General features: G+C 38.7%; 2 protein-coding genes across 20 annotated transcripts; one reads left to right on the top strand and one right to left on the bottom strand.

Annotated features, from left to right (window-relative positions):
* Positions 1 to 18,364: 18,364 nt before the first annotated feature.
* Positions 18,365 to 85,272, top strand: SACS (sacsin molecular chaperone). 4 transcript variants are annotated; one of them, XM_075083499.1, is made up of 11 exons: positions 18,365 to 18,584; positions 26,734 to 26,813; positions 37,372 to 37,918; positions 50,666 to 50,816; positions 53,689 to 53,776; positions 56,894 to 56,979; positions 59,179 to 59,290; positions 60,541 to 60,687; positions 64,403 to 65,885; positions 68,363 to 68,454; positions 72,499 to 85,272. In XM_075083499.1, exons 3-11 carry the CDS (start codon positions 37,896 to 37,898, stop codon positions 84,057 to 84,059), a joined length of 13,743 nt encoding a protein of 4,580 aa, XP_074939600.1. In that variant the 5' UTR covers positions 18,365 to 18,584; positions 26,734 to 26,813; positions 37,372 to 37,895; the 3' UTR covers positions 84,060 to 85,272. The 4 variants fall into 4 exon arrangements, with proteins under 4 accessions (XP_074939600.1, XP_074939616.1, XP_074939607.1 ...); XM_075083515.1 differs by lacking the exon at positions 64,403 to 65,885 and having other exon boundaries at positions 18,366 to 18,584; XM_075083506.1 differs by lacking the exons at positions 18,365 to 18,584; positions 26,734 to 26,813; positions 37,372 to 37,918 and adding an exon at positions 50,333 to 50,409.
* Positions 85,273 to 87,921: 2,649 nt separating this feature from the next.
* SGCG (sarcoglycan gamma) lies at positions 87,922 to 232,532 on the bottom strand. Of its 16 annotated transcripts, none has more exons than XM_075083604.1 (11): positions 232,226 to 232,532; positions 192,150 to 192,241; positions 189,484 to 189,612; positions 164,521 to 164,718; positions 149,956 to 150,042; positions 145,920 to 146,021; positions 141,396 to 141,483; positions 124,403 to 124,522; positions 112,986 to 113,058; positions 92,805 to 92,928; positions 87,922 to 91,632 (listed from the first exon to the last, which is right to left on the bottom strand). In XM_075083604.1, the coding sequence occupies exons 4-11, from the start codon at positions 164,713 to 164,715 to the stop codon at positions 91,459 to 91,461; spliced, it is 963 nt and encodes a 320-aa protein (XP_074939705.1). In that variant the 5' UTR covers positions 164,716 to 164,718; positions 189,484 to 189,612; positions 192,150 to 192,241; positions 232,226 to 232,532; the 3' UTR covers positions 87,922 to 91,458. The 16 variants fall into 16 exon arrangements, with proteins under 16 accessions (XP_074939705.1, XP_074939714.1, XP_074939695.1 ...); XM_075083613.1 differs by having other exon boundaries at positions 164,521 to 164,715; positions 232,226 to 232,531; XM_075083594.1 differs by lacking the exon at positions 189,484 to 189,612 and having other exon boundaries at positions 232,226 to 232,530.
* Positions 232,533 to 249,495: the final 16,963 nt, after the last annotated feature.

The raw sequence follows: 249,495 nt of genomic DNA, 5'->3' as shown, positions 1-249,495 counted from the left end.
GAATATTTAATGAAAAGTCTCATAAGCATTTGAAGCAAAAGCTTTACTGTTATTTGCACCTCAGACTTCAATATAGTAGTAGGATTTATGCCTACTCAACTAATCACGTCTTCAGAGAGCGTATTACTTTAATTTAAAAATGCACTTCGAAATGTGTAACTTCACAGATGTTAATGATTACACACGTGTTTTTCCTTATTGCCTCAAAGCCAGCAAAGGCCAAATTCTGCTGTAATTTGTTCTGCAGTGATGAGATTTGGATTAATATCAGTGAAATGAAAAACCATATTCAGGGACTTGTTGCTTTTTGCTTGATAATGGGGCATTTCTGGACACGTTTGTTTTGGAGAAGGAAGTCCTGCACTTTAGGTGATAAGGCAGCAGGAGGGTCACTCCTGAATGTAAAGTCAAAGGTGTACAGAAGGTGAGGAGAGAGGACAGGAGGCACTTTCTGTACCCCATGGCAGGATCTGGATGTCGGCACCACTGTCTGCATGTTATGGAAGAGAAGGGAAAAAGCAAAGTGGTGGGTGAAAAACACACTGATACCAAAACGCAACAGCAGTGATGTTTGTGTGCTACGCATATTCTGCTACCAAGATTCAGCTGTGCCCTCTGTATCTAGTTACATTGTTTCATGTGTTTCCATGCATTAATTTTTGCTGTTATATGCCCTCTAAACAATACAGTTTCCTCATTTCTATAGTAATTCTGGTACCGACCTTTGTAAGGTAAGACACTGAAATATGAAAAAAAATGAAAAAGCCCCTCTATACGAATATGTGTGACCATAAATGGCTTAATAACAAGTAGAAATGTTTGCCCTGTGAAGAAAGTTTTCATATGCTTTTCTTTCTTCAAAGTTGATGTAAACATACGGGTTTGTTCAAATTCTTTCTATGTGATTGTTAAGATTTTTAGAAAAGTCTAGGCGTCAAAATCCCAATTTGTGGTTGCATATAAGCCCTCTGTTGCACTTTGTATTCACATTAGAAAGACCCACTATACACTAACAATTTCAAAACTTCAAGTGGTTAATTACAAAGCAGCCAGACTCAAGGCATCTGCTTCTGAAATATTTTCTCTAATCTCTGCAATAGCCCTTTTTAAGGGTCAGTTTCTATTTTCTCTAAGTGGAATTTAATGTGTGTATGAATATGCATGCACACAAGTATTCTTCCTTTCTCTTTGATATCAAAATAAAAAGCTCGTGCCATGGTTAAAGGCACTGCTGTAAGGCATCAAGGTGGCACTTCATACAGCTTATAACTTACTGCATGACTGAGCTCCATACAAGTCCACGTGACAGGCATCCTAGTGCCTTTTGGGAAGGGCGCTCCTCACCCACTCCTCCGTGGTGACAGTTATGCGATGAACATGACTCCTGGATCACCGCACGGTAGTTTCGCAGTGATGGCTGCAGTCCAAATGCCTGATATTCTTAGCATCAGAAAGTAATTCAAATTCTTTTAGTTCATGTCTTTGGTCTGGAAATTTATTCCCCTCTTCAGTCACTCTTTAATGACAGGAAAACATTTTTCCCTTCTAATCAGCCACTTACAAGGTTACTTCATTTCCCCCCTAGGTCATCTAGTGCTAAAGCATAAGCGTTTATGACTAGCTGCATGCAAATACATGCACTCCGCTTTGTGTGTTGCAGTACATCGCTGAGGTACGTTGCTGAGGCATCGTACATTCATATTCAGCATAATTCAGCAGTTTTCACTTGGTAACAATGCTATATACTTACTGAACTTTTTCTATCTATGAGTTAAGCAAGGTTTTTAAGAAGCTTAGGAAAACACACATTTAAGTGTACTAACTATATTTCATACGCTGTCCTCCGAATCAGAAGTCACTTACAGAATTTAGGAGGCTGTAAGTAAACGTGCCATTTTGTCTCCCTCCACAAGGTACTACATAAGTTTTATGCAAGCTGAAGCTGTTCCCCTGATGTAGTGATGATCTTGCATTACCAGGCTGAAGTTGTTTTACCATAGTTTGAGACTCAGTTTGATGGGGGAAGAATACAACAGGAGCCCGGATTCATCACTGCAGCTGGTGCAAACAGGCTTTAAGAGGCTTGGGCTACGGGGACTGTCTATGGCTTTGACATCTGCCTAAGTGAAGCTCAGAGCAGAACTGGGCCCAAAATGACCTGCTTCTCGTATTATGCAGTATCACTGCAGGCAAAGGAAGCTGAGGAACCAGATTTTCAGACACTACAAAGGGCTCTATTGTGTGAACACTCTGAGGGTATTGAAGGGAGAGGTTCAGTCCTGTACAGCATTTTTACAGGTGCTTAATTTCAACCATGAGAATAACCGTACTGATGTCAATGAAGCGCTTATGAACTTAAAATTAAACACATGCTTTGTTGGATTAAGGCTAGGGCACAGTCTTGCCAAATTTAGCCCCTGGTTCTTTCTAACTGTACAACTAGGCCAACCTGTTCCTCACCGTTCCCTTCTGCAGTGGTGATTAATGTGCAATGAGTTGGTGTCTCACATGACTTTTAAAATTAAAAACAAAAAAAAAAAACTGTGACAACTGTTGAGACGCTGCATTGACCAGAACTAACAGAGAGGCGAATATGCTGCCACCTGCACCGTCCTTTCGTGTTGATGAATATTGCACAGATATGTGTCGCTTTCACTAGCGCGAATCATTATTCATATTAACAAGTTGGCTGGAGCACACCCATGCCTGGAGTCATCTGGATGCCTACCAAAATGCAGCTCAGAATATGCTTCAGTGAAAGCATATGGCAACCGCTGCGTGAAAAGAAAGTATAATGCATGTCCGTTTGCTCAGGGCTCCCAAAAATTGGCACTTCCATTATAATTTTAAAAATTACTTTGGAGGGGAATTTCAGTAATTGGGTTTATTTGAGGTCTCCTCGGAGACAGAATATTTTCCTGAATTATTCTGAGTATTTGGTCAATGCCGTTTTTTCTAGTTCTGGTTTTGCTTTATTTTTTTTTTTTAACTTAGTCTCTATTAAAAGAACAACATGTGTAACTTCAATCTTTGAAACATAGGGACATATAACGGCAAACAACAGACCACACGGCAGGAATTTGCAAATACCATTATTTTAAATACCATCTCATGTAAAGGACCTCCAAACGCAATTACACATTTTGGCAGGCAAGCTACGAGCACACTCTGCTCTCTGCTGGATGTTACCCTGCAGCCTGTTCTTGTTCCCAATGGCATTCGTTTGGGGGCGGGAAAAGAAATCAAGCCTCGTAGTTAGCTGCTTCATGTTAGGCACCCGGGTCTGGCTAGGTGGCTGGCCCAGGACCCGGCAGGCCGCCGCGAGCGATGCGCTGCCGCGCGGAAGGCGCAGCCCCGCCTCGCCCTGCGCGGCCGCGCAGCGGGGAGCCGCGCCCCGCGCAGCAAGTCCCGGCGCCGCCTGCGGGGCTGGGGGGACCCCTCGCGGTGGAAATCGAGGGAGCAGCCCTCGGTCCTGCTCTCCCCGACACGTACGGCAGAGCTCCGCCCACTGGTGAAGCCGAGAGGAAATGGCGAAGTGAGCGCAAGCGCGAATTAACAAGAAACTAGGCAATGCTGTGACTGTTACTTGATGTCAGTGCTGGTTTAAACTGGGGTACCTGGCTGTGTTTTAAAAACATGTTGCATAAAAATTCATACTTTTCTGAGTAATTGATGCCTATATTAATTGTGTGTATAGATATATATAAAGTTTTCAGTCCTTTTAGTGGCATAGAGTCCCAACAGAAGAGATTTTCCATCCCAATTTGATGGTCCTGCTCTTTCATCCTTCCTCAGGCAGTAGTGCTGCAATTCTTTATCTCTTCCTATAATACTAGTTTTGTGGAGTTAAAAAAAAATGTGGGTTTATGCTTATATAATAAATATATAAAAAGCTTCTATGCAGCTGTTGTGGTTTAACCCTGGCTGGCAACTAAGTACCACACAGTCAGTCACTCAATCCCCCCAGGTGGGATGGGGGGAAGAATCTGAAGGGTAAAAGTGAGAAACTCATGGCTTGAGATAAAACAGTTTAATAATTAAAAAGAAATTTAAAAAAAAAAAATTAAGAAAAAAACCCCTACCAAACCAACAAAGAGAGAGGAAAATAAAATCCAAGAAAAAAAAAAAAGTCATGCAAATGAAAACAATTGCTCACCACCAACCCACCGATGCCCAGCCAGTCCCTGAGCAGTGGCCCTCATCAACATCCACCCCCAGTTTCATTGCCGAGCTTGATGTCAAATTGTATGGAATGTCCCTTTGGTCAGTTGGGGTCAGCTGTCCCAGCTGTGTCCCCTCTCAACTCCTTGTGCACCCCCAGCCCACCTGCTGGTGGGGTGGGGTGAGAGGCAGAAAAGGCCTTGACTCTGTGTAAGTGCCACTCAGCAGTAACTAAAACACCCCTGAGTTATCAACACAGTTTCCAGCACAAATCCAAAACACAGCCCCATGCTAACTACTGTGAAGAAAATTAACTCTACCCCAGCCAAACCCAGTACAACAGTATTAGCCTCTTTTATGTCAACTTATACCTGCTGCCTCTCATCTTCCTTTCCTGCAGTGCTGTGAAGAACCTGGGTCCTGCTCCTCAGTGCCCTGTTGGACTGGGACCTGCTGTTAGGTCCCCCAAAGCTATCACTGCCCAGGCTGAACCACCCCACTCCTCCAGCCTCACCTCATAGGGCCAGTGCTCTAGCCCCAACCACCTTGGTGGCCTCTGCTGAACTCGACCCAGTTAGTCAGTGTTTCTCCTGTATTTGGAGCCCCAAATTTGGATGCAGTAATCTAGATGTGGTCTAATGAGTGCTGAGTAGAAGGGGATAACCACCTCCCTTGGTCTCTGGCTCTGTCCCTGTTCACACAGCCCAATATGCTGTTGGCCTTCGTTGCTGCCAGAGTCACTGATGGCTCATGCTCAACTTGCTGCCCACCAGCCCCCAGGGCCTTCTCTATAAAGCTGCCCCCAGACAGGGAGAATCAGCCTGTTCTGGTGCCAGAGGCTCTTCCACTCCAGGAGCAGGACTTTGCATTTTTCCTTGAATTTCATAAGGCCAAACCATTCTTCCAGCTTGTCTAAGTCCCTCTGAATGGCCTGCTCTCAAGTGTATCCACTAATCCCCCCAAACTGGTATCATCTGCAAAATTTAATTAGAAATAGATCCATGCATGTAGGCAATGGATATGGCTACATGATTTTTTGCAGACCAACATGAGATCACTCTTTCCCTGCTCCAAGTGTTTATGCGGCATCCTGCCTAAGCTAATATACTTTACCTCTCAGCAGAGCTTAATAGCTTGGGATCAGGATTGGGCTAATCACAGCTAAATAGCTTTTGCTTCCGAGCACAGGAAAACTGAGTTGTGTCTGCTCCAACATCCCGTGTGAGTGTAATACATAAGTCCACCAAAATGCATGTCCCATTAGCTCTGGTGGAGCTCCTGAATGAAGAACTGGCAAGCCTGAAGGATGCAGTGTCATGATAAAGTGGATCTGAACCCAGTGATGATGAGAAAACTGAAAGTGAATGTATTAATTAATCCGAAGTCACTTACAAGAATGCTGAAAAGAAATCATTATCTGTCACCAGAACTGAGGACATGTTATCCTAGTTGTCTGACAGAACAGCATTATTGTTTGTGATTTCCAGCATGATTTCTGGCATATTGAATAATACGCCTTGCAGCCAGCCAGCAACAACTCCCCTAGCTTTTGGCAGGCCTTGGTTTTTGTGAGTGCTTGTGGGCATTGACAGAGCTGTGCACGAGGTGCTTCCAAGTGTGCGGGTGTTGCAGCTGATGGCAGCCTTGCTTCAAGAAGGAATATGCCAAAGAAAGGCATATCAGGGTCCTGATACCAGCCTGCGATAACCTAAACAGATGTTGGAAGTGCAATGTTGGGAGTCAGATGTTACTCGGTGGAGAGAAGCTGAGGCTTCAGTGAATTGATACTTCCTGAAGAGATGCCTGTTGGCTTCCAAAGGACTCTGGTTAGACCCAGAAAAGCAGGGTAGCTGACAAAATACACAGACATGAAGGGAATTCATATATATATAGGGATGACCAGGGTTCATGTTCTAGGTGTACCTGCTCAAGCAAGGGGTTGGACAAGATGATCTCCAGAGGTCCCTTACAACCCCTATCATTCTGGGATTCTGTGATTCTGCTGTTAATAATATAACTTATGCTCACCCTTACCTTGCAACCACAGCCATTTATAATAAAGGGGGGGTATGATCAAAAAGTCAGTAGCTGATGTTGTAAACAGTCAAAAATCCAAAGAAATAAATAAAGCAAGCACCAGCCTTAAAGTTTCATATTCTTATGCAGTAGCTAGAACCACTCTGCAGTGCTGCTAGAGAAGACCTAGAAACACCTGATCCAAACCCATCAGGCAATGACTGCCTGGGAGACGCAGGAGTGAGAGCTACCTTTGAAGGAAAGAAATTATCAGAGCACCTATTAGAGATGGCACCCCATGAAATGAATTTCTTTTATACACGTGTCTTAGTAAACCAACAGAAATGAAGATTTTGGGTCTGGCATTTTTGATGGGAAGGGTCTGCTAGGCTCACTTTGGGTCAAATCATAGGCTGTTAGGAAACATCATGAAGCTGCTGTAGACTGCACCTGAATATAGTGCTATCATGGAGCCTGAGGGCTGTGACCACATCAGAGGTAGGGGTGACACTATGGTCATTATTTTATTTATTGTTTTATTTATTATTTTTTATTTATTATTGTATTATTTTTTAATTTTATTTGACAACATCTAACATCTAATTTCTTAAGACACTCTACACTTCCTGGTAAATAAAAATATTCCTTGTCAACGAAAAGGAGAGAGATAACATCACTATGAGATTATCATGGAAAATTGTTCACTAATCAGAATCCTCCCATTACATCTGTGCATGTTTTGACATGTGTTGCAGCCAGTTCCTGCCTGTTTGAGCAAAGACGCCTGGGTGGTAGAGCGAAGGCGGTGTGAATGCAGAGGGACCTGGGGCAGCTCCATTTTGGGAGCAGCAATACCATGGCCAGGCTGTGCTGGGCTCTGTGTACTCCTGGCAGAGGTCAGCATGACTTCAGGGCTCCCTGTGGCCCATGGCCATTGTAGCCATTGACCTTTCTTTTCTGTTTCGCCTCCTACGTGTTTGTGTAGCCAGATAATAGGTAGAAGATGAGAAAAAGCAAGGCCAGTTAGCAGCAAAATCCTAAGAGAAATCCTGCTTAGGGCTGAGACATTTCTGCAGATCATGGAGAAATATGGTCTTCACCCCCATGGGAACAAGCTCCTGAAATGATTGCTTTGGACCCTCTAACTGATTTTAGGGGAAGGGAGAAGGGAAGATGGAGGAGGAAAGGTGGGAGAAGAGCTCCATTTATATTTAACCAGTATGAAATATTAGCGGTCAGAAATAGAAGGCTACTGAGTTGTAAGTAGAGCCTAAACACAACAAAACTTCAGAGAAACTAAAAAGTGACAGGGAGTAGCTCTCGAGCCAGACAAAAATCAGATAAGGGGAGATGACAAGTGAGTTGTCTGATCGTGAGACCAATACGAAATGGGAGGTGAAAGACAAAGCTGGTTATCAAAAAGGTTGTCAAAACTGATTTAGGAAGGTTGTTTGAGAAGGAAATACTTTATGCTCAAGGATCAATTTCTGCTAAAAAATGTGCAAATAAAATGTGGAATAGCCACACAAAAAAGGAAAAAATGCATGAAAAAATTAATAGAGCATTTCTGAAGGAGAAATTAATACCGTCAAGTAGCTTAAAAATGTCTCCTGCTTTCTGGCTCTTCATGGGTATTGCTGACAATCAGTCATATTTTTTCTTCACCTTCCTTTGATAAACAAATGAAGCAAGTTTAATCTCTTCTTTCTAGGTGAATGTTGTTTTTCTAACTGTATTGCTTGGGCTTCTCTGAATCTGTTCTCTGCATCTTCTCAGCATCGTGCTTAACCAGGATTAAATCAGAATTGTGTAGAATCTTGCAAATAGCTCTCACTCACTAATAACTTCCCATTTTCTGTCTCCTGTAGATCACACTTTCCTTCTTCATGGCTGTACCACACTAGCAGATAATCACAGAATCACAGAATCACAGGTTGGAAGGGACCTCAGGGATCATCTAGTCCAACCTTTCTAGGAAGAGCAGAGTCTAAACAAGATGGCCCAGCACCCTGTCCAGACGACTCTTGAAGGTGTCCAACGTGGCCGAGTCAACCACTTCCCTGGGGAGATTATTCCAATGGTTGATTGTACTAAATGTGAAAAATTTCCCTCTGGTGTCCAATCGGAACCTCCCCAAGAGCAATTTGTGTCCATTCCCCCTTGTCCTCTCCATGTGACTCCATGTGAAAAGGGAGTTTCCATCTGCAGTTATGAGCAACCTTTATGGTAATGATTATGATAATAAAATTACTTTATAACTTTTTGAAACATATTTACAAATAAAATACATAAAATTACATTATATTTATTTATATAGGATATATACATAATATACAATATACGCATTATTTGTATATTATTTATTATAAAATTAATAATCTTTTCTCTGACTGCAGGATGAAGGCAGGGTGCAGGCTTGTTGACACTGCAGTCTGACTCATGCTACCAACCTGTCTTCAAAACCTAGTTTAACACCCCTCATTTCACACAGATGGCTCTTCTTTCTGTCATGATCCCTGGTGAGCAGGTACAAGCGAGAAAGATGAGAGAGATCCCTGAAATGTTTTTCATAGCCTTACTTATATCTGTTGAGGTGTCTGGAAATTGTTACATATGGGTCTTTTCATCTTTCTCTCCTGAGCATATTTGTTTGACATTTAAATCATGGCAAATAATGTGTTAAACATGACTCTGCCCTGACTGTTGAACATAATGATTAATGCTAGCTCATGCCTCTCTTACACTCTGTGTGGTATCATGTTTAAGAAGGTATTAGCCACTATTGCTTAGGTGAAACATCTTCTCATGTAGGATAATATCCTTTCATAAATAAACCAAGACTGGAAGCGACTCAGCTCTGAGCTGATTACTGAGAAACAACCTGCAAAAGCACAAAACTAATTCTACATAGTTTTTCAAACCCCTCCCATAAAGCTCTTCCATGGTAAACAAAGATAATAAGCCCATAGCAGGAAAAGCTGAACCAGTTACTTGCATCTATGATCACCATAACAGAGCGCAGGGAAATCTCCATGCCGGCATTCTTCCAGACAGGAGCTACATGAGTAGCTACCTTGAAGTGAAGTATGTGTAGAACAGTAGATAAAATGAAGAGTTACAAATTGCCAGGGCCAGATGTTTCACCTAGACATTTTAAAAAAGAAGTTCACTTAAGAACTTCGGAATTAAATACCTGAATGACTCTCCATGCTTGTAATTTTTGCTTCAAACCCATTTGGTTCCCAAAGTGCTGGAAAGCGACTGATGAGACCATCTTCAGAAAGGGCTCCAAGAGGGACCTGAGGAACTACAGACTGGTATGTTCAGGATCTGTACAGGACACTTTCACAAGATTTCTAATAAAGAATAAAATTAGAGGACACATGAATAACTATGACGCTGGGGGAAGTCAACATGAATTTTGTAAGCACAAATCATACCTTTCATACCTACTTGAATTGAGAGAATCAGCATATTGGAAATCCTGTCTCCCTAGATTTCAAAAAGCATTTAAGTTCACTGCCAAAGGTTTTTAGGAATTTTAAGTCATCACCGGATAAAACTGCATGGATGTCTGGATATTTGGTTAAAAGACAGGAAATGGTCAACATGCGTATATGAATATATATAGTACATAGTGTCTGTGAGTGTATACATATACGTGTATATATGAACCCTATACAGTTCCTAAGAAGCAGTGTAGATGCAGTTCTGAGTTTTACATCGATAGTCTGAGTACTACAGCCCAACTACCTGCTATGATATGGCTTCAGCCTCCTGTAAGTATCTGCTTCTACAAAGCTGGTTCTTCATGGTCCCACCTCACTGGGGAGCGTGAGCTGAGATCTCTGCCCATCCATCTTCCACGGCCTTTTTGCCCTTAATGTAGAGATTTACACCTCCATTGGTGTTGCCAGCATTAATCATAGAAAAAGCTTATCCCCTGAATTTGAATACTTGGTGTCAAAGCCAGCTCTTGTCATCAGCTGTTCTCCACCTGCCTCAAGGAAGCAGAGGGGGCTGTGGTGCACTGCAGTAGTTAATACATCTACTGCCCTGGGCAAATGGAGTCAGTCAGGCTGCACAGCTTTGGCTGGGCTGCATGCCATGGACTGACAGAGCTGGCATTTACATTTTAGTTAGAGGGTGAATACATCTCATAACTGTTTTAATTTCCCTGCTTGCAATTCTTACTCGATAATCCAGTCTTTTCATGACTCCTCCTACCCAGACGATGTTAGATTTTTCATTATCATGGTGGTACAAATGCACTAAAACATTTTTCGTATGATTCCATGAATATTTGAGATATACGTATATATATTTCAATGATGAAGATTATAGTTAAGGAAAAAGTAGTGTGTCAAGATAATCTGAGCCTAAACTAAATTCTCAAAGGACTATAAAATTCCACACCATTGGTGGTGTTAACACTAATAGCCTGGGCTGGCAACATACTAATCACTCTGGCTCTAGAAGACCAGGCTGGTATTTTAATCACCCAAACACTAATAGCCTGGCCTTGCTGGCATTATAATTGTTATGGCACTAATAGCCTGGGCAAGATGGTATTTTAATAATCCTGGATCACAGCCTAGAAATGTTCATTTTTAACATTTCTGTCTTTTTATCAAGGTTAACAAGAGGTCTACTACAGATATAATCAACTACAAAATGCAGAAATCACTATTTTAACTTAAAAAAGAATCAAACTTGGGAGTCTTGGCACTCATGGTACTGGACACTTTTCAGTTAGATGACCTCTTTCCAGTCTTTCTTCTTTTTTTTAAACATTTTTTCCCTGCAGAGTCTTTAAACCACATGTGAGTCACTTGGGACAGCTGGAGTGGGCTGTGCTGAAGTGTTTGCTGTTGTAAGATTTACAGTTAATTTAATGCAATATCCAACTAATGCAGTCCCAGATATTTAAGCTTATACGATAAAAACCCTCTCACTATTGTTGAAATTTTAAGAAAGTAATTCAGATTGTCAACAATTTGGCTTATGTTTAAATGTCAGTAATTAGTTATCTTTTGAACATTCACTGACTTCAAAAAGCCCACTTAATCATTGCTGTTACATAGTGAAGGTGACTAACAGATGGATTTTGCAGGAAGGTTTTATGGCCAAGCTTCATTTTTATCCCCTTTAATTTGAGGTTGGGAATGCTGGGGGCTGGGGAGACAGATTAAACAGGAAATTGCCAGTTTTCCTCCAACAGCTGAAGAGTGCTATCTTGCAATGTCTGGAAAAATTTAATCAGATTGGAATTAGAGCTCTCTCTATGAAAATGAACTGTGGTTAAGATTTTGAATTTTGTTTCATATTTCCCATAATGGCTGGGTCACCTCTCCTGAGATTTTCCAGAAGGTTAATGCAGTAAAGCTCCCTTTTAACTTCTGCACTGGGTCCATTACCTAAATGCAATATATTGCCATTTGAGGAAGATTTTACCTCCCTTCATCATGGTGACGGCTGTGGCTGCACATGGATGATGAAACCATTTGCTCTTCCTGGAGCACTGCAGTGGCACGGTGCGTTGCAGGGGTGAGTGATTGCACAGGCTTTTGGGTGCCCGAGCCAGTGCTGCCCAGAGGGAGCCCAGCTCTCCCCACCTGGCCACGGTCACTGCGTTGCATGGCAGCAAGCGCCCGAGGGGCAGCAGGGGATGGGGATGTGGTTTTGTGCCTCTCACTCCATGGACATCGTGCAGAGCCTGCTGACACCAGGACTATTGTGTGAGAGGAGGAGTCCCGTTTGGGGAGGGAAATAAAAGGGGCAGAGAAATAAGAAGAATGATTCTGGCTGAGGGAGGAGGTGGGTGAACTTTATAAGGCATCAGCCTCATGGGTGACCCATTTGAGTATCTGGCTGCACTTTACCTATATCAGTGCCAATAAAAGTCATACCAAACTCAGCAGCAGCAATGAGCCTTCTAATTTTACTTCATTTTCACAGCTGGGATGGTGAATTCAAATCAAATACTTATTTTTGCCTTTGTTTTAAAATGTCCCTGGAGGGGAAATTCGCCCTTCACCTGCTTCCCTTGCAGGAAGCCCAGCTGCTCTTTCAGGCTCAGTTTCCAGACACAGGGCTGCCCTCAGCTGACATTCTTCAGTAAGAAGATTGCTAATAACACTAACAGTTCCCAATCTATTTTTTCACTCTAGGAAGGGAATTTCAAAGGATGACTCTTCACACCTCTGCTTAAAAAGGATTTGAGCGCTTTGGAAAGAATACTTTTAAAGCATTCTCTTTTCAAAGTAAGTCCTGTTTCCCCATTGCCTTCTATCCTTGCGATGCTTCCTGTGTCATCTGTGGCTTCATTCCCAGCCCCCTATATGGATTTTTTTCCTGCTTTCAGGGTATGACATCGATAAGCAGGGCTGGTGCCACCCTACTGACCTATGTGGCCAGCACAGCCCCAGGCAGTTGCAGCTGACCTGATTGCCCTGCGAGGTGTCGTTCTCAGCATGCCACTGTGTTGGAACCAATGCTTTCAGCAGCTAAACTTAGGACCAATATGACAGCTGTGTGAGATCAGTGGGGCAATGTTTTGGAGACAGGCACTGCATGTTTTCCTGGCTAAACAGTCTGCTCTGCCTGGTTACAATGTCTTTTTGTTTACTTGAACTCCGAGAGGATTTCTTACTGTGACCATGGTGAACTTTGGTAGAGCTGAGATGTGATGACCAGAAAAATGTGTTTTCCCTGATCCCTGTGCTACAAAAAGCAATACGGTAGGGCCAGTTTCATTGCTTACTTATTCCCAGTACCTCTTGACCTTTCATGATCAGGACTCCTAATATAAGGGTGTTGGCCTCCTCTGGTAAATTGCTTGTGATAACACAAATAATTTCACTTACTGTCAGATGTACTTTAACATGAAATAGGCTTATTTTCCCTGGAAGATTAATATATCCTTTTATACAATGCTGCAGATGGCTCTTAGTGTTTGCAGTTGTTGTGGTTTAACCCCAGCTGGCAACTAAGCACCACACCGCACTTGCTCACTTCCACTGCAGTGGATGGGGGAGAGAATTGGAAGAGTAAAGTGAAAAAAACCCTCACGGTTGAGATAAGAACACTTTAATAATGGAAATAAAATAAAATAAAGTATTATTATTAATAATAAAAGACTATACAAAGCAAGTGAAGCACTATGCAGTTGCTCACCACCCGCCAAACAATGCCCAGCCAGTCCCCAAGCATCAGCCCCCAGCCAGCTTTCCCCTAGTTTATATACTGAGCATGATGTCGTATGGTATGGCCCCTTTGGCCAGTTTGGGTCAGCTGTCCCAGCTGTGCCCCCTCCCAGCTTCTTGTGCACCTGGCAGAGCACAGGAAGCTGAAAAGTCCTTGACTAGTACAAGCACTGTTCAGCAGTAACTAAAAGATCAGTGTGTTATCAACATTATTCTCATACTAAATCCAAAACACAGCACTGTACCAGCTACTAGGAAGAAAATCAACTCTATCCCAGCTGAAACCAGGAAAATTTCCATCCCTTATTCTATACCATCCATGTCACGCCCATTTTCTAATACACTCCAATTAATCACCACCACTTTTCCTGTCTTTTGATATATACACACAGATATCATTCCCTCAGTGTACAGGCCATCCCTGTAAAATGTTTGTTGTGTTCATCTAGAGTCCTTCAGGGCAGGAGAGGTGGTGTGTGGTGTTGGATTGTTGCATGCTGAAGCCAGTTCTGGTTCCATTACCACTGTGCTTTGCTCTCTTTTCATCAAAGTTCATTATTCATTAATCTGGGTGATTCTTACTGTAATACCATTGATATGGCATATAGCCACCATAGAAGTTATGACATGCAATGTTATATAGCAATTAACATCGTACAATTCAAATCATCGGCTATTTAAACCCCAAATCAAATCCCCTTGAGATACACATTGGAATTCCCCATCTTCCTGCATCACCCACCAAGTGCACCCAGGTCCTTGAGCAAAAGCAATCCCATGGATGGGTTTGCCTTTTCCCAAGACAGGAATAACCAAGTCTGTCTTGTCCAGCATATTTTTATGTGTACTACAGGGACTTTATCCCCTTCTACACTATGTAAAAGTTTTGATTGGGCAGGGCCAGCTCATCTGGAAGATCCCCTGGTGTTGACTAACCAGGTGGCCTTTGCTAAATGTGTATCCCAATGTTTGAATGTCCACCCCCCCCCATTGCCCTCAATGTAGTCTTTAACTGTCCATTGTATTGTTTGATTTTCCCAGAGGCTGATGCATGATAGGGGATGTGATACACCAACTCAGTGCCGGGCTCTCTGGTGCAGGTGTCTATGAGGTTGTTTCAGAAATGAGTCCTGTTTGGCTCAATTCTTTCTGGAGTGCCATGTTACCATAGGACTTGCTTTTCAAGGCCCAGGAGAGTGTTTTGGGCGGTGGCATGGGGCATGGCATATGTTTCCAGCCACCTGGTGGTTGCTTCCACCATGGTGAGCACATGGCGCTTGCCTTGATGGGTTTGTGAGAGTGTGATATAATCAGTCTGCCAGGACACCCCCTATTTATATTTCAGCCATTGTCCTCCATACCAGAGAGGGTTTACCTGCTTGACTTGCTTGATTGCAGTGCATGTTTCTCGTTCATGGATAACCTGTGCAATAGTGTTTGTGGTCAAGTCCACCCCTTAATCACAAGCCCATCTATATGTTGTGTCTCTTCCTTGATGGCCCGAGGTATCATGGGCCCACTGAGCTATAAATAGTTCACCCTAATGTTGCCAGTCCAGACCCCGCAGAACCACTTCAATCTCAGCAGCCTGATCTACCTGCTGGTTGTTTTGATGTTCTTCAGTGGCCTGAATCTTGGGTACATGAGTTACAAAGAATAACAAAAGGCTTTTTTTTCCAGGAAAACTGCTGCTCCAGTTTCCAGTGGGCATTTCCAGTGAGCTGTTCCCCAAACAGAGTAGAAGGGCTGATCTTACTCCTAATCTTAAGGAAGAGACTTCTGACTCGTATTTACAAGAAGTGAGCAACTAATACTGTGACTAGGAGTAGAGGGGCCCTGCCTCTAGCTAGGTGGAGGAAAGGGACAATTGGACTTGTGTGGATTTGAAGGCTGGCACATCAGATCCACAGGAGTATAAAGCTCTAGTGGACACAGGTGCACAGCACACCCTAATGCCATCACACTATAAAGGGGCAGAACCCATCTATATTTCTGGAGTGATGGGAGATCCCAACAAGTAACTGTATTGGAGGCCGAAGTGAGCCTAAGTGGGCATAAGTGGCAAAATCACCCAATTGTGACAGGCCCAGAGCCTCCGTGCATCCTTGATATAGGCTATCTCAGGAGAGAGTATTTCAAGGACACAAAAGGGTACCGTGTGTGCTTTTGGTACAGCTGCCTTGGAGACGGAGGAAATTAAACAGCTGTCTACCTTGCCCAGACTCTTGGAGGACCCCTTGTTTTGGGGTTTGTGACAGTTGAAGAACAATGGTGCTACCACACCGATTGCTGCCACAACAGTGCACTGGTGGCAATATCGCACCAGCCAAGACTCCCTGATTCCCATCTATAAGCTGATTCATCGAATGGAGTCAAGGAGTGATCAGCAAGATTCGCTCACCCTTTAACAGTCCCATATGGCCAGTGTGGAAGCCTAATGGAGAGTGGAGACTAACAGTAGACTATCGTGATCTGAACAAAGACCAGCTGCTGCTGAGTGCTGCCATGCCAGACATGCTAGAACTTCAATACATACTGGAGTCAAAGGCAGCCAAGTGGTATGCCACAACTGATATCACTAATGCATTTTTCTCAATCCCTCTGGCAGCAGAGTGCAGGCCAGTTTGCTTTCACTTGGAGGGGTGTCCGGTATACCTGGAACCGACTGCCCCAGGGGTGGAAACACAGTGTCACCATTTGCCATGGACTGATCCAGACTGCGCTGGAACAGGGTGGGGCTATGAACACCTGCAATACATTGATGACATCATCATGTGGGGCAACACAGCGGAAGAAGTCTTTGAGAAAGGGAAGAAAATAGTCCAAATCCTTCTGAAGGCTGGTTTTGCCTTCAGGTCAAGGGACCTTCCCAGGAAATCCAGTTTTTAGGAATAAAATGGCAAGATGGACATTTGTCAGATCCCAATGGGTGTGATGTAACAGCCATCTCTCCACCAACTAGCAAAAAGGAAACATAAGAATTCTTGGGTGTTGTGGGTTTTTGGAGAGTGCATATTCCAAATTACAGCCTGATCATAAGCCCTCTCTATGAAGTGATCAGGAAAAAGAATGATTTCAAATGGGGTCCTGAGCAATGACAAGCCTTTGAACAGATTAAATGGGAGAAAGTATGTGCACTTGGGCCAGTCTGGGCAGGACAAGATGTAAGAAATGTGCTCTATACCACAGCTGGGGAGAATGGCCCTACCTGGAGCCTCTGGCAGAAAGCACCAGGGGACACTTGAGGTTGACCCCTAGGGTTTTGGAATCGGGGATACAGAGGATCCAAGGCCTACTATACTCCAACTGAAAAAGAGATACTGGCAGCATATGAAGGGGTCCAAATTGCTTTGGAAGTGGTTGGTACTGAGGCACAGCTGCTCCTGGCACCCCGACTGCCAGTGCTGGGCTGGACGTTCAAAGGGAGGGGCCCTTCTATACATCATACAACTGACGCTACATGGAGTAAGTGGGTTGCACTGATCACCCAATGGACTCTAATAGGAAGCCCTACTCACGCAGGAATCTTGGAAGTGGTCATGGACTGGCCAGAAGGTAAAGATTTCAGAATATTGCCAGAGGAGGAGGTGACTCATGCTGAAGAGGCCCCACTGTATAATAAACTGCCAGAAAATTAGAGACGTCAGCCTCAGCTCCTTGGCAGGAAAATGGTTTTTTTTTTAATAAAAAGCAGCAGAGTCATAGTGAAGTCCAGGACTTCTCTAAGGAGGAGTCCTCTGTCTGTACTAAGCTGCAATACCATTGCGTTTTCTTCCTGTCAGTATTTGTTTTCTCTGCCTCTGCAGGCATTACTCTGTAGACAAGCTATTTCTAGTGCATCTTCTGTGCAGCCGTGCACTGCAGAGGGAAAAGAGACCTCCAGACTCCCTAGAAATCCCTAATCTCACACTTTTGGCCAGTCCTGAAGCTCTTGTAAAGTGCTATGTTTGTGTAGCATTTTAAATGAAGACTGGCAGGGGTTGGAATGATGTGTTTCTGGCTGTGGGTTGCTGGACCATGGGGAGGGACAGCACTCTGCACTGACACGTGGAATTCAAAGCAGCATGACTGGCAAGATTAGAAGAGCTCTCAAATGAAAGTTTTCTTGGTTTTCCTTGGAGGACAGCCTGACAGGTTAACATGGGTGACTAATGTGAGATGAATCATCTTAGAAATGCCTTAAATGGTCCAGTCTTTGTTTCTGTGAAAGGTTATATATGAGATCCCCGATTCTTCTGAGGTCTGCTTTATGCAGAGTTGATCACATGAACAGGAATATAAATGTGAAGTAGGGAGCTAAATTTTAAAATGTGTAAATGCTAACAGCTACCTTTGCCGACTCAAAAGAAAACCCAAACTCAGAATCCTACTGGTAGCACACTGACTTCTGAGTCTTGATGTAATCAGCACTGATGAAATTAATCTAAGGCAGTCCTAAAGAGCACGAGCATAGCATGCTGTTGGTAAAGGAGGGAAGCAGAAGCAGAACAGTAAGGATATTTACTAAAGCTGCTATACAGTCAGAAGTTTTCAGAGGGGCCTTCTTCAAATCATGAACATTTTAAATGTAAACATTCTCTGACACTCAACACACTCTGACAGGGTAGTTCAAGCATGACATAAATAGGTAGAAAATCTGTTATTTCTATTGTATGAGCTGAAAGAAATGCAAAAAGTGAATAAATAATGCAGCAAAATGTCACAAATTAAAATTGAACTAAACAGAACAAAGCACAAAAATTGGATCTGTTACAGGAAAAACTTACTTCAAATACATATTATGCCTTGAGGAACATCTCTTTGAAATGTGTTATTTTGGTCTTCTGTCTCGGTATCCTTCTCCATCTGATGACTACTCTGTGCCTGCAGTTTGTATTGTGCTCCTGAAACCTAAGGTTAGTCAGGACCATATCTCTTTAAAAAAAAAAACCACACACAAAGAAAGAAATAACCCACGCAGGGAAGGGGGAGCTAAAGCTTCTGCTGCATTGGGCCGTTTCGATACATCGGAGCTGCAGCAGTGGTCACGCATCCCTCTGCAGCCTGCTGATTTTGCAAAAGAGGGGGAAAAGGATCTTTTTGTGGTCCAGATGCTGTCAAATACAAGCAACCAATGGAAGAAATGGCATAATGAGCAGACAAGCATGTGGAAGCAGTTTATGAAGAAATAGTTAAATACCGAGCTTTGTCCTGGCCGATGCTGTAAGTACGAGCTCAGTAGCAGATCCCGTGGTCACTGCAGTTGTTTGTGGGAGATGTTTTATGGATATCCTGATGGTTTTAGCACTCACATGTGGAGAAAGCATCGACTGTGACATATTTAATAGTATATTTAGGCAAATAAGTGTATTGTCTGTGTCTCTACAGGATTTTTGGGTGACTCACGAGCTGCAGTGCATTGTCAGGGTGGGTGAAGCATAGGACTTTGCACATGAGCTTGTTCTCCTTTCCTGATGGGCTCCGCTCTATAGATGTGCTAGCAGATTGCTGCAGTACCGCCCTCCCTGTGCAAAGGCCTCTCTGAATTTCAGTGCTGCCTTCAAGCGCTGGGATACACAATACATTTTTTCACACTACAATGTGATTGGCTGACTTAATTTTTAAAAAATCCTAGAATTAGTTGTTACTTATGCTTACTACCTGCCAAGTGCTCTATTCTTAATTTTTCTTATGCAGTTGTAGAAAGCTTATGAAATTCCAACAGCTTTGTGTGTTACCAATGAGAGACTGGTTCTTAACAAAGCTTTCTCAAAGAGTGCCAAGTACGATTTATTACTCAAAAAAATGAACATTTTCTTATCTTTGGTCTGTTTCTAGCTGAATTGGATGTATATGCTTCTAAATGTAAACATTCGTTCCTATGGAAATCCAATGTCTTGTTCTTTGGCAAATGATTTGATTCTTTTTATTCTGCCTATGCCCTAATGATCTAGTGCAGCTTTAAAAACAAGTGAAAAAAGCAGAGCTAGAGCAAGTTTACTGCACTATGTTTCTCAGCAAATTTTTTTGGTAATCAGGCAAAATATTTTATTTTAGCTAAAATGATGCATGTCAGCAGAACAAAAAACTAAGTAATGAGTATTTTCCTTGTTATTTTATGAGAATATTAATTTTGCTATCATCTGAGTACCGCATAAGGCCATGGCGATTTGCTCTAAACCAAAGAATATAACCTATTTGATGGCCTCTGCAGTTGTACCTTGGTACTTACCCAGCTGCTGCAGAAACCACTGGGAGATCTCACTCCAGTAGCAGGGGAGGTAACAGCAGGATAGTTGTGATGAGCAGCCTAAGCTGGCGCCTTAATGAGGATGAGTAGTTGATGCAAGGAGGAGTCTTCTTTTGTGCATCTCTTTTGGAACCTGGCAGAACTGCAGCTCCTGATGCTGATGGCTGCAAGTAACTACGTGCTTCTGCCCCCATCACGCTGATCACCTCGGGGGGATGTAAGGTAGAGCCTCCCTTACACTGAGGAACACTCAGGGAAGTTTTTCCACCATTGCTGCTGGAGTTGCCCTTACCTCCTATTCTCAGAGGTATTACAGCTCTGTCAGCTGTTTATTTGCAAAATAACTTTTTATTGCTTGCTACCAGAAACTGAATTATAAGAGACCCAATTTAGCCCTTAATGAGCTTATCACAAAACAGTGCTCCCTAGGGAGTGCTCCAGCAGTGGATGTAAATGCTGAGGCTGTGGTATTGTCAGTGTTCATTCTTGTCCCTTCCTCTCCTGTGTCAGGATTGTCACCCTCCCAACACCAAGCAGCAGCTCTGTTTGGAGACAGGATTTCCAAAGCTTGAGAGACTAATCATTTGCATTGTCATGTGAGTGTTACAAGAATACAAAAAGAATACAAAAACTCAATCCCACATAGAGAATTTCTGTTCCCATGCTGAAAATGTGCAGGACCATCACATAATTTAATTAGATAAAATTGTTTTATAGGCTGCTTACTGTCGTGTGAAGACAGTGGGAAAAGTTCAGCTCCTGTGTACTTCCATTGTTTTCAGTAGAATTACACTGGGGTGAATTTGGCATTTCCAGGGCCAACTCGAAATCCTTTTCTTTCTTCGTCCCTCTTTCTTAATTGTTTTCCTATTTCTCAGACATGATTTTTATGGCCTCCAGGGCAACAGGCCCAGATTAATAAAATAATAATATGGAGGATCTAAGATGCCCAAGTTAGGACCATACTTGCCTGAGACTCCCTGTAAAGTCAGTGGAAACAGAGGCACTTCCAGGAAAACTGGTATACCACATCCCTGAAATTAGCCAGTGGTCGTTATGCTTCACAATGTTTGGGGCTGCTTGTACCCTACTTTCAAAAGCACATTTTCTAAAATACTGGATGAGGTTTATGTTAAAATGTACAAAAATGTAGGGTTTCATAATCCAAAAGGACATTTTCTTGAGGAGTTTAAATGGTGCCTAGTTGTCCAGTTTGTACGAACCCTTGGAATAACACATGGAACTGGAAAAAATGCATGTCAGATTTTTAACTATTTGATCTTTTGGAATATTTAATCTTTTTAGAAATAAGTGTTAATTTGTTCAACAATATTTTTTCTTATACACACAATTATTCAGCAATTATTTCTGCCTCAGCTAAGAAATATAACAAGTCACACATTAATTTGGTACAGTAGGTTTTCTTGGTAGATCATACTCAGACTTTTCTTATAAGTGTATATTTAATGTGTATATTTGCATTTTAGCAGTCTTGAACTAAATCTTTAAATGGGGTCATTTAATTTATTAGCATTTTTCATCACCTTTTTGACCAGCTCAATAGAAGGTGGTCATTGTTTGGAATTTTTAGCAAATATGTTGTTGGTTGTGAGGGAGGTACACCACAGCTGTGTGAGGAAGGAAGGTTTCACATTGCCTGTGAAGACCTACACATGTTTATGCACACAGAAATGTGCAGGCATGAAGGTCAAACTAGAAATAAATGAGGCTTAGTTGTCTTCCCTGAGCTTATCTGTACAAATTTTCTCCACCCAGGTGAAGCAAAAATAAGGCAGCATTTCTGACAGGCAATGATTACACTCACGACACATTGGGGCAGGTGTTTTGACCTCCTCTGGTGACCTCTCAGAGGAGCATGAACATGCCCCAGGCTCCTCTCAGTAGTAAGGTTGGGCTTCTTTTTTTTTCTCATTACAGGAGCATGATACAGCTGGTTGCTTATCCCAGTCACCACCTATTTGAGATAAGACAGCTGGTCAAAAATAGTAAGGGACAGAGCTTTAATGCTCTGGTCTCCCATGAAGAAGGAAATAACAATGTTAGTATTTACAATACCAAATATTGTTAAAGCTTCAGTGAAGCAGAAGGTACCTTGTTTTAGGACAGGCTAATTTACCTGGTTGTGTCTTTGTTAGTTTTATATGGTACACTGCATAGCTTTGCAGTATTAACAGCAAATTATTGTCAGGTTTTAACTAATGTAAGCTGAGATCCTGCAGAACATGATAGTAGCTTCAGAGTGATCTGATGTGCTTTACAAGCAGGCACCAGCTGTCGCTGAGTCCAGTCCCATAAAATCACTCGGACTATGAAAGAAATTGCTAATGTCATGAAATGTCTGGAGACCTATTGGGAGAGAAGGGGAACTGCAGTGCTGTGCTCTCAGTCCTAGCTTATGCTACCTTCACTATCTGCATAAACTGACCCCTGTAAACTTTCCCCTTCCTTCTCAAATGTATCCCTCCATATTGTTCTTTTTCTCCATCCCAGGCCAATTCCTACATGAATTATCAATTCTGATCAATTCTCATGAGGTTTCTTGTAGCAGATGAGTTTCCTTCTAACAGCAGTGTCCCTGGCTTGCCCCAGTCCTCCAGCAGCACCTCACATTTCTCCAACTCCTCAAGAGTCAGTCTGGAGGCCTTGGCTGTATCTGTGCTGCTATATAAGAGAGCTAGGAAAGAAAAATCTGCTCAGGTCCTTAGCTCTCTCCTTTGTGCTCAGAGGTGCAGCCAAGCTCATGCCTGCAAGGGACCAGCACAAGCATGTGCTGAGCCAGGCTCTCTGTCTAGAGCAGGGCATGGACAAGAGATGGTGCAAGCTGTGCACTGGAGGGTGATTTTTGCACTGTGCCATGCAATATCTCAGCCTAACAGTGTTGATCCACCACAGCAAATTAGATTTAAAAGTTTCAGGACTTAAAGTGCTTTCTGGATTGCTTTGGTATCTTCTGTCAATTCTAAACACATCTCTTTAAATCATATTGCTTGTTTGATGTTTATACACTATATGTGTACACAGGGACTTCCCACAAAAAGCAGTAGTGGTGTGGAAAGCTCATCATTTTGGGACATACACAATTATATAGAATAAATTATTTGGTTGCATATGTTAGAGAGCACTCCCTTACTGCAGCAAAATGGATCATTAGACCCGAGAGAGCTTTTTCATCTCTTCTGTGATGCCACAACAACTAATTTATTTCAGTTTCTCATTAGCTGTGACAAGGATGATGTCAGACAAGTTGTGCATGTCCTGTCTTATAAATAATAAATGAGAAGGGCCATGTCTCCTCTTTCTCTAATGGATCAACGTTATAGCTGGATGGAAAAGGCACCAGCTTGCTTTATGGAACATAATGGAATAACAAAATTGCTCAGAATCAGTTGAGTGTATTGATCCCAGGGGCTCCTGCTTGCCCCTTTATCTTGATCTCTGGCACCTCTCTCATCCTGTTGTAAAATATTACTTTGATTATGAGGAATAACAATAAGCTCTTGAAGTTTTATAAAAACCCATAAAAATAATAGAAAAAAATGCATATTTTTTGTCAACCTAAACTCTATAAAAATCTTCCAAATACCCTTTCAGTGGAGCTTCATTTTTTATTAATTTAGCAACTCCCATCTGAAATGTGCTTCTCCTTTCTTTCTATTGCAGTGCTTGCAGAGAGAGCTTTGTTGTTATAAGCTTCTCATTAATCATAATTTTCACTAATAAGGTGCTGTTTAATCAAGTAGTTCAAAACACTCTGCAAACACTCATGAACGTAGCTTTATGATACCCCTGTTGCTTAATATAGCTGTTTGTGAATAATGTTACTTCTGTTTCATATGCTGAAATGTCCATATTCAGTCCCTCGGTCATTTTCTTTCCATGTTAGGCCACCTTTTCAGCATTTTTAATTAGGAAAAAAAAGAGCATTGAAATACCTGTTGAGAAAGTAATACCTAGAATTGGGTATCTTGTGAAGCAGTAGAAGAAAAGGGAGCGATATCAAATCATGGGCACACCAAATCTTGGCAGATTTCTTCTAAGAATATTTTTCAACAACAGTTGCTGTCGTGAATGGCGCCTGCTAAATAAACAGGCTACATTTCAGTGCTTTCACGCCGGTTTGCAGCGTCAGCAAAGGAGTTAAGTATTCTCAGCTTTTAAAAGATTTTCTCCCCACTGTCTTGACATGCTGTATTGAGCCAAATCTCTGTGTTAATCTCCTTGCTTCTGCAACATTTGGCATTCCTAGATGAAAATTTTCAGCATAGTGTTTCCCAATTTAGAGACAAGCCCTCCTACTTATGAAGAAGAAATTCATGCAGACTAATTCCCTGCTTAAAAGCATACTAGTCATAGACAGAAAATGCCATACCATTTGTCATCATTTTCAGCTGACAAATGGCATAGACATGAAAATACTTCTGGACATGTCTGTCAAACTCTATCCATACTTGTGTAAGTATGTAGTGATCATAACCCCCTCTTTCTGCTGGTTTTATAAAAAACGAGGCTTGGAGAAACAGAAGAGAAAAAGTAATGTTTGGGTTTTTTTTTTTTAATATCAGTAACAGACAGTAAAATTTGGTCTTGCAATAAACACTTCAGAAGTATTTATCTGTTGGTCTGAACAACACCCTTTGCCAGGCAGACAAACAGCACTCATCAGAGCTCATCTCACATTTGAGTCTGTTTCTGAAACAGCTCCCTGCACTTTGCATGAAAATTTGACAGGATGCTATGTGGAATTATTCTGGAAAAGGAAGGTAGCCTGCATGATATTCCTCACTTCTTGGTTGTAGACCTGCCTCTCTCCTTGATCTAAGTTACGGCATGCAGGATTAAGCCTGTGATAGTGGCTTTATGCTATAGAAAGTACCATTTTTACACAACCTAACCATCATTATTCCAGGCCTTTTGACCTAAAACGAAGCCTACTGTTTCCTCAAAACTCCTGCAAATCTGACAAGACCACAGGGATGTCACATGGGGCACAGAGACCCGGGAGCAGGGGTACACCCAGACCTAGCCTGGTTCTGATCGTGAGCACATGCAAGACATTATGTATCTGAAATGCCAGATTTTGCACCTGGGATGGAGTAATGCCGGGCACAAGTATGAACTGGGAGAGGAGTGGCTGGAGAGCAGCCCTGCAGAAAGGGATCTTGGGGTGCTGGATGACAGCAGGCTCAGTATGAATCAGCAGTGTGTCCTGGCAGCCAAGAGGCCAAACCGCATCCTGGGGTGCATCAAACACAGCATAACTAGCCGGTCAAAAGAGGTGATTATCCTGCTGTATTCAGCGCTGGTGTGGCCTCACCTTGAGTACTGTGTGCAGTTCTGGGCCTCACAGATTAAGAAGGATGTGAAGGTCCTTGAATGCGTCCAGAGGAAAGCAACAAAGCTGGTGAAAGGGCTGGAAGGCATGGCCTGTGAGGAGTGGCTAAGGACTTTGGGCTTGTCTAGATTGGAGAAAAGGAGGCTGAGGAGTGACCTCATTGCCCTCTACAGCTTCCTGAGGAGGCAAAATGGGGAGGGAGGTGCTGATCTCTTGTCCCTGGTACCCAGTGATAGGAGGTGTGGGAATGCTTCAAAGCTGCTCCAGTTCGGTAGGTTCAGCTTGGACATTAAGAAGCATTTCTTTACAGAGAGGGTGGTCAAACACTGGAATAGGCTTCCTAGAGAGGTGGTTGATGCCCCAAGCCTGTCAGTGTTTAAGCAGCATTTGGAAAATAACATCCTTTAACTTTTGGTCAGCCCTGAATTGGTCAGGCAGTTGGACCAGATGGCCATTGTAGGTCCCTTCCAACTGAAATAGTCTATTCTATTTAGACTGGGGACCAAGTTCTGCTTTTGGGGCAGAAAGCTGTAGTAGTGTTGACACAGTCTAAGTGCTATGTATGTTTCCAAGATGGAAAGACAGTGCCCAGTTGGTCTAAAGGCTATATATATTTCTGTAAATGTAAATTGTCTGTTATGGGCAGGATGGGAACTCTTCTTAACCCTTCTGCTCTGCCATACGTCTGCCTCTGACTTCTTGCATAAAGTGAATTTTCAGTCTGTCCTGGATCTTAAATATTGCAGCCTCTTTTGTGCTTTTGTAGTTACAGTCTTGCCCTGCTGATACTGAACCAGATGCTGTTGCGCAAATGATTTTCCTGACTTGCCACTAGAGTAAGGGTGCACTGCTCTATGCTCTTCTTGATTCCTCTCTGTTCCTAAGCATCATGCATGAGTTGACTGTCCTTACTTTCAAAGCCTTTGCAGCCCTTATGCATGCTCTTCTCTGACACTGTGAAGCTGACCACCCATTTTTAGTTGGCTAATAATGACAGCTTCTAATGTTCCCATGTTATTTTTTCAGCTGAGCCTCTTAGTATTTTCTCCCACAAAAGTTCAGAGGTTGCTACATGCTGATCTGAATCAAGTGAGGATGATGAGGAGGCACTGTGCAGCTTGTGTCTGAAACCACATTGCATAATGTGGCCATATGTCCCTACAAGCTGGTGCTAATGGCAAGGAAGGAAATTGTAGTTGCTTTTACCTCCTCCCTGCCTTTCATTGCTGCCCTTTCCCAAAATTATCTTGAAGAACTCTAGTTTAGTAATGAAATATTAAAAATGGACAATCTTTCAGCTACTTCAGTGTTGAGACAACACCATGTCCTACTAACAGGTACTGCAGGCTCTGTTTCAAGGATCACAATTCTGGGGTTGGTACTGGGGTGTTGGGACTGTCATTATTACAGGATTGGGAACTGCTGTGAAGTGAGTTTTCTGAGACACCAGGCAAGTCTCCACACTTCAAGCAAGCCATTTTTTACTCAAGTACTGTAACAACTAAATATCAAGTATTAATCACACATGCCAGTCAAGCCCTAGGTATAAGATGCTGTAAATCTGATGCTGCGTGGTTGACCCTGATGGCCACAATCTTTGATGGTTTAGTCTCTGAGGCTGAGATGGCCGGACTCAAGAGCCGCAACTGAAGAGGGCTTCTTCTGACTTCCCCAAGTGCCACTGGGTATTGCTGGAATTTATATACACTCTTCCATAGGTCAGGAGCTGTCTGGTCCAAAGTCATGTTTCTTCTCTCCTCTCCTCACAGGTCTGGTCTCATTGTTCAGGTGGCTGTTCCATATCTGCAGGCTGGCTCCTGATTACGTGATTTCTTCTAATAGCTGCAGAGTGAGTACCTTTATTCTAGATTTGTTTCCATTATGCAACTATACCAAACAAACAGCTATTACAAGATATTTTGCTCCCTGACCTAAATCAGACAGTCCTGTGGTATGTCTGGGTACAAGGCAAAATGGATGTGTTTTCCATTCTACCTTAACTGGGCAGTCTTGTGGTACGCCCGAGTGCAAGCAAACAGAACAAAATCATCAACATCAACACTGAAATTCCCTGCAGGCTGACTGAACAAGAGAGTGAACTTCTGTTTTAGGGGACTATACTGAAACAATTTTTTACTTAATGTATCCATTCATTTTTGATTCAGACCCATACATGTAGCAAATCTCAGGTGCATGAGTGAGCTTTCTTTAAAATAAAGCTTTGCTGACATTATGTTGACAACACGAAAGTAATCCCAACCCATAAATACAACACCATTTCATTCTACCCAGTACTGTTAGGGAAATTAGGAGTGAATACAGTGACCTGGTAACATGCCCCACAGGCCAGTGAACTCAGTTGCTCTCAGGTAAGAGGGTAGATGTGACTTTCAGAGTTGAGAGCTGCTGCCCACCCCTCCCCAGCTGCCATTTTCCAGTTTCACAAATTTGGACACTGTCAGCTTAGATGTCCCAAGTGATTCCCAAGGCTCGGCTGTGCACAGAGGAGCTCTGTGGCATTGGAAGGGATCTCCTGGAAGAGAGCAGAGCTCTGATATGATAGGCTGTGAGAGCCTTTTTTTGGAAGAAATCTGATCAGTCTCCAAAGCTGACATTTTTCTCTACGTGCATCTCTTTTTGGAGGGCTGCCTGAGACCTCATTGCTTTTATGATTATTTTTTCCCCACTCTAGGTTCAATTTATTCTGGGATAATTTAAACCTTTACAGTTTTGTGCCCACAGAAGCTAATAGGTTAAATAGCACATCTTTTCCTGTGGTCTTTCATCTAATACATTTACAAAGAATAATCTCACCTTTTCTTTGCTATCTTTTCTTTCATTCTCCTTGGCTAAAGAGGCCAGTTTCTCTTAGTCTCTGACTAGAGGATAGGCTGCTGATTCCCTTGGTTGTCCCTGTGGTTTCAAGTCATGTTTTGGGGGAACACTCACCAGTTTCTTACTATCATCTGCCATAGGGCTGGTTCTGTATCTACCATTATTCTAATAATTTCCATCTTTTCCTGCTTAACTGATAGTTTGCAATGTGGTCAGTGTTTCTAACCTTCAGGAGACAAGATTTATGCCATTTACTTTCTCCAGAAGACAATTTTTCAACAAAAGATATTAGGTTGACTGCATATTTTGCTGTGTTTTAACTCATTTTGCATTTGCTTTCATGTCTTTTTAATTAGTCTTTCCTTTCTAAAGCCTTGCACATTATTGGTGTTGCACAAAGGATCTGTAGTTGCCCAGATCACTTCTTCCCAGTCTTATAGTACTAACTTCTGTTTGACTTATTAAAAATATTTCCTACTAAAACTCCAGTTTTGTGTTCCAGAGTTCCTGGACAGATATAATCTACTTTCTTCCAAGTAGAGTGAATTAACTTTAATTCCTATGTCAGTTATAGAATGTCAGTTTCTGGACTTTTTTTTTCTACTAGCTATGTCATCTTGGTCCCCATAGTGAATGGTAAAAATAAACGAAATGCTATCTGCTTCTGTTACAGGACCTTTTTTATAGGTTGTGCATGAAGCTTTCTAAGTAAAAAGGCCATATCTCAAATTGTGCCCAGAAATCATGTGGAAGCTGTTGCAGAGTAGGAGATGCATCATTTGGTGAAGTGGTACACTGCACACAGTCTGCAGTCCAAAACTGCTGTGAAGGTCCCTGACGTGATGAATCAGAGCGCAATTTTGTCAGATGCAGTTATGTCAGCAATACACACTTGTCTCACCTGAAGATCCCTCATACCAGGGCTGTCTGCATATCTCATACCTCCTGAAGGAGAGAATGACTTGGCAGGCTCATGATGGTGTCAAGATTATCTCATCACAAACTTTCCAGTAATTCGACATGAAAAAATATTCTTTGCAATAGTAATTGAGGACAAGATAAGTATGAGGAGAAGGCTTGGCTTTCTGAATGCTCCTTTGAGAGCTGTTAATATCTTCTCCTCTATGAAAGTAGTGAGAATATTCTGTAACTGTAGACTTGAAATTTCCTCATCAGGCTTTTGTCAGCCAACTGCAGATTTCTCAGTTCTAGGTCTGAGAATTTCAGTCTACTTCAAACTTTAAGAAGGAGATACTGCAAAACGTGTTCATAGAATAAATACAAATATCACATTTATTTATATCTGATACAGGTTAGTGTTTTGTAGCTATCAGTCTTGCCTGAATCCAAATATCTGTAAACAAAAGGGGACATCGCCACATAATAATTGATACTCATTTAATGAGAGAAAAAAATGAATTCAGCACTTGAAACAGCTTTGATTCTTGGGACTTTAATTACTGCGATAAGCAATTCTTTCCAGTCTTCATTGCAATCATAAAAATCACAGAATCACAGAATGGCAGGGGTTGGAAGGGACCTCTGGAGATCATCTTGTCCAACTCCCTGCTTGAGCAGGGACACCCAGAGCAGGGGGCACAGGAACACGTCCAGGTGGGTTTTGAATGTCTCCAGGGAAGGAGACTCCACAACCTCCCTGGGCAGCCTGTTCCACCGCTCTGGCACCCTCACAGGAAAGAAGTTGTTTCTCATGTTGAGGTGGAACTTCCTGTGTTCCAACTTGTGCCCATTGCCCCTTGTCCTGTCGCTGGGCACTATTGAAAAGAGCCTAATCACATCATCCTGACACCCTCCCTGTAGATATTTGTAGGTATTGATGAAATCCCTGGTCAGTCTTCTCTTCTCCAGGCTAAACAAACCCAAGTCTCTCAGCCTTTCCTCATAAGGGAGATGCTCCAGCGCCCTCATCATCTTGGTAGCTCTCTGCTGGACTTGCTCAAGCAGTTCCCTGTCCTTCTTAAACTGAGGAGCCCAAAACTGGACACAGTACTCCAAATGTGGTCTCACTAGGGCAGAGTAGAGGGGGAGGATAACCTCCCTCCACCTGCTGGCCACACTCCTTTTAATGCAGCCCAGGATACCGTTGGCCTTCTTGGCCACAAGGGCACAGTGCTGGCTCAGGGTCAGCCTGCTGTCCACCAGCACTCCCAGGTCCTTCTCAACAGAGCTGCGAAACCAAAATAATAAAGAAAAAGACCCTGAACTGTCCTTAGAAAAGAGAAAGTCCAACTAAGAACACAACTGCTCCTAACAGCAGGCTAACATCCTTCCTTCGTGGCCATCTGTGCTGCAAGGTGATCAGAGAGGAAGATGCTAGGCCAGAGAAGGTAGTGAGGCCAGTTATCCTATTGATAGCTGAGGTTACACAGTTTTCAGGGAACGGTAATGCCTCCAATCTTACTGATGGAAGACAATTTTTTTAAAGATCTGAAGCCATCTGCTCTTAATTTAAATGTTGAAGTAAAATCAGTAGGAAGATTTGAATAAATCTAAACCCTTCACTTGAAGGTAAAATAACAATCATTTTAAAAACATTGTGTGAAGGGATAACTTTCCATATATATCTATTACTTATGATAGTTATTTGGATTTTGATTTACTTAATAGGTAAGAAATTTTTCCTAAGTATATTTTTTTCTGCTTTAGACATTTGAACATAGACAAAGACTTAATTATTTGTGATCCTCTAAAACAAATAACATAAGTTACATTCTGATTCAGTATACTTAAGCCTGAACTGCCTGTTAGTAGTGTATAAAGTAAGAGACAAAACAGATAAAGGATTCTGATACCAAGATTAGATATTCAGAATTTAGGGCATAACTGACTTTATGGTAAATAAATCCTCTTCCTAAGTTCATCTTTAAAACAAGTTAATTTACTGTTTCATCTTAAGTGCATTTCTGCAAAGTGCACTTCAGAGGTACTCTTAGTCTTCATGTATCTGTTATAATAGTCTTCCGTGTACAGCACTGTAAGGTGCCTTTATGTAACCACGAAGGGTATTTGGTTTTCCTTGTATTTCAGCCACTAGAAGTGTTGCAAAACAATAATCAGCGTGTGAGTTTTCCAGGTTACTCTTGAAGAGAAGTGCTCAAGGGAGATACTTCTGTAGCTAAAAGCATCGTTTTAGCAATCCAAACAAAATCTAATTAAAACAAAAACAGAGAGAAAGAAATCTATAAAAGTACTCACTCCCCCCGGGGAATCATATTTTCAGAACACTTGACCAATTACTTTTCCACCCAGCCCTGTATCACTTACAGATACTGACTTCAACCAAAACTACTGCTGGCATTATTCTGAAATTTTAGTATTTTCTGTACATGGGCTCAGTTCCTATCCTGCCCTTCATCTGGTTTCTCATCAGGGACTTATGTGACTGACAATCCACTGTTAGATAATTCATAAACTCTTGTACTGACAAGTCTGCACAGAACAGTGTGTTGCTACAGTGGATGCTCCTGGCTAGCTCAGATATTAGAAATTAAATAGTTGCATTAGTGTTCAGCTTGGACTTAGTGTACCCTGCTTTATAGCAAGCACAGCTTATTAATTTTAAATGGCAGCATATTGTGCAGTCAAGTCATAACCCATATTCCTGCTATTTTTTTTCTCTGCTGAACAGCCCCATTGTTCATATGTTTGTGACAGCTCTTTAGGTTCCTGTATTATGTTTCATAGACAGCCTCAGTTTCCCGTTTGATTGGAAAACCCATTAAATGGTTCAGAACTAACTCTAAGCACAGAAGGTTCTCCTTCTGCTTGCCCTTTTGCATGGCATTCACTGCTTCCAGTTTCAGAGGAGAGATCTTAAAATCTCCTCATTTCTGGAGCACAGCAGTGAGGTTTTAACCACATGGCTCCTTCCCTCAGTTGTTTCTTTTTTTTTTTTTAAGTCTTTTTCTCCAGCTGCTATGTATTGTTGAGAAATCACTTTGAGACATTTTCATTGGATATCTAAGTTTACTTCATTTGATGAAAGGATTCTTTATACATAATTCAATGGTGCAGTGCCAGGTAAGTTACTGTATGATCGTTTGAATACCACACAATCAAACTGTTAATTAGTCATATTATTACAAATCATTTTTAGACCGTTCATATTGTTGCATGCAGTCATACGTCCTGAGTCACCTTTTCCTTAAGTGAAGTATTGCAATCTTGTGAGATCATCTTACTTGTTGAGAATTGCATTTCCTTTGCTGCTTTGAGAAAGAAACAGATGAATTTGGCACAGGACCTGTTTTTTTGTTTCAATAACTTAGTCTTATTATTGAGAATAAGTATTGTAATATTTTTTGGCCCCTGAGACAAATTTCCTCTACTCCATGGCTTAGAGTAGTGGTCATCTTAGCTGCTGTATCCATGCAGCATTGAGCTGCAAGGAGATAGTGGCTTCATCTTGAGAACCACAGGCTGTCAGCTCTGCTTCCTGCGGCACTGGATCATTACTGCTCCGCTCCTTCTGGTTTTGGAGCTAGCAGCTGCTCCATTTGCTCAGGTAACTGAACAATTTTCCAGTATGTGCTACAGATGTAGCCATACCGAATCTACTACTCACCGTTATGGCCTAACTTCTCTGTCTGCTGCTGGAGGCTGTCATCTCTGTTTTAATAATACAGAAGTTTTCACAATTAATGAATTTCAGTGACTGTCAAATGACTGCCACACTGTGAGGCAAAGAGCAGGAGAAGGGGCTCACTCAGTTTGAGGGAACTACTTAACCTTGCTGCAGATAAGAGACCTTAACATTGCTTTGAACTTGCCCTGGACTCTGGTGTGTGTTTTGATGAGCAATGTGTCTGTGCTCTCACCGACACTCTTGCTGGTGCAGCTTTTTTATCTTCTAGGTCTTGTGGTTTGAGTAGGTGCTAAAACTGCCTAAATGTAAACAAGTTGCAATTAATTTCTAGAAAACCTTCATAAACCAGACTTTTCTCAAATACCTGGTTGGGCACCTGGTTCATGCAATCAAGGTTAAATACATTCCCAGATCTGTGATTAGCTTGGCAGAGTCTCCTGTGGTTTTTGCCCGCCTCACTCCCCATGTGGCATATAGTCATCAACTCAGGTTTAGCTGGGAATTTTCTTTGTTTAACAAACTTCCTGCTGTTCTAGGAACCTATGGCAATTATGGAGCTGCTGGTCAGTGATTATACTGCTCTATGGGATCCAAGAGGGATAATTGCTGTTCTTTTTATTGCTGGTGGTGGCCTTGGAAGGGGTAGGCACAAATAATAATATTTGATCCAAAAAAACCAATGACTACAAAATTTTTCCCAATTTTCATCTGTTAAATTTTTATCCTAGTACATATATTTGTCATGTTTCATCAAGAAGGAATAATGCCTGCTGTGCCAAATGCATCAGTCATCACACTCTAGAAAAAGAATCACTTTTGTACAGCTACTGTAAGTCTGTCCTCTAAATAAAAATCAACAAAAGTGCAGCATTTTTATTAACGATAATATTGATAGCATTAATAATATAGTATTTATAGTATTAATACTATCAATAGTATAAATAGTATTAAAGTGTTGGCATTTTTGAAAGCTTTAGTTAACTTTTAATCTTAAAATTGTATGTGATAAAGCATGAAAGCTCATGTAGTGCATAACAGTGTAAATGGAGGGCCATATACTTTGCTGACGGCACTGATTTATATCTGCTGGTGGCCTGGACTACTCATTTCAGTTGAATTTGCTACATCAAAACTGTCTAGACAATAAACATATTAAGGACATATCTACTTCCAGCATTTCCAGCTTGCTGGCACATGGTTATATTACACTGTATCAGGCTCATCTCAAATTTCTGCAGAGCAGGAATCTCTGAGAAGCAACTACATTTGTGTGGTACCTGCAGCTGTGTGATAGCCTTGAATTTAATTTAACCTTTGATAGAAATGCATTTTGAACCTTGCTAGTGTATTTGTGCATTGACAGGAGCAATTTGTACTTAAGATGTGTCTGTCTTCTCAAAATTTTCATACCTGGATGGTCTTTTTTTCCAGGGTTAGCTGCTTCCTCTGGACCATGCACCAGTCCTTGTTATATTCATAGTGAGTGTGGCCTAGGCTCATGCAGACCTATTGCTGCTATTGCATAGAGTGGGATTTTAATTATGAGAATTAAACCTGTCATATGCTCCTGCCTAATAAATCCAAGAGAAAGCAGAATTTAGTGAAACAGTGGAGCCATTCTGTATTTATAATGGTATACAGGAGATTACAAGTTAGCCCTGAAATAATCTTAAGATCTACTACTTAAGATCAGAGATTAGACCTCAGGCATATTTGGTTTCCAGCTTGTTCTGCCTCTCTTGGCACTCATTTATCAGCCTTCAGTTTTGCCAGGTGTCCTTGCTTTTCCCCTTTTAAAGGGATGTTTCTCTCACAACGCAAGTTCTTAGTTTATGTCACAAGGCACACCTCTCTGTATTTGCTGGTAAAACCAGCCGTGCTGCAGCTCTGGTCAGCTCAGTTTGCTCTCGTGCTATGCTGCTCACAACTGCTCTCCTGCTTGTGGATCTATACCTCCTGTTGTTGTGGTCTTGTTTATTCCAACAGAAGTCAGCATAAACAATAATGGTTTTGTGATCAAATTGTGCTTTTAAACTGTATAAAACATAAATTGAGAATTAGCTACTGCCATGCTTTGTTCACAAATTTTCTCCTCTAAACTTTGGATTATGTTCAGTAATTCTGATGGTTCTTGCATGCTTCCCATGCTGCTGGATGAAGTATTAGCAGTTTTAATTTAGTTATTATTGCTGAGGACAAAACCTCAGTGTATGTGTAGTTTAGACTGTATGTAGTAGAATGAGAAGTTTACACTGACCCTAATATTAAAAGGATGGATGAGGAGTGAACAGATAGTCAGATAACCCCTAATGGTTTTCACACCAGAAATTTCTGGAACAGTATTAATATATATGTATCTACCTGATTTGCAGGCAAAATTAGGTATTTGCATAGTTATGTCTGTGGCTTCATACCTACAACTAATCACAGACATCTACAAAACTGAAGATGCTTTTTACAGATTGACTACTAAACCTCCTCCGCCAAAATGCAATTAAAGACAGACATAAAATTCTCCAGCAAATGTGTTTCCTTTTAAAAACTATAAATCCCACAATAGAAAATTGGCATAGGCAATGGTTGTAACCGGTTCCTTCCCAGGAGAGATTTATGGTTATATCTATACTAATAAAGTCAATGATAGAATTTTCTCAGATGCTGCAGCTCAATATCATATAAAGATATAAGGTAACCTGTATGACCACCTCAGGCACTGAAGAAGTGTAAGGTCAGGAAGCTAGTGTGCCAGGGCCAGTCTGTATCTGGTACCTGACAGCCAAGTTGGCTCTCCTTCTCACCATGGGAGACAACACAGAGGCAATCATGTCAAAATCTTTCTAGGATTGTAATGTGATCTGGTAGCAAACTGACAACTCCATTTGGTCACATCCATGCCAGCAAGACTAAGCTCTTTCGAGGACTATCAGAATGATTTGCCAGTGTAGAGATGTCACTTCATGGTGGGATATAACTTGTTCTTCTGCTAAGCAAACTATTTATTGAATTAAAATTTTTCAGGCTGCTTTTGGGTACTTTGGACCTATTTATTCTCTGGACAAGGTGTCATTGTCAACAATCCTAGAAGATATTTTTAATTTCCTTGGGTGTGTCAGTACCAAAAGCAAGTAACATATCAATTCTTTTGAAACAAGAGGGTTTTCAGTGTCCTGGGAGAAATACAGCAATTACTGACTTACTAAGATAATGGATTTAGCTAGAGTCTTGTCAGCATGCAAGTCATGCACAGTCCTATGTGTGAAATCATGCACAAAATTGCAATGAGTTAAAAAGCTTCCCCACAGCAACATAATAAAGGACAATCTTTGAAAGGCCAGACCTAGAAATAGAATGCAGTCTGAGAAAGTGTGTCACTCACTAATTATGGAAAGGCTGTCTCTTAAAGTCATAATTAACTTTCTATTATAAACCTGCTTTTTCTTTTTCCTTCCCCAAGACAATTGAAGCTGCTCAAAAAACTTTAAACATTTTTTTTTCATGTGTGATTTTACTAATGATGTTTTAGGGGAAACAGTATAAGCTGGCCTGGTCTTCCAACTGTAGCTGCACCACAGAATGCCAGGACACCCCTGAGCCTGGCTTTCCACTGCAGCCAAAATGCCTTTCCTTAGTCCTCCCCTCCCAACTGCAACCCATTACACAGCAGGGCTGCAACAGTTTTACTGTCTATGGAAGCATTCATATCTGGGCAAATGAGGCTGGATTTGCATGGCTGTTTGCCTGAGTCTGTTTTACTTACATATGACTTAAGTGTGGAACTTTTCTTTGGATTACATGTTAGATATACATCTCAGCATCTGTAGAAAGAAAAATTTATATTGAAGCCATTTAGCAATACATTATGCTAAGTTAAATTCTCCATTACACTTTTCATGGTAAACATGCATTCAGAATTCAGCTTCAGTCTATATACTTTGATATTTCATTTACTGAGTAAATCCCTAAGTATAAAAAAAAAATATTCAAGCCACATATTATACCCTCCTTTCTTTCATACCATTTGTATTTCAATACCATACTTACAGAGTAAACTAATTCACCTTTTGCAATTTAGCCACAGTTGTTTCCCTTTCTGGGTCAGGAAAGAATGTCTGTGCATCACTGTCTGAAGAGGGACATAGGCAACTGCACATTATGAAAAGACTTGCCAACCCTGACAGAGGCTCAGAGAAGGATTTACGTTTGCACAGGTGCAGAACAATAATGGAATACCACTGTCACCCTCCCATCTTTCTCAAACGTATCTTCCTTGGGTAATAACTTAACATGTATATTGAATGAAATATTTTCTGCTGCTTGACAGCACACGCCTTGCCTCACTTATACACTATTCTGTTGCCACAAAAATTCTGTGTCAGCTTGAAGTAAGTAATTCCCAAAGGTATGTGCAGCATAGGGTAGATGTTGACCTATATAGCTGGGAGTGGGGATTAGCTGGGAAGACTTTGAATTCTCCCTATGAAAAGTCATTGCAAGCTAGTCAATCTTTTCCCCTAGCTGCAAGCCATTTCAATAGAGGGGCAAAATCCTTCTCCATAAATGTTCTGCCCATGCTGTTATTTGCTTTAATGGCATAATTTTATGTCAAGACTGTAATATATATCCTAGAGCTCTTTTTTTTTTTTTTTTTAAGCAGACACTGATGCAAAGAAAGAAACTGAAAACTTGCCCTATTATTCAGCATACTTACAGCTACATGTGTTTGTTATTGTACTGATTGCATGATATTGTACTGGAGGATAAGCAGGAAACCTCACTGCTCTTTTTCAGTTCTCCATGTGCTTACAAGTACTGTAACGCACAAGGCAGTTTATAATTAGTATCATGACTCACTTAATACTAGTAACTGCAACTATGCCCTCAGAGGAAATTACTTTTCCATACCCTTCAGTTCAATTCTGTTTTGTATTAACAGCCCAGCCCTTTTCTCTTGTGTCTTTTCTTCCAGAACTCCTGAACTGATGTTAAGAAGTGTCTTATCGCAAGTGTGAGGGAGAAGACAAATCAGACTTTGGCCCTCACAAATACTCCCCCAGCTGTGCCTGCTTCCAGGAAAAAGGACAACAAAGCAGAAACAGCAGCTTCCAGAATTCCACTCCTTCTCCAGAAGATAAATAATTTGCACAAGAACGTGGCCTGAATTCAGTTAAAGAAAATAAACAAGACCTCCTTACTTCTGAGACCTGTCCCATTAAGTCTGTTCCTGATTATAAGAGAATGTACTTTTGTGAACAATTAAGCAAGCGCCTTTAAAAGAAAACTGGAGAAGTAGCATATGGTGAGGCATACAAACATCTTTCAGAGTTCAGGGTTGGAGTGAACACTGAGTTGTTTCACATGCATGGGCTTTCTCGTGTCCACTGAAGAGAAGATGAGCCTCCAAGCAAAGAAGATTTAAAAATAATTCACTAATTTATAAATCCAATATCTACTTCATGTTCCTATCAAGAAGATATCAAAGAAAAAGAGACAATGGAGATCGAGGATAAGCACAGGTAACAAAAACAACTCCTGAAAAAATTTTCTGTTAGGCTGACATGTTCTTGCTCAAAACCCCATGGTCAGTAAGTTAAAGATTGAGTCTGAAACTTGCCTAGTGTTTGTACAAAATAGCTACTTTTAAAGGTGAAATTATTTATTCAGTTACAAAATCATACGTAGGTGCCATTACTCCTGTGAGTAATGGATTCATAGTCTAACTTCCAATTTCCATGTACAGCCTACATTAACTACAGCATTTTCTGAGAACAAGTGAAAGTTTTCTTCCTGCACCTGCCTAACTTTGATTTTGACATATTTTTTTTACTGGAAAGAATGTATAATCTTGCTAACAGCTAAAAAGCAAAGCAAGTTCCTTGTGTGAACAGTGTCTAAACAAATCTTATGCGATAAATGCTTATTTGGGTGTTAAGTTGTAATTAGAAGTGTTCTTATTTGCTATCAGTGGGCCTGCAGGAAGATGACAGCCTCCACCCTCAACCGTGCAACCTGCAGAATCCCCAGTGACGTGCAGCTCTATAATGTAAAGCCTCTACTTTTTTTCCTGGGTTTTAAGAAGGTGGGCTTTGCACTCTGTTAGAAAGTTGCCATTAGCAACAGCTGACTATTGTTCCAGGGTATGTTCCACTGCCTTTCTGGGTAATTTGGTGAAAATTCATGAAAGTTATGTATTCCTATTGCAAGGTGACTGGGTTAGCAAATTTAGGGGTTTGAATCTCTGCCTTTTACCTCTAGATTAGTTAACTAGGCCCTTCTAAATCAACTTTTGTACATCTGGGAATCTCTCAGGTTTAGACAGACATTGCACAAATTATCCATGCAGCAAGCTATTCTATAATGCAGTAAGACATGAAGGTCTCTTGTAAAGACCTAGTCTGACGGTCAACTTGGTTGGCACCAAGGACTGAAACTCCTTGGTCTTGGGACCAGAGGTGAAACTACAGAACTGCTAGGGACAACAGCTGGAAAGTATGGATTGTCCTAGAGCGAGCTGCAGGGCCAATATTCAAGCTGGAGCCTGTGCATTAGACAGAGGCGGGTCTGAGTAAATCAGGCTTCAGACTTGTAGCCAGGGAGAGGCAAGCAGACTTGACTTGACACATACTTGACTTTTACATGTGAATGGCTCAATCTGTTCTGCTAAAAGTAGGTTTCTTGCAGTGAACATTATTCATGCTGCCAACAATTTGAAATTCTATATTTCAATATTGACATTCTTGGATACTATTAAATGATGGGCTTTGTTCCACCAAGATCACAAATGACAAATATCCTGTCATGTCAGTTATGTAGTAATTTTTGCTCATTTGGTTCCATGCAGTTTATGTTTTTTATGCAAGTCTCAGTTAAATTTAGTTTCCATCAGACTAGGTAGTGATATTTCAGAATCCCCACTGGATTTTTTTTATTTAAGTATCTGTCAATTATAAAAAATCACAGATCTCAAAGATTTTGGTACAGCATTTTACCTAAGCTTCAACTTTAATATTGATGTCGTACCTAGTTATTTTTAATGATAGTCAAGTGTCAATTTTCAGATCATTGTGCAAAATTATGGCTTTAGATGCCTAGCTTGAAGCTTAGCTTTAGCAGACCCTCGTGCCTTTGTGATGTCACACCAAATTAGCTTGCTTATAAAATTTTTGTGTATAGTTTTCCTCCAGCATGTTTTTAGTCCACTGCAAATAGATGCTTTTTGGTGCAGAGCCAAGCTTTTATGCTTTTTATTTTTTTGTACAGTGTCTATAATAACAAGATTGTGCTCCCAGTTGGAGCGTCATGGATTTTGTGCAATATATATAAAGATAGTAGCTAAAGTACAGACTTCCAGTCCAGGTTTTGACTTTGAAGTTTTAGAACTTTTCATTATATATATTTGGTACTATTATGTCAATTAATGGTAATAGGGGTGCAGTTCCCTTAACTTCCCATCCTCATTCCTCTTTCTATCAACACAGAGATGCAATACAAATATTTATTTTTTTAAAAAAAAGCTTTTCTAGCTAATTAAAAAGAACTCCTTTTCCAGAAAGGCTTCATTGATTACAGTGTAGATGGTGTTTACTGCAATGTTAGTTTGTGTTAAGCACCTTCCACCGTTAATCTGGTTACTGTGCATCCACAGAAATCTTTGGGTACTGAAGTGCTTTAAACTGGTCCATGACCAGAGGGAGGGAGTGAGTGCACTGCAGCTCTTGCAGTGCTGATGCTCAGGTGGGATACAGTCACACTCCAGCTTTTGTTACCGTCAGATGCTAATCCAGCCTTCACTGACTGTGAAACCCTTTACTGCTGCAAGTTTTGGGTTGGTTTTTTTTTTTTTTTGCAGTGTGGCTACTTCTGTTCAAGATAGGCATAAGCAGGCTAATCGAAGAGAAGTTAACACAGGCTTAGTTAACTTTGCACTTAAGTCATACCCATATTTCAGTAGAGATTTTACATAGATTATAATAGACTTATTGTATCTAATAAACTCTTTCCATAACAGTGTATGTGTAAATATTAATACATATGCATAATAAATAAGCGTACAGTCTGTTGTACATTTAAAAATCTGCTCTGTAGCTTCTATAGATGTCCCGTTCCCCACCTTACTTTCCTTAACCTTTGTAGAAAATGCCCTGGACTTCTACATTTCCTGCTTCTCTTGTGTCCAAATATACAGAGGTATGCCAAGAGGATACCGTACCTCTTCTGCCACACTGACAGACATGTAAACAACAGTGATGGCATTTTCAAAAGCACCCTGCCCCCAACTAGTGAAAGTTTTATCATCCACTTCAAAAGAAGTGGTTAGGATAACTTTATGTCTTATCCTTGCTGAAGCTACAGGGTAGCACACCCCTCCATGCTGAGGATGTCACAGCTGCCTTGTGCTTTGTCTCAGCTCTGCAAAATGAGCCACATTAGCTCAAACAATTCAAATAGTAAGAATTTGTTAAATTGGGTAGTACCATCTGAACCAGGGTAAGGGGCAATTATGTAAGAAGTTCCACTAGTAAACTGGAAAGAATAGAGAAATGCAGTGGGGGTGCAGGAGGCTGGAAGTACTTGATGTCTTACCCCATGCTACTTTATGTAGGACAGGATGTGGACACACAGCCTTTGATTCCCAATGAATGATTGTGCAACTCTTGTGTATGAGCTAGTGTTTGGAGCAGTATTTACTTGCAGCTATTACAGTTGTGTGACTGGACTTGTCATGTAACCCAGGAATCCCTTTTTCTCCTCTGTTTTCCCAGAAGAGGATGCCCTGTGCTGTTTCTTCCCCCTTTCCCCCTTTCCTCTCACTAAGCCTTACATATGGCTCATGTTTCTTCTTCTGTGCCACCCATCCTTCTGTTGTCTGAAGGATAAATTATTGCTTGTATTTCTGTATGAAATGCTGTTATGACAGAGACAGAACTGATACGGAGCTGGTAAAGAGCTAGCGTTATCTGGAAGGGTATTACTGGGTATCATCCACTATCTGATGTACAAACGCTTGCAGAGGTCCTTGAAGCTGTGGCTTTTCAGCGTTTAAGAAAATTACATGTCTTCTATTTCCTTCTGTTTGATATTCTAATTGTCTCCATATACATAGGGCTCTGTTCACTGATGCCTAGAAAATATTATGAAACTCTGGAGCATAATTAGATGCAGTATTCAGAAACAACAGGGATGGAGAAATACTTTTTAAAATGTTTAATGCATGTGTAATCAGGGGCCACTGATCCCATTTTAGTTATTAAGTGGATTTTCCTCACCTATGTAGAAAGATAATAGCTTCATTAAGTACTCCGGAATGAAAATAAGAAAAATGCCTTAAGGTAGCATGGAAAAAAATACCTTTCATAAGCTGATTACCATGTGTCCTAAAGGGAGGCAAAAAACCTAGGCCTGGATTCATTACAGTATTTAGGAACCTACATTAGGCACTGAAATAAATTTGCAAATTTAGGCTCTGCTTTTTTGATATTTCAAGGTTAAAGTGGGTGTTCTAAATCTGGTCCTTTTATTGACACCAAAGGCTGTAAGAAAACACCGCCATTAATTTAACATGTTGCTTATTAAAAAATGTATGCCAACAGCAGTTCCTGCAACACTGCAGTCCCTCCTAATGCACTTCTCTAACGAGCAAATGAAGTGTTTATTTTTATCACTATTTTGGTTTAATCTTTTGCATAATTTGAAATGCCAAACATTTTGTACTGGTATTTTGTTATTTGTACCATCTGGAATAGAAAACCCTGATTCTTCGCAATTCAAATTTGTGGATTAATGGTTACTGTACTATAGTTAAGAGGAAGGTTTTGTCCTCTCTTTGAGGACTTACTTTAAAGTAGTCTTTTCCTAGAGGTAGATCTAAGAGGAAATTTTACTTCGGCATTTGAGAAGATTTTGGAATTTTATTATTTATTTGTGCCTTCTTGCTCTGCTCTTGATTTGCAAAGAATAAACCGAAACAAGTTTTATAGGTCTTTTAAGTACTTTCCATTAGCATTTGCTTAGTGCCATCAAGGAACTGGCTTGAACATTAAAGCAAATAACTGAGAGATCAAAATTGTTAGGTGGAACCAAATGGCTGTTCCTGGCCTCTGTTCCCTTACATCTTTTGTTCGTTTTTAGTAGCTGTCCTGGTTTAACCCCAGCCACCAAATAAGCACCACACAGCCGCTTGCTTACTCTCCCCTGGTGGGATGGGGAAGGGAATCAGAAGAGTAAAAGTGAGAATACTCTTGGGTTGAGATAAAGACAGTTTAATAAGTAAAGCAAGAGCTGCGCACACAAGCAAAGCAAAACAAGGAATTCATTCACTACTTCCCATGGGCAGGCAGGTGTTCAGCCATCTCGAGGAAAGCAGGGCTTCATCACATGTAGTGGTTACTTGGGAAGACAAATGTCATCACTCTGAATGTCTCCCCTTCCTTCTTCCCCCAGCTTTATATGCTGAGCATGACGTCATATGGTGTGGAATATTCCTTTGGTCAGTTGGGGTCAGCTGTCCTGGCTGTGTCCCCTCCCAGCTTCTTGTGCACCCCCACAGGCAGGGTGGGGTGAGCAGCAGAAAAGGCCTTGACTGTGTGTAAGCCCTGCTCAGCAATACGGAAAACATCCCTCTGTTATCAACACAGTTTACAGTGCAAATCCAAAACACAGCTCCATACTAGCTACTGGGAAGAAAATTAACTCTACCCCAGCCAAAACCAGCACAGTAATATTTCAAAAGTATTTTGTTCTTTTGATATTTGGCATTCAGAAACACACCAACTTGCAAAAGGAATAAGACGATACTTTCTTCCAGTTCTTTAATATTGGAATAAGCCATGATCATACAGATATTTTGCTTACAAGCTGCCTATAATGGTTTTACATGAGGAATAAAGAATTGATTTAAACTCACTGCACCAATCTATAATAAAATAGTTTCAGCAGATTACTTAAATTGTGTAACAGATTTTAGGGCAAAACTAGATTTTTTGTTTGAATGAAATGCTTCACAGGCCAGAGGGTTTTTCTGGTCATTTGTACTAGACAGGACTATAGCCAGTTCAGTGATTTCTTTTAAGAAAAAACTTACTTGCTTTCTGTTAATGGAGTTTTTAAAATAAAATAGAAACTTTCCAGTAAGGGCTGGCTTTCCAATGAGTAGCATATGTGTCATCAGCAAATGGTAGGCTTATTCTCAAACTTCTTGAAAAGACATTAGTAAGCAAGAATAAAGCAAGCTCCTGGCAGTGACTACAGACCAATGCAATGTGTAATTTCCAGCTAATGTGAAATATATACAATGTAATGTTTAAATCATCATTTAGAAACATTTAAAACAACATTTAGAAACACTTAAGGCGTTGATTTAAGAATGAAGGTAAGTGCTTACTGTGTGATAGAAAGTTTTGATTTTATGTTTGGCGTGCACCGTCTCAAATCTAGATGTAGTTTTTGAGTCACTGCTACTTGCCTGCCAGCACTGCAGAACGTTATTTGCTGCACTGGAAGCTACTGTACTGCAGCGGGTTTCCCCTTGCATTAGTGACCGCATCAAGCTTGTTTCTTATGATACCACACACTCCTTTTGCAGACTCCATTCCATCTTTCTAAGCACAGTGATAAGGAAGGAAGGGGCTTGCATCGATCTCCTCCTGCTCCTGCACACTTATTTTAAATTATTGGAATTATGAGGGCATTCCACAACACAAAATTTTCTGTTTTCAAGGAAATGTCACTATGAAAATGGCTTTAATTTAATTTTATAAAAATACTTTAATGTTGCAGAGACTTTTTCAATTCTTTTTATTGCATGTCCTTTCTTGTAGAGGTTATATGACCTCATTCTGAACCGAACAGAACTCTTCTTTATAGCCACAGGAGAATTTTCCATATATATTTTTTAAATCTAAATGCTGTTCTGCTTGGAAAAGTGGTTATAAAAATGTTATCACAGGAATTTCTAGATGTAGTGTTTAAAAATTCTCAAATTGGTCCCAATAATTTCAGACTTAAAAGATATTTTTTTCTAACTGCCAAAATTCCCACCTGGTCAGGTCAAATGGATTTTCTTACATTGTCATGCTATGAATTAATTATTAATTAATAATTATACTATAATAATATAATTTAATTAATAGTAGTTCTGCATAACTTCACTAGGATTACATAGCTTCCTTAGTTCTGTTTTCCAAAGGGATAAGAAAGATTAAAAGTCAAAAAAGGTTGTTTTTCTTTTTTGTTATGAAAATCTGCAAACTGGAACACGTACTCCTTTTTGGTCAGACAGAATAATTTCTATATAGTCACTTTTCTAGATATGTATATTTAGATATCAGGAAAAAAAAGGTTTACAAAAATCGCTGTAAAAAAAGACAGGTTGATAATGGATAACAAGATATTTATAAATCACTTTTTAATAAATATGAGATTTATATTCTACATTCCTTGCCAGATGCATGGCCAGGATGTTGCTGATAGAAACCAGCATTATAATTAATGCTGTAGGAGTGGCTTTAAATTCCAATTAAGACTCTGCAAATAGCTTTCTACTGAAACTGTACTTGGAATACTTCTACTCTTTTCTTTTTTTCTTGAGTTTGAGGAGAGCTCATTTTTTCCTGTTCTTTGGATCTGGTGTCAGAATTAGTGTTCATTTTCCCTTGTCTTTGTTACTTAAACCACTGCCTTCTCTTGTGAGGACCCTATGCCATAAAATCAGTAATCTGAAATTTTGGCATCACTGAAACTGATGGGAGTCTTGCTTATTAACAACACTAGCAACATCTACCCAATAAACAAAAGGGATGGTGCCCTCAGGAAGGGGCCAGAACTTAAGGGTAAGTGTCATAGCACAGCTCATGTCTGAAAAAATCTCAACAGCCTTTGGCCCCAAAACTAAATGTCCTGGTCCATTCTGCGTGTGGGAAGTTGCCCTGGTTTATGAACCATGTCTGATCATTGTCCTGAAGACTGGTGATGGCTATGGATCAAAATGGTGCCAAAAAGCATGCCAAGAGTTAAACAGTGCAGATGATCAGAGGACTGCGCTGGAACAGATGCCCTATATCCATCAATACAGATGTACTAAGAGGATGAACATCATGTATCTGGATGGACAGAAAGAGGATTTCAAAGGCAGAAATCATGAAAAGAGAAAAACAGAGTAGAAAATAAATAATAAAGGAGAGGCAAATGAAAGGTGCTCATAAAATGCTAAATCACTCCTGTAATCCCAGGTAGACAAGAAGAATTAGATTCTGCCAGTGTGGCTTGGCGGTTCCACTGTCTGGAGACTGTTTAGTAGCTGATATGGATGGGACTGCATCAGGTTTCTTTCCTTCCATCTTGTCCAGTCGTCCATATTTGTGCCCCCTCATGCCATACCCTTCTGCAGGTAGTATATTCCTTTGGTATCAAGACATAAAAACTAAAACAGAAGAGATGAGAAGATGACCTTCTCATTCCTTTGGACATATTATGAAATATTCCATAATGACAGAGACTGTGAAGGGGCTGAAACAAAATGCAAAATTAAAAAGATGAAAGGATAGAAAAATGAACAAAGACCTGAACTAAAAGCAGAGTTAGATTAATTTTGTTGAAGTTGAAATAGGTTTTTTCTAAATATTTTTATAGTTATTTATAGTCTGAAATCAGGATCAGACCCACAAGGTTTTTAACATTTTTAAAATAATCCTGTAGTATTCAATAAAAAATACTGTTGATGAATGAAATAAGATGTTGCAGCACTGGCAAAGCTCTGTCTACAGAATCACAGTATTGGTAGGGGTTGGAAGGGACCTCTGGAGATCATCTTGTCCAACCCCACTGCTTGAGCAGGGACACCCAGAGCAGGGGGCACAGGAACACGTCCAGGTGGGTTTTGAATGTCTCCAGGGAAGGAGACTCCACAACCTCCCTGGGCAGCCTGTTCCACCGCTCTGGCACCCTCACAGGAAAGAAGTTTTTTCTCATATTGAGGTGGAACTTCTTGTGTTCCAACTTGTGCCCATTGCCCCTTGTCCTGTCGCTGGGCATTATTGAAAAGAGCCTAATCACATCATCCTGACACCCTCCCTTTAGATATTTGTAGGTATTGATGAAATCCCTGGTCAGTCTTCTCTTCTCCAGGCTAAACAAACCCAAGTCTCTCAGCCTTTCCTCATAAGGGAGATGCTCCAGCACCCTCATCATCTTGGTAGCTCTCTGCTGGACTTGCTCAAGCAGTTCCCTGTCCTTCTTAAACTGAGGAGCCCAAAACTGGACACAGTACTCCAAATGTGGTCTCACTAGGGCAGAGTAGAGGGGGAGGATAACCTCCCTCCACCTGCTGGCCACACTCCTTTTAATGCAGCCCAGGATACTCTTGGCCTTCTCGGCCACAAGGGCACAGTGCTGGCTCAGGGTCAGCCTGCTGTCCACCAGCACTCCCAGGTCCTTCTCAACAGAGCTGCTTTGCAGTAGTTCAGCCCCCAGCCTGTACTGGTGCCTGGGGTTGTTCCTCCCCAGGTGCAGGACCTTGCGCTTGCTCTTGTTGAATTTCATGAGGTTCCCCTCGGCCCAGCTCTCCAGCCTGTCCAGATCTCGTTGGATGGCAGCATAGCCTCCTGGTGTATCAGCCACTCCTCCCAGCTTGGTACTACCTAGATACTGTGTTGGATCCAGATCCACCTGACCTTTGCAGTTTTAAAGCTTTTTTCCATGATATTTGGCTTATCTTTTCTTAGCTTAATACATTTTCTGGAAACAGGTTCATTGTGTCTTCCCCCTTTCACAGAAACTCTGCTATCTGTTGTTGCCAAGTAGCAGTTTTAATTCCCTGTCCTGAGTAAAGTCATTATTGTTTTAGTCTATAGTCAAGGACTCAAACTGAGGACCTGTTGGAATGAAATGGAACTGTTGGATGGAGATCTCTAGTCCATCTTCCTGCTCAGAGCAGGAGGATCACCAATAATGCATCAGGTCAGTCATGGCTAAGCCTTGGTCAGATCAGTCTGGCTAATCCTTGAAAATACCCCAATAAGAAGAGTGCCTCTTAACAACCCATGCCAGTACTGTACCACTCTCCTAGTGACAGATTTTTTCCTACCGTCCACTGTGAACCTCCCAAGCTGCAGTTTGTTGCCACTGCCCCTTGTTACAGCCTTGCATACTAAGATGACTTCAGTTCCATCCCCTTTGTAACTACCTTTCAGGTACTTGTGGGATGTTACTATTGAGCACCTTAGTTTCCTTTTCTCCAGACTAAACAAGCCCAGCTCCCCCATCTTCTCCTTGTAGGTCACGTGCTTTGGGCCCCTGACTGTGTCAGTAGTCCTCTGCTGGGATGTGGAAGTGAGGAAGCCTGAAACATCACATTCCCGACACAATATCCAAAATCCAGCCTCATCAGCACTGAGCAGAGCCTTACTTCCCCTGATCTGCTGGTCATTCTCCTTCTAGAGAGAGCATGTTGTTGCCTCATATTCAGCCTGGTATCCTCCAACTTTTTTGAAGCAGGGCTGCTATTCAGCCCATCACTTTCCAGGCTGTGCTGATGCACCGCCCATTGTCCCAGGTGCAGCCCTGGAGCCTGGAGATTGATTGGCTCAGAGAGCCTGCCAGTTTAATTGACTGATGAGGACCACAGGGATCATTGAGCTGCACTATCCTTTACTGCATTAAAAAACCTATTCCAACTAATTATTGATAATCTTATTGCTAATGTTATTGTTATATGCAAACAATATCTAACCTAATAATTACAGCAATATACACATTCATACAAACACACACCAAGTTGGCTTGCTCATACACTAATTTTGCCACTGCTGCAGTACTGCCACCAGCAGCTCAACATGGCTATCCCAGAGAAGCCATGCTCCCATGTGCCACCCAGCTGGTGACTCAGGGAGGGTACCCACACTGATTGATGGGGGGCAACTATCACTGATCTATGGGTGCTACCACCATCCCGGACCAGGATTCACATGTGAGGCTTCTCTGCCTCAGGCATAGAGCAGCAGCTAGGTCCACAAATGGGATCTATTCTAAGGTTTCAGAACAGCTTCCCCATGCTTGATTTGTCACAGCTTTTCCTTATATTGGTGACCTCTCAGATAGGCATCACATGGGTCACCCAGTGAAATACTTCCTGATTCATCTTGTCATGATATTATCTAATCATCATAAATTTTTAGCAGACCATACCTTCCTACTGTTTTGACAAATCACCTTCAAGGACAATTCATTTGCTTTTTTTTTTTTTTTACCAGTCACCTTACAGAACAACAGTTACTTCATTTCTGTACCAATCATATTAAAGCCTGTGTCTGATGGACTTCAGGCATCAAGAGAAAGCTCGTAGCACTTGTACACAAGTGCCTTCTGCAAATTTGCTTTGAGTGCTTGGTTGTCACCTAGGTCACTGATGAAGATGTTGAACAGTATCAGGCCTACCCAACGTGTGTGCTTAGAGTATTCTGGTTTTTGCTAGCTCAGTGTTGAACTAAATGCAACTTCTTTATCTCAGTGGTCCAATAAACTTTCAACCCACCTAACTTCCAGACCATACTTCCTCTCCTTTTGAATGTAATGCTCTAGGAGAAAGCGTCAAAAGCCATACTAAAAGTCAAGGTGTATTTCATCCAGTACTTTTCATTCATCTACATAATTGATCGTCTCAGTATAGAAGGCAATTAAGTTGATTAAACCCTCAACAATTCATGCAGTCTTTTCCTCATTACCTTCTTGTCCTTCAAGTATTTGAAAGTGGATTCCAAGTGGATGTTTTCCATGATATCTCTTAGGACCAAGGTGAGATTTACTGGCCTTTAATTCCTTTCAGCCTCTGCTTAGTCTTTCATGATGATGGACTTTTTTTTCTAGCCATGAAACTTTCCTTATCATTGTGCTTTATGGTAGATTTCCTAGATGGCCTTGTGGTCAAGCTGACCTGCATTTTGAACACCCTCAGGGGAATCCCATCTGGTCACATAGACCTGAATACATACAACTTCTGTATGTAGCTCTTAATTGTTGCTCAGTTCTCATCCTTTGCTGCGCCTCTGCTTTTCAAAATGCGCCAGAGTGGGAGCAGGCCTTGCCTTTGAAGACTAAGGTAGGGATTACTTCAGTGCTTTCCATACTGATGGTCATTAGGTTGTTCCCTCCATCCATCAGCATCCATCTCACAATTTTGCAGAACTTCTTGCAACTAGCCTGTCAGAAACCACTAAGCTTTTGCAGAGGCTGGGTTAAAATAATCGCAACCACTATGCCCTTTGCCTCTGACTGAACCATAGAAGATGGGAATACATTTTTCCTACCTATTTTCAGGAGACAGAGCACTTTCCGTAAGTCTTGAATGGCATGAGGACTTACCATATGCCCTGTGAGATAAAGATTAATACCAATAAATATTCATGATCAGTCAAGTCACTGACACAGAGCAGAAACATTAGGTTTCTTTGTGTTCTGAGTCCTTGAGAAACACGAGGTTTGTCAGCTGTAACTTTGCGTGCTTGATGTGATCGTGCCTGAATGCTGGGACCTACGTGTAACCCCAGCGGCTTCCCCGCCAGCGAAGGAATCTGCATGCGGTAACGGCCCCGCACCTCAGCGTTAGCCACGGCTCCGGCAGCCCCACGGCGCGCACGGACCCCTGGGCAGGCAGGCTACGCCCTTCCCCTCGCCCCAGGCCACCGCGCTCGCCCACCGGAGGCCCCTGGCAGGCAGTGAAAGCGACGAGCCTCTCCCAGCTCCGCAGAGCCGGCAACCCCCGGCCGTGGAGTCTCCCTGCGCGAAGGCAGGGCGCGGAGCGGCAGCCGGGGCCGGGCGCGCCTCATCCCCGCCACGGCCGCTATTAGGGCGGCTCCTTCACCCGCTTCCCCCCTCCCTCCTCCCTCTTCCTCCGTGGCGCAGCCCTCCCTCTCGCTCGCCGCCGTGCCCAGCCCCACCCCTTCCCCGCGCGGGGAGCGGCGGCGGCGGGGCCCGCGGCATCAGCTAACGGTCCTTTGTGTGCGGCGGCGGCGGGCATGTGAGTGGCGGCGGGACGGGACGGCTCGGGAGGCCCCGGGCGTGCGGCGCTGCGGGAGCAGCTCCGCTCGCAGGCCCGGCGGCTGCTTCCCCGCCGGAGAGGGGGACGGGGCAACTGCCTGCCCGTCCCTGAACTCCCGCGGGCTCCGGCGCCCGTCCCGGGCCTCTGGGGTGAACGAGGGGGAGGGCGGGCAGGTGGCGGGTGGGCGCCGGCACCGCGTGTCTCTTCTCAGCTGGTGACTGTCGTGTTGCCGCAGGCTGGCCCGGGTGACCGTCCTCCATGACTGCCTGGGCTGCAGGACCTTCGAGCTGCCGCCTTCCGCCGCCGTGGGGGACGTGAAGGCGCGGATTGACGCGGAAGCCGGCTTCCCCCGCGCCGAGCAGCGGCTGTGGCACCGCGGCAGAGAGGTGAGGGGCGCGGCGCGGCGGGGCACCCCGCTCTCCGGCGGCCTCTCACGCCGCCGTGGGGCTGGCAGTCCTTACCCGGCTGCTTTTTGCATCTCGCCGGGACTTCTGGTGCGGGCAGCACAGCGCGTGCATGTCCTCAGGTGTGGGTCTCTCATGGGAAGCAAGGAGTTCGTTTGGACAAACAGCTAACCCGTGTAATTGACGGTGCCAGATTTTATCATTGGAGTTTTTGTGTCCTTTTTTGACATAATCCACGTGCAATAATCCTTATTGCTTTGCGGGGGAGCAGAAGATTCACCAGAGCATGCTGATGTGCTTGTTTCAGCTTCCATTGGATCTTTAGTTGATTTTCTACCTGCTTACCAGCTTCAACAGCAGAGTTGAGATCACCATGACAGGAAGCTCTTACATGTTAAAAATTGAGGTCTGGGTACAGGAGAGAGAGTCAAATGAATGAATGACCTTGTTCTGTTGAAGGCACCAGCCTGTGGTCATTGTTTCAGTACTGCTTGGCATGCTTCTAGCCATGCTCTTGGAGATATTGGTAGGATGGGATGAGTAGAGGCATGAAGGGGAGAGGGAGGGGATTGGAAATTTGGATTAAATGGGGCAAAGAAACTTGCAAATGCATAAAAGAGAAGAGAAGGCTCCAAGGAGACCTTATTGTGGCCTTTCAGTATATAAAGGGGAATTATAAGAAAGTTGGAGACAGACTTTATACCAAGGCCTGTAGTGACAGGAGAAGGGCCAATGGCTTTAAACTGAAAGAGGGTAGGTTTAGGTTGGAGATTAGGAAGAATTGTTTTGTGATGAGGGTGGTGAGACACTGGAACAGGTTGCCCAGAGAAGCTGTGGATGCCCTGTCCCTGGAGTGTTCAAGGTCAGCTTGGATAGAGCTTTGAGTGACCTGCTGTAGTGAAAGATGTCCCTGCCCATGGCAGTGGGATTGGACTAGATGATCTTTAAAGGTCCCTTCCAACCCAAACCATTCTATGATGCTAGGAAAGAGCTAGGTGTTAGTAGTTGTATTACTCAGGAAGCTTTTAGGAACCTGCATGGAGAACACAAGTAAACTTCGAGTGCTCAGGTTTGAAACAAACAGCCCATGTAGTTTATCTTTTATTTTCTTGCCTGGCTTTGTCCTTGATTTTGTTCTCTCCAGGCCTTCCTGTTTTGGGAGGAAATAGATCTGTATATCGCTTTCTAAATTCATCTGGAAGCGAAGATCCTAGCAGCACTCTGGCACACAAAACTATCTTTTGGCAGGGAACAGTCAGTAAGCAGACTGTAATAGCTCTTCTGATTTTTTTTTTTTAATATTAAACTAAAATACATGTGGGAGTATTTGTACTGTAGCAATTTTGAAAATCCTTTATAATAGTTTATAAACTTTTGAACTCCTGTTTACTGGGACCAAATTATTCTTTAATTTACTGAGGTAGTAGAATACTTATCATTAAATACTTTTTTTCTATTAAAACTGCTACATGCAATTTACAGATGTTAAATGAAATCCAGTATCTCTTGCTCTCATAGTTCCTTGCAGTGTTAAACTATTAATTTGAATCTACTCATTCACCAAGTTTCTGATGGTATTTTGCTACAAAAATCCTACCTGAGAAAATTAAGTTATTCTATCCCTTTAATACTTGGTAATGGGTTACAGCATTCTGTGGATTCTGTTTTATTTTAGTGAGTCCTGAGTGGGTGGTATACCCAATTTAAGCTATTTTACATCTTGAGACAAGATCATCTCAAGTGTAACATTTCTGCAGGAACTTAAAATAAATGCACTGTTGTTGTAAGTACTATTTAAAACTGGTTTAAGTAAAAAGGAATATGTTTTTTTCTTAATAACGTTTTAAAATTATGACTACATACGGTGGGCTAGGTCTGTATTTTGCTTAGTAAGTGTGGTTAGATTGTAAGCATCTATGTCTGTGTAAGCACCAACTTCTTTCTAGTGATTTGTTTTTGCCTATTGAAGTGAGGAAGTAGTCCTGAACTTTGTTATAAGCTGAGACTAATTTAATAATATAATTTCACATAATGAAAACTTAATATAGTTTACTCTAAATGGAAACTAATTTGAATGGGCTAAGTTTCTAATTAGCACAGTGCAGCTTCTAATTCTAGATTTGTTACTGTAGTATGCAGTATAACATCACGCCATATATGTCTATTTTAGCATTACATCATATATGACTGGGACACCTATATAATACAAAACTAGAATTGCAACAAAACCGTTATGTGCTATGATTGCTAAATACTAAATGTAGAGGTAATGGGGACATAAGGCTGTTGTATTCTTCAGTGGTCTTTCTGTGACATACTTTTATCTCTACACATTCTGTGTTACTAGCTGATTTGAGCTGATACTGCTTAATTTAAAACTCTTCTGGAATTGCATACTTATATGTACTTTTTGGAGTACATAGGCCATGTACTTCCTGTATATGTTTATTTTTTTTACAGCCATGCACCTTAGAACAGTAACTGCTATAGTTGTATGCTTCCAGAAGTTCCCAGAACACAGAACTTTTCAAATGTAAGGACGGGAGGCCATGGCTTGCTCTTAGTATGCTTCTGTAGGCATTTTTCCACCTGATTTGTCTGCGGACTTTTTTTTTTTGGTCCTGCTACTAACAAACTGATACTTCATCTGAGGAGTATCATTAGCCAAAGGAGGCCATCCTAGACCTCAGGGGCTGAAAATGCTGCTCAAACTGCATACTGGATGTTTCAGAGTATTTGTATCATTTTAGATAAAACCAGACTTCACAGAATAAATATGTAGGAAATGAAGCTACACTAAATTTTTTATACTGCAGAATGTTTTGATCAACATTTGTCTTATTTTTTATTTCAGTTATCTGATGGTATCAAGATTGTGGATCTTCAGAAGTCTCAAAATCAAGTTTTTCTGAAGCTTCAGTCAAAAGGATTGGAAGGAGGAGGTATGAAAAATACTTGTCTGTTTATAAACTGGAAGGTCAAAGCATTTTCTAATGCGGTCTGGAGTTAATTGAAATTATTCTCTTCTTTAAATGGGAAGCAGTTATTTTTCTTGTAAGCCCTAGGTATCACTTCATTTTCTGCTCCAGGAAAATTAAACTACTTCTTTTAAGTGCTTTGGTGTTTAATTCTTTTCTTTTTAATTTCACGTGTAGAAATTTGATTCCAAAGGACAGCAAGATTCTATAAGACTTGCCTGGCACTAGCATTAATAGCTGCCTTGTCTCATAATATAAAGTGAATACTTGTTCAGTTCATATACTGAAAGGGTATCTTTTCAGTAACGACTGTGTAGAAAACTATACCATTGGTACAAAGCTTTTGATTTCTTCCTTTTTGTTTGTGTTTCTTTTGATTCTGTATGTTAGTTACGTTTTTATTACAAAAATTGCAGGTGTATCTGTTTGTATGACATCTTGAATTAGATTGTGATACCTGAATACCTTCAGAAAAGCTCTGATTAAGATCTGTGATGATTGTTACTTGGTTGCTAGCATTGATATTCTTGTAACAATAACTTTATTATAAGGCAATGAAGTAAATGCTAGTGGGATAGTAGGATTAAGAAGGAAACCCTTCTTTCGATGCAGATGTTTTATTTAGTGTCACAAAATGCTGTGTTTCTTAGCCTATGTAAGCCATGAGTGTACTGGATTATGGTTTTCTAGTGACAGAGGGAAGTGAAGCTTTTGTATGTGAGCCAGAAATTCATGTTCCCATTCTCTAGAACCTGCAGTGGTTAGAAAACACCTATGAAAATGGACACATTGGTTCTATGGTGCCAAATGTTTTTCTTTCTCTCATGCTTGACTGTTTGCTCTGATAATTTTTTGCTGTACGTGATAGACTAAAAAAGAGCTTTTTTCTTCTCAGAGCTGTTTTTATTGTAACACAAGTATATGGACAAGATGGTGTAGTATCCCTAAGAAATCTTTCATGGGAAAGAAAAACTGTTGGCGTTGTTTTTGTGCCTAGGAATGGACTATTTGGCTGTGAGATTCTCATAGTGATATCACTCTAAGCGGTCCATTTCTAACTTAACCTTTTTTGGCCCACAGCTCTGATGTAAGTTAATCTAGAAGATCTGAAGGCTTTAGTACCAGCCTTTTGTGTTCATTCTGGAGTTTTTCAGTTCTGAGATTTTTTCCTTACAGCAGATGTATCAAGGAAGGCCCTGAGTTTTCTAGCTTCAGGAAGTTCATGGTCAGTAGAGCCAAGTGCATTGGTTGCTGAAGTACTCTGAAGATCACCCATGTCACCTTTGTGTTCATTCATCACTGGTGTCTGTCAGATAGTCTATAATCTTTTCATATGATCACAGAATTAATTCATGTTGGCAGGGACATCAGGAGGTCTCTACTCCAGCCTTTGGCTCAAAGCAGGGTCAGCTCTGAGATCAGACCAGGTTACTCAAGGGTTGATCTGGTTGCATTTGGAAAGCCTCCAAGGATGGAGGCTGCACAGGCGGCCTGAGCTGCTGTTCCAATCCTTGACTGTCCTTATTGTGGAAAAAGTTTCTTCTTCGGATTTGTGGAACCAGTTTAGTGTTAAATATGACCATCTCTAATAGTCAAGAAAAATCAGTTCAGTGTTTGACAAGATGCAGTAAGTCATGATCTCAAGACAGTAATTTGTGATATGCATAGAGTAGCTCTGCTCTTGAATGTAAAGAGTTAGAATAATGTCTATCTTCAGTACTCTCTCTTCAAAGTTACTTGTCTGTTTTTGTGGTTCCCATAGTGAAATGTGTTGTTTAAACACTTCCGCCTGCCTGCCCAAGTTAAGACTTAGAGCTAAGATCGGTTTCGTGATTTTAGAGAATTTCTTCTAAGAAAAGAAACACCCAAACTTACCTACTGTTGATCAGTTCACCTTATTTTGGAAGTTTGCATATTGCATGTTGACTTTCATATGTATACTGTAAAAATAATAACAGAAATTATAAAATGCTTTCCACACTTTCAGCTGTGGGTTGCAATTTCTTGGGGTTTTTTTTCATTGATGCTATTAAGTTACCTTAAACAAAAAGCAATATAAAAATTTCCTAAAGACAAGATTGTTTGATGTTTTTACTTGATGTTTTCAAGGCAAATAGGTCTCTCTTATCATTCCCCTGTTTTCCACATTGCTGAGGATTCTGTGGTTTGGGTTTTTTTGTCTAATGTTTTGTTCCATAGTATATATAATGTGTGTGTTTGAATCTGTGTGCTTCATAAAAACGCATTTATGCAGGCGGGGGAGAGAGAGAGAAAATAATTACTTTATTAATAACTTTAAAGGGAGGTGATAAATAGAGCATCAGTAGAGTCTGTTTTCCTTGTGGAGATTGCATCATTAATATTTGTTTGAAGCACGTGTTTTGGACGCTTGGATTTAGGGAGCTGCTCTTTAGTCTCTCTCTTGAAGAGTGTTGATCCTTTCATTCTGTAATAGACTCTTCCTCTTAGAGCAGGGGCTAACCTTGGGGTCCGTGGAGTCTATGTCCACCAGAACTTTGTAATGCTTTGTAGTACCTTTCTGAGACTCTCTTCCCTCCTGTGCTAAGCCCAGGTAACACCAAAGCTAGTACCTGGCCAAGCACCATGATATGCCAGAATAGGAAGTGTACGCTAGAGTGAAAGTATACTGTGCCTGTGTGCAGCTGTCAGTAGGGATCATTACTTATGATAAAAAAAAGTTAGAGCCACTGCTGCCCTAGAATACTGTCCTGCTACTTAAAAGTAGCCATCCTTTAGAAGTTGCTGTATTTGAACATCCAGTAGTTGGAGTTGAGGTATAACTGATGCAAAGACTGAGCCCCCAAATTTATTTTATCCAGATATGAAACAGCATGTTGACATTTGCAACAAGCCTGCTATTTGTTTTAATGAAAATATTTATAATGTACTATTTTTACAGTTGATTTTGGAAAGACAATATTTTACAGTATCAGGCCTTGAGTTAATTTAGATTTTTTTTCTGAATTCCCAGTAATTGTTTAGTGAGTACTTTTTTTTTTTACCTGAAACTGAGAGCACAGTAACATAATATGCAAACTATTTTTTTTTGTTGTGTTTTAGGTCGTTTTGGACAAACAACTCCACCACTTGTTGATTTTCTTAAGGATATTTTAAGAAGATACCCAGAAGGAGGACAGATTCTTAAGGTACACAACAAATGGTATTGTTAGCAATCATTTAATATGCATGACATAATACCATTGGTCTAACGCTTTCCAGCAAATCTTGCAGTTGTCATACCTCATTAGATATTCATTCTAGTACTGGAGATACGTTTCCATTTCTGTGGACAAGGCAAAGTGAGTTGTGTGGCTTTTTTTGGTGTTTAATGTCTCTGTGTTTGCTTGTCAAAGATGGCATTGTAATTTATAAAAAAAAAAAAGAGATAAATGCAGATGTTAAAATTAAATCAGACACTTCATGATGTATTCTGAGTGAGCTAAAAATGTTTATTTTGCTTGTTACTTTATTGTTCCTCCCTACTATAAGCTATAGAAAACCACATAATAGTATATACAATTCTTTGGGAGGGATTATCTTCGTTATAAGATTGGGATAAACTGATACGCTTTGATGATTCAGTGTAAATAGAGCATTGTGTGAAGCTCTAATCCTGTAGGTATTTGTAATCATGCTTACGTGTCTGCAGTGTATAATGCTGTTGATGTAAATGGGACTGCATAGGCATATTCTGTTTACAGGACTACTTCACTGGCATTTTAGTTAGTTATCCATAGCTCTCACCACTACTAATTAACAAATACCCAATCTTAACATAAACACCTCTTTATAGTCTATGGGCTTCGTTCAATAGGTGAGCTCTGTTGGTTCATGATTTACAGAGTTACTGGTCAGAACTGTTTTGCAGCCCTTTGCTGAAGGGGTGTTAGAAGTGAGCACCATGGCTCTTGAACAGTTCATTCATACTGTGAAATATTAATTTAAATGGAATTCAGTTGATGTAGAGAGTGCTGTGTATTGCCCTTTTATGACTTGTTGCCTCGCTGACTGTTGTCTTACAACTGTTGTGTGGGCTTAACAGTAAACTTTGATTGTTTTTTTTTTTTTTCCTTCTGCCATCTTGCATTGTTTCGAGACTTGTACAACTCTGATTTGGGATAATATAGTTATAGTAGTGTGCTGGTTTTGGCTGAGAAGGGGTTAATTCTCCTCACTGTGGGGGTCGGCTACCTTTCTAGCTTCCCGCGCTCTGCCGCGTGGCGGGGGGGCTGGGAGGGGCAGGGCCATGGTGGGGGCGGCTGACCCCGACTGGCCAATGGCAGGTTCATTCCATACCATGTGACACCGTGACCAGTATATTGAGGGGGGGCAGTGGCAGCGCGGAGGCGTCGGGTTGGTGGGCGGCGAGCGGCTGCGGCGCGTGCGGTTTGTTCCGGCGGTTCGTTCCCCCTCTCCCCTCCCTTCCCCCCTCCCCCGGGGCTTTGCGCCTCTCGTTGTTCTCCTTTACATTGCATTTCTACTGTTGTTTCTTTTAATTTTAATTATTAAACTGTTCTTATCCCAACCCACAAGCGTTACCCTTCTGATTCTCTCCCCCATCTACCGGTGGGGAGTGAGCGAGCGACTGTGTGGGGCTGAGCTGCCAGCTAAACCACGACAAGTAGAAACAGTTTAGCAGCTTTAGGGTCTTGAGCACAGGTCTTATGAAGAGCTGCTGAAGGAACTGGGGTTGTTTAGCCTGGAGAAAAGGAGGCCAAGGGGAGACCTTATTGCTCTCTACAACTACCTGAAAGGAGGTTGTAGCAAGGTGGGGGTTGGTCTCTTCTCCCAAGTAACAAGCAATAGGATGAGAGGAAATGGCCTCGAGCTGTGAAAGGGGAGGTTTAGATTGGATATTAGGAAAAATGTCTTTGCTGAAAGGGTTGTCAAGCACTGAAACAGGCTGCCCAGGGAGGTGGTTGGATCACCATCCCTGCAGATATTTAAAAGATGTGTAGGTGTGGTGCTTAGGGACATGGTTTAGCATTGGACTTGGAAGTACTAGGTTTATGGTTGGACTTGATTATCTTAAAGGTCTTTTTCCAACCTAAATGATTCTATTCTACGATTTATTTTTAAATGTTATAAATACTGCTTGTGTGTGGTATTTGAGCTCCAAATTCAAATGACTTTTCTGGTATTTGTCTGAGTATTCCTTTATAATGATGTCTTTTTTTCATTCAAGTAAACTGGCTAAAATTATTTTGCTTGAAAAGTATGAAAGCAATTACACTTGAGACAATTGCTTATGGTTTCCTAGTGTTTAAGTTGGAAAGCCTTTGCCAGAATATGTGCAACATTACTGCATTTACTTTGGGTTTGTGTGCTTTTTTTTGCTGTCTCAGGAACTGATACAGAATGCAGAAGACGCTGGTGCCACAGAGGTTAGGTTTTTATATGATGAAACTCAGTATGGAACAGAAACTCTGTGGTCAAAGGACATGGCACAATATCAGGGTAAATATAATTTTTATTAATTTCGGCCATTATTCTTCAATATGCATGTGGTTCTATGCTTTTTCTCCTTGCTGTGTGGAGATGACCATATACGGATGACTGCATTGCTACTTCCACCTTACTAGGTGCATAATTTGTCTATGTTCTAATGTTGATAAATCTTTTCCAAAGCCTTCTTGCAGGTTGTCAGTAGCAGCTTTCCAACTGCTTCCAGTTAACGTTGTCTGAGAAAGCCTTCACGTTCTGCTTTATTCTAAGTCACTTCTCCCAGGGTGACTGTGTATCCTGTGATTTATTTCCCTGGGTTCACTTGCTATCCCAAACTACAAGAAAGGATTTTTAGTAGAGCAAGTAAACAAGATTTAATAAGACAGACCTAGGATAAAAGAATGCTTGGGATATTTGATAATCACATTCAGATTTTTTACCTATTAACCTCTACCATTTGAGACCTATCTCCAGTTCTTAGTGTAAAGATGACTCTAGCCCCTTACATTTCAGCACTCTTCAGGCAGTTCTGTTTTCTTCCTCATCTGTTATTCTCTCATGTTTATCCAAACTTTGGTCCTTGCTTCCTGTATACGGCAAATGTAGTTTCTTGTAACTTTGAAGTTTTTACATCATCTAATATTGCTTTGTGTTGCAGAGGTCAGTTGTGTATTTATCAAGCAAATTAGTTTGCATAGTCAATCCCCAAAAGGCACTCAGTCATGATTTGAAGATTTTTTTCAGTAGTTAATCATGTCTTCTAATTTGAATTTGTCTGTCTTACTTTCTAGACACAGGTTATTGTTATATCCTGCCACATATTCTTTTCCAGTGGAGATGATAGACTGTGATTAGTAAATCTTTCAAACATCTTTTTGATAGACTGAACAGATTGAGTTTAAACCTTGTGCCACAGGACACTTCTTTCAGAAGTTTTGTTGTTTTGTGCTTTCTGTTCAGTTTTTCAGAATCATTCTTTTAAAATGTGGACACCAGAACTAGATACCACTGCAGAATATAGATCTTTTAAGTACCATATACAGAGGTAAATCCATCTTCTTGCTTCTGTTTTTGCTGCTACTCTACACCTCCCTTTCATCACCAAGCATGATATGATGTCAGCTAGAGTCATAGCTTCCCCATTAAATTTGCACTAGCCTACTTTAAATAAATATTTTCTTTGCTAAGTTAATTTCCTAGAAACTTTTAACAGTAAATAGTTTTCTTCTGTCATCTTTTTAACACTTGCCTATTTATTATAGGGCCAGCATTTTATGCATACAACGATGCAGTTTTCACCCCCGAGGACTGGCATGGTATACAGGAAATAGCAAGAAGCAGGAAGAAAGATGATCCCCTGAAAGTTGGAAGATTTGGAATTGGCTTTAATTCAGTTTATCACATAACAGGTACTCTCAGTAGATATTTTATAATGAAGATGTTGAAGTTTTAAATTGTTGATCTGTTTTAGATATCTGTCAAACATTTGATATTTTCTCTATAGTGCATTTTTACCTTAGATCCCTGGCTAAGTTTCCTTAAGCGTTCATATTTTTCAAGGGTCTCCTTTGGATTTTGAAGGTTTTTTTGAGGAGATCTGTTTCTTCTAGTAACATCATTATGTACTTTGTCCCTTATATTGAAATGAACATTCCTTTACACTGTTCTTTCAGTTACGCACTGCTGTTCATACTGTAGAGGCCCATAATATAGGGTAGATGTGCAAATAGAAGTTTGAAAGTTTAGACTAGACTGAAACTTTTATGCAGGTTCTTTGCATAATAAGCAGTGATTTTTTTATTTCATGCTACAAAGGATATTCCATAATAAGGGTATATGCACATTTGCATTTGAGAGAGATAGTATGTACTCTTTCACAAGCTGGTAGTATTCAGTCTTGAAACCTATTATTCTGGCAAAACACTTTACTGCTGTACAGATGGTGACGGTATGGTTGAGTGTATGTGGATAAGAATCAGGGGGAAGGCCAACAAGGCAGATATCGTGGTGGAATCATGTTATTGACCACCCAACCAGGATGAAGAGGCAGATGAAATATGCTATAAGCAGCTGGGAGAAGTCTCACAATTGCTAGCCCTTGTTCTTGTGAGGGACTTCAACTTACCAGATGTCTGCTGGAAATACAATATAGCAGAGAGGAAACAGTCTAGGAGGTTCCTGAAATGTGTCAAAGAGAACTTCCTGACACAGCTGGTGAGTGAGCCAACTAGGGCAGGTGCCCTCCTGGACCTGTTGTTTGTGAACACGTAAGGACTTGTGGTTGATGTGGTGGTTGGAGGCCGTCTTGGGCACAGTGATCACAAAATAATAGTGCTTTTGATTCTTGGAGAAGTAAGGAGGGGGGTCATCAGAACTGCCACCTTGGACTGCTGGAGGGCAGACTTTGGCCTGTTTAAGGAGCCTAGTTGACAGAGTCCTTTGGGAGGCAGTCCTGAAGGGCAAAGGATTCCAGGAATGCTGGGCATTCTTCAAGAAGGAAATCTTAAAGGCACAGGAGCAGGCCGTCCCCATATGCCGCAAGATGAGCTGGCGGGGAAGGAGACTGTCCTGGCTGAACAGAGCGCTTTGGCTGGAACTCAGGGGGAAAAAAAGAGTTTATGATGTTTGGCAGAAGGGGCAGGCCACTCAGGAGGACTACAAGGATGTTGTGAGGTTATGGAGGGAGAGAATTAGGAGGGCCAAAGCCCAGCTAGAACTTAATCTGGCTACTGCAGTAAAAGACAGTTGGTAATGTATTTATAGAAGTATTTTTAACAAAAGGAAGGCTAAGGAGAATCTCCATCCTTTATTGGATGCGGGGGGAAACATATTGACAAAGGATGAGGAAAAGGCTGAAGCACTTGATGCCTTCTTTGCCTCAGTCTTTAGTAGTAAGATCAGTTGTTCTCAGGGTACCCAGCCCCCTGAGCTGGAAGACAGGGACTTCCCCAGCAGAATGAAGCCCTCATGATCCAAGGAGAAATTGTTAGTGACCTGCTACAACACTTAGACACACACAAGTCTATGGGGCCGGATGGGATCCACCTATCTCCCTCAGTACCCTTGGGTGAAGTGCTCACCAAGCCACTTTTAATCATGTATCAGCAGTCCCAGCTAACATGGAAGGTCCCAGTCGACTGGAAATTGGCAAACGTGATGCCCATCTACAAAAGAGGCTGGAAGGAGGATCCAGCGAGCTACAGGCCTCTCAATGTGACCTTGGTACTGGGAAAGGTTATGGAACAGCTCATCCTGAGTGCCATCATGTGGCATGTACAGGACAACCAGGTGATCAGGCCCAGACAGCATGAGTTCATGAAAGGCAGGTCCTGCCTGACCAACCTGATCTCCTTCTATGACAAGGTGACCTGCTCAGTGGATGAGAGAAAGTTTGTGGATGTTGTCTACCTGGACTTCAGTAAAGTCTTTTACAGCATTTCCCAGAGTATTCTCCTGGAGAAGCTGGCTGCTCGACAGGTGTCCTCTTCACTGGGTAAAAAACTGGATGGCCAGGCCCAAAGAGGTGTGGTGAATGGAGTTAAACCCAGTTGGTGGCTGGTCACAAGCGGTGTTCCCCAGGGCTCAGTATTGAAGCTAGTTCTGTTAACGTCTTTGTCAATGATCTGGACAAGGGAATTGAGTGCGCCCTCAATAAGTTTGCAGATGACACCATGTTGGGTGGGAGTGTTGATCTGCTTGAGGGTAGGAAGGCTCTGCTGAGGGATCTGGACTGGCTGCATCAATGGGCTGAGGTCAGTTGTATGAGGTTTAACAAGGCCAAGTGCCGGGTCCTGCACTTGGGTCACAACAGCTTCATGCAATGCTGCAGGCTTGGGGAGGAGTGGCTGGAAAGCTGACCGGTGGAAAAGGACCTGGAGGTGTTGCTCAACAGCCAGCTGAGTATGAGCCAGCAGTGTGCCGAGGTGGCCAAGAAGGCCAAGAGCATCCTGGCTTGTATGAGGAGTAGTGTGGCCAGCAGGAGTAGGGCAGTGATCGTGCCTCTGTACTCAGCACTGGTGAGGCCGCACCTTGAATAATGTGTTCAGTTTTGAGCCCCTCAGTACAAGAAGGACATAGAGTTGCTGGAGTGTGTCCAAAGAAGGGCAGTGAAGCTGTTGAAGAGCCTAGAGCACAAGTCTTCTGAGGAGCAGCTGAGGGAGCTGGGGTTGTTTAGCCTGGAGGAGGCTGAGGGGAGACCTTATTGCTCTCTACAACTACCTGAAAAGAGGTTGCAGTGTCTCTTCTCCCAAGTAACAAGTGATAGGACAAGAGGAAATGGCCTCAAGCTGTGCCAGGGGAGGTTTAGATTGGACATTGGGAAAAACCTCTTCACCAAAAGGGTTGTCAAGCATTGGAACAGGCTGCCCAGGGAAGTGGTGGCGTCACCATCCCTGGAGGTATTTGAAAGATGTATAGATGTGGTGCTTAGGGACATGGTTTAGCGGTGGACTTGGCAGTGTTAGGTTAACAGTTGGACTTGATGATCTTAAGGCTCTTTTCCAACCTAAATGATTCTATGATTCTAAGCATATAGCGTAAACTGTGCTTAAAATCTACATAGTTGTTAAAATAGTATGGGATAAGAGTCAAATTTTTGCTGAAATAACATTTTTAACCTTTGAAGTGAGCTTGTAAGACAGGATATTTTTTTTCACAATATTTTACCTAGTAGACCATGAATAAAAGCTTAGTTAATATGTTTAGTGGTTTGATAATTCGTAGAATTTGTACTTTTAAATGTACAAGATTACTGTTAGCAAGCCTTCAAGATCTGCAAATTATTAATGTAATAGAATACATCTTTGGTAAACTGAATCGGTTTATTTTCTGAAAATACTGGAATGATAAACTTATAGAGTTGAAAAAAAATATACATTTCGTTGCTCACTGTTTGCTAAAATTCAAATAGTTGAGTGACTATTCATATATTTAATTCCAGAATAGGAGTGTGCTTGTTTCTTCCTGCCAATAAGCACTGAATTATACATTATCAGTATTATGCTAGGTTTATTGCTGTTTTATAACATTCGTGTTTCTTGCCATTTTAAAATTTGTTCTTAAGACTGTATTTGAAAAGGTGGTCATTTTAGGATTATTAATAGTTGTTCATTTTTGTGTATACAGATGTCCCTAGTATTTTCAGTGGTGACCAGATTGGAATGCTTGATCCCCATCAAACTCTTTTTGGACCTCATGAATCAGGCCAGTGTTGGAATCTAAAAGAAGATAGCAAGGAAATCAATGAACTTACAGACCAGTTTGCACCATTCATCGGTGTATTTGGCAGCACTAAGGAAACCTTTAAGAATGGAAACTTTCCTGGTACCTTTTTTCGTTTCCCGCTCCGTCTGCAGCCTTCCCAACTGAGCAGCAACGTTTATGACAAACAGAAGGTTTTGGAGCTGTTTGAATCCTTCAGAGCAGATGCAGACACAGTATTGCTCTTCTTGAAGAGTGTTCAGGATGTTTCATTGCATGTTAGGGAAGCTGATGGAACTGAGAGGCTGATTTTTAGAGTAACTGCTAGTGAGAACAAGGCCTTGAAACATGAAAGACCCAATTCTATCAAAATCTTAGGAACTGCAATAAATCAGTATTGTAAGGGAGTTCCAAGCAATAGCATTACATGTGTGACATACCATGTAAATATTGTTGTAGAAGATGAGAGTGTTAAGGATGCACAGAAAACATCTTGGTTAGTGTGTAATTGTGTAGGTGGTCGAGGAATGTGTACTGAACTGGATTGTTTAGCTGATGACTTAAAATTTGTTCCTACTATTGGAATAGCCATGTCTTTATCAACTAATGGGGAGGAAAAAGGAGCTGTAGCAGATTTTTCAGGAAGAGCGTTTTGTTTCCTGCCTTTGCCTCCAGGTGAAGAAAGCAAAACTGGACTCCCAGTTCATGTTAGTGGTTTCTTTGGTCTCACAGACAATAGGCGGAGTATCAAGTGGCGAGAGCTGGATCAATGGAGGGATCCAGCAGCTTTGTGGAATGATCTTCTTGTGGTAAATATAGTGCCAAAGGCATATACCACCCTTATTTTGGAAGCTATCAAACGAATGGAGACTGAGAAGAATTCAGATTTTCCGTTGTCAGCTGAAAGAATTTATAGGTTATGGCCTGATGAGAACAAAATCAGGGTACCCTGGAAACCAATTGTAGTACCTCTCTTTAAAGAGCTGCTCCAGCATACAGTTATTTACTCAGTGAGTAATCAGTGGATAAAGGTGGAACAGGTGCACTTTTCTGAAATGGATGAGAGTTTGGAGTACACACAGCCTGTTCTCAACTACCTCCAGAATTCAGGGAAGCAGATTGCCAAGGTACCAGCAAATATTGCTAGTGCAGTGCACCTTACTATTTCTACTGCTAAAGCTGTGAAAAAGGTGACTCCTGCTGTAGTACGGCAAGTACTAAGGAAATCTGGACACAGTGGACCTGCTGAAGAAAAGCTTCATCTTTTAGAGTTTGTGCTTTCTGATGGAGTCTACAGTGAACTGATTGGATTGGAGCTTTTGCCATTACAGAATGGAAATTTTATTCCTTTTTCGTCATCTGTGTCAGAACAGGATGTAGTTTACATAACATCAGAAGAATATCCCAGGTACACTTAATATTTTCAATATTTTTTGGTTTTAGTTTAAATGTTAAAACAGAACTTCTGACTGTTACTTGCTTATCAGCAAACAAGATGATATGCAGCAGCCTGTAATTAATGAAATAAGGTGTAGCTAGAACTCGGTTCTCTGTATCTGTGTACGTTTGTGTGCATATGTCTCATTTGAAAAGTTTGACAGCTACATGCCATTACAACTTCATAAAGAATCATGTGATCTAGGCTGTAGGGGACTACCTCAGGATATATTTCAAATTATATTTCTTCTGAGTTATAAATAGGAGGAGTTTAGAAGGAAGTACATTAAATTAGGTAATGGTAAAAGTTTGGTTGTTTTTTTGTTTTAAGCTTAAAGCTTATGGTTACTTCAGGCTTTTTTTTTTTTTAACATAACACCCTTACTTTCAGTGAAGGGCTTAGTACTAAACACTTACTGGTTTTAGGAAGTAAGCAGATACTACCACGGAAAGAAGTGGGCTTCTCTTCTACATCTGCTGTCTCATTTGTTCTTTCCAGTCCCTCTCCAATTAACTTTTTTTCCTTGCTTATTTCCCAGCTCCATCAATGTTACAATTTTGTTCATGTTTCATCTGCCAAAAAAGCTTGCACTGACACTGGGGAGAGGATAGGAAAGAGCAGGCTAGCTGGAATAATTGCCCTTGGGGTCACTGCGGGGAAAGTGTAACTACTGCTTTTTATGTCTCTACTGCATTATGCACATACAAAAGATCTCTTGAATCTGGACTCCTCTCCAAGTAATCTTTTAAGAGGTACTGCTTGAAGTCAGATGCACCAGATGTCGTACCTGTAACTGTTCTTCCTTAATGACGTGTTAGCTGTAATATGTTCACAACCACTCTTCCTCCTCCTTTCCCTCAGAGTTCCACTAATTTTCAGATCCTCAGCTTGAGGGAATGTGACATTTGACATGTGCTTTGCTGCTTTTATTGCCCTATGAATCATTTATATGGGAGGTAGAGGAGGGTTGGAGCGTGCCAATATAGATGTTATTGAGGTAAAAAGTACTTCAAGTAAGGTCCTTATGTAAATTGTGGTTTCAGTGTATGTATAGACAATGCATCTTCAAGAAAAGCAGTTGAATGCCGGTAACTGGTCATCTCACATTGCTTGAGGGAGTTTGTGTTTTTCAAGTCTGCAGCTGTTCTTTTTTTTATTATTATATTCTAAACCTGTGATCTTTCTTGTTCTAGGCAATTCAGGTTATTTATCAGGGGATTAACACTACTCGGAGCCTGTGATTCTAGTGTCTTCTTTTAAAAACAATAATAATAAAGATGATAAAAAATGCTCTAGCATCTGTTTTGATAGGATTTATCTTTTGCTTTTCTTTTACTTTGTTCTCCTTCCACAAGCTAAGCCAGTATATTAATTAATGCAGAAAACATTCCCATGATGAGACTAACAAATTTTCCTTACAGCCCTGCTTCAGACTAGTCATAAGATACTTTTTGGGGAACTTAATGATGCCACTAGATCTTATTCAGTTTGTGCTGTCTTGTTAATGGACTTAGTTTGGTTAATCTTGTAAAACTGATACAAAAGCATGTTATACCAGGTATAAATCTACTTGTTAGCTATCACAATACAGAAATATGAAATAGTAATGCTTTATTTGCCTCTATTCTTGCCTACAGTAATTATTTTTTTAAATTCTGATGTTATAAATATAATGAAGAACCTCTGCTATGTGTTTTAAAACACTTTCAACTTAATAGTTTGGCTCTTTGGATATTCATATTTGGAGCCTACTTAAAAAGCCGAAATAAACTCTTACGAATTTCTTTCTGTTAACACCTGTGGAAGAAAAAGAAAGACTGTGTTGGTTTATGTATAACTGACATTCCTGCTGTCAGAATTAAACTGGATAGTTATTTTTTATTTCAGGAAGACCAAAACCCTAAAAAGCTATTTGGTTTTAAGTGCTAACATAAAGGAAGGGGAGGGAAGGGCAGGATGAGACTGACTCTTGGCTACAATAGTCTTAACGACTGTCTGCAGGTCTTTTGGAATCCACAGATCTGTGTGAAGTCCTAGAATTATGTGGTGTGTTTTTTGTATGCTTTCAAATCAAATTTTTAGAGACAGAATAGTAGGTGCTATTTTACCTCTTTTTGTTGTTGTTAGAACACAAGTAGGTGAAAATACTTTTCTAATCCCAGTTTTTCTATCAAGAGAAAACTTGCTTAGACCTGCTTTGAAAGAAGAGTAGTTGGAAAAATTCTTCTTATTACTCGCTGTTTCTAAATGTATAATTGTCTCACTTATAAGAAAATGCCCACTGAAAGCCCAGTTCTGCATAATGTAAGTGATTGCTTTGCATGCGACTGTCTTACCATGATGATTACCATGCTGGTAATTTCTGTACAGCAACATAAATTAGACGCTTTGCTAAAGTGTGTTTTGCATGTTTTTGTTTGTTTGTTTGTTTTTAATGGTGTGCTTAGATCACTCTTTCCTGGCCTGGAAGGAAGGTTACTTTCTGATGACCTGAAGCCTGAGGTTCTAGCTGCTTTGAAAGAAGCTGCCAAAAGCCGAGGTAATAAGTCTTCTGTGTTCTCATATAGTGAAACAGATTGCTAATGACTAGTTCTAAACCCAAATTTAAAGAAATGTCTGTTTGGAAGTGGAGTTCGCTAAATAAGTTGGTCATCTAAAAAATGTTGTTTGAATTTGAAATGACACAAATGAAAATTACAAATTAACAAAAAGGCAAAAACAAATGAAGGATGAAAATTTACAATAACAGTATAGATATTCATTTAGTAAAGCATGTATTCGAAGTTCATTCATTTTATGCAAATAGTATTCTTCCACTTAAGACAGTCTGAACTGAATTCTGATTTGCATTTGTAGTATCTGCATATGCAATAGCTATGTCATGGTTTTGGTATTGTGGATCATCTCTTATCTCACAATCGCAAGTGATCATTTTAAAAACCAGATGAAATTAGCTTAAGCATCTAGCCTCAGGCATACTGTAGAGCATATACTTTCATCAAGTGTTCCCTGAGTCTAATTCATATGTTATGGTTGCCTCAATGTGAACTTACTGAAATACTTCCAGTCTTGATCAAAAGACTTGGTGAAGAAGTTTGCTTCATCTCTAAATAAGATGCTTCTATGTTTAACTGCCTTCACAATTAATTTTTTTTTTCCTCTTCTTCTACTTGGACTTTGTCTATACTTACCTTTCCACCCATGCGTTTCATTATGCATTGGATCGGTAAAGTTGAAGTCTGAGTCTCAGAAGTCATTTCATGTCAACACAATTTGCAAACAAGTCACTCTTCAGCTTATTTTACTCTTCAATGTCTAGCAAATGTGCTTTTCAGAAAAAGATCCTCGTCTCTTTTTTTTTTTAATTGCTCAATTTAGTAGAATCCTTTTTTTAGATTTAAGACATTAGAACCAGACACAGAATACTATAAATCACTGTCTTGATTTGTAGTTTTTGATGCCCTTTATCATGGTCTTCAGTCATTCAGTCACAGTCTCTGTTTCTTTGGTCTGTGTTCTGACCTTTTTTCCCCTTCAGTCCTCTGTTTATTATTGTTCCTGGTCAGTTGGAAGCCTACTCCTTTCTCCATGGTTTGATCATTGCTTCATTATTAAAAATAATAGAAAAATAAGATAATTCTGAGGCTAAGGTGACACCTTGCCATATTTTAAAAATTTATCTGTGAAAAGATTGAAAGAATTTGAAGTGACTTATTGCATAAGCACTGTAAATATTTAAAATAATATAAATTGTATGGAAGATATGAAGTCAGTGCTGGGACTTTCATTGAATATGAAGAACATCAAGTCTGAAACTACTATAAAGCAAAACATTGTTCTAAAATGCAGAATTGCCAAAGCCTTATGGGCATATTACATGATGAATGTTGTGTCTGTTGTTGCAGTAGAATACGCTTGTTTTAATTTTTTTACTGTTAATTTCCCCCCCCAGTACTGTTTCTAATCTATTTTGTTTTGTTTTAATACAGACTATAAACGTTTGAAAGCAGTGACTACTTTAAATTGTGTATCCAAACAGTGAATATTCTTAATCTGGGATAGAACCATAAAGAACTACAATTTACTCTAGTAGTAATTGCTGGGACTTTAAAAAGAACAGAAATATATAGGAATCAAGACAGCCACAGTGAGATTAGATGGATGAAAAATTGTATGGAAGACAGTAATGTTAGCTTTGAAAAATGCCAGTTCCTTGTGATGATACCTTAAACTGGCTTTCGACATGTGTTGTCCTAGATAATTTCCTCCAAGTGAATGTGACAAAGCAGTCCAAAACCATGCTTAAATTAAAAAAAACAGAGGGAAACAAACAAATCAAAATACAGTTTGACAGACTATATGCTTGAATACATCTTAAACAGAAAAAGCAGAGGTGACTAAAATGAAAAAAACCAAATCCCTATATATTCATAAAGCAATGCCTTGCTGAGTTCTTCTGTGACATTCCTTCACTTCCAGGCTTGGTCTCTGAGTTGCAACAAAGCCTATCTAGTCTTTTTTGTTCCTGGGAAGGTATTTGGTCGCTTTTAGGGTCTTGCTTCTGTCTCTCTTCTTCCTCTGGCAGTTTCTTTGAACAACATTTTTCTAGGGACTTGTCCTTGCTTGGTAGTATGCCTCTCATTGATTAGATGAACATATTTTTGTAAATGAATATGGCAAGTATAATTCTTCTAAATCTTCTAGAAATGCCTAAGGACTTTTAGATGATACTTTGTGCGATTGTAGTGCCTACTTTTCTCTTCGTTCTACCGCCTCCTAAATTATTCTTCATTCTAAGGCTTCGAATAATTGTGAAGTACAACTGCTGTACCATAGAAGTTGTATGTTATTATAAATAATAAGTATTAGAGGGGGTTTTGGCATGTTTTGAAACCTTACCTATCAAGAATTTTACTTACATAGCCGTAGAAATTATATCAGAGAGATTCCTGATACAGTTGCTGAAACAAAAACTTATTGTATTATTTCTTTGAGAAAATGGATGCAGGTTTTTTTATTGTGTTGTACAAAGACAACCAGATCTTTTTTTTCTCTCCTAAAATGTGTACTGTATTTTTCTAGTTAATAACTGTTTCTATATTCAGTGTGTTAATGTGTAACTCATGAGCTGTTTTCTAAAAATGGATTTGATTATATTCTAGCTCAACAGCTTCTCTGGGGATTTTCAGGTATTGTTATTAACTGAAGATGTACTGGTTTTGATTGAAGCTTGATGTTTGTGTGAATTTGGTGATCAGCTATTCTCATTACCCCAGCTTTCTTGTAAACAAAACTTGCCAAACAGAGTTGCCAAAAGATAGCTACCAAAGATAATTATGAAAAGAATTCTAAATGCAGTTGAGAGAAAATGCATATTGATGAAAAAAACCCTTGTAGTTATTTTACACAGAAATGATCAATGTTTTCATTGGTGTATCCATATATTTTTTTCAATAAATTCCCATGCAGGAAGATTTCCAGTATTTTAAGATCACATGTATAGATTTCAAAACAGCATTTGTAAAGATCTGTGCTCAAATAATGGAATTTAAGCTTAGCTCTTAAGAAGATTCTTAGCTTGCTGGCCCACTGCTGCAAGTACTTCTCACTTTCACAAGGCTGCTGTGTTTACCTGTGTTTTCTGTTCAATAGAACTAACGGAATGCATAGCTCTGTAAGCATGAAGTGAAAGTAAAAAAAAAATAGTTCTGAAGGATGTCTTACTACTGATTTCCAGCAGAGTAGGGACATTCGGTGATATCTGTATTTGGACTGTTGCTTTGAAGGAAATGGCAGTGCTATCTAGATGGAAGAAAGATCTGAAATTCAATTAGATGCCTTGCTTCCATTTCTGCCATTGTTCTTGATATCATTAGGAAGTAGTGGTCTTTTTAGACTGTACTATTTTCTTATCCTCACACATTCTGTAGTTTTGAAGTATGAGCTGTCCTAATGATAATTAGGACATGAGTGTTAACATACATTTCTTTTAGTGAGGGCTTTGATAATAAGAATAAAAGCATATACATCTAAACTTAGTTTCCGCACTACTTGCAGAACTGACTTTTGTTGCTTGTCAATTTTAGTGTAAGAACATCTGCACCTGAGCTGCTCTTTGCTATATCTAATAAATAATGTTTCAAATCTATTTGAATCTTTGCAATTATAGACAAACAAGTAATATATTAGATTCTTATTTACTGCTAGCCAAATAGTGTAAAGAATCAACCAAACAAAAAAACACATTTGAAGCTTCTACTTCGATTGTAAATCTGTAGTTGCTGTGTATGCCTGAGAACTCTTGTGTCAAACTAACAAATGTGATAACATATTGATCATTTTCAAATTGTGTTTATTTTTGTACTAATATGGAATGTATTCACTTTTAATTAACTCTTACAAGCAAGGATAGCTGGTGTCTGTACTTCATTTTGTGGAAAAAACTGTTTGTTAAATAGAAAAGGCAGGGCTCAAGTTAGAATTTTCTTTAAAATTTTTATTCTGCCCCCTCCCCGCAAAAGCACTTTGTTATGTACATGTGCTCTCTGATTTTCATGGCTTTGCCCTTCTGCTATAATTTCAGGAAGGCCATGCACTCAGCTGCAGCTTCTGAACCCAGAAAGATTTGCCCGACTCATTAAAGAAATTATGAATAGCGTGTGGCCTGGCAGAGACATTGTGGTACAGTGGTATCCAGGTTTGGAAGACAAAAATCACCCATCAGTTTCCTGGCTGAAGATGGTCTGGAAGAACCTATATATACATTTTTCTGATGACTTGAGTGTGTTTGATGACCTGCCGCTTATCCCCAAGACGCTGATAGAGGAAAACCAAACATCAGTGGAACTGGTGAGATTTAGGAATCCGTCACCTATCATTCTGGAAGATGAATCTGAGACTCAGCTCCCGGAATATTTAGCTGATATTATTCAGCAAGTTGGTGGAGTTGTACTTAAGAAGCTGGATACTTTTGTCCAACATCCGCTTATAAAAAAATATGTGCATCCACCATTACCAAGTGCTGTTTTACAAATAATGGAAAAAATGTCCTTACAGAAACTATGCAATCAGGTTGCATCATTCCCATCAACACATAAAGATGCTCTGAGGGCATTCTTAGCTAGTTTAACTGATGCAAGTGAAAAAGAGAGAAGAATTATTCAGGAATTGCTAATATTTAAAAAAATTGAAAAATCATCTGATGAAAGTGTCCCTGTTTTTACTGGGCTAAAAGGTAGTAAGGTATTACACCACACTGCCAAAATTCCTCCTGGTCTAAGGTTTTCTATTCCGATAATTGACAGCAGTGATGAAGCTACGATTCGTTTAGCTAACCTGCTGAAAATAGAACAGCTAAAGAGCACAGATTGCTTGAAGTTTGTTTTACAAGACATTAGAAGTGATTTTTATTCATACGATGAAACAACACAGATAATGCAATGGGTTCTTGAAAATCTGACTTTTCTGAAAAATGAGAATACAGATGTGATAGATTGGCTGACATCACTAAAGTTTATTAAGATTTCACAGGAAAAGATAATGTCAGCAAATGAACTCTTTGATCCTGAGGTAGAACTGCTGCAAAATTTATTTTATGCTGAGGAGGAAGTTTGCTTCCCCCCTGTCATTTTTACATCTTCAGATATTCTTCATTCTCTGAGACAAATAGGCTTAAAAAATGAGTCCAATCTTGAGGAAAGTGATATTATGAGAGTGGCAAATAAAATTGAAAGCTTGCACGCTAACTCTAACACCAATCATGATTTTCTGTTAAAAAAAGCTAGAACTCTCTTGATGATTTTGAATAAAAACCATATGCTGCTTCACTCATCTGAAACAAAAGCTACGCTGAAAAAAATAAAATGGATTCCTGCATGTAAGGAAAGACCTCCAAATTATCCAGGATCCTTAGTCTGGAAAGGAGATCATTGTAATCTGTGTTCACCGCCAGAAATGGGTGATATATCTCATGCAATTTTAGTTGGTTCCTCGGTTCCTCTTGTGGAAAATGTGCTGTTGGATATAGAAAAAGCACTTGGCATCCCCACCAAGCCCAGCATAAAAGCAGTCTTAAAGCATTTCAAGGTGGTGGTCGATTGGCACAGTTCTAAAACCTTCAGCGATGAGGACTATTATCAATTTCAGCATATCTTGCTTGAGATTTATGGATTTATGCATGATCACCTAGAAGAAGGCAAAGAAGCTTTTAAAGCCCTGAAATTTCCCTGGGTTTGGACAGGTAAAACATTTTGTTCTCTTACACAAGCAGTAATAAAGTCAGTACCTGATCTCGATCTCCAACCTTATCTACATTATGTGCCAAAAACTATGGCAAAGTTTCACCAGTTGTTCAAATGTTGTGGTTCAATTGAGCAGTTAACACCAGACCATGTTTCTATGGTCATTCAGAAAATATATCTAAAAAGTGAGCAGTCTCTCTCAGAACAAGAGAGTAAACAAAATCTCCACATTATGTTGAGCATCATAAGATGGCTGTACAGCAATCAGATTCCTGCAAGTCTGCATACACCCATGCCACTATACAGTGGCAAACTTCCTTATAAACTTGCAATGAGGCCAATTCATGAGTGCTGTTATTGTGATATCAAAGTTGATGACTTAAACGATTTGCTTGAAGATTCTGTTGAACCAATAATTTTGGTGCATGAAGACATACCAATGAAAACCGCCGAGTGGTTGAATGTCCCATGCCTTAGCACAAGATTGATTAATCCAGAAAATATGGGATTTGAGCAATCTGGGCAAAGAGAGCCTCTGACTGTAAGAATTAAAAATATTTTGGAAGAATACCCTTCCATTTCAGATATCTTTAAAGAGCTTCTTCAAAATGCTGATGATGCTAATGCAACAGAATGTAATTTCCTGATTGACATGAGAAGAAATATGGATATAAGAGAGAATCTTCTGGATCCAGGAATGTCAGCATGTCATGGTCCAGCTTTGTGGTCATTCAATAATTCTGAATTTTCTGACTCTGATTTCCTAAATATAACTCGATTAGGAGAGTCTTTAAAAAGGAGCGAAGTTGACAAAGTAGGAAAATTTGGACTGGGATTCAATTCTGTTTATCATATCACTGATGTTCCTATTATTTTGAGCCGTGAGTTTATGATTATGTTTGATCCAAATGTTAACCATATCAGTAAGCATATTAGAGATAAATCTAACCCTGGGATCAAAATCAACTGGAGTAAACAACAGAAGAGGCTGCGAAAATTTCCCAATCAGTTTAAGCCATTTATAGGAGTTTTTGGTTGCCAGCTACCACTGACTGTAGAATCTCCTTACAGCTACAAAGGAACGCTTTTCAGGCTGTCCTTTAGAACTCAGCAGGAAGCTAAAGTGAGTGAAGTCAGCAGTGCATGTTACAATACAGCAGACATTTACTCTCTTGTGGATGAATTTAGCATTTGTGGTCATAGACTAATAATATTTGCTCAGAGCGTAAATTCAATGGTTTTGAAATACTTGAAAATTGAGGCAGATGATCCTGGGGCAGCACAAGATGTTGTCACTATCAAAAAAAATCTGTGTTCTTCCAAAGCCTTGACTGCACCAAATGTAAGTGTTTTAAAGGAAGCAGCTAAACTCATGAAGATCTGCAGCAGCAGTAATAAAAAGCTTCCCAATGAAACACCAAAGTCCTCGTGTATCTTACAGATAGTGGTAGAAGAATTTCACCATGTATTTAGGCGGATTGCTGATTTACAGTCTCCGCTTTTCAGAGGTGCGGAAGATGATCCAGCTTCTTTCTTTGAAGTGGCTAAATCAGGACAGCTAAAAAGATCAGCAGATGAATTGCCACAGAAAACAGTAGATTCAACAACATGGCTTATATGTTCCTGCATGGACACTGGAGATGCTTTAAAATTTTCATTACATGAAAGTGGACGAAGACTAGGCCTTGTTCCCTGTGGTGGAGTAGGGGTGTTGCTGTCTGAAACGAAGGATCAAAAGTGGATTGTGAAACCTAATTGCAACAACATGGGTGAAGTATTCTGCTATTTACCTCTACGAATAAAAACAGGCTTACCTCTTCATATAAATGGCTGCTTTGCAGTTACTTCAAATCGGAAAGAGATCTGGAAAACAGACACAAAAGGAAGATGGAATACAGTATTCATGAGGCATGTTATTGTAAAAGCGTACATAGAAGCACTTTGTGTTCTACGTGACATGGCAATCAATGGGGAGCTAGTTGACTACAGTTACTGTGCAGTGTGGCCAGATCCTGATTCAGTTCACGATGATTTTTCTGTCATTTGTCAAGGGTTTTATGAAGACATAGCTCATATGAAAAGCAAAGAAGGGATCAAAGTGTTTTCTGATGGTTTATCTTGGGTGTCCATGAAAAATGTAAGGTTTTTAGATGACTCTATACTGAAACGACCAGATGTTGGACCGCCAGCCTTTAAAATCTTTCTGAAATACCTTAAAAAAACTGGTTCCAAAAATCTATGTGCTGTAGATCTCCCCTCCTGGGTAAAGACAGGATTTGAAGAAGCAGGATGCAAATATGTATTATTGGAGAACACTTTCTCTGAGAAACAGTTCTTTTCTGAGGTATTTTTCCCTAATGTTCAGGAGATTGATGCAGAGCTGCGTGATCCTTTGATGTGTTACGTTCTCAATGAAAAAGCTGAGGAGTTCTCCGGAATTCTTCGTGTTACACCATGTATTCCATGTTCATTGGATGGACATCCATTAGTTACACCATCAAGACTGATCCACCCTGAAGGAAGAGTTGCAAAGTTATATGATGCTGAAGATGGAAGATTTCCTTATGGCACCACTCAGGATTATCTTAACCCAGTTATTTTGGTTAAACTTGTTCAGTTGGGAATGGCTAAAGATGATATTTTATGGGAAGATCTGATAGAGCGTGCTGAGTCAGTAGCTGAAGTTAACAAGATTGATCATGCTGCAGCTTGTCTCAGAAGCAGTATTATACTGACTCTTATTGATGAAAAACTAAAATCTAGGGACCCTAGAGCTAAAGAATTTGCTGCAAAATGTCAAACCATCCCTTTCCTTCCTTTCCTTAGCAAACCAGCAGGCTTCTCACTGCACTGGAAAGGCAGTGATTTTCAGCCTGAAGCAATGTTTTCAGCAACTGATATTTTCACTGCTGATCATCAAGACACAGTTTGCCTAATACAACCAATTCTTAATGAAAATTCCCACTCCTTTAAAGGTTGTGGTGCTTTGTCATTAGCTGTCAAAGAATTTTTGGGTTTACTGAAGAAACCAGCTGTTAATTTGGTCATAAGTCAGTTAGAAGAAGTTGCAAAGTCATTTGACGGAATCACATTATATCAAGAAAATATCACTAATGCTTGTTACAAATATCTGCATGAAGCGATGTTACAGAGTGAATCAACAAAAGCTATGATAATTGAACAACTGACAAACTGTAGTTTTATTCTGGTTGAGAATGTGTATGTTGATCCAACAAAAGTGTCTTTTCATTTGAATTTTGAAGCAGCACCCTATCTCTATCAGTTGCCTAATAAATACAAAAATAGTTTCCGTGAGCTATTTGAAAGTGTGGGAGTGAGACAGGCTTTTACAGTTGGAGATTTTGCTGCTGTTCTGGAATTAATAAATCAGGAAAGAGGGACCAAACAACTAACAGAAGACAACTTTCAGCTTTGCAGGAGAATAATTAGCGAAGGAATATGGGGCCTCATTAGAGAGAAGAAACAGGATTTTTGTGAGAAAAAGTATGGCGAGATTTTGTTACCCGATACTCGTCTTGCACTTCTGCCTGCAAAATCTTTGTGTTACAATGATTGCCCATGGATTAAAGTTAAAGACACAACTGTTAAATATTGTCATGGTGATATTCCAAGAGAAGTTGCAGTAAAGCTTGGAGCAATACCAAAACGCCATAAAGCTTTAGAGAGATATGCGTCTAATATCTGCTTTACTACCCTTGGAACAGAATTTGGACAGAAAGAAAAATTGACAAGTAGAATTAAAAGCATTCTTAATGCCTACCCTTCAGAAAAAGAAATGCTGAAGGAACTCCTTCAGAATGCAGATGATGCAAAAGCTACAGAGATCTGTTTTGTGTTTGATCCTAGACAGCATCCAGCTGATAGAATATTTGATGAGAAATGGGCACCACTTCAAGGACCAGCACTGTGTGTTTACAACAATCAGCCTTTTACAGAAGATGATATTCGAGGAATTCAGAACCTTGGAAAAGGTACAAAAGTAGGAAATCCCTGTAAAACTGGACAATATGGTATAGGTTTCAATTCTGTTTATCACATTACTGATTGCCCTTCATTCATATCTGGCAATGATATACTTTGTATTTTTGATCCTCATGCTAGATATGCACCAGGTTCAACATCAACAAGTCCTGGCCGCATGTTTAGAGATTTAGATGCTGATTTTAGAACACAGTTCTCAGATGTACTGGACCTCTACTTAGGAAATCACTTTAAATTGGATAATTGCACAATGTTTAGGTTTCCTCTTCGAAATGGTGAAATGGCAAAAGTATCAGAAATCTCCTCAGTTCCATGCTCAGATAGAATGGTCCAAAATCTTTTAGATAAGCTGCGTACAGATGGAGCAGAACTCTTAATGTTTTTGAACCATATGGAAAAAATTTCTATTTGTGAGGTAGAAAAAACAACCGGAGCACTGAATGTGTTGTATTCTGTACAAGGCAAAATCACTGATGGGGACAGACTGAAACGAAAGCAATTCCATGCATCTGTAATTGACAGTGTAACTAAAAAAAAGCAGCTAAGTGAAATACCTGTGCAACAGATTACTTACACAATGGATACAGAAGACTCAGAAGGAAATCTTACAACTTGGTTAATTTGCAACAGGTCAGGCTTTTCTGCCATGGAAAAGGTATCCAAAAGTGTGGTTTCAGCCCACAAGAATGAGGACATTACTCTTTTTCCACGTGGTGGGGTAGCAGCTTGCATTACTCATAATTACAAAAAACCCCACAGAGCGTTCTGTTTCTTACCATTATCTTTAGAAACTGGGTTACCTTTTCATGTGAATGGGCACTTTGCCCTGGATTCTGCAAGAAGAAATCTATGGCGTGATGATAATGGTGTAGGAGTAAGAAGTGACTGGAACAGTAGCCTAATGACAGCTCTGATAGCACCAGCCTATGTTGAACTGCTGATTCAGCTGAAGAAACGGTATTTTCCAGGCACTGATCCTACCGTATCGGTGCTGCAAAACACACCCATTCATGTTGTGAAAGACACTTTAAAAAAATTCTTATCATTTTTTCCAGTTAACAGACTTGATATTCAGCCAGATTGGTATTGTTTAGTGAAAGCAGTTTACAGTTGCATTTATGAAGATTTGAAGCGTCTACTACCTGTTATGCGAGCTCCAAATATTGATGGTTCTGATTTGCATTCTGCTGTTATCATCACATGGGTTAACATGTCTACTGTGAACAAAGGCAGGCCATTCTTTGACAATTTACTACAAGATGAATTGCAGCATCTCAAGAACACAGAATACAACATCACAACGCGGAAGACAGTGGCTGAAAATGTTTACAGACTCAAGCATTTACTCTTAGAAATTGGATTTAATTTGGTGTATAACTGTGATGAAACGGCAAATCTTTACCACTGTTTGGTAGATGCAGATATTCCTGTCACCTACGTGACACCTGCTGATGTCCGATTATTTTTGATGACATTTTCTTTTCCAGACTCTAATTGCCACATTGGAAAGTTACCCTGTCGTCTTCAGCAGACGAATCTGAAGCTCTTCCATAGTCTCAAACTTCTGGTTGACTATTGTTTTAAAGATGCAGAAGAAAATGAAATCCAGATTGAGGGCTTGCCACTCCTTATTACTCTTGACAATGTTTTGCAAATTTTTGATTCAAAGCGACCGAAGTTCTTAACAACATACCATGAACTGATTCCATCTCGCAAGGATCTCTTTATGAACACATTGTATTTGAGATACAACAATATTTTGCTTAGCAGTGAAGTAGCGAAAGTCTTTGATATCACGAGTTTTGCTGAATTGTTATCGTCTGTGTTGCCTAGAGAATATAAAACTAGAAGTTGTATGAAATGGAAGGAAAACTTTGCAAGTGAATCTTGGCTTAAAAATGCCTGGCATTTTATTAGTGAGTCTATAAATATTAAGGAAGAGCAAGAAGATACTCAAGCAAAATTTGATGGTGTTGTTGAAACACTGAAGGACTGGACTTTGCTCCCAGGTGTAAGGTTTACTGTCTCAGCTAATCATCTTGTTGTGCCAGAGTGTGATGTTTTGCTGCCACTCAGCATTATGCATATAGCTGTTTTTCCAAATGCCCAGAGTGATAAAGTCTTTCATGCTTTAATGAAGACAGGCTGTATTCAGCTGGCATTGAACAAAATTTGCTCCAAAGACAGTGCTTTAGTGCCTTTGTTGTCAGGATGTACAGCAAATGTAGATAATCCTTCAAGCATTCTGAAAGCCATACAATATATGGTACAGACATCAACTTTCAGGACTGAAAAGTTAGCAGAAAGTGACTTTGAGGCCCTCTTAATGTACTTCAATTGCAATTTATGTCATTTGACATCTCAGGATGACATTAAAATTTTAAAGTCTCTTCCATGTTATAAATCAATTAGTGGCCGATACATCAGCATTTCAAAATATGGGACATGTTACGTCCTCACAAAAAGTATCCCATCAGTAGAAGTAGACAGATGGACACAGTCGACTTCATCAGCTTTTCTTGAAGAGAAGGTTCATCTGAAAGATTTGTATACTGTGCTTGGGTGTGTCTCTGTGGATGATCTTGAAGTGTACTTGAAACATCTTCTGCCAAAAATTGAAAGTCTGTCTTATGATGCAAAATTAGAACACTTGATCTACTTAAAGAATAGGCTAACTAGCATTGAAGAAACTTCAGAAATGAAAGAACAGCTGTTTGAAAAGCTTGAAAGTATTTTGATCATTCATGATGCAACCAATAGATTAAAACCGGCAAAATATTTCTATGACAGGACTGTCAAAGTCTTTGAAGTTATGCTTCCTGAAAAATTCTTTATACCTCAAGAGTTTTTTAAGAAGCTAGAGCAACTTACAAAACCAAAAAATCAAACTGCATTCCTTCCATCGTGGGTGACTTTTCTACGACATATTGGATTGAAATTCATAATTTCACAGCAACAGTTATTACAGTTTGCGAAGGAGATCAGCATGCGAGCAAATACAGAAAACTGGTCAAAAGAAACACTACAGAATACTGTTGATGTCCTCCTTCATCACATATTTCAAGAAAGAACAGACCTTTTGTCAGGAAATTTTCTGAAAGAATTGTCATTAATTCCTTTTCTGTGCCCTGAACGAGCTCCAGCGGAATTTGTTAGATTTCATCCTCAGTATCAAGAAGTTAATGGGACACTTCCACTTATACGATTCAATGGGGCACAGGTGAATCCTAAATTCAAACAGACTGATGTATTGCAGTTGCTGTGGACTTCATGTCCCATTCTTCCTGAGAAAGCGACACCTTTAAGCATCAAAGAGCAAGAGGGAAGTAGTCTTGGTGTGCAAGAACAACTTGAGCAAGTTTTAACGATGCTGAATGTTAATTTGGACCCTCCCCTGGACAAAGTTATCAATAACTGCAGGAACATATGCAATATAACAACCTTGGATGAGGACATGGTGAAAACTAGGGCCAAGGTCCTAAGAAGCATTTATGAATTTCTTAGTACAGAGAAAAGGGAATTCCGCTTTCAGCTTCGAGGAGTTTCTTTTGTAATGGTGGAAGAAGGTTGGAAGCTCCTTAAGCCTGAAGAGGTGGTAATAAACCTTGAGTATGAATCTGATTTTAAACCTTATCTTTACAAACTTCCTTTGGAACTTGGTACTTTCCATCAGTTATTTAAACATTTGGGTACCGAAGATATTATTTCAACAAAGCAGTATGTTGAAGTTCTAGGTCGCATATTCAAGAACTCTGAAGGAAAGCAATTGGATCCTAACGAAATGCGCACAGTTAAACGAGTAGTTTCTGGCCTGTTCAAAAGTCTTCAGAACGACTCTGTCAAGGTTAGGAATGACCTTGAGAATATGAGGGATTTTGCCCTTTACCTTCCCAGTCAAGATGGTAGATTGGTAAAGTCTAGTATCTTAGTTTTTGATGATGCACCCCACTACAAAAGCAGAATCCAAGGTAACATTGGTGTGCAAATGCTTGTTGATCTTAGCCAATGTTACTTAGGCAAAGACCATGGTTTTCATACTAAATTGATAATGTTATTCCCGCAGAAACTGAGGCCTCGCTTACTTAGTAGTATTCTTGAAGAACAGTTGGATGAAGAGTCTCCCAAAATTTGTCAGTTTGGAGCATTATGTTCTTTGCAGGGAAGGTTACAGTTACTGTTGTCTTCAGAACAATTCATCACAGGACTCATTAGGATTATGAAGCATGAAAATGACAATGCTTTTTTAGCTAATGAAGAAAAAGCAGTAAGACTTTGCAAAGCTTTGCGAGAAGGTTTGAAAGTTTCCTGTTTTGAGAAGTTGCAAACGACATTAAGAGTTAAAGGCTTTGCTCCTATTCCCCACAGCAAAAGTGAAACATTTGCTTTCCTGAAGAGATATGGAAATGCAGTAATATTGCTTTACATACAGCATTCTGACAGCAAAGACATAAACTTCCTGTTAGCGTTAGCAATGACCTTAAAGTCTGCAACTGACAACCTGATTTCTGATACCTCGTATTTAATTGCCATGCTGGGTTGTAATGATATTTATCGGATCAGTGAGAAGCTTGACAGTTTAGGGGTGAAGTATGACTCTTCTGAGCCATCAAAACTTGAACTACCAACACCTGGCACTCCTATACCAGCTGAAATTCACTATACACTTCTTATGGATCCAATGAATGTATTTTATCCTGGTGAATATGTTGGTTACCTTGTTGATGCTGAAGGTGGTGATATATATGGATCATATCAACCAACTTATACCTATGCAATTATTGTACAAGAAGTAGAAAGAGAAGATGATGAAAGTCCCAGTTTTCTAGGGAAGATTTACCAGATTGATATTGGATATAGTGAATATAAAATAGTGAGCTCTCTTGACCTGTACAAATTTTCAAGACCAGAGGAAAGTTCTCAAAGCAGGGATAGCACACCTTCTACTCCAACCAGTCCTACAGAATTTCCAGCACATGGACCGAGGACAATTCCACCTCTCTTCACTGGTAGAGAGAGCCACAAAACAATGTCCTCAAAACATCACTCTCCAAAAAAGATAAAGTCAAACTCATTGCCAGAAATATTAAGAGAAGTGACATCTGTGATTGAACAGGCTTGGAAGCTTCCAGAATCTGAAAGAAAAAAGATTATTAGGAGGCTGTATCTTAAATGGCACCCAGATAAAAATGCTGAGAATCTTGATATAGCTAATGAAGTTTTCAAACATTTACAGAATGAGATTAACAGGCTAGAAAAACAGGCCTTTATGGATCAAAATATGGACAGAGCCTCCAGAAGACCATTTTCATCCTCTGCTTCTCGATTTCAGTCAGATAAATTTTCATTTCAGAGATTTTATACTTCATGGAATCAAGAAGCAACAAGCCACAAATCTGAAAGGCAACAGTATAAAGAAAAGTGTCCGCCTTCCACAGGCCCATCTTACTCACAACGTTTTTTTGTCCCACCTACATTCAGGTCTGTTGGCAATCCTGTAGAGGCACGTCGATGGCTTAGGCAGGCCCGAGCTAACTTTTCAGCTGCGAGAAATGACCTTCATAAAAGTGCCAATGAATGGGTATGCTTTAAATGTTACCTTTCTACTAAACTGGCCTTGATTGCAGCTGACTACGCCGTGAAGGGCAAATCAGACAAAGATGTAAAACCAGCAGCCCTTGCACAAAAAATAGAGGAATATAGTCAGCAACTTGAAGGGCTTACAAATGATGTTCAGACGTTGGAAGCTTATGGAGTAGACAGCTTAAAAACCAGGTATCCTGACTTACTTCCTTTTCCACAGATTCCCAATGATAGGTTTACTTCAGAAGTTGCTATGAGAGTGATGGAATGTACTGCTTGTATCATAATAAAACTTGAAAACTTTATACAACAAAAAGTATAAGGGATTGGAAGAGCTTACAGAACCGTTTTGTCAAGAGCTTAGGTATTTCATGTGATGGGATACAAATGCGATTGTGCAGATTACTGAACATCCAAGAGGTTACACGTTGCCAAGCAGTTCAGAAGCATAATGCACAAAGGTGGATGGTACTGAAGTACTTAGAATTGAGATTTATTTAAACGGGATTTTTTTAACTGAGCCTGCTGTATAAGCAAACTGTAAAACATGACTATTTTTTAAAATTTGCAAGGAAACGGAGCTGCAAAAAATTAGCTGTATGTACAGTATTGTGATTAATTGGCATATTATTGAACTGCACTTTATGTAACCAAAGCTTAGCTTTCTGTTAGATGAAGCCTGTAATTATAACTCCTTGCTAGATTTTATTTCATTTAATATAATGTTGCCCAAACAGTGATGTCAGTTTTCAATGTACTAATTTTAAGACTGGACATACTATGAAATGGGAGGTGGGATGGAAATTAGAATAACTTTGGAGGTACTGCTCCAAAGCATCTCTGTATTCTTTTGTGTTCTGTGGACATTCGTGTCACTCATAGTAATACTCTTATCAGCTGGATCTGATTATAAATTTGCTGCAGCATCACATTGTGAACATTTGAAGGAGGGTTTAGTACCTGTAAACTGGTACAGGTATTTTAATGCTGAGTAACGATACTTGATTTAACATGCAACTTCATGTCATGCATTGATTGCATTTATCTTATTATGAAATAATTATTTAATTTACTTTTTTTTTTTCCAGAGCATGTAATCTTTTCTTTAATGAAAAATGCATGCAGATGATATAAAATTGGTTAACGTTATTACATGGTGGTTTGGTTTTTTTTTAAACACCAAAACTCAGTTTTCAGATGTCTAAATGCTTGAGGTTCCCCCCCCACCCCCGTGTGTGTGCCTTTGTGTGTGTGTACACATATATATATCTCTCTATTTTTCCACAAACAAACATTGATAATAGTACAATTCAGTAACCCATTTTTGGTGTACTCTGAGCACTGTTTTTTGTTACATGTTTAAAGGTGCTGCAATGTAATGCTTTTTTTATTTTGCTGTTCACTACAGTCCTAGAGAAGTCTGATTTTTTTTGTTCACACTCTTATAGTTTGTAATACTTTTGGTATTGTCATGCAATATGTTCAAAGTTAGCTATTTGTAAAAAATTAAAAAATTAAAAAATATGGAAGGATAACGATAAATGGAAGGATTTTTCTTTGCTGAATCAGCCACATTTAACATAAACATTAAACATTTTCCAGTGACATGCTATTACAACTGTTTACTTGACAGCACAGTGAAACTGTAGTTTAACTTACAGAATACAAAGGAAATAAGAACAGTGAGCTTGCAGGGCTGATACAACTGCAATAGTGTGGTGATCCAAAAATAAAAAACCATGATGAAGGCTTCTTCAGTTTTGCGCAAATTATAAAGGGCTTGTTCTTTTCTGAAAGATCTTGGAATTTGTGGTGGGAAGAAATGTGATGTTTGGAAAACGATACTGCTTCTGATTGTGAAGCCCTATCATCATTTCTGCCATTAAATATTAAGTGCCATAATTTAAATAAAGAAAAATGCAAACATATATTTCAGTCTGATGTGTTTTGGTTTTATAAAGTAGACTAAATTTACCTATTATTTCAAGCTTTCTTTTATATAAGTAAATACTCTCTTTTCAATTAATTCTAAATAATTGTACAAATATTAAAATACTATTGAAAAGGAAAAATGCTTTTTTCTTGCAATGACAAATGTTTGCATTTTTGTCAAAGCCATGGTACATTTTACTGATTTTTTTGCCCTAAATAGCATGTAATTAAAACACAAATCCTGGTATTCCATGAAATAAATCAGTTTAGTTAATTAGCTATGTTTTTTTAAACAGATTACTTTGTGGCTCTTACTTTGTGCATTACGTCAGATGAATAGTATTCAGGGTAAGCAAAATACTAACAAAAGGAAACAGTTCTCGGTCGGTTTTCCAGTTTAAATGGAACTAAAAGATAAGGTAATGTGGTATCATGAAAATGAACAACAGAGGAGCAACACAAACACTTTCCTGGTTTTAGGTGAGACCTTGAGGAAGGAAATCTTTTTAAGGACTTAACTGTGTTTTGTAAGCAACTTGTGTGGCCTTCTTGGTATTATTATGAACGATTAAAATGGCTGTGCAGAACTACTAAACGATTTTGTTATATTTTTTTGTTTATTTTGTATATGTTGTTGAGTGCTGATACAGTGAGAAAGAAAATGGTCCTAGTTTATAGGAAGCTAATGGTCTGAAGTAATCTTAAATATTGAACCAAGGTAAGCAAGAAAATGTGAATGACACAGAAAAATTCATTTATTACTTCTGCATTGATACCATCAATCAGTTGCAATAAAATTCACATATGGATGCTGAGAGGACAGGCAAGAGTGGTGTCCCAGTTGGAAGTCTCCTATTTTTATTATTTGCTTAAACTCACTGTAACAGGTAGCCTAAATAAAGAGGCCTTATAAGACCAGGAAACCATGCTGAGATAGAAACTGATTTCATACATACCTTTAATCCCTGTTTAAAAATACATAAATACATAAATAAAATACTTAATTGATGCTTCCTTTTGGCTCAGCTGGGAGCCTTGGGAAATGCCGAATAACATATTCGTTTCTAAGTTGGGCATGGAAGCTCAAAACAGTTAGTACGTGACGATTCCTTAGTAAGGGTCAGTAGAAGTGCATGTTAGCATGTGGTTTCCACAAAGATACATTTTACAAGTAATTCTGCACATTACACAAGTTCATGAGAGAAGAGGTGTTTTCAGCCAGGTATGTGTCCTGTATCTTCCACAGGTACCAGTAATGTGCCTAGGAAAAGCAACTTCAGTAGTCCTGTCTCACAGGATTATAGCTGTGAGGTTTAGCAAAGCTCAGTGGTACAGGAAACTGATTTAACTGTACATTTAGTAGCCTGAATCTAAGGAACTGCAGTTGTAACACGACTTGGCAGGTTTGTTTCTATTTATCTTCTTGTGGAAAGTTTTACTCTCAAATAATGGCATTAGCACTTGTTCTAAAAAGCACTGGTCACTTGCCTCAGCAATTAGTGACAAGAAGACGACTTGGTTTTTTTTAAGGAAATAGACTTTTGTGCAGCCAACTACCAAAATAATAAGAAATGGTTTATTCTATAAAGAAACACAGTTTCACAATATTCGTACTCAAATAATCCTCAAAGTTATTATGGTGATTTGCAAACTAGGATTTAAGAACTATTAGTATAAGGATTTCATTCACTTGGTACTTGGGTTGCTTTAAATGAGGCTTTAATTAAAATCTACTGTAATTGCTCCAGTTAAAGTAAAGGAGGGTAGCACCAACTTTGGGATTTCCTGTTGCTGGATCTGAATATGAGGATGGTTGGATTGGTATTGTGGAACAAAGGCAGGAGTAATAATTAAAAAATAATTAAACTTCACAGCCAATGTAGATGTTTTCATTTGAAGAAGACACACATTTTTGTTACATGGAGGTATTTGTCAATCAGTTTTTCACCAAAACTGTTTATCTTTTCTTTGGTTTGCTTTCAGGATGATTAATTCAGTAGCACTGGCATAATTTTTGCTTACTTTCATCTACTACAGATGAAGACAAAGAAATTCTAGATGCCCAATAAAACCTAATTGTAAAGCATTTTCTAAATTCTGCAAAGTAAATTTTTAGTTGAGGCCAAGATTTTCATTCCTATTTTTACATAATGTACATGTCACATTCTTAAAGTCTTGGAAAGATCATTTTGTTTTAAAAATGAAAACATTCATTTAAGCTGTTTCATTTGAACATAAAAGGAGAAGCAGACTTTTAAAAATGTATAAAGTTTATTCAAGAACTCAGTTTTCAGTTAATTCTTGCAATTTCTTTTCGCATAAAGTTACATAAAGATAGATGTCAATACTGAAGGACTGTGAAATGGAAACAAACAAGGTTGTGTTTGGGCAATCACCAATAAAGTTTTACTACCATTTTGATATTTTTAATTTTCCACTGTGTAACAATCCCAACCAGTTACAAGAACAGCTGTAAATAATTTTTTTTTTGGGGGGGGGAGGGGAGAAACAGTACAGGTCACTATGCTGGGTAGTGGGATTTTTTTTTCACTATTTGGTTAACATTTTTGAAAATAAACTGGAGAAGTGCATATTCTAACTTTCCTGTGCCATAATTTTATGTTAACCTGTAACTATTTACTGAAGTTTGATTCAAGTAGAAACAATAATTTTGAAGTATTAGAGAGAGATGGAGAGACAGCCACACGGAGATATAAAAAATGATAATTTAGTGATGTATGAACTACATTGAGATTAACAACAATTCATATTATAGCATCACCTGATTACACTGGTAATTTTAGCATAAACTTTGATGGTCAACTAACCACAACTAAAAAAAAAAAATCCCAAAAAAGTTCTTCAGTAACAAGAAGTTGCCATCCGTGCTCTAAAAAACCTGCAAAACTTACATAATGCAACTATATGTTCAATGTCAATTTTGTAGCATAACAAAAAGAAGAATGAAGTTTAAGCAATGGAGAGGGCCAGGTTGTGGTTTGGATGATGGCAGAGCTGGGGGTACAGCAGACCTGTTTAGTTTTCTGTACTACTCAGAACTCACCTATGAACTGAGGCAAGCCCAAAGGGATTACCTCCACAAGAAAGGCAGTAGTTACTGCAATGTCTGACTGAGGTGCCATAATGCTTAGTCGTGTCACTAGCCAGGGAACTGCACCCTGATTTTACTAGCTGTATACCACAGCTTTGTAAAAATGTTAACTGAAATCGAGCAACTTCAATGCACGAAGTTGCAACAGACATGTCTTCCAAATACCCAGTAGTTTAGGGGTTACGTTACCCTTGTGATACAAGGAAAGCCTGGATTCAACCCCTTGTGCTGTATTAGCTGGCAAGTCACATTTGAAAATGCTTAAAATGCGTAACATAAAGTGCTATGTCAGCAGAATAGGCAGATTGTAACTAATGTACTTATTTACAGTATCTGGCTAACATTTAGGGATTAGATTAGGTGAATTAGTAGTTTGGTACCACGTGGAAGTAGGCATATGTTCCTTTACGTCAGAAACAGAGGTATGATGGTAATTCAAATGCCTTTGAAACTAGATAGTGGCTGAATTCTCTAGAGACTTGAAGTCCCTGTTTTGCTGTTGTACTACATTTATAAAAGACTGTAGACATTACAGCCCTCCAGGTTACTTGTAGCAGCAGTTTTCAGGTATCTGACACATGGAATGGAATTTGCTGTCCTTTAATACTCATACTTTCTATCCAATGATTAAGCTAAGTCTGCTCATAATTTGGTTTCCAAACTTTGCACATGGAGCTGGAACCACCTAAACTGACTTTAAGTGAATGCCGAAGACAGCTTTCTGTTAAAGCCTACCTCAGCTAAGGCTTATTTGTAGAGAGCTATAGTTGAGAGATACAGTTGTAGAGATATATTGTCTTCTCTTTAGGGCTAACAGCCCTGGACTCACACTTGAAGGTAGATGTCTAAGCCCAGGAAAAGGGAATTTCAGAAATGGAAGCTGTGTGGCTTCCTACTTCTCCCTTGGGCAATATGTTAGCAGTCAGAGCACTCTCTAAATAACATGGGAGACCTTGATTCACTTGGCTTCTTTGCCTGAAGCTCAGCTTAAGCACGTCTCCTGCTTTTCCTGTTGTTGTTCTTCTAGTTTGATGAATGCTGAGGGCTCCACCCGGCTAAGGAAGGGCAATTTCAGCCTTGTCCATTAGACTCATTGCATACATTACAAAGGCAGAGGCAGAGACTACCCAGGGCTTTACCACAATAATAGCGGATCCAGTTAACGGGGTGCTCTTTCTCAACTCAGTCTTCTGTGGGTATCTGGGTTCATAACTGAGTGTGGGATTTCTTTGCTTGTAGTAGCTAGCTGAAGTAGCAAGTTTAAAAAATGGCATCATCTTAGTCATTCTTTTGTTTTGTTTCTCCTGCTTTAAGGATCATTATTGTCTTCTCTAAAGGATGGACATTCTGTGGTTTAAAAATGAGTATGGGTTAAAAAGCTTTCTGTAAATAGACACCAAGGCACTATGTGATAGCAGCTCCTACCTGGGTAATAATATCATCAAGTATATACAAAAGACCATCAAAGGAGTTAAAAACCCACTAGTTTTAAACAACAGACTATTAAATACAAATCTGCTACCCAGAGGTGTGCAAACAATTTATTTGTGTTCAGTGCAACACTGTACAGGGGAATGGGTCTGCAGCTGTGTTTCTCTACAAGGTCAATAAATGGTTTGTCAACTCTGGTGAGCATTTGCTTTGTATCCAAAGTCCTAATGTAAAAAATAATAAAGAGTAGTTTTACTCTCTCCGTTTGTGATGGGCTTCTACTATGACAGGATCAGAAATATCAGTCAACAGCTGCAGATGGTAATTAAATAGTCCTTTCAGTTGAATCCTGTGGACTATAGTTTTTTTCCCACTACCCAAACAGTTCCTCGTGTCAGACAATCTGGAGCCACATTAAGGATTTTTTCCTTTTTACTAGTCCTGCTGGCAGAGCAAATTGCCTTGTTGAATTAGCATGTCCTAAAATATAAAAAGGTTTAAATGAGTATAATGGTACAGGCAGTTCAACAAACTATTGCTATTAGAAAATACACTAACATATTTCTCTGTTGTATAGTGAACAGATTTGAGATGCAGGGAGGTTTAAATGACTCCTGGAGCTTTTTGTGTTAGTTATTTTTATGTGAATCTCAGTAATAAGCAAATCAGCATATATGTTGCCAAATTAAAATAGAAAGCTATTAGCAAATTAACACCTTTTACACAGAACTTATACAAATACCACATTTTTCATATCTTGTGTTATTGCAAGAACAAAATTGCATAGACCATTTGCTGGCACTTTCTGAATTGCCCAAATAATGCTCTGTCTTAGCAACTAGTTAAAGTAGTTCCCTCAATTTATTTCACCCACTAATGCAGTAAGTGTTTACATATAGTGAGAGAAAAAAACCATGGAGCCCAAAAATGTTAACAATGACATAATCATCTGACTGAATAAAAGTTCAGCAAGGAAACATATTCCTTTTTTTAATGCTTTCTGTAAGGCTGTTTTCAAAGTGTTACTGACAGAACATATTATTTGATTCAAGTCATTCTTCTGAAGTTGAAATGTCATTTGTGCTCTTCCTCTTTCACCCTGTAGTCCAGAATTGTAGCTAGAGATTAGTTTCCTAAACTGAAGTACTTTGTTTTTAAAATTCTGAAAATTCTGCTTTCGGTAATGCTCTTCAGCAATAATATAAAACTCAGACTAGCAAGGGGGTGTGCGGCCTTTTCTGGTGCCTCACTGGCAGACACGGCTGTATTCTTGGCAGGTGGAGCCCACACCGGCCACTGACAAGTAGAGTTTTCCATCCGGACACACGCAGATTTCGTAAAGCCCCTGAGAAATACCGGATCCACCCCTTGTACCCTCAGGCAATTTAGGCAGTCGTACAGTTTCAGCATCGAGCAGAAGCTGCATGGGAGAAAGCAGAACAAATGGGCTCGTTAGAGATAATAATGCAATAGCATGCCATAAACCAACTTGACTTAGTCTCGACAGTGGTTTAAGAATAGCCTTCTACCCAGACTTTTTATAGACAAAGCTGCTCTGAGGCCTAGGCTCTTGGCAGACACTGGAGCAGGGGAGAGAGAAGCTAGTGCCCATCCTTCTCCTTAGCAGAGATCTCATGAAGTTCAGTAAGGCCAAGTGCAAGGTCCTGCACCTGGGTCGGGGCAATCCCAAACATGGATACAGGCTGGGCGACAAGTGGATTGAGAGTAGTCCTGTGGAAAAGGACTTGGGGAGTATTGGTGGATGAAAAACTGAATATGAGTTGGCAGTGTGTATTAGGAAGGCCTTTACTGTGAGGATGGTGAGACATTGGAACAGGTTCCCCAGAGAAGTTGACCTGTCCCTGGAAGTGTTCAAGGCCAGGTTGGATGGGGCTTTGAGCAACCTGGTCTAGAGGAAGATGTCCCGGCCCATGGCAGGGGAGTTGGAAGTAGACGATCTTTAAGGTCCCTTCCAACCCAAACCATGCTATGATTCTATGATACAAAGCAGGGCCCCTGACCCTACACTGAACAGAGGGGTGTGGGCGCTGCTGCTGCTGCTGGACCCAGGTCTGTCCTGGCCTCAGTGCTGAAGCCTCGCAGCTGTGCCAGCTGGTTGAAGATGGACATACACGTTGGTCTGGAGTTTCTCTGTGGAAGAACTGGCACCATACAGCCTTGCAGAAGGGACAAATAGGCTGCTGCATGTCGTGTGCTGTTGCCGATGGGGCAGCTCTCGATGTATGCAGGGCCTCACTCCTCAATTTAGCAGTTCTGGGACTGTGTTCACCTCTAGGCCAAGGACCCCACTGGGGTGCCTGGGCATCACTGTGCTACTAGGGAGCTGAGTGCTCTCAGACTTTTAGTCGAAAGCATTTCTCTAGGCTAATAACAACATTATGTCAATTGGTACTATGATTTAATCGGACCCATAAATAAAAGTCTTATTATTGGCACCATTAATTTTAATATCCTGTCTCCTAAAATCTGAGGAATTATATTAACAGAACTTGAAAAAAGACTTGAGGTTATTACTTATATTCAGACAGCAAGATCAACCATAGTTATGGAAACAGAAGGGGTTGTACTCACCACACCATCACTGCTGTGTAGTTTGATATCCATCTGGGAAAGAGCTTCAATATTCCCAGCTTGCGCTTTGATATTAATTCCTCGTGGTGCATCCATGCTCAAAGATCGAGTCGGTGATTCCAGCCTAAAAAAAGGAGTGGGAAATCTGACAGTAGCACATTCTCATATATTCCTTTATTTTTAAAAATAAGTAAACTTTGAACAAGCACTTGAAGGATCTTGCCTGAAGTCATATAAAAGATGCAGCGTCTTTTTCCTTCAGGCAGATTTGAAAAAGGAGGTGGCTATTTAGAAACACCAAAGTATCCCAAATGAAAAATATAGATGAATTCATAATACAAATGCAAGGTATTATTTCAGCGATAAGTCCAGATTATTTCAGTACAATGGTAATTTATTCTTTAAAACTGAAGCCCATTTTTACATTCCTCAGTTTGAATTTATTTTCATTTTTGATATAATAAAACATTGAAATGAACACAATTAGTGCAGTCTGGAAGTGTTTTAATCAATAAATTTTTGGCACAGCTATCTGTCGGACCAAGATTTCACTCTGTGTGTGTGTGTGTGTGTGTGTGTGTTGTTTAACTAGATGGCATCTGAAACTTAAAAACCAGTAACTTTGTTTGAAATAAAAATTATACAATATAACAAAGTTGCAAACCCTACAGTACCACAAGATGGCAGGAAGGTACTGTATTAGCTAAGCAATCACCTCGTCGGGTCAGCTGTGCAGGTTTCATGATTTTTATTTTCCAAAGAGATAAGGCTTTGTTTCTTCAGAATTTTGGTATCATTTCCACAATAAGTAGCAGGGATAGAATTACTAATTAAAAATCATGCGAAGAAAAGAAAAAGCCCAGGCTCAGCAATAAGCTAGTTATTACATTGCTGCTTGTGACCATTACCTAGAACTGCTTCATCTGGAGGCACTGGGAACACCACAGGATCCTGGATATTGGCTCACCCTTCCTGATGACACCAGCCTGAATTTTACACTATCAGCCAACATTAAACAGGTGAATATTAAGGCTAGAGAAAATGAATCAATCGGTGGTCCCAGTTGAATTTACATCCATGTTACGCGCAAGCTCTCCCAGCAGATGCTGTGTTGGCTCCACACATGCTCAGTGGCCACCAATCCGGATGAGCTGAGGACTATGCCCCAGGACGTCCTTTACTAGATATGCATCAGATAGTGAGTCTAGACATTGACTGCCAGTCACATGCTAAAGGAATGAAATTATTTCACACAGAAACCTGGTGTAGGTGTCTGATGGGTTTCATTTACTCAGACTGCTTCAGTTCCTCCTTTTTTTTTTTGCAGGTCATTAAAACTAGAATTTAAAAGCAGTCAGTTTATGCTTGTGAGAAACTTCAGTTGTATCTTAGCGTTCTGAAGAAGCTAAATCCAGCTGATGTCTTAAAACCTAAACCCATGATATATGAGCAGAGTCACTGAAACTTCATCTTTTATCCCCAAATCTGAAAATAACTCAGGCAATATTGGCTTATCACTGATGGCCAGAGGTAACAGGAGATTCTATCTTCTTTGATCTTCAAAGGTCCCTTCCAATTCAAACCATGCTATGACTCAATGTTTCTATGATCTGCCTCTCCCCAACATCTCCTGGGTTAGTCACCTTCAATTAGTTTAAACTCCAAATTGATAATTTAAATTCCTAACAATGGATAACTGCATCATAGCTGCATATTAGGACCTTATCCATAAAACAGTTTGGTGCCTTTCCTATGACTCTGAGATGGCACAAACTTCTGTCATGGTCTTGCTGAGTACAAGGCCATGAGTACAAGTCTGTTCTGCATCAGGCATCTAACATAGTATTAGTAATCTTTATTATGCAGTGTTTGTGATTTAAAAACTTTTCTATGACTTTTTGGTTTAGATTCTTAGATTTACACTTTTATGAAATTGAAAATCAGTTTTTCCTGGAATGATTTACATGGGAGGTCTGCTTCATGGGACTATTTTCCAATGCATATTTTTGTGCATTATATAATGAAAAATTGATCAAAGTTTGTATTGTTAATATTTAAAGTTTAATATCTTTTCATAAGTCAGTGTCAAGGCAGTTGAATACAACTGTTGCCTTTGTTTTAGCAAAAAGCTATAAACACTGAAATAGCTCAGGTTTTTCTGTATTTAATGTATGTAAGTAACCTATATGTAAGCAAAAATTTTTATTTTTAAGCTCTATTGAATATTACAAGATGGCTGACTGGGAGAGATTTTTGAAGAGCATATCAGGCCCGGAGTTTGAAAAGCAATCAAATGCTGGAGAAATATTGCTTTCTTTCTACCAAAATTAATGCTGGCAAGAAGCCTACAGACTTCGGAAGCATTTACAGATTTATGATATGACTTACATATAATTTAAATTACATGGCAGAATTACATTTGCTATATTAATCACAATACTAAATTTCTGCTGTTTATACAGGTCCTATTTCTAGATTAACTAAGAGTAGATTTACCTAATTAAGTCATTGCAGCTTCCTGCAATGGAAACTGCAGTGACGCTTAAGCAGTGATTTTAAAGCCTTCTGGAACAATTATGTGTGAGATTTTAGGAAAGACAACATTCAGTAACACTAGTTATATATTTCTTCATACAGCATTGAAAGGTCCAGTGCCTCGAGTCCAGACATAATAAAAGGGAAAGAGGCACCTAGTGCCTAGACACCGAGTTGAACCTTGACTTCAACTGTCCCTTCTCAGTCCCCACTTGGTCTGAAGACCTGTGACTTCCTCAGCCTCTTAGACATTGACCTTAAGTTACCCAGAATTTTTCAGTGGTCCTGGCTGTGAGGCACTTCCAGTTTGTCACTGGTGAGCAGATTTGAACTTCTGTACGCTTAAGGGTTTGGGTACCACAGAACTGCCGTAGCAGAAGAGCTGACTGGTGGAGATACTTGCATGAATTCAGGGTGTCTCAGAAAGATATTAACAGAGTACTGCAATTAGTAACACTGCTGGTGTTTTAAATAGACATTAATAAAGCAAAATGTGGTCTTTTTTTTGTGTATCAGTGAACAGATGATGGGAGGAAGTTGCTCTGCACTGTGAATGATTTGGTCAGTCACGAAGAAGATACACGACTGTGTCCAGATAATGGCTGATAAGAAAGTTTCAAGATCTATTCCCTAGGCAATAAAAGGAGGAAGAGAGTAGGCTGGGCTGAGCAAAATGTTGACAAGCGTCCCTCAAAAGTCTTGGCAAAACAAGAACTCAATTTCCTTGCAAATGCTGGAGGGTACATGGACACTCAGAGTACAAAAGTTTATTATCTTAAGAGTTTTTCATCCTGTTTTAGTGTTTGTTGGAACTCAGGCAGTAGAATGATGAGGGAATATAGTGTTACCAGTCACGTTACCTTTTTTTTTTTTAAATTACAGGCATATAAATTACATTTAACAGAATGGAGTGAGGATCTTTATCATCTAGAGGAATTAATCTATGTAATGTGCTGTCCTAAATGAGACATCTGTCACAGCCTGTATCTCATTTGGGAAGATGGATTCTGTACTTAGGAGTTGCTTCTAGGTACTGAGGTAGCTATGCCAGGGGTCTATTAGCAAGTGGTGTGGTGCAAGAGGAATTGATCAGGATGTACAACTTTTCATGCCAAGGACCTGACACCCCCGTTATATGTGTTCTCAGAAGTACTCTGGACTAGTTGTTGCCTGACCCTGAAGACTGGATGCCCAGAAAGGTTGGAGCATGTTAGGCATTCTCCAGGAGAGCATAGCTTTCAGGTTAATTTAATCCAAATGTAATCCTGTTCATGTGTCCCAAACAGTCCACAATGAGAACTAAGATTTGGGGAGCTCAGGCAGTTGGGAGATTTCCCTCAAAAGCATGTTCCTAATGTTAAACTAAAACAGTCATGTAGACATATCCGCGGAACGTGAAGCAATAGAAACTATACCTAGGCCCACTTGCAGAGTAGGTATTTGGCCTTGCTCTCCCTCACTCTGATCCCTGCAGACACCTGGAGGTTTGTTGGCAAAGCGCAGTGAAACTGCACTGTCTCAGCTAATGAAGGGCAGGGAAAGGTCAAGGAGTAAGTGGTTCCTGCTGATATTTCACAGCTTTGTCACGTGTTGGATATTGGTCCTACTGTGGTCCACTGCAACTAAATCAACCGATTACAAGAAAGATAATATTTTTATTGCTGTCTTCTTCCTTGTTCTTGAAGTCGACTATACTGTCTTGGCTGGCTGCCAAAGAAAGTTGGTGCTAAGATGTGCAGAATAATTTATGAAGGACTGTGTGAAAGTCTCTGAGGGAATCTGGACAGCATCCAGGTTCTGGATCTGAAACTGTCCCAACAACCTATAGGCTTGGAGATTCCCACCCTAGCATGTTAGCCTGTTACTAACTCATGGAAATACCGGATCACCAGAAATTGCTCAGCTGGCTGTGAGAGGAGTGACAACCTGCTGTGGTTGTGTTAAAGAAGCAGCTGAGCTGAACCCTGACTTTGAATGTCCCTTCTCACCCAGTGCATGCTGCAGGAATATTGATCCTGTTTTATCCTGTTTTGGCAGGAGATGGAAAGATACCTTGCTGATCTTGTAAGTACCACAGTGCATTAGAAAGCTGGTTTTAGTACTGCAGAAAGAGCACCACAGTCTTCTGGAGCCTAGGTTTCCTACTGCAGTGTGGGATTGCTTGACTCTCAGAGCAGGACAGAGGAACGAGCTTGCTTTCATGAATTTGGCGAATAGTTTCTTCCTCCTTTCTGGCCACTTTCTATCCTTTCCATCTTATGAGTCAGTATCTCTCCTGAATTCAATAGGGACAGAATTCCTGGGTATGACTTTAGATAAAAGTTCCCCAAATGTATGCATTCCTTCCAGCACCTACCTGAGGAAGACCAGGGTTACTGTAAGTGGACTGGACAAGCAGAAGGACACTGCCTCTAAAATTGTGGTGCACCCAACAACCAGTGTGCCCATACATACATACAGATAATGCCTTTTTTTTCACTTGCTTTTTGGTTAAAATAGCCTGATCAGTTTTACCATACAGAGAAGATTTTATGAAAAGTAAAGCTGGCATTAAAGTGTTAAAAGTATAATAAGGAATTTAGCAGTGTAAAGTGTATTAAGTATTTGAGTTAAATATGTTCTTGTATCAGTAAAAGAGAAACATCTATGTATTTTAGCCCTGACTCAGATTTAATTACAAAAAGGGCCTTGTACACAGGAGAAAATAAAATATCAAATATACTGAACTTGATTTATTTTACTTTACATCAGATTATTTCAGTTTGTTTAGGACATTAATAAGATATTGGTCTGGTGTTCACCTATGTGTTGGGGATTTTTTTTGTGAAAGAACATGAGGTGCATTCAAGCAGAACCTAGATAGTTCATAATGCCTTTTCATTAAAAGTTTTTCACAAAGCTTTCTGGTACTGATTTTTGAGAGGGTTCATAAAATCTAATCCATCACTTCCACTTCTCTAATATGCTCAGTCTTCCTCCCATAGTGCTTTAGTATAATTAAAATAACAGGAACCATGCAAAAGGGCCAACTAAATATCTATATTAAAGTTTCATTTAAGAAGAAAGTCATATGAAGGGGCAGAAGATAGTGAAAGATCCCACACCTCTTTCTTTCTGCCGTTTAGACTTCGTAGGACTGAAGATGCTGCTTCACATTTTTCCTAGGCATTGATACAGGAACATGCATGGGAAATATAGTATTAGAGAAAGGATTGAAGAATATGAAGAAAATAAAGGAGATCTAGAAAATGTCACTCAGAAGAGCTGGAGCTGGAATAATGGTACTTTCTCCACTGGTGTGTATTTGCATATTGTTCTTGTTTCCCTTGAACTTTCAGGAAGATGCTAAAATCAAACCTGATAAGGATGTCTCCCACTCTTCTGAATACACGGCTGTTTGGCCCACCTCTCAGTAAACAACCTCTATGACTTCTCAGAGTTAGAAAACATTTTAAAAAATTAAATGCTTTGACTAAACTGGTCCAAGGCCAAATAAAGCCATCACAGTGAGTTCAATAAGGTTGCTGGTTATGACACTGAAGATGTGATCCTGCAAGCCTGCATTCCTGTGAAAGTGAGCACTGTGCAACCCTGCCTGTGCAGGTGTACTTCCAAGATTGGGCTCGTCTTTTCCTGAGATTATGAAAAAATATAGCTTTCGTTCCTACTTTATTTCTTTGAGAGAAACAAGAAGAGTTAGGAGAGCAATGGCTACAGGTCTTATTACAGTCTATAAAGATGCAGAAGCACTGAGGTGGCCCAGGGGACAGGCTGTGGAAATGTGGATCAGAGCATCAGATGCTGTTGGCACATAACCAAAACAGCTTTTTTTTCACATTGTTAAGTAAGAAAGAAATCCTCATATGCCTCTAGTGTGCAGAAAGGAGTCTTGCCATGAACACCTGCCCTTGAGTTCAAGTCTGACTTTGGAAAGATGGAAGTGGAACAGAAATTAAAGTAGACAGTGATTGGAGGTCATGGAGCAGAGGAAGAATAGAAAAGGTAAGAAATGAAGGAGAAAAAAAAACATGAGGAAAAAGGGGGGAAAAGGAAAATCTTTAACCTGTCAAGGAACTAATGCCTTGAAAGTCAAAAAAGTGACCTAGAGGATTCTGTGGGCTTAATTGGCTTTGGTTCTCTGTAGGAGTCTGCTTTCAGCTCTGCTCTTTGAATGCATGTTAACTTTTAAGAGGCAATAGGAGTCTATTGGCTTTTTGATTAGTCTGAAAGCAGCCTAATTCACTGGCAATGCAGCTAGACACTCTAAGAGAGTAAACCATAGCCAGAGCATGCACTACGTACACAGGAAAAACAGATTGACAGCATTTATTTATGGTCCAATATACAGAATTTCAAACCATATTATCTCTTTATGAGGAAGCTGGATTCCTGTTGACACAAGCTGAGCAAAACTAAGCTAGAGTTGTAGAGGTGGATAGTGAGCAGCAGGCACACACCAATGTCAGCTGCCAACTCCCACCCATATTCACTTCTCTCCCAGCAGCTTGCGCTTTTGAGGTCAGGCAAGTGGGGAGGGCGATCAGGATGTAGTAAGAAGAATATGATCACCCAAATCTATGGATCTTGGTGTTCTGCCTTGTAGCTTTTGGTTGTTAGCCAGCAGGTCCAAAGGTGAAGAAGGACAAAACAACAGGACTGAGATCTCAGCCTTGGTATATGCCACATTTCTGTTTTGTTTTCTAAAATTATTTGGAATGGCTCCTAAAATTACATCTTCTTGCAAACTGGAAAGATGGATTTCACAGCATCTTCCAACAACCATGTATATCTTAAGGACATGGAAGTATTAGTATTCAACAGTAACCTCTGATAGCTCTTACTGAATGTCAAAAAATACAAAATACTAATGAGTCATTAAATCTTCTTCCCTGATCAGTTTCTGCACAGTAATGGAAATATAGCAGTTACTTAGTCAAATCTTGGCACAAAATTCTGATTTGACGTAACTATTGTAAATCTTTCAACTGCTGACTGATCTTTCTTTCTAAAATGTCCCATTTTGCATCACACATATTGAGTTTCTTCATTTAAAGGTGGAGTAATTGCTTCCTACCTGGATGATGCTGTCTTTCATATTTCTTCCATTCACTTTGATACTCTAAGTCTGAGCTTCACTGAGTTAAACTAAAGGTACTATAATGAAAAAAAATTTGACTGAAAAGCAGCATCCATTTTCCCCTGTCAAGTCCATTAGTTGGTCAATGGTTATATAACATCATCCCAATTTTTGTAGGTTAGTTCAGAGAAACCATTTTCCAAGGGTTATTGCTCCTGGGAGCTGTCTGCATTACGACACATATTCTGTTTCAGTGAGACTAGTGTCAATATCTACAGCTCCCTTACACTGAATCACAAGTTATTATTTATGCCACAACAAAATGTAGTATGTAGTATATTTTTAATGAATCAAAATTAAATAACAATTATTTAAAATTAAAAAATAACTTTTCTGCAGTTTCTTCCAAGTGCATCTGGCTATTTCATTGCAGACAAATTTACAGGAAAACTTATAGTGGCACAAGATACAGCTTAATATTAGAACTGTACTTTCAACTTAAGTATGCCAAGGCTAGCACCTCTCCGAAATAAAGTTACTGTGCCAGTAATAAAAAAAGATCACCACCATCTTGTGAAAATACAGAAAAATTGTCTGATAATATCAGAAGAAAATAAATAGGGTACAATTTAATTCAGAGAAACATACTATGCGTGTGTCTGTTTAGAGGCAAGTGTACATACATAGGAACAGCACTAAAGAAAAATTATTTGGCTGGAATGAAGCAGCTGTACATAAAGTACCTCATTTTTCTAGTAATTCTGAAGCTTTTAAAAAAAATCTTCAGTGGCATTATGTTGCAATTTAGAGACCATAAAATAATGGAGCAATTTGTTGTAATTTGATTTTAAAAGTCACATTTTTCTTGAGACTCTTTGCTTATTGCTTAAATGCATTAATGAAAATGTCATTTTGGAAGGTCTATCATTTTGTCCCCAGTGACTTGGGAAAGTCTCAAAATGTGCTGGGCTTTGCTGGCAGTTTGTAACATCTCTGACCTCTAAAAAACAGACACAAGTGCACATTGTAATGCACTGAAACACCCCAAATACTTCAATAACAGCAGAGCTACTCTGAAATAATAACACAAGGATGTAGTAGGGTCTGCTTTTTCTGGTAGCCTTCTTTCTTGGGACAATAATGTTCTTAACATTTACATAAATATACTCACAGTCGTAATGTGTGAAACACTAGCAGTTGTTACAAGAGGGCTACTAATAGCAGTACAGGACTTTTGTATGGTGGGTATAATATTGCTGCAGGATTCTTTTAAAAAAATAGTTCCTTTTGGAAAATAAAAATAAGATTAAATCAATTATCAATTTCTGCCAGCTCTCGGGAAGGAGCTGTCGTTATACATGACATAGCTGGGCTTATTCTGCCTGGCTGGAATGAAGGGGAGCCACAGTGAAACGACAAAATCCCACCGATACCAATGGAGTCAGTATTTAATGAAAAGCCACTTGGTGGAATGGAGAAACCAAGAAGTCACATCTCAAATACTCACTAGGCTCAACTAATCATAAGTCACCTACAGGGAATGCATTTTCTAAAGCTAAAACAATCTTATAATGACCTTATAGAATCTTGAGCCACTGAAGTAACGGATTCTTAGACCCTTTGTGTTTCACATTAGACAATCATTGGATAGAAATAAAATCATAATTAATCAGATTCTATGGATTAATTCATTTGTCTGTAGATAAATGTATCAATTTATCCAAGTATCTATATTTAAATTATTTTATCCATGGACTTATTACAATCTCATAACTCAAACAGCTTGGATATGGAGTCAAGTCTTGTTCTAGTTACTTGTTCTAGTGCTCAGTCAGGGTGCCTAAATTTTAAGCATTGCAACACCAGAGCTGAAGGACCAAAGAAAACCAAACTGGACTGTGTTCCACTAATGACTTCTTTGTTAAGAACTCCATGAAAGAAAAGCACAAGCAATATAAAGTTTTCATCCTCTCTTGTGCTTCAGGCTGTGGGGAATCTGATGATCCAAGATTAGAAGAAAAGCGAGATTGTGCTGTTTTCCTGATGCGATTTTGCAGATTTGTAAGCTTTAAGAAAGAAGTAAATTACAGGAAGACACTGGAGATGAGTGGTGCAGAGCAGCACAGAAAATCAGAACAGCCCTCAGAACAAGAACTGCTGGAGTCAGTGGAACAGCTGTAGGAGATAATAAATATACATGCAAATACAAGCATGGGAGGCTGACACACAACTGTTAAGATTAGTATAAAAAAGAAGTCTGAATTTGATGCAGAAGAAATGCAGACGGCTTTGAAGAGAGATTCAGAAAATGGATACCACTGCAAACGTTAAGAGTGTATTTTGAAATTCTCAGTGTCTTTCGTGAGTATAAGACAACTATGGGTTTTTACCAACTTAGAAAGAAAAGACACAACAACAACAGGTAAATATGATGGTGTCACAACTTCCCTGAAAAGATAAAGTTCTATCATGGCCAGGGCCTCCAAGCTAATTATTAGCTTGGAAGGACTCATTATCTTGTGCCTGATATCAAACAAGAGCCAGTAATTGGCAGCATTTGCTAATCCTAGTTACAAGGTTATATAAACTATGATTAACAATTTAGATTAATATATGGAATATAGGGCTACAAGTGGAAAAGTTTTACTCTGGGATTTGAACATTTCCCAGCACAGTGTGTGGCCTTGTTTCTCTTGATGAATTTTCATTTCTTCACAGCTTAACCAAACATGGCAGAGTCCATAAGTGCACAATTCCTCTAAAAAAATGTAGTTGCCTATAGTAAGGAGGATAGGTGAGCCCCCTTGCACCCTTCAAAATAAATAGAGAGAAACAGGCACTGCTAGGGCATATTTAATCTGTTCTATTTTAGATGTCTCTGTTAGGATAAAATGTAACATGCCGTAACAGTACCTGTTGCCTTCCACCCAGAGGTGATGAGATCTGATGTAGATAGCTACACTCTAAATGAGTTGAGAGCAATTCCACCTGAACTATCTGCCTGAGCAGTTGTAAACCCTTGGGGCCATGCTTCAGGTATATTAGTCTCTCTGAAAATGTATCTCTGTGGGTGGTTTGTGGGACAATCCCTTCCTACTTCAGTGAATGAAGGAACGAACTGTGAATGGGTGTTCCTGCTTGCAGAGAGAGGGAAGTTCTAAATCTGGATGGGCATCTGAGATGTATCTGCTTATTCTCGGCACATAGAGGTCCTCTAGGTTTGGACTCTGTTGTATGAATGCAGCCTGAATATGTAAGAGCTGAATGGTAACCAGAAGAGTGTGCTGAGTTATCAGCTGAATCACACACACGAACAATGAATAAATCATTTAGGATCAGCCAAAATGTTGGGCGGATACAGATGAGGATTTTTGTGGTTGCTTTTGTTTTTTAATCCTACTCCATATGTATAGAAAGTGTGGTTGATTTTTAAATAGAGAAGTCTATTTTTTGTTAGCTTATCTTGTCTTATGCTAAAAATTATCAAGGATAATGGGCAGATCCCTGAGGCACTCCAGTCCTTTTGGGTGGCATTCTTAAATGTTGGGAGTATTTGCTGTTCTCGAAGATGTCAGCTGGTATGTTCATCAGCATATTTTCATCTCCTTGAATTTAAATAAAAAATTTCTCATAATATTTCTTGAAATACTCTGTGTTCCACATTTGTTCTGTATTTCAGGTCTAAGTCTGAAATGAGTGGCAACAGATGATTCCAGTAAAGCTCAGTTATGAGATTCTGGATTCAAGGGAATTGTTCAGCATAAGCACAGCAGGCACCAACACTGCTTATAGCTTAGGGTGATCTCTGTGCATAAGCACAATTACAAAGCCAGATTTGGATAACAGACGTTTTCAGTTCCCAAGGTTTTGGTTAACAGAACTTAATTTATGTAAGCAATATAAAAGAAATGTTCGAAGTTCTAGGACAAATGCATTTACGTGTTCTCTTAAAAAGAAAATAAAACAGTGCCCAGTTTTAATGGTACTTTGAAAAGATTATAAAAGCAATTTAGAACAACATTTATAACCTATTCAAAAACATAGCAGACATGATTATTACAGTGTAGTTATTTGTTTACTAGTTCTCCATCCATCTTAAATATTGAGATGCTTTTGCTTGTTTGTCCACTGTCACTCAATGTAGAGTTGTTAAAGGAATGAAGACTAAAGATCAGAACTGAGATATGATTAAAATAGAAGCTTCTCTCAAGACTGACAGTTGTGATAAAGAGTGGTAAGCAGAGATAATTCAAAAGAGGTCTCTGTGATCACCTCAATTTTATGATGTTCTGACTCTCCAGGTAATTAAAAATGGCCGAAGCCCCAGTGAATGTGATTGAATCTGGCACATCACAGATGTTTCCAGCATGACTATCATTTTCACATGACTTTAATGATAGTATAAAACAACTTATTGTATTATAAAATTTTACTCTCATATAATAATATGTTTTGCATCACTGTTGTAAAAGTCTGCTTAGTATTTTCATTATGAGTCTTTATATTAATAAAATTATCTTCCAGGTTGAAATTTGCCATGCTGTGCTGGTTTTGGCTGAGAAGGGGTTAATTCTCCTCCCTGTGGAGGGTCGGGGACCTGTCCAGCTTCCCGTGTCGGCGGGAGGCTGGGAGGGTTGGGGCCACGGCCGGGGCAGCTGACCCCGACTGGCCAATGGCAGGTTCATTCCATACCATGTGACACCATGACCAGTATATTAATGAGGCAGTTGTGGCTTGGGGAGGTGCGGTGTCAGGTCGGCGGGTGGTGAGTGGCTGTGTCACGTGGGGTTTGTTTCGGCGGTTCATTCCCCTTCCCCTCCCTTCCCCCTCCCCAGGTTTCGCGCTTCTCGTTGTTTTCCTTTCCACTGCATTTTTGTTGTTGTTTCTTTTAATTTTAATTATTAAACTGTTCTTATCCCAACCCACGAGCGTTACCCTTCTGATTTTCTTCCCCATCTACCGGTGGGGGAGTGAGCGAGCGGCTGTGTGGGGCTGAGCTGCGGCTAAACCACGACACATGCCTTTCTTTTAAATGCCTCAATCAAATTTTTCTTTAACATGCAGAAACACAGAAAGGTTTCAAGTAACTGGAATTCTTCAGTATGTGCTGTTCATAGTGTCCACTTGTTCTGCATGAAAAGAAGCACTCAGCTGAAGAGGTCTTTGCTGACAAGCAGGTCATACCCTTTCCCTCTTGTGTTTCATTAATACAGTGGCTGAATGTGCCACACTCTCGTCAGTTTCGTCTACACAACTGGAGTATCACAACTGCACACACAGGCTCAGGGAGAGGGGAAAGAGTAGTGACTGTGCACATGTACAATATATCTTGGAAGAAGTACTGTTATTAGGAAATGCTTCCCTTTCTTCTTTCAGTGTTTGCCACGTGCACATCCTTATGGTGGGTGACTCCAGTTTCATGCCTCCCCCGCAGCTCCCTTGATATATGTGCAGACAGGTATGTAGATGAAAGATAATGTAAAGGATGCTCTACCCAGCGCAATATTCTGTCTTATACCAGTGACAGCACAATCATAGACTTACAAATAGAGCTCAGGTGGTCATCTGCAAGGTGTCTATAACTGCGACAATCATTAATGAAATTTTCACGGTAGCTTGCGCTCTTGTGGAGCATGCTGTAATCACTGATGACAAGTTCACTTTAGCAATCTCACCAAGCAGTCTGACATAGTCGGGTACCCAGTTCAACAGTGTAGGTGTACAAATCATCACACCTTTGCACTACTGACATAAGCAGCTATGGAAAACAGGTAAATGTCTTTGTCCCATACAAGCAGCAGAAACAACTGGTATTGATTTTTATGTGTTAAGTGACATCTCTGAAAAACTGAAGCTTCAGGAAGAACATCAGCCACCTGACTGGCTTAAGGGAAAGTCAGTGATGACAATAGGCAGAAACCTGGCATGTGTTCTCAGGGAGATCTTACCTGGCATAAAACCCACTAACATTGGTGCATGGATTTCCTCTCTTCCTGTTACTGAGGTATGTCTCTCACTCACTGGCTTCAGAGGCTGGCAGTCCTTCAAAACAGGAAACGTGTTGTAGGTGCTCAGGAGAGCAGCTCTGACTGCCAACACATCTGTCTGCCAACATGGGCTCACTAGGAGATCTGAGGCTCTGTTCCCATCGGTCACCAAATGTCCCTCCTACCTCAGGAGGGAAACATCTGTGAGAGCAGGACAGAGTCCTTCTGCAGACTCAGAATTACAGAAGAGAGGATGATCTAATCAGCAAAGATAAGTCTATCTCCTAAGGTCATATGGTCCGTACAGACAATGATATATAAGCCCTGCAGGTGAAGCACTGTAGTTTGTAAACTAAATTGCAATGAACAACATTTTGCAAGAACATGGGTGCACACAAATAGCTAGTAACACAAGACAGAGAAAACAGATTGTACTTGGAAAATCCTTTTCACTTTAAGATTAATATTTCCAAGAAAAATCCCTGCTTAAAAGAAGTCTAGATGTGAAGTAGTACCCAAGACTTCGCTAATAAAGTATTTTTAAATATCTGAGTCAGAAATGTTTCTGAAAAGTTGATAAACATGATGTCCTGTACCATCCAATCATTTTAAACTATGCCTTTTCATAGATTTGAGTCCATTGGATGAATGGAACGAAATTCTTTAAGCTTCCAAAAGAAGTGTTTGATGGTGTTCTTAGTTAACCTGAATGCAGTAAAGTATATGAATGCAAATTTATATCTAGCAAATTAATGCCAGGTCTCATAAAATTACATTGCAGTAGAAACATCTCACTAGTCAGGGAGCAGATATGCTTTACAAATACTGACTCATAACTGTAGACTTACTTTTCCATTACGTAATTCATTCTCTTCTGACTGACTGGGCTTTTGATTTGCATAATGAATGCAAATAAAAATCACTGTATTCCAATTAGTCAGATGGTATTTTTAGGCAATTAGCATGTAAGCTGTAGTATTACAAACATGATTAAGCAGTGATTTAGCAAATGTTTTTACCCTGGTTGGCTTCTATACATCTCTTTCCAGTTTTTGTTTATAATTCTTATTTGTATGCCCATAAAACGCCACAACTTCAGTTTCCAGCTTTTCTCTCTGTCTTATTATACAGTTTACTCCAGCAAATCCATGCTTTGAGTGCAAAAGGAAATCATATTATGAATGGGGAACAGAAAGGATAAAAAGTAAGCCTTCATAAAGAGTCAGAGAGAAGTAGAAGTCATAAGAAAAGTGGAACTATTGGATGCCACCGAACAGAAGTCAAAATTAAAGGGGACATATTTATTCTGAATATATAGATAAGGAGGTTTACCAGCAACTCATCAGTACAGTAATTTACCTTAACCAAATATCTAGAAGGCATATAATTATGCCCTCAAACCATCAATATTCTATAACATGCAAGTCACAAGCCAGTAAATCTGTATTTTGATGCTTTTCAGTGTGGGACGTAGGTATTTCATTAAAATATGAAGCAATGCTTCTTAAATGATATATTTAAAGTTTTGGTCAATGCCAATATCATACATTTGTTTAAAATATATCTAATTCCCTGGGAAATACTGAAATATTTTCAAAATATAGCCATAAGCTGTTAAATAATATGTTAAATGATAACATTATATATATATTTATAATTATAGTCCGACAAATGTTGACTGTCTGGAACCGTGACATCATTCCTGCTATAATGCTTTTCAAATGCAAGAAGGGTGGAATGATGTGGATCACTTTTGAACTTGGATGTAAAACCTCAGTTGAAGAACTGGCAAAATATGACAAACTGACTGTACTAAAAATTATTTCCCATGGGATTTGTGCTCAGAAGGCACACTTGCTGGCTGTCCGACATCCATTTTTGGCAAGTACAAGAACAAAGCTAGTACTCATCTATGAGCATTATATTCATTATGTATAATACACAATTAGTTAATAAATGAAAGATGTCACTTTTGTAAGTATTTTTCCATTAGTTTGGGAAATACGAGTGCTCAGTTCAGAAACATTGTTTTGCGATTTACAAAGCTTTGCTGATCCATCATTTTTCCTTAGAAAACTGCAAGATGTGTAAATCAGAAGAAGTAAACAGTATCAAAATGACAAAACTATGTATGGTTACATGTTACCCAAGGATATGAAATATAGGAGGAATAGAATAATATGCTAAATAATATTCTAAAGTGCTCTAAATTATCAGATAAACTGGAAGAATGTCTAAACTGAGACACTAGTTTTTCACAAAGAGATTGTTATTTGATAACTGGGGATAAAAGGGTATGTGTGCTGGCATGAAACTCTGGATAATATCAGAAGAGGCTACTTCCAGTACCTAACATGGAACCTGGGGACATGCTGGCTTTTAGGCAATTGCTAAAAATGCCTCTGTTTATAGCAGCTAGTTCCATTATTTGGTGTTACACATTTCCCACTTACATTTTGGGTCGCAAGTTATGCGTCTGAACATGGGCTTCTGTAATTCTGTTTAAATTCCTCTCAGAAAGCAAGGTACCTGGTTTTCATTAGAACTTTGCTGTGATCCAGTTAGAGGTGGCAGCTAAAGTCCATGGGAGCCCCCAGGAAACCTGATGAAGGCAACTTCTCAACATGCCAAACACACCACTTCCATGGAAAACCATGGAAGAGGTAACACTTTCTATGTTTTTATAATATTCTAAGTAATATATGAAATATATATAATAATATATATAATGTTATATTACCTATAATACAATCCTACTGATTCCTATTCAGCAAGGAATTATGAAACATTGGTTCAATCCTTTCTCATCTTGATGGGAATGAAGGCAGTACCTATTAGCTCTATTTATCAGACTACAGAGCAGCTCGGTGGGAGTAAAGAACTGAATTCTGGCCATCCCTGGGTTGAATGTCAGTCTTTGCACTGTAATCCAGCAAGAAACAGAGCAAATAAAGAGGAGATAACCTGGTGGTCAGCATATTCGTCTGGTTCTTCTTCTAGGATTACTTTTTAAATCATAACTGCAAACCCCTGGTTTCTTCCTGTTCTCTGCTGAATGCCCTAAACACAAGACTAACTTGTGCTTCCTCTTGCTTGCTCTCCTGTGGACCCATGACCATACAGAAGAACAGGTTAAGCCAAAGGAAAGAAGATATGTCTCAGTAGTTAGGCGCTGGTGTCAAAGGAGCACTCCTGTACCTGGAAGCTGTGTAGGCACTTGACTATATCAGGCAACTGAATTGCAGAGAGGAGTAGGAGTCCAGATGCAGTTCTCACTAATTACAATTGGCTAATTTTAACCAGGTACCTCCTCAGTGGTGTTTGTCTGGGGAGGATATCTCATGGGTATATCCAAATCTTCTTGTTGACAGTAAGATGCCATTGAAATGTTTGTTCGACAATCCTTACACTTGAGAGACCCTGTTTTTAGGTCTCCACTATGTCCTAATGTTTTAACAAATTTTGTAAATGGAAACTAGGTCTCTTATGTAGAGATATGAACTCCAAAAAAGCAATTTAAAAGTAGGCAATATTATTTTAAATATAGGAATGCTTCAATTTTGAAATGTAGATTTTGTTATTATAATTCTTCCTACCAGATGGAAGTAAGTGCAAGCAAATCTCTTCTTCTTTACGGGCAAGTCATGAATTCAATCTATTAGACTGAAAAGGACTCTATATGTTTTGTTCAAATTACAGGATGAAAAGACAGTTACTGACCACAGTATAATTGCATTGGTCTGTCTCCATTACTTAGCTATAAAAAGATATGTTCTAACACACTTATCTCTTTGTTTCCAGAAAAGCAGTCAATCTTGAAATTTGGCATTTGGACAGGGAAGCCAGCAGAATGTGTAATTCAGAAGGCTATTTGTGTCAGCTTTGTTTGCGATACTGCCCTAAATCTGAATGACAGAGAACAAATGTGGCCTCCGTTCATATGACACAAACTGAAAAGTTACGAGCATGAACAGCTTTCCAGTCAGCTCCTTGAAACATGCAACTATATTTGAAGTGGATGTGTTTTCTTGAAGTTGTATTCCCTGCATTTAATGCTGCATACCATGGCACTTTGTATCACATACACCCAGCATATCACATTCACACGGCACAGCACAACTACGGAAGGAAAATAGAGGAAAAATTGCAGAAGAGTAATAGATGGTGAAAGCGTAGGGATGAGGCTTGAGGAGAGCAAATAGGATATTTGCTTATTCTTATTAATATTATCTCTAACTTGATACTCACTAATCTGGAAAGGAAGCATATTAAAATTTAAAACAGCAAAATGGTACTTAAAATTGCATTTTAAATTTTCATATTGAAGTGCTTTTCAGTAGGTAGCTTCCTATATTTGACAGTGCAGAATGAAACAGAATATTTATAAAGCATTACAAAATTGCCATTCACTGGTAAGCTTGTCTCAGCCCCTTCACAACAGAATGCATGAATTTTGTTTACACTGACGTTTAAGGTTACCCTTGAAAATAACCTTTTGCCAGCATGAGCCTCGTAAATTGCTCTTCTCTGTCTACATCTTAACTTAGCATCTGCACTGCAGACAAACACATTTCCTTCTCAGTCCTCCCCAGAAGCCCTCCATGGAATCATTGCCATCTCTGCTTTCAGACTTGACACTGATTATGGGTGGTAAAGACAGGGAAGAAAAAAATTGAAGGAATGAGACATTTTGAACTGCTCTGGGTAAACTTCAGGTGTTCAGGGCCAGCTAGGACAGGAGTGAGTGCTGTACTCATTGCACAGCTTCATGTCCTGATATTCAGCCTTTTGCTTAGGGTTAAGCTAACTCGGCTTCTAACACAGCTGTTTAGCAGCTCTGGATTTATGTCAGATATTAATGTCAGTCGCAAGTGTCAGTGTTGTTGTGGCCATGTAGGTACTTCCTTGACGTTATCATAACTATTAGCATAACTTCTGTAAATTCTGGAAGAATCTGTACTTTCTACTGTTTTAAGTTAATTGAAGACAGAACTGAATGGGATTTTAACTATTGCACTTGAGCTCTGCTAACACATAGCAACATTCTAGATCAAAACATGCGCTGCTGGTTGACATGGTGAAAAGCGCTAAAGAGATAAGCCACAAGGTAAACTCCTCCAGGCAGGAGAACTTTACAAACACTTTGAATTAATCTCAATGTTTTCCTTCAAATTATATCCTATTTCAAAAATGGATGAAAAATTTATAACAATAGTTGTATGTAGTCTGAAATAGTGTAATTGTTTTTAAATGAAGTGCAGATAAGAACTTAAAATGTAACATAGCATAATGGCTGTAGGATAAAACTATTAGCTTTAAGCCTATTAAAATATTATTAATTGGTGATGCATTTGAAGCAAAGTAACAACCACAGAAAGTAATTGATATGTATCCAATCTAAATTTACAGAGAGCTTCTTGGCTTTGTAATCACAAAATTCGATGTCCTAGTTTATCAAAACTGAGATAATCACAGGAAAAGACAAATTTACAACATAATGAATCTACACCCTCCAAAACCAGACAATGTTAACTACAATGCAGAAGCCTACATACTGGTCAAAGTCTGCCACATCCAAATCCTACCATAGTAGAAGGAAGACATTTTTGAAAGTGGAGATCAACATGTAAAAACTAATGTCTCGAGCTCATTCTGTCTTCAAATGCAAGCACAAGGTATCTTACTCTAAGTAAATCTTAAATGCCAAGGAGAAAATTAAAAGAAGTGTCTTAATAGTCTCTGTCTCGTTTGCCATTCTTAGTTTGAAAATTCAGTCACCAAGATAGAGACAGTGTTCTTGAAAGCTTTAATAATCTTCTGCTACTCTCTAACATTTATCCCTGCTGGAAAAGAAACACTAAGAAGAAAAATTATGACTGAAAGTAGCAGACTGCCCAGGTATGAAAGGACAGAAGTATAATTGTTAAAGAGACCCTCTTTAATTTCAAAACTCTCTTTGAACTGGCTAATAAAATGAAATATAAAATGTTCATGAATGCAATGCAAACTGAGATTATTACCTCATCAAAACCAACATATTATAAACTAATTTGGGATGCTCAGAATTACATAGAATAATGCACAAAGAAATTATATCCCAGAGTTAAGGAGATCTGAAACATACACAGTACTTCATAACGATTTTCTCATCCCAAACTGCTCTTTAGGTATACAGATGTTTCCAAATTTTTATTATTAGTCTGTTTCCTCAGACTGATACTAGTTTCTAAAAATCTTGACTAATTATAGGTTGATGACCTACTGCAGACAGGCAACTTCTAATGTAGAGAAAGTCATACTTAAGTGTGTCAGAATTGAAAAATAGAAGTTTACAGAAAAACTTTCTACAGTATTTTATGTGACTTTAAATATTCACCATCAGCAATAAATAATTCATAATATATCTCAAAATTGCAAAGCAATGTATAATTTTCCTTCAAAACAATAATTTGTCACATAAAATAGAAAAAGGTTACTAGTAGTTCTGTAAATGCTGGTGAAAGTCCCCATTCAGAAAAATGTGAATACCTATAGAAAGAACACTTACTTATTAGATTTATGTTTTTATGTATAAATTCTTACCTAAGCTGTTTAAATGCTTCTGCCTTCACAAGTGGTGTTTCTACAGAATGTTCAAAAAGTGCTCCTTCGGGCCCTGAAGAAAAAACAAAAAATACTCTATTGTTAAAGTTCAAATTTTAAAAAAATACCAACAGCGGTGTATATGGCCACTTTGATATCAGAAATTAAGATATGAAAACATATATTAACAATTAATGAGACATTTATAATATAGATACAGTCCTACTATAACAGTATTGATTGGAACAACACAATGCACAGGAAATGTAAAAGTACAGGGGTAAATTCTTAGAATTAAATCTAAAAAGTCTGAACACAGAGGAACTTTAAACTCCTTGGGACAACAAAATAAGTAAATAAGATATTTACAATGTAACTTCCATACGAGTTAAAAGAGACAATTAGAATCTGACAAAACTTTCGCAAATATTACAGACTTAAATAATCATTTTTGACTATACATAGCACAGATTCTGACATGTAGCTTCAACAAAGAATTCCCGCTATTTTTAGGCAGGCTTGCTGAATATAAAATGGTATTTATGCAGGTAAAATGGTAATGATTATGAGATCAGACAGTTTAGCTCTTGAAATAAAAGTAGTTTCATTTCAATGGCGAAGAAACTCTGTGTGGTACATGTGTAGGTGGGTCAAAGCAAGTCAGCACGAAAGGATTACTTGCGTTGTGCTGCTGCAGGCAAATACACCTTAAAGCCCAGACCTCCAGAACCCAGATGTAGTTCATAGCTGCAGATTCTTGAACTGTTCATAAGATACTTCCTCTAAAGGGCCACTATGTAGCCTCATCACATTGATATTAGTATCCTCCTGAAAATTAGAGTCTATGGCTTTGTTGTCACAGAACATTATTTTAATTTCTCTTTGTAGCCCACCTACTTTTAACCTTGCTTTTTCTTCTTTGCATCTAGTGTTTGCACCCTTGCAATGTACTCTTTCTTTGTGGTTCTAAGTTAATTTGTGCAAGAAAAGCTGTAAGAATAAAGAAAGCAATTTCCAAGACTGGAATTCATAGCACAGAGTGCCGCTTGCCGTGGATGCTGGTCCTCCTCTCAGAATTTACAGTGTGAAATAGAAGCAAGCCTGAATGTTTAGAGAATAAATCCAAATAAGGACTTACATGAATTTTAGGTCCTGGACATTTAACACATTTAGTAATTCAGGTTGCCTAAAAGAGCACAACAGTAAATTTTCTACTTAGGTCCAAGGTGCTGAGGTTCAAGACAGCAATTCAGACTGTAAAAAAAATCATGGTCAGGCAATTAATGAAGTGCCTAAATATTGCATGCAAGGGTGGAGTCTCTCACCTTCTGTTCATCTGGCTTTGTGAAGGCACTTGTCCAAAACTGGGGAGTCCTTAGGTTGAGTGATCCCCAGCTTAGAGGATTCACATATCTAAGCACTTTTCGGGGAAATATGTAGCAAGGTACTATATTTTAATAGCTGGGATATGGCTAGAGATGGCTTTTCTGGCTGCTCTTTGAATTAAAACAGAATGCAGTTACCCTCAGGAAAGAATTCTGGGCTGTAGAAAGCCCTAAATCAGTGCTCTGGACTCCATCTAGAGAAACAAACTCTTAAGACTCTTGAGCTGCAGGCTGGTGAATATGCATGCATGCTTGTGCATGCTTATTTAAATATTAATATTATCATAGTTAACATATTAAATGCAAATATATGTCCAAAAAAAAGTGGTTTTTTCTGCATTCTGTCTGGAAGACCTGATGAGATTGGGATGAAAAAGTGAAAGCATGTGTAAAATCAGACAGAGGGAAGGAAATGGATGATCAGAAAGTATGGTGTAGATGGTGTAGATGTAGTATTAGATGCTATTAGATGTGGTATAAAGGGAAAAGGATAATATAAATTAGTGTGGGCAACCACAGGGAACATGGTAAAAGGAAAAAAAGTAGAATCAAGAGATACCATTAAAAATGAATACATTGCCGAGCCAACTGATAGGAAGACTGTCATTTCATGAGTGTTAGGGGAAAGTTCTCAGGACATCCTAAGAAAGCATGGAATGTGCTGCTTTTTGAGAAGAGCTCTAGCTGAAATAATGATTCCTTAGAATGAAATCTCCTTAGCTTGGATGGAACAAAAGTGCACAAAATATAAGGATTACCACGCTGAATCACTTCACCACAAGGAAGCATGGATTTCTAAACTTTATTTAAATTTTATTTAGCTGTCGATATCCTCATCAACTTAAATAGATGTGTCTTTCTGGAATCTGCTAACTGGCACAGATATAACACTGGAAAAACATAAAAGTCATTAATTTAGACAGGGCTTTAACCCGTCTTCATTAGCATTAAGATTATTTTGCAAGACAAAACCTAATGGCTGGCTGGACATAGTCCATTATTCTCCTGTTCTTGTATTTGTGTTGGTGGGTGTTACAAGGCGGTAACCTTACACATTGGAGATGAAAAAAAAAAACCCCAAACCCTAAAGTATTTAATAAGTTTGTCAGAAAATGCTGATTTGGTACAAATAAGATACTTTGCAGGGATACACTGATCTGTCAAAACTTCTCACTTAGTTTACTTGCCAGCTAGAGGTGGCAATGAATTAAAGATTTTTTTTTGAGCAGAAACTGCCTCAAATGTGATTTTTCCGACACTGTGGTCCTTTGAGAATATATCATGATCCCTCACTGTCCTTCATTCCACTATGTCTAACCTGACAATTCTTAGCAAAGCAAGAATTTCACTGTTTTCCTTACTCAGATTTTCATTTTGGATCACAGTGAATGAGTTATAATTTCAGTGGAATATATACTGTCACAATACTACCTGTGCTAACAAAAGACTTACCTTGTCAGTAACTTTGAATAATCTCCAAATACATGACTTATCAGGGGAGATAGCTTGATATAAATATCTGCCAATTGTAGTTCTGGGAAGTCTTTAGGTATGTCTACGTTAAGAGGTAATGTGACTTGAAAAGGGTGGATTTACAGAGGATACACTAGGTGCTATAGATCTGCTGCTCATACTACACAGATTTAGGGGGTTTTACTTCGAACCAACTCTAGTCTCATCCTGTAGACTTAAAACATATTTGCAATTTTGATTAAGTAAATGCATTCTTGGAGCCCATTTCTCAGTTTGGTTTCAGCCAAAAGTAATCCACTGTATTCACTCCCTGACTCCTCCACGGTATAAACCAGTGGGACATGAGAACTATCAGAACCATCAGATCTGCAGCAGAAGTGCAGTCCTGACTGAACAAAATGCTGTTGTGGATGCATATTTTGGCTTGATAACCTTGGAAGGCATTTTTAATTTTCCTTTATTTTCTCCTTCCTTTTTCTTACTCATGTGTGCATCTACTATACCAACATATGTTCTATGGTGTGCTCTTCCACTTGGGTATGGTTTGGAATCCTTTCCTTCTCCATTAGACAGTTGTTAAATTTTTTCAGCAATTTTCAGTACCAGCTTAGCTGTAATGTGTCATAGGATGAGGTATAATGAAGTGAATTCCCATTCTTAGATAAGCTGCATAGCTTCTTATAATGCCAGTTGTATGAAACTTCATACTGCTGCATAGCCTTACCGATGATGACCATGGTGATAGAATTTGACTTTGTGCCAATTTCTCTATATCTAAAGAATAGTGCCACAAAGTGAGGATCTTGGCGCTGTTTCTGGATACAAGATCCATTTCCATCTCATTTTAAGGTCTGTAGGAAAGGCCGAGCATTTGATAACACTGATATTCCAGAGAGAAAGACATATCAATTATCACCTTGCTTCTTCCAGTTGTCTGAAGAAGGCCTCATCTACTTCTTCTGAAACAGGTGGTCTGCAATACACACCCAGCACAATGTTGCCCATGTTGATCTGCCCTCTAACCCTGACCCATTAGCTCTCAGCTGGCTCCTCACCTGTCCTGGAGCTGAGCACCCTGCATTCCTGCTGCTCTCGCAGCAGGAGTGGCAGCTCCCACCTCGCTTTTCCAGCCTGTCCTTCTTGAGGAGCCTCTATTCCAATGAATTATTTTGAGTGGCACATCTGTAAAGCACCTTAACTGTTTGCATGTCATAGTATGTCATTACTATAGATACAATCCTCAGATTGAAAGCACTGAAATGGCCAGTGCAGACTGGAGCAGCTTCATGGAACCTAATGATATGACACTAGTTTACTGCTATTAAAAATCTAGTCTCATGTTTGCATTTTTATAATTTTCCTGTTACGTCTGTGTGTAAAAAACTTATTTTTTATTAAGTCCACTTGCTATAAACCATATTGTTTTAATTATTAGAAAGATTAGGGAAGGAAATCATCACTTCCATTAATGTTTTGCAAAAATGTTAATGGCTGTTCATAGAATTATAGAATGGCATTATCGACCCATCAGAGTAATAATGAGAGTAATAAAAGGTAAGTGGAGCCTAGTAGTTTAACTACATGAACACAGTCTATTATCTGCTACTGCTGACAAAATAAATTACTTCAAAAGGAAAAGATGTGTCTCAAACTCAACTGGTGAGTTTTATCTCCACGCTAGACATCACCAGCATGTGCAGACTCTGAAAATCTCTGCTCTGTGCTTTGCCTGATTTTCATGTAATTCCTTTATCATCTTTAGAAATCCATACAATCACTCATAATTATGGATTTGTAGTTCCAAAACAGACTAAAAGTGGAATTAAGGGTTCTAAGTACTTGTACTTGTGGCTTGAGGGAAAACCGTGAGAAATTCAGTTGCACTGTTTCTCATAGACACCCAGGTGAAAGTCAAGAAACTGAAGTACCAGAGTATGAAAGGCAAGCACAAAATTCTAAGGTCCTCTAGCAAATTAATTAAACATCATCTTCTATACTACTTGCACCTTTTTTGTATGCAGTATAGCACTCGGTATGACATTATTAAATACATTTATATCTTTGAATTGTAAATGAGATGACAAGCTTGGCTGATAAAGGTAATAGTATGGGTGTAATAAACTTCCATAGGCATTTACTTTGATGCCACATCACATTTTGATTAAGAGATTAGAGCAACACAAATCAGCCTGGAATGCATTATATGGATTAAGGTTGACTGATAGGTCTTAAAATATAATTGCAAACAGAAAACGATGAGTGAGGGGATGTGCTACTAGTGGGGCCAAATGTGATGTAACATTTTATCATGGACTTGGAAGAAGAAAAGTAATTATTGATGATTGCAGATGACACAGACACTGGGGAAGAGGTGACAGGAAAGTAAAGGACATGTCACTAATAGAGGAATATCTCAATTATTTTGCAAATATGACTTTATTAGGTCATCTAGGTTTAGGCTTACCTCTCTATACATAAGCTCCCTTCTCAATTATTTAAGCTCAAACTAACTTGTCTAGTAATATTTTCTGATCCTGAATGGTTTGCTTTGACAACATTCCTAAACTTCATTACTCAGAAAACTACCTCTCTTTGTAATTAAAATTCAGAATGCCCTACTGAGTCTTGAGGCCACTTTTAAAGCTATCCTGTAAACACGATCTGCAGCCTGCTCGTGAGTGGGCTGACAGGCTGGTGGGGGCACCTTACAGCAGGTGTGGGATGCTGCGTGCCAAAGGTGTCTTCACAGTGTCTTGCTAAGGGATGTGCAGAGCTGCAAGGCACAAGGAAGGAAGAGCTCATGGTAGTGGAGGGAACTCTTCTGTCTCACAGACTTTCCTAATTTCACTCTGGAACCTGTTTCTATACAGCCTTTTGTATTTCTCTTACAGCACCTTTTAGACATAAGTTCACATTTGGTGATATAAAAATGAGTAGTGTTTCTTTGCATTTGAGATATAGTTTGATAAGATTATAAAAGAAATTATATGGCCTACTTGCCTGTCTATGAAAGGGGTGTGAGCTGATAAATGAGATGCCTCTTCTAGTCCGACTTTTTGCATTACAGATGACCAGATACATGCAGAGAGATGACAGCAAGAGGAGCCTGGCAAAATTGATTGGAGGAGTGGAGCAAACATCTATGCAAACAGAGATTTGTGAGGCCTGAGTGCAATCATGGCTGCTGAAGCCTTGTTTGAAATAAACCAGACCTTGTTTTAGGGATCTGCTCCTGTCTCTTGGTGCGGGACAGCAGCTTCCTTGGTCTAAGCACCACTGTGGCTCAGAAACAAGGCAGAGAAAGCAGAGAGTGACCAGAGAGACCAAAGTCCCCAGAAGAGCTCAATTGTACTGCTAGTTCTCAGCCTGCAAACTAACAGCACTGGAGTCAGTAGTAAATCCCAGCAATACAGTGTTTTAATTAAACATAATCTTTCCAAATGCCTTTATAAAACAGCATTGTCATTGGAGCATTCCCTCCTCACTGGAGGAGACTGAATGACTCTGAGAATCTCACCCTCTGCTTCACTTTTTGAAGGTGAACTGTGAAAGCAGAAGAAATGAGGGACCATGTAGCCAGAGGTAGAGCTTCACTTTGCTGGCAGACATCAAGAGTGCTTGCTCCCAGCTGTCCCCTCATGCTGAGCACCTAACATTTCGTATGGCATTACAGAGCACTGTTCTGGCAGGTGGGACTGCAGGATTGAAGTCTCCTGGGCCAAGGAGGGAAATCAGCCTCAGTTTCCCACTTCCTAAAACCAACACCCTGCTCTGAAAGACAGGAAAGTGCTAACAGAGATAGTATCACTTGCAGGGAGATAGGGGCTAATGGAAGAAAGCCAACAGGAAACATTGGTGCTAATGCTCGAGAGAGGGGTGGTGGTGATGAAAAGGCTTATTTACATATTCCAGAGCTGCCACCTCTAAGCAAGAGTAAAACCTTGCCTTCTTATGAGAAAAATTTCTTCATCAAACAGCTTTAAGTTTGAGGAGTATGACACTAAAAAAAAAAATCTCAGGACAATTTTTTTTGGAAAATGGCCCTAAATTGATTTCTTGTCTTCTTTACCTACTTTATCTTTTAAACTGTAAAGAAATAACATTAACTATGATATTAATATTACTATATTTATTATTTTATAGTATATTGTTTATAAATATAACATAATTTAATCCTAAAAACCACAAGATCAAGATACTAATTTTCTTAGTGAGAGGACTGAAGTCAGCAAGTTTCATTGACACCCCCCTCCACTATCAAGCAAGGGCTATCTGCCTCTTCAAAGTCTAACGGAATGTTTATTCATACCCTCAAATTGTCTCGTACTTACCTTCTGAGCAGAAATGTTTAAATTAAACACACACCTCCACATTGCATTTCAGCGTAAGCTACTCAAACTGAAAACCTTTCCATAGAACAGAGCACTAGAAAATCACTGACAATACTCAGCAAATACTTTTAAGACATTATGAAAGACAAGCAAGCAGGACAGATAGTAAACTGGAGAAAGGGTGATATAATACACTTCTCCATAAAGATACCAATCACCTCTGCCTTGCCAGCTTTTCTTCAAGATGAGTGGAGGGTAAGCAAGTGACTTCTATGAATTTCTTATGTACTCATCACCAAAATGTTACCCTATACAACAGTCATGATATATAAATTATTATTTGTACTTGTTAAAAAGCTTTTTGTTCAGAAGTTGAGACCATTTTATAACTCCTGAATGTTAATTATTTTTCTATTGTGTATAATTTTATTTACTTGGGCCTATTTTGTCCCTCCTACGGACAGCCTCGAGTTGGCAAGTTTGCAGGGCAGGCAAGGGAGTGGAAAAACAGGACTGCTACAGCCAAGGTCTCTAGCCATTTGTGCAGAACTTTGTTTCCATCCAGTGCTGTCACTTCACTGCTGCCATGACAATAACATTAGTTACAAAGCAATCAGCTCTTTGCCAGCCAACACACTGTTACAAGGCGGGTTTCACTGTCACCAATGCCAACTAAATGTATAAAACCCTACCAAAACAAAATGCTGATGTTCGATACCTCTATAACAGCTCAATAACTCTCTGCAAAAGATGCAAATCATTACTGAAATAATATAAGAGAGGATGTAGTTAGAGTACATGCTCCTGCAGGTAGCAGTAATTGTCATGATGGGCTAAGTTGAGCTTCAGTTTCATACACTTAAGTGTCTCTGATGTATAGTATCATAGAATCATAGAATTGTTAAGGTTGGAAAAGACCTTTAAGATCATCGAGTCCAACCATAAACCTAGTAATTCCAAGTCCACCACTAAACCATATCCTCAAGCACCACGTCCACCCTTCTTTTAAACACCTCCAGGAATGGAGACTCAACCACTTCCCTGGGCAGTCTGTTCCACTGTTTGACAACCCTTTCAGTGAAGAAGTTTTTCCCAATGTCCAACCTAAACTTCCCCTGGCGCAGCTTGAGGCCATTTTCTCTCGTCCTACCACTTGTTACTAGGGAGAAGAGTCCGACCCCCATCTCGCTACAACCTCCTTTCAGGTAGTTGTAGAGAGTGATAAGGTCTCCCCTCAGACTCCTCTTCTCCAGGCTAAACAACCCCAGCTCCCTCAGCTGCTCCTCAGAAGACTTGTGCTCTAGGCTCTTCAACAGCTTCACTGCCCTTCTTTGGACACGCTCCAGCAACTCCATGTCCTTCTTGTACTGAGGGGCCCAAAACTGAACACAGTACTTGAGGTGTGGCCTCATCAGTGCCGAGTACAAGGGCACTATCACCTCCCTGCTCCTGCTGGCCACGCTATTCCTGATACAAACCAGGATGCCATTGGACTTCTTGGCCACCTGAGCACACTGCTGGCTTATGTTCAGGCCGCTGTCAAACAACACCCCCAGGTCCTTTTCCTCCAGGCAGCTCTCCAGCCACTCCTCCCCAAGCCTGTAGCATTCCATGGGGTTGTTGTGACCAAAGTGCAGGACCCAGCACTTGGCCTTGTTGAATCTCATACCATTGGCTCCGGCCCAATGATTCAGCCTGTCCAGGTCCCTCTGTAGGGCCTTCCTGCCCTCCAGCAGATCGACACTTCCACTGAGCTTGGTGTCATCTGCAAACTTACTGAGGGTGCACTCGATCCCCTCATCCAGATCATCAGTAAAGATATTGAACAGGACCGGCCCCAACACTGAGCCCTGGGGAACGCCACTCGTGACCGGCTGCCAACTGGATTTGACTCCATAGGTGCCACAGATGAGCTGGAGACAGAATTTAGTTGCCTAATCATATGTACCTACTGTCATCTAAAATACCCTTGTGCATCCTCCCTGGCCTCCATCTGCCATGATCAAAGGAAGTGCCTCCTGTAGGAACAGTGATACCATGTGGTGTCTCACATGCCCTAAGGTGTTTCAAACACTTCTGGATGCTTATGTTTAAGCACCTGAACTCAGCCACTGTATTCAAGGGAGCAAGCCATTGAACTCATCCTAAAGTAGACAACTGCATTTGGTCAGCCAAAGAGCTCTCTGCATGCTAGGACTAGGTGTCTCCTTCAAGGTGAGATGAATCATGCTCTAGGCAGTATTGATTCTGTTGCCTGGGGATTCAATTCAGTTGTCTGAACATGGGCATCTAGAACCATCTGTGACCCCGTGGGGTATCTGAGACACTTGGCTGACCATGGCTTTCCCCAGGCATTTGCTCTTCTAAGGAGAACGGAGAGTGTCTGCCACTATTTTGTTCTACCACATGGGCCAGAAAATGTCTGAACTGCAACAGTATGAGGTCAAACATACCAAATTGTTGAAAAATGAGTTCCTGAGGTGTTGGGTTGGATTAGCTTATTCTTAGACTTTTTAATTTTTCCTGAAATAACATAAATCACAGACATTTGCACTCTGCTGTATTATATTTTAGTTGAAAACTGTCAGGTTTTCTTACAAATTGTTACTGAGCGTCTCATAATTCACATAAATAAGGTGGAGTAAAATAAATTAGTTCACTATACTGTACATAAAAAACTGCAAAATGCTCTTTGTTTATTTTAAACTTGACATAGTCTGTTCTTATGGTATGAACTTTTCAAATTTTATTTCACATTGATCTTGTTCTTTATCTAAAATGTTTTAAAAATTATCTCAGTATGCAAAGTATTACTAATTTATCCCTTATGCTAATAGTATCACTTAAATCACAATTTTAATAAATTAATTTGAAGCAAAGTAGGCATGAAACTCCTCTCACTTATATTAATTTTACCCTGAAATAACCTCAGTGACTTTAATGGATTTGCTTTTAAATTGTACTACAGTGTAAAAAAGAAACAGGCAATGTGTCTTTTTACAATATCTGCTAAAGTAAACAATTATCCTTGTAGAGTAAAGAATAATATTGGACAAGTCAGAATACATGTTTTAGCATAATAATTTCAATGTGTGTATGAGTGATTTTTACTTACTTCGAGCAGAGACAGACCTTTTCCAAATCAGTTAACAATTATGCAGTTTTTCGTATCTTTGTTAAACATGCTTTTCTATTAAAGTTTAGCACCCCTTGGGCAAACAATAATTTTTTGATATGGTTTCCTGGATAAACAAAGTTGTAATTTCAATTTGGTTAAAAAGGAAAAAAAGATAAGACCCTCACGCCTAAACAAAATTTATTAATGCAGTTATTATAACTTAAATTTGGCTTTGAAACACTAACTGTATAGTTTCTTCCACATTTGTAGTTTTACACAGTGAAATAATATGAATATATCCATTCATATTACGACCTCAAGATTTCAGAGGACCATTAATTAGCATAAGTTAAACATGATAGTTGCAGTGAGGTTAGAAACATTAAAAATGTAACTGATAACAAATTACAGGATAATTTTGGTATTTCCTTTGATGGATTCTTCCGCTTAAGGAGAAATGACACCTTGAGGTATCTGTTTTACTGCAACCTTACACCTGGAAAATGAAGGTCATATGAAAGGAAACAGCTTTTCATGTGATAATGTTGACATCTTACTTTGTAAATGAGTACTTTGGTGATTTGCAGAAATAGCCCAAGACAAACTTGTCTTTTGACAGATGACATTTTAAACATACTACAAATGCCATCCTGTGACATATATGCTACACAGAAACAGAAATACAGTGGCTTTCACTTTGAAAGATAAAACCATATAAAAATATCAGAGAGAGACTAAAAGTGCTCACAAATAAAACTCAATAAAACTCAGACTGGAACATCTAGAATTTTTCCAGCCTCAGTTAACGGTGTTCACAGGAAACATTAAATAATTCAGAAAGAAATGCACCAGTACAGTTCCAATCACTAATGGCTTTAAAATAAAATACACACAGAGATATATACATATTTATATATACATGTTATTATTTTGCTGTTAAATGTTCTTACTGATTATTTTATGAAAAAGGTTGGAATATCTTCAGATTTCAATTTCTTAATGAGGCAAAACCAGAACTTGTGTTCATATACAATGATGTATTTAAAAATGCCATTTTTATTGTGCTTTTCTTGTGCCTATTATTTGGGCATTTCTTAAACTGTTACAAACCTGTGACTCGAAGTTTATCTGTGCCAATGACAACCTCATTTTCATCCACTGTAAAAAGTGGCTTGCCATCCTTTGAGTTGATCTGAAATTGCTGACCATGGAATTCTACCATTTTAGGACCTGCAAAGCACAGTAGAATAATGGAATAATTACATGAGCTTTTTTCACTTTTCTATATAAATTGCTAATAATTTGAAATGCAGTCAATAATTTAGTGACTCATTCAAGTACATTATGTATCATAAAGCACCCAGATATTCTAAGGATAGTGGCCCTGTAAGTATCAAAATTGGGTAAGTCTGTTTACATTATCAAATTTGTTGTTCAAAATAGTGACTGGAGTCATGCTTTCAAGTTGTGTTTCCAGGGAATTTAGGAAATCCCTCAAGAACTGATCAAGAAAATCATGTTCTTGGTGTTGAAACTGGTAAGATTCTTTGATCAGTCTAGAAGTTGGGTTTTTTCTTTTTTTTTTTTTTTTTTAAAGTAGAAACTAATTATCAAAGTCTATACAGCATCATCCTTTTCAACTAGGGAGGCTCAATCGCTTTAAAATGACAAGCATCCCAAATCAGGGCAGGATCCTCAGCTCTTCGTAACAAATGCCAGTTTAATTCCAAATATCTAACAAATGTTACAGATCATGGTCTTAGTTTCAAAAAGCAGCGAGAGTATTTGCAATTGGATCTGGAACTCCAAAAATTAAAATAATTATGTGTGAGTCTACATATCACCAGAACCTAATTCAGTAAAACGTTCTGTTCTACAGTGTTCACTTGGTAAATGGATATAAATCAAACCCTTAATATTCCTCTTTCTAATAACCTGATCAATTAGAAATTCGCATCACATAAGTTTGAATGTCTATTTCGCAGAATTACAGAATAAAGGTAATTCACAGACCGTCCATAGGACCGAGAGGCACTGAGCTGCTTCCTTCTCACTAAGTACCTGTCTTACCATGCCTACTCCCATAAACATTAAATCTCTTCCAGGCAGTAATTCTCAAAGGGATTAGGACTCTTCATTAGGTGATGGGTGATTGATGGTTGTGAGAAATACATCCAGGTATTTCCTAAAATCTGCACGGTAGCTAATGTGAGAGAGGCATTCCATAAAGTCCTATACAAGTGCTTATTTCTTCACTCAGCAGATGCAAACTTTTGCTTTTAATTTCCCAAGTATTAAAAGAGTTATAGAAGCCATAATGTCCTAAACTAGGGCAACAATTTTAAGGCATGAAACCCAATACTGTTTCTACTTGAAAATGGTCAGGGTAGAGGGCTGAACTCTGCAGTACATTGTACTCTGCTGGACACGCGCACCCAGGAACAGCCTTACTGATCTCAGTTTGGCTCTTCTATGAAGCTCCTTTGAAGCACATGGCTTTATTTCTGGGAATTGTATTGCAAAAAGTGAGTTCAGAAAATACCTTCATTCTGTGAAAAGGTCTCAAACAGTCTTGTTTGTTTTTACAGCAAAAGAAGCAGTCCTGCATAAGTGAAGGAAAGATGCATTCCTATAAATGCTCTCCCAGAAAATCTTGGCTAAGGTGTTTTATTGTTCCTGTTTCTGCCCAACAGCAGTAATGCTATTGTAGGCAGATCCTTGTTTATTCAAACAAATCAAAGGCCTAAGTAAATTGGCTGTTATCAACTTTAGTGGTGCTGCAGAGGCCAGTTCCTCATCCTTCCCATTCATCCAACACCATGATTACAGTGCTCAGCACGGGTGTGGGAAACACAAACTAAAGCCTCTGCTGCCTGACATGATACAGGTCAAGTGATTCAGGCACACTGAGGGTACCATGTCTTTGCTGGAAGGGATTTAGGATTAATTCGTGGTCTCTTCTGTTGAAGATGTTTTACACTGTATAGAAAAGGAAGGAACTATTTGGAGCCTTTATTTCCTCAACAGGAAGGGAACTCAAGTGTCTAGCTTCCAGGGTCAATATGCTGGGTGTAGGACTGCTGGAGAAAAGTTGCGCTACCACCTTTTCTTCTCCTGATGCTGCTTATTGTCAGAGTTCATTCTAAAAAGCGTACAATTAAAGTATCTGCTGGATTAGACCCAGTAAATGAGATAGAAATGAGAATGCTTATTCTGTAGGGTATGACAAGGTTAGGTATTTTTCTTTTCAGTGCTGTCAATATTTTAGTAGGTCTGGCATGCCAGAAGCAAATATTTTTATATAGCCATAGAATATTTATTACTTAAAAGAGTGAAGACTTACATTTAAAGTAAAGTAGGTGACCAAGAACCTCCACAAACTCAGTTCTAAGCTGTGAGGTTTTATTGTGTGGGTAATCTTTAAAATACTAGTTAGAAACTGCTCTAACCGTTTTTGTGCAAGCCTGTAAACAATATGCAGCAATATCTCGACAGAGCTACTCAGAAATATATACTATTAATTTACATACAATTGCTAACTATTTCCACGTGATCACAAAAGAATAATATGATGAAGATACTGTATCTATTCTTCTGCATCTACTGATTTCCTTGGTACAAAGGCAGTCAGCTTTGAAAATAAATTGCTGGGCCTAAATAGTGGCAATTCTGTTCTTTCCTTCTCAGCACCTTGGTAGACACTGAAATTCATTGATTATAAAGCATTGGAAAAAACAATGGATTTGAAAGAACTGGAGAAGTGTGACATGATTTGCCCAAGTCCTGACTTGATCTCGTCTAGGAGTAGATTTATCTTCTTGATTTGCTAATTTGCTGAATCTATTTTACAAGCAATCTTGTCGAAGATAGATTTTTGCATGTTTCTCATAGTAAGAACAGGAAAGAACTACCTCAAACAGCATGAATCGATTTTTTAAATTTGTACATCTGCATATTGCCAGAAAATTGTCAGGTCTTTGTTAATTGGATTGTTATGGAATGTAGATTAATTCCCAGAGAGATGTGACATGACAAAAGAAAAAAGATATAAGATATAGGAGCTGCTTTAACTGTTTGAATTCAGGGTGAATATATATGCACTAAATAGTACCTACATACCTTGGACCGAATTCTTTTTCTCTCTCCTAACCAAAGTAAACAAATGCATGTTGTACAGACTGACTTTCTCAGCTGTCCTCTCTAATGCAAATTTTAGGTATGGTGTCCATACAGAACATCATACTGATAAAACTGGAGAAGAAATATATACCAGTTTAATTAAAGTGGTCCATGTATGGACTGACCTCATTCCCACAGTGACTGAAACAAGGATGGGATTTGGCCTTTCCACTCCCAGCCAATTGTTTTTAACATTTAACCACATAAGCTCATTTTTGGGCTCTCCTCTTCGACTGAATTAATATGTCATTATTCCAGGCAAAGCAAACACCTTCAACTGGATAAATTGAGGGACTCCTACCATAAAATAATGAGATATGGGAAAAACAGAGAAAAATCTCCTTAGCTAGAAGAACAAGAGGTATAACAGGATTTGCAAAAAAAGTGCTCATCATGGCTGAGCAGTAAGTTTTACCAAGCTAGTTAGTACATCTATACCAATAAATTAGAGAAAGTAAAGTCAGAGGAGACACAAGCATAGCCAATGTCTGCTAACCTGGTAGCATGCTCCTTGGCACCATCTCGACCTGTGCCACACAGCTACCTCCCAGACAATGTCCCTGACCAGGGGCTGTTCCTCGCAGATGGGATGGATGAAGCTCTCCACCTCTGGAGGGAAGTGGGCTTAGCTGTGTAATGAGAGTTGTGCCATGCCATCTGCCCCTGGGGCAGACTGTGGGTCCTGGCCTGGTTTAGTTGCTAATGTAGATGTAGTCTATTCCTACATACTGAACACTCTCAAACTTTAGATGTTTCTCATCATGCACTGAGTGACTCATTAAGGTATTTAGGGACTTTTGTTGCTGAAAAAGAAAAGTTTGGTGCCTATGGCTCTTAACATTTTTTCTTCACAAGAGTTAGGAGAATCTAAACTTGAATTTAACCATGTCGAGGAGCAGTTAGGCAGGATCTATGACAGGTGCATTTTGAACTATGCCCATTATATTTTGAAGCTAGACTTAAATAAGAAAAAATGCTACAAGCACTGAGAGCACTCACTGCACGTTATATACTTCCCAAACTAGTCTTAACTGGTGACTCTCTGAAACTACATCTCATGGACTTGTGCATGCTGGATTTGCATCCAGATTTTTCTCCTGTTTGATCCTGGTTCTTGCAGACTTGAGTAAATCTTTAACAAGAATCTTTAGGTCCATAGTTTTCTCAACACAAATGCCCCAGTAAATCAGCACAAGGATTATCCTATAGATAATCATCATTATCAAAGAATGCTATGGATAATAAATGATGCATTTTAAATCTTTAGAGGGAATGCTAGGGTAAACCAAATTCAAGCATATGTTTTATTCATGCTAGAGATGAGACATCTCAGTATATGAGGAACAACTTTCAAAAAGAAAAAATAGGCTTCTAAAGAAATACGGATTAATTTATGTTACCAAAACTAGCCATTAATTTCTCTTAGTTGTATTTCACAACTCACATGCACTAGCTATATTGTAATAACATTAATTGTATTTTGATGCCAGCAAGCTTCATTTTCAGCTCATAAACAGCAGCCAAATTCAATATCTGAAACTTTAATCTCCTAATTCCTAAAAGCATTTTGTTTACAGCCCTAGTATATTAACTACATGTAAGTCAACTAATGTTATATAATCATACTTATTGATAAGAATTAAAAAATTCTAGAATTAAAAATGTAACACGACTGAATGCAGGTTATAGACAGCATTTGAAGCGTTCTTCTGTTGCTGCCAGAGGCATCACCAGAATTTCCAGGTCAATCACTTATCCTTCCTAGTCAGGCTGACCAATAATTGCCCACTGTTTCTTTATACTTCCTCCTTTAACATGTGCCATTCTGTTATAGACCTCCTATGTGATCATCACATCACATCACACCACATACCTCTTGACACTGAGGATGCCACATTAAGTAATGAAAAATTGTTCCAGTTGTTCTAGTCGTTTGTTCAGTGAGTCCATTTCAGTGAAAAAGCATTTAAATAAATTCCCTTCTACTGCTACCTAACCTTTGAATTCCAGGCCAGCACAAACATAGAAGGACGAGATGGCAAAGAATCTTCTATGAAAAATAGGGCCTGCCATAAAATACATATCCACAAAGACTTAACGTAAATGAAATTCCTAACATGTAGACAGACTCTTCAAATCCAGTTAGTTCTGTCAAGTACTAAGCACTTGCAGTGTGTCTGTAGATCTTTTGAAAGAAAAGGCTTTCCAGCACTGAAACTATTTATTTGATTTCAGATCTTTTATTTTCTTACTCTCTTCTACTACCCATTATTTCTGATAACCTATGGCAGTCACCTACTCTATATGTTTCACACTTCTCCTACCACCTAGAATCATTGAAGTGTTGAATATAAGCAAAAATCCTGAGAGCTTTGAGGTATTGCTATGCAATTCCATTTTTTAGTTAATTTTTTTTATATTAAAGCACTTTACTTAAAATAAGATCTCATTAAAAGTGTATTAAAAATGTAATACTCCTACAGATTCAGTTCTAGTTCCATGGGTAATACAATACCAATAAATGTAAAGTCATTACTTTCAGAGGCACAAAATTAGTCAGGTTTTCACATGGAATGGTATGGAAGTAGTTCCTGGTCTTTTATTAGAACAAGCTCATTATTACAGAGACTATGTGGCATGTTGCATATATACATTTTATGTTCATATCATACAACTTGCATCACCTTTAAAAACATCTCTAGTATATTAATAGACTACTTTCTGCTCCTGTTTCCTCTTCTCTCAGTTCTCCTTTTACGTAATGGATGCAACAATTACGCCCTCTCAGATCAAAGCAAGGACGCCTTACTGTCAGCACTTCTTACACTGTGTTGTTCTTCATGGTTGGAGACAATTCTAGAGATCTTTTAAAAATTGGTTCTGAATGATAATTGCAGACAGTGATCATGCAGACAGTGGCAACGCAACCTAGTGTTAGGTATTTAGGTGGTAGTACTTTCCCCTCTCAGAATGATTTAGGTAACTAAGTGTCTTTATCGATCTAGGTATTATCATTATAAAATACTGCATTTAAATATAAAAAAATTAACCCATTAAGTATTTCACTGTAAAATGGAGTACCGTATGTAGAAACCCTGGCAGGAATAGGAGATCAAGTTTCTCACATAGTGACTTGACAAAAAGGCTATGTTATCACCTTTTCCCTCAGGCCTTTTTTGTTGCATTATGAATAACTTCAACACGAAAAGGTGAAACACACAGTCCTCAGACAGGTAAGGTGAAAAGGAAAGCACTAAAGGAGATGAGGCAGGATAATTTGAAACCCTGTATGCAGAGAGGAGAGCTGATCTGAGTCTCTCATTCCTGAGTGAATACTTTAACCACTCTATCTTCTGTATAATGGATAATTCTTCATCCTCCAATTAGCCTTTTTTTAAGGAAAGCTATGAGTGTATTTTCACAAGGTCAACTCGAGCACTGTGTTCCAGGAGTATTCTATGCATGCCTACTGGATCTGGGCAGAGGACAATGTGAGAGGACCAATTAAAGAAATGGGGCATGACTCAGTTGCCAACACGGTTGTCTAGTGCCATTATATGTACTTTGGTGTTCCCTGCCTGGCCTTCAGTTTATCTGAGCTGCCCTAGAGAATCTAAGACTTCTACATCGGGCTAGAAGGTCTGGCCTAGGGTCTGTAAGCGACCTCAGCCCTTCTAAAGTGTCAGCTTAAGACTGGGCAAGACAGAATCACAGAAGATTGCAAGTCAGAGATCACCTCTGGAGGTTACCTAGTCCTACCTCCTACTCATAGCAGGATCAACTTGTTTAGAAGTTAAATGTAGGTGCTCCGGGTCTTGTCCAGATGGATTTTTAATACCTCTGAGGCAGGGGAGTCAACAGCCTCTTTGGGCAACCTGCTCCCATGGTTAACTCTTCTAACAGTGATATTCTCCACCCCACCCCCCCATCCAGTTGCATTTTGACTCACTGCAACATATGACCATTGCCTCCTGCCCTTTTGCTGTGTACCTCTGAGAAGAATCTGGCATCATCTGGTCTCTAGCCCTCCTAGAAGCAGGAAGAAATCAGAAGCCCCCTTTAAGCCTTCTTTTCTGCAGGTTAAACAGAACACCTTCAGCCTCTTATACCTCATGTGCTCCCACTCCCTGACCATCTTAATGGCTCCATGTGGGAGTCTCCCCTGTTTGCTCGTTGCTCTGTCATACTGGTGGGGACTTAACACAGTATTGTGTGATGCAGTCTGCCAGGAGTGGAATAATGCAGCCCAGTATGCTATTAGCCCTCATCGCCACAAGGGTACGCTGCAGATATATGTTCAAGGAGTCTACCAGGGTGAGTAGCTTCTGCAGACCTGCTGCAAAAAGATACAGATCTAGTTCCTTTTTTGGCCACTAAATACTATCAGGAGTCTTGTTAGCTTTAAGAAGAAAGTACTGTTACACTTGAAATGACTAGGATTATAATCAATTATGCAAACTCTGTAACAGATTATAGTCACAATAAATTTCAGCTATTTTAAGCTAACCTTTACAAATTCATCTAGCATTAACCAATCCCAATTCAATCTCCTTATTACTCTAAAGGAAGGAAGTACAGGAACTGACCTAACCTTTAGCAACAACTACTATCTTCAAATTATCATCAAATGACTTACATTAATACTTACTATACCATATGAACCAAAATGTGTTGTTTGGGATCCAAATTTACTGAAGACTGTGAGAGTCGAGAAGGTTATAAAGTATTTAATAATTTCCCATTTTCACTTATTTTTAATTCCTTACTCCCATTGAAATAAAGACAGAATGGGGCTACTCAGGTGAGTAATTGCTTTCTGATAAAAGATAGGTATTCACTATCTGGTTCTTTTTCCAAATAAAAAATTATTTCCCAAACATTGGCCTTTTTTTCAGAGCTAAGCTCTGTAGACTTATATGCATATTGCTTTTCTCTTCTACTAGACACAGTTAGAAGATTCAAATCCCCTTGGCCAGGTTAAATTTCCCCTTAACTGTGATGCTGGCATATTTAAGCAAGTTGGCAATGCACATAACTACCTGATTAACTTCCAGAGGATGTTTAAAGTCTGGCTTAAGTCAGCATTGCTGCCCCTGAACATCATCACATATTTCTTCATAATGATTATCATATTTGGGGACAGGGTGTGTAAATCTTGCTATGGTAAGCACCTTACTATATATGGTACACAGACATCAATGGTATTTTTTTTTTGCAGAAGAGGAAACTGTTCATTTGAGTCTAAATATTAAACTGTAGCTGTAATGACTAAATTACTGTTTCCATAAATAAGTTTTCATGGTGATATGCTTAGCTAGCTTTAATTTAAATGTATATTGATTACTACCTTTTTTCTGCTATTTATTTTAATTCTTTTCATCATTATATCCATTTAAATATACAATAATCTCACAAAAGACTAATGGCATATGCATTTAATACATAACAGAAACACATCTGCCATGGACTAATCCAGGAAATTAGAAAAGAGGATCAGTTAAAAAATCTGTAGGATGTTTTAGCAGCCACCTGTCATTCTCTAAATTTTACTTTTAAATAAAACTAGCATGTATGTCTTGATATGATCAGATTCATTGGTGGCTAAAATTTTTATACTTCTGGAAGAAAAATCCTTACTTTAATCCCCTTGGAACAAAAATTCTAAGTTCTTCATCATAGAAAGACTTAGTAACCTCAAAAATACTTCAATGAAGTTTGCTATTTATCTTTCTATTAATTACTCCTATGTTGTATCTTTCCTTCTTATAACCCAGCTGGACAGCAATTAAAGTTGTGCAAATAATCATCTTCCTGCAGCACAAATATCTTCAAGAAATATGTTCTGGCTTTTTATCTTAAAGATAAGAAAGAACTTATTTGGCAAAAATGGACTTTTTAATGAAAGCCTTCTGGGAAAAATAAAGAAGGAAAAGCTAAATGATCTTACAATGTCATTAATTAAGTCAAGTTTATGAAACTGGCTTCAGGGTTTTCCCTGTAAAAACACCATCAAACTCTTCTTACGTACATCATGCTTCATTAACATTGTTTTCTCCCTATTATGTCTCTGATGAAAAAATACTGTCACTTGAAATGAAATATCAAAACGCTGATAAGAAAACCAGAAATTATATGACATTGGAAAGTAGTAGTTTATAGATGGCAATTAATGTTAATGAAGCAATATATTAGGTACTGACACTCAATCTGGATCGCTAGAATGTTGTTCCTCTTTGAAAAAAGAGGGATGGGATAGCACATATGCTCTCATCTTAACGGCTGTTCAGATTAATGTGATGGACATAAAAATAGTCTGTAGGCAGAATTTTGACTGTGATTTTGTTTTCAGACTGCATAAACCATTTTGACTTTTACCGTATTCCCATGCTTTCTGAGTTACGCTGCTTTCACGTTTCAAAGTGCAGAACAGCTTCATAATACAGTTATCTAAATAAATTCCCTCCAGCTTTAAATACTTGAAACTGAACTCCTGACCTGAAGCTACTGATGATACTGTTGCTTGGTGTAAATGATTGAACTAGGAGGAGGACCAGCAGCCCACTGTACTGGAATATGTTCTCACAGACCTTGCATGACTTCAGAAGCTCTTTTCCTTTGTGGTTTTTGTTTTGATTTGTTTCATTTTTTTCTCCTCAAAAAGACATATTACAAGCAGATCTAAGGGTCTGGTGTTCTGTAGGTTAAAGCCTCCTTAGATATTCCTTGAAAAATAGATCTTTTCAAAAACTGGCCCTACTTTTCAGTGAAGATAGTTGGAAACACGCTGCTTTTCATCCACTTTCATAATATTTGGCACTGGAACACCACTACAAAATCTGACTCTATTATATTAATCTGCTGATAGGGTGTATATGTAAGCATGTTTGCTTAGGTAATGCACCATTTACTGTATGATATCAATGTTGCTCTTAAGTATTTGATAATTGACTATATACTCTAGATGTTTCTTTTATATACATATATATATATTTATATATATATTAAAAATTCATTACCAAAAAAGTTTGATCATTTTTTACACTTAGTTGCTTTATTATGGCTCAGGCTATAAACCAAAGGTGCTACATTTCTTTTTTTTTTTTTTTTCCTAGGATTCAATAAAGCTTTGAAGTGGTAAGAATAGGAATCTTCGAGATGATGGTTAGCAGCTTTCTTCAACTGCTTTCTTGAATTATCAAAGGAAGTTCTAGATATTTCAGTTTCGAAGATAGATGAGCAAGCTGTGGTAATGACATCTCAATCTTATCCATGATTTTAAAGACAGGAGCTATTCTAATGGAAATAGTTCACATCTGTAACTGTTCTGTAGACATCCTTGCCTTGCCTATAGGCATCTGTCCCCATGGCTTTCTTACTTCCTTCTGGCTCTCAGTCCTTTACCTTCCCACATCTATGCCTTGCTTAGATTCCTTCCTTGCTGTCTGTTGGCCAACATCCTTTTTTTAAAAGTCCCACTTCTCCCAGAAATTTCCAAAAACAACCACATCCCCATAATCCCTTAACTAAATGTCCCATTTCCTTTTACGGTTCACACTATTTAAAAAAATTATTTACTTGGTTTTAATATGAGTTTCTTTGGTCATTTGAGAGTTTTAAATTATTTTAAGGAGTAACTAAAACAAAATGGGTATTTTTGTCATCCGGAAGGATACTGAAGTTGAAAAAGAGTAAAGCACAGAATTGGTTTGTTTTTTTTAGTTATGATCCTTATTATTTTGAAAGTATTCTTTTCCTGGCAAGCAGTTAAATGTATTTGCATTCAGTGAGGCTTCTGTAAGCAGCATAATTATGGAACACAGTCCAAAACACAACAAGATCTACGGCATTTTTGAAGAGCTACAATGCCCAGATAACCCCTGCAAGAGGTATGTCATGCAGATAAACTGAGGAGCATGTAGAAACTTTAAAACAAGAGTGCTCGTGGTGGAAGTTGCTCACATTGATATAATTTTATACTAAAATGACTATCTGTGATTCAGGAGGGAAATCTTTTTCATTCTTGCATAATATGTGCCTGTTATCCTCATGTGAGGAATTTCACAGAAACTCCTCAAGTAAAGATTTGTTTCACATCTCTCCTGTGAATTACTTCCATTGAAGTCTGGGTATTTAAATCACTATTAGTAACTTATTAAAATATTTTAACGGATCATTTGAATCACAATCTTCTGTGGGTTAGAAGGTATTTTTGTTGTGATCTTATGAGTGGTGCTATATTATATTGTCATCTTTAGAATGATCCCAAACTTATCTATACAGATCTTTCACCACAGAAACTCCTCATATTTATAAGATAAATAGATTATTACGACATAATTCCAGCATGCTGGCAACTGTAGAAGGCATTAATTCTGTAGCAAAGGCTTGTGCATCTGAAGTAAATCAGCCAGAGACCTATTTTTCACACTTCCTATAAGGGAACATCATCTTACATCCATGCATTTTATAACTGGCTAAGGACAACGGCTAAAAATACCAAGCTATGTAGAATGGTCATTTACTTTAGCAGACTGTCACTTACCCCAGTCACTGTTGTTTGACCATATCTTTAGTTATTAACAGAGTTCTTTACCGTATTAAGTTCTTACTGCTCTTTCATCACTTTTCTCTGAGTCTAAAATTATTATGGGTTAATATTAGTAATATTTCCTGTTAGCATTTACAATGGAACCAGCTACACCAGACAGCACTTAAGACCAATTATTAATGAATTCAACAAATAGAATTGCCAGTCAAAAAGAGATTACTTGAACATTAAATATTTCAAATAATAAGCAAATATACTTTAGCACTTCCTTTTGATGTAGTTTTGATTTTCCCAGGCTCAACTAATTATTTCACCTCTTACCTAAATATTTCCTGTAGTAGATCTGAAAAGAGTAAGCCAAACTGCTGTCAGAACTCCTCTGCTTCAGTGTTGAATTTGAATTGCTTTTATACACTGATCACTTTTAGAAGATTTGAGATGCAGGTCTCCCAGTCTAAACTTTGCTCCTTCATACTGGTTTCTTCATATACTGCCTAAGCCAGATACAGCCTCTCTGCACAGCCAGACAACTTTTTGTCTGGACAACACCAAGTATTGAGCTTTCCCTTAGGAAAAGGTTAAAGAGCTGTGAGATCATAGAATCATAGAATAATTTAGATTAGAAAAGACCTTTAAGATCATCAAGTCCAACCTTAAAAAGAGAAATGTCACTGCCCAGCACTGCCCTGGAGTTTTTCCAGCTTCACTGGAAAACACCCAAAGTCAGTAAAATAAATGGAATAAAGGCCCATCTAAAATTAGATGGAAGGCTTTCTCTTCCTTGAGCAAAATGCCAACATAAATTTGTATATAAGTACACAACGTGTTGCTGAGATATTACTACTTTAGACGAAGTAAGGTTGCCAGCATCACGAAGGATAAAGATCTTAATTCATAAGGTACAATAAGACTGAACCACACATTACTGGGAATAAGGCCAGAAGATCAAGGTGACAAAAACCAGAGAAACAGAATTAAACTACCAATAAGAAGAGAAAATAGTAAAAATGGATGGTACTTACTCTAAATGAGTCACTACTGACAAGACAGTTCCCATCCAGCGGAACACTCCCCCCTAAAACACCACATTCCATATTCTACAACATAGGTTTGTATCGACCCTTCGCAGTTTTTTGGGTCTTCAGTTTACAGGTTTTCTTCAATCTAGATGTCTCTAGACCTACAGAGCAAATATTTTTAACTTTCTATTTATTTTAGGCAGCACATTCCATCTCACTTTCTGTACTGTTCTGTGTTAATGCTCTCAGAAGATGACTAAGTGGTGACTGGGAAGGGGGAAAAAGAAAAGACGGTCTGATATTTATTATTTTTGCCAGGCTTCATTTCCTAAGGTAAGATCTATACACATTGGCTGGCACAACTACTAAAATACCTTTTCTTTCAGTAAAATATATCCTTTACACTGCTTTCAGCACTGAAGCTCTCTTTGGTAACAGGAAAGATACACTATGGCTGAATATCCGAGACTGCTCCTTTATGCACCTCAGTTACATTACAGGTGCCAAAGTCCAAACAAGCAATTATCTATATCACTTTTCAATGCTGACTTTTTTCCCCCAACAAAGTTTCTTAATTGTTCATGCAGAAACACTGTCTGAGAAGCAATGCACCTTCCACCAAAGGTATGTCATTTTGCCAGCTTGAAATATGGAGGTGCCTTATTTCCATAGGGACTCAGTCGCCTAAGTGCATCATGAGTATATTAAAATATGATGACAGAATTGAGTTCAGCAGAAATCAGAACAGCTTTTTTCACATCCATGCAAAAGCACCTATTAATGATGGGGTCACTCGTCTGACAAGTGCCCAAACTCAATACAGGACCAAATACTCATGAACATGTTTATATCGTATCTTTCTTATTAGCAGTTCTAGGTCATGCAGGCTGCACACAGCCTGTCAATCAATTCATCACGCCTTTGGGCTACTGTCTGACATGATTTTACCTGTAAGTTTCTCAGACTTTGGCAGGGATCATGTTGGACAAGTTAGTGTGGTGGTCAGTGATCTGCTCTGCAGTCTGACCTTTCCAGAGGACCTCCTGACAACTTCTTCTCACCACAGAATCCCAGAATGGTAGGGGTTGGAAGGGACCTCTGGAGATCATCTTGTCCAACCCCCTGCTTGAGCAGGGACACCCAGAGCAGGGGGCACAGGAACGCATCCAGGTGGGTTTTGAATGTCTCCAGGGAAGGAGATTCCACAACCTCCCTGGGCAGCCTGTTCCACTGCTCTGGCACCCTCACAAGAAAGAAGTTTTTTCTCATATTGAGGTGGAACTTCCTGTGTTCCAACTTGTGCCCATTGTCCCTTGTCCTGTCATTGGGCACTATTGAAAAGAGCCTAGTCCCAATGTACTGACACCCACCCTTTAGATATTTATAAGTCTTGATGAAACCCCCCTCAGTCTTCTCTTCTCCAGGCTGAACAAACCCAGGTCTCTCAGCCTTTCCTCATAAGGGAGAAGCTCCAGTGCCCTGATCTTCTCGGTAGCTCTCCGCTGGACTTGCTCAAACAGTTCCACGTCATTCTTAAACAGGGGGGCCCAAAACTGGACACAGTACTGCAAATGTGGTCTCACCAGGGCAGAGCAGAGGGGGAGGATAACACCCCTAGACCTGCTGACCACACTCCTTTTAATGCAGCCCAGAATATTGTTGGCCTTCTTGGCCACAAAGGCACATTGCTGGCTCAGGGTCAGCTTGTTGTCCTCTAGCAGTCCCAGGTCCTTCTCATCAGGCAGGATGGGCACATGACTGCAGTGCAGATACACATCTGGTCCCATGATGGGCATCCACAAACAGAACGTAGCAGACAGAATCAACAGCATATGGGCAATGTCACAGAAATTTTGACCATGTGATGTGTTTGGTTTTGGTCATGTGGTCACAGTATAGTTAATTACTGTACTAGAAGTACTGTACATTTCATACCCTTAATTATTATCAGAGTGAGGTATGAATTCTACTATCATGCTTTGATAAATATTATGGGGCATTTTTTTAAGAGGAATAATTCAGATTTGTATAAATAGATTGGATTTTTTAAAAAAGGAGATTTGAAAACATTTAAAGGCCAAATTGTGATTAATTGTATACTTATACATTTTGAAGATGAATAGCAGGCTCCTTGATATGTTATAAATTATTTTTTTTTATTTGAAGTTTGTTCGAAAACAGTGAAGCTTGCAAAATATTCAGTGAATTTATATGACAATTCTTCAAACAGGAATTGTCACCGAAGTTACACAGTCTCATCAGCATGGAAGAGTTGCTCATCAATGCTTATCTGGGTCCAATCTAGTAAACTACTTAAGCATATCAGGTTAGTCTTACAGTTAAATAAGCAGGAATTTGTGCTTTGCTGCATGAGGAGCTTAGAAGAAACCAGTTAACAAATTGTTACATTTTTCTCCAAAGCCAAATAAAGGTTGAAAAATACTACTAAAACTAAGAAAAATTCTGTTGTATCTGGCACATTATTGCCATTCTTGCCTTAAAAATATGATATAAAGAGTAAAGTCTGCTTATTCTTGCTGCCAAGTTCTATCACCTACATCTGTCTAGATCTGTTGATTTCACTAAGTAAACTGATGTATCTTACTGCTACCAAATACAGTAAAACATACACATTTCAGAGCTGTGTACTTGCATTTTTTCCTTAGGACATCTGCTTAAATGTATTAGTCTCTGGAATACTAGGAAATGAAGAGAGACGTACAGACATCTCCAGCCATGTTCTCCTGTTGCATTTCCTTAGAAAATTATTTGTAATTATCAATAGATATTTACACATATAAAAGAGTAACTTCTGCAGTGGCCTTTCTTGCATAACTCTGCAATAAAGAAGTGCTTCAAATATTTACAGAATTAATGCTTATGGAATAATCACTGGAGGTGACTTGGAAATTAAACTTATGTTTTTAGAAAAGGTACAGCATTGAAGAAGCTTTCAGGGTGAAGTGCAGCTGATAAGTGAGGAATCCATTCCATGGAATTTCCCTAGTAACCACAGATGTTGGCAATGGCAGGAGAACTTGGCGTACTGACTCTAAGAGGAGTTGTCCAGAGGGTGGAGCGGTGTGGAGGCATTGCAGCCAGGCTCTGTGATCAATGGGAACTCGAGGTACCATGGAGCTGGTACGCTGCATATTTGCTACCCTGAGCCAACAGTCCGTCAAGCTTTTGACAAAATGCTGTCCTTTTCGGGAACTTCGCTCATTATAATATCAAAACACACCTCCATCCCAAAAGTTACCTGCCTCTAAGGTGTGACCACCCCTCACTGGGCACGCGCTTTGAATTTTTCTAGTCTACAGCTTTAAAAGTAAGGTGAGGAAATTTTACACCTATTGTAATAAAGGTATGTATGACTAGAGCCACTCAAGCTCCACCTGGAAGGTAAAAAATAGTATAAAACGTGTGAAGAGAAAAAGAGTGTTAGGGAAGATACCACTCCTGGGACCAGTTGACGGGCTGAGCCTCTCTTCCTCCCCACTGGGACACCTTTGGGTAAGATTGGAAACCTCTATAGAGTCACTTTAAATTTCTAATGTATTAGAGTTGCTTTGCTTCATATTAGAGTCGCTTCATATCAGTTTTGCATAAATCTCTGAGCCATTGGAGTCACCACATAAATCTCCATTGTATAGAGTCACGTAAATCTATGAGGCATTGGAGTCATCCTGTAAATCTCCGATACATAGAGTCACGTAAATCTCTGTGACATTGGAGTCACTTTGTAAATCTCCATTGCATAGAGTAGCCTTATATTTGTTTATCACACTTGTAGCCTAGCAGTGTACTCATATCTTTGGTATTTATGTATGTCTTGTAACCAGCAATCTTACCACTGGTAATCCAAAGAACTTGTGTATCTGTTGCTTTAATAAATTGTAGAATTCACTAATCTAGCCCTGATCGTTCACTGAATGTGACTGGCCTGGGCATCTGCCGAATTAGTTACTAACAGCAAATACTCTGATGAGTGGTTACATCTACAACCCTTAGAAAATAAACCGTTGACCAAGCCTGACACTGACTGGACTTAGCTGCACCTAGGCTCCTCTCTGAGAAGGAGTTTAGAAAGCAAGGGGGTCCTGTCTGAAACTCATGACTCAATGGTAGGATCTCCCTCTAACCACCCCTCAGACTCCTACCACTAATGGACCAATGCTTAACTGAGAAATTGAAAATATACTGTTGGTATTTATTGAGTGGCAGCTGGACTATACAAATATGGCCATAACAGTAAAAAATAATCAGGTGTTTAGTGCTTTACATCCTCTAAGCTCCTTGCAAATATTCATTACACTGTTTCCAAAACAGTGAAGAAGGAAAAATCACTTACACTTACCCACATTTAATCTGCCCGTGACTTCCCCATTTGAATTGCGAGCATTCACAGTCACATTGTGAGTAGACTGCAGAAGCAGTGATGAGTCCTGACATATGGAGAAAAAAAAGCAGATTCAGCAGAATAATTAGAATTGTTAACAATTTTAAAAATTTAGTCCACTGTTTGTATTAACTGAATCACTGAAAGAGCTTTGCAGCTACAAACCCATCCTCAGATGTCATCAAAGAATTTGGGCAGATATTTTTGATTACTTCAACGATATCAGAATTAAAATAAGAAAAAAATTATAGACAATACTTCAGGTGAACAAAATCTGTGTTACTGGCCCAAAAATGCTTAAGTACTAGATTTACTACATTTCAATGCATAATTGAGACTCCTAGAAGATAGCCATTTAATTGAAGTGTGAGTACCCTACTTTGCGAATTTATACTCTATTAACTTGGTGGGAAATATGCAGGTGCATTCTGCTTCCTCAATGGTCCATGCAGCCTGTATGCTTTGGCTTGATTTTGGCACCTGGCACTGGCTCTCCTGGCAAGAAAACTCAGACAGTGGGTGACGGAGAAAGTGGCAGGTTGACTAGCTCAAAACTGACTTTAGTAGGCGGCCGTACAGATGACAGTGCCAGTCTAAATGAAATTGCCTCCCGGTCTGCCATGCAAAAGGATGACAGATCAGCAAACTAAACAGCATCATCTGCTTGTCCACAACCTTGTACCATGATTTACGCCTAATACACCCTTTGCTGTTCCACATCTGTTGTCCCCATACACAAAATCACATATGAAGATCACAAAGCAATGGCACTCATATTTGACTTAACTCTCCTCACAGTTTTCATCACAGCTGGGGCATTTGCAGAGCAATCAGAGCTTCATGCCTACCCATCATTCTGTGCTACTCATGAAAGCCAGGGCACGCCAAGCAGCTGTCATTGGTATCTTCATTCATCCCTACCAACCTCACCACAATCCAGACTAGCTATGGTAGGCAATTCAAAAATTCATGCCATTCTTAGACTGCAGCCAGCGTGGAATTATTCCACCGAAACACCCCCTTTTGTTAACTCATGGCTTGGTGTTGTGCTTGTTGAACTCCTCCCACGTGATGTAATTTCCATTACTTATTTCTGGACCTTCCACTCAAACTCTCTGTACTTCAGGCCAGTTGGTGCCTCCCCAAGCTTCTCCTTGGCTTGAAAAGCAGATAATTAACTGTTCTGAAAGACCTAGGTGCTGACTGTGCTCCATCAGACTAGACATATCAACAGTAATGAAACAGGTTCATGGCAAGAGACCTAACAGGCGTTGTTTGGAAGTGTCCTAAAACTTTGTGAGGGGGGTAGGTTCTTCTTATATTTTTCTTCAGTTCACCACCCGAGTTGTCTTTAAATGCAGCTGATTTTCAGGGAGATCATACTGGCCAATGTCTTTACTTGACTTTAAGAAAATTAGAAAATTATCTGGGGACAAAAAGTCTGATCATGGACATTTGGATCAGAAAATTGTAGCCACACCAGTGGCTACAATTAAGTGGCCAGACTTAAAAAGAGGGGAGGAAGTTTTCTGCAGTATAGGTGCTTTTATACCAAAGCATACTTTGTACCTAAAGGACAGGAACCTAGTAACTGGTTAGAGTGCCTAAGCAGATTTCAGTTGCCAAAGTATCAGGAAATATGTGATATGAAGAGGGTATTAGCAAGCTGCCTGCTTGTGACCTCAGAGGGGATGCTCATTCCTAGGTAAATAAGTGAGTTTCTAACTAGCAGAATACCAGAAGATCAGTCTCTCACATATATGGCTTCTGTTACTTTTTCTGGACTCAAGAGAGACTATGCAGCACCTTGGAGGGCTAACCCCTGAAAATCACTAACAAGTCCTATTCCTGTCATAATTTAATGCTTAGAGTATGAGATAACCTCAGAACTTTGAACATATTTTACGTGAAGAATTTTACTGCAAAGACTTATCTAGTAACAGTGGTAGAAGCAATACACACTTTGGAGTCCAACTCATACTTTAAAAAAAAAAGGATATCTTACAAGTAAGAAGATAGGCTATCTAAAAGAAGTCACTAAGTGAGCAAAATAAATGGATCTCATTTTGCAAGTTATATCAGGAAAAGGGAAAGCTAACAGATTTAACACAAATAATGAAAAGTCCTAGGAAAAAAAGTAAGCAGTGTGTTAGAATGAACATTAATGATAACAAGGTAGTATGAAGTGGAAAAGGAAGGTCAACAAAGATCAGGTAAATACATTACATTCAACTATATGTGCTAAATGACCCACAAATCTGGGCATCTTTATTTATTACACTTATTTAACTGCCACTGGCTGATTTAAAAAATAAGTTGGTAATTTGTAATACCAAATGTAAGTGCGAATAAACTGTATTCTAGGCATGCAGTTTCCACACGTGTTGTTGACTAATTAAAATCTAGTAACATATTTATGAATGGTCATCTTTTATCTTTCCATGAATATGTATCAGCTAAGATGCAATGGTGTTGCCTGTAACTCTGTGTTGGTCTTATAATGAAGTCATAAACTTGTAATAGGCTCCAGAGATGATCCATAGCAAGTAGATTTTCTGCTACATATTTTCTTAGCACTTTGGAGACCTCATTAGGTGAGAAGAGCTGTTAGGAGACTGCAATGAGAAAACTATTAAGGCAAGGGAGAAAGCTGCTATGATAGCTGTGAGTGGCCCAATTCTCTAACAGACAAACTTAGAGAAAGAAATCATAACAAATAAGCAACTTTATGAGAATAAATATACAGATGGCACTCAGGAGTTCAACCTACATGCAACTAAGCCTCTAGCATTCAAATATTCTAAAAAGCATGCAAACAAACAAAAAAACCTCTGATAAATTATCAGTTCATAGGGGGCAGACATGCTGTAGCCTGAAGGCTCTAATCAATGCATGCTACTAATGATCACAATGGGTCATTAGTCAGCTAAGCTTATATTAGATGCTGCCACACCTCTTTCTTCCTGTTTTGTATTAAATATATTAAGAGCTGGAAGGAATATTAAAAGAGCATGAATGGTAGCTTAACATTGCATAATGATTTTTTTGGAGGCAGAGGGAGTTTTAAGTATTAGCTACGCTGATCTTAAAAAGTTACATGTCTTATTGGATAATCAACTCATGGGAAATTCATTTAAGGACATAAATAGTTTTCCCACTGCCTATGAGGCGGAGAAGAATACAGCATAAGGAACAAAATGAAATACAGATTTAGCAACAGAATTTCACCTTCTAAGAAAGAGCTGTTGCTGCTACTGGAAATACTTGCTGCAGAAATACAGAAAAAGAAAGGCTTAATAGATGTAAAATGTTTTGGCATTGCTTAACTTTCAGTAATTGAGTGTTTTAAAACCTCATCCTAAATCTGGTATCAACCATGTTTTCTGATAAATTTATTTACACTTTCTCTTGCTATAGTAATACAAACACTAACTTTTTCCCTAGCTTCAGAGATGTCTCATAGCTGGTTATTTCTTCTTATGACTTCATGAGAATGATTACATGTTTGAAGTAATGAAAGAGACATATTCAGCTTTTACTCTCATTGAAGAGTACTTTATTCAATTAAATGTCCCATTGGTTGATGACACTGTTCATAAAACATGGCTTTATTTTGTGAAAGTTTAGATTATAGACAATAGTTCTGAAAAATACTCATTTTGTTGGCCAGAAACAGATAACATTCTACAAAAAATTCACCTGAATAAGTTTCAGAGTTCACATGGACTCTGAACCAATTCAGATTCTCACTTTCTTCCTCTAAACCCAGTACTTCAATAAAAAGCTTTCATACCATACCCATTCTCAGTGCCATTTAAAAGTTAATCAGCTTCATAAATATTTTCTTTGACCAAGTATGATATTCTGGTTTTACCTCAATAACAATAATAAAATTATTAAATTTTGTCTATGTAAAAATGTCTATGTAAACAAGATTCAATTCTAAATCTTCCCATTTAGTCTTGCAGATTTTATAGACATAAATATATAAATATATAAATATATAAAGATATCATCCATATTGTCCTAGAAGTGACAAAACCTGAACGTATTAGAGAAATTGTAACTTTTCCAGTAAGATCCATTAATTTTAGAGATTTTTAAACTATTCTGTAACTGATGAATAAACAAAGCAAGCAGTTTCACAGGGAAGCCTGCATTAAAAATTAATCTCAGTAAAAATAATGAACAACTTTCTACACACTCCTAAAATTTCAGTATTGCTTATATACAATGACCTATATAATTCCTTTTGAGCTATTTCTTAACACATGCCTAAGAGAAAAAAGTTAATTCTGCCATAGTATCAGAACATTGACCTAATGATCATGATTGCAAGATATGCAAATATATGTGTGTATACACATATATACACACACATCTATATATATTTCCATGACAGGTGCCTGGAATTTGCCTAAATTCAACTGTTGATAAGTGCATTAATTTTATTTTAGCATTACTGAAAGATTATCTGCTTACCACTCGAGAATGGATTTCTTTGGCATAAAGAGGGAATAAGAATTCTGACTCCCCTTCCAGACGAAGGCCTTCTTTTGTAACACGCAGGTGTCCCATTCCAGTCTAAGGAGAAGATGCAACAATTATGCACATTTTATTATTGTTGCTGTACTCGTTTTTTGTTCTTTTCATAAACTCAGAATTTCCAGGGCTGCCTGCCTCCAGTCTATTCATAAAGATACTCATACTATTGCACCTAAAATTTTGAGAATTCCTCATTTCTTCCAGAAGTACTTTTCTTTAAGAAATTGTAGCTTTCAAGAAAAAGTTAGTAAAGTGGGTTTTTTTGTTGTTGTTGTGGAAAATATATAATATTACAGTCATTAACTTAAAAAGAAATGCATTTTTATTGGCTGTGCTGAAATACTCTTTGTACTTGCCTTCTAAAAATGTCATGAACAACAAACTTTTACATGAGTACTCACATAAAACGAACCTTACGTTAACATCTCAAGGTTTATTCTATCAATAATGAATTTTACATGGAATATAATACTTCTAAGCCTATTAAAGAGACAAAGGGATTTTCATTTGCTTCCATTTTCAGCAATTCTTATTAATTAATTTTTCAATCCTTGGTTTATTTTTTTCTCCTCTAATTGTAGGTCCAGGCTCTATATCTCGCACTGTCATCTTCCTTTCTCTCTGTCACCTCTTGTCAGTTTTTGTACCTTCCTTATTCTTAGTTGCTCCCTGATTTTAGCCCAGTTGTGCTTTCCAGCCTGTATCTTATTTTATTGTTTTTACTTTCTTTCATCATTATCATAGAACTGATAATGTGAAAAATGAGTAAGGAATTTCTTCAGTAAGTACACCTAAGGACTTGAAGGCTTCAGCTGAAATATCACAGGTATTTAGCTAATTTGTAAAGGATTTGCCCCCGCCGCACACCACCCTGCCCCCCCCCAAAGTGACAGAAAGCTTAGCAAAAAAATTTGCGGCCTTACAGCTCAGCCACATGGAAAATATTTCACGTCAACTGCCTCAAACTACATGGGGGGTGTGTGTGTGGAGTGGGGGCTAAACAATAAACAATAAATCCAAAAAGTATTTTCACTCCAAATATTTTTCCTGTTCTGCACGTAAGAAGAGATACATGACAGGCCACCGTTGATACATCAATAACCTGTTCATCTAATGACTTATGCCTACTACCGAAAAAAGCTGTAACTTTTAGAGACTGTAATCATTTTCAGATGTGTTAAGTTCTCACCAATGAGATAAATGTATTTTATACACAAGCAATGCACAAATACATACATACACAAATAATACTAAACAACATATCTAACCCACCTTCAGTGAAAAATTGTAGCTATTTTAACAGGCTTGAAGAGAGACAAAGAGAGAAACAAGCCTTGCTTGAATTCCATAAGGTAAGAAATATTGATGTCAGCAGTTCACTCCACTGGAGAGTACAACTGTGATTCCTCCTCAGCAAGGATTTATTTCAGGAAAGAGGGTTTTAGAATAGCTATTTATGGAATCTGTTATTCAGTGTCAAATATTTTACTGCTTTGAAATATATAATGTACTGACTTTTCTCAGTGGAAGTAAACACAATTTCTAAATTCTAGACCATTGCAAAGCCTTTATAAAGTACCTACTATATAGTATTGCATCTCATGAGGCAAAAGTAAAACAATACCTATGATGAGCCCCCCCATAGCTTTCATAATCACAATTCCTAGGCAGCATTGAGTGATTTAGAGATATGTTTTTCTAATGAAGACTATGGAAAGTTTTTTCTAACTTGTAACACAAAACAAAGATCTCTTCAACACTATAAAAACACAAGTTTTAAGACAAACACTTTTGAAAAATATTAGATGAAATATCAGGATATTCTAAAGAAATACCACTAACAAACGGTTCTTATTTAATTAACTAAATTTAGGATCTCATTATTGCTCTGATCTCATGCCTTTTCTCATCAGGTGAAAATAGAGTATATTAGCCATCAGGTTTAAACACAGTTTGCATATTTTTCCTGGAATACAAGGAACTAAATAAACGGTATATTATAGAATAGGTATAAAAATGATACTGAAATTTAAGAAGAAGTAGCAATTAATTCTTGCTCTGAAGCAGATCAGGGAAAATTAACAAATTCCTGGGTGGCAATCTTTATCCTGCCTTTGGCTTTGCCAGGAAAAAAATTTTAGTAGAGGCAAAACCCCTGTAATTTATGTTGAAAAATAAGATTATGAACTTACTCAGCACACGCTTTATAGCAGATTCAGATTTTTCAGCAAAGATTACCCTAAAAATGCTATATAGACAAAGGAATGCCTTTGACATCAAGAGTAATATGCCATGTGACAAAACTTAGCACTTTAACTTATCTCTAAGTTCTTATTTTTCAGTAAATCCAGTTGTATCACTCAGTATTACTTTGAATAAGTATGTCCTGAAGTATGTCCTATTGTCTTCACCAGATATTTCATACAAGCATTGACACAAATCTCACATTCTCACATATTTGAATAAGAGTCTCATTATCCATTGTCATTGACCACTCAGGAAGCGCAAAAACATATGGAAATTTAGACTTGGGTTACCCGCATAAATGACTATCTGTGATGATGAACAGATAAACTCTGCAACATGCTGAACAACAAAAATGTGGTTTTCATATAATGTTCCTTACTTCTATTACCATTGTGACTGCAAGCAATTATTATTTCCCTGGTACCACAATATTTGAGCATCTTAAGATTGTAAACATACTGAGTTATCCAGTACTGTGAGATGGGGAAATTCTATTATCTTCCTTTTATAATTGGCAAATTGAAGTTACATGGAATGTGAAAGAGAGGGATTTAGGATAAACAACCACCCTAATGCACTGAGATCCAATGATAAATTCCATAAAAAGGAGGATTATAATAGTTACACATAAAGTTCTCTCAACACCCACTCTGGTTCTTACATTGACATTTAGGAGAAGCTAATTATTTACTGAGTATTGTGACTTCCTCAGTGATGAACAACCTTGATGCTTTCAGTTTCAAGGATTTGATTCTGTTCCTATTGAAACCACTAAATAAAAAATATTTCTATTGACTTGAGGAAAGGGTCCAAATTTCAGTTAGACGTGGATTTTGATGCAGTTATACAATAAGCTATTGATTAGGAGAAAAGAAGTGCTTCATTAAACATAGTAGATGTACGGCAAGTCTGGACTCCTGTTATCCTAGTGGTGGCGACTGTCACTGCGTGAGTGTGCTGGCCCTGAGCTGTAACACATTCTTGTGCATGTGACCCTGAGGCTCATGTTTTCTAATTCATCAAAGCCTTCAGTGAGATAGGGACTGAGCTGCACAGAAGAGGAGGATGAAGCGGCATCTCTGTAGGCACTGAGCAAATTCTGTTACTGCTGCAAGGAGTTGACTGGCATGGGAATTACTGGCAGCTGCCAAACCCTGATGCATCAAAGATGCGACTTAGCATTAGCGTTCACAAAGGCGTGACTGGTTTTACTTTCAAAACTGCTAGGCAGATTCTGATCGGAGTAACAGGATGTCTTCAGCTGCAGTAAAAGCATTTTTTTTCTCAGTTGAAAACGCCCTCAAGGAGGTAAGTGCTTGTAGAAACAGAGCCAAGGCCTTCTAAAAGAAATTCAAGCTCTGAGTGGGTTCAAGCCTCATGGAAGTTCAACAAAAGGCTCTTTGATTCAGAAGCAATGTTCTAAAGGATATCTGACAGCTATTCAGTGAATTGTTTACATAGGGATACTCTAAACCACCTGATAAGAGTAGCCACCACTACTAGAATCCTAGGTAAGATTCATCATTCTATGGAGCACCTGGATGGGAGGACCGTCATGATGGGTTATCACTCTTTTAGTCTCCAGACACAATTAATGTAAAATATTTTTCCTCCAAAATAATGGGAAGCAGTTCTGTTCTCCACAAAGCCAGTAGAGAAATGCAGTATGCCCACAAGCTCTGGAAAGGCCTTTAAGTTTCTTTCAGGGGACCATAAGACGGAGTACCTCATCGGGACCAAGAAGTTCCATAAGAAGTTCCAAAATCATACTGATGGTCTGGTGGTATGACCACCTTCTCCTGGCTATGAATATCTGTGTTGAAGAAAATAGAGACATTACTGGATAAAGCAAGTTTGCCAGCGTTGGTGTGGCTAGCGCTAAAGGCCTGTCTTGTTAAAACAGGATGGAAGAACTCTCCCTCTTTCATCCGTTGTCGTAGTGGAACCTGCTACTCTGGCTCATGACCAAGTCCCATGGAAAGAGCTGCACATGGCACATTGCTGTGGAACTGCTACGAGTGGAAGCAAGCAGCTGTAGCTCCAGGGCTCTTGAACTCAGTGACTTGCTCTTAGGCAGCTGAGCCTCATGTCTTTCTCTTACACAGTCAAAAGAGCATCAGATGATACATTTGGGATTTATCTCCCAAACCAATATAATAATGTAGAGGTCTGCTGCTGTAGGCATGTGGCTCTTAAAAATGAGGATGAGGCATGAGGAAATTAATTCAGTTTATTATGAGTATTTCTAGTCACCTACATTCAATCAATAACTGTAACTTGCATTTTCCTTCCAACATAGAAATTGATACACATGGGGCTCACTATAACAGGTCAACTGCTCTTCTTATTCCATCATCACTGTTTCTGCACCTTCTCAGCTTTAGACTCAATTGCAGTCCTCAGACTTCTCTAAACAACAGAATTAAACTTCTGATCTATGCATCAGCTAATAGCTGCATAGGTAGATGTATATTTTCCTCTTTTGGGGAGAAATCAAATACTGGAAAGACAGGCATATCCATACATTAGGATGGTTACAGCAATGAAATCTCTAAGTTGGTCTAAACATTAGCTTTAACATGCACTCAATTCAAATTAATGTAGCTCCTGTCTCAGGAGTTAATAGCATGTTTGACTTGTAATACATGCTCCCTGAATATACAAATTTTCCAAATATTAGAAGTCTGCACATTCTGTAGTTGCTGATTGGGATTGATAATGATATGAACTTCATCATAGGGAGGATGCAGCATCTCCATTCAGATGACACCTTCTCTTACTTATAGGATACTTACATCCTACTTTTAGGCCAACCCAGGGAAAGACCTTGGCAAGTTCAGACCAAGACATCATTTGTTGTGCCCCAAAGCTAGTACAATTAATGGCTTTATAGATCCAGCTTTCACAGCAGTACTTCTTGCAGCAATTACTATTTAGAGAACTTGCTTTGCAAATAAGAGCGTACTGTTTTGTTGAGATAATAGGGCTGTGGGTAGCGATTGTTAAAGAGCAATCAGCAAAACAGGATTGGTAATGAATCTGATGAAACTCTCTGTTTGACTTACAATATCTATTTTGGAGCTAAATACGTGCTTGGTATAATAACATTACTGATGCCTAATCTCATTTTCTGTTGCAAGGACTCTATTTCCTGGGCTCAGAGAAGGTTATCTGAGTCCTCTTCTTAGATGACAGTGGAGTCTTTTCTGTCAAAGACATTGGTCAAATCAGAGCCCTTAGCAACAGCAAACACTCCTGGTATAGAAGTTAGTCTTGCTGGCTTAGGGCTGGACACAGACTAAAAGACCCTTTGCAGAGATGGCTAGAAAGTGGGTAGGTAATATTCCATGATGTAGAAAAGTAGGTGGCCACTTTGAACTCAACAGTTTGGTAAGGAGATGGCTATGAAAGAGGCAAATTCATCATACCACTGACATTTGCTCAGTTTTGATAAGATTTCTTTCATAGAACAGGATTAATATTTAAGATTAATACTTTCAAGATATTTTCAGGTTCTCTTTGTCTTGATGTATAGAATAACAGACTTTTTAAGTAAAGAAAGGTATTAATTACAACATGTATTACTCAAGAGGAAAAAAAGATTCTCAAAAGAGATTCAGTTCCAGCTTATTTTCTTGTTTGACAAGGACCAAATTCTGTCTCTGGTTCTGTACTTCACAGACATGTCAAAGCTCAGTAATACTGGGCTAATAAAAATGCCATTAGATTTGGCATTACATCTCCTGTGGCCGATTTACTCAACATTAGCAAAACATACTGCTACTCCCACTGCCAACATATATTTATTCAGGAATTGAGTTTTTATAAGTTGGCTAATTTATTATATTAACATTTGTAATTATGCAACTCAGCTAAAGAAATGGAATAAAATATTTTCCTTTGGTAAGTAAAGATTGTCAAAAGGATTTTCTTCAGAACAACAGTGCATGATGTTCATTTCTTTAATTCCTCTGAGGAATATTCCTGGATATTTGCATGGTGTATATGATTACACAGTCTATGTATTGATTCAATATTGCAAATCCTATAATTTGTACTAGGGGACATTTCATCTTATGGTCTCAGTGCGCTATGCCTTGTGTAAGCACACAGCAAGCACCTCTATCCTGACAGAATTTGTCAAGATGACAAAAATGTGTGATGAAAAAAGGACAAAGAGATGTTGTATCCCTCACAAAGCACTGTTGAAGAAGTCTACAGCTCTGTGTGAAAGGAATGAATTAATATTTTACCTTATGTTTTTTCTTGCAACTATCATGCAAATTTATTTTAAAATTATATTATCATATTAAATAGCAACCACTGCAGTATATTGCAATTAAGAACAAATCATCTCCAATAACAACCCAACCTCATTTTGAATTACCCAGCCTTGCCCTTATCTTAGTAGAACTGATTAAATAAAGTTTAAGAGCAGAGCTTTGGTTACCTTTGATAAATGCCATAATGACCATGTTTATTCATAGCACAAAAATTTATAGTGACCACAGAGACTTTATGCATAAAAATATAATCACCTACTATGATGCTATAAGTGCATTTTTGTAACTTTATCAAGGAAAAATGGAAAACAAATCTTTTCAATTTTCCCTATAGTGCATCACAGCACATCTACTCTAGCACTGACAATAATATAAGCTTTAAAACAGTGGTGTAAATATATGCTATGCATCAGTGAAATGGGAGCTTAACATATATTGGCACAAATTAATTATACAAGAAACCTAAAAAGTAACAGCAATGACAAAGAAATGAAATATAAAGTTGGAAAGGGTAAGAGCTTTGTTGAAAGGTGAAGGATGAAAACTGTTCATAGAATCATTGAATCATAGAATGTCCTGAGTTGGAAGGACCCACAAGGATCACCAGGTCCAACTCCTGTCCCTGCACAGGACAACCCCAAAATTCACACCATGTCTCTGAGGGCATTGTCCAAGTGCTTCTTGAACAGCGTCAGGCTCGGCGCCGTGCCTGCCTCCCTGGGGAGCCTGTTCCAGTGCTCCACCACCCTCTGGGTGAAGAACCTTTTCCTAATATCCAACCTAAACCTCCACTGGCACATCTTCCTGCCATTCCCTCAGGTCCTGGATTGGATTACTTTTAGAATTTTTGACAATTTCCAATCCATGTCCTACTCCAAAGCCAGGACCTGATCATACAATATCTAATTATTTATCTGGTTAAAGATGAAACACGAAAATTTTGAAAAGCAGAACAACACTCTTTTGTGCTGATGAAATAAAATTTTCAACATAAAAGTTCAGGAGAAAGTTTTAGGGCAATTCATGTATTTCCCAGCACAGGTAATGAGGAGTTTTTAATTCAATTACATTTTAATTCTACATTAATTATTATTACACTTCATTCGATTACATTTTACCCACAGTTTTATGTATACAGAAATATATATTTGGAAAAGTTTAGTAAGCAGTCAGTACAGCTGTATCTTAGGCAACTTAAGAATGGAGAAACATGAATTCTCGTAATCGTTTTGTCTGAGCAGACTTGAAGGTGCAGACAAGGCTTTTAACTGAAAGACATTTCCAAATCTAAAAAATAAATACTTTAAAATATATGAGACCATTGTTAAGATGAACAGAGAATATATATGGAGATGCCACCTGGACACTCACTGAAGAGGAAGCGGGACAACTATTAGAACAAAAAGTGAATAGACAAAACAGGTGATGGAGGTTTTGGGTTATTAAGGAAGTAAAGGTGTGAAGATCTGACACAGAACCGTAGGCCTTTGAGGAGCAAGAACCAAGGACTTTACATTTACGTCTGTGGACAGGGCATGTACGTTTCATAAACTGAAGGACTAACAATGGGGAAATGTATGCTAGATAATAAGGAATGGAAGAAATTGTAGGAGTGGTCATGTGCTTCTAGAATTTACAGGCTTGGGGATTTGTAAAAACAGTAGTAAGGCTACTAGTGAGATCTTTAACACATATCTCAAAGTCTTGAAAGACCTGCAAAGAACCACAGAAACCACTGGATTTCTTGTTAGTTAACACCAAGGGAAACAAAACTGGTGTACAGCTTAACCATAGCCTATGGTATGATTCTTCTGAAGAATGGTACACCCAATTCTGACTCTGTCTTCTACCTAAACCTGTAGGGAAACAGTTTCTGTGTGGGGTAAGACAGGGAATCAGTTAAACAACAGAACTTCAAAGGTATAATTCAATATTAATACTTCTGAAATTGTCTGGCAGCCAGATCTGTACGTTTTAGGAGAATGGACTCCTAAGTTTGGATTAAACTTATCAAAACCTGTATCTGTTTAATGGGAAACTGCTTGTTACAGAATATTTATTGTCTTTTCCTATTGTCGTGCTCACAGGTCCCAAACTGGATGGAGGCCCTGTTCTGCTAGACATCGCAGAAACACACAGAAGGTATTCATTAGCTGCAAGTACTAACACGACAGACAACAGATGAACTGGAATATGACATACGAATTATTTAAACAAGTGTATGTCTTAGGGAGCCGCCATTTGAGAACAGTGGTTACTTTTCTGTTTCACTGATTTCTAACAGAGCTTGGCAGGTTCAGGTCATTTTAGTGTCAATCTCAAAAGCGACACATCCTAAGAATCCCACGTAGAAAAACAGCAGTTGAGGAACTCTGCATAGTGAATGTTTCCAATGAGATGGCTGGATTTGGTACATGAATGTATGTGCAATGTACATCTATGCAATATATGCAATAAATATATGCATATATGCAATGCAATGTATTAAACTCAAGTTGTTTTTCTCAATTTCTACTTCAGTAGGCTGGGTTTCACTCTGGGTACTAAACTGCAGAGTAGATGCACACCACAGCGTGTCCCTCATCACCTGTGTCAGCACCCCTCTGGGAAAGTGGATTCTGAGCAGGAAGGGGCCTGCAGGCATCACTCCTGTAAGCACTTGGGCACCTGAAATCAGGGGTGGAGCTCACATGCAGGCAAGGTGCCATCAAGGTGTGCACTTTGATTCAGGCACTGGGAAGTCCCTGGGTCCCACATTTTGGAAATGCTATTTTTTGTCAGTGTCCTCAACTTCAACAATTCTGTGTCAACTTACATTATTCTAAGAAATGTTACAGTAAATTTTCACTGAGTATGTGAATCTCCGTAACTATTGTTGTGTAAATGATGATCTAAATATATATAAAAAGTTTTTAGGTAGATTTAACCTCTTCTATGAAATCAGTTGATAGCATTAGAAAAAAAAATAGACTAAGTTTCATGGACAGAGACCTTTTTCAGGGCACACTTGAGCTACACAAACTGTAAATTTCACCAGCTCTATAATTCCTATTTCCTATTTCCTACCTTAGAACAGCTCTGCTTGCTCCTGGGAGCAAAAATATGTGCCAAAAAAACCAGGAAAATGTGCAGTTGAACGTTACCGGTTGTGTCTGGGCTCAGAACCCATGAGACAGACCATGAAATCTGACCATGTACATCAGACCATGAAATCTGAACACCTGGTTTTCCTTTGGCAGAGGGTCTGCCAAGAGCAGCCTCATTTACGTTTCCTCATACAACTTCAAACAAGCAAAGAAGAATCAGGAGCTGCAGTCAAGCCCTCATGAGCTCATCTGTCCACAGTTCTTAAATTTGCATGTACACTACAATCTCACTGTACTCAGATTTTTTGAAGCTCTTTATCAATATTATAAATTATTCCAACAGCAAACTTAGATTTTTTTCATTTAAACAAGTGTTCTTCCACACTTTCACATACTCATGATTTGATTTATAATATAATTCAGAATAATCAAATACTAAAGACAATACGTTATATACATATGTGTGGGAGTACATATAACACTACTGATAAGTCTTATTTTCTTTGATAACAGCTTTTCTACAGTATGTATCTCAATGTCTTTCTTTTCAACCATTGCTCTTTGCATAAAATATTTAAATATTGACCATCTGAGAGAGACAATGGGAGTGACTGTGGCCTGGTTGGAGACAAATTATATTTAACTTAATGGAAAAACAGCAAAATACAGCTGTTCAGGATTATTCAGAGTAGAAACTATGGAAAATTGGTGTTCTCACATAAAAATATTTTAGTGAAAATTAGATGGAGAATTTTTGAATAATTAAATATTTTATTTCATTTGAGTATTAAAAAATGTAACATTCTCAAAATGGCAACTAAATCCATGGAGCATACACTGTTAATCATAAAATGCATGGAAAGGCTGTACAAGTTCATTAGTGCATGTCTTTGCAGTGGAGAACTCTTGCTGTGAATGAGTGTTCTTTACCACACATTTTTATTGCTGTCTAGTCTGGTTTTAAATGTTCCAAATGATTGGGCATCTCCAATTTAATAAGGCATGCTATTACACAGTCTAGTAAATCTCACTGTCAGAAAGTGTTACTTGATTTTCAGTTAAAATTTTGCTTTCTTTATTCATCACATTCCTACCTTCGTATGTTTCATATTTCCTTAAGTAATTCCCTCCATCCTCGGTGCCTGAATTTGTCAAGTGCTTAAATAGTTGTTTACACAAGTATTTGATTATATAATTGGTTAATTTATTTCAAAATACATCTAACATTTATAGATCTAGACCAGTATCATTATTAGCCAACAAATGTGTATATATAGTAAAATTATATAGTTAGCTTTTCAACATTTTCTTATACAATTAAAAATAAATAAATTGATACTCTCTTATAGAAAACTTTGAAAAATAATTTAAAATAATTTTTGATACTTTGTCTATATTATTAACTGCCCATAAGAATCCAAGAAGATTAACAGAGTGGTACGTCTGTGATAATATTCTCTGGGACCAGGTGTATGGGTAGAGCACTCACAATTACAAGTAAACCAAAAGAAGAAAATACCTGTGAATAATATTTGGAAAATCCTGTATTTGTCTAACTGTAGCAATTGTCATATTTATTCCAGTGCCAGAAGTACATGTGCATAAAAGAGAAACTGGAAGTAAAGGTCACACTCTAGTCTAAATGTGCAGAGACCTTCCTGATTATCATCGCCTATGTCTGTATGTTCAGCTGAAGTGCAGGCATGAGAGCAGGATAAACATTTGTCCTGTTCTTAGAAGAACCAGCTTAGAATACACATTGATCGACTGGACATTTTGTGCTTGGCCCTTCATTCATGATAAGGTGATTCACAGGTTGTTCTTTCCTCTTGTAAGTGACTCAGACCCAAGTAAGGTTTCACGTTGATGGCAGGAGAACATGGGATTGAGTGCAGATTCAAATCATGTTTGACTGCATCTAAAACTGTAACGACCCGCCTACCCCTCTTACTCACACTGTGCTTCAATTTTTGTGTCAGAGAAAAAACAGTGCTACATGCCAAACTCCACACTGGAGAAAGGCAACTAGTTATCCTGGGGAACACTCCTGTTTCATGACTGTCTGTCCTTGTCAACATGAAATACAGCACACTTGCCATGACCTTTCTTATTCTTGGAGACCGTGATAGCTGTGGCATCCACTAAACCCATGGAAACATGAGTTCCTCCATCAGAGGCTAAAAAAGGTTAGGAATGATCCTTGGCACGTGACTGTTCCTGGTGTTATGATAATGTAGCATAACTTAAATGATATCATAACAATTGATGTGAGGTTTCTGAACAAGATTTGCTAGTGCATCAGAGATGGTAATCATCTAATCAGGGGCATTTTTCACACCTGAGTTTTAGAGTATGTCCTGGTTTTAGCTGGGATAGAGTTAATTTTCTTCACTGCAGCTGGCATAGTGCTGTGCTTTGGACTTGGTAGGAAAATAATGTTGATAACACACCGATGTTTCGGTTGTTGCTGGGTAGTGCTTGTACTAGTCAAGGACTTTTCCAGCCTCCCATGCTCTGCCTGGTGCGCAAGAACCCGGGAGGGGAGGGGGCACAGCTAAGAGAGCGGATTCAAACTGGACAAAGGGATATTCCATATCATGTAACGTCATGCCCAGTATATTAACTGTGGGGAGCTGGCCAGGGATGGTGACAGTCACAGCTCGAGGACCGGCAGCATCAGTTGGCGGGTGGTGAGCGGTCACATCACTTGTTGTTTGGTGTTTGGTTTTTTTTCCCCCCTCCTCCTGAGGGTTCATCTCTCTGTCTCTCTCTCTCTCTCTCGTTATTTTCTTGTTCATTATATTATTAATATTATTATTATTACTGTTTTATTGTAATTATTAAACTGTTCTTAGCTCAACCTGTGAGTTTTCTTACTTTGGCCCTTCTGATTCTCCCTCCCACCCCACAGGGCTGTGGGGAGTGAGTGAGCGGCTCTGTGGTATTCAGTTGCTGACTGGGGCTAAACCACAACAGAGAACTAGCATGACAATCTATGAAATGCAATAGTGACCTGAAAGTTTTGGTCTAAGTCTTCACTGATTACAGTGTTGACACAATGGGTCAGTATTATGGGTGAAGTCCTGAGGACATGAGTACTAATTCTCTATGTGATAGCAGGGTAGGACAGCTAAAGATTGTTACATTCAGGAGAAAATGTGAAATCAGTCTCATGAACTTTGTTTTCTCTAAGGAATATAAAGATAATAGAAAAGTAAAAATTCAAAATGAAAAAAAAACCCTCAGAAATCACTGAGGCAGCAATGCAAGCAAAAGATTATAGTTGTGAAATTACATCAGTTATGTAACAAACTGAGAAGCCAAATACCTCTTGTTAATGCCTCCTACTGAGCAGCTAATCTCTAGAAAGCTTTCAGAGGCTCAATGTTTTGTAAAACACTGTTATACAGATTAGCTCAACACTGTCCAACTCTTCCAAATTGTTTGCCAGTCGTGCAGCCTTCTAGAGGCATGGGAGATACTTAAATAATTTAAGAATCAAATTCCAAAATACAGATCCTTAAAAGTCCTGCTCCCTTGTCCAAGTGACCTAGGCATACTAATACTCTTGCAGTTAAACTACCTGATCACCATTGGACATGAACACAATCAAAATCTCGTAAGTGACCATGTTATGAATAAAGTCTACAAGGATAAAGAGGGGCCACGTGAAGAGGTACTGATGTCCTTTTACATAAGAAGAAGCAGTTGCAGGACTCAACTGGGTTGTAGCACTCCCAGGTTAAAATTCCTCCCTCCTTTCCCTGGGAAAATCTAATCTTATATGTTCTCCCAGAGATCCATGCTCTAACCAACAGATTATAGTACATTTGATGCTGGAAATATTTTACTCTCTCTTTTTGTAGTTTGTTCTACTTCACATAAATTCATTAAATATTAATTGGAGCAGAAGCGACAACAGAAGGTTCTGGCTCCAAGGCGAGTGCTGTAGTCATCTGACAGCTAAAGCATGCATTACCTCCACCCAATAAAAATGAACTTTTTCCATATAAATAAAAAAAGTTTCAATTAGAAAGACTGAGAAATGCCCATTCTATATTCTATAACACAATAAGGAAAAGAACAATGACAGTGAGTATTCTTGCATTCAACATATTCCATATTTTTCTAGTTAAATATTTCAGGATCTGATAGTGTCTAGAAGGGTGAATTTTCATCTCATATGATCGCATCTAGACTATTACAACTGATGGCCTTGAAATTAAAATGTTCTACGCTAAGAGTCAGTGGACTATTTTATAATTACAGTCATTTTAATCAATTAAGACAACAAGGTAAAAAAGGAATATGTCTTTTCCTGTGAAGCATTTATCTTCTCTTTGTCAGAAGCATAAGAAAGATTAATAATGAGTTTTTCAGAAGAAATCACTAGTGTAATATTATTTATAGGAAAAAAGATATTATCTCTTGGCAACATCAGATGGCCAACCACTGACAAAACTTCTTAAAAACAAAAATTATACTAAAGTTTGTCAATATCTCTCTTCTGTTGGGAGGCTCAAAACTGGAGGCTGTATTATATGCATGCTCTAATGAGTGCTGTGTAAAGGGAGAGAATCACTTCCCATGGTCTCTGGCTCTGCCCCTGTTCACAAAGCCCAGGAAGTTCTTGGCCTTCATCGCTGCCAGGGGCACTTCTGGCTGATGCTCAGCTTGCTGCCCACCAAACCCCAGGGCCTTCTCCACAGAGCTGCCCCCAGCCAGGCAGAACCAGCCTGTGCTGGTGCCAGGGACCAGGAGCAGGACTTTGCATTTGTCTTTCTTGAATTTCATAAGGTTGGACATCCCTCCAGCCTGTCAAGGCTCCTCTGAATGTCGGCCTGAGCCTTGAAAGCTTTGAATGGTACCCCCAAATTGGTATTATCTGCAAACTTGGTGAGTAAGCATTCTGCCACCTCTTCTCAGTCATTGATAAAGTTGTTAAAAAGGACCAGTCTCAGGATAGACCCCTGCAACACTTATTACTGGCCTCCATGTAGATTTCAATACATTAGTAACTACCTTCGGAGTCTGCCTTCGGAGTTTAACTTATCTGGTTGTCCACCCTTCATGGCTGTAATGTCCTAACTAGGGTACAAGAATATTGTGGGAGAGTGTTAAAAGACTTGCTCAAGTCAAGGTAAATAATATCTTGTGCCCTCCCATTGTCTGTAATTCCAGACATTTTATCAGAGAAATAATCATATTGGTTGGGCATCCTTCACCCTTGGTAAATCCATGCTGACTGCTCCCCATTACCTTATTTTCCTTCATGGGCCTTGAAATGTCTTCCAAGAGGACTTGCTCCATCATTTTCCCAAGGACTGAAGTGAGGCTGCACAGCATTGAAGTTCCCCTCTTTCAGACCTATTGGACCCTTCAGAATGGTTCACAGGACTTCTGACATCCTCATCCTGTTGCAGCCCTAAATCCCTCAAGATTCCTAGTTTCCAAACTCTTAGGACTAGCAGACTGCTTTAGTTCTCAGAAAGCCTCAGTATGTTAAAAACAAAATCTGGAATTTGCATTTCATGCAAAATTTTGACGTGTTATGTCCAGGGCAAAAAAAACAACCTCCAGTTTTTTCCAAATTTCTGATTTTCATGCAAAACTAATTTTAGTTTTTAAGTTACTCTATCTCACCTTATTCACCAAGCTGAAGGCATAATTATTTGATTCTGTCTTCTCAAAAACAGCTGAATATAATGAATCCACAGCTTTCTTCTCTCACCCCCCAAAAAACTTTAGACCCTGTTGCCCTAAACTCCAGGAGAGAAAAAGAAAATAAGAATGAGACATAACTGATACCTGTGAATCAATCTGCACAACCTGGGGATGCTCATATATTATGCAACTGAAGTAGTATGAGAAAAGGAATATATTCTCTGTTCAGGTTGTTCCCTTTTAGACTAGATATTAAGAAATGAAATTAAATTCTCTTCGGTTTAGTCATGTTCATTTAATGCTGAAGGCCTCTCAAACAATGGAGTGTAGAAAAGTTTGTTTTTCACCATCCTTCCAAATTTCTACAAGGAGGTTGAAATCTATTAATCTTGCAGCGTATCTATGTCTGGTTCCTGTTCTCCTGTACCAGCTTAGCTTGTTTGCTAGTATTTATCACACTGCTTGTTTTTTTGGGTTGAGCCAGAAGATGTGTGCATGGATTAATTCTATGACAGAACTTGTCAAAGCTCTGTTAATAATTTCATTATTATTTTAATTGGATCGATGAATAGACATAGCATGTGATTTTTATATACTGCAAGGTATTATTTAATGGAAGATTTAAGGACGCTTTACAGAAAAATAAAACAATTTTTATCCTACAAAAGAAACTTTGTTGTCTAAATAACAACTTTGTCAACTTTGAGTGGGTTTATGAAAGGGCTGTGTTATAAAATTATGTCAGTCAAACACTAAAGCACCTTCTACAAAACTGTTCTCCTAATAAAACTACATACTACAGTCATGTTTAGTTTTCTTTGAGCAAAAACTCTCTTCAGGACGGTACTATAAAAATACCTCTTAAAAAGTTTATAATGTTTTTTCAAAATATGTTTATCAACCTTAGTATGAATACAGCTTGCTTTTTGTATTATTTTACAGAGAAACGGCATTTCCTTACACACAGGAAAGGACTGCGATGCTTCAGTTACACTTCCAGGCTTTGAACATGCGGTTAACATCTAGACTCTTTCTTAGACTTTTCTTAGAGGTTAGCAGCGCTTCTCTGGATGATGTTTCTGGTATCTTCAGAGTTACTTCTTGTCTTGACAGATATACTCTATTAAAACAATACCCAGCAAAAAAAGTTCTCTGTTCTTAGTGACCTCGCACATACTTGTACTGAGGACTGTGACACACATGCATACTTTGCAAAATGTTCTTATAGCTGATATTTCGCTGAAATACAGATATTTCCCTATAATTATCCCAAATGACTGAAGTGACTGAGGTCACTATTTAACTGGGTGTGTCAGGAACACAGATTCTTTAACGGAGAATTAGGAAAACCCTTATAACCATGGCATGCATAGTCCACCCTGTGAAAGAATGTAAGCCTGCGCTTCTTGAGCTGTTATTCCACTGCTCTTGTTGCCAAGGCAGAAGGACACAGCCCCTCAGCAGATCAAGGCATTTTGTGCCTTCCTGACAGATAACTAGTAGGAAATAGGATTTCCTAGCAGTGGAGTTTCTGATGCTCTTTTTTCTAACTCTGACTGATATTAGAGAAGAAATATCTAGTTTCATATAAAGAAACCAAACCAACAGAAAATATTTTTTAAAACTCCTTAAAAATATAAACCCGAGCCACACAGAAAACAATTTAGAGTTACTCATGTTCTCTGTGATTCATGATGTACAGTCACTAAGTGAACATCTTCCATGTGAACTGCATAACAGAAAAATTATATGTGATCTAAGATGTTCTGCATTGTAACCTGTATGACAGTAAGAGTGCTGAAAAGAATTTTTGTGGCAGAAGAAACTTGATGGGAATTCAAGCACCGGTATCTATATTAGTAAGCAGGACTTAAAAGTAACCTACTTTCTTTATCGTAAGAAAAAGTAGACTAGAGAAATGCTTCTATGAAGATAAAATGGCCTTCATTTAGTGACAGGGGCATAATAACGATAGGCAGTGGGAACTTTAATATATCACTTCCTTCAGTACAAGGGGCAGAGCTATAGGAATTTTTTTTTCCTTGTAACAAGTCATCTGCGTATCACAACTGCATGTTAGGAACAACTTAGCTTAGCTTTAATATTTGTTGATGCATTTTGTATAGGGGATGTTCCCCGCTGGACAAAAAGGATGTGGACAGGCTGGAAGGGGTCCAGAGAAGGGCCACCAAGATGATCCAAGGACTGGGAAGCCTGCCATATGAGGATAGGCTGGGAGAACTGGGTTTGTTCAGCCTTGAGAAAAGGAGGCTTAGAGGGGATCTCATCTCCATGTATCAGTACTTAAGGGGAAGCTACAAAGAAGATGGAGACTCCCTTTTACACGGAGTCACATGGAGAGGACAAGGGGGAATGGACACAAGTTGCTTTTGGGGAGATTCTGATTGGACATGAGAGGAAAATTTTTCACAGTGAGGACAGTCACCCATTGGAATAATCTCCCCAGGGAAGTGGTTGACTCGGCCACGTTGGACACCTTTAAGAGTCGTCTGGACAGGGCGCTGGGCCATCTTGTTTAGGCTCTGCTCTTCCCAGAAAGTTTGGACTAGATGATCCTGAGGTCCCTTCCAACCTGAGATTCTGTGATTGCATTCTGACTGAAGCTACATCTTGCAGACTTCTGAAAGTTACCTGTTAATCTACTGCATGCAAAATTACGTTATAAATATTAAAATATATGACAGTGGGAAGTTATTAAATTTATTCCTGAAAAGTATAGCTGCTTAGCCTCAAGCACAAAGTAGTAATAATTACCTCTGAGTTGTAATTAATTGGGCAAATAAATTGTTAAATTTTAGATGCTGATAAATAGAAGGAAGCTAAGAAAATCCAGCAATATTATAACACTAAGGAATTCTGTATGAGATGAAATTACAGCAATCACATTTACAAAATATAAACTAAACAGAGACCATGAGACAAGAGTAAAATAAATTCTCCTAGAATGGTTAGAATTCACCTCAATATAAGGTATCAACCACCTCAGTGTTTTAAAGATTAGTAGCAATACAGAAATTACAGATCAGGAAGTATGTGCAAAGATAGATATTTCTTATACACTTTCAACCAAAGTACAAATTACAGTTGAAAAGGAAGAAAAAAAACATCTATTACATACAGAGAAGCTGATGTACATACAAAAGAAGTGAAGCGGTGAGGCAGGGAAAATAAGTGAAGCTGTGAGGCAGGGAAGAGAAGAAAATATGAGAAGAATGGAAAATTAAAGAGGACACTTACTGGGGAAAACCACATCACTTTAAGAATCCAAATTGTCAAAGAAAAATTCACAACTAGGATGATAAGCAGGAGGAGAACAAACAGGTAGAGGCAACGCTTTCTCCAGCCATAAATTCCAATTTTGTAGACATATTCATTCTTCGGCCTCTCTAGGCTAGTGCCTGGTGTTGTTGTAGTGTATTGCTCACGTACCATCTGCTAGGTAAAGAAAAAAATGGACTGCTTAGTTGTTTGAGTTAAATGAAGGAAAATATGAAAATGCAATTGTAATAGCAAGTTACTAGAAACTAAAAACTCTTAACAAGTTTCACCTAGAAAGCATTTTCATCATGTCCCATTCAAATTCCACTTACATCTTACTTGTTGGTACCCATGATGTGATGTTTTAATATATGAACTGCATCCATAGCCATTTTCAGGAGGCTTAAATTTATTTTATCCTATATAGAATGGCAACACTTTCCTCCCATTTTTCATAGTATTATAATTCTTCCATCACAAAATATTTCATAGAATCATATTATAATCTGTGGCTCACAGAACAATATTATTTTACTGAAAAAATAGTTACAAGTGGTAACAGTACCTTGTAAGCACAGGTTTAAAAACACTTCTACATATTCTTTCCTCAATTCAGTAATAAAATGCATTCTTTGTGTTGCAAGACTTAACTGTGTATCACTGGAATGCCAAAATATGTTAAGCTTCAGAGTCTGTATATAAAGAAATGAAATGGCTCTTACTAACGTAAGGGAAATAATGATTTCTCTATTTATCAGATATTCGTATTTAAAGATATATTAGCAATAAAAACATGACTTGCTGCATTTAAACAACTTCCTCACTTTATATTATAGTTCTTAAAGAAGCATTCTTTGAATTTAAAAAAATCTTACCAGACTGCACATCCTTAAAACATGAGTATATTCACTAACTTTCACCTTCACAGCACAGAGATCACCGACAATTCCAGCCGTTCATTAAAGATTGCAATTTCAGCCAAAATAATAAAATCTCAACAGCTGAGAGAGTTATCTATAACAAAAGTGGGCCACATCTGTCTCATTTCCACCAATATAAAAAACCAAAACAAAACTCCAAACCCAACCATGGATGTCAAAAAGAAAATAGGTATTGTAAGTTCAAGCACTTCCCATGAGCCAGGTATATCCACAGGGATCTTACATCCAAAAACTGGTGAGCTTTCCTACAATATAATGTTCCCAAATGACAATCCCTTCAGAGAGGTTTCACACAAGGTTTCCTCTCAATTCAGAATTTACTCCTGGGAATGAGATCACCGTGCTCTGCCCACACAACTTTCAAAAAGTGATTAAATTACATCTTTGCCCAGCTGCTGAATTACTCTGAGTCGTTAAAGGAGCTCTTTTCAAGTCTCCTGCAGAGCCATCCTGTGTCTGTAACAAGCTCGTGGCTCTCAGTTCTAACCCTCATCTTTAGAAAGATGTAATCTTTTGTTCCTGTAGCCTCCTACTGAACTACAAGACAGAGAACGCAATACGAGTTTACAACTGAAGTTCATGCATTATCTCTTTGAACATATGCAGTATTCATCTTATTTCTGCACTTCAGTTCAAAAACCTTTTAATTTGTCGTTTATGTATATTAAAAATGAGTCTTGATCATCAGCAGTTCATGATGTAACTGTGCTACAGTCACTATGGGACAAGTGATATGATATGATATTCTAATTAATTTTTTGCTGCTATCAGTCTCAGTTGCTCATGATACTGTGTATATAAATCTTTTCATCTGCTGAAAATACAGAAAATAGTAATGATTTACTAGTGCAGAAATTATTTGTTAGTGGAGAATCATAGATTCTGAAATAACTTGTCTTAACATTACTGCAAAACATTAGATTTACAAGATGTTACTTAATATTCTCATGAACTACATTTGTTTAAAAACTCTCAGATTATGTTTTCCAGTTCTGTTTATCACTCAAGCACCTAGTACTGATTATAGGATACCATTTATATATATGAGTTGCTACTGGTTTTTTTAATGTTTTCCCACTGATCATTGCATAACAAATCATATCACCCATGCAGAAGTTGCCCTTTATCTTATGCCTACTTTACCATGCTCTGCCAAGTAAGACTAACTGGGACATTTATACATACAATGGGTTTCATAAAATGCTTAGAAAAACCTTTACCCTTACTTCAACACAGATTTCTCCTGAACAACGTCACTTACAGAATAGGATGTAGTAACTGTTATCTGGTGACATCAACAGATATACTTTGAGAAATAACCTGTGCAGTTCTTGCTCAGATATAGTACAACTATCTAATACCCTAACATAGGGTATCCTCCGAGTTTCTTACTGTTTTCTAAGTGTCAGTATAACAAGGAACAAGATAGATGACAGCTACAGAAATTTCTGTAGTTACAGAAGCCCCCTTCACAAGACAGACTGCTTTGGTTTTTTTTGAGGAAATAAATAAAATCCACTTCTAAGACCGCTTAAAAGGTTATTTCAATAGGGCTGTGGGAAAATGGACCATTCTTCAGAAACTTCAGTCTCATGAAGTTACCCGAGGCTTCAAAAACAAATCTCTAGCTGTGGCATCTAAGCTTTGCCTGTTCCTCATGTTGCTGTTTGCTACATCTTCAAGGTAAATTTTGCAGTAGAAACACCATTTGATAAAGAGTAAATTAATTCTCAGATCTTCACATTTTTATGTCAGCCTCATCACAGTGGTCTCTGAGGTTGGGATTCATCTCACGATGTTACATACCAACAATTTAGCTTTCGATATCTGAGCCAGTCAACCTGGACTCCCTTTACAGTCAATGGAGATAAACCTACCCCTGCTGGGAATTATTTATCTGGGAATTATTTTAGATGTCTATTTTAGATATTCGGTGAACTGCACCTTAGATGTGTTTAAATTCTCTCCTTAAAAGGAGAAATAAAGAGAGCCTGGGATGACTTTTTCATATGTACATGTCTACATGTTTTAGACATAAGCATTTCGTCAAATTAATTGTACCCAAATGATTTCCAGAGCATGCAATTTAACAAGAAGATAGGATTCTTTTGATTCCTGTTCTCCTCTGTTCCTTTTTTACCCTGTTGTAAAATGTTTATTGTGTGAGTTGAGGATTTTGTACATAATGTATTATGTACTGCTGTTTAATGAGGCGAGGTCAAAATCCATTATGCATTTCACAAAAAAGCCTGTGAGTTTTGTGATTGGTTTCAGCCCTTCAGAAATTCCACAGAGGACATCTCCCAGCACAGCATTGCTCCCTGCACAAATTATTTTCTCCTGGCAAAAAACAGCTCTGTTGTTCCTGAGCATTATTAATACTGCCAAAAATTGCTTTGGTCCTAGCAAATGAGTAATGCCAGCCTAGACAACTGACTGCTTTGAAAGGGATTAAATTTTTCTACTTAATATAATACTTCATGATTTTTAAGAGAATTAGTGGCCCAGTATGAAGTAATTACAGGGGAAATTCTTTAAGAATTGATACAGTTGGACTCTTTTTTCTGGAAGAATCAACTTTCCATATTACTGACTTATATGTTCTAGGTTTGGGCTGTTTTAGGAAGCTGGGCTGAAAGGAGAGCCTTAGATGGGCAGCTCTCATAGTTGGCTGGTGACATGTGCCAGGATTCAAGAGACTTTTAGAAGGAAAACAACAGATAAAAAATGTGATTTGTAAATGGAATAACCACGACACTGTAAGTTGGTTGTGTAGGAGCATCGTAAACAGACACCAGGAAGGAAGTGATTACTTATGCACCTGGGTGTACACAAGTTAGTTGGAGAAGCAAGAAGTTTGCACAGTGTACAATGACGCGGTAACCATTATCTTTATATTCTTTTACAAGGAGGCAGGACACAGTGATGAACTACAGAGAGTAAGAACAGTCCTGACAACCGAGACTGCAGATAAAATGGCAATTTAGTTTCAGAATGAAAATTCTGACGTCATCTAATGGGCCATGAAAACATGTATTTTTTGGATTCTGTCAGCAATACTGTAATAAAAAAAATCTTCTACTTAATTGAAATAGGAATTTCTTCGTGTTCCTACTCAAAGGCCCACACAATCAGAAGTCAAATAGGATTAAGGTCAACTACTCACATATTCCTTATGGATTTTGTGCCCATAATTCACAGGATCAAGCTATTCCAAAGTATTTTCAAGTTGTTTTACTGGGATCTATTTTTATCCATTTACTCCTTGCCTATTTGCTGATTTAAAACAGATACTGAATGCTAATTAGCTGCCAAAAGATTTGTCATAGATTTTAAGTAATAGATATAACTTGTGAATTACTTGTACACTGCAGATATATTGACCAAGTGAGGTTTTCTCATGTGTTCAGGCATAACTTGTATGTAATGCATGAAATTCATGCCTATAGGAATGCACATATGAGCTCCCGATGAGAGAGCTGTATGTTATTTACATTGTGTTACTAAAGCTTTTAAAAACATAAATACCTCTAAAAATATGTAGCCATGACAGAACATCTCCTGTTCACTCCATCTTTTTCCATGCAAGATTTGGAGACTAGCCTCTGTGATTTGCATGATTCAGAGGTCCAGGAGATTTTTATATTGATATCTAGATATTGAAAAACTGTCCACCAATTATGTTACTATTGGATTTAAGTTAGTTTGGGCATCAAGTTCAAAAAGCTATTCTGATAGCTCTGGAGTATTCAATCAAGGCAGCTGTGTTTTGAAGAAGAAATTTGCAAACTATTCAGAAAATCTGTTTGGGAAAGCAAGCTTGAGTAGAAACTTGTTAATCATATTTTCTATTTTCAGTAATTATTTATCTGTAGGAATTACTGAAGACTGAATACTATTTCAATTAAAATAAGCAATCTCAGTTCATTTCAATTGTACAAATAGGTTTTCACTTTCTATTCATAAATGGCAGTTATTTTTTTGACTGTAAATAAAACTCTCTTTAAGCACAGTTCAGAACTGCATTACTGAAGTACTTTGTCACGTTGTCATAAAGCAACTAATAATAATAAACTATTAGAAAGCATAATTTAAATATAAAACTACTTGGTTAATACTAATAACCAACTATAATTCCATTAATAATTACATAATTATTAGCATTTTATGTTTTTTGACTGTTTCCAACTGTGTTAGGATTTTCAGCAAAGAGACAAAAGGCTTAGCACTTGAGAACCTTTACAAATCAGAGTTAAGAAGAACCGGTAAGGTTTCATGAAGAAATTTGTACCATTCATGCTCATACAATACAGGGTCTTTTGAAGGGGAACTTCAGTCATCAGTGCTTCTACTCTTCTCTCTTTACATGCAGTATATTCATTCACATGCAAGAAAATTCACAGTATGTGTGGGGACGAAAGAGGTGATAGTGCCAAACTAAAACAGTTCAGTAGAAGGACCATTCTAATCATTTAAACTAAAATCTTGTGCCATTATAAACAAATTGTAAACTGAAATAAAAACCTGTCACCTCAGACAAGTGAAGATCTGCATACAGTATCTTCGTGGAACATTAGGTGCATTAATGTTGGTTTTATAGAATGTATTGGGCTATATGTGTATTACTAAATAGCATGAACATCAGAAGTAAACTAAGACTTCATTCTTTGGTGGCATTCAGGCATGCACACTTTCATCTTTGTGGAGGACAGAAGCAGTCAGCTGATTAACCAACAGGAAATAGGTGCAGCTGGAGTATTTTCCTGACAGAAGAAGAACAGTTGAGGCAAACCTGTTGTTCACAGAAAAAAAAAAAAAAAAAAGAAAAGAAGGGAAACTGTTGGAATCCATATGGAAGAGCTTTCAAGACAAATCAGAAAGGCAGGGAAAACACAGACTCTCATGACTAGATGAAAATTTTCTAATTCCTTTCAACCTGCCTCGTTCCAACATATTGTATTAAATCTTGCCCAACCTTGCTTTGCTGAGATTTGTGTATTATATACTCTATTACAGTTTGAATTGTAAACTAGTGTCATCAGCTAAGAAGAGCTGGATCCCTGCAGCGTAATTTGTGGAAACAGCAAAGAAATTCATATGGCCTAGTTAACTGTTTGCATACCCCGCAGTGCAAATTCACATAATAACTATGACACGGTCACAATTAACAGCTTTGCACATTTTAGGTACCACCGCAATAGCTGAAAGGTTGTCATTGACAGCATAGGATGAAGTGCAATATTAAAAATTATTCTTTGTCTAATATCTGTGTACTTTTGAATCTCATTTACAGCAAAAATTATTTTAAAACTTTGTTTTCAATCTTTCAACTTGATTTATTTTTCCTCCCTTAACAAACTCCCAAAACATTAATTGGATCAGAAAAAAGTCATTTCCATGATACTTCCTTCAGAATCAAAAGGCCAAACAAAAATACTAAACAGTCTTTTTGTAAATTATTTTTAATTTTTGCATGCCTTACTAACATTTTAAGAAGTAGCTAGCTTCTGGTCTGAGAAATCCCACATCTTTCACGTAAAATGCCTTGAAATGCTTTAATTAAAAAAAACAAACCTGAAATTCAGTCACCATTACAGCTAAGTTGCCTTGAACGACCTTAAGTACTGTAATGTGGGGGGAAAAAAAAGTCACCATTATTTACTTTCTTGAGATTTCCAACATGGATGTTACTCTGTTTTGGTAGACAATAAAAATTTTTTCAAGAACACAAAGAACTTAGAGTAACTGATGAGGAAGTGATTGGATGATGATGTGGGTGAGCTACCCACCTCTAGATGAGTGTTTCTTCAACAAGGCTACTGCTAGACCTCATGGAGCTCTCATTACTATTACAGATTTATAACTAAGTCTTTCAGAAGACAAAAGAGTGGTCTGTACAGCCATTGTTTCCACCTAACAATGAAAGACTGAGAATAATGGTGCCAAGGTCATTTAAGTATTTACACAAAGAACTGCATGTCCACCAGGAGAATGGAAGATACATAATGTATTGCAGTCAATATCAGAACAGGAATTATTGCAGGCTCTTCTGGCTTGTGAGGTTTCTCTCTCTCCCCCTCTTCCCTGGGCTTAAAAATACTCTACATGTGAAGCAGAAGCCTGAGCAGATTCATTCCACTAGACTCTTTTTTTTCTTTAAGAGTGTATTTAACAAAATATTTATTATTAAGCTAGGTATGAACTAAATAACTCAAATTATGAGTCACTTAAATTCTTAAGGCTTTCAACTAATACAAACAGGCAAAGTAGGCGACTGCTTAGTCTGCATTTTTGCACTCTACAAGTATGACAGAAGTCTGGAGTTCGTTACGGAACGATGGTACACCTGTGCTACTGCATTTGATTGCTCATGAGGTGATGAGAGGTAGTCTGGCTGATCATGTAACAGTTTTCCCAAAACAGAAACATAGAATCACAAAACATGAAAGTCAGAAGGGACCTCTGAAGATCATCTAGCCCTATTCCCTGCTCAAAGTAGGGTTAACTTTGACATCAGAACTGGTTACTTGTTGGAAAAAAAGATGCAACCATACTTTATCAGGAATTTATTTCCTTCAATAGCCTTACTGTCTCTGAATAGTCCTCCTAAACTCTGATTGTCTAGAGTCTCTGTGGCAGCCTTACATGCAATTTGAAAAAATATTTTTTTTTTTTAAGTTCTTAAATACTGCTTGGACTCCTCTACTGTGTTGTTACATTTAGCCTATTGGCATTTTGATCCTTTTTACCCCATTTGATACAACAAGCATGTTTTTATGAAAACTGCTTCTAACAACTTCTCTTTTTCCTGCTTTTTAGCTATACTGGTTTAGCCATGTCTTTTAAATATATATTTATCCTGAGCATATGATATTTTGAAATAGTCACATGCAAAAATTTTTTTCCTTTCACAGGTTGCCTCCTTTTTACATTATGCCCTTTTTTAAGTTAAGAGCATTGACTAAGATTCTTCAGCTCTCGTTACTCCATCAAAGATATTTACTCTTACATCAACCCAATACGCTCCTTGACAACAACATGAAAGAGACTTTGTGCACTGCTCAGAATTAAGTCAGGAAATGACTCTGCTTCCTGAGAAACTGCTCCCAAAACCAGTCATATATGGGATGTAAAAATGTGGTCTGAATGTTGGACCTAGTTATTACGTTATACTACAAAGGTAAAAGAAAAAATACAGTTTCTTCTCATAGTGCTTCTGATCCACTACAGCAAGTCACATCACTGTAATCACCCTGGTCAGGTCATTGGCAATATAGTCTTTAATATTATCTATCATATTTATACTGTTAATAATATTACTATTATTCTGTTTAGATTGCACATGTCAGTCCATGAGCATGTTGATATAACTGCTGAGTTGTTGATACAACTGCTTTATCAATATCTTTACAGTAAACTCCTGTTAACACATGACACCACTTGTATGTCCTATTCTGTCTTTCCCATATGTTTTTAACTCAGTGTTACCCACTGGCTGTTTTCCTTCTGTTATGTTTTCAACGTGACTATTCAGGTTCATTTAGTTTCTTAGTTTCCTTAAAGCTAAGTATTTTAATTTTCCTATCTTATTTTGAGGCTACAGAAACAGGTTTAACTTTCCTTTATTTCCCAGTCTTCTGCCTCCAATGTAAGTGAGACTTTGTTCATCATATTCTGTTGCCAGGTTCTTTTCATCCTGTAGCTGGGGACGTGTGTTTTTTCTGACTTCCCTCTTCATATCATTCCAAATGTGCTCCTCTGCACTATTTAGCTTTCTCTCAATCTTAAGTTTAAAAAGATCTAATCTTTTCAAAGTGTCACACGCCTGGTTCCATTTCTGTTAAAATGAATGTCACTCCTCTTATTGCTTCCCTCTAGTTCAAAACCATTCCAAGCTCCTAACGATTTTGAGCTTCTTTCCTTACTCATGTTCTTTCCATATGGCCTTGCATGTGGTAGTAAAAATATTTCAAAGATTGCTACCACAGAGGTCCTGGTCTTCAGTTAGCCATATCTCAGCCTAAGCTTTGCCTTCAGAACCTCTCTGCTGGTTTTCTAGACTTTCAACAGCTTTAGTGTTTCCCTCAATTTCAAGGTTGCAGACTTGCCCACTCTCCTGGGTCTTGTTGACCGAATCAGCGATTTTCCACAAAATGCTGCTGCCTTCCTTTCCCTATCAGCCAAATAGATAAAGTTTCCTCAATACCGATATTAGGTATCAATCATCACTAATGTTAGTCAACTTAAATCCAAGTTACTTGCTGAACAGCAGGTGCAACTACTTCTGACACAGCTTCCACTGCCTTGCATACAGTGCTGGAATTACTGGTGCTATAACTGCATTCAGAGTCAAGAAATTCTAGATATTTGACTCCTGCAGATCTGAAATCCAGCTGCAGTAGCCAGATTTGGTAAGAAAGGAAGGAAAAAAGATAAATTAGCCAGCTATGTATGGAGCAGAGTTTAATATGCGGTTCTGTTGCAGTCATAGAGGGATATTTTATTCCTGTTCACTTGACTATGATTCTGTGCTTAATGAGTAGAGTTCTGCTTCCAGCTTAAAAATATACTACATTTCCTGGACGTGCAGAAAATTTCATTCTACTTATATGCTACTAACATACAGACGAGAAAATTGTGATTTCCAGTTTAGATACCAACTTCAATTTTCTTCAACATGACCTTTACCCTCCTAAAGTTTTCCTTCCTTCCCCCTGCCCAACTTTGAGACTGTACTAGTGAAGTTTGTTCTCTGTCCCAAGATGCTGGTTACTTCAATTACCGTACTTGATTATATTCTTGCCAAAGTTGCCTTTCTGTGGGGATGCAGCTCATTTCTTTGAATGCTGACCCTAGTAACTACCTGTCTAGAAAATTAAGAGGTTAGAAAAATGAATGAATCAGCCAAGATAACACATGAAGTTCTTCCCTGACATCATCTTTCTTCCTCCCCTCCTAATACAGGACTATTTTAACTTAAGGTTAAACTTAAGGTCCACAAATTGAGCCCTGAAAGTTAAACACAACAATTCACACACATTTATTATATCAGCTGATAAGAATTGTACAGTTCTGCTCCTTAGCAGTGCCTTCCAAACATCAGAATGAATCATAGGGGGATGATTATCCATTCCTTTTTCTCATGTATGAGCAGAAATAAGAATGAGGGGAAATAAGAATGAAATATGAATGTGGAAAATACTACTGCTTAAAAATCTTTCTTGGCAGTGCTAATAATCCTGTTTTCTGTAATTAAAACCTCAAGTGTATTCCTGAACCATAAGTAACACATCATAGACTCTTAAAAAGATCCCATAATAAAAAATACCCTTCTTAAACAATGTATTTTGACATGGAAGTTACAAAATAAAAACAATGAAAGAAAACTAAGTGGACTGGAAAAATAAGTGAGTAACACCATAGTTAAATCCAACCCTAATCTTAAGAGGAACTGCTTAACTGTCTGTGTTTATATGGACAAGTCATTAAATTATCAGCTTGACCTCTGCAGCATCTGTCTTGAGGTAGGTGGAAGAAAAGAACAATTTTAGGCAAGGAATGCCTAAAAGGCAGAATTGCCCTTCTTCCTCTCTTTAAAATTTAATAAAATTCCTGTCTTTATGGAAAACAAGAACAGCGTGCATTTAGTCTACTAAATACTAAAGTATTTCTTCCAAATCCAACGCTCTGGGCTGACCAGGCCCAGTTCCAGTCAGGAGGGCGCCCCCCCCCCCCCCACCATCTCTATCTGCTTCTTTCTCTCCTTGTTTGGCTTTTATTCCCTCTGCTTTAAAATCAGTTCTTCCTCCATCTCCCTTGCAGACACCAACAGAGGTGCTGAAAAATATCTCACTGACAGCAGAGTTTCTTATAGGAGATGGGATCTCATCTGTCATTTCCAGACCCAAACCTATTGCAGGGAAAATTGTGCTTCATCTCTATATTCCTGACAGTAATATAACATGTCATTCTGTGGTGATGGCACATTGATCTGGTCTGGATAGAAGTTTCAATAAATTGAAGTATGAGCGGAAGCTTATAAGACTGGATGAAACATTTCTCTCAGGGATGCCAAACTAACTGTGATTTTTAGGGTTTAAAAATCAGTTACGTTTGGACAGATTTTTACACAGTCATAAAATGCATACTTTGTCTGGTACATACCATCCTCGATTTGCTGACCCAGGCCATTTTTTGCACTAAGAATTTTCCTACCTTGTATCTAGAACAGTAACTAAGCAGGATCAAGGCATGTAGGCATGTGCTGTGAACATCCGTGCTGTTTCACTGACAGCATGCATCCTCAAATAGCTTGGCTTATACGACCTGGCACTCTGCCAGACACGGCCATGGCTGCATTATGGTCTGGAGACAGCACAGAGGAGGGGTCCCAAAAGGGCACTCTGTTTTGCTGGGGATGAGAATTAGTTATACAGATGCAAGCTGTGTCATGCCATTTGCTGAGGATTAGCCTTTGCTAGCACATATGTGGCTTACTCAGAAAAGCCGAAACACCACAATAGACAAAAAAGGTTTAGCTCTGTTCAAGTGAACATTATCCCATTATCATTTGAAATAGATAAAGTTTTATCAACTTGTGACAGTCCAGAAGTAGTGAACTGTTTTGCATCATGTGGTAGCTCCATCGGGTTATATAATATAGCTACAGCTTATGTTTTTACTTAAATTTGCACATAAGCACAAAAGATGTCATTCTGACAAAAATTCTGGAGTATGCTCTGATATTTACAGGTTCATTTTTCTTTCTTCCCTGCTACAGCCTATTCAATAACTGCTCCAAATTGTAAATTATTAGAAAGTTCTACCAAAGATAAAACATACTTGTGCTCTTTAAAAATATATTTCTGGTTTTTATCAGAAATTGGAAGCCTGGCAAACAATTTGACATTTCAGACATTTCATGAAGTTCAAATTCTTACTCTTGATACCATTTTTTTATACCACAACCTGTTGTACCTGCAAAAGCTATACCTTCAGACATTGGAAGAATGTGCCAGACAAAAAATAACGACATACGAATCTGCCATTCATTTCCGGACTGCTCTACAGAACTATTCTTGTCTTCTCAAGTACCCATTAAAATCTCTACTGTCCCCCAGAGCAAATCTCTTTCACTTGGATTTACAATATCATTGGCAAGTCTAGAAAGCTACAGCACTTGTGAGATAACTACAAAAAATATGGTTTTTTAAGACATTCTTTTGTTCTTTAAGTAAAACTGGTTCATATTGCGTTACAATTAACTAGGAAGATGTCCACAATACCTTCAGAAGTTTAAATTTACTGGCGATTATCCTCCTTTTCAAGGGTTGTACATTCTTCCCCAATTGCTTGGAAACATCTGATGGTTTCCGTTTGCCTACTTTATGTTTTAATTATTCATAAGAGACTCTTCCTTTAAAATTCCTTTATAACAATTTATAAACAGAACAAAAGGTCACACTTTGGCTTAAACTGACATTATGGCTCTTTTATTTGTTCAAAATATCAAGATCGGGATAATCTGCCTAGAGGTATTCTACCCACTCTGACAATGATGAAATTCTGTCTGCATATAAAAATCAATGGGAATTGCATAATATTTGAAGATTTATTTGTGTTTCTCATCACTATTCTACTCCATACTCTAGCTCTTGGAAGTATGGACAATGGCAATATATTGTTGAAGCAAAGCTAGAATCATGCAGTTAGCAATACCTAAATATATCAGAAGCTCTTGGGGCAGAAAATTAAGATGCAGGCATGTTTGATGCTATCTTGCTTCTTTTACCAGAAAGGCACACAAAGAACTTTCTTCCTTCTGAACATGAGTGAATACCAGCTGGTTCTGGTGACAGAATAATTAATAATTTTATTGATTTGTTCCAAATTATCTTCTGCTGATATTTTCATTTGGGACATTTCTTCAGAGTCATCCTCCAGAAGGAAGGGGCACATAATGAAATTTGCCAGACCTCCTCAATAGGGAACACTGAAGTTAACTCCTTTAGGATTTTCTTTTTGATATCTCTGTTCAGGCACATAAAATATAAATCTTCAGTGTATATCAAGTACCCAAATGTATATTACTAATATACACAAATAAATACAAGTAAATAGAAAAAAAAAAACCCACAAAGGAACTGAACGCATACTGTGGACAGACCTCAAAATGCTCCCGTAAATTATCAGGTTAGCTACTTGCAGCATCAATCACCAAAAATATTATCCCCAGTATCTAATAATTTTTAACATCAATGATAACTGATTATTAGAAAGTATCTAACCCTGCACATCTGCTGAAGAAACTATTCAGCCTAGCTTCACTGACCATTTTGTTAAAATGCATGGAGAAAAAGAAAATCACTGTCAAGACAGTGATTCAGGTATCGCAAGGTACATATAAGTCATTTAGGAAGTACTGCAAAGCAGAGTTTCTGTCTCTATAGTCCCCTGATCAACCAATATTAATTTAACACCTACCAAAGCTGACTTGTGGTATCCCAGAGTGATCCAACACAGGAATTCTCTTAGATGCTACGAACAGCCACAAGACATGAAGGACTGGCCCTCAATAGCTCTGATCATGAAGCAGTTAAGACATAGTGTTCAAACAGACAGTACATCTTTTACGATCACAACGATAAAGTTCTGAAACAAACTCAGAATTTTTGTTGGAAGGTAAGTGTTTCATCTTGGAGGAGTGCTGGGAAACAGCAAACTAAGGAAGCCCAGTTGATGCTTACCACTTATATCAGTGGCAAAGATGAAACTGAAATTAGTGACAGTGTACAAAGGGAACAAAAAGAGAATAGAGGGCCTGGGTATGTTTGCTATTGCTTTCAATAGTGCCTAAAATTCCTTTAAAAACAGCAAAGAAACAGTGAAAGCTTAATTAATGATTTGTACCTATAGTACAGAAGAAGTAGTGAGGCTTAGTTGTACAGAGACTTGTACCTTTTGCTCTTCTAGTATCCACATCAATGGAGTAACCTTGTTACTTTTGCTCTCTCTGAGTCCTTTATAAAAACTTCCTGGGCAAAACATAATACATCCCAGTACTAGGTAGCTTGAATGGTGTATTCTGACCCAGTAGATACTATTCACGTGCCAACAGAATGTACCAGGACAGCATTTTCCTTTAATGAGGCCATTACCTCACATGAAATTTTCACTAAACTTGAAAAAACTTCATTACCCTGAAAACCTCTGTGCCTTCATTTTATCATACTTAAATTCAGATGCAAAGTCAAAAAAGATGGGGGTGGGGGGTAGCAACTTTGAGGTGAATAAAAAGTAGAATTCTATCAGCTTAGTAGCTTAGTTTATTAAAAAAAAAACAATTAAAAAAATGAAATAACGAGAGACAGAAACAATTGACAGGGTAATATTTTACAAAGCTTTTACAAACAGGTTTTATTGTAAAGCACATACTTTTCCTGCAAGAACAGAACATATGATAATAAAACAAAATCAAATATTCAGAAAATATTAGGAAACCTAATGACTGATGTGACTAAAATAAATTTTGAGAAATATTTTTGCAGCTTTGCTTCATCTGCTTTGTGTTACTATATCCTATTCCATCTGTAGGTCCTGCTTGATAACAACACATTGACCTATACAAATAATCAAAGAACATTTTAATGTGTGTTATCTTCTCTATGGAGTTAAAACTATATAAGGGACTATGCTGGAGCAGACTGAAGTGCATTTGGCTCAATAGGCTCTCTCTGATGGTGACTAAAAGAGGACACTGATGAATGAATGGAAGCCTTCTTACAGATCTCATTCATATTGTTCTCTCTGACCCCAGCCATTTCTTTTCCAGGTTGTGTTGTCCTCGTTGTATGCATGCAGTGCTATTCTTTTGGTTGTACTTATTACCTCCTTTTTAACTTACTCATTTCAGAGATGGAGGAGGAACAAGAACAGCACAGAGGATTCAAAAGACAGGTAGATTATGGAGTTGTACAATGTACTCTCTTTCAATCTCTACCGTTTCCCCATGAATTCCAAATGTTTCGTTTTCTGACAACTAGTGGACACTGAACTGGTGTTTTCAGTTAATCATCCATCATAACCTCAGGATCTCACTATGAAGTTTTAATAGTTCAGATACCATCACTTTGCATTTCAATGCCTTTTTTCCCCCCAAGTGCAAAACTTCACAGCTACCTGTTTCAAAGGAGCTAACCTGTTTCTAATATGCACCATTGCACCAAGTATTTCTGATAGTAAACAACCCTGTCTTCTCTAAACACAGTAAAGTCATAATAATTTGAACTGAAATAGTATTTCTTCATAAAAATACAAAAACAATGTCACAATTTTAAGAAATAGGAAATCTGGATGAATAGTTCACAGAATAATCTTGATACACTCCTTTTGCACTATGAGCTATATAGTTTTTCATTTCTTTCAAGAGTATTTAGCATACTGCTTATTTGGAAAGAACATCTAAGAACTCCCCTGAAGTCATCACATTCAAACTTTTATTATATCAGGTCAGCAGTAATACTCCTAACCTGCGTGATTAAATAGAATTCTGGCTACTTTAGAGTGGTTTGCGTGTCTCTGGGTATCACAGACATTAAGAGAAGAAGCTATTTGAGTAGTTGACAAAACGGATACATCCCATGCTGTTTGTATTGCTATTTACATTGCCACTCTCAATTACGTTTTTCCCCCTGTATTTCTTGGGTGCTCTAAATTACTATCAATTCCTCCTTTAACATTAATGTACAGTATCTCAAGAAAATAAAACCAAAATTTTACTTTAACACATAGTAAAGTTAAACTTTGCAGACAGGATGGTAGTTTGTTGCTTTGAGTTGTAGTGAAGGTTAGGTTTCTGTGTACAAAATTTCATTTCTTAAGGACCAATAAATGCAAATAAGAACTGTTTTTGTGGCCTTCAATCTTCCTTCACTGGAGACACCACCAGGAATCTTAAAACACTGGTAGGCATAAACTTTTTAAAAGCATTTTTGTCATTTGCCATGCTTTTTCTTGTTATTTATATACTTAGGGGAAGCGTGACAGATATGCCACAATTGCAAAGCTAACTCAGGGAGGAATGAAATAATCTTCACTGGGCTTTGTGCTGGTTTTGGCTGGGCTATATAGTAGCTATTATGGGGCTGTGTTTTGGATTTGTGCTGAAAACAGTGTTGATAACACAGGGATGCCTTCCTTATTGCTGAGCAGGGCTTACACAAAGTCAGTGCCTTTTCTGCTGCTCACCCCACCCCGTCTGTGAGGAGGCTGGGGGTGCACAACGAGCTGGGAGGGGACACAGCCAGGACAGCTGACCCCAACTGACCAAAGGGATATTCCATACCATATGACATCATGCTCAGCATATAAAGCTGGGGGAAGAAGAAGGAAGGGGGAACGCTCAGAGTGATGACATTTGTCTTCCCAAGTAATTGCTATGTGTGATGGAGCCCTGCTTTCCTGGAGATGGGTGAACACCTGCCTGCCCATGGGAAGGAGTGAATGAATTCCTTGTTTTGCTTTGCTTGTGTGGGCGGTTTTTGCTTTACCTATTAAATTGTCTTCATCTCAGCCCATGAGTTTTCTCACTTATACTTTGTTGACTCTCTCCACCATCCCACCAGGGGAGAGTGAGAGAGCGGCTGCGTGGTGCTCAGTTGCTGGCTAGCATTAAACCACAATAAGGTTGTTGGACATACTGAAAGGCTTGAAGTTTTTTATAAATGGAAGGAAATGAAAGCAGTCCCTCTGATGGAGGCAAATCATGAAAGAACCTCTGCTATCATGATCTCGTGTGGATGTCTACCAGACAAAAAATAATTCTAGATACTTTTAACAAATACTTTTTAAGAAAGCAATACATAAAAAACACTTTTTTTAAAAAAAGTTATCTTTTTATGTTCTCTGTGTGTGATAGCAGATCCTTTCTATCACACAACAATGACTACCAGCAAGGCCAAAATGTATCTTGTAGAAATACTGTTCCTAAAGCAAGTCCTGCTTGGACAGAGCTTTTGGCAAAAGTCCCTTAACATTATCCTCAATGTTGTTCTCAGGGAAAGTATTTTATGACCTCAGTGCCGGGAAGAAGTACTCTCTGTGAGAGCATAAAGAAACAGCTCCATTTAAGTGCATAAAGACATATGCATTGGCATAACCTTTTCTATTTTCCTGTTTTGCTGCTGCTTTTATGAAAGTGCTACTTCCGGGTAGCACGCGGTTATCTCTTCAGAGGCATACTTTCATTTCATACAGTAGTCCAGCACAATTACAAAACAGATCACTCCTTTCTGTGGTGCTTTCCTACATTGACTGAGGACCTTGAAAAGCTGTTTATTTAGCCTTGCTGAATGATTTCACATAGTAAATGGAGTTATGCTGCTATTGTGTGAAGCTTTTTTTGAATAGTGAAGTGAAAACACACCAAAGAAACAAGGAATGGAACTAGATGCAGACACTAGAGACGAAAATTAATCCTCAAGTCTGCCCTCCCTAATTCAAGTGATTAATCACAGATAGGTTTTAAAAAATATTAAAGAATAATTTCACCTTGCATCTAGAAAGTGACAATTATACCTATTTTGAAAAGTCACATGAAACTAAACTAAAACTTCAAAATTCACTTTCCTTTTCAGTAGCAAGTGAAGCAAAATGCTTTCCTATGTATCTCGTGTCTTATTATATATATTAAACTTCTGTCCTTTTCTGATGAATTTTAAATGTCAATGAACAAAAACTGATGTGCTTCTGTTGCACTGCAGTCCTGGTCATAACAGCTTTATTACTCAGGGGTAAAACAGATTAATTTAAATGTATATTAGACACATAAGGAAATCATCAAAAGACATGTACTACAGAAGCCTTTTTTGGTGATGTTGACTTCAATGGTTTAGGCAGCAACTGACTCTAAGTTTCCTCAGCAACCGTGACAAAGCAATGATGCAATGCAATAAACACAGAAGATGAAGAACATGGCAAAATGTATAAATACTGGTTTTGATCAGTATGCCACTTCTTGGATTAAAACCAATAGAAAAGACAGAGCTGATCTTTCAAGTAGCTGTAAAAACAAATGAAGCATAAACAAACCCCAGAAGTACGTTAAGTTTGTATGCATGCCAAAATAAATTAAGAATAAAATCTCTCATTCAATGTAACATACATACGCCTCTTATCTCAAAGTAGAATTTTTCACAGAAAGTATTTAATCCAAAATGGAAATAAGCAGTTATTATTAAAATCCTTAACTTTCAAATAAAGCTGATTTACTAATGTAAATAAAGTACTGTAACCTGAAAAGTAAGCCTTACTTTTGGCATATTTCTTCATTTTAAAGATCCTAATTTGGGTAACTGGAAAACAATTCCTATTTGGATAAAATAACAAGCACATTACCTTCTCCAGGAAGTATATCTGTAGTTTCTAAAGTTATTCTTTGGGCATACACAGGAAAAGGCATTCACAGAGTACAAAATATAACTTGCCTTTTTTAACTCAAATCAGGCATTGTTTGCTCATCAAATATAGGCAATTGTGCCTGACATGTCAGTCAGTTTTTGTAGTCTGAGATCTTACCAGAGAACTAACCCAGAACATAAAAAAAGAGAACATTGTTACAGGGAAGTCTAGTAACAATATTAGTATGCTATTTGCTGCCTATGCATCCACTGCAGTATTATTTGCAGTTTTGACCATAAATAATGAGCAACAGACTAGCTCCAGAGCTTCGACATTTTTAACCATAGTTTGTGAAAACAGAATTAAAGGTGTTAAGACCAATTACGCAGTTCCGTAAACTGTTCCTTGTAGATCAAAAAAACCCTGCAGCTCACACTGAAGTACTGGTTCTGATAGGCAGTTAAGAAAAATTCTTTGTGGCTTTTGTGCATGCTCAGATTGCTTACTGCTTGCTCTGTAGGCTGGATTAGACCCCTGTTTCAAGAGAACAACTTACTTCACTGTGTAGGGATCACTAATCCTGAAACCTGCTTTACAGTCTAGCAAAGCCTTCACTTGGAAAAGCAAGTTCCACAACAGCATAAATAAGAGGTCCCACATAGGTTTAAAACATCCTCATGTGATGTTTGGCAGATAAGCTCCATTGTGAGTCAGAGGCAGGCAGCAAAGCATTTATATCTTCATTGAAGTCCTCTGATAATTGTCCCTACAATAAATGAACATTTCACTAATCCCAGAATAGTGATGACTTCTCATGTAAGCATTTCTCCAGAAAGAGAAAGAGCCACAAATTAGGCTTTCCTAAACTCAAATTCTGGAAAATTATGAAAGTTTCTAATGGCAAAATAAAGATAAATTATGTTAGTTCTTATTTTCTGCAGGTTCACCTAGTCCAGGTTTGCAGGTGGTTCTCTACCATCTGGGCAACTAAACTCTGCCTAGGATAGATTTTGATTCCTTAACTGGCAGTTGAAGAACAACCTTATACACATTTCTGGAAGGTAATAATGCTTCAGAAAGGCTTTAGTTTAATACAAGGACAACTGAGATATTTTTATGAGCCTCTACTGTACAAAAGTAAAGAGTGTCTTCATGGCTTTAAAATCTATTACTCTGATCTAAAAGAAAAAGCTGGATAAAATTCAGGTGAAATTTAAAATCTTCTACTACATGTTGAAATCTATTTCAGGATGGGAAAATTGCCTTGTAAATGTTTGCATTTCTTTTTAGCTATGAATTAACAAAATATGAAATAAGACACGTAAAAAGAAAAGGTCTCCACAGTATAATTTAAGTACAGTAAATTAAATACTGAGAGTAGACACTAGGGGATAAGAGAAGGAGGTTAAGTGGTGGGTGCACTCAAGAAACAAACATGGGAGACATAAGTGGAGATCGTAAAATACAGGGAGAAAGTGCCCAGGGAATGCTGAAGAAATTCACAAAGAGAAGGGAAGGGTAGAAAAAGATGGAATCTTCTGATAAAGTGAAGGAATAATTTGCTTTCTGCTGCCTTTGTTTTCATTCTTTTACATTCTAGCCATTTATATGCTTTACTTACTAAACAATCCTAAATCAAAGCTTATTTCTAGAATTTTTTGAATGCTAGTTTTGAATTTTTTCCTGAGTTAAAGTTATATGCTACTAGGTACCTGAGACTTTCTGATACAGGAAGACAGTCATTTTAATGTTCTTAATTTAAATAGCATTTTAGATGTTTTCAATATGGCTAAGGGGGTACAGCTTTGTCTCCATAAACATTATTATAATCAGTTAAAACAAATCACCAAGTGTGAATCACAATACTATCAGTTCAATAGATGTTTAACTAAAAGCAAAATTAATAAAATACGAGGCTAAATGTAAAAAAGTGCTTTCACAGATCATGAAAGTTGTTATTAAAAGAATTTCAATGAAATATACAATTCAAAAAGAATGTGGGGTACTCAGATAAACACAAACAGTGGTTTTATCAAATATAGCTCATAAACAGTTTTTTCTCTGTTATGACAATACATTAATAGTCTTAGACAACTTCATGAATATAAGAACTGCATTTCTGTTTGAAAGCATTATCTTCACACATACACTGAACATAATTATTAAATGACTCATGAAATCATTCAGAATGAAATATCCTATTTCATAATGCAGTTCTGTGTTTAAGCAAGATAACAGTTTTCAGAAGCCTTCTTCAGTATTTTTGTTAAATGGAAAATACCTACCACAACATAACACAACTAGAAGTAGAATGTTACAAGGAAGAAAAGTTTTGTGGCTAAAAGAAATATATTTTCTTATACCAAACAGTAGGATGAAGAAGTAGACAAGTTTTTTGGCATATAGGCCCTTCATCAGGTCTATTTGAGCATTTCAGACTAGAAAAATAGCCTGAAAAGTAGCATGGGCAGCACAGGACTACCCTCTCCTATCCTGGTCTTGCTGCCCATCTTACAGAAAGTTTGGCTCCACCTACATAAAACTTTATACTACATCCATCCATACTACAAAAAACTTGGCTCTGGGTGGCCTCTGGGTAAACTTTCACCTATTTAGCCCTCAAAAATGACCACCTTTTTGTAGAACCAGAATACATGCTAGAAGCCTTGGGGTGTAATATGAAGGTACAAAGGTTATCCGCATACTATTGCAGGAATATGGAGTAAGCCAAAGCCGATGCAGCCTCGTCTGCCTCATCCATGCTGACTTTTGGGAGTGTTCCCCATGCTCTCTCTCTCATTTGGCACTCAGGCCAAACCTCAATCAACCTCTTCCTCCTCCACATACTGCAATCTATCTTATAATTTTCTTATTCCTACTATGAAAATTTTTACTCAGGCAAACAATAACTACAACCTTTTCTGCCAGCCTGCCAAATGTCCTCCTGTGACTTTTCAGCTCACAGGTAATGCTGATATTAAAATAATCCTCACTGTTACTTTTTTTGGCTTTAAAATTGGAATTAATCCAATTCAAATCCAATATTACAGGAAATTCTTGCTGATTTATAGGAATTTTATGTGGGCCCAACAGGGACTTGAGAATACTGCTAGCCACCAATCTCCCATAATATTTGATAAACTGCAAGGCCCTCCTCATACTGAAAGTAGACATGAAATCTGAAACATTGCCGATTGCATCAGCTAGTAAGACAACCAGGGGGGTAATCAAGACCAGCAGTTAAATAATAATAATAAAGGGAATACTCAGGAAAATCTTTCTGAACAAATTCTGAGAATCCCAGAAAAGAAAAGAATAGGCTGCAATGGACCTCTGCAGATCATCTATTCCAGTTCAGTGCTGGACTGGAATGGACCTTTGGATGCAAGTTGACATCTACAGCCTTGCTAATGCAGCCCAGTCTGCAGCCTCATTCCTGAGCATTTACTTTTTAAGAACCACTTCCATTTTATTGTGCTTTCAGCAGTCTGGAGTCACTATAACATGGTTTTTATTTACCTATTACCTCACTTCAATCTCCTTCTCCTCAAAACTGAGGAAACTGGGTGCAGTGGAACTTTGCAGAGGCGTCTCTTTCCATCAGCAGCCACCACTAACAGGGGCTGTACACTTCTCATAGCCAGGTCTAACAGCTTTGAAATTCAAAGTAAGACCTCCATGAAACTTTAACTTGAAACAGATGCTGATGTATACCACACAGACAGCCTTTTCTGAAAGCCAATATCCAGAACTGATAAGCCAATGATGCAAAAAGCCTGTATAAAATTTAGTCTCTGCCACTCACACTACTGGAAAAAAACCTAAGGCCAAGAAAAGGTTCTAAGGCTTCTTTTGTTCATCAGACAACTGACCACACAGCAAATAAACAAGGGGGAAATTTTAACAAGCATTACTACAAGATGGTTTCACCTCTACATCCCATTCTTGAAAATACATATATATGTGATTCTTACAGACAACCTTCAGGACACACACGAATAAACGTATTATATGTCCTAGTGAAAACCATGTGTTTTATGGCTAATGCAGCAATATCCACCACTTAGCACATACCATACTTCATTTTAAAAAACAATGATGTACTTTAGGTTTATATTCCTCTTCATATTCTTACACAGAAGAAATAGTTCATCCACCACAGAAACACAACCAACCACAGTATGAAATGCAGCAGCTTTTTAATAGCTTTTGGCAGACATACAGGAAGGTTTAATGAGAAGACTGCCCCAGGTAGCCAAAGTTACAGATTAATTAAATAGTGAGAATATTGTTACCCAAGCTGAAAATTTGACCAGGATATTGAATTAGCCTGTTAGCTCAAACTGCTATGGTGCTTTTAGCCTGGTTTAATAAATAAAAAAACCCAACCACACTCTATGTCACTCTCTAAATCATGTGTCTCCCATTCATTTCCCTCCCTCCTACAATAGCTTTTTAGCTTCTTGGCCAATTTTAACCAAATTCAACAGAGAAGTAGAGGTCTCAGAAATATTATATTTCTACAGACTTTCTTAAAATGAGACAGGAGAGGAGAAGAAACCCCATTTATGTCTCCACTGAGAGACTGCAATGGGCAAGAAGACTTTATTAGATATCAGAAAACCTGTATGAGAGAAAGACCTTGTAGATGTCTGTTATGGAAAATCTTCAGTCAATGCTTGTAAAACATCTAAGACAATCAACCTTGAGAAGTAAGTCCACTAGAAATCCAGCTTACTTAATTCCAAGTCATGAAAATAATTAAAATGATAAGAGGTCAGGACCTGGGATTTGTATCTCATGTAAAAGGCATTACTTTTCACATGAAGGGGTAAATCTCACAACACTATTCAAGCAAGAGGTTCTCACCCAGACAACTTTTCTGTGCCTTTTGACAAAGGCTTAGGTTTGTATGATACAATATATAAATTTTTTCCTTTAAACTGTTCTTCCAAAACTCTTTCCCTTACTTTAAAACATACATTTTTGCATGAGTTTTCTCAACACTAAGTATAGTCACAAATATCTATATAACTACAAACCTATTAGAGTAAGGATGAATACTGTATCTTCATATTGCTACTAAAGCCTTATGATTCTGAATAAAAAATAAAATATAACCTGCTTTTAATCACTGAGTTTTCAATCATGAAAAAAATTGCATGTCATTAGCAAAAGGGTAAAGGTTTAGAAAAGAGATTTTAAATCATTCCATCTAATGCTGGACTTAATTAAGATCCTTTCATTTTTAATTCAACTCCATGCACTGGTTCTTACCCTTTGGTGGTATTCTAGGACTATTTGTTCTTCATTACGTAATGGAAAGGAGGTCTGTATCTAATATGTGAATATCACATCTGTTTACAAGATAAACAGACATTCACCTCAGCCGAAGTGGCATCAGTTGTGGCTATACATCACAAACAAAACTTCCAAAATCTTAACTGACTGCAAACTTTCAGAAGTCGATGGCACAAAGTTACTGTAGTTCACTCATGTGGATTACTCATTTGGATGTGGCTATGCAGGCCAGAATTCATCTCACCGAACACAGCTGACATCAGCCATACTTACCTAGGCCCCCTCCACAGACAATAGAGAGAGGCAGAACTTCTCAGACATGATTCATCTCCTCCTCAAGTAGGAGGAGATTTAAGATAGATATGGTGAAACTACCCATATCTCTATAAAAGGAGCCTAGCCTAATTAATGCAGTCAAATCACATTCCTACACTTTGGCAATATCCTGTTTTAGGAACTTGTGTGCTCATTCTGATGCATGATTAACTATGCAGTGCGAGCACCTATTGGTGGAGAGATACCAAGTATCATCCAATAAATCAACTGATAATGAGACCGTAACCCACTGATATCTTGTTAGTAATTTTCTTTCAGTCAGTGACATTATCCAAAATAAAATGTATTTGAATTCAAGGAGACTACAAACTTGTAAAAGGAGTTCTGAATACACATAGTTGTATGCTCCACATTAATTCAAGTATGCTTCAAAGAAGTTAGAATTGATTTTGTTAACAGTTCCTCAGATGGAAGGTTATTATCACACTGTCAAGGCAAAAAGAAGTGTTCAGCAGAAGCATGGATCCATTCTTGACTAAATTTAGCTTTCAGTACGTGATAGATAAACTGAGAAAAATTTAAAGCTACAAATGTCAGAGGTTTACTACTGCAAATCAGATCTTTATTTAAGTACAGTAATATCTCTGTGTAGTCATATGATACTGTAAAAGATTTTAAAAGTCCTAAAAGTTAGCTTCTTAATATTACACAAATGCAAGTTTAAACTATGCAACTTAATACTGCATTTAATTGTAAAACCAAGCATATTTAAACTATCAGAATCTAAAATAATAATTGTATATAAAAATGAACACTTAAATTTAGGTCCTAAAATAAATCACATAAGCAGCAACATGATCCTTAAATGAGGACAGAATGAGCTGGAAACGTTGCACAGAAAATCAGATCGGGGAGAAGCACAACACACCCATCTAATAAGCAAAGAACAGACAAAAACCAACTCAACTATTAAGATGCTAATATTTTAATGCAGATATAAAAAGAAATTTAAAAACCTGTTACTTACCTTAGAGAACGGAAACAATGTGGACTTCTGAATAAACTACAATCAGTTTCTTCCCAAGAGAAAATGGTCTAACTTTTCCACTACTTTCAAATCTGGAGTGGAAGATATTTTAGGCCTGGCCAAATATCACTGGAAGAAAATTCGTTCAACATGTTTGGCTGTGTTTTGCATTCCATCCTGTTGCTTTGGCATACAGATGCAGCTAATTATAATCTGTGACATAAGCGGCTAATTCTGCTGCTAAAATGGTTGTGTACTGACTCCAGAAATGAACTGCCTCACTGTAAGACATAACCAATCCATAATGCACACTAAAATGGCCCAACCTGTCACATAACACCAACTGCTTTATTAAAATCTTCATAAAATCTGCATGTAAAAACTATTAACTTAGCTGCTAACGGCACACAATGCAAAATCAGAAACAAAAAAGACTTCTGCTTTCTTTTCTGAATCCACATGTAACATCCAAAAGAATTTGAATAGTCATTTTTCTGAAAACTTTTAATTTTAATCGTAACAGTATTCTAACTATAATCTACACTGGCTGGTATATGAAGTCTCTTTATAAAAAGGAAATACATATGTTATAATATACCTATAATAGCACATATGACTTTCATACAACAACTACACTAACAATTAACAACCTTAGCAAAAACTTAAGCCATTCTTGGTGTTTAAGATGCATATAAATCCCAAGAGTTATATATAAAAAAAGAATTGCATATATTACATATTTTAAGATAGTATTATAGAAATTATAAGCCATATTTTTTCAGTGCCATTTAAACTCTGAGTTCTCAAATGCAGAAACAAGAATTCCAGCTTGACACTGCTTACATTAGACTGACTATACAAACAATGACCAATGAACTTTCTGTTCAACTACGACGTTTTAGAATCTGTGTGGGTAGCTGTCTGCATTTTAAAAAGCATTAAAACATACATTTGTAAGATTTACAGAATAGAAGTTTTGTGCTATGTGAAGCATTGCAATCATCATCCATATGTTTGGACAATTTCATTTCTCAAAGCACAACGTTTCCTTTTTTCTAGCCATGCACTCACACTGTTATCATGCTTCCGAAGAGGAAGCTCCTATCAGACGTTTAACAGCTGCTGATCATAAATTTAGTACTGACACAAATCCAGCTGATCACAGGCTTACAAGTTACTTTTTTCCCTTCATGAATTCTGTGGCCATTAATTCTTTATCAGACTCTGTTTACGTATACAAATGGAGAAGTTCTTTTCTATTCAAAGAAATTAATTCACTGGTATCTCACAAAAATGACAAATATTTTTCATAATAAAATAGTTATCGATATTTTTAAAACAACTTTTATACTTAATCTCATGGATTTATGGAATATAAACTGGGACAAAAACATTTGTATATCGTGTTAACACCAAAGCTTTTCTTTAATTGAAAATCCCTGTATTAGAGGAATAAACCTATAAATGCCAGATAGTTTTGAAGGGTTCTTTATTTAGTCATTATTTAGGTGATAGTGTATTCATGTCCAGGGATTCCCTGCAAAATTTTCTGTCCATTCTTGGAAAGAAGCAGAGGATCAGATAATACTGGATAGAAGACCACAAAGAAGCAACATTTTAACTTCATTTTAATATGTTTCCTTCTGGCATATTTGTAATTATTTGATTTCTCAATTTAAGATTGGCTGATATAGTGCCCAACTATGAAAGATATTAGATTAGAGCACAGAGCTATGATTAACAGGATGAAATGTAACAAGTCCAAATGCCAGATTCTGCACCTGGGATGGAGTAATGCCGGGCACAAGTATGAACTGGGAGAGGAGTGGCTGGAGAGCAGCACCACAGAAAGGGATCTGGGGGTGCTGGATGACAGCAGGCTCAGTATGAATCAGCAGTGTGTCCTGGCAGCCAAGAGGCCAAACCGCATCCTGGGGTGCATCAAACACAGCATAACCAGCCGGTCAAAAGAGGCGATTATCCTGCTGTATTCAGCGCTGGTGTGGCCTCACCTTGAGTACTGTGTGCAGTTCTGGGCCTCACAGATTAAGAAGGATGTGAAGGTCCTTGAATGCATCCAGAGAAGGGCAAAAAAGCTGGTGAAAGGGCTGGAAGGCATGGCCTGTGAGGAGTGGCTAAGGACTTTGGGCTTGTCTAGATTGGAGAAAAGGAGGCTGAGGAGTGACCTCATTGCCCTCTACAGCTTCCTGAGGAGGCAAAATGGGGAGGGAGGTGCTGATCTCTTGTCCCTGGTACCCAGTGATAGGAGGTGTGGGAATGCTTCAAAGCTGCTCCAGGGGAGGTTCAGCTTGGACATTAAGAAGCATTTCTTTACAGAGAGGGTGGTCGAACATTGGAATAGGCTTCCTAGAGAGGTGGTTGATGCCCCAAGCCTGTCAGTGTTTAAGAGGCATTTGGACAATGCCCTTAATAACATGGTTTAACTTTTGGTCAGCCTGAATTGGTCAGGCAGTTGGACCAGATGGTCATTGTAGGTCCCTTCCAACTGAAATAGTCTATTATATTCTTTTCTATATCACTTTAATGTTATTTTCCATGTATGATTACTCTTCTTGGTCTAGATTCATGATGTCTTTTGTCTGCTCTTCTACCTATCTAATATCTGCAGAGTAGAAATTCTGAAAATGAAAAGAACAAATAAATACCTCAGTTAGTATCTTCTGGAGTTCTCATGAAGTAGGACTGAAGGAAGAGCAACTGTCAGTGAGTTCTGTATCATCTGAAGCCAGCTGACTTCCTATTTAAATGCAAAGAATGGAAAGAGAATGGAAAAATTTTCATGAGTATAGGGAAAGAACAAGATATATTCCTAAATTGCCCTTTTGACTACTTTAACTGACAGCACTTTACAAGTGATGGACCAAAATGCACCAAGATTAAAATCATGGAAAACAAATGAAACAGTGGACACGCAATGCCTGTTTGGACCATAGATGTTCATGGCAGCACAGTTTACAGTAAATGAGAAATAAATATTAGTCCAAATCTATGTGAAAAACAATAAAAAAAGTTTTCTGTTGCTATGTTAAAATTCCATCTAACATTAGAATGCATTAGTATTCAAATAGTAGAACAATGTTCTACTAACATTCTACTGTTCGAGTAGAACAATGACTTCAATTATGGGGTTTCAGGCATGTGTAGAAAAACGAAGTCTTTCTCTCAGTCAAGTAAATATCTTCACAGTTCAAGAATGTTGATGTCCCATTCCTCACCAAAAACTGCCAATCTCCTTTTCATTTGGCTTTTGAAAGTCAATGGCTGATGACTTAGTCCTGGAAAAGTAACTAAGCAAACATATTTATCTTCCACACTGAGTATGAGTCCGCTCATACCAGCACCTGACTAAGGAGAAGTACTTGCAAACTTATGCCATGAAAAAAACAATGGAAAAAGATACATAAATTGTGGTTTGCATATTCTGTCACTATAATATGTCACCTTTTTTAGAGAAAAGATTACAATTTTGACAAAAATTCTGTGTATACCTACAAGATTTCAAGAACATATGCTTATCCTTCAAAGTACAAGATGACACAGTGTTGGAGAAGACAATGACTATCATGTATCAGTTTAACTAATTCATCCAAATAAAACAGATGTAGAAGCCATTTGGTCATTTCTATATCAACTTCTCTAACTTACTCAGATAATTTTTTAAGTCTGTGACATGTTTAAGGAGTGTGGTAAGTATTTGTTAAGCAAAGGGCATTCAGGGCAAAAGAAGGATATTTTAGCCTCCACAGAAAACAGAGTTTATCTTAGAAACAAAGTACTACACATGAATTTTACAGTTACTAATAAGGAATTTTATCTTTATTTTAATTCTCCATGTTAGATTTTCTCTGATTATTTGTCAAAAGTCAGTATGTGTCCATAGAGGCTTATATACTGTAACAAGGAAATAGATTCTCAGATCATTTGTGCAGTCAAAAGAGTATCAGGCTAGTACTGGAATCATACTCTTACTTCATTTGCAGTATCCTTCCCTTCGTGGCCTAAAATTAGTCAGTGTCAGTCACACTCCCTCCTCAGAAAACAACCAAGATACCCCAAGACTCTTGTATCCCCAAAATTAAATTGCAAGAGAGAGTTAGTAATGAAGTTAACTAAGAATAGAAGTCCTCTACTGCTAAAAACTGTAATTATGTGGCAAACACCAAATATATCTAAAATTAGGATGTATAACTCCAGATGAAACTGAAGGTTCGCCATATGAAATATTAAAAGATACCTTGAAAAAGGTTCAGAAAGGTCAAACAGTACAGCAAAAGCAATTTACATTAATGATAAAATGGCATATAGTTAGGCAAAAAGGTAAAATTCACATAAAAATATATACCTATTATGATTACCAGATGAAAAAAAAAACCAACAACAAAATCAACCGCAAATATTTATCCTTATCCCTTGGAATCATTGAATGCAAAACCCAAACCCAACCAAATTCTCAAGCAATTAAAGTGGAGGCTAATTTTATTAATGATCAGAAAATATAAAAAGTAATTAGTTACTAGACATCTGTGGACTTCCAAGAACTGACGGAAAATGTCCAAGCCTTCTCAGTTCTTGTTCTTGTGCATGTTAGTCACTTGTGAGCTTGAGAAAAATCACCTTTTCAGAGATTTTTTCCAGTTCTTCTGGAACATATTTGAAACAAGAACTGTTGGAAACAGTTTTTTTCTAGTGTTTCCCTCTAAAATGCTTTGAGTTGGCTAAGTTTGATGTGCTTTTTAAACTTGTAAGGGATAGGACAGCAGGCTGTTTATTGATAGATTGAGACCTTGCCTCTTCCTAAGTATAGGGCTATGGTGAATATCTAGAAAGGGATGTCATCTTCTAAACCTGAGCAAAATAGTGAGCCAAAGGAGAACTTAATCTTTCACATCTAAATAGAAAGAAACATTTAAAGTTCTTGCTGCACCTATTAAAGCTATAAAAATGTAATTGTTTTAAATAGTTACTTAAACAAGGTGGAAAATACTTCAATAGGAACTTTTTGGAATATAAACACAGGACCCCCAAATATCCAAGGCTTTAAGGGAGATCTACCTACACTGTTTCATTACATGATAACTATAAGGAGGTTCAAAACAGCTTTGAAACTCAGAATATTTATGTTTTATCAGAGTATGAACTAGAATAAACTAAAACAGAAAAAATCTGGAAATGACTATGCAAGGCAAGATAAAAATAAATGGACTTATAAATAAGTACCCAATTGCCCAGCATGTCAGTGCACAGCAGGTCCTTGTGTCTGGTTTCTAGCAATTTCTTCCATCTGTGAGCACGAACAGCTGGTTGTGGGTCTACTGCCTCACCATCCTAGCAGTATTTAAATCTCTGCTTCAGCTGTTATCTCCCAGTTCCTTGCTGCCACACTCCGCTGCTCTATCCTGTTTTTGCCACATTTTGTCTTCTGGAATATCCTCCCCAGTACATTCAGTGATTCCAGAACAGGAACCTTTTTCACCTCCAGTTCACCTGCTCTACTCATTCTTTTCAAATTAACATAAGCACAAAATGAATTAATTCAAACTGTCACAGAGGTCTAGGTGGGTTTTTTGGGGGTGTGTGTTAAATGGTATCTTCTGCTTGGATTGCATCTTCACACAATTTGATTAAAAACTATTTAATTTCTGTAGGTTTAATTCTGTATGATCCTTTAAAGGGGTTAAGTAGTGAGGCAGCAAGTGAAAAGCTGCACATGTACTGTGTGCTCACTGCTGTACTCTGCGTGAAGGTGAGACTGACAGATGAACTAGAATAGATGTAAGAAGGGACAGATTGCTTTTCTAAGAGCAAACAAGCAAGCTCAGGCTTGTAGACCCGTTCAAAGAGTTAAGTTGAGGAGGGAAAGACTTGCATGCAGACTGGAAGATACAACGGGGATACCTTGATATAGTAGTATCTTAAAGGCAGAAGATGTTGCCCTGGGAAGAAAAACCCCTACCCAATCTTAAGTGTCCAAGCAGATTTGGAATAATTTTGTCCTATTGCATGGTTTTTACTATTCAAGCATTATACTTGTTATCCAGCTACCGTTGGCTTGAAGAAGTTCATCATTAGCTTTTTCTCAGGAAGAAAACCAGAAAAGTGTACTTCTGTTTATATGAACCTCTACAATATTCTGGACAGGACAGTGGAGTAAAGCGCTTTTTAATATGTTAATTAGTTTGTGCATTGGGATTTTTTTTTTAGGATATGATTCACAGCACACCTACTCACAGCTCCATCTGCAAGCACTCTGTGACAGGCAGAATAGTATATTTACAGTTGTATTCTGTACAGTATGCCAAATCACTTCTACAAGACATACCAACAGCACTGAGAATCAACAGAGAACCACGTTTCATGTTCTTTGGTCATAGCATTTCCTTTTATATCATTTGCCCTTTACTAAAAACCAAAAGCAAAAATCGCAAACCCACTAAACGTCCAGAGCAGGACAGTCTAGTCTTCTGCCTTAGGATATCTGACCCCTGAAGAATTTAAGTGAAACACATGGCTGTCACCCAGTGGCTGTATAAAACAGAAAACTGAATGACTGTCGCTCCATGGTAGAACAGATTTAATAGGTCTTCGAAGTTCTGCACCTGTACCCATATTCTCATATTGCATATAGGTTTGTACAGCTACAAACCCTAAAGCATATAATGAGTTTACCACTCTCTTTTGCTTTCTCCTATTTCTTTTATCTCCTATAATTTTTTCTTGTTTGCTTATATATCAGAAGTATAGTTGATCAAGAGATACAAACCTCCCCATTTTCTTTTATCATTAAATGTTACTTTTCAGTAATATATTTAATTCTGACATAATAAAGCAGGTGTATCTAACCTGCATTTGGAACAAGACTATATAAAAGCATCTAAACCTCTGTTTAAATCCTGTGATTCAGTGTCTACTTCATTAGTTAGTGTAGTTTTTTACTCAGTACCAGCATGCATCTTCCAAGAAAGAAAGGAAGTATGAGAGAAAAGAAAAACAGTTGAGGCACACAAGAAAAACGTTTCCTGTTCCAAATGATTTAGAAGAATAGAAGTGGAAATACGAAAATTATGGTGCTCTGACCAGGACACTATAACAGGAACCAGGAGCTCACAGAGCTCATTCCCTGACAGACTCAATGATAACAAAGTTTTAGTGGATTGCAATTTTATATCTGGAGCAACTGGCTATTAAATTGTTTCCATAGGAGGAACCTGCATTAATTTCATTTTCTTAAAACTGCAGTCATCAATAACAGTGATAAAAAGATGGAACACAAGTATTTAAGGTAAAAGATATAGTGTTAATATAGTGCTTCTTCCCTGTTAAAAAACTGGAAAATGTTATTGTGGGGTGGTCATACTACAGACCAGCACATACGCTCAAAGAGAGAGAATGAGTAAGACTGGCTGTTTAGCTAGTATAAATCAAATTAATACATTCTTAATAATTTGTTATAAGTCCTAACGAGAACTTCCTAAATTTCTTTTGTTGCACAGGTTCAGCTTTCAAAATCTAAGAAGTACTTCCAAAATAAGAACTAAAATTCAAAAGCTAGCAGAAGAAAACAGAAGAAAATAAATTATGTTGAAGGAGTTAACCCAAAGGTATGTTTTAGTTAATATGTAAAATTTGGTCATTTACCTAACTAAATCTTGCTCCAAGAGAAATGAGGATGTTAGTATAAATCAACAAGTAAGCAAAACAAGCATGTACAGAATCTATATCCTAAATTTAATTTAGCAATAATCTAGAAAAAAAGAAGTTTTACATTTGTTGATTTTACGTGACTGCTTCTGTTTACATGTTCTGATGAATATTCAGTGTAAAAGACAAACAGTAATAATGAAGGCTTCAGCTCTGTAAGAAAGTTACATGAGTTTACATGATCTATTTCTAAACAGTTTGTCTTTATATTTATGCATATAAAGCAGAACTTTGAAGTGGATCTGCTTAAAATTATCCCCTACAGTTAGCTCCTTCAAGTAAACCAGAAGTTTTTTAATCTCAATTACACTATAAAATATAAACTTTTTTTTTTTTTAAATAGAGAACCTGGAAGCAGCCAGGTAAGGCAGAATATAAATAGAAGACAGCTTATAAACAAGCCATTTCCTGACCATTTCCCTTTGTTCAAAAAGAATCCTTGCTTTCAGACCTAATACGTCTGTCCCCTCAGTAATTTTAAAAGTTGCAGAAAACTCTGAAGTTTCCTCCAGAACCAAGGAGGTTTCCATTTTATCACTTGTGAAATCTGATTTGCAGCTCTGTAACCTTTGCAGCAATTTCTGCTTTTGGCTGTCCCTCTGGAGCTGAGGCTCCTAGACCCTTGCTGTGTTTCTCTCTGCCTTTTTACTCCTTGGTAAACTTGTGTTTTCTGAAATTGTCTTTTCTGGAGTATTTTCCAATGTCCTTAAGCAATGAACAACCTTCTCTGCTTCCATGAGGTCTTACCTGATTCAGTCACTCTAATTAATAGAACACACCAAGTAAGAACAAAAAGCCCCCAAGTTAGGCAATCTGCCATACCCACCTATGTTTACATTAGCATCATATGCAGTAGGATGAATTAGCTAATGGACAGAAGGATACACTTTTCTTTAACAGTTTGCATAGTAGATCCCACATTATAATGAAATTATGTGTTCTCTGAAATCAGACACATTTCCACTGTTACTGAAAGAAATAATTTATTGCAGACAATGTAGGAAAACCTTTTGTCTAGTGCTGATTATGTCCTGTGGTTTTTTTTTTGTAGCGAAGAAAAAGCTTTTTTCCCCAAGCATTTTACTTTTCGTTTAAAACTATGCTATAAAACAGAGTGATTAATGATTTTCCATTTTACAAGTTGCCATTGTAAGCCTTTTCTGAAGGAGATTACTCTTAATTTTGCGCTTAAAATCATGCTACACCCTATGACTCACTAAAAGAATGTCAGGGAAGAAAGCCTTAGCACTTTAAAATACCAAAAATAGGGGGGGGAGAGAAGAGGCACAATAAAAAGCATTTTTGGTGTTATAAAATAAAACACCCTAAAACACATATACATTAGCTATTATTTCAGAAACTATAAGTATATAGTATTTTGTAGCATTTCCATTTTTCACTCTGGAACTAAGCCCGAGTCCCTCACTTCTAAGCTGCTAAGGACAGTTTAGCCCTGAACCATACAAGTACAAGTATAAGTACACAAGTATACTTACAAGTATACTTACAAGTATATACAAGTACAAGTACTCAGCAAAACAGTTCACAGAAAGAAATCCTCACCTTGAAGGCCTGGGCAATCTTTGATTAACAAAATGCACCTACATTAAAAAACATAATTTAATTGATGATTTTCTGAGATCACTCCATGGAGACTCTGTACTGAACCATATTTAAGAATGCCAGACTGATGTGCTTAATCCAGAGTCACTTTTTGGGATGAAGATGATTGTCTCTATCAGGCAGATAGTGGAAGCTCAGCATTTAGCTGAGATCCTCAGGAGTTTTTACCCCTTCTGATGTTCTGGGAAGACAAAAAGAAGGCCAATGGAAAGGAAGCAGAAAAAGGACAAACAACTTTTCTCACCTACCACCATAATAAAATAGCAATTTGTGCTCTGACCTTCAGTGGAAGAAACTCAAACAGCCTTTAAAGAGCAAGAATAGAAGTGTACAGCAAATAATTTTTAAGAATCTGGTTTGAAGTCCTGACTTGTATAGAAGTAGAGCCTTAGTAGCAACGGTTAAGTCACAGCCCTTGATCCATCAGATCTTTTTTGAGCTGCCATTCACTACGAAGACTGTAAAAATCACAATTATTATTGTTAATAAATATACCCCAACAATCTGTTGGCTCTACTCAGACTTTAGCTTTGCCAAAATGCAAGCAGAAAAATTAGGCACATGAGAAATGTATTTAATTAGGAGCTTGTCATCTGGCAAAAGCAAGTAAATTAAGTGTAGCCTTTTAATATAGAAGAAGCTATAATCAACCAGGGAATAGACCATAAACTATTTCTTATTTGATTGAAATATGTAAATTAGGTATGGGAATAGTGTAATTATCTACTATTTTGAAGGGTTACCCATGACGCCAAGCTGTGGGTGACCACAGCAAGCAGAGTGACCATAGTAAAACCATTGACTTAAAATTGACAGATATATATCTGTAATTTTGGCAGCCTTTAAGAATCTGACATCCTACCTTATTAGACAAAGTTAGAATATACTTAAAAAATAAATAGCTGAACTAGTTTAAACAAGAAATAAAAGCATGCCTAAAATCCTTTCTGGAGTGGTATCTGGAGCAATGTTGATTATACATGGCTCAGAGGCTGGTGCCATTGGTGGAATTTTGGTTTTTTTGATCATGGGGAGGTTTAGGTGGCACGGGGCCTGCTGGCGGCAGATGGAGTTCACCTATCTCAAAGTGGGAAAAGGATTCTTGCAAATGAGTTAGCGGAGCTCATTGAGAGGGCTTTAAACTAGGTTCGAAGGGGGAGGGGGATGTAGCCAGGCCCACCAGAGAGGTGGTGCGCCAGGGTTGGTGGTGAAACCAATAGCCCAGCTCAAGTGCATCTACACCAATGCACGCAGCATGGGCAACAAACAGGAGGAGCTGGAAGCCACTGTGCAGCAGGATAACTATGACTTAGTTGCCATTGCAGAGACATGGTGGGATGACTCTCACGACTGGAGTGCAGCAATGGCTGGCTGTAAGCTCTTCAGAAGGGATAGGCAAGAAAGGAGAGGTGGTGGTGGGGCTCCATATGTTAGGGAGTGCTTTGATTGTGTAGACTTTGATGATAAGGTCGAGTGTTTATGGGTAAGGATGAGGGGGAAGGCCAACAAGGCAGATATCCTGCTGGGGGTCTGTTACAGACCACCCAACCAGGATGAAGAGGTAGATGAAGTGTTCTACAAGCAGCTGGAGGAAGTCTCACTATCACTAGCCCTTTTTCTTGTGAGGGACTTCAACTTAAGAAACAGTCTAGGAGGTTCCTGGAATGTGTGGAAGACAACTTACACAGCTGGTAAGTGAACCTACGAGGGGAAGTGCCTCGCTTGGCCTCCTTTTCACGAACAGAGAAGGACTGGTGGGAGATATGGTGTCGAAGGCTGTCTTGGGCTTAGCCACCATGATATGACTGAGTTCTTGATTCTTGGTGAAGTAAGAAGAGGGGTCAGCAGAACCACTACCATGGACTTCTGGAGGGCAGACTTTGGTCTGTTCAGGGCACTGGTTGGGAGAGTCCCTTTGGAGAAAGTCCTGAAGGGCAAAGGAGTCCAGGAAGGCTGGGCACTCCTCAAGAAGGAAGTCTTGCAGGCACAGGAGCAGGCTGTCCCCGAGTGCCACAAGACGAACCAGTGGGGAAGATGACAAGCCTGGCTGAACAGGGAGCTTCTGCTGATGCTCAGGAAAAAAAGGAGAGTCTACTGCTTTTGGAAGAAGGGGCAGGCAACACAAGAAGAGTACAGAGACCTTGTTAGGTCTTGCAGGGAGAAAATTAGGCAGGCAAAAGCCCAGCTAGAACTCAACCTGGCCACTGCTGTAAGGTATAACAAAAATGTTTTTACAAATATACCAACAACAAAAAGAGAATCAAAGAGAATCTTCATCCAGAGGGGAACACTGACACTGAGGATGAGGAAAAGGCTGAGGTACTAAATGCCTTCTTTGCCTCAGTTTCTAACAGTAAGACCAGTTATCCCCAGGGTATTCAGCCCCCCCAGCTTGAAGGCAGGGACAGATCACAGAATAAACCCCGATAATCCAGGAGGAAGAAGTTTACAATCTGCTACTTCACCTGGACACTCACAAGCCTATGGGGCCGGATGGGATCCACCCAAGGGTACTGAGGGAGGTAGTGGAGGAGCTTACCAAGCCACTCTCCATCATTTACCAGCAGTCCTGGTTAACAGGGGAGGTCCCAGACGACTGGAGGCTTGCCAATGTGACGCCCATCTACACGATGGGTCAGAAGGAGCACCCGGGGAACTATAGGCCTGTCAGCCTGACCTCAGTACTGGGGAAGATTATGGAGCGGTTCATCTTGATTGAGCTCACCAAGGATGGGCAGGACAACCAGGAGATCAGGGTCAGTCAGCATGGCTTCATGAAAAGCAGGTCCTGCCTGACCAACCCGATATCCTTCTAGGACAAGGTGACCCACTTAGTGGATGAGGGAAAGGCTGTGGATGTTGTCCACCTGGACTTTATTAAAGCCTTTGATACTGTCTCCTACAGTATCCTCCTGGAGAAGCTGGTAGCTCAGGGGTTGGATGGGTATACTCTTCACTGGGTAAAAAACTGTCTGGATGGCCAAGCCCAAAAAGTTGCGGTGAATGGAGCTAAGTCCAGTTGGCAGCTGGTCCCAAGCAGGGTTCTCTAGAGCTCAGTATTGGGGCCAGTCTTGATTAATATCTTTAACAATGATCTGGATGAGGCGATTGAGTGCACCCTCAATCAGTTTGCAGATGACATCAAGTTGGGTGGGAGTTGATCTGCCCAAGGATAGGAAGGCTCTGCAGAGGAACCTGGACAGGCTGAATCGTTGGGTTGAGGTCAGTTGTATGAGGTTTAACAAGGCCAAGTGCCGGGTCCTGCACTTGGGTCACAACAACCCCATGCAACACTACAGGCTTGGGGAAGAGTGGCTGGAAAGCTGACCAGCACAAAAGGACCTGGGGGTGTTGCCCAACAGCCGGCTGAACATGATCCAGCAGTGTGCCCAGGTGGCCAAGAAGGCCAAGAGCATCCTGGCTTGTATCAGGAATAGTGTGGCCATCAGGAGTAGGGAAGTGATCGTGCCTCTGTACTTGGCACTGGTGAGGCCACAACTTGAATATTGTGTTCAGTTTTGGGCCCCTCAGTACAAGAAGGACATTTTGTTGCTGGAGCGTGTCCAGAGAAGGGCAACGAAGCTGGTTAAGGGTCTAGAGAGCAAGTCTTCTGAGGAGCAGCTGGGGGAGCTGGGGTTGTTTAGCCTGGAGAAGAGGAGGCTGAGGGGAGACCTTATCGCTCTCTACAACTACCTGAAAGGAGGTTGTAGTGAGGTGGGGGTTGGTCTCTTCTCCCAGGTCACTAGCGATAGAATGAAAAGAAACATCTTCAAGCTGCACCAGGGGAGGTTTAGATTAGATATTAGGAAAAATTTATTCACTGAAATAGTAGTCAGGCATTGGAACAGGCTGCCCAGAGAGGTGGTGGAGTCACCATCCCTGGAGGTATTTAAAAGACGTGCAGACGTGGCACTTTGGGACATGGTTTAGTGGTGGACATGGTAATGTTGGGTTGACGGTTGGACTTGATGATCTTAGAGGTCTTTTCCAACCTTAATGATTCTGTGATTCTATGATTCTATAACTGGGCATCTCATTCTGATGGGCTATTGGGAGGGGGGAACACAAACCCCAAAAAACCACCCACAAACCCCAAAACCAAACAAACCCCAAAAGCCAAGTACAGAAACAGGCAACAGAATGAAGTAAGCTCTACTCAGTTGCTGTCATTGTGCAAAACAGGAGACAATTGGTTTGATTTTAGTAATAAATATCATAACAAATAACCAAAGTTTCTGTAATAAACTTCATCAACAAACGCCCAAATCTCTCCTTTAGTGAACTTGTGATTTGTAATGATTTCAGAATTACTAGTCAAAGTAACAGAATAGTTATGGTTAAAAGTCCTTTTCCTTGTTATTTAGCCAAACATTTTATTTCATGTCTTTACTCCTCACACGTAGTTAGGTTTGCATCATGTAAAGCGAGAACAGCTGCATCCTACTTCATATGACCACCTCATTTACTGTCTGGTTAACTATAGTACCTAGGCAGGCTGCTTCATTTTCAGCTGAGCAAACACCCAGCTGCTAGTAAACGGCTGCAGTACCAAACATAAAGCCAAGTCACAGACCAGGCCCTCCAGGAGGAAACAACATCCAGAAATTCACTGACCATTTCCTAAGGTAAAGGTGTCTCATGGCCTTTGACCTACTCTGTCAAAATTTTTAATCCCTTAGAACTGATAAACACCAAAGTCAGTGTAAAAGTGTGTTGCCCTAGTCAGCTACTGTACAAAACAGAATGGACCCTTTTATTCACAGTATAATTACATGCATGCCCAGTTTAACCATGACATGTTACTATGTCATGTTAGAGCTATGTGTACTGTTTATAGTGCTTTCTAAGGAAGTATCCTTGATGTTTCCTGGAATATTAATAGGAAGAGGCCTTAAAGGATGGCCAGTAACATATGAGTAGTCGGTGCCAAACCTTTCAGATTTTCAGAACATGCACATATCTTTGGGGCTCTTTTTCTTTAACTGTGATTGTTAGACTTTGTAATTAACTGATTTTACCTGCCTCATAGGATCCTTAAAATTTGATTCTGGGATTGGCAAAAATATCAATTCCAGACCACTTAATTTTTATATTCTCAAACAAGTACATTAAGTAGATACCCCATGTACTTACCTTTCCTGATTAACTGTGTTTGATGGGCTTGAATTTTAAGCTTTTTCTAAAGTCAAGGACATATTGGTTTATTAGCAGTAGCTAATAGTTCTTACTTCTTATACAACTTAATACCCCTTGGCTGCCTTCTATATAATAGCCCCAAAAGAAGAAAAAATAAAAGTGAATGAAGCTACATTTTAAAAACAGACATAGAGCCCAAGACATACGTGGATGCATGTAACAATATATATAGATATCTCCCAAAATTCCCCCACAAGTCTCTACTTGTTGCCACAAGACAGAGAAAACAAAAAGGATGGTGTTTTTTCAGGCTACTGAAATAGTTCAGGAAGAAAAGTTCTGGCCAATACTATATTCAGATTTTCTCCAGAGAATGGTATGGGAAAACAAGCAATATTTTTTGATCCTTGTGTTCTTCTTTAATTTTTAAGACTGAATCTAGGAGGAATTGGCACTTTGACACCCAAGGCTAGAAGAGAAGTTGTCTCCATCCATACTAATTTTCATGATGGCATCCCTCGATATGTTGTTCACTGACAACTGGGAAGTCAGGGAAGACAGAAACTGAGTGCTTTTGTGATTGCATTTGTGATATTCAGCATCCAGCAACACACAGGAATATTCTTCCTGCAGTGACACGGGTGGCCAAGTGACTGCGAAAAAGTGAAGACAAACTCACCTTCAGGTTACATATTCAGAAACTGTTTGGAAAGAGTTGAATGAAAATGTGTTTGGACTGTTGCTGGGGAAGTTGTTCAATCCTTGGGGCAGAATGTAACAATGCTTTATGTGAATGCCATACGTTGAGACACCAGGACAAGAGCAGGTAGTAAAGTACTGTAAGAAAGTTTGACCCTATTCAGAGATCAACTAATGGAGGTAATCTCACTGCTGTAAGAGACAGACCCTGAACAAAGAAAGAGCATTCTGAGGCTGCTGGTTCAGTTGACAATCTGCTATAGGCAGATACCACTTCTGCTCTTGGTGTTTAACATGGAAGTTACAGGTGAAGGAGAATGGCCTTTAAGATTTGGAAGACTATCTCCGTGAGCAACAAATCTGTAAACACTGAACATTTTCCAGTAACACATCCCCCAAGATGATACAGGAGATTAGTACACCCATTTAATAATACAATGTAACCTCTACAGGAGAGGCCAATAGATCGAAAGACAATCTTCTGCATTTAATTCTATCTCTTTGCTCAAGTAGCATTTTATATCCTCATATATGGCAAGGATCTTGTATCCTTCCCTTGTCTTTCACTGCAAGAGAATAGATTTAATAAACTGCCTGTCAGTGGTTCTCTGACGAATACCAGCTGTCTTCTCTTACCGAAATTCATGATGGTGATGGTGTTTCTTCACTCGCATTCAAATAATCTGAGGCATCTATGTGGGCAGTCTTGGGTAGGTACTTGGTTAATCCTCAAACCACAGCTGAGAATGGACAAATCACATAAGGATCTATATATTACATCTATATACTTAATCAAACAGATGTGGATTGGGATACAGAGGCATATATGAAATGGTCTGCACTGAGCATTATATGTAGGCATTGTGATATGGACTTCAAAGAAATATGCAATCAAATTCTGATTAGCTAGACTATATTCTCTTTACATCAGTAAACAGAATGAAATAAAGAAAACATCTAATTCATGTGAATGCCCTCTAAAATTTGAAGTATCCTGTTAGATTTTTCTAAATAACACAAACAAGTCTATCTGTACTGCTTGTTGGTACTTTACACTCCAGGTCAGACAAAACACCATAGATCACACACCTTAAGTTTTAAACAGTTTTAACATTCACAGATGAATTAAATAATTTTAAAACTAATTAGAAAGCTTTAGTAGTTACTCTGTGTTACTCCAAATTACTTACAGTGACAAAATTGGTTTCTCAAGCCACAGTCTTGCAGATACACCCATGAATTAGACTATGTAATTTTTGCCCTTCCTAGACTGCAGTGGGATCACTGGCAAATGTAAGTGTAAGCATAAATTTAAATTTTCATGTAACTATAGTCCATTTAATTATCTGTTTGGTCTGTATCTGGCAAGACAATTTTCAGAAAGATACACCAAATATATTAGTATGTTTTCATGGATTACATCAGTGCGTTTTGTTTGTTTTGTAGCATTATTTCTACTTGTGGTATATTCTTAAAGTAAGCTTATACCTTATATAGCTTGTTTTCTATTCAAGTAATTGTCAACATTTGGAACGATGATTTGCATATGGTCTACACATTCTCAAATAGCTCCACTTTAAATCTTCTTCTTATACTAGTAAAGATAAGCAGGTAATTTGCATTTGTTAATTATTTTATGGTTTACCAAAAAATATGGAGGAACTATGTCAACATAATTCATATTTAGTTACAGGATGATTGTTATACATTCATTTATAATAAAAAAAACAACATAACATAAATATTTGGGGCTTTATAAATGTTTAACTGGCTTATTAAGAAAATAAACATGACATGCAAAGACAGATTCATAATCCCACTTCCATGCTTAGTAAACAGTAAAATTAACATGCTTACTTATATTCCTCTATGAAAAATATAACTACCTCAAAATTTTTTCTATTTTTATTTTTTAATTTTTAATGCTTTATTTTTTAATTTAAAATTATTTACAAAAAAAAAAAACTATTAAAAAAAATTTCAAATATTCTTCCTGCAAATGCCCCCAAATCAACTGCTTGTTCTGTGTAGGCCCAGGGAATGGATACAGAGGAGGGCAAAGGACCCAATTAGCAAGATGAGCTAAAAAATAGCAAGACAAACAGATGGACATGTACAGCAGCTACTACTGTGTCAATTTCTTATGAACTAAAGTTAAAAAACCCCGCCTTATACTTATTTTGCATTCCCAAAAGATAACTAAGCATAAATGAACTGTATTTTTTTTGTCTTATTGCAACAGTAATTTGCAATTATCAATGCAGTGAAGGTTCTGTGTCACTCCCTCAGAGTCAATACTCATTTCAAACTTTGAGATATGTATGTAATGTGTTTGGTGCAGAAGAAGCATTACTGATAACCGGCTACCTCTGAAGGATGCTTCCTTGTATTCAGTAGATTGCAATGCAGCATCTGTAACAATGCCAAGTAGTAACAAATCTCACACCTCATTCCTAAGCCAATCCCATGCAATTAATTAGTTTGTGTTTTCACCTGCTTTAGTAAGAATCCATAATCATCCTCGTGAGAAAATACTAAATCCCCCAAATTAATGCTTTGCTGAATGTGAATAGAGCAAGTTTTTCAGGGAGTTGGGTCTCTCTCAATTATTACAGACCTGGTTACCTGCCTTTGGAGATATCTGCAACTTTTCTTTTATTATAGATGTATGCCTTAGTCATCTTGCTTCTTTTTAGTCACTGTAAAATTAATGTTCAAGCTTAAGAGAAAAGAAAGAAACTGAATTTAAGGCAGAATGTTCATGGTCATTAGAAAAACCTGAGTTCTGCTTAACTCCTACGATAACTCTTACCACAAATAATTAATAATAATAAAAATGCAAAGCATAATTTTATGAGTGAAATCACCAAAAGTCTGCCTAATGCATTTGTGTGTCTGGTCTAATAATCAGAAACAACAGCCTTTTCTATAAACTATGTAGAAATCTCAAGGTTTCACCTAATAAATTAAATAATAATTAAAACAAGAAACAAGAAGGATAATGATTTTACAAGGAAGGAAGCCTATGAAGCCACTGAAAAATTTACACTAAAAAATCTCCAAAAGAAAGTTTTACAAATTTGAAAAACTTTGAAAAATTTACTGACTTCAAAGCAGTTAAAGCTAAAGATTTTCAGAAATTACTCAAACTATAAAAATGCAGAGAATTTGTCTGCTATAGACCATTTGTGCATATTTTTAGTTTTCTTTATAGCACTTACAAAATCAAGATGAAAGCAGAAAAGGATTTTATGACCGTGAGGCGGTCACAGAATCTCAAACCAACAGCCCTAAAGAAACAGAAGGGTCCTAAACAGATAAAAAACTGTGGATATGCCAGGTGTTCCGCCTGAAAAGAGGAACTGCAATCACCTGTAAAGTAGAAGAGGGTGACTGCAGAACTCCCAAACAAGTTTAGACCTCCAAACCCCTGCACAGCACTTTTTCCAGGTCTTTTCTACGATAGTGCAAGTCATGTGCATTGGTCAAGACCTGTGCTACATGAACAGGTCTCAACACAGATCTCCAAAGACAATGTTCCTCCACTGTGAAAATTTAGCATATATTTCTACTCTCTGTTTTTTAAGCTTTAGCCATCTGTTTATCCTTTCAGTATCCTATTATATGTGCAATAGCTGCTTGGTTTCCCAAAATTCTGGTTAGGGAATCTCTTGAAACCTTTCTGGAAATCTGAGGAACCTATCAACGAGATCATTTTTGCTGATGTAATCTTCCACGTGCAGGGACGCATGATGTCATACATCTAGAATGAAACTTAAACTGGAATTGCTCAAAAGGCTGATCTAAAGTTTCAATCAAAAATACCTAGTCAGATTCCAAGTCAAAAGTATACAATCATTCGCTTTACTTTGTTCTTTCCATGGCTGCTTTGCCTTCATGAAAAGTACTTCAGAAACTTAAGAATTTATCTCATTTTTACCCTCTCAGGGTACAACAACAGAATCGGTGTCAAAAAGCTGCACCTAAAACTTTCAGATGCATCAAAGAACAGAAATTACACATGACAACGCTAAAGACTGGCAGAATGCGAAGAAGCTTTGATTTTAGCATCCAATTTTGTGAGAATTAAAGAACAAGTATCAAAGTGGTAGCAGTATTAAAACAAAGGTTGAAAACTGTCAACTTTTGATAGGAACATTATTTTTGAAGTGTTAGAAACTAGTCAGATGCTCCTAAGTGAAATGAGAGCAAATTAACAGCTTAAATGTTCAGGTTTACATGGGATAGGTACACGTTAAAACACAAAGAGAAAAATTTTTAAAAAGAGGCAGCTTATGGTTTACAGAAAGGCAGAAGAGGCTATCATACCAAACAAAATTCCATAAAACTGAAATAATAATAATGTAATTGAAATAATAATTGTAACTACAACTATTAATGTAAAGACCATGCTTTATCATGTTTAATTAATTAAATTAATTAATGTAAAGAACATACTTTATTCAGGTAGAGTTAATTTAGCTATCTAATGAGCCAGTGCAAGGAATTCTGATATCTAGTTTGGCAACCTATGCATGGTGATTTAGGCACTCACCATTTTTTCAGCAAGCAACCTTGTGGATGATCTGCATGGCTTTAGACTCCAGAGATAAAGGCTACAATTATCCAAACATCTAGATTATGTAATACAACTTGGTTTCAAGGGAAAACAAAGGGAAGACAAAAGAGGAGGGAAAAACACAGCTTCATGAGGGTTCTGGGTAGTTCCACTGAAAATGAAAGTATTCAGAATTATTTAGAAGCCCTGATATAGAAAAACGGAAGGACACTATAAAGATGCATTTCAAGATGTAAAACAGTCTCTAAAGATTCCTGAGAAGAGAGGCTGTATGTTTTTATCAAGGAAATGTATCAGGTAGTTAAAACTGCAGGCTCTTAATTTGTTGGCTATACCTTTTAACTAATCTTTCCCATCCTTCAGTGCACATTTTTTTCTCATGGACCTTTTATACCTACTGTTCAGAATTTTCTTGTACCTATGATGAAAGAATTATTACTTACAAGTCTATTTCTTTGAAGTGGGATGCTTTACTCGCATTCACACTGTGCACACTTCCTGTGTGTTGGTGCCTGCACACAGATACAAGTGAAGTAGCATTTCATCCCGATGCCTTTTGCATCAGCAGAAATATGCATCACCTTACCTTACCCCATGAAATGCCAAAAAAAAAAAAAGAAAAAAAGAAGGCAGTAATCACCATTGTATTCTCAATTCCTTCTAACCCCACATCTCCTACTAGGAGGAATTCTGAAGGAGAGGTAAAGGAAGGCTAGTGAATGTACATTTAGGCAAGACATACATATAGAGGAACTTTCTCCATTTCTTTCTGTTAGGTACTTTCTAGGTGTACATTCACAACGTGAGAAAGTTCACAAAGCTCTGCCATACTCAGTAAGTGAAAGTTTATTTTAAAACCCTGAAAAAATCTGCTCTGCCAAACAATGCAGCATCTGTCCTGCATGCCTCTGCAATAACAGACTGGTAACTAAAAATGTGAATGAAATTAACAATAGCCATTCTACAAATATTTAGGTCTAGTATATTTTTCAACAATTCCACTGATGTGGTTTGAACATATCAGACTCAAACTGACAGAACCACTTGGGAACCTCTTAACCATTTGGACAGCCTCTCATGGTGATCCCCTTTTGATTTCCTGCTAACAGAAACTGCTGTGGAAAATAATCAGAAGGGTCAAGTAATCCTATCCTCCTTTTCTTTTTTTTGTAACACCCAGACAAATAGTGTATGATGAACTGTCTTCCCACCTTCCCCCCCCCCACCCCCCCACCCCCCAAAAAAAAACAAACAACCACCCACAACAACCACCAACCAAACCACAAACCCGTGATCTTTGGGCAAGAAAACGGACATTAACATCCCGATCCCCATTCCATCCTGGAATTCCAGTGCAGCTTTGGAACTTTGAAAGGATTCTGAGAAAAACCTGGCCAGGGAAAGCTACTGAATACAAAAGATGAGACATGAGAGAGCTTACATACCTTTAGCTACAGTTATCATCTGTATCAGGATGTTAAAACAGAAGCTTGTGACACCTAGAAATTTTAGGTGTTCTAATCAGGGTATAATTATTGTTAGTTTGCCTTGAACCCAAATGTGTACTAAAACTACTGAAAAAAAAAGTGTAAAGTAAGTGTACCGCAAAAAGTGTACGAAAACACTGTAATCAAAACTAGTATGCAGGTATTTTGTAACACTGTGACGACACAGCATAAATATTTTATGTAAGTATGTAAGCAACATGACCACCAAAGGGACAAATGAAGATATGTGTAGACCCAGTAAGCCTCCAAGTAACAACAAACTGTCAAAGAACAAAATAAACACAAGATATTAACAAGATAGAGGATTGCTAATAGGCAGAACATCCTGTCAAATACACAAAAAGGACAACTGGAAAGAAAAAAGAAAATAAATTAAGCAATGTCAGGAGACAGTAAGACACCCCTTCCCCCTTTTGTGGGGAGAGAGGCAAAGAGGATAAAAACATGATGAGGAAATACAGGACAAGCCTGCTTCAGTTCTGGCTTCTGTCATCAAAGGGCTCTCACATCTGACCTCCTTGATCTCAATGACTGAAACGAAAGACAATAGTCATCATTGCTAATTGTATGGCACACCCCTGTGGTTTTATGTATTCACAGCTAACCTGGAATATGATTGTTAAAGATTCATATTAAAGACTCATATTTTCATATATATAGTGATAATGATTTAAGTACTAACAATTAGCACAAACTGTGCTGTTAATGAATGAATTTGGCAATGTTTTACTTTAAAATTAAAAACTGGCCTGATTTGACAGACTTCTAAATACTCCCATTATAGAAATCTGCTATTCGTGATTTTATATATCCATATACATATATACATCTACGTGTCTACACACACACACGTATGTATATCCATGATTATACACATACACGCATTCGGCTACAACAATAAGGATGACACATTCTCAGAGTGGTGGAATTAGTAAGGGCAAACCTGAAGCATTCTTAACCAAGTTTCAGTTGGATACAGGTTTCCTGATAGGTGGAAAAAATTAAGCAATTGCTTACACAACTGTAGCTATAGTATCACTCTGCTCACTCCTTTTCTGCTTTACAAGGCTGCCATAGCTCATGAGTGAGGTCCCAATGCTGGGGTTGTAGACGTAGGCGTTACAGAAGAATATCAGACTAGATTCGCCACTCACCACAATTCCAGAATCAACGTTATTCACAGCAAATAAAGCTCAGGTTTTGCAAAAACTGACATCTTCCACTTAAAAATGATGGAGAAAGAACAGAGAGCAAATGAAGCAACACAGAAAGGAGTCAACAGCCTATACTTTTGTTGAAGACTGTGGTAGCATATCTCTTTATAAAAGAACTCCACAGGTGGAAAGAGATTAAGCTACCATCACGGAATAGCCAAAGACCTACGCTGATGAAATGTTCATACACAAATAGTTGGTCAAGGTGGGTTGACAATAAGTGGGTGTACTGGTTTTGCCTGGGATGGAATTCATTTTCTTCATAGCAGATCATATGGTGCTATGCTTTGGATCTGAGAACAAAAAACTGGGAGAGGACACAGCCAGGACAACTGACTCAAACTGACCAAAGGGATATCCCACACCATATGACATTGTGTTCAGGAATAACAGCTTGAAGAAAGGAGGAAAACCAGGGATATTTGGAGTTACAGCATTTGTCTTCCCAAGCAACCACAACACATGATGAAGCCCTGCTTTCCTGGAAATGACTGAACATCCACATGCCAATGAGAACTAGTGAATGAATTCCTTGTTTTGCTTTGCTTGTGCATACAGCTTTTGCTTCGCTTATTCCACTGTCTTTATCTCAACTAACAAGTTTTCCTACTTTCACCCTTCTGATTCTCTTCCCCATCCCACTGGGAAGAGGGAGCGAGCAGCTGTGTAGTGCTTTGCCTACTGGGGGTAACCGACAATGGTGGGAAAAACTCCTGGATGTGGTAGCCACTCCGGACTATTTAGGGAGACATGGTTTTCTTTTTAGTAACCACAGCAGTACCCCTCTGTCCTGTACATGCTCTGCCTTGTGGCCAGCAGTACTGCTCTTCCAGTAGGCACTGGGGTAGTTAAGTTCCCCCTAAGTAATATGTTGTGTGATCACGTGGCTTCCTCCAGCTGTTTAAACTATGTAGAAATATAAAATAATGCTCATATCTCTTTCTAGATACTGACATTATTTGTCTGATCTTTGGATTGCAAGAACAGATTACTTATCTTACATTACTAATTGTCTACTATACTACAGCTGTTAATTCTGAATTGTCAGGCAAATGAGACTGTTTTACATCCATGGATGTGAAAATATATAAAAAGGTAGCCATGGCCAGAACTTTACAATACAAGAGTACTCAAGGGAGAATAATGAAAGACAAGAGGAAAAGGCATGTAAACTGGCTGAAAGCCAGCCACAAAACCTCAAGGAACATCCACTCACGTTTCTATGCTCTGGTAACTTTCCCTGAGTCAGTCCCCTCTCCAGACGTGATTTGGTCCAGGGATTGATAAGTTCTCAACATCGTCACAACTGGCATTTTAGGACAGGGTGAAGGACTTCTCTGTTTAGCAAAGAGGAACAGCACTCTACTGCTGGTCCCAAGGGCCTAATCTGTTTTCCAGAAGACATCTAAAAGAGCACAACTCTCTGATTTACTCAGGGTAGACTATAAAAACACAAATGGCTGTTAGACCAGAGCCTCTCAGGCAGCAGATACAAAACAGTTCTTTCCTTCTCTTTCCTTCCTTCACCTGCAGAGTTTCAGAAAAAAAACCCACCTAAACCTGACTTCTACTATCACTCTCAGGATCATAGATGGTCATTTACCACCAACTGGCATGCAGTCCTAGTCAAAGCAATGTCCAAGTTATCTTTATATATGTGATCTGCAATGGAATGACTCCAGCCTAGATATCCACACAGAAAGCTGCAGCATTGTTCTCTCACTGTGTGTACTTCAAGATGCCAAGCCTGGGAAAGAGAGTCCAGCTACTCAGGACTGAAATGTCTGATATCATCATCTCCACCGAGTCTGATCACATTTCAGATCATGGCTCACTGGTATCCAACCTCTATACGCTAGTACATCTAGCAAGAAGATATTTGGCAAATTACTTTAGACTGAATTACAGTTTAAATTCCAGGGGATGGTAGAAAATTTACTGACTTCCTGGAGTTTGAACCAAACTCCAGGCCCAAGGCAAGGAAAAAGAAAAGGACTAAGTCTGACCTCCTTCACTGTTTACATAGGGACTTCCTGGAGCACAAAACTAGTCAAAACATGCCACAGTACAGTATTATGATCACAGATGCCAAATTAAAACATTTCATGGTCGCTCACACTGCTGTATCCCATAAACCAGGATAACCCTAAACAAACACTCTGGGATCACAGCTTCACCAAGGGTGACAGTTACAGCAGCATGACATCCAGGCAATTACTACAAACCAATGTATAAACATCCTGATGCTATCATGAGGCATTCCAGAGGTAAGCAGTTCAGGAACCCAGAAGCCTATATTGTGAAAGTCCAAAGTGCTCTGAAGTAGCTGCTACACCATGGTACGCTCCTGCTTATATGCAGCAGGAATGCAGCTTATCTCTCCAAAGAGACTCAGGCTTGAGAATGGACATGAGCCAGTCGCACCAATCATCTCAAGGAACAAATGTAGTCAGTGAACATATTTCTTTCTGAAGTCCTTTTCTGATTACGCTACAATGTTATGTTCCCTGTTACTTATTCTCTGTTATATCTATATCTTTTATTCTTTGCTGCACAATAATCCAGCATGAACATACGGGCTTGCGAGTGAACCTATCTAATATTAATCTACAGTCTGGCTCTTACGGCTTTCTCTTGGAAGAGTAAGTAGCAGGCTCCGATAGCTAGTAACTTTCTGAATTTGGATTCCTACTTCCCTGTTCCTTTCTCTAGTCTATGATAAAAAAGGTAGATAGCTCATCAACTATACCTTTTTCCAAGTTCTACTAAATAAAATTCAGTAGTCTCCAGTGTAAAAGAACTCCTTTGTTTCTGTTCAGGTGAAAGAATTTTGGAATTCTAAAATTCATAGCCACTGCACTATATATGTCTATTTTACATTAACCGTATGTGCATTATACACCAAGTCATAAATTATTTTAAAGACCTGTTGAGCTATGCACAGTAGGTCATATTTAGCACAGACAAATGCATCCCAAAATATTCCCAATCAGAAGTACCCTTGAAAAAAGGGACACTGTGCTAGTCATCATGAAAAGATAAGCCCTCACTATGATACTGTATTTGGTTTTGTGTATTTTATAAGTTTGTATACAAAAAGTTCATTGTTACACATAGCACTTCCTTTCCTATAATCTAATAACAACTAGATCGTATTCAGCTTGTTTGTACTTAGCTTGCACCAGGTAAACTGCAATTCTTCATGGTACTCATATTTAAATCTTTGAAGAACATTAAGAAACATAGCCGATTGATACAACTTAAATTCTTAACATAAAATCTTGAAAACAGTCCGGCAAAACATATCAATATGATGACATTTACATTCATTTGGTTGTGACCTATAATTTTTCAGGATGACAGCTTGGGCATGTGATATATTTGCAAAGATCACGCATTCCCCTCTCAGAAGGACAACTTCAATAGCGTTTAACCCCTCCTTGACATCTGCTAATGTTTATTATGTCCATTATTAACTACGTATGCATCCTATACCAAATATCTCTTATAATACTTTAAACAGGTGTAATATATTTTAAGAATATCAGAATTCCAAATATCTAATATTTAAAATCTAGAAAATGCTACAAGACTGTGACTTTCAGTGAACTCAGCAACAGAATTTGCCCTTCTACCTATGTAATGTATGCGAGATACCTGCTCTTTTAGCAGCGCGTGAGTACGCTTCACTTGATACTTAGCCTTCTCTCAGCTACCCTCTTTTCCAGAGAACTTTCAGTGTCAGGCTATAGGCTAAACTAACTGTATCAGCAATAGAGGGCCAATCCACTACTGGTGCTTTCTTTTCTCAGGATCCTTGGGACAGAAACCAAGGAACAAGCACTGTACTGGACAAGCCCTTCTGGTGGTGGCACGTTTTCAGTGAGCTCATTTTCAAAGGACCAAAGAGTCCACTCCTGTCACAATGGTAAATGCAACCTCATGCCAAAGCAGAGCCTGTAAATCTTCAGAAGAAAACAGTGGCTGGAAGTACAGAGCCATCACAGAATGATCCACAGCCTTTTCCCGGTATTGTGCCACAAAGATTTTTGGGAAGAGTTCAGGCATAGGGCTAATCAATTGTTTTTGATGGCCGCAGCTCACTCCAAACTGCTTGGAGTAGTGCACATTGAAGTCTACAGTATGTAGGAATAAGCATATATGGAAAAATACTTTTTTAAAAATTACTCTAACAATTTATTTTCACCTTTGCAGCAACATAAGGGAGTTTAGGCCTGAGAAGTTCGGCCAATGTTCTCCCCTTGTCCAGTTACTGTGACCTTGTTTGTTACTTATAAAGGAAAACAAAGATGTTGTGTTTTTGTTCAGTTGAAATATTTGAACCGCCTGCTAGGATTGCTTTTGATTAGTAGTTACATGCAAGGTCACGCTGCTTTGACACCATGCAGTTTTGATAAGGTGCTTCCATAGTTAAGCTACAAAAACACTGTGACCTTAATGTTACTATCAACTCAAGTTTGACGTAAATGTGAAAGAGTGATTTGTGCAGCCAGGAAATATTACATATCAAAATGTATCAGCAAGTCTAGCTGAAAAGTAAATATGAAAACAAAACATAAAAAAGTGTATGTGCATGTTTTTATATATATATACACCAAAAATATTTTTTATATATATACATGTAACAAAAAGGGGGTCCTTCCTTGAAGCTTCTCCTGAGGTAATGTTTATTATATTACAGGATTCCATTCTGTCATACCTTACTAAAGGTAAACAAGATAATAGGAAGGATTTGTGATAAAACACAACAGCTTTTATTCCAGTTATAAAATGTCCATTCTGCCATCTATCTGCTGAAGTAAGTCTGTGAATTCTCATTACAATATCAGCATGGCTGGTCATAAAAAAAAAGGGTAGGAAAAATTAAAAAAAGATAGTTGGTTTCTTACATGATTATTGCAATATAGTTTGGCACTTCTAAGTAACGCTATACCTTCTGCCAGTGAACAACAGGTTACGTGGCATGGGAAGTATCTCCTGTCACTGAATAAGCTATAAGATCTATCCACTTGGAAAAGTGGGCCCTATTTAGTCTGCTATTACATAAGTTAGAACATTATGATTTTATTATAAAATTAGACACATAACCAGAGTAAAACTTCTCAGTAACATATTACTATGTATTCTTTGTATTTACATCAAATCTATGTTATTTTTTTCTGCTATGAAATGAGGCGAGACAGCTTTTCACTGGGCTTTCCAAATTCAATTGGCTTATGCTCAGGCAATGAATGGAAAGAAAAATTTATATTAAAGAGAAATGATAGGATTGCTTTATAAGCTGTAAGAGACATGAAGATAGGGGAACAACATGCAAAAGAGAAACCAAGAAATAGGATGAGAGAAGCAAACAAAAGGAAGGGACTGAGAAAGGGTGGAGAAGATGGAAACAATCTGCAGCAATAAAGCACGCTAGCAAGGAACAACTGCAGCTAATGAAATAGGTCAAAATACAGAGATATAAGCAGAAATATAAAAAAAAAGAAAATTAAACAGCTAGGTGGAAAGGCACATTCCCACACACAATCAGAAATTCAACTCAAAATTCTCAAATCTTTGATTTCTAGAATAGCTGACTGCCAGTAAACCCATTGACAATTATGTTTCAGTGGCCTAGTAATAACATACATAGTGGGGAGGAGAAACTGCTAATGCCGTCAGTATCTCCATTTATTCAAGTGATATAAGGCTGTGTTGCACAGCTATGGATGATGACTGATGATAACTCACATGACGAGACAATACAATGACATTTACAGATTTTATTTAATCAAGTTTTAAAATTACCAAGACGACATAAAAATAGCAGAGAAGTCATAAAGGCAATGACAGTCATTTTAGCATTACATAAGCAGAAGCTATTAAAATTTTTTATCCGTGAAGAAAGAGTAACAATAGTATTCCATCAGAAAGGAGTCAGATGTCCAGATTTCATAGGAGTAGATGGAAAGTACTTGCTACTACCAATAACTGGAAGCTTAGAGAAGTTTCCACTTTCCTTAAGAACTGAAAGGGTTTGGAACAGAAGGTTGTTCATTTACATGATTTTATAATGAGTAGAGATAATTACTGAAATTTCAACACTACTTAGCAAAATTTAATAGTACTACTTCAACACTGGAAAGCTATAAAAACTGTCTTGCTTAGATAACAAGTCAACACAGACTACCAGAACTACTACCTCAGCATTAACCTGCAGTGTCACCAAAACCACTTCATCCCAGTTCTTGACTGAATAGTGAATATTGGAAGACTCAATTACTGTGAAAAGTTATTCTTTTGCTCAGTTTGTAGATGTGGCCTCACCTATGTCTACCTACAGAAAAGGAAACTCTGCTTTTCCCTTGACACAAAAGCATCTCAACTACCTTCGCTTTAATGTTTTCTGTTGGATTAGCATCTAAGCACTTTGTAACATTTACAAGTGTAATAAATGTCATTTTCATAGGGACTCATCATCATCCTATTAAACATTTGATTCTCATAGATTTTTCAAAACATAATAACGAAAACCTAAACAAAATGCAGGAAAAAGGAATTTAAAACTTTTCCATTGTCAGCTGCTCTACTACCAACTCAAACTGTAGTTTTCGAATCTCTTACTAAATTTTTCATAACCTGAACATTTCTCAGTACAAGGCAGTTCTTGAATTTGAAGTCATTATCAGCACAGATAGCAAATATGTAACACGGAAGTTTAAAGTATATTGGCAAACACAGATGTTCATAAATACAGGATTTAATTGTAGTTAATTAGTTTTGTGATTTTATAAACTGTTTCAAGAGTCCTCTTTGAATAACTTGATATTTAGTAGTGTCCTGGTGTAGCATGTTAAAACTATGCCAGTAACAATAAGTAAAGATAGCGCGTGCATTCTTCCCATGGCACTGTGCTTGCTGAGTCTAACAGACTTACATCAGCAGCACAGTCACAGCAATTCCACCACAGTGGCTGAAACGCAAACACCTGCGTCTATCTGCACATACCTCTATGCAGATAGCTATCCCTAACTCCTAATATGATTATCTCCAATGATCATACAGGTATGATCCCACAGTCTTGGGATATACTGCCACTTAGTAGAGATAACAAAATCATCCCTTCCATGTTAAAGGAGACTTACTTCACCTACTATGAGAGCATACCATTTCCCAGAACTGTTATCAGAAAATTATTATTATTTTAATACCCATTATGAGTAGATAAATGAAATTGTTTTGAGTATCTTTCAGACATTTTTACATAGCAGCATTATGTTCTTCCTATTATCAACACATAGTTTCAGTTTAAGATTCTCACTTGTTCCTGTCAACTGATTCTAGAGAATAATGATACAGTGTAAGACTGTTTTACAAGAAAAAGAGATATTCTTTTCTTTCCATTAGGATCACTCTGCTTCCTTAATCTTCTGTGACTATTGAAGATATCACCAGTTGTCCTTATTTCTCATGCAGTACCAATTGCTTTCTTGTGACAAAAGCCTGGAGCATCTCAATTTTATCTTGTGATTTCTTTTCCTCATTAAAGACCTAGATTGTGAAAAAGCATAATTCATGTAATGCTAGATGAGTTTACATCCAAAACAAGCGGAAGGAAAAGACATGCCAGCATCTCCTTTAGAATAATGTCTGCATTAATATGCTATTCAAAACAATGAACAGAAAGTATGAATTCATCTTCCGAGTTACTCGAGAAAGTCATGGCAGTCTCTCCAAACGCTACCAGGATCAGGCAACTTCTATGTGATATCTGTTGCAGCTGACTGTAGAGATAACTTGTTACTACTTCAGTCAATCCAGCTATTGTCAGGTTTGCATTTTCTTCTTTTTTCATGACTGCCGGTAAAATAATAAAAATATTCTCACCAATAGTTTTACTTATTGCTTTCATATAGTCACTGTCTTTGGAGAATACTGTAGAATGGAAGAGAATCAAGAAAGAAATGGTTACTTACTGCTTATGTAATTTTTTTTATTGCCATACATACGTATTTTCCATTTTTAGCACTCACATTCTATGCACCAAAAAGGCAACCTGGTAATTTTCAATCAATGGGGTCAACTGGGGCAGCATAGGTATTTCATGCATTTCCAGAACCTGAAGGACTTTACAGGGTAAAACCACTTTGAACCATTTCCTTTATCAATAAATTCCTGATGAACTCAGATTCCAAACTTAGAAGATTACAGGTAGAAAAAAAGGGGAAGAGAGGCCAAGATACAGAATATGGGTGTGCTTATACACATAAATACCTTTTTACAATGCAGTCCCCAAAATCGTGGCTTTTATGTACAGTAACCACAATTTCTTACTCATCAAATTAATGTACACATGCATATTTTGCTGTTGAACATTTTTAAGTAGTATCATTTTGGCTTTGGGAAATCAGAGTGCAATTTAAATCAAGGCTGGAGGGGAAAAAAATCTCCATGGACATGTCTACCTGTCAGCAAAACTCTACTCTGTCAATTGAGGACTTTTTCAATTGCCTAAAAAAAAAATAAAAGTATTAGTATTTTAGGTGTCTTAGAGTATCTGAGGCATCTACACAAAGGTACCAAATATGGGGGACTCCTGTCCTTCTACAGCAACTGCTACTGGCCAGATAGGACACCGCAGGGCCCAGATGTCCATCTTCATCAACTGAATTGTGCCCTGATTGTCTACATTAAAAGTAGTCTCAGAACCCTTTTCCAAAAGTTTTTATCAGCTACAAACAAGCACAGTATTTATTAAATATGCATACTGACAATTACGCCGTTCCTCTGGTAAATAAGAAGCAAGCTGACAAGCAGGTTATTTCTCAGAAAGAACACTACTGCAGATCAAGCCTGAAGACAGTGTGTGTGATAGTTTCTGAATCTTTTCAAAGTTTTAGCAGGTCTCAATAGACTGAAATTGGATTCAAAATTCCTTCAAAATTAACAATTCACAGGAAGGATCCTGTTTTGCAGACAGTTACACTGGTTGAGAGATACCTTCATATTTGAGATTAAGTTTCAGCAGGATCTTTACCCCTGTGAAAAATCTGCATATGGAAGACATGTCAAAAATATCTGTAGCTTCCTTAGCCACTGTTAATAATATTAGTTTGATTGTTGCCGTTCGTAAGTAAGAGACGGAAAAACCACATAGTAGCTCAACCTGCCAAGACAAATTCAGGTTGCAAGGAGTAGTCTTCTGCTAACTAAGAAATCTATATTATCTTTTTATAACTTTTTGCCACATGAATGAAAACATAATTGCCAGGAAAAAGTAATGAATCTTAGACATAGCTGTGATGTAAGCTTGTAGTGAACTCATCCAAAGCTGTATCCCTATAACCCCCCTAGGTATTCCAAAAACTCTTTGAGGTGAAATTTAAATGAGAACAGGATTTTGTATGCAGCCATAAAAATTATTTTAGTTTAGTCACTTCTGCTGTTAATTAGGATTTCCTGCACACTGTGCAGAAAGACTCTGAGTCCATGCTCATCATTTACACAGTGAGCTGGAAGCTGCAGTATTCATGGTAAAGAGACTGACCCTGAGTCAGAGATTATACCTGAAAATGACAGGACAATCAATAAACCCTAATGATGAATAGATGAGAGGCAGATTCCACAGATGGCCTCAACTCTTGGATATTTGCATGAGGGGCTGATTTCTGGATAGGCATGGACCTTGAAGTAAGCCTGCCAGCCAAGAGTGGATGCAGCAAATGTCTGCTGGAAACATGGGCTGGGAAAATGAGAAAATTCTTCTGCACTTAATCACCAGCTTGATGAAAGGACTACAGAAAACACATGAATCAGCATGCATGTCCAGAAATTATTATCTGGCAATAGAGGTCTCCAATCTGTTTTGCATTCACCACAGATAAGAGTCTAGCATGCTCAAAGATATATGTGCAGGTGCCAAGTCTATAAGCAACCTGAGACAAGAATTCACTGGCATGCTTAGGCACACTTGCATTTTTTGTTGGAATGGGGAACTGAATGGATTTGTTATTAGCATATTTTTGGACTCAGCTGAGCAAATGATAACAACAGGTGCTGGTTTTGGGTTACTGACTGAACTAGCTGCAAGTTAACCTATCATTCAGACACCAAAAAAAAAAATCCTGAATATGGATCCAGACAAAAATCGCCATAATTTACATGTACTTTCAAAATATTCCAAAGAATTCAGTAAGTTTTGTGTAAGAGACATTGTATAATGACAGTAACAATTCCGATAAAAAGTGGTAGACACCCCCTGTGTCTTAAACAGATTAACACAAGAAAAGATAATCCCAAAACAGGGAACAGTTTAGTGATCATTAACCAGAAGATAATAGACATATACAGCACCATACTTAAGGGGAGGGAGGGGTGTTTTCTTTTAGTATAGATATTTCGTTTGTCTCAGATTTAAGATTATCCTTCACTTATGGGAATAAGAAAGCAATGAGAGTAAGAATTCCCTTATCATCTACATATACTTCATTTATTGCTCAAAGGCTAGTGTTTCAAAAAATACCATCTATTCCTATTCTTATGAAGAGAGTCTCTAAATATGGATTAGAAAGGTAGGTGAACACTGGACAAAAAGCAGAATCATATATACACCATAATCATACAGTATTAAGAACCCAGTAACCCATGTTGATGGGTTACTGCAGACACTTCACAAATATAATGACTTCCTTTAAAAAGGCAGGTCTGATGAGACTGCTATTTTGCTTCAGCTGTCAGCCAAATTTGCTGTTAAGAAGAGGCTAACAAAATGATATTATTAAAGAAACAGAAAAAGACCTTCTCCCATAAATGTATGTTTTCCTTGAAGCCCTGTTATTTTAGTTGGGGGGTAGGAACAGAGTTTCACTGCTGGTCTGAGTAAATTTGATTTTGCCGTTCTTTTGAAAAGTTAGAATTCAAGATCTCAGTAGCCTCGAGTTTGCTATAATCCTAAACATGCAATGTTTGATATTAACATGAAATCAACTATACTTCTTAAAATGTAGTATCTTTAATTGCATTTTCAATTTCTTAATGTATGCCCATGCATTGGAATCAATACATACCTGTGCAATACTATAGTAGTGTCATAGATTTCAAAGCAATGTTCAGTGGCATCAAGAACTGAAGCACATCTACAACGCTTAACCTTAAATAATCTTTTGGAACTCAAGAAGTCCTTATTAATATCTTGGGCAAATTCTTTGCAAAACTTGACTGAAACACCTTGGTAATTCCACCCTTGAAAAAGCAATGATGAGGGAGTTTACTTATCCCCCAAACCACAGCTTTTTTTGGCCTTTTTTAGTGGCGTTTTAACCAACCAGTACTGTAACTTAACGTCATGACTATTAATGATGCTTTAGGAGCAATAAGTGATTCAGATCATCTAAATTTTGTGCTATAACTTTCTCCACACAGAATGAACAAGAAGAAAGTATTGAATGCTGTTGAATTAAAACACTACATTTGTCAAGATAATTTAATTAGATTCCAGTAGAAGGCTATTTGAACATATTCCTTTGAGACAGGTGTCCATCTGCAGCTGAACACAGCATCTACAGCATACAGCTGAACACAACGGTGGCCAAATTTTGTGTATCAAGTTACTATCTTGTTTCTGATAAAAAGGATGCTTACAAAAAAAATAATGTAAGAACAGGTCAAGGACGGACACTTCGGTCATTGGCATGTCCTTCTCTATGTTTGAGACTAAGAGAACTCCTAGCCCAGAAACTGCCTCCAGACCATTTCCACCTGACAGCTACCAGTGAACTCACCTGTTTTGTGGTCCTTTATACGTGTGCCTGCTATAACATCCTGTGGCTATGAGTTTGACAGCTTAATTACTTAATAATTTATTTTACTGCTGACTGATAATTTCACTGAATGTTGTAATCCAAAGAGAAACAGTGAATAATGAGCCATCTTCACCTTTTTTTCATGCTACTCAACATCACTGGCTTATGTCACATTACCTTTTAGCAAGTCTTTTACATCCAGAGTTGTAATCTGTTTGATCATCTGTTGAAGGAGGTATAGCATCTCCTTGATGTTTCCTGCCTTTCCCTGATTTGTTTATAAACTGATATTTTTTTTTTGAGAGAGAATAATTTTAAATACCATAGGCAGTTACAGTTAACAGGAACACATCATTTTTTTCCATTATATACTTTTTTTACTGCTCTTGGTTCCTAATCTACTAATTTGTAATACTTCATTCACTTTTCTGATTATCAATGGGCCGTAAACTCACATTTTCAGAGAGTTAAGTTCAATAGTTCCAGTACTCCTCTTTGAGAATCCAACAGTATCAAACTTGAAATATCAACAGTTCAAAACCAGATGACTGCAGGCAAGGGCTAAAGCAAACATCCTCTGAGAAGTTACTTAGGATCTACTGAGAATGAAAGTTACATGCCTGGGAGATAATGCTGCTGTTTTAGTAGCAACTGCCTTGATTAATTCACTATTATTCAGCTAAAGCTCTCACCTTCCTACTAGCTTTCTTCTTTGTCGTGGTTTAGTACCAGTCAGCATGAGTTCATTGAACAGCGTATGTTCCAGTTTCTCTTATCCCAACACTTCACTGGTAACATCCATTTTCCCTGTCTGTTATAGAATAACTGGAACAAGGATGCTTATCATCCTCCCTGCTGATGCTGGTGACAATGTAAAGCAGAAAGTGAGCTTCATAAAACCAGCAAATGATTCATAAACACATACAGTAGTTCTGCTCTGTCAGTTAAAAGTAGAACCTCCCTTAGAGCATGTATTTTTCACTTAAAAATATATCATTTATTAAAAACATTAAACCGTATTGAATGAAAAGAATCCTCCCTCCCCTGCAGAATGTCAGAATTGCTCTTCATAACTCTTCAACTGTTCAGGAAACTGGGTGCTGAAGCCAAAGCATCAAGTGCTTTGCTAAAACCAGACATATATATTTTCATGATTGCAATGATAAAGTCAGTCATTACACACGTCATATGGAGTGATCTATATTGCTTGCACCATTCTTCCAGGTAAGAACAGAAATTATATTATTTCTCTCCTTTCTGTCTCCAAACTAAGGCTTTACTGTAGACCATCCTTTCCCTAAATAAAAACAGTGAAAACATGCACAGTAAGTAAATAATTTTTGCCTGGGACAAACTGCTGAAGAAATTACGTTTTCTTTTCTTTTACAAAAATCTTCAATTGTATTTTGAATATATTAATACTTTTTTCAAAACAAAAAACTCAAATGATCAATGGTCTTCCTTTATAATACTTCTTGGGATGGAGGAAAACTTCCACAATTTCCATTAGCTCATTCCACTTGCAAACATACAAATATCTGCTCTTTTGAAAAGCTGTTGTATGCTCAACAACAAAATTGCTTTCATGTTCTTCTAGCCTTTTCAATTAAATTTTTTCTTTAAAATTTCAGAATCTCCTTTTTAAGTAATTAGCCAGACTGCAGACATCTGGCTCTAAATATTTCCAGACTGGCTGATCTCCCATTCCTTCTATGGATGGAGTACCCAATATATGTGACAAAATATAGTTTTTCCAGTTTGGCAAAAACAGTAGGAGGAAATTAAATCCTGCAAGGAAAAAAAAAACCCTAACCAAAATAAGGCAGTTTCAAGAGAGACATGTTTATTTAAAAAACAAACAAAACAAAAACAACCCCCAAACCAAAACAAACTCAAAATCCTGCAGAACTAATCTGTAAGAGCTTGAGGAACCAGGTAAGCTAACTGATAAAATGTTAATTTCACTGGTGATATATCCAAAATATCATGTTTTCCTGACAAAGGAGACCAGGTTCCCCTCGCTTTTTGGTTGACATAGTACACAGTACTATCAAGAGTTGTCAGTTCTCATCAGCAGCTCCTGAAGTTGCTGTAAAAATAATTTGCATGCATTTTGGACTTCCTGAAATTCAGAACGCTGAAACAAAGCAACTGCCTCTCTGAACATGATTGATCTTGATCCAGACAAGTCCCAACCTATGCAGTAAGCATCCATATTTTCACTGACTGGGATAAGTGAAGAAGCACACTGTCATGAGTTTTGTTAACCTCACAGAAAAATGAAGCCCTGATGTCTGAAGGAATAATTGCTCAATGCTCAAGCAGCTGCCATATGAGTGAACTTACCATAAAACGTTAGTTGGAGAATATGAAGCACGAGGAATATGCACGCTACCATACAGCACACATACCAGACACTACCAGATATACCATACATACACACAGAAGTAATTCCCCAACCACAATGTTTCTTCCCACCAATACCCAATGGTTTCAGGCCATTATGATGCATCTGGTGGAATCACAACATGGGTGTCTATAATGGCTTCAAAGAATTTTATAGACTGATAGGAACAGGAGAGTATTCTTCACACTGACAAGACCATTAAGGTTCTTCAATTTGACTTGTCTTGCACTGACCAAAGCAATCGAAGAACTTTCTGGGATGACCTTGCATTAGCCAGCTGATGAACTAAGGGAACTAAGGGAAAAAGGAGATCCCATTGTCTACAAGGCTTAGTGAACTCATCACATGCCTGAAAAGATCCTGAGAAGACCTCTAGTAATGTAGGTAACTGGGCTTGACTTCCTTCTAGGTCTGTGAAGAACACAGGTCATCCAACAATGAATGTCCCAAGAGCAGTAATAATATGACCATGCACTTCAGAAAAAAAAGGCGACTCTGGCCAGTTTTCTAAACTGGTTTAGTTTTTGAAAAACTGAACCTTCTTTCTAAATAGAAGGCTTCAGAACACAATGTCAGCTCCAACAACGAGGAGGTGTCAGGACATCTCTGGACTTACACAATGGCTGCTACCATAGCCTTTTCAAGACTGCCTACAGCCTTCTTTCTGAAATTATTTCGGGGAGTTTGTTTTTGAGAGTGGAGTGTGAGATTCCAGAAAAAAAATTATTTCATCAGTCAGATCTTTCCATTTCAATTCTTTTTTCTTGGCGTTTGATTCAAATACTTGCAGCTTTTGAAACTGGCACCACGAAAACACTACGTGCTTTTTATTTATGTGCATATGCACCTCTGAAAAATATGTATTAAAAATACAAGCATCTTTAAATCTCCTAGCAAAAATCTACCGGCAAAACTTCATAGCCTCAAGAAGTGTTGTGTATAAAGAAATCAAGCCAGGGAAACAGGGAAACATTATGCCATGATTTTTCACATATTACATTTTTCACAAATAACTTTATTTTCAAGAAACTGCCAGATATTTCTGCAAAGAATTTCCTTGTTTCTGAAATCAAATAATGGAGTTTTTACCACAATATAAGCCAATTTCTGGGTTTATCATAAATATATATACATGCTGCTTCATAATTTAAATTAATCCATGCTTGCTTTGTACACATTGTACAATTTCTTTAATCTTGAAACTTTTTCCCCAAAACTCTTCTATTCTAAAAGCTATCTACTTCTCTACCACACAAACATGTTTTTACCAGTAACTTTTTATGATAATAAAGTAATGGTGTTCACTATACAAAATCCAAATTCCATAGATCAACTCTAAGAAAACAAAGAGAAGCCGTCTCTCCAGGTTTATACAGACATGATATTATGAAGCTTTCAGAATTGTTTATGATAAATGTTCATATTCTGAAGTAGCGAATGCTTAATGCAAACCACAAATTAGTAATTTGGACATTTTTGTATTATTTACATATGTTGCGGTTTACAAAATAATTCTTCAATTTCAGAGGCTGTTATGTGACTTAACAGCAATATTGACAAATATATTAATTTGGAGCATCATGGTGAGTCTCTCCGCTGAAGTGGAAAAAAAGATAATTAGATGTTCAGTATCACTCTGTTAAATCTAAACCTCCACGTATTAGCAGAAAGCAGGTAAATTTAACAAATAGTCGTTGCATTACGTTTGATGTTAAGAGACTTCAGATTGCTAAGATTTTCAGGGACATACACCCTAACAGTGAATTGGGGTTTTTTAATATTATAGGTAGTTTTCCTCTCATGTTTTCATAACTGTGTATAAATGTTGACCTTGCATGACCTTTAGAAATTATCTAAAACATAGTAGTTATCAAACAGCTCAGTAATTTGACATATTATTCCCCATTATTTGCTGACTAAAGTCACTTACTATGAATAATTGTCAGAAACTGAAAACTAGCACTTACATTACCTTGTGTATTTGAGAGATTTGTGGGCAGCAATTACAAACAGTTCACATTATAGGATTGCAAGGTACATTGCCCAGGCGTATTTTGACCTCACATTCAGGAAAAAGTAGTTGGTTGCTCAGTGAAAATTATTGTATTAAAAATAATTTCTAAACTAGAAGCCTCAAAAGCACTTTCTTTCCTTGAAAGCTGTGATGTTTTGTAACAAAACCTTTACAACAGAAATATGTACTACTCCTACTTCAGGCTTTATAATAGTTGGTAACAGCCAACAATACCCATGTTTATGCACTCATATAGTACCTACAGCCTGAAACCCATTGCAATGATTTTATTTTAAAAATAGGTTACAATACCACATTCAGAGAATCATTATTACCAATTCATTTACAAACCAGAAGACTTTCTCCTCTGATGCCTTGATAGATAATACTTATCACTTTATTAATAACTTAAATGACAGAGTATACTTGTCGAATCTGAGCGTGACATTAGCCAAGGACAGCTAGAAGCCAGAGCTAGAATTCCTAGTACACAGCACTAAAATTCAGAATAATCATGCTAAACTGAAGACATGATCTAGGAGAAAATTAAGATGCAATTCAAGAAGGTAAATAGTTTAGCTAACAATAATCAACTGAGAAAATACAGGATGAGGACAAATACTATGTAGCTATTCTTCAAATGGTATTTTGGTGGCTGGTTACCAAGAGCTAGAAGTGATCAGCAATAGAATATTCTTGCGTAAAAGACAACACACTGCCTTGAAGTGTAAACTGATCTTTACAGTTTACTTGTTGGTAAGGCTATACCTTTATTTTTTATAGAAGGTACTCTGCCTAAGGAATACAGAAGAACTGAAAGGAATTCAGCAAAAAATATTAACTACCAGAGGTCTAGAAAAGGTGACATAAAAGGAAAAATTAAAGAATTAGGATAAAAGGAAAAATTAAAGAATTAGGATAAAAGGAAAAATTAAAGATTTAGGAGCCTTTCAGTTGAGAAAAGACTGAGTAGAGATATAACAGAAGACACGGAAAACACCCAGAATGGGCATGCAAAGCGAAAGCTGACTCTGCTTGTTCTGCAGGACTACTACTTGTTTGTGACCACCAGAAGGAATCCTTTCCTAAAAGCTAGCTCTCACTTTCTACAGATTTCCAGCTTCTACAGAACTCCTCAGTGCCTGGGTGATGGATCTGGTCACCAAGATGGAATTTTCTTTAGTCAGGATTCCTTTTTGTATCAATCTCTTGCTTCTACAGACACACTACACTATGTAAACCAATTTAACCATGAATTTACCTAGTCCAACCACACCAGACAGGTTTAACAACAAAGTAACAAATTTTCTATCGTGATTTAAGAGAAGCCTTCAAAAAAAGGCTTTAGAAGTATAGCAGTACAAGGTTTGTAAACAGAAGTACAAGAAAAATGCCATATATGCAACCACAGTTTTCAGGTAAAAGCAAATACGTCAACTGTTTGTCCAGATATACCTTTACCCTAAATCCTCAAGGTATCTCTTATCTTCAAAAGCTGGCAACTTAGTTTTTATGGCAAAAGTTCATGTCCAAAAAACCCCCAATTTCTAAAATCCTTCTTTTTTTTTTTTCCCTCCTTTTACCAAACTTCCCACACTTCCATACCTTAATGGCATTTTATATGCGTCCCTTGCTTCACCTGGCCATTTTCACTGCTTAAGATTTCACATGCTGTAAAAGAACATTTGTTCAACACAGTTATCTTTAAGCTCCTGACTCCTAACACGAGCTCAGCTTTTGATAGCAATAGCTACATACAATTTGGACATGTTATCAGAACAGAAAGCTTATTAGCAAACAAAGCATTTTGCTTCAGGATGTTATAAAAGACAAGATTCCACACTCCACCTCTCTGTAGCTTAAGCACTGCTGCATCAACAGTACTTTTGTGAGTTTAACTCAGATGCTGATATGAAGAAAATTAATGCACATACCAGTTTACAGAACTAAGCACTAAATCCATAGGCACCCAAATATTAAATCCATACTCAAAATCTTAAATTAGACTCTAGCTCACTACATTAATGCCTCCTTACCTCTTAGTTACATCCTAACAGCCATTTTACAAGCAATATATTCACTTTCACAAAAACATGTTGAAAAGTTAGTCAACGACAGTTTAGGATTACACCTTCTGTTAACGCACTACACGTGCTCGCTTCTATGCAAACCAAGTTTTAACTGTCACCCTGTCAAGAAAAATTATAATGCCCTAGTCGTATCTATCTTTTTAAGGAAGTAAATACTACAGAACATTTTACAATACAAATTTTTTTCGTATGTTTAAAAAAATCTGCTCGCATGACTTGCATGAAAGCCGAGAGGTGTTATATTACAATGAAAAAAACCCAACCCCCCCACCAAAGAACAAAACACACAAAAGTTGGAAGCATATCAAGGTTTATACATGCCTATACTTATCTTTCCTCAGCCCTCTCTCAGCTTAATGCAATATAAAAGTCCATTAATAAAAAACTGAGCATACATAAAGCAGTTTCCAAGCTGCATTGGGTCATTAACTGTGACAGACCTTCTTAGGGAATACAACTGTGTGTTTATTAAGAAAAGTCCCAGGCTGAAAATCACCCTAAGTAGAGTGCCTTATCAATGTCCAACAAACAACCATTGCCATTACCTGCAGAAACAGATGTATGCTCCTTAATCTCGTCTGCTTTTGAATGCTCCTCTAAATTTGGTTCCAAATTTTTTATATTAATAAAAAAAATCCAAAAACCAAAAAGCTATACAGGCTTTTCTGATCTAGTGAAATTAAGCTCATTGCATTTAAATTTCTCTTTTGGCTTTTGCAACAAAAATTGTAGAATAATCTTGGTTGTTGAAAAATCTGAAAGCAAAACAGAACTGCATCTGGTAATTCTTAAGGTAGATTCTCTCGTATTTAACCAAGGGAGTTAGTGCAGAACATTCTCTGTGAAAGGGACCTTGCCTTATTTGAAACTGCTGAAATCGTTTCATTCTCAGAGCAGTTTGCAGTGTAGAGCTCTTTATCTGGGCAGGAGAGAAAGGGGACTTCTGAGGGTATAAAATTTTTGTTTGTTTTTCTTTAAAAGGGTTCGAATTTTTTCCCTACTTTATAACAAAGGTACCTAGAACCTCTGTGGGGCACCCTGTTCACTTTTTATTCCTTAAATGATTTTAGAAGAACTAAACAGAAAATACAAATCAGACTTATTGTCCTTTATATAAACTATGAAGAAAGGGGAGAGGGGGAAATGATTGTGAAACATTTAAAGCAGGATTTAATCTCCAATAGCGTACATGATAATCCACATATTAAATTAAAAGTTTTTACTTAATCCACAAATGTTCAGTTAAAAAGCCCCGAAGTGTGATTCAGAAAGAGCAGCAGTGATTTACAGTTGTGTCATACAACACAACACATATACTTAAGTCTCAGGTGTATTGCTATGCATTTTTTTTCTGGTAATGTTTTGTTAGTTTTCTTTTCCTAAACATATTTAAGCTGACACAAGGAGGGAAGCAAATTTCACAGAAGACTAAAATGTGACTGTTAAAGATGCCAACATCCTACCTCTCAGTAACAAACGGCAGCCGAGGACGCAAAAGTGAAACAAGTTCAGCGACGCGCTGGCAGCACCGCTCCTGCCCCGCGAAGGGCAGCCGCGGCACCCGCTGCCCAGGGGCAGCCGCGCCGCACGCCTCCCAGCGAAGCCCCCCCTCCCCCGCCGCGGACCCTCCCCCGCCGGCCGCCGCCGAACGCGGGCGCGGAGCCGCGGGACCCCGGCGGCACGAGCGCCCCTCAGCCCTCCGCGCCTCCCCGCGGCGCGAAAAGCACAGCCTCAGGGGCGCGACTGAGTTTCTAGAGCACCAAGAGGGTCTTGCCGAGATCGGCAATAAACAGATGTGCAACCCTGCACCGAGGGCTCCCTCCTCACCTTCCCCCTCTGCCCTTCGCCCCTCGGCAAGCCCTGGGAGGGCAGCTTTTCAGATGACACTTGCCCGCTCCCGGCACTTGAGGCGAGTCGGGACGGGACGGGAGCGAAGCGCGCGGGGCTGTTACCTGATGTCCCCGCTCGGCTGCAGGGCAGGGCAGAGTCCCCGCGGTCCCCTTCATGCCCGAGGGGCTGGCCAACCCGCCCTGAGGCGCAAGCCTTCATCCAGCCTCCTCCCCGCAGGCAGCGCCTCCTTCCCCCGTCCTGGCGGGGCGGCAGCCCCGGGCGCTGGGCGGGCGCCGCTCTCCCAGCCTCGCCGGTGCGGCGGGGAGGGAAGGAGGAACGGGGAGAGGGAGGAGAAGAGACCGAGCAGGGGGCGGGAAACGAGCTGTGCCCTCCCTCCCTCCGTCCCTCCTCCCGACGCCGCCGTGCGGACACAGAGCGGCCAGGGAGAAGCCCCGAAGCCCCTCTTCCCGCGCCGGCGGCTGCCTCCTCGCCCGGCCGCTGTGAGGGAGGTGGGACCAGCTCCCCCCCATGGCCACACGGCGGCGGGGGACGAGGGGCCGCGCGCGTCCGCCGCAGCTCCCGCTCTTCCCGTGGCAACAGGCGCCCGGCGCGGCCCCGCCGCCCCACCGGCAGCAGCTCCGTGGCTCTGGCAGGGCCCGGCTCTGGGAAGTACAGGGGGCTCACTCCGAGCGCCGCCGCGCCCCCCACCGAGTCGCAGCCATGTCTCCCCGTCTTTCGTGGGTGGAGGGTCCCTGGGGCCAGCCGCCGGCGGCGGGAAGAGCAGAAGAGGGCAGGGCAGGGCACGCAGTGAGCGCAGGGGGCAACTGCCGGCGTCCCCGGGGGGCGCTCCCGCCCCGCTTGGCGCTCCGCAGAGTGCGCGTGCGCGGGGGTCGCGGACGGTCGGGCCCGGCCCCGCCGCGCCCTCGCCCTGTGCCGAGGCGTGGCGGTGGGGCCGCGGCGGTCCGGGGGCGTCAGTGTGGGAGGGCTTTTCCTGGAGGACTCTGGGGTGTGTGGTGGGGGCTGGGGTCGGACAGAGGTCGTGGAGGGCACGAAAGGAGCAGGGGGAGGTTGGGGGAATATGGGTTTGGGAAGTTTGGGAGAAGAAAAACAGATCTGGGAGGCAAACAGTACAGTTGCCCATGACAGAGAAGAAGAGTGACTTGCAGATTGGGAAGAGAAGTGATAAACGTATTTTTTTTCTGACAACTGTTACAACAAGGGTGTTCAGAGGAGAGTGAATGCCAGTGGGATAACTGGAAAGGAGGAAGGTGCAGGGAAAGGCAACAAAGGAGAAAATGTGTAAGTGGGCAAAGGCAGGGTTTTAGAAGGTGAAGAGAATGATGGGAGAAGGGGTTTGGGGAAGCCAAAATTTTATGCAGCCTGGGAGGAAATGGATGTGAAATTGAGATGATGGATACAGAGGAGGAATTTGGCTGCCTTATGGAGGTTAGAAAATGAGCTGTTGAGGAAGGGATTTTAATTTATAAGGTATTTTAATGAGTACAAATATGCATGAGTGAAAGCAGGAAATAAGGGAAACACTGCAGGAATTGTTGGACAAGAAGGGACTTGGAGAACAAAAGAACAACTCACAGCTTGAAAGAGCTAGCAGATCCGAGCAGAGCACACAGAAGTATTTGGTTGAAAAGAGTGGGAGTATTGGCTGTATATGGAACAGAAATTACACCGTCCATAAACTTTTTCAATAAGAATTGCCATTTTCCAGCAAATTGTTCCATCCCACATGGGTAGTGGAGAGTTGGATTCCAGCTCTCCAAACTGAACTCACCGTTATAACCCGTGTAGCAAAGTGGGTCCCAAATATCCAGGAGTAGCAGTAAAAGCAATATTGGCTACAGACTTGATGTCATTCTAGCCTGTGGAGAACTGAACGGAGTTTCAACTTTTATCTAACCCAATCTGAAGCACAAATGGACAGTAGATTCATTGCTTCAATGTTTGCTGATGGCAAGGGAAGGTCATGCTGCTGGACTGAACTGCTGATGGCGGTTCATGAATGGCTACTGTCCCTCAAATGGAAAAAGACAGATATGAGATGGGATACTCACTGTGATTAATGAAACTGGAGTAGGGATTTCTCGTTTTACACTGAAATGTATCATCAAGGTATTTACTGCAGAAATGAGACGAGAAAATGCTGACCATCAAATTTATCTCTTCATCCAGATTATCATTTATTTGTAGAATAATCTCTTCCTCCATTGACTTCCTGCAACTTTTTTGGCATGACCTGCAATGCTTTAAACTGTTACTGCTTTTCAGTCAGTATCATTCTGATTTCCTCTAACCCCTTGTATGTCAGCTATTCCAGGACAGCTGTGGTGAACTGTAGTGAACTTGTGTCTGGCACAAGACTTGTGTTGTATTAGTGATTTTAAATAATCAAGGTATTGTAGGCACAGGCTAGCCAGGGTAGAAGTTTGATTAAAAAAAAAAAAAAAAAGAAAAGAAAAGCTAGCCTGCTTTAGTGTAGGACTATGTAATCCATACCTTTCCCTTCGGTTTTCTCTCTTCATTATTCTTCCTTCCCTCTGTTGTACAGGATCTTCCTTTTTCTTGTGGCTCATCAATCCTATCGCTTTATCAATGTCTGAAAATAATTTAAAAATATTTTGTATATGTAGATATTTTTACAAAAGTTGTTACCAGAGATCCAGAGAACAATACTTTAGTAGCCATCTCTTGCATAAAAATGGTGTGCCAGTCTGGACTTCTGGGTGCTCTTGTAGTATTGGTGAAAATAATAATGTTCATAATAAATGCTTAGCTGGTTGTTCATAGGAGTTGGAAGGTCCATGGGAGTTCCCTGTGGAGCTGCTGCTCAGGACTGGTGAAAATTCTGTACGTATGAAAGAAGGAGAGATCAGCATTTTCAAGTTATTTCTGAGATTCATTGTCTCTATTTTTTTGGTGGTAATTATGAAGCAACCAAGATCTGTAGTTAATTGTGAAATCTTTTGTGGAAGGCCCCGCTCAGAGGTGCTGTTTGCTACAAGTTTGTATTGCGTGTAACAAATCTCTTCTACTCCCTTGAACTGCTGTGTGTCTGAATTTTGAGATAATGTACTGCAAACTATTTTCATGGCTACACTAGTGAGTTAAATCAAAATCAGTGGAAAAGTCAGTCATTTTCTTAAACAAAATACCCACTTTATATCATAAAAAGTTGCGAGTGATCAAAGTAAATCTTTCTTGCAGAACAATGATACAGAACAAGAATGACATGCTGCTAAGTGAAACTAGTTTAAGAACATTCAACTTGCTAGAACATTGCAAGTTTTGCATATATATATTTACTGTGTATTTTCAGGTAAACATACCTTCATAAACTGTAGTTTGTCATAGTTACACACAAGCATATTCTTCTGTAAGAAGTAAATAATACTTCATTTGCTCTAGCTTGTTTCAAAGACTATGGACCTGCTAACATACCGTAATATACATGGATTTGTACATCCAAAATATGATTTTAAAAATCATTGGTGCAAGTAAAATATTCTCAATATGTTTTAATCACTGGGACAGCAGTAGAATTTGATATGTTGATCATCTAGACTTAAAGATAGTAATAACTTGCACATAAGAATCTGTTCCATAGAAAATAAAGTATCATATTATTGGTAGCAACCATAAATTCCCTGAAGAAAACTCATTTATTTTGACTGACTGTGTCTTCACTTGTTTTTGAAGGCAGATTACTTATACAATGGAATAAGCAATGAGTGAGATATGAATGGAAAGACATTCGGTTTTGTAATGAACTGGCTAACATGTTGACAGGTTAGGTTTTGTGGCATCTCTAGCATCATGTAAACAGTTGAGTTCATCTTCTCCTTCCTCACCTGTCCCCATCCCCCATCCATTGGCCATGTAGTTTATGGGGTTTTTTTTTTGATTCCTACTCAGCTGTAACAGAAGCTAAATGACTTTCCCAATAAAGAAGCTTGAGGTCAGAGTTGGGAATAGCTCATACTGACAGCATGGATCCACCTTTACTCAGCTGGCTTATAGCAGCTTATTCATTGTTCTCCAAACATACAGCCTTTAGGATATCACATGACTTTTTATTGTGCCATCATGTGCCACGCTACCATCAAGCTGCCAACATAGCCCTGCCCTGAGTGCCCAACTTCAAAAATATGTATACTGGACAGTGAAATAGCTATGTTGTTTCTGGGAAATCTCTCTGGCTCATGCTATGTACCCAGATTGAGCACTTAACAAAAAACAAACAAACAAAAAAACCCACAAACAAAAACAAACCCCCAAACCAACCAACCAAAAAGCAGGGTTCTTAATATTTTGAGGGATTATGCCTGAGTGACCAGCTTTACTCAGAGAAAAAATCTTGGTTAGTTTTATGAGGCCGTCTCCCTGGATACCATCCAAAATTTGTAAGGTCAAGGTCCAAAAAATTCAAGGTGGTCTACCTCAGGACTAGGGGATGTAACAACTGTTCTGAGGCTATGTATCATCACCTTCTTCTTCTGTGAGGACCTACAGAGAACATAAAGCAGGTGCTTTCTAGCAAGCCCTCGACAGGATATTATTCCCTCCGAGAAAAATAGAGCTTTATCTGAGCTCCATGATTAGGTATCAGTAATAGCTCCCCTCCTGAAATTAGAGGATAGGATGAGAAGGTGTTTGTTCACGTTCAGACCCAGTATCCATGAAAAGGACCCAGCTAGGTGTAAGCTCCAGAGCACTGAGGCCCTTGGGGGACCTTTAAAAGTACACTGGCTTCTGTTATAACCCAGTAGCAATTAATATATTACTGTGGAGGCTACCTTTCTCCACACAGGCCTTCTCCTAAAAGGCACAAAGATGGGTAGGCTCTGGCATGGGAACTTGTTTGTAATTAGACACTAGTTTGTTTCTGGATCTGGCAGAGGATCACCACAGAGGAGATGTGGTGAAACATTTCTCAACAGCTTGGTTGGTTAGTTGAACGTTTTTATTAAACACTGTTTGGACACTTGGAGTCCACGTAATTGTACTTGTGTTCCTATATTTATCTCTAGGGTCTTTAGTTTCTGTCTCTCACTTCTGCTGTTGTACTTGGATTACAAGTTCTTAGGGACAAAAACTACCCCTTTGCTCTTTGTACAGCATCTCGCACAAAGTGGTTCTGGTTTCTGTCTAGGACTCACAGTTACTGTGGTAATAAAATTATAATACTGATATTAGTGACAACAATAGCAGTATTTATACTACTAGAAAATTATATGGAAAGCTAGAAAATACACAACGTTTTCGTTCAAAGTTTTGTGCCAAAAAAGTGGTAGTTTTTGTTCATACTAGCAGCTTGTTGTACATACCTTTGTATATTGTGATCTCTTCTAATAATTAAAAGGATGAATGTCATGGTTTTAGCTGGGGTAGAGCATCTGAATTTTTAATGAAAACATCCCTTCTTTTCCAAGCAGCAATTTGGTTTTGCAGCTTGGTAGTTATTGACCAAAACAAAGAAACAACGGACAGTTTAAAAAATCTAACATGAAATGTCTTTCAGCTTTCATTCTTTATTGTACTTGATGTCACAAATATACAAGTTATCATGGAGTCTTTCACATAGATTTTAAGCTGTAACATTAAAACACTTTCCATCTTGAGCACACTTTGTGTCTAATGAAATCAGTTTTTCATCTTAGAAAAGCAGAAGGGAGCAAAATTTTCTTATATGTTTCAGGGTTTACAATCAAACTGTAACCACGTAAGGTACAAAAAACCTGGTATCACATCTGAAGAAGTCTCATCATTCTAAATCCTCAGTAGACACAGATGCCTAAGGCTCAGCCCTGAAGCAGGCACCTAAGCTCCTGAGGCATGTAGAAATTCAGACCTACTTCTCTTCAGTTTTTCTGTTGCCCATTGTATTCCTCATGCAACATCTGGAATCCATGATTGTCTCTCAAAGTTGTTTAAGCTCTTTATATAGCCTGCAAAAAGCTAAGTGTATCACTTGAGCATTCTGGAGAAAGTTTTTGGAGATTCCTGTCTACACCTGTTGAATCGCCAGAAGCTTAGGGAATAATTTGAGGATTCATTTTTAAGTAACTGAGGTTTGCAGCTTTTTCTGGCACCTTCTCCGCTGAGGGGCCCCAGTGTGTTGGTACTGGTTCAGTCCTAGCTTCCTTTCAGTGCAAACCTACTAGGTCCAACCAAGAGGAAACCCAGACAGGATAGGTCCCTTGGTGTTCATCCCTGGCAGGCAGTATGGATGAGGATCATTCCAAATTGCATTCCCTCTGTCTGGGACAGTTATTGCAAATTATCCCCTCAGACTTTGCACACCTTCATTGCTCCCTTTTTTCCTTCATTCCTCTTGCTTTTTCCCCCCCTCTTATTTTTGAATGTACACTTTCAAACATTCCCTGCTTTAATGGAATTTTACTGTAATTAATTCAAACTACATATTTTGCTTGTCTTTTTATACCTTTTAGATCTGACCAGTATGAATGCACTGTTAGCGGAGCGTACAGTTCTCATTCCTACCAGTTCTGTACCGGTTTACATTGTATTATTTTCTTCTCAGTTGCTATTTTATCTTTTTTTTTTTTCTATATCTGTGGAGAAAGGGACAAACTAATTAAATATTAAATGCCATACTGCAGTTCTAAATAAGGAATTATTCATTTAAAATAACCTTTTGTTATGACACATCTTGTTTGGTAGGGCACACATTGACTGTAAGGTTTTTTAAATTTTTTTTTCAATTCTATCTGCCTGAACAAAATCAGTTAGTGATACTTGACTTGTCAGTATAGTTGGATAAGTGTTTTGGCAGTACCATGGTCAAGGTGGTTCAGAAGCATGAAAGTGTTATTGTAAAGCAATTTTAGTAGGGTGGCAATTGCTTGAAAAAGTAATTGTTTCACAATGATATATGCTAAATAGTGTATTATATTTAAACTGGTTAAATACAACATCGAAGACTTACTTGTCTTTTTTTGAAAAATTGATTTATCTCCTGAACTTATTTGAATGTTTATTTCTGTAGTTGTACAAAAAAGATAAATCTCTGTTATAGGTATTTTAGCAGTGGTTGTAAACAAGCCTTTTAATGTCTTTCTGAAAACTGGGTTTATAACATCGTTGACAAGGTTTTTTTCCTAACTAAATTGTACTCTGTCTCTTGCCAAATTGCCATGGACATGCATGTAGCATAACAATTTTATTTTCAAGTCTTTACTGTCAGCCTAGCAGTGTCCTTCGACGACACTATACGGGGAAATGTGAATTCCTTGGGGTCTTTATAGTGGTAATCAGTACTTTTGAAATTTCTTTTGTGCCGTTATTCAAACTTCAGCAAGATCATCATATAGTCCTGAAGAGGAATAATTTTCTTTTGTTAACACACTAATTCTTGTGTTGTCCAGATGAATGCATGCCCACTGTAGGTCTTTTAAATGTACCAAGTAATGGTAGTAATAAATCTAGTGCTTCAGCTAGTGCTTCAGCTACATTGAAATGTTATTTTACATCATTCTTTTACTGTGCAGTAGTTGTGCTGGAATTACTTCTGCTATCATGTTATATCTGTCATAAAATTTTAAATTTAGTTTGTATTGTTATGTGCATCTATCTTTCACTTACTTTTTTTTTATTTTTAAGAATATAGATAACACAAGTCCCTGTAAGCAGCACACGGAAAGTAAATAAAAACAAAGAAACCAAATACTGTTCATTACAACAATCAATACAGAGGTAAATTAATACATAGTAGTAGTTGCATGAACATGTCATGAATTCTACCGTGCTGGTAGGCTGTAAGGAATATACACAACTCACTTCAGCTGTTGTACTGAATATATTCAGTTATATACGTGGTTAAATACTTACAGAGCAGACCATTAGTTTATGTACAGTAATGGATAGAGAAGTTCCTTGATAGTACCTGAAGATAAAACCATTTAGAATAGTTCATGAGAATCAGTATAGGATTCATTACAAGTGCATCAGGTCTTTTGCCACAGTCTCACACATGAAATAGTGATGTACCATCTGTCCTGTGCCATTGTTCCTGTCCTGAGTAAAACAAGAAAAATTTGGACTGTTCTGAAATACTCATACAATTTGGAGTCTTTCAGAATTTCTTATACTAATTAAAGCAACTTTCACCTTTTAACCTAGAGGCTACACTGGTATTTAGAGGTGTATTCTTCCATGAGAAGTGAGTGATGCAATACACTCCGCATTTTCCCTTATGGGCTCATAGTAGAATTTCTACTGTATGTTCTTACAGAAGTTCAGATAAATTCGAGTGTGACAGATCACTTACAGCTTGTAAGAAAATATACTGGATTGTGAAAGCCCTCAGTCTTCTGTTTCTGCTGTTCTGAAATGCAGTAAAGAGAAAGACATATTTTCCCACTGAAAAAGAAGGAACTGTAGGAAATGGCAGCCAGAGTAAAAAAGGTACTTTATAACTGAGGCTACCTCTACAAAATTAAAGCCTGGTTCCAGGAAAATACAAGAATTTTCGGTAACAGTAATTGAGATTAAATAGTCATGAAGAAAGCCACTATTAAATCACAGAAATCTTTAATGTATTTCCTCTGTAAAAAAAAAAAAAAAGCAGCTCAGCCTTTATTTTAATATTAAACATACATATTTTTTCTTGAACAAAAAACAGTTGTGACATCAAAAAGGACAACCAATAGATTTTTCGTCTGTGTACCTAGTGTAGGATATAAAATGTCTTTGCAAAATATAAATTCATTTAGGATGAATGTATTAAAAAGGTAAGAGTTGCTTATATAGGCATAAAGTGGGAAAAATGTTTCAAAATCTCCTGTAAAGCCCCACTACTCCCAATTCTGCTCCAAATTTTGACCTTCAGTGTTATGAAGGACATAAATGTAGTTCCTGATTAACTTGTTATTTCTAGGATCTGCATTTCTACTGCTGAGTTTGTGAGCGCATTAGTTTCATTCTTTAAAACTGGTGAACAGTGAAGGAAAGAAAAGTTAGATATCCTTCCATGGGCAGCGTTTCTTAGCTCTCTGCTTAACCTAAATGTTGTTTTGGGTTTCATTATGGGAATCCTATTTTTGATTGTACGGTGTGTATGACTTAGATACCTAATGAATGCAGGTTCCTATACTTCATACTGGGAGCTAGAGTCTCCATTAGCTATGAGGATTAACTGAAATCCTATGCATTCTGGTGGAAGTTAAGTATATGCATATCTGAAGCCTTATGCTTGAAATTACCTTTGTAGAACCATAAAATAGTTCAGATCAAAAAGGAGCTCTGGAGGTCATCTTAGTCCATTCCCTGCTCAAACCAGGTCTAATTAGGTCAGGTTGCTCTGGGCCATGTCAAGCTGAGTCTTGAACACCTCCAGGTCTGTAGACAACCTCTCTAGGCAACTGGATAACCCTCAAGATAATTTTTCCCCCTAATATCTAATCAGAATTTCCTGTGTTCCAATCTGTGTCTGTTTCCACTAATCCTACGCTAGTATACCTCCAAGAGTCTGGCTCCATCTTTCCTGTATCTGCTGATCAATTCAACTTTATTTGCATAAACACATTCTTGGATATATTCCTAAGTGATGAGGGAGCCAACTGTCCATTTATTTCTATAAGAGATTGGGAGAAGCAGAACCACCACTTTTCCTCTGTGTCTTTAATAGAAGCACTCAGAGTACTCTGTGAAGAGTTTCCATGCTGGGTCCTTTGGGCTGCTTGATCTATTTCATTTCAACTCAGGTGGGATCTTGGCCCTGACCTGTGGAAGCTGAGTTGTTCTGAGTACATGTAGGTGTAGAACTGTTGGTGACTAGAGAGCTTTCTATCAAATCAGGAACCCCATGAGATTAGGTGTGCCTGAGAGAAGACTTTTTAGCCACAGTGTTGTCTTAGGCACCTAAGGGTCCAGTGCTCTTTGATATGGGTATCTTACCTGGCACCCAGCTGCCACTCCAGCAGTGTGCAGCTTCCCTCTAAGTCTTTTGTCATTTTGCCAGGCCCGTATGGATTTCTTGGACAACCTAAGACATCTCAAATGATGTTAGACATTTGTATATGGGCATATGCTTATCCCCATTATTTGTTTTTTGCTCCTGTTCTAAGGGTGGGATTCAGTTTGAGATTTAAGAAACCTCCATGCAAGTGCCCATATGTATCTAACTGTGAACTAAAGATTTAAGCTTCCATTATCATCAGTGGGGATCTGGGACTTGATTAATTTGCTTACGCAACTGAGTGAACGTGGTGCAGTGTAGTGTATCCAAAACAGCCATGGATTCTAACGGATGTGAGATAGCATTTATGAGACCACTGTCCTATTGGGGCAGCAGCTGGAGGCCAGTTAAAACACCCTACAGGATCTCAAATGGCAGTAACTCTTTCCCTGCCAGCTGAAAACATGTTACATGCTTATTTCTTTCTTCACTTCAAGATATGTCATGGAAGCTTCTTCATCTTTCTGATGCTTCTACTTCGCTGTGCAGTAGTACGTCGCCCTGCTGTCACCATTCAATTACCACTTAAGTGAAAATTGGCTTGATTATGAATTGCATGCTTTATTAAAATAAATTTAAACATAAATTGCCGTTCAGTTACATACTTTGATGTCATTCAGTGTTGTTAGCAAAGATGCTATGCTTTTTCCATACTTCACTGATGCTTATTTCAAACCAATGAATAAATATTTCATTACTTATTTTATAAAAATGTAATGAAAAGTACAATTCCTTCCTTCCACCCAGTTTTTGTAAGACATGAAATGTGCTTTGCAGACTTCCTCTGGAGTTTTTTAGCTACAGTTGTTTCTTATTTTCTTATCTTCCTTTTAGTAATCTTTTTTTGAAGTTGCAAGCACATATCTATAATGCATCTTAGTTATACATATAGCCATACATTTCTCTTTTACACTGTATACAACAAATCATCTCACTAAGTAATTTGAAGGGTACATAATGAGCATCTTTGGGATATAAACGTTATTGTATAAAATTGTATGTATGAGCTAAGTCTTCATAACTATCCTTGAAAGTCTTTTTTGACTAGTGGGATTAATTATGTATTTCACAGATGCCTGTCATGCACTCTGTTTACACTATAGGGAAATGAAATAGGATAGTTAATTTTCTTTTATTCTGTTAAAATGCCAAGGTTTAATTAAACTGCTTCAGCTTAAGTATTGCACAGCTACTTTCAGCTGTCATGAAGCATACTAGAAATTGATTTGCCATTGCCTACATGTCCAAGAAGGCATTCAGCAGGCATTGTAATTTTTATTAATCATAGCTGCTTTCCAATTACAAAAATTTGTATGAGGAACAGAGTGTATTAAAATAAGTTTCATCTGTAGGTTCAGGGAGTAAAACAATGCAGGTGCCAAATACCTGAAATTTATATTCAGTTTTGAATTAAGAGCTGAGTTTTGCTTTTCTATAAGTTTTTTATAATATTGAAATTCTATGCCTTTGTGAAGATTTTACATAATCAGTTATACAATAACAATTAGGCAGTGTTAAGTATTAGCAAGACAATTGCAAAGCAATAAAGCCATCATTTTTACAATTATGAGAAATAAAAACGTAGCGGCAATGAAAACTAACCACCTGCTTGAAGCAATACATATTTATATGTCATGTATAATAGCTGTGATATAGAGGATTTTTAAAAATGTTGGCAAAAGTGACATTAAGGTTGCTCACTTCAAGCACTCCACACCCAGCCTTCAGTAATCTGAGAAAAGCAACCATTCCGAACAAGAGAATGCAGCAACTACTGCATCTCCATTTCCATTAAAAAAGCACAAAGCCAAAAGGTAGATATATAGAGAGGTCCTTACTTCTCTCTTTAAACACTCAGGCAAAACTGGTGTTAACAAAATCAGTTTTCCTCTACCACCCATATCATGTAGGTTGAGTTTCTAGTGAAAGCTCTAGCTGAAGTCTGTATACAGCCTGCTTTCAGCATGCACAGAACTGCCTAGGATTTGGCAGTACTAAGTATCAGCTTCTGCACTAATGAAAATTTAATGATTTCACATGAAATGTAATAATTTGCATAGGAATAATTGCATAATAGTAATAATAATAATAACTAGTACTTGTCTGCATGGGGCTTACTCCCTAGGTTGGGATCCTGTATGAGGCCCATTACTGGGATTTCATTTTTGATCCAACCTTCCTGTTTTCCATTCCCAAAGGGTAGCTTACAATTTTTTTGTTTCTATGGCTATGATTAACATGGGGTCATATGGAAAGTTCTGTATCTCAAATCCCAGGAGGGCATGAAAACTCTGAGATTTTCAGTCAAGCTACTGATGGCTCTTGATCCTAACCTGTAATTTAACTATGGATAAAGTGTTTTCCTGAGTGGGAGAGTGAGGTTCAAATACCTGATTCAGATCAGATAGAATCTGATCTGAAGCTATTTCCCAGCCAGATCTCCTCAGCCCAGTTAGAGACATATACTTCTTTTTGAAAGACTGAGCTTGGATTCAATTCCCTACTTGTAGTTTGCGCTGCCTAACTTAGTCTTTTGCTTGTCACGCAATCAGACATTTCTTCTTGATGACCCCTTTCTTCCTCAAGTATTAAGCAACTGATCTGAGGTCATGGTTTACAACTAGCCACAACTTACTAATTGAGCACTGAGCTTTCATGCATCTCTCCTCAGGATGTGCACATGAGGTGAGAGTGTATACCTCCGAGAGTGATACAAACAACTGCAAATATAATAAAAAATACATTGTGAAAATCTTATCGAAATACGGCAACAGAACAAATGAATGTAGCAAACAATGTAGTGAACCTTTAGGGACTACAGTAATAGGCAATTTTATAGTATTTTAATAAGGTAAGGGGAAGTAATCTAATACATTCCATGTGTGGCCTCTACCAATTATTTTTATATACACATTGAGATATTAATCAGAATTGCATAGAAATTGTTGTATAATATTTTTATTAGGAGAACCAAGTGGAAAAAGGTTTTCTAACTACCCAATATAATTTTGGGAGGAGGAGTGGGAGGTAAATCATCACGTGGTGTAAACTGGCATGGATCCTTTCCTCTTATTGGATGTGACGCTGATGAGGATCTGGGCTATAGACTTTAGAAATAGAGAGTTAAATCAGAAAGAAAAACTTTCCTTTCATGTGCACCCATCAAGCACTGAAGTGATATTTCATTTAAACTGAAAATCTTCAGCTGACATAACACACCTTAAGACCTCCAAGGTAAATTCTCATCACAGTTGTGTGGTTTCTGGAACAGTAGGGATTCTTGCATTTTAATTTGCCAAGGTTTGTCTACCACACATGGGTTTATTTTAAAAGCACACACTGTGAAACTGAAAATACTTTTCTGGGAGATTGCCTTCAGTTTCTCCCCTTGCTTCAACTGTCGTCTGCCTCAGACACAGTAAGTGACTTTATTTCATACTCTTCATCCAGGGATGCACTGAATACGCTCATAGGAAAAGTGATCATTAGTTGATTGACTGTAGCTTGACTGCCTGTGGATAACTCTCACAGGTGTGTGGAAGATAACTTCCTCACACAGCTGGTAAAGTGAGCAAACTAGGGGAGGTGCCCCACTAGATCTGTTATCTGTGAACAGAGAAGGACTTGTGGGTGATGTGATGGTTGGAGGCTGGCTTGGCTATAGCCACCAAGAAATTACAGAGGTTTTGATTCTTGGAGAAGTAAGGAGGGAGGTCACCAGAACTGCCACCTTGGACTGCTGGAGGGCAGACTTTGGTCTGTTTAAGGAGCCTAGTTGACAGAGTCCTTTGGGAGGCAGTCCTGAAGGGCAAAGGATTCCAGGAAGGCTGGACATTCTTCAAGAAGGAAATCTTAAAGGCACAGGAGCAGGCCGTCCCCATATGCCGCAAGATGAGCTGGCGGGGAAGGAGACCGTCCTGGCTGAACAGAGCGCTTTGGCTGGAACTCGGGGGGGGGAGGGGGAAAGAGAGTTTATGACCTTTGGCAGAAGGGACAGACCACTCAGGAGGACTACAAGGATGTTGTGAGGTTATGGCGGGAGAGAATTAGAAGGGCCAAAGCCCAGTTAGGAATTAATCTGGCTACTGCAGTAAAAGGCAATAAAAATGTTTCTATAAATAGCTTAGCAAGAAAAGGAGGGCTAAGGAGAATCCCTATCCTTTATTGGATGCAGGGGGAAACATAGTGACAAAGGATGAGGAGAAGGGTGAAGCACTTGATGCCTTCTTTGCCTCAGTCTTTAATAGTAAGTAAGAGTAAGTAAGTTGTTCTTGGGGTATGCAGCCCCCTGATCTGGAAAGACAGAGACAGGGAGCAGAATGGAGCCCCCATAATCCAAAGGGAAATGGTTAGTGACCTGTTACACCACTTAGAGACACACAAGTCTAATGGGGCCAGATGCGATCCACCCAAGGGTACTGAGGGAGCTGGTGGAAGTGCTCACCAGGCCACTCTCAATTATCTATCAGCAGCCCCAGCTAACTGGGGAGGTCCTAGTTCACTGGAGGATAGCAAATGTGACACCCATCTAAAAGAAGGGCTGGAAGGAGGGTCCAGGGAGCTACAGGCCTGTCAGTGTGACCTTGGTACTGGGAAAGGTTATGGAGCAGATCATCCTGAGTGCCATTACGCAGCACTTGCAGGACAACCAGGGGATAAGGGTCAGTGAGCATGGCTTCATGAAAAGCAGGTCCTACCTGACCAACCTGATCTCCTTCTATGACAAGGTGACCCACTTAGTGGATGAGGGAAAGGCTATGGATGTTGTCTACTTAGACTTTAGTAAAGCCTTTTACACAGTTCTCCAGAGCATTCTCCTGGAGAAACTGGCTGCTCATGGCTTGGCAGGTGTACTCTTTGCAGGGTAAAAAACTATCTGATGGCCAAGCCCAAAAAGTTGTGGTGAATGGAGTTAAATCCAGTTGGCAGACAGTCACATGCAGTGTTCCCCAGGGCTCAGTATTGGGGCCAGTCTTGATTAATATCTTTATCGATGATCTGGATGAGGGCATCAAGTGTACCCTTGATAAGTTTGCAGACGACACGAAGTTGGGTGGGAGTGTTGATCTGCTTGAGGGTAGGAAGGCTCTGCTGAGGGACCATCACAGGCTGGATTGATGGGCTGAGGTCAGTTGTATGAGGTTTAACAAGGCCAAGTGCTGGGTCCCACACTTGGGTCACAACAACCCCATGCAACGCTACAGGCTTGGGGAAGAGTGGCTGGAAAACTGACCAGCACAAAAGGACCTGGGGGTGTTGCCCAACAGCCGGCTGAACATGATCCAGCAGTGTGCCCAGGTGGCCAAGAAGGCCAAGAGCATCCTGGCTTGTATCAGGAATAGTGTGGCCAGCAGGAGTAGGGCAGTGATCGTGCCTCTGTACTCGGCACTGGTGAGGCTACAACTTGAATATTGTGTTCAGTTTTGGGCCCCTCAGTACAAGAAGGACATTTTGTTGCTGGAGCATGTCCAGAGAAGGGCAACGAAGCTGGTTAAGGGTCTAGAGAGCAAGTCTTCTGAGGAGCGGGTGAGGGAGCTGGGGTTGTTTAGCCTGGAGAAGAGGAGGCTGAGGGGAGACCTTATCACTCTCTACAACTGCCTGAAAGGAGGTTGTAGCAAGGTGGGGGTTGGTCTCTTCTCCCAAGTAACAAGCGATAGGACAACAGGAAATGGCCTCGAGTTGCACCAGGGGAGGTTTAGTTTCGATACTAAGAAAAATGTCTTCACTGAAAGGGTTGTCAAGCACTGGAACAGGCTGCTCAGGGAAGTGGTGGAGTCACCTTCCCTGGGGGTATTTAAAGGACATGTAGGCATGGCACTTTGGGACATGGTTTAGTGGTGGACTTGGCAGTGCTAGGTTAACCATTGGACTTGATGATCTTAGAGGTTTTTTTCGAACCTTAATGATTCTATGATTCTATGATCTTTAACTATGGGAAACTTTTGTAATGTTTTATTTATATGCCTGTTTTTTTTATAAATTGAAGGAATTGCACAAAAGTACTTGGTTGATGTATTTTTGCTTTTTATTATGTGCAGAAATCCTTCTGATGTTAAAAAATTTAACATTTGCCTATAATTAAGGTAGGAAGTTTCCTGAAGTTTTCTAATAATAGTCTGTAACATCCATATTCTCAGTATCATTCCCATAACAAATGTCTCAGGAGTGTGTGTAGATTTGTGCAACTATCCTAGATGTTCTAAGAGAGTGAAAAATGTCCTTTTATTTTGCTTTATGATCAATATTTTAGGAGCATAATCAAATAGAACATGTACACTTTCTTGTAAGAAGGATCTGTCCAGGGTGCCTGGTTTGGTGAAGTAAAACGTTGTCGTGGTTTAGCGGCAGCTCAGCCCCACACAGTCGCTCGCTCACTCCCCACCGGTAGATGGGGGAGAGAATCAGAAGGGTAACGCTTGTGGGTTGGGATAAGAACAGTTTAATAATTAAAATTAAAAGAAACAACAGTAGAAATGCAATGTAAAGGAGAACAACGAGAGGCGCAAAGCCCCGGGGGAGGGGGGAAGGGAGGGGAGAGGGGGAACGAACCGCCGAAACAAACCGCACGCGCCGCAGCCGCCCGCCGACCCGACGCCGCGCCGCCTCCGCGCTGCCACTGCCCCCCCCTCAATATACTGGTCATGGTGTCACATGGTATGGAATGAACCTGCCATTGGCCAGTCGGGGTCAGCCGCCCCCACCATGGCCCTGCCCCTCCCAGCCCCCCCTGCCACGCCACGCGGCAGAGCGTGGGAAGCTGGAAAGGTAGCCGACCCCCACAGTGAGGAGAATTAACCCCTTCTCAGCCAAAACCAGCACAAACATACAAGTGGTAACTTAAGGTACCCACAAGATAAAAATATCTGTAAAATATTAAAAATAAAACAGCCAGATCTATCAACAGTTTTAGAGGGGCTGTTTCTGAAGATATATTAGACAACTTGTTAGCAGGATTCAGTATTTTTTTTAGAACTTATATTCAAAATTCCTTGGGAAGTTTTTAATCTTTGGGAGAGGAAGGAAGGCCTCAGAAATGCTTCTTTTCAATAAATGTTTAGTAAAAACTCATGAAAACCTTTAACCAAGTGTCAATTATTCTAGAATGAGTGGGTAGAGCGACACTGTTCCTAGTGTTGTGACGAGCAAATACATCTTACTTTCTCTGTCTCCTTTCAGTGGTAGCAGCCCTCGGTCACACACACAACTCTTTGTAATCAGTCTATCTGCCTGTCAGTGCACCTACATATTCATGATGTTTCTCTGCCTTAACAGGATGTGTGTGTGTATTTGTAAAGAAGAGCAAATAGATTGTCTCACATAATAGATGTTAGGAGCTATGTATTCCCCCGTCATTCTTTATGAATCAGTCCTGGGAGTTTCCTTGTGCATATTTCAGTTCAC

The sequence above is a fragment of the Phalacrocorax aristotelis genome, chromosome 1, assembly GCF_949628215.1.
Source record: "Phalacrocorax aristotelis chromosome 1, bGulAri2.1, whole genome shotgun sequence".
NCBI lineage: Eukaryota > Metazoa > Chordata > Aves > Suliformes > Phalacrocoracidae > Phalacrocorax > Phalacrocorax aristotelis.
This window is presented reverse-complemented; position numbering and strand designations above follow the sequence as displayed.

Excerpts from the sequence above, each read along its gene's own strand:
- SGCG (XM_075083604.1), bottom strand. The coding sequence starts at position 164,715 with ATGGTACGTGAGCAATACACTACAACAACACCAGGCACTAGCCTAGAG. Across the intron at positions 150,043-164,520 it reads AAGTGATGTGGTTTTCCCCA|ATATTCATAGCCAGGAGAAG; the intron begins GTAAGTGTCCTC and ends TCTTCAACACAG. Across the intron at positions 91,633-92,804 it reads TACACAGCAGTGATGGTGTG|CTTCTGCTCGATGCTGAAAC; the intron begins GTGAGTACAACC and ends TCTCCCATGCAG.
- SACS (XM_075083499.1), top strand. The coding sequence starts at position 37,896 with ATGGAGATCGAGGATAAGCACAG. Across the intron at positions 60,688-64,402 it reads TTCAGTTTATCACATAACAG|ATGTCCCTAGTATTTTCAGT; the intron begins GTACTCTCAGTA and ends TTGTGTATACAG. Across the intron at positions 68,455-72,498 it reads AGAAGCTGCCAAAAGCCGAG|GAAGGCCATGCACTCAGCTG; the intron begins GTAATAAGTCTT and ends CTATAATTTCAG.